The 267,593-nt window shown below is 45.3% G+C and overlaps 1 protein-coding gene across 4 annotated transcripts; it reads left to right on the top strand.

The window, feature by feature from the left end:
• The first annotated feature begins 96,120 nt into the window (after positions 1–96,120).
• On the top strand, positions 96,121–267,069 carry LOC144818735 (uncharacterized). 4 transcript variants are annotated; one of them, XM_078676429.1, is made up of 9 exons: positions 96,122–96,387; positions 131,331–131,466; positions 132,935–133,045; positions 165,582–165,692; positions 174,876–174,989; positions 179,376–179,492; positions 205,143–205,205; positions 249,685–249,780; positions 264,746–267,069. In XM_078676429.1, the coding sequence occupies exons 1-9, from the start codon at positions 96,346–96,348 to the stop codon at positions 265,336–265,338; spliced, it is 1,383 nt and encodes a 460-aa protein (XP_078532555.1). In that variant the 5' UTR covers positions 96,122–96,345; the 3' UTR covers positions 265,339–267,069. The 4 variants fall into 4 exon arrangements, with proteins under 4 accessions (XP_078532556.1, XP_078532555.1, XP_078532554.1 ...); XM_078676428.1 differs by having other exon boundaries at positions 96,123–96,387; positions 205,110–205,205; XM_078676431.1 differs by lacking the exon at positions 96,122–96,387 and adding an exon at positions 122,971–123,231 and having other exon boundaries at positions 205,110–205,205.
• The last annotated feature ends 524 nt before the right edge of the window (positions 267,070–267,593 follow it).

Genomic DNA, 267,593 nt, shown 5'->3' with positions numbered 1-267,593 from the left:
CTAACGCTGGGGGGATGTCGGAGCCCATGTTCGGCATGGTGCTGAGGGATGTACTTGAGGCCATGATGATATATCGCAATCGCTACATACATTTCCCCAGGGGACGTGAATTGGCTGCCGTTAAGGGGGGACTTCTATCCACTTCGGTGCATCCCACATGTAGTCTGTGCCATAGATTGCACCCATGTAGCTCTGGTGGCACCGCAGGCGAAGGAGCACATTTATCGAAACCGCAAACACTACCACTCCATTAATGTGCAGGTGGTGTGCCTTGCGGACATGACAATATCACATGTGTGTGTAAAGTATCCCGGTTCGGCCCATGATTCGTACATTATGAGGAATAGCATGGTGCCACGGATGATGAAGAATCTGCATCCCGAACGTGCCTGGATTGTGGGTGAGTATCACTACTGCTATCACGTGCTGTGTGTCACTGGCTTTACTGTGGCCGTACAACATTGCAATGGGTGTTTATCATTCACAGGTGACTCTGCATATCCCAGTGGCTGTTGAGCCCACTCCGGAATCCCCGGACACCAGCAGACATCCGCTACAATGAGGCCCATGGCAGGACACGACGGGTAATCGAACGGACTTTCGGCCTGCTGAAGTCACGGTTCCGGTGCCTTGACAGGACCGGAGGCGCACTCGCATACTCGCCTGGGAAGGTGTGCAAGATCGTTGTGGCATGCTGTATGCTGCACAACCTGGCCATCCACAAGGGGGTCCCCCTGCTCCTGGACGATGGTGAGGAACCAAGGCCACAACCTGCTCAGGGACCAGAATCCAGTGATGAGGACAGTGGAGAGGAGGAAGGAGTTGACCTACGCCAGCTGCTAATCCAACGCTACTTCACTTGAAGGTGGGTGACGAGTTACAACGTGTACATATTCTGGTGTGGTTGCTTTTGTTGTGAATGGATATGTGCAGATGTTCCCGATAGGCACATGTTCTGTCACCTATGTATGGTATTGGTGGAATTGACGGTACGTACGGAGATGTATGCTGGACCGTATTTGTGCGTATCTGCTAGACATTGTGTAGTATGCCTGTGATATTTTGGATATTTTTGGAGCAGTGATCTGTGTGTGTTGCCACAATGAGACCAGTGACTGTAGTTCTGTTGTGTCTCCCTAGGTGCTACAGAGTGTTCCTGCCCTGCATACTGTACATCATGTTTACACATCATGGACATTATCAACAATGTTAATACTGCACTAAAGAATTCACTACACAAAATCTGGAGTGTCAGGTATTTTATTTTGGGAGTGGACATGTGAATTGTGCGGGAATATTTACAGGAAGGTGGGGAATGAGCAGTGAGTTGACAGTCATGGTCGCAGAGATGCAAGAGTAGACACCACATGGATGTGGTGACCCAGTCCAATAGAGAGAGGTGCCATTGCCAAGGCAATGTGTCCAAACAGTGAATGCAGTTAGGGAGAGGGTTGTCTTCACGGCTGGCTGCGTGACTGGCGTGTGGCAGGTGCTTTGCCTCCAGAGACTCCCAGGCTCTTCTTTGGACGCCCCCTAGATCTTTTTGGCGGTGGGGGGGCCTGCTGAATGGCCAGCAGCGTCAGAGGACTCGCCCCTCTCTGTTGGCGCAGGGGAGGGTGGTGGACTGTCATCCTGCTGCACAACAGGAGGGGACGGAGGTGGTGGTTGGGACACAGGTCTGTCCCTCTGCAACGCCACTTGCTGGCCCATGAGGTCCACCATCTGTCCCAGCCGGTTATCGATGGACCTCATCAGCAGGATGAGCTCCCTTATTAGTTCATCCGACCGGCCACTTTGTCCCTGGACCTCTTGGTAGGCCTCCACAACTCTGGTGAAGTGGTCCAGGGATGGTGTCCACTCCTCCCGAGGTCTGGTGTTTACCCTGGCCCTCCCACCTGCTCTGCTGCCACGGACCTCTTCCCTCGCCACTGGTGCGCCACGCACTGCCTCCCTGCCCTCCACAGGTGTTGCTGTGGGCTCGTCATCCCTAGGGACAGGGAGGGTGCTGCAGGTGGTACTGGTGGTAGTGGTGGTGTTGGTGGCAGTGGCGGTGGTGGCGGTGGTGGTTGCGGTGGAGGCAGAGGCCGGGACAGCAGGGGTCTGCTGCATTGTTGTTGCAGCAGAGGTGGTGTTGGCGAGGATGGGGGCCTGGGACCTCTGGGTCTGTGGCACACCAGATGGGCCGGGCTGGAGCTCATCATCCAAACTGTCCTGGGAGTCCGCATCTGTGAGTCCATGTGCCGGAGGTGGAGACTGGCTCTGCTGGTCGTTGGTGTGGTCCTCAGCAGTGAGTTCTTCATCACCTGTGGAGTAGATGGGGAGTGGTCAGTGTTTCCGTCATCTGCGTATCATCATCTGTCTGTACACTAGTTATATATGCTGTCATCAGTTGGACAATTCATGGCAACACCATGTAACATTTCATAGTGCAGAGTGACATCATGGAGTCATACATGTTGAATGTCAATGCATTGCGTCCAATAGTTATTTGATTTCTACACACACACTTCATGAAGAATTATGGTTGTTACGTACCTGTAAGGTGAGTGTGCAGGGTGCAATGTCTGACACTTGCTCCTGGGTGGGGGTGGCCTCCATGCTGCTGGGCTGTGGGCCAGGGGGCATGCTGGGAGTAGTGAGACAGGCCTCCCACCCACATACACCCTCCAAGTGAAGATGGCTACCTACCTGTAAGTTTGTTTGTTTAACAGTGCAATGGATGACACTTGCTCCTGGGTGGGGGTGGCCTCCATGCTGCTGGGCTGTGGGCCAGGGGGCATGCTGGGAGTAGTGAGACAGGCCTCCCACCCACATACACCCTCCAAGTGAAGATGGCTACCTACCTGTAAGTTTGTTTGTTAAACAGTGCAATGGCTGACACTTGCTCCTGGGTGGGGGAGGCCTCCATGCTGCTGGGCTGTGGGCCAGGGGCTATGGTGTGAGTTGTTGTACTGACCTTCCTCCCCCATACAGGCCTCCTCAGCAGAATGGCTGGCTACATTTTGGGTAGGGATGGACAGTGTATTGGTGGTTGGGTATTGCAAGGAGGTAAATCTCAATGTGGTGTTAAACATTTGTCTGTACTTACCAGCCTCCGCTCCCCGGCTACTCCTGTGAGACTCTCAGGTAGCAGGATGGCAAGCACCTTCTCCTCCCATGGTGTGAATGTCTTTGGTGGGATGGGAGGGCCACTGCCAGTCGCGTTTGCCAGAGTCCAGTTCTTGCTCCTCCTCTCCTTGACAACCCTCTTGAGATCATGCCACCGCTTCATGATCTCCTTCTTGGATCTTGGGGTGGCCCCAACTGCATTCACCCTTTGGACTATCCTTTCCCACATTTGTGTCCTGGTGGCTAATGGTGTCTGTTGGACCAGGTTACCAAATAGTTGTGGCTCTACTCTCACAATCTCGTTGACCATGACTGTCAACTCACTCTCGGTGAATTTAGGCATTTTTTGTGATGTCATGGTGTGGGGGTTGAGGTGTTTGTGGGTGCAGGGGTGTGTGGGTGCAGGGGTGTGGTGATGAGGTGTGTTGTGTGCTGGGGGTTTGTTTGTGATGGTGTGATGGTGGTGTTGATGGTGGTGGTGGGTGGGTGGGTGTGGTGTGCTATTTTGCCTCTCCTGTCAGATGTGGTGTATGGCCTTCTGTTCTGGAAAGATGCAAAGGATTGTGGTGAGTGGAGGGGTGGCTTTGTACTCAGCTGTGTTGGTGTGTCCAATTGGATTGTGGTTGTCAGGTGTGTTGTGGGTGTGGTTCTGTAGTTTTGTATATTTGTTTTAGTAATTTATGTATCTGTGTATTTGTGTTGTATATTTTGGGGGCAGGGCTACTTTGTTTATGCAATGTTAGGCATCACTGCGGTGCTTTCACATCAACCGCCATGTATTTCATGTTCGTCCGCAGCGGTGGCTTTGCTGCTGCTTGACCGCCATTTCTCCCATTCAATCCTGGCTGCGACCGCGGCGATCGTTGTCGGCGGTTCCGCCCGCGACACCCTCGGGGATATTGTAATTCCCCGTGCGGTGTCTCCGCTTTCCCTGTGGACGGTTTTGTCTTTTCCGATGCTTTTCCGACCGCCGCGGTCGGAGTTTTGGCATCACCGCACACGTCGGGCGGTTTCATTTTCACCGCTACCGCCGCGGTCGGTCTGTAGTGGCGGTGGATCCTGATTTGAACGCCGGTTCAGGTTCAGTGTCCAGCACCTACCCAATTAAATTTAGACTGGAGTGGGAATAGTAAATTGATTAGGTTCAGTGTCCAGCATCTACCCCAATTAAATGAAGATTGGAGTGGGAATAGTAAATTAATTATGTTTATTATCCAGCACCTACCCCAATTAAATGTAGATTGGAGTGGGAATAGTAAATTAATTAGGTTTATTATCCAGCACCTACCACAATTAAATGTAGACTGGAGTTGGAATAGTAAATTAATTATGTTTAGTGTCCAGCACCTAACCCAATTAAATGTAGACTGGAGTGGGAATAGTAAATTAATTAGGTTCAGTGTCCAGCACCTTCCCCAATTAAATGAAGATTGGAGTGGGAATAGTAAATTAATTATGTTTATTATCCAGCACCTACCCCAATTAAATGTAGATTGGAGTGGGAATAGTAAATTAATTAGGTTTATTATCCAGCACCTACCACCATTAAATGTAGACTGGAGTTGGAATAGTAAATTAATTATGTTCCGTGTCCAGCACCTAACCCAATTAAATGTAGACTGGAGTGGGAATAGTAACATATTTAGGTTTACAATCCAGCACCTACCCCAATTAAATGTAGATTGGAGTGGGAATAGTAAATTAATTAGGTTCAGTGTCCAGCACCTACCCCAATTAAATGTATATTGGAGTGGGAATAGTAAATTAATTAGGTTTATTATCCAGCACCTACCCCAATTAAATGTATATTGGAGTGGGAATAGTAAATTAATTAGGTTTATTATCCAGCACCTACCTCAATTAAATGTAGACTGGAGTGGGAATAGTAAATTAATTAGGTATACTATCCAGCATCTAACCCAATTAAATGTAGACTGGAGTGGGAATAGTAAATTAATTAGGTTCAGTGTCCAGCACCTACTTCAATTAAATTTAGGCTGGAGTGGGAATAGTAAATTAATTAGGGTTAGTGTCCAGCAGTTACTCCAATTTAATGTAGATTGGAGTAGGAATAGTAAAATAATTTTGATCAGTGTCCAGCATCTACTCAAATTAAATGTAGACTGGAGTGGGAATAGTAAATTAATTAGGTTCAGTGTCCAGCACCTACCCCAATTAAATGTATATTGGAGTGGGAATAGTAAATTAATTAGGTTTATTATCCAGCACCTACCCCAATTAAATGTAGATCCGAGTGGGAATAGTAAATTAATTAGGTTTATTATCCAGCACCTACCCCAATTAAATGTAGATTGGAGTGGGAATAGTAAATTAATTAGGTTTACAATCCAGCACCTACCTCAATTAAATGTAGACTGGAGTGGAAATAGTAAATTAATTAGGTTCAGTGTCCACCACCTACCTCAATTAAATGTAGACTGGAGTGGGAATATGAAAGTAACTAGGTTTACAATCCAGCACCTACCCCAATTAAATGTATATTGGAGTGGGAATAGTAAATTAATTAGGTTTATTATCCAGCACCTACCCCATTTAAATGTAGATTGGAGTGGGAATAGTAAATTAATTAGGTTTATTATCCAGCGCCTACCCCAAATAAATGTATATTGGAGTGGGAATAGTAAATTCATTAGGTTTATTATCCAGCACCTACCCCAATTAAATGAATATTGGAGTGGGAATAGTAAATTAATTAGGTTTATTATCCAGCACCTACCTCAATTAAATGTAGACTGGAGCGGGAATAGTAAATTAATTAGGTTTACAATCCAGCACTTACCCCAATTAAATGTAGACTGGAGTGGTAATAGTAAATTAATTAGGTTCAGTGTCCACCACCTACCTCAATTAAATGTAGACTGGAGTGGGAATAGTAAATTAATTAGGTTCAGTGTCCAACACCTACATCAATTAAATTTTGATTGGAGTGGGAATAGTAAATTAATTAGGGTTAGTGTCCAGCACTTACTCCAATTTAATGTATATTGGAGTGGGAATAGTAAATTAATTAGGTTTACAATCCAGCACCTAGCCCAATTAAATGTAGATTGGAGTGGGAATGGCAAATTATGTAGGTTTATTATCCAGCACCTACCCCAATTAAATGTATATTGGAGTGGGAATAGTAAATTAATTAGGTTTACAATCCAGCACCTACCTCAATTAAATGTAGACTGGAGTGGGAATAGTAAATTAATTAGGTTCAGTGTCCACCACCTACCCTAACTAAATGTAGACTGGAATGGGAATAGTACATTAATTAGGTTCAGTGTCCAGCACCTACCCCAATTAAATGTAGATTGGAGTGGGAATAGTAAATTAATTAGGTTTACTATCCAGCACCTACCCCAATTAAATGTAGCCTGGAGTAAATATTTTTTAAAATTCTAAAAAGATACACATTTTTGTACAATGCTAGTGTTAGTTATTTTTTGGTATTAAAATAAATTACACATTTTTTACAAAACTTTTTTATTAGATTATTCAAAGAGTACATAAATTAAAACACATATTTATTATAAATAATAGTATGCATTTTTAACAAATATATAAGTATTTGTATTTTTTAATTTAATACAAATTATTTTTCATTTGTATAGTTTTTGAGACAAGTATATTATAGGGATATAGAAACAGTATAGTCAATGTAAATACATTATACATTTTAATATATTTTGTACATATAGTTGGATGAATTTTTATTTTTCTATTACAAAATGTGTATTACTATATATTTTTAATACATTTTGCATATTATTTTTCTCAAACAATGATGATATATATATGTCAATATAAATGTAATGTAAATGGATTAAATCATATATTGTAAATTTTATACTATACAGTTTTTATATATTAACATTTCAGCATTTCTGTATGAACTAAAAATTTAAATTTTTATTAATAATAATATTTTTTATTAATATTAATACCTGTCAAATATTAGGAAAATATTATTTGAATAAAATTAAATGTATATGTTATTTTTCAATTTTTTTTAACATACATATTTTTAAAGTATAATATTAAATATTATAATGTGATAATATTACATTTTATAATTGTACAATATATGAAAAAAATAAAACATTTTGTAATACATTATATACAATTTTAGAAAATTGGAACAATGTTTCTATAATTTTTCTATTATTTTTTTGTTAAATAAATTATTTAGTCATTTATTTAACTATTATTGCATTGATATTATTATTTGGGTGTTTTATTTTGTAACCGCTCTTTGTCTTTTTGGGTCATTTGGGAAGATTCAAGCTCGCGGTTGGAAGCTGCTTCGCGTTTGAGAAGGTAAGAGATATTTTCTTTGTTTTTTAACTATTTTAAGTGTGTTTGGAAGGTAGTAGTTTTATATTTAGCGTGTGTGGAGTTATGTTTTAGAAGTTGTGATGTTTGTAGTCGTTTATTTAGGTGTTACATTTTAGTGGTGTTTTTTGGATTTACGGCATACTTAGTATTATTGTGTTTGTATGTATTTAGTTTTTGTGTCTATGATGCATGTTATGGTGTTTTAAAATGTGTCATTTTATGTTTTATGTGGGTGGGAATGTTTGTTTTTCTATTCTAGGTTTTTGGAGAAAGCGTTTTCGTTTCTGGAAGTTTTGCGTTTTTTTGTAAAAGGAAGTGTATTGTAGTGGTTTCAACTAATGTTTTTTTAACACTTCCTTTAAAATTCGGGTTTCCTGGAGCGGTTTTTTGTCTTTTTTTACGTTTTCGGGTTTTTCATGGATTGTGAATTATCGATTTTTTATGGATATTCGATGGGTTTGGCACAGTTGTATTTTTCCATTTTGTTGGGGTTTATTTTTATTTTCCATGGATTTATAACTATCTGGATTATTTTGGAGAAGTTGGATTGTCGATTTACATCTTTGGTAAAGGTAAGTTATTATAAATATATTTTATTGTGGGTGGGAAAAAGTGTTATTTTTGATTGTTGGTGTTGTGTTATATAATTCTTTTGTCTATATATTTAATAAAAATTATATATATTTTAGACAAAATAATTATTCATTTTTTTTAATGAAAAGGGTTTGTTTATATTTTAGAGATATTTTTGTTTGTTTTTAGTTTATTTAGTTTTAAATTTTAGATTAGGGTTTTGGCAATCATTCTTTTTTTTTATAAATCTTTTTATTATTATAGCACAAGAGGAAAATATACATAGACATATCGGGTGTCAATAAATGAATTACAGCACAGTCGTGGACGGGCAAATTAGGGTTCGAAATAGTGTACCATCATAAGCAACAGAAAATCAAATGCAGCGTGAACCAAAAGCAAGCATTGGACAGCACCGACAGCCATCACCAATCATCAACACCCGCCCACCAGAAGTACAGGATATACGGAGCAAACATAGGACACCCGAATGCTCTGTAGGGAAAAAACAGGAGAATATGCACACAGCTCTTGTGAAGAAGGAAAAGGGGAAATAGAATGGTCATAGAAAATAACAAAGAAAAATAAAAAAATCCCCCTCCCCACCCTACACCCCTGCCGATGGCTACGACCTAACCCCACTAGCAGCGTGCCTGTCGCCCCCTAAACTACACCCCAAGGAAGGGAAAAAAGATGGAGGAGGAGAATGTAACAAATCTATAAAAGCTCCCTGACTCCCATCTCCCGGCAAAGAGCAAACACCCCGTACCGGAACGTTAAGCCAAATATAGCAAATCAAGAGATATTTCGTAGGGGAATGGCAAGCAAAAAAGGGGGACATCCCGCCCGATCCCCGGCACCACAGAAGCATCAAATCCGTCCCGCATACAGCAGACAAAAAATCAAACACTCAGAACCACGTCTGGCTCTTGCTCCCATAGATGTAACCTAACAAAGACAGAAGAAACATTGCTCCAATGTCCAATCAAATTCAACTCAAACCCACACGGTCCATCACGGAGACCCCTTTGAGTACTAAAGAGTTGTCGCGAATTTCACACGGAGCAATCTGGGGAATAATAAACAATTGACATACAATAATGCAAGTCATACAGTGCCACATGACGCCAGACGTAATACCATTATAAGCGTGTCCCACATTGTCACCGGCCAAACAAGCACCAGAAAGCACCAAAGCACTCAGCCCTGGCCCGCACGATCAATTGAAAGGACAGAGTCCAGCTGGTCATCCGCCATTTTGGGTATTTCAGGAAACCAGGGCGACCAGGATAATCCGTTGGACCGCCCACGACAGCCGGTCGGGAACAACAATGTGAAGGCAAAGTCAATGTGAAAAAGCACCCTGCACGACTGTAAGTCCCCAATGCGTGATATCTGGCACAATAACACCAAGTCCGGGAGAAGAGGGAGAGGCATCCCATCAATCCACAGCTGAAATGGCGGCAGCAGTCGGAGCCGAGTCCCCACCCACGGTGCAGAGCCAAAACCTCGGGTCCCCTCCTTACCGGCAGCAAGCGGCCCAGAAGTGATTGCGTGATCCCGGTACTTCAGTGCCACCATGTCCGCTGGAGCAAACAATATAGTCCGCCCGGGTGCAAGATGAGGTCCAGTGCCCCGCACACGAGAACAATCCCGCACAGCGTGTCCCGCAGCGTAAATCATGGCGTCTAATTTTCTCCCCAGGTCACGGGCGATGCAATCAACGGCGACACGCAGGGCACCAAGCGCCGCCATAACATCCCCGATCCCCGGCGGCACCACGTAGCCATGAGCCGCAGCACTCCTCCTCACTGGTAGCTCCCCGATCAGCTGCGATTCAGCAGGCAGGACGTTACTCTCCAGGGAGCCCAACCGGTCACCATCACGTCGCCCGCATGAGTACTGTCGAGCTGTGACCAAAGGAGCAGTAGACTCCATGGCGCAGTATACATTAGCATGGAAGCAGACTCAACAGACGCAGGACGGCTATCACACACCGGAGTTCTCAGTGCATCGGCCCAGCGCACCTGATGTCCAAAATGTCGCCCAAAACAACACTGGGAGGAAGAAGAAGGGTGTCCGAGCGGCACACTGGCAGGGAAGGATGAAATATGAGCACCTGGGTCTATGGTGTAACGCAAGCACTCGGACCGCCTGGTGAGCCGGATAGCTGCGGCGAAGGTGTTTTCAATTAAGGCGACTCGTTCCGACAGGCCGACTCCGCCCCGAAGCAGATGGCCACCGTGGCTGCGTCAGGGGCCGGCCTTCTCAGTCACCCAAAGCCCCGGTTCCATGTCCATTCAGGGCCGGAGATCGAGCGAGGACACTTCTCCGGTTCTACAGCTGGCAGAAAGCACGGGAGCACACCACCGGGGGCAGCTTCAGTTCCCCGTAGCAAAATTGTGGCACGGGTGCAGGATAAATTACAGGATAAGCGTGAAGGATGAGAAGATCGGCGGAGCTGAGATCCTAGGCGGCCATCACGGTCGCCAGCTTGGCTCCTCCTCTTGGCAATCATTCTTAAGTATTCTAGTCCTTTTGTTGTTGGATAAAGTTGGACTTCTTGTTGTAAATATTGGTACATTTGAGCAGTTTGTCGTGATAGTTTGGGTTTTAATTGTAAGACAGATTGCTCCATTCTTAGTTCTTGAAAGCTTTGTTCTTTTTGGATTGCTATTAGGAGTTTGTGTAGGGTAGGAGTAGTTTGGCCTGTTGAAGATAGAAAGGCATTATGCCAACCCTCAACTGCGTTGTTTGTTTTTGCTTCTTGGTTTAGGGTTGATAGATATACATTCCACCAAGGAATTTGGAACTTTGGTTGTCGTCTATGGCCTGATCTGTGTAGTCTCCCCACCCAGGTGTCCTCAAAATAGTCTAAACGGGGAGCTAGTTTTTGTTCATTGTTGGTGTAGAATGGACTTTCTATTAGCATGTTGTAGTGCTCAGCTACGTCTGTGACTGGCACGTATGCTAGGGCTATTAGGTGTTTTATTTGGTATGCGAATGTCATGTTGGTTGCATAATCAACACTTAGGGGCCGATTCTGATTCGGGTAAAACCGCTCCGAATAGCCGTTCGGAGCGTTTTTCCCGTACGTATCGTACCCTGCAACGTCCCCCGTACGTACGACGAAGTACGATTCGTACCAGGAGCCGTACTCCGTACGAGTCGTACAGAGACCGTAACGAATCAAATCCCCGTCCATATCTCCCTCGGAACCCGCTGTATGCGACATCTGTACGGTTCGCGGCTGGTTTTTACGACCCAGCAAGTACGATACGTGTCGGGTACGCACCGTACGACCCTTTTTCTACGGGAGCTGAAAACAGCCGTAAAAGCAGAGTTCGCACCGAGACAGGTACGGAACGGCCCCCCCGGATATGGCGCGTACCCCCCATGATCACAGGGGTACGGTGCGTACCCCTGTGATCATGGGGTGTACGCACCGTACCCCATGTACGATGGGTGTACGCATCGTACCCCATGTACGATGGGTGTACGGTGCGTACACCCATCGTACATGGGGTACGGTGCGTACACCCCATGATCTCAGGGTTACTGTGTGTACCCCTGCGATCATGGGGTGTACGGACGTACGGTGTGTATGTGTTTGTGTGCTTTTCTGTATGACTCGCCCTTACCTGACGTGGACTGTACGAACCGCGTCCTCATACCCCGTTCCGGATTGTACTCGTCAGGTCATACGGCATGTGTACGAGTCGTACGGCATGTGTACGAGTCGTACGGTTCACGGTTTCAGCCTTGCAATACGTACGGATCGCGACGATTCGGACGGATTCACGGAATACAGATCGTACTACGCGACTCGGACGGACAGGTACGATTCGTATGGAGAGGGCTCCGGATACAAATCGTACGGGCGTTTTTTTCCCCGAATCGGAATCGACCCCTTAGTGTTGATTTTTGTAAATGTCTCCATAGACATTGATTGAAGTGGAAGTAACATCCCTGTATGGATGTGTGAGGGTATATTTTAAGGATGATATTTATCATGGCTTGTTCAAAGTCAATTATTATTTTTAGGGGAAAGAAGTCTGCTGTTTCTTCTTTTATTTTGTTCAACATTTCTGTGTATGTTGAAGTTTGTTTGGTAACAAACAATAGATAAATGGAATGCAGGTGTTATGGTATTGTCCATGTATTGTATATAATTGGTAGAATGGCTTGGGACATATACTAAAGGTGCCATCCATCATCCATGTTTGGCTTTGTTTTAATTTGTTTATATTGTTTATTGTAGAAAACATAATCATTCTTTTATCTTTATTGTTGTTATCATAAAAGATAAAAGGTTCATCATTATGAGTTACGGTAAGGTCAGGGGGAATTATTATCTCTTCAAAAGTTTTAGCTGTTGGTATTTCTGGTCTTGTAGATTTTTTAGTTCTAGTTCTAGTTCTTTTTATAGAAGCTATTGTTGGTAGTTGACCTCTAGCTTCTCTAGGTACTTTAGGAAGTACTTCTTTAAGTATTACACTTGTTGGTAGTTCTGAGGTGCTGCTTAATTCTTTAATATTTTCCATAGTAGATCTAACTTCTATTTCTGATAGATTAGGTGGATGGTTGTGTTCAGTTGTATTTATCACACTTGTTTCCCTAGTTGTTGCATGACCATAACATTTATTAGAGTAATACTTTGTACATTTCCAATTTACTTTAAGGTCTTTTTGTTTCTCTTGAGTATAAATATACCCCATATAGCATAACAGAAATTTGCCTTTTTGAGATGTAATAAATTTAGCATCTTCAGTCATTGTGGATTTCTTATTTCTAGAAAAAATGTATAAAACATTATAAGCAAATGTTTTTATATTTTAGGCATTATTAATAATATATGCATTTTTAATATATACTTACCAATTATATTTTAGTAGATTTTGAATGTAGTTTTGGTCTTCTTTGGTTGATGCTGTTTTGTATGTTAGTGATCTGTGGAAATAAAGTGAATTACATTTTAGTTTATGTTTAAATGTTTTTTTGGTGTTAGCATTTTGTAGGATTCAATATTTTATGACTAGCATATTAATTTTCTTTTATAAGCATTTAATAAAAGTATTTAAAAACATGGAAAAGTTGTTTCATTAAGTTAACTTTAAATTTTTAAATATTAAGCATTATTAGTAGTACATGTGTTTTTTAATATATAATTACCAAGTGTTGTTTCTTTGCACTTCAATGTTGATGTTCTTGTAATATTTTTCTGCTTAATTTATTCAGTTGGCTGTGGAAAGAAAGTAATCTGTATTTTATGCGTTGAATTTAATTTTTATATACATTTAGCTTTTTTTAAAAGACTAGATTTAATTTATTTGTGTTTAAAAAATGTGTTAACATTTTTAGAAAATATTAAAAGTCAGAATGGCATTTGTTTGATAGTTGGAACATTTTAGCTGTTTAGTTGTCTTTCATTTAGTGTTTAAGGCATTGGAATAGTATACTTACTTTTTTGGTTTGTTGTTTTTGTAGGTAGAAAATGTTCTTCTGTTTTTTGTAGTTGGGTATGTTGTGGCTATATAGAGAGATAGAAATATACATTTGTATTTATGTTTTGATGATGAAAGGCAGGTTACAAGTAAATTGTTAGTTTATTTATAAAGTTTAATTTACTTACTTTTTGATATTTGTAGTTGTCTCGTTTTCACATTCGTCCTTAAAGTTGTAGCAGATGTGGTAGAGTTTCTCCTTGTTTCTTTCCTTGAAGGTGTGAGTTTTCAGTTTAGTTCTTTATATAGTGAGTATTTAATTAGTTGTTGATTTTTATTGGTTAGTTACATTTAAATGTGGTGACTTGGTCTGAGCTCGAGCTAATGACCTCCATGCTTTCCTCTTTGAAGACCAAATTGTCACCCAGTGGATGATAAATCAAGTGCAGCACACAAACCTTCTTCCCCTTATTCCAGATTTCGGTGACCAGCTGTTCACAGGAGGATAGCGCAGAACATAGCGATTGCTTTACGGTGAGGTTGGAGCAATGAATGTATGCAATGCCCCCCTCAGTTTTAACAAGTCGATCGCGTCTGATAATGGCTTAGTCAGGGGTGATTAAGATGTTGAGAACAGGGGAGGGGGTATCATTGAGCCAGTTTTCAGTGAGAATCAGTAAGTCCAAGTCTTGTGAAATGATGAGTTCTGAAACATCTGCTGCATGTTTCACAGCTGATCTACAGTTGAGTAGCATAGATTTGATGTGATGGATGGAGGTTATCACTTCATGATGAGAGGTGGTTATTTGGGGTAGGTTACCTTTGTTAACCGATCTGTGATTGACACTTAGTTCCCAGTCAGGGTCCGAGGGGATGGAGGGGATGTTGAGAGTAGGGTAGGAGGAGGAGAATGTTCTCGAGTCAGTGTATGAGAGTAGAAGGGCAAGAATGTCCTCCTCAGATAACTGATGTAGGAGTCTATGGGGCCTAGAAAGATGGTTAGGTAGAGGCCTAGACCTCCAGCTGGAACTCAGAGGGGAGTTGAAGGAGGAATGATTGTTAGCCGCATATAACATATTCTGTGTTGTATTTATCGGTCCTCTGGGAGGGGGGAGTAATCCAGAGCTTCTCCATCTTCAAGGAGAACTGTAGTATGCTCTGCATGATCTCTTTGACAGCAAGGGGATCCTGCTTGAGGTCAGTAATCTTCTCCTCCAGGCAGGACCTGTTAAAGCCCTCTTTCACTGAACCAGAATGAGATGCTGGGACTGACCCAGCAGTGAGAGGGGTATTGGAGGGATGAGTAAGACCCTTACCATAGATACAGGCAGAGATAAAGTCTTGCTTGAGACTGGTCTCGCCGTCCCCCAGGGCAGGAGGGTTAGCATGACATAGCTTCGGATTAGGTGTAAGATTGAGCTGAGCAGAGCCTGGGGTGTGATTAGAAGCAAACTCAGTGGATTTAGCAGAGGCAATATGTGTAGCATAGAAGGCGGGAGAGGGTGTGTGAAGGTTACCGGTCAACAGACTGGAAGCAGGAGCTAGATCCAGAGCCCTTGAGTAAGAAGATCCTAAATCTAATGGTAGAATGACAGTGATATCCTGGTTGTTAGTGCTGGTGTGGTGCCCAGTACCCCTGTTGTTGGAACGGGCAGTGGGTGACGAAGGTGACGTGAGATTTAAGGGAAGGAGTGTTAAAGGAGGAGCAGTGCTGTGGATATCAGCTTGGTGGAGGGCACTCAAATCGGACATACCATAGCCCAAGAGAGGAATAATTGGGTTGTTTGGGTTAAGGGGGTGGGTAATATACACATCCTTCGCGTTGTTAGAGAGATCAGTGAGGTGAGTAGGTACAGATGGGGACATTGAATTAGGGTAGAAGGAGGTGTAAGGCACAGAGGGAGCGGCTATAGTGGGTGGACAACTCTGATGGAGGGTGGTCGAGTCAGAGTTAGTCAGTATGTTCTTAATCCTTAAAAAGACAGAGTCAAACCGCTTGAGTTTCAGGTCCGAGGCTTGAATGAGGATGTTCCCATTATTGTATAAGGAGACAGTCAGCTCTGCCTTAAGGGCCGGGGTAGGTAGGGTGGTTAAACGGAAACCGTGAGGTGTTTCGGTCAGCAGTTTAGAGCGAAGCTCAGATGTTAGAGACTTTCTCCACTGCGCTCTTCTGTTAGTGTAAAAAATGAGGTCTGTCACCACACTGCCCTTGCTGGAGATATATGTGTCCGATATAAGTGTTTCAGGCCAATGCTTCAGGAGATTGTGTGTGAAGGTCTTCTGCGCATTCTTTGACAGATTGGAGGGGCAGATGATCTTAAAAGAGTTCAAACCTGTTTGAACTAGTAGGTCAGGGGTGTGATAGGTGTGTTGGGCCATAATGAGTTTAGCGATCAGAGGGAGAAGGTGGAAAAGACAGGTTCAGAGGAGAGCGATAACAGAGAGGAGGAGGCAAGGTAGGCCCATATGAGAGGGCACTAGGGGATGAGTGTAGTCAGCTCAAGGAGCGCACTTAAAGCAAAACAGAGGGGATGGAACAGTAAGCCAAGATGAAGTAGACTGGTTTAGAGGAGAACACTAAGAGATGGTTACCACCACTTAGTTGGTGGTAAAGTTAAACTGTGGAGAGTAGAGTATTCTTCTGATAGGTGACTCATTCCAGTGGTGCCTAGGTCCTAGGTGCCTAGGTGGTGGTTTAAGATATAAGGCAAATGAATGTCTAATGTGCATTTAAAGATGGCTGCCAGTTTGCAGGGGTTTTGTAGTGGTAGGGGTAGTAGTTCTATTTTTGTTTCTAGGTAAGATTGTACTCTATTTCAATTCAGGCAGCAGGAGCGCCATGTTCTGTAACTTTTTCGTCTTACTCGGGGATTCCTTGTAAAATGGTGGGTCAAATCCTGCTGGTCGCAATTGGTGAGCAAGTAGTGCCATCAATCTTTAATCAAATTTTCCATCCTCGTTTCACAGTGAGAGAGAGAGGTAGGCCTCTCCCCAGCTCAATGAACTAGGATTGTTTTTGTTTATACCGGGATCAGGAGACCTACCTATCAATATCCCGGTGGCTGAAAGAGTCCACCCGGTGTTCTTTTTTAAAATAATAAACTCTTTCATCCGATTCCTCTTTTTGGAAATACCGGAGGCAATAGTTAGACCTCTTGCCTGTCTTTCTTCTACTTTTCTGTTTATAGCGCATTAGTGTTGTCGTGGAGATGAATGGCAAGGGTTGATATGGGATAAATTCCTGTTTAAATCCCATGAACCCAGGAGCTGCCATCGCAAAACTCCTACTCGGTAGCCATTTTGTTTGCCAACACAATAGTGTTCTTACACTTGAAAGATTATGTGAAAGTGAAAGGGTTTCTTGACAGTCAGAGTTGTATTTCACCCAAGTTGCCGCACTGACTCTGCGCATGTTTGTCTCAGGGTTTCGAATACCCGGTGGTAGATATCATCTATCCTTGCGCCAAAGCAAACCGCCAATGTCGCTGTTATCAGGGCGCCACGGGTAAGGCACATCGCTAAGGAGAAACACTCTAGGAGAAGATTGTTACACGGGCACCACGCGACTGTAAATCACGCTCTGCCAGTGAGCCGCTGCACCGGGCCAGGCAACCAGCCACAGGACAGCTCAGTCGCAAGCCACACAGCATGAGGCTGAAAACTGAGCCGGTCAAAGACATCGTAAATATTTAATGTAATCATGTATCCTGCAACCCGCAGCGTGGATTTAAAAACACAGGAAAAGGAAAGAGCAAGAAGTTATCTGTTGCCCTAACCTCCAAAAAGGGTAAGCTAGGGCGAGGGGAGGAATGTTGCTAAATGAAAGCACCAGCCCCCGCCGTGGATGCTTAGCTCAACGATCTGCCGGATTACTTTAAAGTTGGCCCGAACGCAAGGGGGGAGTATCCGAACCAAGGGCCTGACACGTGGATCCTCCTATGCAGGAGAGTTAAGGCAGGTTTTACTGCGAGGGTAATGCACCGTCTATATAAAATATTCTAAGGGGACCGCAGCTGCTTAATGGCGGGGCCAACCAGAACACCAAGAAACCAAGGCTGGATGGGGCAGACCCAGCAACAGAGCCTGACCACTGTGCATGAACCAAATGGAGGGCGGTTTAAAAGGAGAGCAACTACACTCAAGAACGTGCACACATTTCTCCTGCAACCCGTAACAAAAAATGGCCCAGAATTCACCCTCACGCTAGGGCATAACCTGTGAGCAGGCCGAGGGCCATGAATCCACGCTTGGAACATCGCACACTCTTGGGCCATGCCTGTTAACTGCCCGGGGCGGGCTCTGCTTACAAGGCAGTTTTAGGCCATGGGCTGGCCTCACCAGCTGTTGACGGTGAGCCAGGCATAACCTTGCGGCCCAACCCGCTCACACAGGACAATCCAGCCCCCCCCTCCCCCCGCCCCCATGGCAGCACCAGGATTGGACCGCACTAAAGGGGTCGCCGCCCAAAAATCCAGCAACGACCAATCTGCTCACCCCCCCAATCATTGTTATTTAAGGAGAGGGGGTGCCAGAGAGCGAAACAATATCACTGCCAACAAGGCATAAACCACAGATCCTGTGCAGGGCCGCTCAAATTGCCCCCCATAACTGCCCGGCCAGGCATCTGATTAACAACACTTTACCGCTATTGCTGGCTTTGTAGCTCAATCTCCTCGATTCCCATAGGGGCTTGGGCTCACCATGCCCCAGGCCTACCACATATGTTGCTCTTTAAACCCCCGCCACCGGACAAGCAGTCCAGTATGCGGTGGCCATAGTCACCCGCTCGGCCCTCACTCGTGCCTCACAATATACCCCGTTGCATCACAATCCGGACCAGGGCACACCGGACAGCCCAAAGGCCCTCCCCTGGGCACCCACCAGCTCGGAGCCACGAAGTTATAAAAGAGCCGGTAAAATGGACCACACTTACTGCAACTAACCCGACGCGACCATCAACCTCCAACTCTGAACCGGGTGACGCGGCATGGCTGGACATCGTGTCGCACTAGGGGACAGCCCTCTTAAGGGGCCCACTGCATGAGCCGCGGGCAACCGCATTTGCATAGAATCACAGTTGCAACTGGTATACTTGGGATTTGCTCTGTGCGCTCTGCAGAGAGGCCAAGGATAAGATGACCGCGTATTTTGAACAAAATTATTTGACCCCGTAATATGCTTCACCAAAAAAAAGAAAAACTACAGAAACACAACATCCAGTAAGTAGCAAACACTCTTAGGGCATGGAAGATTAAGAAAACCATGAGAAATATAAACAGAAACTAAATCGCTCAACTGGATTACCTTAACATTTCTAGGTCTTGCCTGGGCAGCGCTTGCGCTGTCTCTTCGAGACATGCTGTATTGAGGTATGTACTTTAACCCCTTCCATGCTGCCCTCGGCCATTGGCCGACGGCAACGCTACCTCGCTGGGGCTGCCGTCGGCCAATGGCCGACGCGGCCCCGCCCGCTTCCGCAAAATCGCGGGCGCAGTAGAAGGGTTAAGCTCCACCCACTCTCCGCCCATGTTTTTAATTGGCTGCTGTTACTGCACTTTATAAATGTTGCTTTTTGATTTGTTATTAGGCTTATTAGTCCCTCCTTAGTACATCCCTTTCTTCTATTGTTACCTCCCACGAGGACTGGCCCTTTTACTTGTGTTATTACTCAGGATGTTTGATATACTGTTAGTGGGCACTATTTGGGGAGTGAATGTGTTTGTTTCGATATTGCTGTAGCAGGAATGGCACGCTCTTCCTTTGTTTGCATTTCATTTACATGCTGCAGAGGTAAATGTTTTTATATTGTAATGTTTTTTCGCTTAATTTAAATGAAACTGTTTTGCATTCATGGGTGTGTTTAATTGTTTGCTGAAAAATCGATTTTTCTATGGCATAGTGTGTTTTTATTTTAACCCAGGCTGGGTTTCCATTACTTTGTGTTCAGTTGGAATGTTTTAATTATTATTAATTTATTGTTTCCGTTTAGTGTGTGTAGCTATGATTTTGCAGACCGTATTTACAGGCTTCTTTTTGTTATGTCTTTTGGCTTAATTTAAATGCAACATATTTTTTGGCTTTATGTATGTGCTAATTGTTGGCTGCAAAAACTATTTTACTATGATATGCTGTGTTTTATTTTTAACCGGGTGTGGGTTTCAATTGTTTTGTGTTCCAATTGAATTATTCTTAGTTTAGGTATGCTTTTAGTGTGTGTAGCAATACGTTTTCCGATCATATTTACAGGTTGTGCTAAAACAATTTTGCTAGGGGAACATGTTTTTAAATGCTTTGTCCTCCTCCTGTTTATTTTTTACATATTTCCTTGGTTTCTACTCTCCCTCACACTTCTGTTACTCACCCCACTCTTGGTGCCACAGCACTGCAGCCCTGTTTGGTTACAGAAGCTGAAACTACCCTTTAAGCTACAAAGCACAAAGGTCCGAGGTAGCTTGTCACAGAAGGCTCTGTAGAGGCTTACACTGGCTGTAGCCACATTTACTGGGTAAGATTTTAGTGCTTTACATGTTCTGTTTTTATAAAGTCTTTACTTTACGGTAATATGGAGCTATGTTATTAGCATAAAGAGCTCCAGGGGGAGTTACACGGGCAGGCAATATATGTAGTGTGCCCTATATATTTGCTTCGGGCAATGAATCACATCACAGACCGATGAGGATTAAAAGGTAGCTTTTATTTCAACAACAACAAAAACAGTATCATAATGTAATCAATGACTTTCAAGTACCCCCGCCCGCCACCCCTCCTTGATCCCTCTTGAAATATCCCCATATCGATCCCCCAATGAAATTTCCCCATATCGATCCCCCAAGAGATTTCCCCATATCGAATCCCCCATGAATTTTTCCCCCATATTGATCCCCAATTCTCCCCCACCTTGAACCTCGACCCCAACTCCTTATCTCTGTTTCCCTTCTGTCCTAAGCTATATGGCCGGGATGCCCGCCACCCCCTCCCAACACACATCCCCAAGGATGGGAAGTCGGACAATCGTTGAACTTTTGGAAGACGGGAGGGAGTCACCCTCCCGGCCGTATTTATTAAAATATGAAACAAAATTTAAAACATTAAATTAAAAGTTTCATCATTATGCATTATGTACAATTTGACATTTATTACATTTCGATGCAGTCATGTACTTTTGGCTAACATCCTGAAAATGCATACACTCTAATTCAAATTGTACATCCTAGCATTAAGGGCCAACGGCAAGGTCTTAACCGGTGTCAGATCCCTACTACCAAACTCCCGCCCTCACCGTGTGAGCGGCGCATGCGCAGAGGGCTCTACCCTCATTGCCAACTGTAACTTCCCTTGTCGTGGTGGGGGCCCCCTTTCTACTCAACGCCATCTTAAGGGTCATCCGAGTTCCCGTATGAGGTCTCTGTAGGAAGCAACAAACGAAGGAGTGCAAGAAGGGCTTGCACTGTTTCCAAGGGCACTCCAAATGGAGATAAAACTCCTAAATAGCAATTTCCAAAGTGCGTTTTATGTAGTTCAAACAAGCGTAATCCAAGTAATCTTTCTTGAAAAAATTTATTTAAAGGGTCACATATTACATCATCATAGTGACTCCTTTGTGAAACTAGACGTTAGAGAACACGTTTACATAACATCCATGAATCTATGCATAATCCCTATGCATTTCGGGCGAGGCCCTTCTTCAGGGGATAGCAATGCATCTGTAAGTAAATAAATCGAAGTCAGGAAGGGGAGCTCGCAGCCACAAGCTAAATAAACATGGTATGACGGTGAAATGAATACATGCAATTCAGAAAAAAAACGCCATGCGGAACGAGGGAAATGTGCGCAAAGTAACCCATGTCTTTCTGTTAAAAGTTGAAAATCATGCAGTCGGGGTGAGTAGAAAACAGAATCCTCGTGTGCAAGATACATCTACATTCAAAAAATGCCATTTTTTGAATGTAGATGTCGCGTTAGTTCACGCACCACATCGGTATCAATCCCTGTTTGATTCGCTGTTCTATTACACCTTTCTGTGCATGTTTGGCTGTTCCCAACCCCTCGGGGTATTTCTAGATATGAGTGTTCCATCTATGTTTAGTTACGGGAGTCCGTTTTTTCTTTCGAGGCACCTTATTTACTTCCGCATTTCCGCTGGCCACTCACAAACCTTCGGCTGCACGGCGTTTGGCGCGTCGCGTTTTTCACCCATCGGTAAGCTTTTTCTCTACCCCACTTTCACTCGCAAGTTGGTTCTGTCACTGGTCACACTCCTTTTTAAACTAAACCTCACCAGTCGAATCTTGAGTTTTTTGGTTGTTATTTATCTCACATACTTACCAGGGGTCTCGGATCTCTTTGGCACTAGTTCGGGTTCCGTTTTTATCTTGCACACGAGGATTCTGTTTTCTACTCACCCCGACTGCATGATTTTCAACTTTTAACAGAAAGACATGGGTTACTTTGCGCACATTTCCCTCGTTCCGCATGGCGTTTTTTTTCTGAATTGCATGTATTCATTTCACCGTCATACCATGTTTATTTAGCTTGTGGCTGCGAGCTCCCCTTCCTGACTTCGATTTATTTACTTACAGATGCATTGCTATCCCCTGAAGAAGGGCCTCGCCCGAAATGCATAGGGATTATGCATAGATTCATGGATGTTATGTAAACGTGTTCTCTAACGTCTAGTTTCACAAAGGAGTCACTATGATGATGTAATATGTGACCCTTTAAATAAATTTTTTCAAGAAAGATTACTTGGATTACGCTTGTTTGAACTACATAAAACGCACTTTGGAAATTGCTATTTAGGAGTTTTATCTCCATTTGGAGTGCCCTTGGAAACAGTGCAAGCCCTTCTTGCACTCCTTCGTTTGTTGCTCAAATCCCCGTCCCTACCGGCCGGAAGGGATTATTTCCAGGCACCCGAAAATACCTACCATTGGTTTACTTTATATTTGATGAACATTACACATTCAGTGTGCCGCCACCTCCTATTCATTTTGTATGTCTCTGTAGGAAGGACAGCGTGGACTCTCCCCCCCACCTCATACTCTCTATCCGCTGTCGCGGATATCTGGCCCCCGGGAAATTAGTCAGGAGGGGCATTTAACCGCCTCCCCCCCTGGGAGGGGCCCATGGCCATCTCCCCCTAGGTGCCCCATCCTTAGTGGGTGCCGCCTCCCCGTGGAAGGGGCCAATGGCCGTCTTCCCCCGGGCGCTTCCATCCATTGTGGGTGGCGCCCCACTCTAGGGACCTTTAAATTCCTGCTCACCGATCATGACCTTACCGCCACAGACCGGATAGTTGACCGACTATCCGGTCCCCCCAACTCCTCCTATAGGTCATACTTCCTCAAACCTCTCAGCCATGCAACCAAATCTCCTATTAGTAAATCATTCCCCTCCCTGGACAGATGAACCCCATCGTACAGGTACATATGGTCACCCCGGATACACCCATGAGGAATGACATGCAACTGTGCAGAACGGAACAGTCTATTAATCTTATTATTGACCCGTTTAACTGAATGGTTCAGAGCTGACACCGAAAGGCCCCCTTGCCACCTCCTTCTAGGAATCATGTGGGACCAGGCAATCGTGCACCCCGGGACTCTTTTAGCCAACCAGCTAACAGCCGACAAGATTCGTTCAAGTAACACTCGTCTGCCCAGTGTCACCAAATCGTTGCCACCCAGGTGTACTATGACTACAGATGGCGGTGACCTATGCCGCCCTAAAAGTCCCTCGAAAAATGACTCAAATTGGTCAAAAACGAGCCCACCTTTCCCATGGAAAGCCACTCTGAACCCGTATTCCCCAGGTGCGTGAATCGCGTCACCTTCCTTGAATACGTCACCGGCGCGCCTCACGTATGAGTGGCCCACGACCCATACCATCCTCTCCCCAGTCGGTGATCTCTGACCGCTGGTCTCTCGATGTAGGGTCGACCTCCAATTCCGCCCTGCATGGCAGGCCCGCGAAACTGCAAAGTAAACAAAAGACAGAAAACGTGAGTGCATGTCAATTGATCACTTACAACATGTGCAATCGCACATACCTCTTGAAGCAATTCGAGGACCAACGGCCTAATTGTTTCACTTCCTCGGCACTCTGACCCCTGGCTGTAGCCTCAGTAGCAGCCCCTATCCTAAAGGAGTGGGTCCCAAAATCGCACGGGTCCATGCCCGCGTCAGCGATTGCCAGTGCCAGCACCCTCTGAAACTGAAATCTCGTCAGTGGGGTGCCATCCTTGTGTCGGAGCAAGCTCCCCCCCCAGGCGGCCACTCTTAGCGCCAAATAGTCTTCCACACACTTCAACGGGCAGACGGGGGACCCACGCTTGCGCTGCACGACCACACTATCTCCCATAGCCCCCTGGTCGGTCTTGGACCTGGCTATCATGATTACCATCGAATCACCCCTTATTTGGACGTGATCCCTGCACAAACCTCCCTCCATCTCTCTCTTGTTCCTTGCGACAAGCTCGCTCACCCACATTGCCCCATGGAATGCCAATGTGAACGCTGCCCGGAACAGAACTGCTTCATAATGGGAGGAACACGTCTCGTCCAGCTTTGCTAAAAGCAGAGACAGTCTGTCTAAGCCAATCGGGTGCCTCGTATCTCTCTTGCAACCCTCAAGGCGCTGCCAGCCGCGAAGGGCTTTCCTCACCAAAAAAGAACCTGTAGGGTCTTTTATGCCGTGTACCTGGGCCATGAAAGAAATGGCCGCCCTATGCCTACCGGCCGTTGCCACTGATCGGCCCTCCCTGTGTAGTGCAACCAGGTACCCCAGGAAGGATTCCTCCTGACCCCAAAGCAGACTCCCTACAGGACCCAAATACGTGCAATAGGAACGAAACGCTCCTTCGTATGCTTTCCTTGTCCTGGGGGCTAGACTCGCTGCCACGAGGTCTTGTAATCCGAAGCACCGATTAGCCACATTGCTTCTGGGAATGGTGCTGCCTCTAGGTCTGCTGTGGGCAGATAACCCCTGAATGCCTGCATATGTGAACGAGAGAGTGCATCAGCCGCATGATTCAGTACACCTGGCACATGTTTCGCCCTGAACAGTACATTCAATCTCATGCACAGCAGCACAATCTCTTTCAACAATCTCAAAATCATTTTGCAGCGTGCTGCCTGTTGGTTAATGCAATCTACGACAGTCATATTGTCGGACCAAAACACCACTGAGCGGCCCCTGAAATCGTCAGCCCATGTCATCAGAGCAACCCAGATGGGAAATAACTCCAGGAACCCAATGTTACCTGTGAGGCCGTCGGAGTGCCACCATGTTGGCCATGTTTGTGCCGACCATCGATCACCTAAGATGGCGCCAAAACCCACGCTCCCTGCCGAGTCGGTCCATAGACCTAATTCCTCCGATGACTCTGGCGGGGAGCTCCAAACGACTCGACCGTTGAAGTCCGCCAGAAATGCCAACCAAATACGCATATCCTGGCGAACCTCTCCAGACAGTCTCGCACGGTGGTGAGCCTCTTTGAGACCACCCATAGCCTGCGCGATGGAGCGCGAAAACGGGCGGGCCATAGGAATCACCCTCAAGGCAAAATTAAGCTGACCCACTGTTCGTTGTAACTGATGCAGGGTCACTTTCTCCCCACCCAGGCATTGCATCAAGGAAGCCCGGAACTTGGTCACTTTGTCTACTGGTAGTCGGAAACACCCCTCCACAGAATCGAGCTCAATACCCAGAAACTCCAGTGAAGTAGATGGTACGACCGTCTTACCTGGTGCCAATGGGACACCGAATTCATTCATGAGGATGCAGAAATCATACAGCGCCTGTGCGCAATTCATATCCCCGGCTGCCCCCAAAAACAGAAAATCATCCAGATAATGCATAACATGTCTATGCCCTGTGGCCTCTGTAAATGCCCATTCCAAAAAACAGCTAAACATCTCAAAATATGCACATGAAATGGAACAACCCATGGGCATGCATTTATCCATGTAATAATTTCCCTGAAATGCAAAACCTAGCAGGCGCTGATCCTGCGGGTGCACCGGAAGCAACCGGAATGCTGATTCGATATCACATTTCGCCATCAGCGCCCCAGGGCCTAGGTGGTTCAATATGGCCACGGCATCGTCGAATGATGCGTATCGTACCGAACAAACTTCTGGGTCTATGGCATCATTCACCGAGGAACCCCTAGGAGCAGAAAGGTTATGTATGAGTCTAAACTCCCCCGGATCTTTCTTCGGGACAACCCCTAACGGGGAACATATGAAATCGGCAACCGGTGGGCAGGAAAAGGGGCCAGCCACTCGTCCTAAACTGACTTCCTTTGCTATTTTCTTTTCTGCCACGCTTGGGTTGTGCCGTACCGATAACTGGTTTCTACAAAAAGAATTCCCCCGAAATTCCCCCACCGGGATGTGGAAGCCATGTAGGAATCCCTTCCTCAACATCCCAGCGGACACATGATCAGGGTATTTGTTTAACCACGGAATCATAACCATGAGATCAACGGGTGTAGGCAATCGGTTACAAAGGTCCACCTTACTCCTGCTTAGGTCCTCCTTTTCCACCCGTCCCACCATTCTTTGATCTACATGCACTTTCCGGGTGTGAGGAATTCCCACAGCCGGCACACACATGCTTAAACTTGCATGTCCCCTGCGGTCTGTTACAATTGCCTCGATTGAAGCCCCAACAGACCCCCCCTTGTCCGCCCTTCCCGCCAACTGTAGGCTGATAGCCCCCACCTGTGCCTGCTCGAAAGGGCACCCCGGGCTTTTGGCGGACAACTCCGGACCCGCTCCCGCCTGGCGAGGACGTACCTGTCGCCCCTGGCAGGAGTTGCTTGTGCCATGACACCGAGTCCAAACAATCCCAAGACAGAGAAGCATCATATTCCTTTGCTTTACGGAACTTCATGTCATAACCTTTCCATTCTTCCCACTCATACATTGAATAAAAATCCATAATGCGATTCTGGTAGCAAACCAACTCAGTCATAACATCAGGTTTACGTTCCCCCATAACTGCGGTAAATATAGAGAAGGCCTTAACCCAGTTCGTCACCGTCTCTTCCACCCTGAACTCGGCCATCTTGGCGCGCCATACGCTAGGGTGCCACAAATCTTTCTGCGTTTTAGCATACTCCATCTCACGATGGTCCGTTAACAATGAAAACATGTTAACATACTTGTCTCCCCATATTAACTCTTTCGTGGCCAAGGGAACGTGCTGTGCAACTTTTTCCCGCCTTGAGGGTATCGAGCCCTCCCCCGCCATTGGCAATGCGAGCTTACCCGGATCGGCTATTGTTGCCGCCACCTTCTTTTGACCAGCTGCTGGTACTCCTGGCGCCACCTGTGGGGGAACAAGAGGAACACTCGCTTTCGCGACATCTCTCGATTGCCGCAACTGCTTCATTAACACTCTGGCCTCTTCGGCCGGATCTCCCGGGGTCGCTGTGCCCCCCACCTTTGTTTTAAGCCATGCGGTCAACTGAGCGGCCAATTCTGGGGGCATTTCATCATCCTCGGTCGAGGTGATCACCACTGGGATAGGCTGGCCAAATACTGGTTCCTGAACCGGGTTACCAGCCGGTACTAGGGGAGCGATGGGCGGCACCACTGGTGCCGGGACCCCCCCCCCGAGACTGCCCTTTCTTTGACCCGCTTCCCTCTTAACCCGGGAACCACTCCCGGCAAGGCCGGGCCTATTACCTTTTTCGGCTGACCTGGGTCGTTCATTGTAGCCAATTGCTTCTTTACCTCCGCCAAACCTCTACCGAGCGATTGGACTTGACCGAGCTTTCGGTCCATACACGCCATCCGGTTCGACAACAGGCGTAACATCTTTTCCATCTCGGAACCCTTTCCTGCTTGCTTGCTAGGCATGGTTGCGAGTCCTCCGCCTTTGGTCGATCCACGAGGTCCTGAAATCCGTGTCGAAACTGAAAGATAAAAACAGGATTACCACGTTCAAAATTGCTGCTTGTTCCGTCGAGGGCTCACGAGCAACGAGTGGGTGCAGCCTTCCGATCCGAGGAACAAGAGGACGATCTTCTGGGTTCCCGCTCCTTTATCCTTCTGCGGGAGGGCGTGTACCCGTCCCTGATACGCCTACTGGGCGTGGTCTTCCTTCGAGGTGTCTAGGACAACCCCTCTCGGGCGGGGGAAGGCGCGCTCCGGCTACGCCGCTTTGGGCATACCAGCCGGGCCACGCCCACCCCGCCCAAAATGGCTTCCCGGGAGGTTCGGGCCCCCATCCATACGTTCGGGGGGACCGAGCGATCGCCCCTTTCCATTCTGCCTGCTTCAATCCCGTCCCAATCTGCTGCTAGTGAAAAAGGAAAAAATACCGTGCAACCCAGGAAACCTGCCCAAAAGGAAAAAATGTACAAAAAAGGGGAAGGGTGGGTGGGGTACAAAATGAGTGTGCTGCCTCCTACCTCTCCTCAGGACCCCCAACTGGCAATAATTACAACGCGGCGTTTGAAAGCGTCATGTTCTAAAGCAGGCGCACAGAGCTTCATACATTCCGTCCTATTACGCTGCTGAATTCAGACTATAACACTTTCATGAAAATCTCGGCTCTAAGAGTAGCAGAAGTTGCACAGCAGTTGGGAAACAGCCTTTACAAAGCATTGGGAACCACACGTTACCTTTACCACGTTTCCATTACAACGCATGTGACTTTACCACGCATGTCTTTCCACACAGTTTATAGTGTTTAGGTGCTACAGAATGTACTTAATGTGCCATTTGATCAGTAAAATCTGTTTAGTCCCCAAGTAGAACAAACACTAGAAAACTTTTAAAACCAGACATAACAATGCATTTCTGAGTACCTCACACACAGATGTTTTTTATTTAACAAACAAGTAGCAGCATTCAACTTTGTTTACTTATTGTAAATGAAATCAGCACGTCTCTCTTTAAGAGTAGCAAACTTGTCAATAACTTTAATGTTGAAGACCGGTATTTTTTGGACTAGCTTGCTCTCTACAGAGAGCATCGCCAAAGCATTGAGTCTTTCCTCTAGCATGGTGTTCCTGAGGAATGTTTTAATCCGCTTTAAGGCTGAAAAACATCGTTCAATCAATCAATCAATCAATCAATCAAAGCATTTATATAGCGCGCTACTCACCCGGAGGGTCTCAAGGCGCTAGGGGAGGGGGGGGTCTGCTACTGCTCGAACAGCCAGGTCTTGAGCTGCTTCCTGAAGGCAAGGTGGTCCTGGGTCAGGCGGAGGTGGGTCGGGAGGGAGTTCCAAGTCTTGGCGGCCAGGTAGGAGAAGGACCTTCCTCCTGTGGTGGCTCTTCGGATGCGGGGGACGGCGGCGAGAGCGTGGCCGGTCGATCGAAGCTGGCGTGTGGGAGCGTAGAAGTTGAGGCGGCTGTTGAGGTATCCTGGACCTTGGTTGTGAAGGGCTTTGTGTGCGTGGGTGAGGAGACGGAAGGTGATTCTCTTGTTGACTGGGAGCCAGTGCAGATCTCTCAGGTGTCCGGTGATGTGGCTGCGACGGGGGATGTCCAGGATAAGTGGTGCTGAGGCGTTCTGAATCCGCTGGAGTCTCTTCTGGAGTTTGGTGGTGGTTCCGGCGTAGAGGGAGTTGCCGTAGTCCAGACGGCTGGTGACGAGGGCCTGGGTGACCGTTTTCCTGGTCTCGGTGGGGATCCACCGGAAGATCTTACGTAGCATGCGCAGGTTGTTGAAGCACGACGAGGAGACGGCGTTGACTTGTCTGGTCATGGAGAGGAAGGAGTCCAGGATGAAGCCCAGGTTGCGTGTGTGGTCTGTTGGTTTGGGTGCGCTGCCCAGGGCGGGGGGCCACCAGGAGTCGTCCCAGGCGGAGGGTGAAGATCCCAGGATGAGGACTTCCATCTTGTCCGAGTTCAGTCTCAGGCGGCTGTTCGTCATCCACTTGGCTACGTCTGTCATCCCTTCGTGTAGGTTGGCTCTGGCGGTGGCGGGGTCGTTGGTGAGGGAGAGGATCAGCTGGGTGTCGTCGGCATAGGAGATGATGTTGAGGTTGTGTTGGCGTGCGATGGCTGCAAGAGGTCTCATGTAGACGTTGAAGAGGGTTGGGCTGAGCGAGGAGCCTTGAGGAACGCCGCAGATGACTCCGGTGGCTTCTGATCTGAACGGGGGAGGCGGACTCTCTGTGTTCTTCCGGTGAAGAACGAGATGATCCATTCCAGTGCCTTCTCCTGGATTCCGAAGTTGCTGAGGCGCCGCACTAGGGTACGGTGGCAGACAGTGTCGAAGGCCGCGGAGAGGTCTAGGAGGATGAGGGCCGCTGTTTCTCCGTTGTCGAGCAGGGCTCGGATGTCATCGGTGGCTGCGATCAGGGCGGTCTCGGTGCTGTGGTTGGCCCGGAAGCCAGACTGCGAGAGGTCGAGGGATCCGTTCGTCTCGAGGAAGGCGGCCAGCTGCTTGTTGACGGTCTTCTCGATGACTTTTGCCGGAAACGGGAGCAGCGAGATGGGGCGGTAGTTCTTGAGGTCGGTGGGGTCGGCTGATGGCTTCTTAAGTAGAGCGCTGAGTTCGGCGTGCTTCCAGCTCTCCGGGAAGGTAGCGGTGTCGAAGGAGGTGTTGATGATGTCCCGCAGGTGGGGTGCGATGACAGCGTCGGCCTTGTTGAAGACGTGGTGAGGGCAGGGGTCGGTCGGAGATCCGGAGTGGATGGAGTTCATCGTGCGGATGGTATCTTCGGTGCTGATCGGGGTCCAGGCGCGGAGGGTGGTGGTGGGGGGCGGTGGTTCAGTCGTGGCGTGCGTTGGTTGAGTGCTGAAGCTGTTGTGTATGTCCGTGATCTTGTTGTGGAAGTAGGAGGCGAGGGAGTTGCAGAGGTCTTGCGAAGGGGTGATGTCGTTGTTTCCGGCGTTGGGGTTGGAGAGCTCTTTAACGATGTTCAAGAGTTCCTTGCTGTTGTGTGCGTTGTTGTCCAGTCGTTCCTTGAATGCAGTTTTCTTGGTGGCATGGATCAGTTGGTGGTGTTTTCGGGTGGCGAGCTTGAGGGCAGTCCTGTTGTTCGGTGTCGGGTCTCTGCGCCAGGCTTTCTCGAGTGCTCAGCAGTTCTTCTTGGCGCTCTTGAGTTCGTCGGTGAACCATGGGGCTTTCTTGCTGCCGGGTCTGCTGGGCGGGGTCTTCAGAGGGGCGAGGTTGTCTGCGCAGGTGCTGATCCACTTCGCGAAGTTGGTGGCCGCCTGGCTTGGGTTCGTTGCGCTGGTGGGAGGGTTCATGCTCAGGGAAGTTGCGAGCTGGTCGGCTGTGATCTTTTTCCAGTTTCTGCGTGCAACCTGTTGCTGGTGGTGGTGGATCGTGGTCCTACTGAAGCTGAAGTGGACGCAGCTGTGGTCCGTCCAGTGGAGTCTGGTGGCGTGGCTGACGGCGATGTCCTTGCTGGATGAGAAGACGGGGTCGAGTGTGTGTCTGGCGTAGTGGGTGGGGGTGGTCACCAGCTGCTTGAGTCCGAGGTTGGCGAGGTTGTCCAGCAGGGTGGTGGTGTTGCGGTCGTTGTTGTTCTCCAGGTGGAAGTTGAGGTCCCCGAGGAGGATGTAGTCAGCGGAGGTGAGGGCGAGCGGGCTGATGAAGTCGGCGATGTCTTCGCTGAATTGTGTGCGTGGTCCCGGGGGTCTGTAGATGAGGGTGCCTCTGAGGGTGGTCTTGGGGTTGATGTGGATCTGGAAGTGAAGGTGTTCGGCGGATGCGAGGGTGTCGTCGGTGTTGGTCGTGATGCGGATGGTGTTCCTGTGGATGATGGCGATGCCTCCTCCTGTCTAGTTGACGCGGTCCCTCCGGATGATCTTGTAGCCGTCCGGGATGGCGATGGCGATGTCAGGCGCTGAGGAGGCGTTCATCCAGGTTTCCGTGAGGAAGGCGACGTCTGGGGCTGTGGTGTCGAGCAGGTTCCAGAGCTCGATGGCGTGTCTGTGGACGGAGCGGGTGTTGAGCAGGATGCACTTGAGGTGGTTGCTGCTGGTGTTCGGCTTGGTCGGTGCTGGTGTAGTGCAGGTCCGGGTGCAGGTGAACTTGCAGGAGTGGCAGCAGAAGGGTCCGTGAGTGCGTCTCGGGGTGGCTCGATAGCATCCCGGGGTTCGGCCGGCGTTGAGTGCGTAGAGTTCGGTGGCGTCGTAGGTCCGGCGGGTGGGCTGGTGTCTCCGGGAGCCAGGGGTCCTGGCGCTGGGCGCGGTCCAGGCGCGGACGGGCGCAGACGGGCTTACCTTTGGCGCACCTTCGGCGCTCAATCGGTGCTCCCGCTGCGCGCGTCCGCTGCACGGTTGCTCTGGGGGCGTCATAAGAAGGGGGACGGGAGGGCGGGTCAGCTGGGCGGCGGGAGCGGGGCGGCCAATGAGCCGGTGGTGGGCGGGGCCGCAGGGGGTCAGCGGCGGGAAAAACTGTCGGGCGGGCGGCTCAGCTGTGGCTGGGCCGCTCGGGGGGCAGGAGGGGCGTCGGCGGCGGCGGTCAGGAGCTTGGCAGGCGGGAACACTGGTGTAGGCAGGAGCAGGAAGCGGTAGGAGCAAGGGGGTGACCCGGCCTGGTGAGAGGCTCAGTGGTCACTCCCGAGTACACCAGGCTGTCCCCTTAAGAAGGGGGACGGGAGGGCGGGTCAGCTGGGCGGTGGGAGCGGGGCGGCCAATGGGCCGGTGGTGGGCGGGGCCGCAGGGGGTCAGCGGCGGGAAAAACGGTCGGGCGGGCGGCTAAGCTGTGGCTGGGCCGCTCGGGGGCAGGGGGGCGGCGGCGGCAGCGGTCAGGAGCTTGGCAGGCGGGAACACTGGCGTAGGCAGGAGCAGGAAGCGGTAGGAGCAAGGGGGTGACCCGGCCTGGTGAGAGGCTCAGTGGTCACTCCCGAGTACACCTGGCTGTCCCCTTAAGAAGGGGGGCGGGAGGGCGGGTCAGCTGGGCGGCGGGAGCGGGGCGGCCAATGGGCCAGTGGTGGGCGGGGCCGCAGGGGGTCAGCGGCGGGAAAAACTGTCAGGCGGGCGGCTCAGCTGTGGCTGGGCCGCTCGGGGGGCAGGGGGGGCGTCGGCGGTCAGGAGCTTGGCAGGCGGGAACACTGGCGTAGGCAGGAGCAGGAAGCGGTAGGAGCAAGGGGGTGACCCGGCCTGGTGAGAGGCTCAGTGGTCACTCTTCGTTCAGATTTGGATGTTGTCATTGGAGTGGTAATGACAATTTTTAGTAAAGTCACTGTCTCTGTAAGTGACTTTTCCATATTGGGTTTATGTATTAAAGCCAGCAAAGTCAAGGCACATGTGGCCTTCCGGTAGACAGGCATTGCGTACAGTACAGTCAACTCAGTTCTCAGCTGCTCTTTTTTGAGCATAGGATATGCTTGCACAGCCTCATTCAGAGCACGCTCCAGGAAGGATTCATCATATTTTGCAAACTCTTTACTTTGCAATAATGTGGCACTCACCAAATGGTTAGTGAATGAAAAACGTTCTTGTGCCTGCACAATTACAATGTCACATATCTCCTTGGAAATTCGAACCAGAGTGGTGATGTTTTTCCTGCGGTTTGCAAAAGTCGAATGCTCTGGCAGTTTGCTCTCTAAATTGTCAACCCCATCTCTCACTTTCCTTATGCTTTGTACAAACGTAGTGGTACATTCTTGCACTTTGACAGTATCTACCTCTCTTCATTGTAACCAATTGTATAATGTGTCGACAGCAACCATTATTTCATGAAATAAAAACAGTAAGAACTGAAACTCTCTGTCTTGTAGGGTTCTAACAAAGCCACAGGCTTCATTCTGACTTGTGTAATCAAACTCATCATTGGCTTCTATGGTGACAAAACATTTCTCAAGGTCCTCCCTATGTTCAAAGATTAGGTTGACTGTATGGATGTTAAAGTTCCAACGAGTTGAGGATCCCCTTGGAACGCTTTTGTCCACAATCTCATGAAGGGCTTCTGTTCTTCTGGGGGAACGTGAGAATAATGCTGCCATGCCTCCTATATCCTGAAAGAAAATTCGTGTCTCGGTGATCTTTGATACTGCCTGTTGCATGATAAGATTGAGTTGGTGGGCGTAACAGTGCACATAATGAGCATTAGGGTACACATCAAATTCTTTTCTGTACTCCACTAAGGCTTCCACTCATTACGGACGCACCATCATAGTTTTGTGCGATACGTTTTTGTTTTTGAGGCAGCTTCGGAAAAATTAAGTTCAGTTGACACAATATAGCTGCAGTAATGGTTGCTGCACTAGAGTCTCTTAAATGTGTGAAACCATTGAACCTCTCCACAACGTCTCTGTCATTGTCAAGGTACCGAAACACTAATACGGACTGTGTTTTAGTGGCCACATCAGTGGTGTCATCAGCCTGAATAGCCACAAAGTCTGTCTTTTGCAACTCTTGTACAATATGGCTTCTTATAATTTCGAGCATGCAGTCAAGGAGTTCATTTTGTATCGTTTTAGAGGTGCCCTTAAAGACTGTAGCACTTGCAAAATGTGTTTCCAAATCCTTGTCTATGCTTACTATTAAATCCGCTAGGCCTCAAATGCAATCAATTGTCTTGGATAGAATTTTTCTGTTCCTATCAAAGGCTTCATTGTGTTTCTGTATGCTTTTGCGGTATGCATCGTTTATCTGCTGCTCAATTGGTGCGTCTTCCCCCAAAATTCCCAGTCTCTTCAGGTTTTCCATATGCTTTCTTGTGTACGCATGCTTCTTTATTTTTTCCGACAAATGCTTCAAGTCTGTGATTCCTTGATGTGCCCAAGAAAACTCACCACCAAACAGCAAGCAGGGGAAGCAGAACAGAGAATTTCTTACAGGGCACCCTGTAAGCCAATCAGCTTTTGTGTACCAGGCATTTGAGAATGTACGTTTTGACATGTTTCCTCTGTCCTGGGAAGTTTTCTGTAGGTTTATGTCAGGCCGATGAGGTCCTAATTGCTTTAAATGTAGTTGTTCTTCAAGTGGCCGTGCCTGGAATGACCTTGTAATTAGCTCTTGTACTGTATTCATGATGCTGTTGCTGGCCTTACCAATATATATAGTAAAGAAACCTGTCAATAATCAAAGTACAACGTATAAGGTGCAGTGCATGCAATAATATCAAATTTCAGTATAAATACATATATCTTGTGCAGTATCGCAATACATCTCCAACAGCTCCCCTTTGCACAAAATGACGGCTAAAAATACAGCCTTACTGCCTCCTGCCTCTCTGTGCCATAGTGGTTGCTGGAGGCACTGAAACAGACACTGCTTGAGGACCTTGAGAGTGACCACATACAGAGCCCTAACTCCCATGTAAAACAATATAGCATCAGTTTCCTTACCTTTAACACTGGTGTTTGCTGGGTCGTAGCTGGGGTGAAAGAGCAGCAAAGGAGGTTGGGGGCCTCTTGTTGTTCGCTGAAAAATTGGCCCAAAATGTGGTAATGTTTCAGGGTGTCAGGCTTTACCAGGTGCTGGAAATAAAAAGATATCAATTTATTTTTGAAACACCAGGGTAATGAAACAAAGACTGTGGGAAAAAAACATAACGCTCCAATTTTTTCATTGCAGTTTGCATGCAGCTCTTAGATGATATCCACCAGAGAAGTCAAGGAAGTCCTGATACCCACCACCGCACATATGGACACCCTGACACCATCCAGAGAAATCAGGCATCTCTTGCACTACCTACAGTAATTTCTTGAAAGAGAATCATGCATGTTTTTTGAGTCTTGTGAGATAGTGGAAGAAATGTGGTCAACATCATAGGTGTCCAAGTTCCGCATTTCATGTGCAACACTATAAGCCAGCACTTTAGGCATTTACCCTATTGACTTTGTCACCGCCTGCTTCTGTATTTATGGCCCATAATGTGTGAGGTATCTATGTCTATGTTTGTGTATGTCAGTGGGTGTGTCTCTGCATGTGTATGTGTGTTTGTACTAAGAACCACTGTTTTATTTTTTGTTCAGCATAGCCTTCAGCCACATTGGTGAACGAAAGAGAGACCATAGGTTCATGTTTTTTTTGTGCACGAAATCTGTCAACCATATTGCGGGAAGAGAGAGAAAGGACTGACAGTAGGTGGGCCACAGCTCTCTCGTATAAGATTTCTGTCATAGGGCATAGCCTGGTAGATCGTATCATCAGCACATAGAAAAGTATTGATTTCTGAGACATCTATCCCATTTTTATGTAGGTATTTTATCTGACTCTGTCTTCTCTTATTAGTCCCATTATTCACAGGGCTGGCGTTGCCACCTACATGATGGCATAAATCCTAATTGTGTATATTTCCATTCCATCACAAAGCTAGTGCTACCGTGCTACGTAGAGTGTAGTACAGATTTCCAGGACAAAAATGTGTTAGGATACGGTTAATTGGTTTAATCCCGTGTCTCTCCACCCCACTCATGCACAAAGAAAACAACATGGGGAGCACGAGTGAAAAATGTTTGTGCTATAATAAATGTAGAAGATGCCCTTAAATGCTACTAAAGGGAAGACCGAGATAAAACAAAAAGAACCATGTCAGCTGCAGTTTCGTATTCAATGTTATGGTTTTGGTGATACTAATCGATGGTGAATAGTGTGCAAGTTTGCTATTTCACCATCAGATTCTAAATTGCTTTACAACAAACACTGATGAACAAGCAAACGTATTAGTCAATACCATACAAGCATGCATATAAAAAACATTTTAAACCATTTTTACATACCACAGCTGCCAAAATAGGTTCTAAGTGTGCTCCATTTTTTATTACACTAATAGTGAATAATAGAATATTATTTACTAATAGTATAATTTTTAAAAAGGCAGACATTAAGGAAATGCAAAGCCCTCCCCCATGTGTTCTTAGCACTAATTCTGCCACCCCTGTGGCCAGGGATCACAAAGGAAGTGCCAGGGGTCGCAAAGGGGAGTCAGGGGTCGCAGCTGTGACTCTTGGCGGTAACCCCTAAATGATGTTCATGGGAAGCAGGCAGTTGAGGACTCGAACCTCCAAACCACGTCCGCGCTCTGGTCTCTCGTGGTAGAGGACCAATGAGAGCATTTCACTCTATTGACGTCACATCAGTAGATAGCTATTTTGGGTATCCACTATTGTGATATCACTGCAGTGAATGACCAGATTTCAATACAGATGTTCACAATAAAGGCTTCCATTGGAAACCATGCACAACAAAGCCACAAAAACAAACATGGGGGCTGGTCCCTGGGAATTCTAATTCCCTCCCATACTGTGGAACGACTTCAAACTCCGATCAGAGCAGCGAACCATTTACAATTCAGGAAATGTTTGAACACAGAGGAGTGCAGGCTAGACTTCAACGGAGAGTGATTGTCAAAGATTGGAGGATTGTGGGTGTGGGGCTCACCACCTGCATTCACTTCCGTTTCCCAAAATATACCCCAGTGTACCCTCACACTTGGCAGCGGGGTGATATAACAGCCTGCTTCCTCCTGCCCAGAGCGTCCTAACAGTGTCCTTACCCAAACAACATCAACCTTGCATGAACGGATACCGGAAGGAATGCTCTGAATGTAAAAATGAATGGAGGAGCGTTAGAACAGACAGGCGGACTAATGAATGAATGAACACATGAAGAAGTGAATATATATGGATATTGTAAGTCAAATAACTTCCACACCTTCCTCAGTAGGATCGGTAAATGTACGGCTGATTCGCAAAAAATTTGCTTCTCGTTTTTCCGAGAGTCCCTGTGCTTGGCTTTGGGGTACACGCACCCGAGTGTGCATTCCATAGTTTGGGTCTAAGCCCTGTTTTCTTCTGGGCCTCAGTGTTGTCGGGGAGTGTGCACTAGGCTTGGGTGAGTGCAGCAGCGCCGGGCGTGTGATGCTGTTGCACTGCTGTGGGGTCTTTGCCTGCACGTCTCTGTGGTGCATGATTGTTTGTGCAATGTGTGCCTTAAAGGCACACCTTGCACAATCTGGTTTATTCAGTTAATGATGATTACACATTCTCTGTTTTTCTATCATGTACGTGGCTGCGACTTCGCTGGGTTCTTTTACAGGGATGTAAACCGTTTTTTTTCCGTTAAACATCTTAATAGATTATGCTGTGCTGTCAACATGAGATATTAACTTATGAAAATGTTCTGATTTCCATTGCAATACAGGAACGCGTGTAAAGTCGTTTATCTAATATTCAGAATCAACGTATATAATGGAACAAAGCGTTTTTGAATCAACGAGTGGACCCTTAGGTGAATGTACTCCCTCTCTTAAAGTTTCAAGAGGCATTCGACAGGGTTGTGTTTTAGCACCTTTTTTATTTTCATTATTTATTAATCAGGTCGACTCAACTTTGAGTCAGATCCCTGCGGATGCACCACATATAGGAGGGAAGGCGGTCCCCATATTATTATATGCGGACAACGCTGTTTTAATATCACGCACTCAGATTGGTCTTCAACGTTTTATTGACAATTTCATGATATTTATTGAAAGCAGGAGACTTAAGGTAAATAAAACGAAGATTTTGTGATGACATGTGGGAGAAAGGCCAAGTCAGCAAGCTCTAGTTTCTTTATTGACAAGGACAAAATGCTACAAGTTAAAACTTTTTGTTAGCTTGGGATTACATTCTCAGGGGATGGCAAATGGCAACATGAGTTTGATGTTGAATCAAAGGAGAGAGTGAGGACTAGGTAAGCTAGTCCGAATCCCCGCTATTATATGTCAAAAATCAAAAAGGACTAGCTAAGTTACAGAAGAAAGGGACTCAATGGAGTACGTGTGTCGGCAAACCAGTAGGTTTTTTCAAAAAGCCCTCACCCACCAACCTAGTTGGTGGCATGCTTCATCATCGGGCCCACCACAGTGACACCTAATGTGCCCCGGGTGTGCTTCAACGCCAGATTACTGCGGAGCTGGTATACTTGCTGAGTGTGCAGTGTAGTGAGTGTGAAGGTGAAAATTAAAAAACCATACAGAAGGTCCCAGTACCCGAGGGTAAAACAATATTTTAATTTACTGGGCCCCTGTTGGTATATTAAAAGGCAGACGGACGTGTTGGAGTATGGATTATGACCTCCAGCGTCCTGTGTGGTCTACATGTTTCAGCCTGGTCTTTTTAATTTGAAACAGGCTTTCCTCAGGACCAAGTGAGTATGTGTAAAGTGTAAATTAAATAAATAAACTAAATTATAGTGAGTGTGTTTATTTTTTGCTATGTGTAGCACTCCCTAAGGTGCTGTATGGGTGAGAGGGGGGATCCCTCTCGCTTTGCTACATATAACATAAAGGGGACACAGACAGACGTACAGAGTAGAGTCACATTAGCATGATTTTGCAAGTTAGCCGTCATTCAGCCGTCTTATAAGGTGAGTGAACGAACTATGTTTGGCTAAAGTGTGGTCATGTCAGTGACAGGACCTATGTGGTTTTTTATCTAGAAGCCGGTTGTAGTGGTGGGCTAGAAAAGCGATTTTTTTCAATGTGAGGTTCAGGTAAGTAAAAGAACATTATCCTCACACAGTCTTTTTCCTGTACAAAGCCTCCTTGGGTCACCTGGCAGAGAAAAAGACCCTGAAAGAAGGTTGTAACAGTTTTGAAATTTATCCGACCTGTAGGGAAAGAGACCTCAACACCTTACCCCAGTAGTTGCTGTAGTGCGCAGTCCAATTACTCACGAAATTGCCGGTCTGGTTCCTCCTTGGACCTGTCGTCCTTCTGCGGTGCCCGAATGTGAAAGGAGGGCCTTGCCGGTCGTGTTTATATAGCCTCGTTTATCATTTACACCTGTGTAAGTGTAGAAATAAAGGGAGGGGTGCAGTCGCGCAAAACGCCATGTCATTGCAGCCGGGCGCATGCGCAATGGTGTAGTGGCACTCGCCGGGCGCATGCGCATTAGTTTGGTGATTCTCGCGCATGCGCGAAGTAGTTCTGAGAGCGCACATCGGTCTGCTCATGCGCGGGGTGTAGATAGAGGTTGCAATTGAAAAAGTACCTCATTCGGATAGCGCGTCTTTGCTGCGCGTGTTGTAGGGGCATATATGAATATGAGGCCCAGTTATGAAATTAGAAAAGGGGGACATTCCCATTAGGGGGTTGTTAAAAACTTAATTGTAATAGTTGCACACTAATATGCACAAAGATGCAAGGTGTGAACTGGGTGAGAGAGAAGAAAAAGGAACATATTGTTTAGGATAATTCTCAGTTCAATTTGTTAGTGAATTCCATGGTATGGAATCATTCAGGCCTCCAATATGTGTGGACAATCTGTATATCCAGCGTTGTTCCTTTTGGAGGAGGTGCCTGTCATTGTTTTCTGTTGTGTCAAATTGTTCTATGACAGTCCAAGTAAAATCATTGGGAGTGTGGTTATGAGACAAAAAATGGTCTGTTAATTTACTTATGTTTTTGCCACATCGGATGGTGCTCCTGTGTTCTGTCATTCTGGTTTTTACCTTACGGGTAGTCATCCCGACGTATCGCAGTCCACATCTGCAAGTTATTAGGTAAACCAGGTTGGAAGAGTTGTAATTGGTAAACTGACGTTGTGTCCATGTTTTACCTGGTTCCAGGTCCAGGGTTTTGGATGGAGATGTTAGATGGCATACGCTGCAGTTGTTGCACGGTTGGTGTCCTGTAAGCTTTGGTAAGCCCCATACGTTGAGGATTGTGTTGTCTCTGGGGGCATTGTTAGGTCGGGGTCTTGTGTGGACCAGTGAGTCTTTTAGGTTTTTTGCTCTTTTGTAGGCAAACCTTGGTTTCTCCCAATTTCTGCTGCCTGAGTTTATGATCCTCCAATTTCTATTGATGATATTGGAGACCTGATTTGATACAGTGTTATATGTGGTAACACAGGTGAGGGTGGGTTCATCAGGCGGTCTCGTTGTTGTCTCAAGTAGTGCCTCCCTGTTTTGATTCCGCGCCCTTTTGCAGGTGGTTTTCAAAATCCTGGTGGGGTATCCTCTGTCTTCCAGTTTATGGATTAGGGCAGTTGATTGTTGTCTGAAATCCTGGATCTGGCTGCAATTGCGTCTGAGGCGCAAAAATTGACCATAAGGGAGGTTTTCCCTTAGAGGTCTAGGGTGGAAGCTATCAAACCTCAGGAGGGAATTTGTCGATGTGGGTTTGTAAAAAGTTGTGGTCGTTAGACCATTCTGGTCTGCTTTTATATTGAGGTCCAGGAAGGCCAGTTCAGAGGAACTGCTGGTACTCGTGAATCTCAGGTAGTTGTCACGACTGTTGATCCACATGAGGAAATTGTCCAAGGTTTCTTGACTCCCTTCCCAGATGATGAGGATATCATCGATGTAGCGACGCCATACTTTGATGTTGGCTGTGTAAGGGTTGGTGAGAGTTTGTATATGGGTCTTCTCAAAGTGGGCTACGTAAAGACCAGCTATGCTGGGAGCGAAAACGCTCCCCATGCTGGTCCCATTGGTCTGTAAGTACAGTTTTCCTTTATATTCGAAGTAGTTGTCCTTTAGTGCAAGGGTTGCGCATTCCATGATGAAGCTGCGGGGGGTCTGGTGGTTCCAGAAGGTACCCATAAGGACTTCGTGTAGTACTTCCAATGTGGCATCCTGTGGCAAGCTAGTGTATAAACTCTCAATGTCTAGTCTGACAAGGAGTTGAGTTGTTTTGTGTCCTCTATATATGATGGTGTCTGTTGAACTAAGGGGTTCAGGAAGAAATCACAGAAGCGGGACAAGGGCTCTAAGAGTGATTGGATTCCAGACACAATCGGTCTGCCCGGTGGAGGGGTGACCCCTTTGTGTATCTTGGGGACTGTGTAGAAATACGGGGTTCTAGCATTTCTGGTGCACAGGTAGTCAGCCTCTTGTTTGGAGATATGTTCTGCATCTCGGGCGTTCTTTACCAGAGTATGTATCCTGTTGCGTAGTTCCTCGGTAGGATCTTTCTTGAGGGACCTGTAATTCCTGGTGTCGCTCAGGAGTCTGCGGCATTCGTTATCATAGTCCGTTTTATCCATTAGGACAATGCCCCCACCTTTGTCCGCAGGTTTGATGACAAGTGATGGATTATTCTGTAGACGTTTGATCGTTTCACGTTCCTGATGGGACAGGTTGTTGAAGGTGTCCTTCTCTTGTATATTTTCTACCTCCGTATATACCGCCTGCTCGAATGCAGCAATCTCTACTGGGATGCTGGCAGGTGGTGGAACGAAGTTGGATTTTAGTCTAAGACCCGTTTCGTTGGGGATCTCCTCTTGATTGTTGTCGGTCTCCTCTTTCTTTTCAAAGAAGGCCTTTAGCTTCAATTTCCTAAAGAACTCTGCTAGCTCTACATGTAATTTGAAGTGGTCCAGTTTGGCTGTGGGGACGAAGGAGAGGCCTTTGTTCAGAACTGATATTTCTTCATTAGTTAGTTGTGTGCTGGAGATGTTAAAGACTAGTTGGTTGGTTGTTCTAGGGGGTGCTACTTGCTCGGCCCCGCCTGTTCCTTGGATTTGTCCTCGTGTTGGAGCTCACTGGGTCCGCCTCTGGTTTCCAGTGGACCTGCGGTGCATTTCTTCTCTTTCCGCGGTTCCTTCGGCCCTGTGATAAAAAAGGGTATCTTTGGTTTTGATTCCCTTGGAAGAAGGGCATGTGCCCTGGTGCGTATAATGGCGGGAAACCATAGTATGGGGGTGGCATCGGTCCAAATTGAGGTGCCCCGAAATTGTGGTTCTGTTGTGGTCCCTGCCACGGTTGCTGCCAGTGTTGTCCTCGTCGTCCTCTACCTCTAGATTGGTTTGATCCAGTACTAGAATTGCTCGAGACAGAGCTGTTGTCCCCGGAGCTATCAGAGTCTTTTTTGGCGGGAGTGTAGTCATCATCCGCGTAGGGGTAGGTCTTTGTAAAGCTGAATCTCTTCAGATCCTTTTCGAAGTTCTTGACTTTTGTCTGGGTTAGGTATTCTTTGTAGTCCGCCATTTCGCGATTCTGGTCCTCTAACTTCTTTTTAAACCCAGTGAGAGTGGTTTTAAAGTGGGTCTCTGTTGCTTGTATTTCAATCATGATTGCATCTGAGAGTCGTTTGGTGGTTTTTATGATCAAGATGAGCCAGTCCCTGGTGCAGTGCCAGGCGATCTGGGCCCAATCCTTTCTGAAAGTTGCGTCATCCAGGAAAATTCTAGGAGCGTTGGTGACTATGAGACCTTTTGGGGCAGTGTTAGTGCGTAAGTATTGTGCTAGAATTACGCCATGTAAGATGGTTCGTATTCTGTTCCTTTTCTTCTCCGTTAATGTATCCCAGTCAGTTGTCTGTGCAATGGTCGTGGAGATGTTGAAGTCTGCTAGGAGGGATGGGTCGGATAGAATTTCACTGACATCATCTTCAGTGAAAGTGAGGCCGATATTTTCTGCCATATTGCCGTTGGAAGTAGAGCTCTCGCAGCTGTGCGCTGCCTAATATTGTTGAATCAAAGGAGAGAGTGAGGACTAGGTAAGCTAGTCCGAATCCCCGCTATTATATGTCAAAAATCAAAAAGGACTAGCTAAGTTACAGAAGAAAGGGACTCAATGGAGTACGTGTGTCGGCAAACCAGTAGAAAAAACCTACCTGGATTTTTAACATGAGTTTGATAACATCAACTTAAAGATGAGCAGGAATACCAGTAGTATTTTTAAATTTTCCTTAAAACTGGGGGTCAGAAGTATAAAAGATATGATGGCCATCTACAACGTACAATGCACTTCATCGGCTTTGTATGGTGCTGGGGTATGGGGGCATCAGTACAATCCAACACTCCAGGGAGATGAAAATAAATTTCTTAAAAAGTTACTCTGCGTACCTACCTCGGCATCCACTGAACTTGTACATAAGGAGGTAGGAATCGAATTTATCTCTGACATAGCCGCACTACGCCCTCTGCTGCTATGGCGTTCCATTTGGGCCAAAACAGAAACACAGTTCACAAAAGAGATTATTCGTGATTGTCTGAGGCTTGATCATGTATCCCGTATTTCTTGGCTCAAATATATTTATTACTGGTATAATCTCCTGTTTGATTGCAATATTTTTCTTGAACCTGAGAATGTAGTTTTAATCCCCAAAAAAGAAATAAAACAAGATTTCTTACATACAAAAAGGAGAACCGTGAAAAGATGTCTGGAAAGTTACCGACTGCGGCCTTTTATCAGGACCTACATTTAAATATCGGCTTTCAGTCTTACCTTTCCAATGTTACTCGAAATTCCCATCGTTTTGTTTTAGCGCGCTGAAGAACGGGCATTGTACACCATCTAGTAGCTTTTCCTAAAATGAAATCCCGATCAGACTCCGTATGCCCATGTGATATGCTTTCAAGACAGAGTTGCTGCCACTTTTTATTGTTTTGCAAATTGTATTCTTCATACAGGAAATTTTATCTAAAACCTATCTTTTTAAAAAACCATGTTCGTTCCACAAATATAGCAATGAATCTAATATGTTCTTTGGAAAGCCCAGACATTTGCTTTTTTGTTGCGACATATATACTGAAATTTACAGCTGCCAGGAAATCCATAGCCATCTGATTTTATTTGACTGTGTTATTAGAAATTTGACCTGTCTGTACATTCATTCATATTGTATCTATACTTTTGACTTAGGGTATAGTCCCTGGTAACATTACATTTGTATGACAATTTTTTTATGTATTCCTGGGTTTTTACGTGATATAAATGTTTTCCTTGTATTTGTTATTTGATGGGAAACTTTGCTCATGAATTGTAGTATCAAAAGGATACATAAATGAAATATCCATTTTAGGCTAATTGATGATTTTTAATATTTTAATCGATTGAAAAGTTTATGTGTTTGCTTTGCTTATATGGTTATGTTTTATAAACCTAATAAAGCATTTTAAACGGAACTGAAACTGAATCAACGAGTGTGCGGTACATTATAATGCCCTTGAATTTTTCAAATACACAGGTTTTACAAATTGTTTACGAAAATAACAATTGTCCAAAATTCCAGGCTAAACTGAGTAGACCGCAGTTTTCCGTCACTAAATGCACGACCTATTTAATTTCTAGAAAGTTGCCACTTGCCAAATGTGTAGGCATATTAAAAAGCGTGTCAGGCCTTTAAGTGCACTGTCTACAAACTATTTTGTATTTTAGCCTAGAAAGTCCTATTACCAGCTCTGGCTCTACGCCGCAGCTCCTGCACTGTATGAACTTCACATGCATTCACATTCTCAATTTATTCTGGCATTGATTGATAATCCCTGGAGCCCCAGCCCCTTAAGGAAAACTCCCTATCTCCTTTCTTTCATAGCTCTTTCATAATTTAAACTATTTAAACCAATGACTGATCAGATTCACACGGGATATCCGATCCTTATATAATGTGCATGTGCAATACTCATATCTTACAGAGGACTTTTTTGTAGCCAGAGAAATGAGTAGGTCTAAAAGCGGCAAGTCATGCCTTTTTCACATTTTGGCTGATGTGTTAGAGAGGATTCCAAGGCAAGAACCTTCTGGTTGAGTTGTAATGCTGACTTTCTAGCACTTACAGGCACATGCATCATTATTGCATTTTGCGATTCCTTAATTGCGAAAAATAAGGAATCGCAATTAAGGAATTGCAAAATGCAATGCATCAAGAAATTGCTAAAATATTTGCGATTTCTTATTATTCCTTAATTGCGACTCGCAATTTGCGAGTCGCAATTAAGGAATACCTCCCCATTCATTCCTATGGGCCTAGAGGCCCATAGAAATGAATGGGAAGAAATTCTCAATTTGCGATTAGCAATTAGCGAATCACAAATTGAAAATGCGATTTCAAGGGTGCAGGGGTGTCCAAAGGACACCCTGTTACACCCCTGAAATCAATCTGTGCACATATGTTGTGCACACACATGCCCTTAGGGCATGTGTGGGCACAACATGAAACTTTGAAAAATACACAAAATTGCATTTTTCAAAGTTTTCGCAAATTACCAGGAGGTTCAACCTCCTGGTAATTTGCTCCCCTTAATTGCGAAATCGCAATTTTTAAATGTTTCATGCATTGCATTTAAGGAATCGCAAAATGCGATTCCTTAAATGCAATCGCAATTTGAGAATTCGCAAATATTTGCGAATTCTTAAATTGCGAGGGCCTTGAACCTTCATGCATTCCAAAAGAGGATTTTGCAATCGCAAACGTCCGATTTTTGCGATTTGCACCGTTTGCGATCGCAAAATCCTTTGATGCATGTGCCTGTTAGTCTATTTTGCGCCGGCGAGGCATATTCTGGTGCGTTTCTACATAGCAATTAGCAAAGACGAATAAGGAATTGAACTTTTAACTTTCATCATGGATCCCTGGTGACTTTCCGATGGATAATTCTTGATTTGAATGTTTTCAACCCCATGTTCTTCAATTTTGATAAAGTTGTAGGTGTTTGTGTTGTGGTCTGTCGCTTTTTCAGAACCACTCTAGGTGATAAGGTTTGGGGCTGGGTGATGTCACTGGAAGCTTGTCTGCGGACAATAGGACCCGGACCATTGGCAGACCCTAGAACTGATGAAATTGAGCCATTCATAAACATATGCAGGTCAATGTCGGGAGGTCAAACCTGCTGAAACTTACTGGGGAAAAATGTCAGTTAATTACTCAGATAGCACAGCTTTCGTTGGTGCAGCAGGTGCAGTGGCACCGGGGCACAGAGGCCCGAGGATCCACCCAACCCTGATAATTGCTGTATTTTATCATTCAAACAGTACCTAGGGGGCACTTTTCCTTCCTTGCACTGTGATCCATGACACACTGACGATAGGCACCAAATAGCATTTTTGCAAAAACGTGGACTTCGCAATATGTGCCTCTGTAGTATCAGTATTTGCCAGGTCCCATAAATAACTCAAACCCATCCTAGCCACACTTGTTTGGGGCCTTAGAAACGACTTCTTACTCGAATACTCAAATCTGGTAAGCATTGGAAGAAAATGTTAGCAGCAAGTCAAATATGGAGCCATAAGGACGTCAATTGAAACAAAATGGTCTTTTAGTTATCTGGGGGCTAGTTAGACAGGTCAATATCTCCAAAAAGATAGGTTGGGTTGAGAGAGAGTCAGTCTGACATCAAGTGCGTCAGACATCTGTGCCAGCCTTTCAGGAGTACCGGTTTACCAAAAATACGGAGGGCTAACTTGCCACTCTTCAAGAAAGAAGTAGATTTACCTATTCGACTTTCTATTGTGCTTGCATTAGTATAGCGCTACTGACTCCTGAAAAGGAGCCGAAGCGCTTTGGCGGACAGAAAGCTCACTTCATGGCAGATGGCAGTGCTTGTCCTGCGAAATTAAGTTAAAGAAGCAAAGAATGCATTATTTAAAAAGAAGTAAGTGCTATTGAACTGAAACACAATGATTGGTAACAACTCACCTCTTTCAAACCCTCCTCTTTCCAAACACCTGATGCCATGGCTACCATGACAACCTGGTACCCCAGTGCGTGGCAAACCCTGGCTGTCTCGGTGGGGGACAGCTACCAGAAACCTTTTTTGAAAAAATCAAGAAATGCTACAGAAGTGAAACACAACGACTCAATCAGCGGGGAGACCCCACCTCCTTCAGAAGCCACCTTTCCAGACACCTGATGCCATGACAACCTGGTACCCCAGTGTGCAGCGAACTCTGGCTGTCCCCGTGGGTGAGAGCGATCACAAACATATTATTTTTTTTAATCAACAGATGCTGCAAAAGTGAAACACAATGACTCAATCAGCGGTCACGAGTACCTGACCCCCTTCAAAGCTCTTCTTTCCAGACACCTGATGCCGCGGCTGCCATGAGAACCTAGTATCTCAGTGTGAGCAAACCGTGGCGGGACCCCTGGGTGAGATCAAGCTGTTTCTAATGTTACTGATTACGAATAAGGTAAGCTCAGTTTTGGTTAAACTGCCCTCATGAATGAACCTACTGGGGGTAGGTGAGTTCTTGAAAGTAGGATCAGCCCAGATCGCCTTTGGATTTCAATAACCACTATGCCGAGATCCTGGACCATAAAGAGTATGTTACAGTTTTGAGAGAGGTAACGTATCTGGGGACAAGTTCTTTCAGTGGTTCTTGGGTGGCACAATCACGCTTATTGTGGAGGGTACCCAGTTTCCTACTATGAATAAACTGGCATGAGCTTGCACCCGTGACACCCCACAAGCCTGGAGTAAACGAGAAAACAAGGCAATGAACAAATGTGGCACTAAAGGTCACCCCCAGCCCTGCCACTACTCCTCTCTTTCCTTCTTTTCTGTGGGTCAATTGCCTTAAAACTGAAACTACTGGAAATATCGATAGTTAAAGAAATAGAGACTGCAAGCGACACTTCACAGTAATGTTTGGAACCGCGATTCTCCCACAGAATGCGCTAAGAGACCAGTTTGCTATTTTTCACTCCTTTTCTCCTCCGTTGCCAAAGGGAATGTTCTGCCCTTGACATCTTCCCTAAATGATCTCTGTTCGACAAGTTGTGTTTCAGGAGCATTTTCAATCAAAGGCAAAGTGACACTTTTTACTCAGCTCCTTTTCCTGCCACAAGCCATCCCTCGACAAACTGTAGTCTGCCATCCTCGCCCTTTGTAGTGTCAGGCATCTGTGAATCGTCAGGCAACCAACCCTGAGAGCAAGAGGCAGCCTCAGTACTTACTGGGGCTGGGGGAATACTAGTATGATGATGATGATATATCTACGACGCCGACGTGTGTAGAGTCCGACACTCGACACAACGATCGGATCGACGACAGGAGCAGCAGGCAGCAGGTGACGAGCGAGTCGAGCGACCGAGCCACCAGCACAATAGCAGACTGTCCAGAGCAGAGTCAGTCACTCAGACAGTAGACACACAGACAGTCCAGTCAGACAGTACTGTACACCAACACGAGCTACAGTGTGCAGACGCACGTGTGGGAGTCAGCCTACTGCACTGCGCGTAGACGTCAGAGATGGCCAATCGCTGCTGATGGCTTCACATGAAGTCACACAGTGATTGGCCATACTGTAGAGCGGCTGCAGCAGTACTACCACCCACGCGTGGCATCCAATAATGGATTGCCTGCCCTTCTGCGCGGTGGACCAGCCAATCCTGGCGCTCCTGGTGCTGCATGCAGCGCCAGGATTGGCTAGGGGGGCACAGTTACTCTCCGCTCATATTAGACCCGGGGCTGCGAGCCTGCAGCCTGGCTGATGTGGTAAGCAGCACCCCTGGGTTACTCAATGGTAAAGCGAAGGTACTGTGCGCGCATGTTTGGGCAGGTCAAAGCCCAAAATTTCACATGCGCACTACTGCGGCAGCTGAGTCTCTGGACTGTCACTCAATCTGCTGCAGCCCAGCTGCCCCACCCTCTGGCTTCAGCGACACGCACAGCAGCGCACTCCGGATTAAGTCGGGCCGCGTGACTCGGGCGTGAGGAAGGAAGGACTAAAGGAGCATTGGCAAATCCAATTGTACTTCCATGTGGCTTAGTGGGGCTACGCCCCTACGCCCCAATGGACGCACTGCCGCTGCCCCATATCGATCCCCCAACGAAATTTCCCCCATACCGATCCCCCAAGAGATTTCCCCCATATCGAATCCCCCATGATTTTCCCCCCATATGGATTCCCAATTCTCCCCCACCTTGAACCTCAACCCCAACCTCTTATATCTGTTTCCCTTCTGTCCAAAGCTATTCTGCCTGCCCCAACCCTTCCTGCCAGCCTCAATCCCATCCCAATCTCCCATTAGGAAAAAACCCTGTAAAGGCGTTTTTCCTGTCCCCACCCCCCCTGATTTTGTGCTTGGAGATGAATAATAGCATAAATTGTGCAAAATAGCAATCATAATTAAAATCCGTAAATCAGCTTGTGAAAGAAACAACATTTTTTAATGTAAATAAACTTCTCCATAAATATCAAAGCTGAAACAAGAAAAAAAATAAACAAGAAGGAAAGCCGCTTATGCAATCCTTCAACCCCATAGATGCAGGCCCAGAATGTAAGACAACTTATCCTTAATATTTACAATATATAACTCATTTGCAATGAAAGACAAATGGACCCCATCTGGTCTGAAAAATTGAAAATCGTCTTTTCCAATGACATCATGCGATAGCCAGCTAATATTGTTAATGATGCAGAACTGGTGAAGCTCTCTGTTGAACTTATGCCGGGCCCTGTCGATGGCAAAAAACTTTTCAGCGCCCCTCCAAACCCGCCTTGGCACAAGTGCGGTAAATATGATTTTCGTATTAGGCCAAGATAGCACAAATTTGGCCAAGTCTGCTTTAACATCCAGAAGAAGACCCAGGCCTGACAGCTGTACCAAGTTCTCCCCCAAATAACACCTTCGGTAGAGACTTGGAGGAAGTCAATTCGTATAAACTGGGCAATAGCTGACCCCAACGCATACCACTCTTACCAAACCAGAAAATGTCAGTGTCCTCAAAACTAAAACCTAAATTTGAACCATAGTGGCTTCTGTCAGCTTGTTTGACCGCCCATCTCACGAAAGAGTGTCCGACAATCCATACGTTCGTCATGGATGACGGTGAAGATATGTGGGGACCTAGAAAGAAAGAAATGTTAGCAAGAACGAAAATGATTCTTAAAAGTCATTCAAATCTCTAACATACTGTAAACAATTTGATGGCCTAATCGTCGCAGCTGCTGTAAGGAAAACCCCCTTCTGACGGCTTCTGAAGCTGCTCTTATTCTAAAAGAATGGGTACAAAATTCTAAAGGGTTAAGCCCCAATAAAAGCAAAGATGTTTTCAGTATCATTAAAAGCTGGGAAGCAGTTAGTGCAGATCCATCCTGATGCTGAAAGATAAAATTATTATTAGGGTAACATTTACATTTTTGAAATTGTAACCAAGCAAACCATGGGCAGAGCAGACCGCTAAGCTTCTGCAACACTACAGTAGTCCCTTTACATCTCTGGTCCGTTTTTGATGACTCTAAATGGATACTTAGTGAATCTGACAAGGTTGATACATTGGAATATTTTAAACCTTGAATAAACGATTTAAGTGAGGCTTCAAACTTGGAATAACAAAGTGTGGGTAACGTTGGTATAATCCCTCCCAATAAATCAAAAGATATAGGTTTGCGCAGTATTGTTCCGCGTTTCTTTACCTTAGACCAACCTAGTAAAATTCTCCTTCCTAACTCACCCAAAGAGGGATCATAACCCCAAAAACATTTACCATAGAAAGAGATGCCTGAAAGCTTCCCCGCAATAGTGGTAGCAGCTATATTCAGAGCAAAACGCAGTATGTCATCGTTATGTAGTAAAGAGCCTGTTTGATCATTGTTACGGCAAGCCACACCTGACTGGAGAAATTCTGCCCATGCCCTTCTGTAAGCTAAGCGTGTGCTGATAGCAAGAGAATGCTCCACCAACATCTTTATCTTCAGTCCGCTAGCAACCATAGCCCCTGAGGAATTAGAGTCTTTTCTGGATCTGCTGTGGGTGCCAAACCACGGAATCTCTGCTACTGAGAACGAGATAACACATCTGCTATATTATTGTCCGGACCAGGAATATGCTTCACTCTAAAAGTTATATTCAACATTAAGCAACTCAGCATAAACTTCTGCAACAAATGAAGCAGGTGTTTTTCTTTTGCCCTCTGTCCACTAACCAGATCAACGACAGTTCTGTTATCAACATGAAAAAGCATGGATTTATTAGCCAAAAACTTGCCCCAAACTGACAGTGCTGCTATCAAGGGAAAGAATTCAAGGAATGCAATACTGCGTTTCTCAATGACCCACTTCCGAGACCATGGTTCAGCGCACCATTTTCCATCCCAGAAAAGTCCAAAACCGTTAACTCCTGATGCATCGGAAAAAATCTGTATGGACCAAACAAAGTGTTTGTCAAAAGACCTGATAGGAACACCATTGAAACTTCAACCAGACCTCAAAATCTGATCTCATGTAAAGAGACACTCTGACCCTGTGATGCAGTAATGACACATCAGCCATGGCAAAACCCAACCTCCGACAAAAAGATCTCCCAGTTTTTACTACTCTGCAAGCAAAGTTCAGGTGCCCTAATAAACACTGCATCTCAAATAGAGTGAGTTTTGGTGACACCTTAGCATGATCCAGCAACTCTACAATCTCCTGCACTTTAACAACTGGTAACCTGGCTTCCATTTTAACTGTATCAATCTCGATACCTAGAAATATGAGACATGTCTCCGACCCTTCTGTCTTCTCTTTTGCAAGCGGCGCACCTAATTCTTGCATCAAGGTTTGGAAACATTAGAGTGCTGCACGGCTTTGAACCCTCTTGACCAACAAAAAGAAAATCATCCAAATAATGAAACCCTTGCATGTAACCTGACCTGACTGAGAAAATCTATTGTAAGAAAGAACTAAAATCTTTGAACAGCTGACAAGAGACTGCACACCCCATAGTTAACACTTTGTCAACAAAGAAATGCCCTTGAAAATGTATGCTAAGTAATTCAAAGTCTTGGGGATAAACTGGGAGCAACCTAAAAGCCGATTTAATATCGCATTTGGCTAACTCCGCTCCTGAGCCAGCCTTTTTAACCAGATTAAGAGCTACATCCACTGAGGCGAATTGCACTAGAGTGTCTTCCTTGGCTATAAAATCATTCACAGACAATCCTTGAGGCCAGGACAAAGGTTGAATCATACGGAATTCTCCTTGCGTCTTTTTGGGAACCACTCCTAAAGGGGAAATTATAAGATTGGTTAGGGGCCAAGAAAGAAAGGGGCCAGCTATCCTGCCTTCAGCAATTTCAGAGTGTAGTTTTTTTGCAATTACCTGTGGGAATTGCTTTGTAGATTTCAAATTTTGCGCGAACCTGCGTTGCCTGGGACATTGATAATCGAGTTTGAAACCATCCTTAAACCCCCACTCCAATTTTAAAGCTTTCTCCCTGAGAAGGTAAAATTGAAGCCAATAACATAGTTTGTGAATATTAATTTGTGTAACTGCTTTTGAAGTGAGGCTGGAAATGGGTGCCTCTTCCCCTGCCCTGACCGCTAGGGAAGCTGGAGGTCTGTTCGCTAAAACATTGCAAAATGGCGTGTTTACCACTGCATTTTGAACATTGGTGCCTGTATTTACATGGATTGTTCTGACAAAAACCCCTGTTAAAATTCCAACAGGCTCCTGTAGCGAACACTGAGGATTTAGCCCATGAACCCACCCCTCCTGGAGTGGATCTGTTAAGAAAGGGCTGAGGGGCAACAGCAAGCCCACTGGCACTATGCATTGTAGGGGGAGGCCTCTGGGGATACATCCATTGCACCCATAACTCATTATCCACTTCACCCCAAGGTTTTCCTGGAACTAGCACCAGATGAGCTCTGAACTCTTCGTCATAATGTAGCCAGGCAAAACCTGTAAATTCTGCCTGAGCCTTCCTAATTGTATCCAAGTATTTGAAAATTGAAACCAAACAATCCAGAAACTTTTTGCAGTAAACGCTTGCAAAAATCAGAAAGGCTGAGGTCCAGGAATCAATGTTAGTGGGAACCCTCGGTCTCTTCACTAGCTCCCAAGCCTACTCCCTAGAACCTTCCTTGGATTGGACCTCCCTATTCAGCAACTTAAAAACGTCCACAATTTCCCTGTTCCAAATTCTTTCTTTAGTATGCTTATATTTAGATGTGAACCTAATGGCATGGACAATCTGATGTAGGGCAGTCATTTTACACCTGTGGCTTTGTCCTTGCCGTCTTTTTCCCCCTGAGAAGTTGAGCCAGATGCCAACCCCTTGTCTGGAACTGTATCTGTCTTAGGGGAAGTTAACTCCTGTAACTTTGAAGATTCACAATGGCAACAAACCTTAGCATCTGCGGCTTTACCGGCAACTGCAACCGCTTTACGTTTCCTAAAGTTGGATTGAGAATGACTATCAGTGACCTGCTCACCTGCTTGATGGGGCTTGTCCAGCGTTGCATGTCTTTCTGTATTGACCACGTCAGATGCCTTGGAGAACCGCTCTAGCTGCTTCCACTTTCTCTCAGATTCATGCATCTGCAAAATATTAGCTCGACAAATCTGGTTAACAAGCCCCCCTGTTCGGAAAGAAAACGGCTCTTAGACAGATCATCCTGACTAGCAATCTCACCCTCTTCCAATTCGGATAAATCATCCTCATCATTAGCATGCATCCTCTGTGTAGCCCAACTATATGAAGACTGAGCTCTATCCCCCGCGCCACCATCAAATTGCCTCCAGTTCACAGCGTTTTTGAACTGGGAGAGCCTATGGTAACTGTAAAGACTGGATATACGCAGATATAGTTGTAAAGTAGGTTTATTAGTATAATCAACCCCTTCAGGCATCAAGGTCCTGCTCCTCCATCAATTCCTTTTCCTCTCTGCCACCTGGATTCCACATTCCAGAATCCAGTAAGCAAGTTGGAACGTTTGCATATAAAGTAACACACACATTACTTAAGATATAACAAGATATAACATATCTCCCTTCCTAAATTACAAAAATTAAATTGGACAATTAATAAAAACTAAAACACTTCTGAGTGAACTTGCATATGTTCCTGGATAACTATATACAGTTTATGTACACTTATAATCCTTCATCCAGACTGGTTTAGATTTAGAACGGACACATCTCCCCCTCACACTCAATTCCGCATCAAAAGGTTTTGTTGAATTAGATGCTGATCCAATACCTCCTTGTCCACTAAGGAGTTTACATTCTAAATCATTACATTTTGTTACACTCCTCATATTCCATTTCTTCCCATCATTAAGTTTGACTATGTTTCCAACAACATAAACAATCTGTTTAGGATCAGACCACTTGGAAGAACCAGGTCTCCTATTCTCCATGCGCTGTGTGCGTACCCAATCACCACTTTTTAAAGGTTTCATTGTTGTCTTCACTCTCATGTTGTGCTTCTGAACATATTTTTCTTGATAACTTTGTACTTTATTAGATATCTTTGTGTCATTCCTGACAAATTTGTCATCATTCTTACTCATCCAATTGGGTTTAACCTTGGAACCCGCCTCTCGTCCTTTTAAAAGACTAAAAGGAGATGTTCCTGTGGCTGAGTGCGGAGTGTTTCTATAAGACCATAACATGTTTTTTACAGCTTCTTTGCAATTTTCACTATTGTTGTTAGCTAGTTGTATACATCCCTTCAAAACGCGGTTAAACCTCTCTACTAAACCATTCTCCCTTGGGTTGTAGACTGAGGTAGTGTTGTGTTTAACACCAATTTTTTTGAGATAACCTGCAAATTCACCCGCCATGAATTGTGGACCGTTATCAGATAGAATTATACTAGGATACCCTTCTCTTCGAAAAATTTCCTCACAAAAATCAATTATGTTAGTAGCTTTGATGTCTTTTACAAAGGCTACTTCAGGCCATTTAGAATGAAAATCTACTAAGACAATGGCATATTTGTCTTCAATACCCTTTACATGAAATGGACCACATATATCCATGGCAACTTTGTCCCACGGTTTGTCGGGAAAAGATGTCGCCGAAATCGTGGTTTCTTGTGACTTGTGAGACTTATCACTACACATACACGCCACACAATTTCTAACACATCTCTCGATGTCCTTGTCCATGCCTATCCACCAAAAATCATTCCTAGCCCTTCTCTTCATGCTAGTCATTCCACTGTGCCCCTCATGTAATAAGTTTAACATCTTCTCTTTAAGGGAAAAAGGCACCACCAATCTGTGACCTCTCCTTAGAATCCCGCCTACAATGGATAACTCTCCCCATATCATCTTGTAATCAGCTAAATCAGTTTTTATTAAGGTGGATGGATCTACACCTTCCTGCAATTCTTATATTATGTGTTGTAAAACGTCATCCCCAGCAACAGCTTCTATCCACTCTTGTTCTTTTACTGCATTGTTACATGCATCCTCAATGTTTGCTATTAGCCATTCATCCTTGTCATTGTCTATATTTTCTATATCACTATTCAATGGTAGACGTGAAAGACAGTCAGCATTGATGTTCTTGTGACCTGGCACATACTTTATTTTGAAATTATATTCCTGTAACCTGTAAGACCATTTTGCTATCCTTGGTGTAGCTTTTGAAGCTCCTTTGGTAGTGAATATATCAATTAAAGGTCTATGATCAGTCCATAATTCAAATGCAGTGCCCCAAATAAATGTCTTAAAGTGATCTACACCCCACCAACATGCTAAAGCCTCTTTTTCAATAACTGAATAAGATGGTTCAGCTCCTTTAAGGGTGCGAGATGCAAAAGCGATAATTCTTTCCACATTGTCATTATCTCTCTGCATGAGAACAGCACCTAGACCGTATGCACTAGAATCAACCACAATGATTGAAGTATGACAAGGATCATATGGTTTCAAAGCTACCGCCTTGGTGATGTCTTTTTTTATATTGTCAAAGGCTATTTGGCATAACGTAGACCAATTGAATGATACACCTTTTTTCATCAATAATCTTAATTCATGCACTTTGTCAGCAAAATTGGGAACGAATTTGGAATAATATTCCGCAAGTCCTAAAAAAGACCGCAGCTGATCTTTGTTCATTGGGTGCGGAGCATTTTCTATGGCATCCAATAACTTCAATTTTGGTTTGACACCCTCACTTGATATAGTATGACCCAAATAGTCAATTTGTCTTACCCCAAATTTACATTTTTCACCACACACTGTTAACCCAGCATCTTGTAATTTACTAAGAACACTGCGCAAATTTTGATCATGGGAATGTAAGTCATTACCCCAAATCAAAATATCATCCTGAAAAATTCTCACATGTTTATCATCTTTTAAAATGTTACTCATAACCCTTTGGAACACCGAAGATGCGGAGGCTAAACCAAATGGCATCCTTAAGTATTGAAAAACACCTTCGGGAGTTATAAAAGATGTCAAGTGTTTGGAACTTTCATGCAATTTGATTTGATGGTACGCATTGGACAAATCAATAGAGGAAAAATACATGGCATCTTTTATACTTGATATCATTTCATTTATGTGTGGTAATGGATACCGGTCAACCCATATATTACTGTTTAAATCTCTCAGGTCCACACACATCCTGATTTTTCCATTGGGTTTTCGAGCTAAAACTATAGGACTAAGCCAATCAGATGCTTCTATTGGTTCAATTACCTTGGCATCACATAGTCTTTTTAATTCCTCTTTTAATGGCTCTCGTAAAGCAAACGGCACATTTCTTACTTTATGCACAACCGGATTGTTGTCCGCTTTAAGGATAATTTTGTGTTCAAATTTAACTAAACATCCAAGTGTTTTGCTGAACAGTTTTGGAAATGTAGATTCCAATTTTGAAGAGTGCTCATCTTCAGTAAGTAGCACTTGATCTACAAATTTTTCAGATAATAACACTTGATCCGGATGATTTGGATCTAATATTAAACCCATCTTCTTTGCATCTTTCCATCCTAATAATGCACGTCCTCGCTCAACTACATATACCGGACTAAAACAAGATCTTCCTTTGAAGGTTAATTGTGCATCATAATATCCTATCATGGGTAACTTGACTCCACAATATCCTTTTGGAGATGCCACTGAGTAAATTAACGTTGGCTTACTCCCATTTTCCCACATGTATTTATCTATGATGGTATACGGTGAACATGAATCTGCCCATAGTGCCATGTCATCATTATTTATTTTTACTATACATTTAGGAGGTTGATAGTCATCAGATATTTCACACACAGAGTCGTCTTGTACAAGCATTACTTCTATTTCACTATTAACGTTGTCATCATCTTCACTCTCATCTTGTGGCTCAATAAAGTTAATAGAACGTTTCCAATTACTATTATCACCAGTACGGCACCATTTGGCAAAATGACCTATTTTCTTACACTTACTACAAGTGACCTTCACAGCAGGGCATTTGTTGAAGTCAGCAGTATGTTTTTGACTACCACATCTGAAACAAATGCGTCTGCTAAAACTACTTCTATTCTTTGAAAAATTTCCTTTCGGATCTTTGTTATCAGTTCTAAAATCATTTCTTGTTTTACTGTTGTTTATTACACTCACACTGTTAGAACCCTCAGTTTCTTTTTGTTGTGAAACATTTAATTCTTTGACATAATGAGACGTGTTTTCCATTTTCCTAGCTACATCTAATGTTTTCTGTAATGATGGATTTTTAAGCTCAAGTAACCGTTCCTGAATTTTTACATTTCTAATTCTGTTAATGAATTGGTCTCGAATTATCTCTTCGTGTAAATCTTTAAATTTGCAGGTTACAGCTAAAGATCTTAAACAAGCTACGTATTGTTGTACATTTTCTCCTTGAGATTGTGCTCTAGAGAAAAACTTATGTCTTTCTACTACTATGCTGGTTTTTTCCCCATAGTTTTCTTCCAAAGCCTTTAAAGCTTCAGAATAAACATCGATGGACGTATCATTGGAACTTGTTTCACTGGTTTCACTACTTTCATCTACAGTATCAACTACAGAAGATACTACACGATTATTTACAGGTAAAGTCTTAAGAACTTTTCTTCCTTCCACACCCAAATTGTGTTTGAGCAAAGCTAATTTTCTAGATGGCAAAAACACATCTCCCCCAATTGCTTCTAAATACGTTTCAAATGATTCAGACCAATCTTCCCAATTCATGGAAGGTGAACCAGGGTTTTGAAGAAATTTGGGAGGAGGGGTGACGGATGAATTAACATCCATTGTAAATATTCTGGTTATTGTTATTGTTCAACTTGTATGAATTGTTAATTTGCAATTGGTAAACAACAGAATTAATAAATACTTAAATAAATAACACCCAGTGAGGATGTGTGCTTCCTGTGCTTTTTTTTTTTTTTAAGTTCTCTGTTAATTAAAGTAATAGCAGTAATAATGCAATGTCCGCTTTTTAAATTTTGTAATACAGCTTTTTTTTTGTGGAAATACCGCTATTGTTAGACGCGATTACTTCTGGACGTTGTCTTCGTTTTCGTTCCGTGTGTTTCCGTATGTTTTGTTTATATCGTTGTCATGGTGACTTAAAATGGCCGCCGTGCGTCTGTTTGCGTCGTTACACGTTGTTACGCTTCATTGAAGGACGTCTCCTCCGTGTAGACGTAGAGACTGATGCGTGTCATGCAAGGATATATGGAACGCTGTGAAGAGGCGCGCAGCTCCTTCGAAAAACAACACGCATCCAACTGTAAGTGTATATCACGAAGCAGTTCTAATAGAATATCCGAAGTTTTTTGTTTAAATAGTACAACGTGTTTCTTGTTTGCACGGATGAAGTAATAAGTTCCTCGTTTTAGGCAGACAGTTCATGCGCTCTCAACTTGCAAATCGAAATCAGCCAGCAACTGCGCTAAGTTATTCAGTTATAAGGATCAAAGCGTACACGCGCTGTTCAGTCATGTAAACGCTGCATAAGCGATATTTAAGGAGAGTGGAGGTAGATTGTTCAGTTAATTAAATTGTTAATCAAATTGAGGTACCTTGTAGTTGGAGATTCAGCCTAGGGGTTGAAAAATTTTCAGTTGGAGTTGAATGTTCTTTCTTTTTCCTTTCTGAATTCATTTATGTTCATCAAAATTCAAGATTAGTTCTTTGATGTCGCATCCCATCCTCGTGGCCACTGTAAAGACTGGATATACGCAGATATAGTTGTAAAGTAGGTTTATTAGTATAATCAACCCCTTCAGGCATCAAGGTCCTGCTCCTCCATCAATTCCTTTTCCTCTCTGCCACCTGGATTCCACATTCCAGAATCCAGTAAGCAAGTTGGAACGTTTGCATATAAAGTAACACACACATTACTTAAGATATAACAGTAACGGTGTTGGGAAAGTCGCCTCAGCAGTTTTAACTTGGTTGCGAAAAGATGAGCAGGACGCTGGAAACCTGCTCAACGATATATACAAAAACAATGGTTCTGTTGGGAATACACAAATTTCTTTGTCAGATTCAATTATTTATATATAGCCCTTTGTATATATTTCACAATAATATTCTTGGAAATACTTTTAAATTGTTTGGAAAGGGAGAGACAACGTAACCTTTTAAAAATGAAAAGGAGAAAACATACACACCACAGTTTTGATTTTCGCAATTTTTTCTTACTTTGAAAATCAGGCATGTGTTAATCATAGACAGAACTGAACAAGGGTTGTCCAAAACATTAATAACATAGGTATCACAATTACAATAAGGTGCTCAAGTGAGTGATAGTGACAAGGGATGACTGTGTGGTGACACAATAACATATAAAGATATACATATGTATCAGTCCATAATTTGAAATCAATTGTTCCAACAAACACGTATATTTTTTCTTTTTGGTTGAAACTTAGAATGGACAGATAGGTAACACAACCTCGACGTTTCGACCCTAGTAAAAGGTACAGACTTTATGGCAACCGTATCAGGTCTTCATCAGGACAAACAACAGGGGACAACCTGAAGGTTTGAAAGTTTTCCTGCTTTTTAACAATGGTCTGGGCAGGGAGGGCGTCAGCCGACACCCTCAACAGTGAATCCGTCAAAGGCGGAATCTTGTGCAGTAAATGCTGTAGATTTCTTCACCCGCCGGGAAGAAATTTGGAAGGTAGAGGTTTTATCGATCACTTCAGGGTCGAGCAGCAAGCATCTGTCTTTTTCTCCATGCATGGAGAAAAAGACAGACGCTTGCTGCTCGACCCGGAGCCCTGGAGAAGGGAACATGGAGAGGGAGAGCGAAACTACTGGGCAGACGTAGGGGACCTTTTGAATACAATCACAGATAGACAGCTAGACTATGATATGGCGACTTGCCTACAGCACTGGTTCCCGCACACTGTCAAAACTAAAATAACCAGCAAGTTTATTGATTTAGGACTATTATTAGCTACGAGGGAAATAACCTGGCATTGGAAATAAAAAGAGGGGCCACCAAGCAGGCGCTGGCGCACAGAGCTTTGTAAGTGGGGGAGTAGTGAGAGTGTCGTTAGATTCCGCCAAGCTAAACGGGTGGGGAACGACAAGGCAATGGAGATGGCGAGAGCGTGGGAGGCGCTAGTCCAAGTTCTGTTGGAATTACAAGTGGGGGAGGGCGATGATTAAGTTGTAAACGTGCATGTGACCATCGAAGATGTACAACGAGGAAAATAACTGTCTGTACTGCTGAATATGTGAGGAAAATTAGTTGGTTGAATATGCCCACACCACTGAGAATTAGGGGGGAGGGATCCTTGGGGCGGGTTGGGAGTTACATATGGGGGACATGTTTGTTGGACATGAATGATGCAAGAAATGCCTTAAATTGTATGATGGAAGAAAACCGATAAAATATGTTTTCCCCCAAACAAATGGAGAGGGAGAGCGCTCTGCTGCCAGCAAATGCCGACCCCAAAAGGAAACTGCATGAGGGGAAGACCTAAGCCACGATAATGGCTAATGGCCTCCAGCCGAGGCGCAGACAATACAGTGGGCACAAGAATTGATTTCCTGTCAGAGAGTATATGCTGACTGGTTTCCCATACATTCATGCGCTTTGTTTAATTTTTGTGTGATTACTTATTTTTCATTGATAACAGGGGACTGTAACAGGTGCAGTTTTGTCTGCTGCTTCACTTACCGATTGTGAATTATTTGTTATACCCGTATTTACTGTCTGCATAATGCCCTTGTAGCCATTTGAAGTGGCCTAGAAGCTGCATGTGGGGCTGTATAAATAAGTAAACATGAGGGGGCATTTTGTGTGGCTTGACCCTCTGTTTGGCAAGAGCCCTGGATAAAGGAACATGGAGGTGGGCAAGCGCTCTGCTGCCAGCACATGCCAACCCCACAAGGAAACTACATGAGGGGAAGAGCTAAGGCACGTACGTTGCTGACGCCATCCAGCCAAGTGGCAGACAATACAGTGGGCACAGGAGCACCGCCCACCCTGGCACCTCAAGGATTACCCGATGGCGCCTGTCATTAAGCACCTTGGCACCATTAAGGGCACTCTGCCGAGCATGGGGAACGGAGATGAGGCGCTTATGTTATGATAGAGCATATAAAAGCCATCTGGGAAGTCATCGCCTTCTTGCAGCTGTGGCCAGGTTTTGTCTGTTTTATTTGCCTGGAGACATTTAACCCCTCCCATGCTGGTGACGGAACTGCTCCGTCATCAGCCACGGACGCACTGTGCTGATGACAGAGCGGTTCCGTCACGGCCCACTCGGTGCGCCTGCCCGGCGCGGATTCCGCGCCTGCGCTGGACGTTCTGTTGAGCGGGCGGGGTCGTGACGGAACCGCTCTGTCATCAGCACAGCGCACCCGAGGCTCGTGACGGAGCGGTTCCGTCACGAGCATGAGAGCGCCGCGCGGCCCCCCCCAGGCTGCTGCGGATGGAATCATGAAGACATCGCAGGAAGTGGTGAGGTAAGTGGGGCTGGGTGTAGTTCTGGGATGGGGTGGGTTGTATTTTGTTTTGTGGTAGTTCAGTAGGCTGGGAGTGTCGGGGTAGTTTTAGGGGCTGGAAGGGTCAGGGTAGTTTTCTAGGCTGGGGGTGGCTTGGGGTTGTTTTCTGGGCTTGAGTGTCGGGTAGTTTTCTGGGCTGGGAGGTGAGTCGGGGGTTGTTTTCTGAGCTGGGGGTGTTTTGTGAGCTACGGGTAGGTCTGGGTTGTTTTGTGGGCTGGGGTGAGTCAGTGTTTGTTTTTTGGGGTGGGGTGGTCTGGGTAGTTTTCTGGGCTGGGGTAGGTCGGGATTTTTTTGTGTGCTGGGGGTGAGTCGGGGTTGTCTTGTGGGCTGGGGGTGGGACAGGGGTTCTTTTGTGAGCTGGGGGTGGGTCGGGGTAGTTTTCAGGGCTGGGGGTTGGAGGTAATTTTGAGGGCTGGGGGTTAGTGGTAGTTTTCAGGCCTCGGGGGGTTCGGGACTAGTTTTCAGGGCAGCAAAAGTTTTCAAGGTTGGGGGGGTTGGAGGTAGTTTTCAGGGCTGTGGGGGTCCGGACTAGTTTTCAGGGCTGGGCGGGTCGTGGGTAGTTTTCAGGGCTGGGGGTTGGGGGAAGTTTTCAGGGCTGGGGCTGGGATCAGGGCTAGTTTTCAGGGCTGGTGGGGTAGTTTTCGCAGCAGAGGCAGAACACCGATGTAATGGAGGCTCCGAATAATGTACCCCTAGGAGGGGATAATACTTCAACCTTCACAAATGACATTGTTGTTAATCTGTCTGACTATTCACTGTCCCCAGAGGAACAGGCAGTATTGAATAAGGGTCTGGGATTTGTTCCTACCCAACAGCACGACACCTTTAAGTGCTGTACAGAAATTTTTGAAATGATGAGAAAGCTCAAGATCCATAAATTCTTTTTGGACAAGGAAAGAGAACCCCAATCTGTTTTTAATACTAACCTCCATAGACCGTCAGGGTTTTTACCTCCAGGTACATCGGTAGGTCCGGAGGTGGCTGTTTTTGAACAGCGGGTCCTCAAAGACATTGAGGACTTGGAACAGAAACAGAATCAGCTCCATACTCACAATATGAGCAGCAGTGACTGGCTGGCTGTGAAAACCCTTCAAGATAATAAATCAATCATGATAAAACAAGCTGATAAGGGTAGGGCAGTGGTTGTCCGTAACACCATGGTTATAAAGCAGAAGTCCTTAGACTCCAAGAGGTGTGTAACAACTACCAACCATTGATGCGGGACCCCACTCCCGAGTTACAAGATATCATCAAGACTTTGGTGGTGGGTGCTAAAAAGGTGGATCACGTACAAGGAGGCGGATTTCTTCATCTACTTGAAACTGCGTGTACCGGCTTTTTATATCTTGCCGAAGATCCACAAACCCAAGCGCCCACCACCGGGTTTCCCGATCGTGTTGGGTATCAAATCTGTAAAGCAGCCATTGTCCCAGTTTTCTGACTTTTTCTTAAGGGAAGCAGTCACCACACAGCCATCCTATGTGCAGGATACCACTGACATACTTAATATTCTCAGTACAGTGGTGTTTGACCCCAGGGAACAATTTTTAGTCACCATCGATATCGAATCCCTGTACACCAGCATACCTCAAGATGCCACGCTGGTGGCAGAAGCGCGCGCTCTTGGGGAGCTGGAATGGTTTTACGACCCTGCCCAGTCCTTTGTTTTGCAGTGCATTGAACTGGCAATCACTAGAATTGTTTTTGAGTACAGAAATCAGCTGTATCTCACAGTGTCAGGTACGTCAATGGGGGCCACATTTGCTCAGAGTCTGGCCTGCATTTATGTAGGCCAGTTCGAAAGCAATGTGATCCATCATGCCTCCAACCCCTTCAAAGAGAACATTTCTCTTTGGAGGAGGTACATTGACGATGTCCTCTGCATCTGGACTGGCTGAGGACTCGTTAGTGACGTTCCTGACTTGGTTAAACCTGGCGGATGGGTGCCTGAGGTTCACATGGTCCTTTAGTAACACCTCTGCTGTTTACCTTGATGTGGATATAACAGCAAGGGATGACAGGTTATTTACCTTTGTTCATCAGAAGCTGACGGATAGGAATTCCTTGTTGCACTATCGCTCGTTTCATCCCAGAGAGCTCCTTGATAATCTTCCTGTGGGGCAGTTTTTGAGATACTGCTGTAACTGTTCCTCTACCGTGAAGTTTGTGGAACAGTCGGAAGAGCTAGCTACCAAGCTTGGAGCAAGGGGCTATCCTGCTCATGTCACCAAAAGAGCACGTAAATGTGCACTGAATACCCCACGTGATGCTCTACTTTAGAGAAATGTCCAACATTTTCAAGATATGAAACATGAGGGGGTAGTTGTATGTATATATTATTTACCTCCCTGTGTATGCTTGTGAGAATTTATTACCTAGGAACACGTACCACCTCTTGTGAGTGTTACATTTGGGATAGTTGACAGTTATTGGGAATCATGGAGTACCCTGTGCTGATGGTGGGCAATATAACACTAATGAATTATACTGTGCGCATTTACAGGAACCCGTAGTTTTAGGGTATACACTGGCGTACTTGTAAGAGGGTTGCAGTGTTCCCCATTGAAAACATTGGTTATTTTTCTATTCCAACATGGCGCCCGTGTAGATTTGTGAGGACTGTTTAGTGAGGTTAAGAGACGTTGCAAGACGTGGGCACGTGACGCAGCACGTCGCGTGATGACGTTTGCGCTTGGCTCCCTGGTTAAATCCATAACGCCCATGGTTTCTGCATTAGGGAGGACGGAGGCCGTAAACGCTGACTTTTCCCGGTAGTGGTAAGATTCTTTCTTTTTTTTGAAACTTTTTATTAATTTTATAACATAAACACAAACAACTTGCAAGGAACAAAGAAAAAGAGAGACAGCAATATAAACAACGTAGCAGTACATGGTGCGTGAGCGGGAAGGTCAACCAATGAGCGTTTGTTACATCGAAAAAGAGTTTCTCAGGGGGGGGGGGCAGAAGGAACAAAATGTAAACAATACACAGTAGTAAGTGGAGGAACCCTGGGGTTACGGGACGGAGGTGCAACATCTGGGTCAGGGAGAGGGGGGGTACATATATCACCACGGTAAGTGTTCCACTGAGTCCATATCTTCCCCCATTTGCGGGGGGTACCCCGAGAAATATATACAGTCTTTTCCCTGAACATGCACCAGTCCATGTTTTGTTTCCATTTCCGAAGCCCGGGTGGCCCCTGAGCGCCCCACAGTTGAGCAATGTCTCTTTTGGCGATCATATTGCCCAAGGTCACCCATCGAAGCTGCGGTACAGAGTAATCGTTCGGTTCCCATACATTCAGCAGGCATCTCCTGGCCTCCGGCATCGATCGCACCCCCGTAACCTCACTCATCACCTCGTGCACACGGGTCCAGAATCGCACTATCTCGGGGCACTCCCAAATGATATGTAAAAAGGTGCCCAGGAGACCGCATCCACGCCGACACAAACCATCCACAGAGAAACCCATGTGTACCAAACGGGGACCAGTCACATACACTCTATGCAGGATTTTGAGTTGCACAAATCTAAGACGTGCCTGGATGGCCACCTCTTTAGGGGAGGAGATCGCCGCCTGCCAGTCCTCATCGTCCAGCTCCAGCCCATCACCAATCCAAATCTCTCTAAGACGAATCAGGAGATCAGACCTGGAGTTGATCAATTTTTTATAAATAAGCGAAATCGTGCTATCAGGAACATGACCGTCCAGCACTCTGTCCTCAAGCGGGGACGACTCCGGAATCTCCACACCCGAAGGGAAAACCGAGAGCACCGCGTGGCGTACCTGCGCATAGCGAACAAATTCGCGATCGCTCAAAGCATACTCGGTTTTCAATTCCTCAAACGTCTTCATTCTCCCCTTAGTCCAAACGTCATCAATCCTGCTAATACCGATCAGGTCCCACCTATCAAACCCCTTCAACTGCCAGAGTGAGCCAAGTCTATCAGACGCGTACAGTGGGGTGGCACGAGTCAATTTATCAGACCACCCAAGCGCCATGGAGGCATGTCTCCACACCTGGATAGCCGTCCTAGTGGGGCCCGTCACGTTTCGAGGGATAAGTTTCGAGTAGAGGGCTCTATTATAGTCACCCCCCGATAACAACCATTTGTCCATCGCGAAGGCCGGATTCAGCGAAGGGCCATACATGCAGTGATTTATCGCCCCCAATTGAGACGCCCAATAGTAGCGACGGATATCAGGCAAAGCAATTCCACCGTCGTACCATGGGAGCGACAGTTTAGCGATGGCGATCCGGGGCCTACCCCCCCACACCAGTTGTTTCTGTAAACTCTCAACCTCACGGAAATACCTAGCCGGGACAACGTCAAGTGTGTTTTGCAATGCGTAGAGGAAGCGGGGCAGTGACATCATCTTAAACAATGCCGCTCTACCTAGGGGGGAGAGAGAGGAAGTTTCCCCCAAGCGACAACATCTGCCCGAAGGCGCTGAAGAGGGGGCAACAAGTTACGCTCAAACCGCAGTTCAGGTTTCAGGGTAATAAAGATGCCCAGGTATCTAAAACCATCTCTCACAATCGCGATAGGACAACCACTTGGCAGAGGGGGGGCGTCTCCCGACAGGACATATACACAGGACTTCGACCAATTGATAACAAGACCCGAGTTTTTGCGAAAGGACGTTAATACATCAAACAATACAATGAGGGATTTACGGGGAGATGTAAGATACAGCAGAATATCATCAGCGTAGAGAGATACACGGTCCTCAAACTCCGAATTCCATCTAATGCCCTTCAGGGACGGCTCCCACCTCAACCAGGCCGCCAGCGGTTCCAAGGCGAGAGCAAACAACAAGGGGGACAGGGGACAGCCCTGTCGCGTCCCCCTGCCCAGTGCAAAGGGTGCAGAGACCCGACCATTGACCACCACCTGAGCCATGGGACCGGCGTAAAGCAATTTGACCCACCGAACGAACTCCGGACCGAAACCAAACTTGGCAAGAACCGCCCACAAATACGGCCATTCTATTGTATCAAACGCCATCGTAGCGTCCAATGACGCCAAGATGGCGGGCTCACGCAACGTCTCGGCCCGCGCCAGGACGCCATGCAGCCTTCGGAGGTTAAGCGCCGTGTTGCGATGCGGTATAAAGCCGGATTGATCAGGGTGAACCAGATCTCCAATGACAGTCGCCAAACGTGTCGCCAGCAGCCTGGCCAAGATTTTGGGCTCCGCATTAATCAACGAAATGGGTCTAAAAGAGGCACAGCGATCCCGAGGTTTACCATCTTTATGGATGACGACAATAGTGGCCAGTCTCTGGTCTGGTGGGAGAATACCCATCTCCAAAGACTCAAGAAACATAGAGCGCAGATGTGGAGCCAGCGAGTCCGGGCGTAGTTTATATAGCTCAATGGGGAGTCCATTAGGGCCCGAAGCCTTGCCGGATCGGACCGAACGGACAGCAGCGGCAATCTCGTCCACAGTAGGCGGCGCATCCAGAGCATCTCTATCAATGTCAGGCAATCGGGGAAGTGCAATATCACGCAACAGCAGGTGGGAGTCTTGCTCAGATCGATCAGACACCTGGGAATACACCTCACGGAAATAATCGGCAAAACGTAACAATATCAACAGGGTCTGTACGACACTCTCCATTCTCCGCAACAATCACAGGGACGACACGACTCGCATTCTCCCTCTTATCCAGCCAAGCAAGCAATTTACCAGCCTTATCACCCACATCATACAAGCGGCCCTGCTGTTCCCTTCCCATTTCCTTAGCAGCTTCAGTGACCAGAGCCCTGTATTCATGTTGTTTCAACTCCAGTAGGTGTAGCCCCTCAGCGGTGACCCCAGATTCCAAGCACCCCTCCAGGGCCGTGACCTCCCCCTCAAGGCGAACCATCTCAGCACGGTTGGCCAACTTCACGCTACCAATCAACGAGAGGGCCTGGCCACGAATGACAGTCTTATAAGCCTCCCAAAGTACACTAGGGGAGGAAACAGAGCCCACATTTTCTGCAAAATAACAATCGTGTGTTTTAACCAGCTCAGCCCTGACCTTGGGGTCTTTCAAATACCAGGGGTTAATCGGAGCCACTCGGCCCGCTGAGCCCTGCCGTGCATCAACCACCAGCCAAAGCGGAGAGTGGTCCGAGATGCCCCTTGCCAGATGTTTAACTTCCCGTATGCGGGATGCATGGGCCGAGGGCAGTAATATATGATCTAACCTCGAGAGACTACCATGAGCACCAGAATGATAGGTATATTGCAACTGCCCCGGGTGAAGCAATCGCCAGCAATCAGTGAGCCCCAGCGTCTCCAGGAAGTCACTCAACCAAGTCTGGGCCTTCGGCAGTTCCCTGGGAGGGTGACGGTCATACATCCCCGAGATCACCGCATTAAAATCACCCCCAACCAAAAGCAGACCCTCAGGGAGACCCAGGATAAGCTCACTCAGATCAGCGAACGTGGTGGCTTGGAGGCCCAGGGGCACGTACACGGAAATCAGGATAAGAACCTTCCCCTCCCAACGCCCCACAATGGCAGCGTATCTTCCCTTATCATCCAGTATGACATCATCAATAGTCAAGGGGAGGGAGGTCCGAACCAGAATGCCCGCCCCCCTAGAGCCCGAAGTGAAACCCGAGTGCGCCACAAGGCTATAACCACGCCTATTTAGAGCGTAGCACTTGTTGCCGAGCAAATGAGTCTCCTGCAGTAAGACAACATCTGGAGACAAGCGTTTCAGCAATTGCAGTACCACCCTCCTCTTGATCCCATCCCCCAACCCGTTCACGTTCCAACACAATATCCGAAGTCCCCTACCCCATCCCCAAATTCAGCCCCTCCCCCGCCCCACACCCGAAGCAACTGCAAAAAACAGAAGTGTGCCTTTCCTTCGCCTTGCAAGTAAAAATAAAATTCAAACCAACAACCCAGTCCCCCCAACAATGTCAAAACAACTATACCCCCCACCCCGCACCCCTGCTGAAGACCAAAGAGCCCCATAAACTTGCAGTGTGCCTGTCGCCCAACCACCCAACTAATCTACGAAAAGAAAACCCAGGAGGAGCAAGGACCCGTTCACCCCCCACCCACCCCCAAAAGGACTATTACTTGCAAACATTAATGACACAGCATAGCACAGTTCAAAGCCAACGTGAAGGGCATGGGGTCAAAGTCGACATCTACTCCTGCTCCGTCGGGCCACCGCCCGCCCGATCCGACCTGCCAGAGTCCTCAAAAGGTTCTTGATCCGTAGGCAACGAGTCAAGCCAGTCACTCACGACCCCAGGATGGTCGAAGAAAAAAGTGCGATCCCTATAAACCACCTGCAAACGGGCCGGGAAGAGCATGGCATACTTCATAGACCTTTCCCGGAGTCTCATCTTGACCCCTTGAAACCCCAGCCTCTGTTTCTGGACCTGCTGTGTGAAGTCCGGATAGAAGCTAACAGTAGAGTTCTCAAAGGCAATGGGACCAGACTGCCTCGAAGCCTGCAGGATACCGTCTCTGTCCCGGAAATGAAAGATCCTCGCAATGATGGGCCGAGGGTTAGCACCCGATTTAGGTGTACCGCCGGGGATCCTATGTGCACGCTCGACAGCGAAAAACTTGCTGAGACCCTTGGGCGCCAAGTGATTCAGCACCAGGTCTTCCACCAATAGGTCCGTCGAGGCAGCAGTCGATGATTCCGGGACCCCAATCAGGCGGATGTTATTGCGCCTGGCACGGCTTTCGTAATCCTCTAGGCGCCCAGAGAAATAGTCATTGGCTTTCCTCAGATTCCCGACTTCAGCCTGTAAGTCAGAGACATCGGTAACCAGACTAGTGGTCTTAAGATCCAGGGACTTGACCTTTTCGTTCGTCTTTGCCAAATCCGCCCTGATCAGATTGACATCAATCGACACGGTGTCCAGTTTGAGAGTCAAGGCCTCATATTGTTGCCCCAGTGAGGCCTTCATACCGGTGATGGCGCCCATGAGATCCCGCAGCGAGGGCTCCTCCTCAATCGATGAGTCCTCCGGCACTGTCGTCGAGGGTTTAGATACTGCTCCCGGCGATCCTTTAGCGAGGGTGTACCGGTCCATAATGTTCGTTTGCTGAGCACTCCCTCGAACGCCCGGTTTAGGCCCGCGCTTCCCACTCTCTGGCTTGGTGGCCATCTTGGATCCCGGACCCGCACGGGTCGCCTGTTGCCGGGTAAAAATGGTGACTGCGGTGCCAAATGCAGGACCAAAAGGGCGAAGGTAATGCCAGTCTCAGAACCAAAAGCCACGACCAATCTGTAGCAGGAGCGGATAAACCAGAAGTGTAGGCACGCCCGGCCGTCTGCGCAGCTGACAAAGTCAGATTGGTCTCCGGACAGGAATCGAAACCAAAAGCGGTCGCCGGCCCATGCAAGTCTGGTAGTCCGTTGTTGTTCACTTACTGGACGGCAGGCCAGACAAGATAGCTCGGGGCGTCACCACGGAGCAGGCCAGAAAACTGCGACAGTCTGTAGCTCTGGACCCCGAAGTCCAAAAAAGTTTCTTAAAACAGATAAATGATCAGTAGAACTATGCCAATAAACACCCGTCGTCCGAACCAGGATAAAGTACAGGATAGACGATGGAGGTGGCGAGGGTCCGGGAGCCCTGTGCTCACGCGACCATCTTGGGTGCGCGCGAAGCTCCTCCTTTGGTAGTGGTAAGATTGAAGAGTGTATGATTGATGTAGGATATTGCACTTTGAAAGACGGTAATTGCAATGCCTTCTTGACTCACGTGTTAGACATTTGCCAGTGTGGGAGTTATCTTTAATGGTGCCTGATAAAAATATAAAAAATGCGCTTCCTTACATCTTTGATACCCCAATATGTGTTTTGTTTTAGCTCCATTGGCAACAAGGTGGTGATCCAGCGCAGTCTACACAAACCCTTTTCTCTTCGTCACCAAACCTGGGGAAAAAACCCATACCACTTAATCATCGGTGGTGCCCATAGCACCGCGAGTCACACACACATTCACACTGGTTTTCGCTGTCAGTGACAAGTAAACAGGTTGCAAAACATGCGGGGTACCTTATTAGCTTATATAGTAACTATATACATTTATATACATTTGAATTTGATAGCTGTCAGTTCTAGAAAACATCAAGGTACTCCGCTATTTGGTCGATGAACCAACTAGTAGAATCAGTTGATGGTGATTAAGTCCAGCTCAATCACAATTTAAAAACTACAACATTTATTTGTCATGACTTTTATTCTAGTAACCACAGACTCGAGGTTATATTTCATAAGATTGTATCCACATTAATTTAACGAGAAAACTAAATTGCATAAGTTTTATTAGTCAAATATATTTAAGCATTATTTCAATTATATTTGGACAAAGGAAAACAGAAAAATGGAAAGTACTCATTACCCCTTGGCCATAGGGCGATGATGGAAATGATTCACCAGAATATGAACCTCAGATCACAGGATAGGTTCCCAAGCTGACTCTCTGTCCCTCTAACCTCCTCGGACGTATCCCTCCCGTGATAGAACTCCCACGACGATCTTGTTCTTTTCCCCATCAGAGTTTAAAAGTCCACAATCGTCAAAGTCTCTTGTATCATGGAAAAAACATCTCAACAGACAGCACGTCGTGCTGAACAAAGGTGTAAAAATAAAAAGCTCACTCCTCATCATAAGCACAGGCTCTCTTATACCCTTTCTCTAACTTTCTACACCCACATTTGAAACATTTAGGGACTACATTCTTTTCTGATTGGTCTATTGGAGGGGTGGTGATGGCCACCTCATGGTCCTCCTAGCTCAAACCAGTTTAGAAAATGCACATTCATTCTTGTGTTTCTCTTGATTTCATCAAATATTTGCATTTATACATTGTAAAAGTTTTGGTTACATTCTCTATAATCATGTTCATTCTCATCCTTTGGAATACAGTTTTTTCATCCGTTCCCAAGCTTTCAGAATAGTCTCTTTGGCACAACTCCTAGTACAGGCCAGGTTGTCCTTGACATCTCTCACTCCGGGCATAGGCCATACACTCGTGACTGATTCTCCATTCCACACATGCGCAGAGGCCATCTTTAATGTCTTTTGAGCCGTCGCATTTCATAGACGCCATTTTCAGTCAAGGCCTAGCAGACCCGAATTGGAACTGATGCGAAAGCAAACATGACAGAAATTAGATATTGAAAATAAGCCCTTCTGTTTACCATCCACCGTTCTAATTTTCTGTGTTAGATGTTACCTAGCAACAGCAACATTTAAGCCACTATACTTACCAATTACACATTTTTGCCACGACTATAATTCTACTACAAACATAAATACATGCAATTTACTTTTCTTTTCTTTTCTACGTGATCACAAACTTATATTAATTCTTTTCACATTTTATTAATAAATTAGACTCTTGCAAAATAGCCATTAGTTTCCCACGTGTGGTGTCTACATAAAAGGTGCATTTGTTGATTAGTTCACATGCTTCACACATTTAATATTATTAAGGTTATGAGGTCGGTAACTTCGAAGGTGGTACAAACAATTTTGTATTTCCCCTGCTCCATCAACTCCCCCCTTTGGTGATTTTAAACATCACCACAAAACCATCCACCAAAATTTGTCAGAACCATGTTTCTTGTCCTTTTCTTTTTGTTTAGCTTCAAACACTAGTATCTTTCACATTCTGTCTCTTAGAATTGTTGTACAAATGTTCTTTAATCTCTTCTAGTTCTATTTCTCCCATTTCCCGCTCTCTCTGTTTGTTTTTCTCAAGTCTCATTTTTATTTTCTGCTTTTCTTTTTCTAATGCATACACAAGCTAATCTTAACATCAACGCTATTAATATTATTATTGTTACTGGTATTAGTATTTTTCTCACCAATGAACTACCTATTTCTAAAAAGCATTTCTTAACTGCGGAAAAACTCTTACCAAGTTTCTCCAGAACACCATCAACCTCCAGTGGAGCAATTTCTTTATGTAATTCAGTAATATTCTTAATATACCTTTGTATGTTTTGACTTTTATCAGGAATGTATGTACAACAATGTTGTACTTTCAACACTCCACAGACACCTCCTTCTTTTGCCAAAAGAATGTCAAGAGCAAGTCGATTTTGCATTATCATAGCTCTCATGGCAACTATTTCGGTATTTACCATTAAGAACCCTCCTGCAGTATTTATGGATAAACAATCCACTATAGTTGACAATTTCTGAATTGTATTTGCATTCAATGACATACCCACGAAATATCTTTGGAAAGACCAGGCCTAGGTAAAATGTTCCATACCAATGGTCCGGAAACCTGTAATAAGCTTTGTTCCCACATATAAAATAGATCCCTGGAAGTACTGTATCTTTTCCACCTTTGAATCCCCATCCCCCAATATTTCTGTATGTGTCTTTACATTCACTAGCACCCACGAAATAGTTGTCATACATAGTGTTATTTCTATGAATACATAATTTCCCTAACTGTGGCATGTCTAATCCTATTGCTGCATTAGTATCACTCTTAACATAACTTCCTTCTTCAAAACTCCATTTTGGTGTTTTGATCCTATTTCCATTTGCTTTTCTTTGGAATTTAACCCTTCTTTCTTCCACCATATCCAAAAATACTTTTTCTTCTTTTCTCAGTTTACAAGTAAGATTGTGTCTGAATGCATATTCTAGAGTTAGTTCATTTGTTTCAAAGAAAAATTCTCCAAAAACCTTACCGGGTTTCACTTTGTTCAGTTCAGGTACTATAGACATTTTAGCAAAAACATCATCAACATCAGAATAATAGTATTCTAATTTACTTGTTCTATAAAATAAGCTAGCTAATACATTGCAAGTCATTCCATACGTCAAAGGAAGGTGATGATATGTGACACCTTCTGACACAGACGCAGGTAACTGCATACATACATAACAATCACGTACGTCCATTGTTTCAACATACTAGTACAATAATCTTGTAAATACATTCTTTGAAAAATCATTAATTGACCTATCTTTATGAAATTCAGTATTATCCACCAGTGTTACAGCTTTCTTCGTGTTATGTGCCTTATTACTATTTGTATTATTTTCAAATTCAGATTCTCTCTTTGCATTTAGTCTAAATGGAATAATTATTGCTAAAAAGAACGAAAAAAGTATTAGTAAACCTGTACAATAGAAACACATTCTACAACATTTGCGTAAAAACCTACATCTAGATCTTCTATTTTCATTTTCAGCCATTGCAAACTATTTGACTCAAAAATATGTATATACAGGAAAATATGTCTTTTCATACCTGGAAGTATGTCCTTTGAGCTAATCACACTTTACTTTTCGTTCAGTCCTTTAACATTTCTTCGAATTTTCCATTTTTAATTTTTATCACTTGTCTTTCATCTGGTGTTTCCAGTCTTTTAAATATGAACACAGTTCACCTTTTAGTCCTTTTACTCAGTTCTCACTTTGGTTCTCTTGACTGCTCTCCACTTTCTCAATATCAGGCAGTGCAATATATGTCCATTCAGGTGACTTGTATTTCAGATTAGGTGTTTTGACTCTTTTTGGCCTTTGCAAATGTACTTTATTCTATCTTGTTTGACTCTCTTGACTTGTTATTTCATTTACTTGTTCCTCTTTATTTTTACTCACATGTATTATCTTAAACTTCAGTCCTTTATTTCCACTGGGCCAATTATCTCCTTTTCTCTGCCTTTTTGTTTCAGTCTCTGTTATCTCTCGTTGAACTCTCCAAGCTCTCTTTCTTGGATTTCTCCTTTGTTCTATTTCATCTTCACTTTCATCCGAATCTGTTTCAGACATTATTTCACTTTCTTTTATTTTGAACCTTATGATCTCAGTTTCTTCATCTGAATCGTTATCCTCTTTTGTTATTTCAGTTCTTTTTGAAGGAATTTTTCCAAAACTTGTACTTGGTTTTTCATCATCCTTGTGATTTAATTCAGTTTAACCAGTTTCAATATTAGTAATTTGTCTTTCAGAATTTCCTGTTTCTTTTGCAGAGTTCTCAATTTGCCTTTCAACAGTTTCTAATTGTCCTGTTTCAGCTGCTGAACTGGTATTTGCTACTTCCAGATGTCGACTCACAGGTCGATCTTCAAGATATTTAACTCATATTATCTCAGTCTCTGCTTCAGATGCCGAACTGGTGTCTGATATCTCCAGATGTTGACTTACAGGTCGAGCTTCAGAATCTGGAATTTCATTTTCTCATTCTCTGTATCAGAATCTGAACATCTGTTACATGCTGATATTCAGGTTCTGGAACCTTGATTGTATGGCTGGCATGAATACACTTCTTCACACCCGCACACTTTACTGCTGTGGTAGTGACCAGGATCCATTCCTTCTACTGTGTACCTTGATGCGTACCCAATCTCCGGGACACAGATCATGAGCTGGTTGTCTTTCAAGAGTGTTTGCATCTGTTCCAACCTGATGAAACACAGAATGCACCACCTCAGCCAATCCTTTCTAATAGTCCAGAATAAGATCATCAGTTATAGTCAGTAATTTGTTGACAGGTACGAATGCTTGTCTCATTACTCGTCCCATTATTATTTAGTGAGGACTCAAACCTGTTTTTCTGTCAGGTACACTCCTTAAGGTCATAAGTACAAGTGGCAAAGCATCTGGCCATTATAGTCCTGTTGCTAAACACATTTTTCCCAGTCTGTTTTTGATTGTGCCATTCACTTGTTCAACCACCCCAGAAGCCTCTGGTTTGTAGGCACAATGCAATTTCTATTGAATGTCCAATGCCTCACATATCAGTTGTACAATTTTATTCTAAAAGTGACTTCCTCGGTCTGTTTCTATCATTACTGTGAAACCATACCTAGAAATGAACTCTCTCAGCTGGAGTTTGGCTACAGTAACTCCATCATTCCTTCTGGTCGGGTATGCTTCCACCCAACGGGAGAACAAGCAAACAATCACCAAAACATATCTCAATCTGTTACAAGGTGGCATTTCAATAAAGTCTAGCTGCATTGTGGTAAAAGGACCTCCTTCTCATCCTAGGGTTCCTAGACTCACAACTATCTTTCTTCCTGGATTCAATTGTTGATATATAAGGCATCTTTGACAAATGCTTTCGGCTATGATCCTAAACTTCAGGTTATACCAAGTTTGTTTGAAAAGTCTGATCATTGCATCCCTCCCGATGTGTGCCTGCCCGTGGTACATCGATGCCATCTAGAGATCATGCTATCAGGCATAACTGGTCTTTCGTCTCTGTAAACCCAAACTTCATCCTCCTCTCTTTGTCTGCATCCTGCTTTTACCCATCTGTCTTTTTCCTCATCACCTGCTTCTTCCTGCAACAGTCTCACTTCCTCCCAGGTTTCAACTATGTTAGTAAGAATTAAAGGACATGAAACATGTACTTTTTCCCTCCTCCGATTCATAGAACTCATGTGTCTAGCACAATATTTAGCTATTGCATCCTCAAATTTGTTTCCTTCGGTGATGTAGTCATCTCCATTCTTGTGAGCTGCACACTTTACAACCGTAATCATCTTAGGCAGCTGTATCGCCTCAAGCAACATTCTCATAAACTCCCCATTTCTTATTGGAGATCCTGATGAAGTCATGAATCCCCTCTTTTGACCAAATTTGGCCAAAGTTGTGGACCACTCCAAAGCCGTAGTGGCTATCAGTGATCAAAATGATTCGGAAATTGTTTCCCAGTTTGCAAGCTCAAATCAGAGCAATCAGCTCAGCTACTTGGGCTGAACGTGTTCCTCTCAAACAATACGCTTCCATTATGGCTGCCACTATACATACAGCATACGCTGCACTCAAACCTCCTTCATCTGTTCTCAAACATGACCCATCCACAAACATCACATAATCTGATTCTTCTAGAGGCTCATCTCAAATGTCAGGTCGGGGCTTTGTACAGAATTCAAGTACATCCAAACAATTGTGATCAACATCATCCTTGACTTCTGCATTTACTGCATCCGGCAATAAAGTTGAAGAAGTCACATTTATGCATCTCACAATCGTCACATTATCTGCACTCAAAATCACTTTCTAATATCTGGTCAATCGACTTTGGGTCATGAACTGGGTTTTGGTTCGGGTCAAAAGGCTTTCAACTGAATGTGGGGCATACACCTGTACAGGGTATCCCATCACAATGCCTTCACTCTGTTCCAAACCCATACAAGTAGCTGCTACAGCTTTCAAACATCCAGGCAATGCTTTTGCTACTGGATCCAAAACAGCTGAAAAATAAGCTATTGGTCTTCTTATCCTTCCATGTCTTTGCACAAGTACCGAAAGTGCACATCCATCTCTTTCACTACAATACTGTTCAAATTCTTTCTCATAGTCAGGCATTCCTAACGCTGGAGCTTCACACAAACTATTCCTCATTTGCTCAAAAGCTTCCATCTCTTTCTCATCCAAAACAATTGGGTCTTTTACATCACCTTTTGTCAATCGCTGTAAAGGTTTTGCAATCAATGAAAATCCACGTATCCACTGTCGGCAATAACCAACCATTCCAAGGAACATTCTCACCTCTTTCTGTGTTGTTGAAGGTCTCATTCCTTTGATAATCCTGATTTTTTCTGTTGTCACCTTTCTCATCCCTTTTTCGATCTTATGACCTAGATACTGTACTTCTTGTTGACAAAACTGTAGTTTTGATGGAGACACCTTATGTCCTCTTTCTGCCAAATGGTTTAATAATGCAATTGTATCAGAAATGCAAGCTTCTTTGGTTTTTGATGCTACAATAGGTCATCAATATATTGAACCAACACAGATTTCTCTGGCATTTTCAAGTGTTCTAGGGATTTCTTCAGTATCTGATTAAAAATGGAAGGACTTTCAGTATACTCCTGAGGAATTTGGCACCATGCCAAAATACGCTCACCAAACCTGAAGGCAAAAATTGGTTGGCTATCAGGGTGTAAAGGAATCGAAAAGAATGCATTGCATAAATCAATGACTGTGTACCATTCTGCATCATGCGGAATTCAAAAAGGATTTGGCACAATTGGACAATAAGGGACAACAATTGTATTCACCTTTCTCAAATCTTGCACTAATCTAAATGTTCAGTTAGGCTTCTTCAGTCCCATTATAGGTGAATTACATGGACTGTTCATTATTTCTTTTAGAATTCCTTGCTCAATCATTTTGTCAATTACTGGCGTTATTCCTTCAATAATTTCTGGTGTCAGTTTATACCGTGGGGTATTTGGGTAAACTGCCTCTTCTTTTATTGTAATTTTCACTGGATTTACTCCTTTCATCAAACCTATGTCTTCGCCAGTAAAATCCCACACTTATTTCTTAACTGTTCCTTTCAATTCAATGGGAATTTTCTCTTCATCAAATATAGGGAATGTATCACTTTTTCCTGACTCAATTACTGACATGGTCATTTTATACAGAACATCGTCATCTGACGTCTGGAAAGCAATGCCATCGGGTGTACAGTAAATGGCACAGTTTATCTTGCATATGTCACGTCCCAGCAGATTTACAGGACTGCTGTCGCACACCACAAAACGATGCATCTCTCTAAAGGGACCGATTTCCACCTCCACTAGTTGTGTGAGAGGGGCTTTAATTTGTCTGTTTGCCACACCTACAACTTGGATGAAATCACCAGAGAGAGGAAGGTTTGAAATTTCCACTGATCTAATAGTAGAACGGGTTGCATCAGTGTCCACAAGGAAAGTAACATTTACACCATTCACCTTTCCATCCACAAATGGACCTGACTGATCTTCCTCTAGAGTTTCCCCAAGCACGCACTCCTCTTCCTCTCCTAGGCACCGTCATAAACTCTCATCCGATTCATTTCCATCCGGTCGTAACCAATACTGCGAAAAAGCAGCTGTGCCAGCCAATTTCTTTACCTGCTCTCCACTGTAGATTCCTGTTTCTCACTGTACCTCTGAGGATTTACACTCTGAGGTGGTTGTGGCACCTGACTCTGTTGAGGAACTATCTGTTGCTGTGGCGATGATTGAAAACTCACCTCATTCTGCACCTGTGGATTTAATGATTTATTTTCGGTTTTAGCTTTTGGAGGTAGTTTAGACTTGTTCTTCCAATGCCCTATCTTTCCGCAATTAAACATGGCCATTTCTTTTTAGCGTCTTCTAAAGTTACTTGACCTTTTCCTTTACCAATGTAAGGTTTCATTTTTGTCTGTCCTGTTTCATTTAACTGATTAGCTATTTGAGCTTCTTGTTGTTCCGCTACGTTAACTTGTGCTCACATCACTTTTATTTTTAGCTTTCTTTGCCTAGCGTCAATATCATCTCTACAATATTTTGCATATCCCAGTACTTCATCGACCGTACTTGATTGCCAACACAACATATGCTGCTTTATCATTTCACTTATCTCAGGTCTCAGTCCAAACACAAATCTATATACAAAATGACTCATATCCTTCTCACTCAGGGTCTCATATCCACTATATTGCTTATAAACTAAAAGTAATCTTTCATAATAAGCATGTACAGATTCTTTTGCTTCTTGAGTAGTCCTATCAATCTTTACCCAATCTGTTTCTTTTCGAGGAATCTTATTTTTCAAAAATGTTTTGACCTGTTCATATTTTCTCATTACTTCTGGACCTGGGGCTCCTGTTTTTGCATCCCTAGGATATTCTTCCTTGGGCCAGTCAACTGTAATTTTACATTCTGTTCATAAATCAGCCGGGACAACAATGTTAAACAATCCATCCAAATCTTCCCACAAAACTTTTGAAACTTTTACAAACCTTTCTACTTGTCTGTACCATTCTACAGGTTTTTCCCGCAATCTCGGAAATCATTTGTAAATGACAATATATCTTGTCTAGTCCACAAAACATGTACATAACCTCCTCCCGGTATTTCTCTCATCGGACATTCTACTATCACTGGTTCCTTTTCTTTTACAGGGAAAGCTAACAATGCTTTATCAGTTGTTTCATCTTTTCTCTTTATCCACCTATTTTTCCATCGATCTACGTCGCCCCATTTTCTCAGCAATACATGTAATTCTTTTATCTGGGTTAACCTTCCTGATGTGTTCAGATTTTCAATATCTTTCTCAGTGAAATCTACTCTGCAGGGTTTCTGTAATCCTCTAATATTTGCAAATTCTACTCCAAACTCATTTGCTATTTCTTCCAATTTGTTGTGCAAATTCTTTGCTCTCCAAGTAATACTTTTGGACATAAACATTAACTCATCATCCTGATATGTTTTTAGTCTATCTGTGCCAATTGTCCCGATAATTAGTTCTTCCATATCTATTTTTAATCTAACCACATCCAACGGTTGCGGTTCTTTATCTTTCATTTAAAGGGTTTTAACCCACTCATTTAATTCTTCAGCAGTTGGACCTACAGGGGTTTTAGTCAAATCTATCCTATTTATACTTTGTTCTGGTGTTTCTGTTGCTGATTCAGTTCCCATAGGGGTTCTATGTATCGGACTCTGATGTAACGTTAAATCCATTGGTGGACTTGACCTAATCAAATCTTTTGTCTCACTAAGGTCAGGATAAACTTTCTCCCGTACCTTCTGCATACTTGAATTTAAAGGAATCGTTAACGAATGTTCATCTATCTTTTGATTTTCAAATACCGGTATTACAGGACCTATTGTGACTGGTACTGTTACAGCCTCTACATTCCTTTTCAATTCTTTTACTTTTTCAGCTAATTCATTAGTTGATTTCACTAATTCAGATGTATTAGATTCTACAGTCTGTGGTATTTCCTGTTTATTAGATGGACTTTTTATTTCAGAAAATCGGTTTGGGGTTTTATTCAATTCAGTCTCCATTGGCGGTGCATTTGGTGTCACCACTACAGAAGCCTGTTGATACGGAGGGGGTCTTTTATTCAATATGTCTTCCAGCCCTTCGTGCTCTGTATCACTCATTCCATAACCACTCCTTTCTGACAATACATGTTTCTTTTTCTCAGTATACTTTTAAAAAATTTACTAGAATATTCCGTCCTATCCAAGCGCGAACCACACTAACGCACCAATCAGAACACTCCTATGTCATACTTATGCTGACCTATTCCAGAGCGGCTCACACTAACACACCAATTAGAACGCTTTGCGTCACACTCCCGCTGACAAACCCAGCACAACTCAGACTAAAACACCAATTCGAACGCTTTATGTTCTTTCCGCATCTGACCAATCCCAGCGCTGTTCTTGCTGATGTTAGCTCCACTCCTGCCTCTGCTGAACCCTCCTTTACAAAAACTATCGGCACTGATTTTATAACCTTTTCTTTTACAAACTCGGTTAGTTACTACATAAAATACACTCCATTGTCTATTTCTCTAAACCAAAGTGATAGCTTTTCCAGACATTCGAGATTTTCGTTTGTTCGATAAGTTTGTCCTTCTCTCAAGCAAGAAGTAAACCCTTTTCTCTGGGGATAAAACAGATGTGGAGACTACACTGCTCCTGAGAATTAAGGTTAGAGTTTCACAAGAATACCTATCACTATTCACTAAACTCGACTCATACGGGAATTCCCTAACGTAGCACCTTCCTGTGTTATCACAATATTGAAACTAGACAAAGCACAATTCCATGTGACACCTCTTGCCACATATAACCACTTCCAAATTCCCGGAAGCTTCAATTCCGACTACATATAACGTAATACAAGCTCAACATATAGTGTAAAACATAGAACATCAATAATCAATATTCAATAATCACCAAACTGACCTATAGAAACCATAACTCTGCTACCAAGAAATCTGATCCAGCGCAGTCTACACAAACCCTCTTCTCTTCGTCAGCAAACCTGGGGAAAAACCCATACCACTTACTCATTGGTGGGGCCCATAGCACCGCGAGTCACACACACATTCACACTGGTTTTCCCTGTCAGTGAGAAGTAGACGGGCTGCAAAACATGCGAGGTACCTTATTAGCCTATACAGTAACTATATACATTTATATACATTCAAATTTGATAGCTGTCAGTTCTAAAAAACATCAAGGTACTCCACTATTTGATCGATGAACCAACTAGTAGAATCAGTTGGGGAACCTGCTGCACCTTTAGACTGAGGTGGACCCTTGATTGAGAAGGACTTCGCCGAAGGATTTTAACGGGACTGAGCCCACACTTCGCCGCACCCGCTGCGCGGGTGCCGCTTCAGAAACTGAGACTCCGGGAGAAGTTTGTGAGACCGGGCGCTGTGCTGTGGGCTGCGGAAGGGGGCAGAGCCGGCTACTGTGAACGCTGCAGGGAATCCATCATCCAGGAGTCCCTGCGTGACCTGTAACACCTGGTCTGCGTTCCCCAGCTCGGACCTGCCCACCACCCACTACGCTGCTGAAAACCCTGTGCTTCCTGAACTCTTGTGGGAACCTGTTGCACCTTTAGACTGTTGTGGACCCTTGATTGAGAAGGACTTCGCCGAAGGATTTTAACGGGACTGAGCCCACACTTCGCCGCACCCGCTGCGCGGGTGCAGCTTCAGAAACTGAGACTCCGGGGGAAGCTTTGTGAGACCGGGCGCTGTGCTGGGGGCTGCGGAAGGGGGCAGAGCCGGCTACCGTGAACGCTGCAGGGACTCCATCATCCAGGAGTCCCTGCGTGACCTGTAACACCTGGTCTGCGTTCCCCGGCTCGGACCCGCCCACCACCCACTGCGCTGCTGAAAACCCTGTGCTTCCTGAACTCTTGTGGGAACCTGTTGCACCTTTAGACTGTTGTGGACCCTTGATTGAGAAGGACTTCACCGAAGGATTTTAACGGGACTGAGCCCACACTTCGCCGCACCCGCTGTGCGGGTGCCGCTTCAGAAACTGAGACTCCGGGGGAAGCTTTGTGAGACCGGGCGCTGTGCTGTGGGCTGTGGAAGGGGGCAGAGTCGGCTACCGTGAACGCTGCAGGGACTCCATCATCCAGGAGTCCCTGCGTGACCTGTAACACCTGGTCTGCGTTCCCCAGCTCGGACCCGCCCACCTCGCTCACTACATAGCTGACAGAAGCCCCCGCAGCGCGGGAGCGCCGGGCGAAGCCCGGGCAAAGGGCGGGCCGTTTTGTGGCCGTTCGGGGGCCGAAGGAGGCTGGGCTGGGCCACCCCCCTTGGTCCCTGATTTATGCTGATTTCATCGTAGGATCCCTCCATACCACATAGTAGGAACTGTATATATTAGTTGTTTTGATTTTTTGTGCTTATTCAGCCCCCTTTGTACCACCATTATGCCCTCTTCAAAACCACCTAAACATGTAAAGTCCAATACGCACTCTTTGACAGCAATTGATCGTATGCTTCAAAGGACTATTGGAGTAGTGACTACGGCAATCGAGCAAACCGAGCGTCGTTTCTCGTTACCCGTGGGGTCACTGCCCCCGCTTTCCATGATTAACCTATCAGGTATAACTAATAACTCCCAGGATTCGTACTTATTACCATCATTTGTATCCCTCCCACGTATGCCCCCTGTAACACATACACAGCATTCCCTAAAGGATACTAGTATCACGGAATTATCTTCTTTGCACTTTACGCCAGTTTCTCCACCACTAACTAAAGACAATAGTGCTTCATTGGGTGTAGCTAACATGGTTAGGTCCCCCCTACATCAACTTGATGGCCAAGACAAAGAAGGTGATATTAGCATCCCGTTACAATTACGGGAACAGATTCTCCTATCTGATCCAATAATAGATCATTTAGAAAAGGAAACCCCGTTAGAGATTTCAGCAGAAGGTTCCTCATTGATACTACCTCAACCACTTACCCTCTCACCCAGAATCTCTAAAAACCAGCTTGTACGCAGAAAGAGGAAACGAGGGGTGGATATATTTCAAGGTAGAAGCGCTAAGACTAAGACTAGGAAGAAATCGGATATCAAAGAAGGGAATGTTAAAAACATAGAAAAAGAACGACCATTAAATGAGACAAAGGGCCAAGTTAATGACATAGTACAATCCCCTTTAATCAAAGAACTAGTTGGGAATCTTGAGGACTCAATTAGATCATTAATATTACCCATAGTACACAGGTTAAAAATCATCACAGAAAAGCTAGGAGAATTGGAAAGTACAACCCAAACCAATTTAGAACTTACAAGGGAACTCACCAAACAGACAACTAAGAACACATTATGTATGAAAGTCACCATTCCATCAACTTCCCACGATAAACATAATAGATCTGATACCAAAACAACTAAAGGTAAAAAAAAAACTAAAATTACTTCTGAAAACATAAACACGGTACATTCCCCACAGCCTGAGTCGGCGCTTAAAAACCCTTCATCCTTATCTCAAAGTCAACCAGGCCAAAAAAATACTGGGGCTAAAACCAAGATTTCTGCTTCAGTAAACAGCGACCATAACGGTGGAAATAAAACTAGAATAGAGGGAAATATGGTCAAAAATAAGGTTATTCCTATACCTGGTAATAAGAATCCAATTGCCCAAAATACGGCAGTAAACAGAACTCGGCGTGAGATCCAAATTACGCTTCCGCCTGAATCAGTGCCCTATGTTGCTGTGCTGACAGGGGTTCCTGAACTACTCCCAGGCCAATATGAGGACCACCCAAGCCTCAAAAACAAATCTATATATTGGTTAAAAAGGAATAGACCCCTTCCTCCTAACATTAATGGAGAGATACTTCATGTGAGAAGGACTAAATGGTTGGGTGTGAGACCAAAGGACAGCAGTGGAGACGTAATAATAATCAACCTAAATGACTGGCCTCAGGAAAATGAGAACCTGGGAATACAGCTTCGGCAATTAAATTACTTCTACCCTAGGACACTGATATTACCCAAATATCAACGGGATTCTCAACACCATAGAAACCAAGAGGTTTACCAATATTCACCCTCACTATCACAAAGATACCATGCCCTCCTAGGCTTAGATGATATAGACTGACATACCCAGGGAATTTCCGGGGAGAAAAACTCTGAATCCGAATTACATCTTCCAGGTGAACAACTTTTAGTCCACCCTGAACCTAGAGAAAATACGGGAGATATAACGGGGCCTTCACTACAAACTATCACAACTGATCTGACCCCAGCACTCTCAAATGATCCACTATCTCCACCAATTAGGGAAATTCCAGGCTCGATTTTTACCTGGTCTTGCAGGAAAAATCAATGACACCCACTGGCAGATAACAGCAATGACCCATTCTATCATTGCCGTCCAGGAAACATGGGCAATTGAAGAACTTCACCTATTGGGTTATAAAACGTTCTTTACTCCTGCTATACCTGGTAGACGAGGCAGACCTAAGGGAGGTTTATCCCTGTTTCTATCAATCACCACTGGTCCAACTGTCCTAAAAAGCTATATGGATAGCAACTACTATCAAATTTTAATCACTACTTGGGGTTTGTTAAAAAATTTAGTTATAATACATTTCTATAATAATATTCCGATCCCAGAAATAGAGAAGGTTATTAAAAAACTTTCGGCTACCCTTAAAATCATTGAAGAAACTCTAACAGGTGATATGGCTGTTATCTGGCTAGGTGACTTTAACTGTACCACATGCCCAATGAGTTTAAAGGGTGTGTGTGGTTTGGAGGATGACACTCATGGGGTGATATTACATCATTTTTGCCACACAAAGATTGGGGATTTACTGAATAACATAGTGGGAGATCATTCCTTAGCCTTTATAAACGAGCTTTGTATCCCACCTAAAATATTTAATCCTACCTTTAATGGTAGAGGGGCAAAATCAATTATAGATTTTGCACTCTTTTCATCCAGATATGCTGCACTTGTAACCAACTGGGAGACCGTTATTACTGGTATGAGCGACCATTATCCTATTTCGGTGACCTACAATTTTGACGCTAGTAACCGGGCCCAAACTGATCTCACTCATTATGACTTGAACCCTATTCTTGGGAAACAAAATGGGTTTTGTATTAAGTGGGAGAAGGTAATCCCAGAAAAATTTACAAAAAGTCTGATAACTAGTACCCTTAAGGAAATTAACTCATGTCTCTCCTTAGAAGAAGAACCTACTTCTGTTCTTAGATCTTTTAATAAAATCTGCTCTTGTATTAAAGAACTTTTAGTGAGAATTCCCCGTAATACAGCTAAGGGCTCTCCCGGATGGTTTGATGCAGATTGTACAAGAGCACTTTCTGCACTCAAAAAAGTCCTACACTCTAGTTTATCTAACAGAATACAGATTCAATCTGCAAGACGTAGATACCGTAGAGCCCTCACAAATAGAAAAAAAGATCTTAAAGCTAAAGCGTGGTCTGCTTTGCATTTGACGTCCGAACAAAAGGATAATGTTGCCTTTTGGAAGGCTGTAAATGCTCCCTTCTACCAAGAACGGTTGGGTCCCCGCATAGACAACGCAATATCAGCACAGGAATGGGGGAAACAATTCCAGGCTCTTTATAGCATTCCACCTGCCCTAGAGGATTTACATCCTTTAAGACTTATAGCGGAAAATACAGGTGTTTCCTTCCCAATAGATATCCAGGTTGAAATGGAGGAGGTTCAAAAAGCATTAAGGGAAAGCCCGGCGGCTAAAGCCCCCGGTCCCGATTGTGTTCCAATTGATGTTTTCAAAAACCTCCCTGACCTCTGGGTCCCAATACTTACAAAAGTATTAAATTGTTCAAATCAAATTGGTTTCATGAAGACCTGGCAAGAGGCAGTCCTGGTCCCTATATACAAAAAGGGGGATAGGAATGATCCTGTCTGCTACCGGCCTATTTTGCTCTTAGACGGCCTAATGAAAATGGCGGGCAGGATCATTCTTGCTGGTATACAAGAATGGCTTGAGGACCACGATGTTTTATCCACATTACAATATGGATTTAGGAAGGGGAGAGGGACAATAGAACAAGGTCTAAATCTCTCCCTCATTACTTCTAAATATATACATGCCAAAAAAAAAAAACCTATATGTAACATATGTAGACCTTAGTTCTGCATTTGATTGCGTAAGGCATGACATTCTCTGGCAGACTCTAACGGATATTGGGCTGGATAACAGGATACTTATTTTTATCAAAGAACTTTACTTCGGGGCTGGTGCACGAGTAAGATATGGTAAAAAAGGGGAATGCACAGATTTTTTTCCCCGATTCATAGAGGAGTAAGACAAGGGTGCATTCTTGCACCCCTGCTTTTTAATTTATATATAAATGATGTGGGTTCCTTTCTTACACAACATTACTACGATTATCCAGTAATTAAGGGAAAACCCATTCCCATACTCCTTTACGCTGATGATGCGGCGATTTTATCACAGACAAAGAGGGGATTGCAAAAGGCAGTGGAAACATTTCACACTATATGAGTGACAGGGGGCTACATATAAATGTTTCCAAGACATTTACTATGTCTTGTGGTTTAAATAAAGCAAGAGTACCTTGTACGATTTTTTTAGAAGATAGGCGTGTTGAGTTAGCGGATATTTTCTGTTATTTAGGAGTGCATTTTGATAGACAAGGCACATGGAAGCCCGCTGTAAATGCGAGGGCTTTAGCTTTTAACAAAGCAACTGGAGCACTCCTAAACTTTGCAAAAAAGATAGGGTCTAGGCCACCTAGGGAGCTTCTCCAAATTTTTAAAGCTAAATGCGTTTCAATTGGAACCTATGGAGCAGGTCTATGGGGATCCCAGCCTGTGGATGCAATTCAAAGCATAGAGAATAAATTCCTACCATACCTATTGGCAGCCCCAAAGAGCACATCCACATATGTGCTCCACGCCGAACTTGCTATACAACACATCTCAGATATTATAAAAATGGCACCGATTCTACTCTGGCACAACATTTGGACTAACCCTGCCACAGTATTGAATAGAACCGTTATAGAGGACTGCTTGCTATGCGAAGGGGCAAAAAATATTACATGGTTCTCTTACATAAAAAATATACTATCTGAAATTGGTCACCCTGAATACTTCTCAACCCCAACCACCATGGACTCTGTATCTCGATCTGTTCTAAAGAAAACCCTGTTGGAACACCTTGAAATGAAAAGATGGAATAAGGAAAGGTTCAAGATATCAGTCACAAATCATGATGACGTTACATTGCACAGAAATATTCAGCTGTATCTTGTAGTAGACCAACCTTTTTTCTTTCGCAGGCTTTTAACATGTTTTCATTTTGAAACCTTTTATAGATTAATAACCCTGCCACGGTGTAATGACTGGTCGAAAGAAAAAATAATTTGTCCATGTGACGAGGTATCATTCCAATCAAATATTCATAGTACCCTATACTGCACCTTCTACTCCCATCCAAGGCGACACATTTTGAGACCTCTTTTGTTATCCTGGGGAGTGAGAGGGTCAAGAGAAGCGTATAATAGATTAAGGTCATTGGATGATTACTACACTATTAATACTATAACCATGTATCTTAGGGCAATATTGAGATTGAGAAGGTCTATCATAATTGAATAGTTATAGCTTGTACTGATAAAATATTTTTAACTGTTATTTTTAACTAAATGCTCCCCTGGAAACTTTTAAAGAATTTTTAAACTAAGTTCCAATATTAGTCTTTTTCAAAAGTGTAATTGGTATGAAATTTTACATTGTGATTGTATTGTACATGCTTTTATGAATTGTTTTTACATTTCGAATAAAGCTTTTGAACTTGAACTTGAATCAGTTGATGGCGATTAAGTTCAGCTCAATCACAATTTAAAGCCTACAACATTTATTTGTCATGACTTTTATTCTAGTAACCACAGACTCGAGGTTATATTTCATAAGATTTTATCCACATTCATTTAACGAGAAAACTAAATTGATTACGTTTTATTAGTCAAATACATTTAAGCATTATTTCAACTATATTTGAACAAAGGAAAACAGAAAAATGGAAAGTACTCATTAACCCTTGGCCATAGAGCGATGATGGAAATGATTCACCACAATATGAACCACAGATCACAGGATAGGTTCCCAAGCTGACTGTCTGTCCCTCTAACCTCCTCGGACGTATCCCTCACGTGATAGAATTCCCGCGATGATCTTGTTCTTTTTCCCCATCAGAATTTAAAAGTCCAAAATCTTCAAAGTCTCTTGTATCAAGGAAAAATCATCTCAACAGACAGCATGTCGTGCTGAACAAAGGTGTGAAAATGAAAAGCACTCTCCTCATCATAAGCACAGGCTCTCTTATACCCTTTCACTAACTTTCTACACCCAAATTTGAAACATTTAGGGACTACGTTAATTTCTGATGGGTCCATTGGAAGGGTGTTTGATGGTCACCTCATGGTCCTCCTAGCTCAAACCAGTTCAAAAAATGCACATTCATTCCTGAGATTCTCATGATTTCATCAAATATTTGCATTTATACATTATAAAAGTTTTGGTTACATTCTCTATAATCATGTCCCTTCTCATCCTTTGGAATACAGTTTTCTTATCCGTTCGCAAGCTTTCAGAATAGTCTCTTTGGCACAATTCCTAGTACAGGCCAGGTTGTCCTTGACATCTCTCACTCCGGGCATAGGCCCTACACTTGTGACTGATTCTCCATTCCACACATGCGCGGGGGCCATCTTTAATTTCTTTTGAGCCGTCGCATTTCATAGACGCCATTTTCAGTCAAGGCCTATCAGACCCGAATTGGAAACTAATATGAAACGAAACATAACAGAAATTAGATTTAGAAAATAAGCCCTTCTGTTTACCACCCACCGTTCTAATTTTCCATGTTAGATGTTACCTAGTAACAGCAACATTTAAGCCACTATACTTACTAATTGCACTTATTTGCCACAACAATAATTGTACTACAAACATAAATACATGCAATTTCTTTTTCTTTTCTACGTAATCACAAACTTATATTAATTCGATTCACATTTTATTACTAAATTAGACTCTTGCAAAATAGCCATTAGTTTCCCACGTGTAGTGTCTACATAAAAGGTGCATTTGTTGATTAGTTCACATGCTTCACACAGTTAATATTATTAAGGCTATGAGGTCGTTCATTTCGAAAGGGGGGTACAACATTTTTTGTATTTCCCCTGCTCCATCAGTGGCAAAGGTCCATCCGACATGCCAAGCGCCATCTGGATTCCAAGGGTCAACTTGGACAATCCTTTAGGTGCAAACAGTTTATGGTAGCAGAGGATATGGTTCACATTCCGAATTGAACATTACAAGTTGTATCCTATCTATATTAAAATAATTCCCAACTCCAGTTTCCAGTGTCCAGATCCTGACAGCGTGACGAAGTTGAATTCGAAAGCAGTTGTGGTCGTTGCGGTTTTGAAGGTGTGATTATCAATAGGGTGAAAATGCCATGGTTGTAAGTTTTGCGCTTGTCTTTCTTTTAGGGTGTAGCAGTGAGTGATAGAGACATAGTATGGGGCACTAGGGATATCACATTTATTCAGTTTAGCGAATTAAGCCACATCCTTAACTACATAGACCACGGCCCTTTTAGAGGACCATCCACACGCATGCATGTATAGATTTTCATCTAACTTAAAGCCCTGCTTGAAGTCCAAGTTCTTTCTTTGCATTCTAGTACTCATACACCTAGGTTCATATTGAGCTTCTCAGCACTACAATTATGGCATTACATGAAGCTTAATAGGGTTTTTTAAAAATGATCCTGGAGTAGATCGGATGCTCAGACGTGAACAATAGAAACTTTGGACCTGTGCTCCCTCAGGCACCAGAACTAGGGTGACCACCCATCCGTAAATTTCACGGACTGCCCGTTATTTGGGCCTCTTGTCCGTTGTCCGTCAGGAAGTCTTTCACGGACGCCTTTTGTCCATAATTCTGGGCATTGGTACAAGCTGTCCCCCCTGCAAGCAGCCTGAGAGTTCTCTAACTCTCACTGCAGGGGCCCAGCTCGCACTGCTGTGAACTGAAAGGCCTGCAGCAGCCCCTCTCGGAACAGATTGTTATCGGCCATTATCATTCTGTTGTCTGCCTGTTTGTCAAACACAGAATAATAATGGGACCCTCTGTACAGATACAGCATTTGCTGGGCCTCCTCCTGCCAGAGTTCTTCATGCAGTGAGGCGCGCCCCCCTGGGGGTCCGTGACTGCATTCCCAGAGGGGTGCAAATGCCTTGGCAAAGAAGTGTAAATGAGGACGGCCTGGAAGTGTGGCCTTCTTTATTGGAGCAATTCCAGGCGGTTTTCATTTACAGACTTGAAGTGTAAAATATACAACTAGTGCTATGGGGGCTGGGGTCATTTGGAGTGGTGGCAGGGTCAAAGAGGTGGCTAAGAAGAACAAACTATTCTGTAAGGACTTTATTTCATATGCAGTTACGAACGCAAAAAAGTAGCAAACACACAATTAAGGAAAAATAAATTCAGGTTTAAACATCGTGTTATTCTGGCAAATCCCTAAATCTCCAGTGCCTGCAAACTAATGTGACCTTGTGTAAAGTAATAAGTGCTCATGGCATTCTGGTTTTGTTCAGAAACTATTGATAAATGAAGGCGTCCAAAGGTATTAATGTAAGACGTCTGACATTTATCAGAAAATACTTCTACTATGTCACACCTGTAGGTACACTAAAAAAACCTGGAACGGTCCAGAAATATACAAATGAAAACAAATCCAAATTGGTATAACATATATTTGTGAACAGTGTGGCAAATTCAACAAATGCATATGCCGGGGTCAGTTCACCCAAACTGATTCAAGTGTTCCTGAGCGTCTGCATGATGCAGGTGTCTCCTCTCTCGCACAAGGGACAGGATTCCTCTCCATTAATAACAAGCTGTGCAGCCTGCAATAGATTTACTCAAAACACAGATTTGATAGAACTGGCTCTGGTCTAATAACACGGAGGTAGTTAAGCCTGTGGATGAGTGTTCTCAAGAACATTTAAGAAACTTAGAATCTTGGGTCAGTTTTTCATTATTCGCCATAGTCCTTTCCCGATGCTGCAAAAGCGCTCCATTTTCCAAAGTCTTTTGCTTTAATTTTATTAGGGACATTTGCCGAAGTGTACACCACACCCAGAATGGGGACGGTGTCTTTTTTTTTTTTTTTTTAGACTAGGTGGGCTGCTTGCTCTTCTGCCACTGTAAAATGCTGACTCAGCAAATATAGAAGTCAATAACAAAGGTTTTCCAAATATTTGCCCATTTTCACATGTTTTAAGCATATATGATTTTAATTAATGGTTTGCGACGGTGAGAGGTATGTGTGTTTGTGTTATTTTAGCAACTTGTGATGTCATTGGATTTATGTGAGTTCCTACTCTGTGCATATGACGTGGCATGTGTGCGTGATGGTCTGTGTGTGTATGTGAGGGTGCATCTTTATGTGATTATGCATGATGTAGGGTGACTAACCATCCATAAATTTCATTGTCCGTCCGTAATTTGGACTACCTCACGTCTGTTGTCCATGAGGATCCCTTTTACGGACGCCTTTTGTCCGGAATTTTGGGCATTGCAGAGAACAGCACTGTTCCCTGCATGAAGCCTCAACTCCCTGATGGGGCCTCCTCGCACTCCTCCTTGGAGCACAAGAGCAGCCCCACCCGCCCGTTGTCATTCTGTATGCTGGATGATTGTCACATACAGAATTACAATGGTCCAGTCTAGGTTGGTAAAGCATGTGGTGGCCTCCTCCAGGCTCTGTCTAGGGCAGGACATTCTGTCAGACAGAAGAAATGTGCAAAAACGCCAATGTTGCTACTTGAGAACCCAGCTCAACAAAAGGAGCTGGTGAAAGAAGTTAAAAAGAAGGGGCTAGAGTTATTTCACAGTCTCGTCATTTTAGAACTAATGCATTTTCAATATTATCTTCAAGGAAGCCAGATTGCTACTTTTTTATTTTATGCAACTAACAACCAATGACAAAGCCAATAGTTCTGGGATGTTGCAGGTGTAACACTACTTGTTGTTATATATCTGGATACAATGACAGAAGAGGCGAAATACCAGTCAGGCAGCACACTATACTAAGCACAGATTTTTAGCTTACGTGTTTTAAGCCACGTCCTTAATCACATCGAACACCCCCTTTTGGAGTAACCCCCGGTATTTTCATCCCACTTAAAGCCCTGGAAACAACACCATGTCACAGTCACCTCAGGTCCTGGCACTGTGCATCATGCATGACCCATGAATTTCATGTTTTCAGATTTCCTATGTGCAGGGGCATAGGGAACCCTACCCCCACCCATTGCTTTAGAACTACAGCATGGGTGAAATTCTTGATGTTCCTCTTCTGTCTGCATTTCTGCAGACAAAGGCTCAGCTCATAATTATTTTATTTTATTTATTTATAAAGCTTATAAAGCGCACTGTTGCCTTGCAGGCATCCTGGCGCTGGTGCTCCATAAGACATGAACGGAGAGACAGCAGTAAATCAGCCAACTCAACCCATAGGGAACAGCCAAGTCTTCACGGATTTTCTGAACGGGAGAAGTTTATCCAGTTGCCTAATCTCCCAAGGTAGACTGTTCTAAAGTTTGGCCATAGCCACCCCAAAAGATTTCCACCCTGCCCTGACTTTTTTAAATCTAGGGACTCTCACCAGGCGTGCTGACGAGGAGCGCAGTGCCCTGGCAGGGGTATACCATGCAAATTTAGCTTGCAGCATTCTGGGTCCAAGCCCATGGAGGGCCTTAAAAACAAGGCAGAGAGACTTAAATCGTATTCCCTGCCTAAGGGGGAGCCAATGGAGTTCGGCCAGGGCAGCGGATGCTGATGTTCTTCTAGGCCACCCTAAGGCCATTCTGGCCGCCGCTGATTGAATTCTTTGAAGCCTATCAAGCAAAAACTGGGAGACATGAGCAGAAGTGCATTGCAATAGTCGAGTCTACTCAGAATTGTACATCTGGCCACCAGGGCCCGAGCAGAGGAAGATAAAAGTGGCATGATCTTGCGAAGGGACCTAATCAGGGCAAAGCAGGAGGATACCGTTTTTGCAACCTGAGCCTCCATAGACAGCTTGTTGTCCAGCATAACACCTAGGTTACGCACTGTTTTAACAGGAGAAACCCTAGTGGCAATTTCTGGGGGCCAGAGATTATCAGGAAGAGAGTGTGGAATCTTGCCCCCCACATAGAAGAGCAATTCAGTTTTACCTGCGTTGAATTGCAGGGAGTTAACCTGTAGCCAGCCAGCAACATCCCTCAAACACTCATGGAAAACCTCAACCGATATTGAATCCTCCCCCTCAAAGGAGAGGATCAGTTGAGTGTCATCCACATAATTAATCGTATTGATCTTATAGGAATTAATCAGGGAGACCAACGGTTTTAAATAAAGATTAAACAAAATAGGGCTGATAGCCGAGCCCTGAGGAACCCCATGTGGTACTGGAAAAAACGCAGATTGAAAAGGGGGAGGGCCACAGCCTGCTGTCTGTCATCAAGAAAGGATCGGAACCACCGCAGGGCACAGCCCCTCACCCCGGCCTCCTGCAATCTGCGCAGGAGGATCTCATGGTTTACCGTATCAAATGCGGCAGACAGGTCAAGCAAAATCAAAGCGGTTGCCTGACCCCTGTCTGCACGCATTTGAAGCTCATCCATGGCCGTGACCAAGGCCGTCTCTGTCCCATGGGCAGGGCAAAAGCGGAATTGCAGATCCTCCAGCAGCTGGTGTTGCTCCAAATGTTTAGACAATAAAAAACTGACCCTACGTTCAACAATCTTTGCAGGGAAAGGAAGCAACGAGATTGGTCATTCTTAGAGCACTCTGGGTCCAGCGAAGGTTTTTCAGCAGCGGGGATATCAAAGCTTGTTTCCAGCGAGCGGGCACAATGCCGCTGGTCAGAGACTGGTTGCAGATCAGGCGAAGAGCAGGGAATAATTCCACCTCATACTCCTTCCAAATCTTATGCGGGACCGGGTCCATAGGTGAACTGGAAGAAATGTCCCACGCCAGCCTCCTAAAGTCCTCCTACCCTAAGGGAGAAAACCCTGATAGTTGCTCCCCAGGCTGTCGACAAGGGCCAATGTCCCTGCCGAACGAGGTCCGGTCCATCAATACCTGGTAGCAGCTGGGCACAGGGGGAGCTTTGAGATCATTGATAATGACCTCGATTTTTTCCCTGAAGAACTTGGCCAGGTTCTCACAGAGTTCCTGCAAGGGGGGTATCGAGTTCCTGGAGCAGTCCGGGCTGGTGAGGCTGTTAAGAATATTAAAGATGCTCCTAGAGCTGTTTGAAGCGTTGCAGATCGTAGAGCAAAAATACTCTGCTTTAGTGTTATGGATCAGGGTAATTAATATGAAAAGGTGGGCTGGTGAGTAAATGGAGGGATGGGTGGATGGCTGGATAGATTAGTGAAAGGGTGAATGGATGAACGAAAGGGTGAATGGATGGATAATGAGAGAAAGGATCGATGGATGAGTGAGTGGAAGGATGGATGAGAGAAACAGTAAAAAGATGTAAGTATGGGTGGAAGGGTAGATCGATGGGTAAAAGGGTGGATGGATGAGTGAAAGGATGTATGGATGAGTGAACGGGTGGGTTATGGGTGAGTTAATGGGTGGATGGAGGAGTGAAATGATGGATGGATTGATAAAGTACAAGGGTGAATGGCTGGACAGGTGAGTGAGCTGGTGGATGTAAGGATGGATGAGGGAGTGAAAGGGAGGGTAGATGGACAAATGGATGGATAGATGAGTGAAGGAGTAAAAGGGTGGATGGATGAATGATAGGGTCAATGGATGGATTCATGAGTGGATGAGTAGATGGATGGGTGGAAGGAAGGATGGCTAAGTGAAAGGGCAAATGGAGAGAGAAAGGGAGGATGGATTGATGACTGAAAGGGTGGAAGGATGAGTGACTGGGTGAATGGATGAGTGAGTGAAAGGATGGCTAGATGGGTGAAAGGATAAAAGGCTGAATGGATGAGTGAATGGATGGGTGGAAGAGTGGATGGATGAGTGTACTGATGAATAGGGTGATAGGATGGATGAATGGATTATGGATGGATGAGTGAAAGGGTGGATGGAGGGATGGATGAGTGAAATGATGGATAGAAGAATACATGATGGATAGGTTTACACATAATTGAATATGTTTAGATATGGATGGGCTTAATTATATTCTATTGCGCGACCTCCTCTGATGTGTCTGTAAAACGTACTTTTTGTCCCGAAGTTCTGTCCTGAATTTTGACCTCCTCTCCTGAATTTTTGTCCTGAATTTTGACCCTTTGTCCTGAATTTTTACACTCACCGTCCTGAATTTGCACGCATGTCAGTTGGTCCCCCTAACCAGAACGGCACTGGAATCTGAGTCAACATCGCTCGAAGGCTGACCTACGAAACACGGACATGGATTAATCATTGTTATAAGCACACAACAACTCCTTTACCGAGTACCCCGTTGTGTATTGAACATGCGGACTTAAGCGGCGTCTCCCTTCTGAGCATGCTCAGTTGTGCCCGAGAGAAATACTTCCGGGTTTGCTGACGACATCAGGGTATTCCGTTCAAATACTGGCTGTAATACATTTTAAGATAAACAATAAAGGACGCTGCACACCTTTGGTCTTTTTCCTTTCCTGGACCCCCCCATTGCGAGGTGGAGCTGAGTATTCCGGGATTATCCCACTCCTCTTTCACTTCCCAATCACAGCAAACACGAAACCTTCAGCCGGATCGTTCCAATGGAGACCAGGAAGCAAACGTCAGAACACGATTCCCACAAGGTCAGAAATGTGCTTTAAAGCACTTTGTGTTTGCAGTGAGTGTCTATTTTAGGTGTCAAATGGTGTGCAGTTAAACGTGGCAGTTTTTAATCAACACTTCCTGAACAATTCCCATAATCGTGTAAAATCATGTGAAATGTGCATAGTGATGATGTCATTACTTCAGGGAGTACAGTAGGTCGTGTTTGCGTTTTTACTAGAACAGCCTGGTGGGTCAAGGAGACGGTAACCCAATGGAAGTAGTTATTTGTCTTGTGTCTGCAGTTAGTGTCATCGATGGGAGCCTAAATAAACGCAACCTAGACAGTCCGAGGGGCACTTTTCGTTCACCTACTAAATATTTCCAGTGCCAACGACCTTCATCAAAAGAGACACGATAGAGGCTAAAAGTTTTATTGTAAATGCCACTATGTTTTCTCTGCCTGCGTTCATCATTAACTTCTAGCATATGTTGCGGCCAGCGTTGAAAGAGCCATTGCGCATGTTTTCTGTACTTTAAATCGCTTAAAAAATGTACATTTCATTCAATCGATATTGATACAATTCAATCGATATTGATACAATTCAACTCTTGTGGCGGGCAATCATATGTATACACCTTCACAGACATAGCGACACATGTAATGATGATTTAGTCAGATACAGGAACCAAAAGAAAACTGCCTATGTGTACTGTTCTTAGAAGATTTGTCCCTCGTAACTCACCACAGAATAGCAACATTTTGATTTGTTTTTGGAAATACAATTGCATTGTCAAAAAATCCTTCGCTGTAAGCAGCCTTTTCTCTCTCTAACATCCCGTATAACCCTCATATTACATTTGCTATTATGCTTTATTGTTACTATACCAAGTAAATATATCGCTCGTACTTTAATAGCAGCGATATTTCTTTTTGAGGAAACACTCAATATGAGTGAATGTGTTTGCAGGCTGTTCTGCTCACCATCGCACCACCACCCACCCCGATCCACAGGTTTTCATTTTAATAAAGGGTGAAATTGGTCTGAGAGCATTGGCTTTTTTTCTTCTTTTTTTGGTTGAATTGTTGCTTGTCCCCTCCTCAGTCCCTTGTTGTTGCTTGCCCCCTCCTTCCATGCATTGTTGCGTGACCACCTTGTGATACTTTCCTCTTCTACCCCTTGTGTTCTGAGTTTTTATACTTCCAGACCTACCACCCTTCCGTCATTCCTACCAGCCATCTCTCACTCCCGTCGTTACTTTCAGCAATCTCTCTCACGCTGCCAGAAAAAAAAACATTGGCAAAGCCCATAGGCCTCACCTATGCGACCTATTGGGATCGTCAATGTGTTTAGCCATGTAGCACCGTAGCGCAGGCTGCAGGGCAGAAAGTTTGGTTTTCTCTTTTTTTTTAAGCATTATGACATAGCCAGAGCTGGCTGCATCTATTTCTTTTCTTATTCCTCGTGGAAAGACAGACTTGGAGACATCTACACTCTCCATGTTGCAAGCCCTACCTCCGAGATGCTGTGTACCATGGCTAAAAACATTAACAAAGCCAATAACTCGAATAGCGAGACCTATTGGCTTTGCCAATGTTTATTCTAGGCTTCTGCTCTTATCAAAGACACCATTTACAGTCATCAAGGGGTTGCAGCATAATGTTCTAATTTAAATTGTTTACACTGAGGTTCATATTTGATCACTTTTGTGTTAAACGCTGAGATACCTAATTAAAGTGAAAATGATGCTCTTTAAAAGAGGTTAAGTGTAGGGGTGGGTGGAATATTCCGTTCCATCTGCGGAACTGGGAGATTTTTGGAAACTCCACATTACTCTTGTAACATGGAGTTCTAGGTAAATTCCACCAATCACTGCATGGCTCCAGAACAGCAAGTTGGCGAGAGCAAGATTTGGCATCCCCTAGGGCGATTTCCGGTCACTAGGAGGACATCTGGCAAATGTATCTAGTGTGGGCCGTTCGCGACTGTTAAGAGGGCTGCCACTCTAGTAGATTTAGCTGCTGCTCGAGTAGAAAAACTGCTTGAGCGTCAGCAAAATCAGCTTGAGTAGCTGCTCCCTCAGGATCACCGCGTGGTACCTTTCGCGCTGATATTTTAGCAGGGAATACGCTACCAGACACTAAATCACAGTGGGAACAGCATGATGTGCCTATTCCTGCCCACTGGCAGAACTCCAAGGAATCTCGCTGAGATTTTATGTAACTGCGAAATTGTCCCACCCCTAGTTATGTGGGTCAATGGCTGTATGGGTTAGTACGGGTTAGTGAGTGTGTCTGTGAGGGGCTGTGTGGGTGACTGAGTGAGTGTATGACTGTCGGTGAGTGAATGGATGCGTCAGTGGTATATGGGTGAGTATCCATCACAACAGAGAATCTCCCTCTGACCTACAGTTTTTTTACATCACTATTATTTCCCATTTCATATGTAGGACATCCAAAAACTATTCAGAACACAAGAAAATGTATAAAAATATCTTTTTAATGTCTTTTACCACATTTTTTTTGTAATCTTATTCTCTTTTTTTTTAAACATATATGAATTTATTTTTCTCTTTTTTATAATTATAAACCATACATAAATTATTCAAAATCAGGATGTATATAGACAGAAAAAAATAAAATGACATCATGTACACAACACATGTTATCCCCGAGAAGGGTGACACGCAACAAACTCACACAAACACTTTCATACCATACAACCACTTTCCCCAAACTCACAATCAATCTGGGAGGATCTGCTACAGAGTGGCATAGTAGTTTCCATAGACTATATCCAACAACTGCCCAAGGCAGGATCTTGGTCAGGCTCTTGTCGACGCGTTTTGGTGGCTAAACAAGGATGACATGCCACCTTCTTCAGGACCAGCCAGAGAACACAAGAAAGTGTCTACTCAACCCGGGGAAATAACCACCTAAAAAAATATAGAAATACACTATAAAGGATGCCCACTGTAATTGCAAAACTAAGTCAACTTATGTTTACATCTCTCTGGACCATCGAAAGAACACATTTTACCTTTGCATTGACCTTAAAAATATGAACAAGCTGTGTGCAACTCAAGAAACAAAGCAACATATTGCATACCAACACTCATTTTTCCCTATACTTACTCAGGGCAAAATGAGCATGGTACAAACTCTGTGTTTTACAAACTATCACCAAACACCCAAGTGAAATATATATAACAGTTTAAAGAAAACATATCCGTTCTATCACACCATTTACATCACTTTTATATCCCCAATCACTTACCAAGATGGTGACTGGGTCCAAGATAGCAAGGAATTCAATGGATATGTTTGCTTTAAATGACCCTGGAGACCCCATCCCCAGGGCCAGGTCACTCACTGTGTCCTGTGGAGCCAACCCCCGGGACACAATAGTTTTCCTGCCCCACTAGCATGGGCATTGAGGGCTTGATTCCCCCCTGCACTTCTTTATCATATTTGGCCCCGGGGGATGGGTTCCTTGGGGCTATTGGGGCTCAGGGAGTAGAGCTTCATGTCCCCCTGCTTAGATTTTGGCTCCAGGGGACAGGGTTTTGAGGAGGGTGCCACACACTCTCCTTCCCTGTTTAATTGTATTTGGCCCTCTGAGTTGGGGTCCCAGGGACTTTTTAAGGCTCAGGGAGAGGGACTGCATGCCCACTTCCCCCATAATATTTTCTTTGCCCTGGGGGATGGGGTCCCTTGGGTTCAAAGGCCAACCCCACGCTGAGCACGCCAAAAGCTGTGTGTGGCATAGGGTTGGCAACCTGCTGGTGGTTTGGCCACAGGGCCTGGAGGCAAGCCGAGCCATGTGGTAAACCCCACTGTGCACAGGTGGTATTGGGTGCATGTGGGGAGTCAGACCGTCCTAACGCCATGCTCGACCCAAGGATGTTCGCAGTGTGGGTTTGGCTGCCTGGGGGGGTTGTCTGCAGGGTCTGACCGCGGGCCAGGCCCGTGTTGTGCACGGCCAAAGGCTGTGTGCGGCGGGGGTGTGGCTTTACGTATGGTAATAAAATACTACTTTTTTCTAAAAAGCCTAGAAAGTCACTGAAAAAAAACTATAGATAAAGGAACATTATAGTTAGGTGTGATTAAAAGAGTGTTTTTTTTTAACTTACAAATTCACTGAAAAAAAAAACAAAAGTCAAAGTGATGTTATAGTTAGGCGAAAATCTCCATGACAACATTAACATTTTGAACAAAAAAAAACACAGACATTCACCAGCTATAATTAGCAGAGCTTTCAGTGTACAGAGCTAACTATAACGTTCTCCCCCACAAGACCTGCTTACGGTCTCAAAAATTAAGTTATTTATGAGCTATTCTATGACCTAATATATGAAATCACTGATGATATCTCAAATGATATCATTGATAACATAACCGATGACGACACCCAAGCTTCTTTTGCACACATTGCTCTGTAACCGAGTACAGAATTAGAGGCCTGAAAGTAGGTACAAAATAGTGTTGTGAACGTATCTAGGACCCTATTTAAATATTCCCGATTTATGCCCTTCTGTGATTATAACAAATCATACCCTTATAAAGGCATAAGAATCATATCCATATTTAGTTATAGCCAATGCAGTCCAAATACGGCAAGGCTGCTCCCATAGACTCCTAGAAAGTGCAACGCGTTCTTTAAACAAACCAAGCCTCCAGCAGCCCGGGAATTCCCCCTGCTTTTGTTTTGATTTGTCGAAGAACTCCTGGAGTCCTAAAAGAACTGCGAGTTCTTAGTGACGTCTTATGTCCAACCTTACGTCAAACCCGGCACCTTCCAGGTATAAATATACCAGCATCTGCCTTAAGCAAACACACGGTGGTTTGGAGCAGATCGACTATCTACTTACCCGAAGCCCAGCTGTAACGAGAGACGAAGGAAGCCGACCCTCCCATTGACGCACTGAGAGAGACGCTGTCTTTTCTCCTGCCGAGAAATCCAGCTCCAGTGTTTCCAGTCACACTTGCGGGTTACTGGGAGGTCCAGTCCTGAGAAAGAGATACAAGACCTCCTTCATTCTATAACCAAGGTACGGAGCTGATTAGATCCTTAGAGAATTCTTGATTTAGATTCTTGGCCAAAACTATCTTAACTTAAACTGCAGCTCACTTCCTCCTTCCCACGTACTAGGCTTGGGTTAGGTACACCGGGGTAGGCGTATCTTAGAAGCACCAGTTGAGTACGTTTAGTCAATGATTTTATGTATGTATATATTTTATCCGTTTTAAGTATCTTATGGCTTAGAAACCATATAAATACTTTTACAGTATTATTTTATAATACTCCTTTTACTGTACGCACTTTATGACAAGTATTGCAATTGTGGCAATTCACTTCTCTTGCATGAGAAAGAAGACTGCTCAATAAATTACCACTTTTATTGAAAACGCCCGCCTCTCTATTTTTCTGCACTCCTGGTGAAACTAAGCATGCACGATTGACTGAGTGAAATAGTTATCTATTGTTTCCGCGACTCTGGAGGTTTACTCCTTATTCTGGAAGGAGCAAAGTTGTCATGTTTATGCGGTTGTCAGAAACTAATCCCTTCTTGTCTATTCAGGAAAGTTAACTCCTTCCTGTTCACTCAAGAAAGTTTCTAGTGACCTCTGAGCTAGCTGGCATTCATAATTAAGTCTAACATATTCAGTAGAGACCTAGTCGACCTCAGTCCTACGTCTAAACTATCGTTCATGTTATTCCAATGCGCAGAGCCTATTGGGAATATTGGAACTACACTACATGGCGCCCAACGTTTGGTAAGGCGATAATTTAACGCTAGATACTATAGTAACTCAGTCGTGCTTTTCACACAGACCCCTTTTTCCCGTAAAAACTCCAATAGACGTCTGGAGTGGGTGAAAGGTTAATATCCGCCAGAACTTAGTAGGATGAGAATCCTATGTATTAATTTTTGGTTTAGTCAACGTTGAAGGATACAGTGTTCCAAAATATTGTGCACCTAATCTTTGTTTCCTTGAAACTTGCTCTGCAACAAAAACCTTTCAAGTCAGTAAAGTGACGGAAAGTGAAGAGGAAAGAGAAAGAGAAGCTTTGGCAACTCAACTCTTAGCAGAAGACACAAGTCCCCGGCAAGATGACCCGGATGCTATAATCATCCCGGTCAATATAAGAAAAACTATAACTATGAAACATTTAAAAAATGGAGTATCACCAAGAGGTGGTACAGTCATATTTGTGGTAGAAGCCCATGAATATCGGCAGACAGAGGTATTCTATTCCTGGATACACTTTCCAGCAGCACATGCTGTGACACGCGAGTTTCACTACTACAAAATAGAAGAATCTCCAGAGGAATACGCCCCTTTCGAGGATGTTGAAATTCCACTAACATACCAAGAGCACCAGCTCTGGTTTAATGGCGCCCTAAAACATCAGAATCACATCACCAGGCTCGGTCCACTAGGTAGACCAGGAGCCACATGGCCAGTTCTAGCCGGCTACACACCACATCCTGACATTGAAAAAATGTCAGACCAAGAACTTTTAGTTAAACTAAAAGAATTAACAAAAGCATATAGAGAATTAGTTCAATTGACAATTGACGGTACAACCTGCCGCCAGAAATTGAAAGAAACAGACATAGCAGAACAACCTTTTGAACTTGCCAGAATAATTGAAAAATCCTATGAAGAACTAGGTAGAGATAGTTTGGGTGGGAAACCACTAAAACCACCACTAACTGAAAACCTGAAAAAACATTTATCAAGAATAATCTCAACACTTCAAAAAAGAGGTGGGAGGGTAATAAACAACTATGTAGAGGCCTAGTGTAAACCAGGTCTGAAACCGGGAGCTCCCTCCAAATGTCCCTGAGGTTTCAAATATGTTAATACATTAATGGAACTTATTCAAATGTTTACAAGAAAATACTTCAATCACCTTGATTTTTATAATTTATAGCTTGTTTCGTAACCATAGTTTCATAGCATATCAACAAGAAATTATTTACATACATAAAGTAAAATCATATCAATTTTTCAATCAAATTGTACATCCATGGTAATCATATAAACAAAAATTCTGACATTTCCCAATGCATTTCGAGTCAGAAAGACTCTTCTTCAGGGGAATTTCTTGAGTAGATGTGAATCTGTTCTTTGTTAATCAGTATTGCGCACCTCAGTCCGTAGTTAGGCACTATAAAGTTAATAAAAAACAATTGTATTCCTACAGAGCACGGAGTCATGTACATTTATAACATTAGAATTGACATTCGTTACCACAAGGAGAGTGCGATTCAAGAAATTGTGTAATTTTAAAAAAAGTGAGCGAGTGATAGCTCCCTATGAAAGAAATCCACCATGAAGGAAAAAGTATAATGTGCGCATAAGACGAAAAGAAACTGAGAAATCCTATAACGGACTAATCGCACCCAAGTGCCCAAGGAGAAATTATATTTGAAAATACGCTTAATAACACTGAATATTTCAGCTATACTGAGTGTACCTAATGAGGTGCTCAACGAATGTATACGAGTGAAAAGAGTGATGATTCCCCCGAGTTTAAATAACAGCCTGTGTGTTTGAAACGGACAGTAAACGTGAACCTCACTCATAGAGGTTAAATGTTAGTAAACTTTCTTACCGCCAACAATTTCTGCCAGAATTTAAAATAAGGAGTCAGTAGGGTTCTGCTGTTTGTCGAGTTAAACCACTATAGCTACTGGGAAAATAGAACGAAAACCATTATCAATGTGACCGCTCAGGCGGGAAACGTGAACAAACAAAAGGGTAGCTAGCGAGTTGCCTTACCAATATTAGCCGCTATCAGCAGTATACGTGGTTCCCTGCCTCGATTCTGGATAAGCCTGTTTACAAGGCGACCTGATTCAAAAAGAACGAAAATGGAACGATGAAGTCAAACCGCTTTACCTTGGGTTATAAGCAGTGTAAACCATACGCCATGAAGGCGCGGACGCCTACCTTCCTCTCTTTCGAATGGCGACCTTAGACCTCCCGATTAACTTCCGGTGTCAACATCCGGTGTGGGACCCGATTCCTTAAATACTAAAGCTTGGCGGTGAAACTAATGATTCATTCTCACTAATATATGTCATAATAAGTGTGTACCATAGTGGTTGTAAAATGGAACTCGAGGTTCATGTAAAGTGAAAAATAATAAGAAGTACCGTGAAATTAAAGAGTAAAAAGATGCAAGAGAATCGAAAAAACATCTAAGGGGTGATTGACATATAAAAGACGACGTGGGGGAAACGAAGGGATAAAATTAAAGAGTGAATAAATGAGGGTAATGAAGTGGTACAGTGTCAATCCTGTGCATTTGTTGAATGAACAACAGTGTCAATCATGTGCAATTTATCAATGGAAGACAAACACCAGGTCAAAGAAGTTAACATGGTGGCCACATTCTTACATATGTGGCTCTCTCATTTATCTAATATATATTTGATGATTACATTTCATTATAAAAAACATGCCATCTCATACTGGTCATTAAGCCCTCCTGGTGTCAGTGTACCTAACTTCTTTATCCAAAATGTCTCTCTCCGTGCTAGGGCTACATTGTGGTCTACGCCCTTATGTTTCTCTACCACCTCTAGAATGGTAAATCTAAGTTGAGGTATTGAGTGACTGGACCCCGTCCAGTGTGTTGCTAGGCTTGATGTTGTTGACCTGTTACGTATAGTGCTTTTATGTTCAATCATTCGCGTTTTCACTTTGCGCGAAGTCCTTCCCACATAAGTGAGTCCACATGGGCATACTATAGCATAAATGACACCTGTGGTGTTACAATCTCCACTGTGTTTCAAACTGATGGCTTTACCAGTGTGAGGATGCTTGAATTCTTTGCTCGCTATTGCATTGTTGCATTGTCCGCAATTATAACATTTCCTCATCCCTTTATAAGCAACTTTAGGATTGTGTTGAGGTTTCTTCAAAATTTCCCTGATGTTTTTCGCTCTTGTATGTGCTATAATTGGAAAAGTCTTGAATAAGTTGGCAAAGTCAGGCTCATTAGCTATCATCTCCCATCGTTTTTTCAGGATTTGTTTTATCCTTTGTGATTGTGTTGAGTGTTTCATCACGAATACTATTCGATCATTAGTGGATTTTTCAGTTTTCACTAATGATTGAATAGTATTCGTGATGATGGGAGATGATAGCTAATGAGCCTGACTTTGCCTGAGGGATGAGGAAATGTTATAATTGCGGACAATGCAACAATGCAATAGCGAGCAAAGAATTCAAGCATCCTCACACTGGTAAAGCCATCAGTTTGAAACACAGTGGAGATTGTAACACCACAGGTGTCATTTATGCTATAGTATGCCCATGTGGACTCACTTATGTGGGAAGGACTTCGCGCAAAGTGAAAACGCGAATGATTGAACATAAAAGCACTATACGTAACAGGTCAACAACATCAAGCCTAGCAACACACTGGACGGGGTCCAGTCACTCAATACCTCAACTTAGATTTACCATTCTAGAGGTGGTAGAGAAACATAAGGGCGTAGACCACAATGTAGCCCTAGCACGGAGAGAGACATTTTGGATAAAGAAGTTAGGTACACTGACACCAGGAGGGCTTAATGACCAGTATGAGATGGCATGTTTTTTATAATGAAATTTAATCATCAAATATATATTAGATAAATGAGAGAGCCACATATGTAAGAATGTGGCCACCATGTTAACTTCTTTGACCTGGTGTTTGTCTTCCATTGATAAATTGCACATGATTGACACTGTTGTTCATTCAACAAATGCACAGGATTGACACTGTACCACTTCATTACCCTCATTTATTCACTCTTTAATTTTATCCCTTCGTTTCCCCCACGTCGTCTTTTATATGTCAATCACCCCTTAGATGTTTTTTCGATTCTCTTGCATCCTTTTACTCTTTAATTTCACGGTACTTCTTATTATTTTTCACTTTACATGAACCTCGAGTTCCATTTTACAACCACTATGGTACACACTTATTATGACATATATTAGTGAGAACGAATCATTAGTTTCACCGCCAAGCTTTAGTATTTAAGGAATCGGGTCCCACACCGGATGTTGACACCGGAAGTTAATCGGGAGGTCTAAGGTCGCCATTCGAAAGAGAGGAAGGTAGGCGTCCGCGCCTTCATGGCGTATGGTTTACACTACTTATAACCCAAGGTAAAGCGGTTTGACTTCATCGTTCCATTTTCGTTCTTTTTGAATCAGGTCGCCTTGTAAACAGGCTTATCCAGAATCGAGGCAGGGAACCACGTATACTGCTGATAGCGGCTAATATTGGTAAGGCAACTCGCTAGCTACCCTTTTGTTTGTTCACGTTTCCCGCCTGAGCGGTCACATTGATAATGGTTTTCGTTCTATTTTCCCAGTAGCTATAGTGGTTTAACTCGACAAACAGCAGAACCCTACTGACTCCTTATTTTAAATTCTGGCAGAAATTGTTGGTGGTAAGAAAGTTTACTAACATTTAACCTCTATGAGTGAGGTTCACGTTTACTGTCCGTTTCAAACACACAGGCTGTTATTTAAACTCGGGGGAATCATCACTCTTTTCACTCGTATACATTCGTTGAGCACCTCATTAGGTACACTCAGTATAGCTGAAATATTCAGTGTTATTAAGCGTATTTTCAAATATAATTTCTCCTTGGGCACTTGGGTGCGATTAGTCCGTTATAGGATTTCTCAGTTTCTTTTCGTCTTATGCGCACATTATACTTTTTCCTTCATGGTGGATTTCTTTCATAGGGAGCTATCACTCGCTCACTTTTTTTAAAATTACACAATTTCTTGAATCGCACTCTCCTTGTGGTAACGAATGTCAATTCTAATGTTATAAATGTACATGACTCCGTGCTCTGTAGGAATACAATTGTTTTTTATTAACTTTATAGTGCCTAACTACGGACTGAGGTGCGCAATACTGATTAACAAAGCACAGATTCACATCTACTCAAGAAATTCCCCTGAAGAAGAGTCTTTCTGACTCGAAATGCATTGGGAAATGTCAGAATTTTTGTTTATATGATTACCATGGATGTACAATTTGATTGAAAAATTGATATGATTTTACTTTATGTATGTAAATAATTTCTTGTTGATATGCTATGAAACTATGGTTACGAAACAAGCTATAAATTATAAAAATCAAGGTGATTGAAGTATTTTCTTGTAAACATTTGAATAAGTTCCATTAATGTATTAACATATTTGAAACCTCAGGGACATTTGGAGAGAGCTCCCGGTTTCAGACCTGGGTTACACTAGGCCTCTACATAGCAGTTTACATTCAGTTGTTGGCTCAACTGACCACTGGGTAGCTCCCAACACAGACCATTCATTACCACCAAAAATTGAATACATTTGGTAGAAATTAGGAGTGCAGGCTAGACTCTTACATAGCAGGGTAATAAACAAACCACTCCCAGAGAAAAACAGTTTCAGTCCAGAGGAAGGTCTCCTCAATGAAGAGATAGATCTCCAGAACGAGGAGGCAAGTCTCCCCACAGGGAGCCCTCTGAAAAAAGATATAACCTTAGAAATAGGGACAATTTGAGAAAACCTGACAGATATCAAGATAATGATACTCGTCCCTCTCGATCTTTTCAGACTTCCTCACAGAAATCGGAAAGAAGAGGACGGTCAGAACACAAGGAAGAGCACGCCAAGTCCAAAGACAAGGAACCTGCTCATCGAAGTAAAAAATTACAATTTCCAAAAAAGAAGGTAGCTAGTATTAAAATAAAACATGCCGAGGATTCTGAGGACACAACTGAAAAACGGAGAATGGGCCCAGACAATGCTAGACAGCGCAGCAGAAGTGACCATAGCTCGCAAGATCCTGATGAATCTTCTGGAGACAGTGGACACAAATGAATACATTCAGGTGGAAACTACAGACACCAGAGTTAGCGTGCCTCATACAATATACGAAATAACATTAAGTATAGAAGGGGACAAAACTAGGAAAATAAGAGGTCTCTTTTGGGAGAACCTATCTAAAGGCTATGATATCCTTCTAGCAGAGAAAGACTGGCCACCAGAGTTGAATTTGAATTTGAATTTAAAAAGCTTATATAGCGCAACATACACCATTACGGTTTCTTGGCGCTTCTGACGGTAGGCAAAGAAAACAGAGAGGGATCATTAGTGTGGAAAGGCCTGAGCAAACAAAAAGGTTTTCAGGCCCTTGCGGAAGTGGGAATATTGTTTTGAAGCTCGAAGGTGGTCAGGCAGGGAGTTCCAAAATACAGGAGCCAAGATGGAAAAGTTGGAACCTCCCCATTTTTTCCTAGTGAAATGAGGGACCTGCAAAAGGGACCGATCGGACGAACGAAGGTGTCTGACAGGGACATAATTAGTTAAGAGGGAAGAAATAAAAGCAGGGGCCATTCCCTGTCGTGCCTGAAAGACCATGCACCCAATCTTAAAAAGAGATCGTTGCCGGACAGGTAGCCAGTGCAGTTCCTTCAACAACGGTGAAGAATGATGGAACCGGGGAAGGCCATACACCAGCCGGGCTGCTTGGTTCTGTACAAGCTGGAGTTTGCGTAGACTATATGCCGGGATGCCGTTGTAAAGGGCATTGGCATAGTCTAGCCGAGAGATGACCAGGGCAGACATAATAAGTTTAAGTGCCAAAGGAGAAAAGAACCGGGAAACAGTACGGATAGTTCGAAGCATCAGAAAACAAGAGGAAACAACAGCACCAACCTGTGAATGAAGAGTGAGCTGGTTGTTAATTTTTATACCTAATGTCTTAACCGTAGAAGAAGGAAGGGGAGGGGAGCCAAGAGTGAGGGGCCAAAAGGAAGAGTTCCAGGGACTGGAGGAGCCACCAGTAAGCAACAGCTCGGTTTTATCCGGATTGAGCTTCAAGTGATTGTGGCTCATCCAGTCCCTGATAAAAATCATAACAGTTTGAAAATTGGAAATAGCGTGAGGGGAGGAAGAGAGGTCAAAGACCAGCTGGAGGTCATCCGCATAGTTATACACAGCGACCTCCAGCTGCTGAAGTGCAAAGATAAGAGGATAGATGTAGAGGTTAAACAATAAAGGAGATAGAGAGGAACCTTGAGGGACACCACAAGTGATCTTCAAAGGATCTGCCATGAACTCTCCCAGCCGAACCACCTGTGTGCGATCCCGCAGGAAGGACGAGAGCCACACTAGTGCTGACCCCCCGATTCCCGCCACACCGATACGTGAAAGCAAGATGGAATGGTCCACCGTATCGAAAGCGGCGGAGAGATCGAGGAGCACCAGGGCTTGATGTTTATTATGGTCCCGACCCTCCCTGAGGGTGTTTAGGACCGACACCACCACAGACTCAGTGGAATGTTTGGGGCGGAAGCCAGCCTGGCAGGATGCCAAGCCTCCCGTAGCCTCAACATGGGTGCTAAGCACCGCGGCCACATGGCGCTCAAGCACCTTGCCCAAATATGGCAATAACGAGATAGGCCGATAGTTAGTTGAAATGGCTGGGTCGGCCCCTGGTTTTTTCAAAATGGGCACGATGGTAGCTGCTTTAAGGGCCGGAGTCACGATTCCTTGTGAGAGGGAGCTGTTAAGAAAGGCAATCGGGGGCTGTATGCAAACCGAGAAAATTTGCTGTAAAATACGTGCTGGGCAAATGTCAGCCGGTGAGCCTGACTTAACTTTGAGTAAGATTTCCCGGAACCCTGTTTCCGTGATAGGAGGAATTGATGTTAGGCTAAGCGGCAGGGTTGGTGGACAGGGGTCAACATAAGAAACAGAAGGAGGGGGAATGTTGTTCTTGATATTGAGGACTTTGTCAGGGAGTGCCCACATGGCGAAGAAATGATTATGCCTGCCTTCTCCAATCATATTCCAATTCATAAAAAATACACATATGCTAGAAAATGGGCAGTGGCCCAAGCCCCTGCATTATATAAAAATCATGTAGGTTGGGATGAGGATTCTCCTCACCATAAAATTCAGTTAAAAAAATCAACCAGCTGCACAGAGGCAGTATCCTGTTAAGCAAGAAGCTAAAAAACAAGTCAGGGAGATCTTAGATCAACTTGAATATCAGGGGGTGATTGAAACATGCACCTCACAAATGAACAATCCTTTGTTTCCTGTCTCCAAGCCAAACGATTCATATTGTCTAGTTTTGGACTACAGACACCTAAACTCTTGTTGCAAAACATTTGCAGTACAAAATTCACACAGGGCAGCACTAATGAATAACATTGTGCGCTAAAAATATAAAACGACATTAGATATCTCAAATGGTTTCTTTTGTCAAAACATAGCACCAGAAAGCAGGTATTTGACCGCTTTCTCCTGTATGTGGGCCAAGGCAATTTTGTCGTCTCCCACAGGGATTCAAGAATAGCCCAGGATTATTCTCAGGAAGGGTAACAGAGTTACTACAAATGTATGATGATGAGGCATTATCTTATGTCGATGACATCTATCTTACAGACGACGACCTGGAGGCACACTTGAAAAGAGTGAACACCATAATACTTGGGTTCGCAGCAGAAGGGTACAAATTCAACTTTAAAAAGTCACGGTCCTGTTTTTAGGATATGAGTTATCAAGTGAAGGCAAAAGCCTAGCAGACAACTTCTTAGAGAAGTGTGCAGTACTCCAAGCTCCAAAAACGCTGAAGAACTTACAATCAATTCTAGGTTTACTGAATTTCGGAAGAACATACATTCTAAATTATGCAGAGAGGGTTAAACCTCTTTATGAATTAATAAAACCTGATTTCAAACTAATTAATTGGACTCAGAAACACACAGAAATTTTAAGATCATTACAAACAGACATGTTAACTAAAACAAAACTACAAACACGCGCAAACGAACGCAACCTTGTAATCCGAGTCATCCCAGGAAGATGCGGATTGACATACCTGACCTCTAATGAGGGAGAAACGGTTAGAAGCGGCTACCTATTCTGATGACTGCATTCGGTGAGACCTCACCATTATGATTAGGTGGCGGTGAGGTACGAGATGAAAGCGGCATACAGGTACAACCTTCTGTGAGCATTGCTGATCCAGACATCGATGATGGCAATGAATCTCACATCTGCACTATTTCTGCTTTTTCGAGCTTGGTGGAACTTTCCCCTACTGTTGTAGACAAATTCTTTGCAGCCCTATCTGAGTTAATGTTCTCTCCTAACAACGAGAATTACTTTGCGCACACAGCGTTCCCTGAACACTGAATTCGACATTCAAATTTTAAAACAGAGCTTCTAAAAAATTGTGGAATCTTTTTTTGCCCTGAAAGCGAAATTATTTTTCCCCGTTTCCAAAATATTTACATATTTTTTGGCACATGATACTCTGCTTACAGTAGAACTATTCTTAGAGAACAAGATTTCTATTTTTGAAACTCTAGAGACACTATTTTGAGTTAGCCTCTAGCACATGTACAGTCTTGTATAAATATGTGATGAAATGGTCGCGACCTTCTTTTCTGTATTAAGAGCCATTTCATAAATGTAATTTTCGCAAATCATTCAGCCACCGTACCATATATGCATTAACTGAATGTTACCTCTGCTTGAAAACATACGGTATGATACTCATCTTTCGTGTATATACCATATACCATTTCAAATGCATTTTTTGTATTTTGGGGTGGGTTGGAAAACACATGCATCGTTATATGTTTAGTATTGCTTAGTATTTAGTAATGATGGACATTATACGTAGAGTGGGTGTTGTGAACGTATCTAGGACCCTATTTAAATATTCCCGATTTATGCCCTTATGTGGTTATAACAAATCATACTCTTATAAAGGCATAAGAATCATATCCATATTTAGTTATAGCCAATGCAGTCCAAATACGGCAAGGCTACTCCCATAGACTCCTAGAAAGTACAACGCGTTCTTTAAACAAACCAAGCCTCCAGCAGTCGGGGAATTCCCCCTGCTTTTGTTTTGATTTGTCCAAGAACTCCTGGAGTCCTAAAAGAACTGCGAGTTCTTAGTGACGTCTTCGGTCCAACCTTACGTCAAACCCGGCACCTTCCAGGTATAAATATACCAGCATCTGCCTTAAGCAAACACACGGTGGTTTGGAGCAGATCGGCTATCTACTTACCCGAACCCCAGCTGTAACGAGAGCCGAAGGAAGCCGACCCTCCCATTGACGCACTTAAAGAGACGCTGTCTTTTCTCCTGACGAGAAATCCAGCTCCAGTGTTTCCAGTCACCCTTGCGGGTTACTGGGCGATCGAGTCCTGAGAAAGAGATACAAGACCTCCTTCATTCTATAACCAAGGTACGGAGCTGATTAGATCCTTAGAGAATTCTTGATTCAGATTCTTGGCCAAAACTATCTTAGCTTAAACTGCAGCTCACTTACTCCTTCCCACGTACTAGGCTTAGGTTAGGTACACCGGGGTAGGCGTATCTTAGAAGCACCAGTTGAGTACGTTTAGTCAATGATTTTATGTATGTATATATTTGATCCGTTTTAAGTATCTTATGGCTTAAGAACCATATAAATGCTTTTACAGTATTATTTTATAATACTCCTTTTACTGTACGCACTTTACTTTATGACAAGTATTGCAATTGTGGCAATTCACTTCTCTTGCATGAGAAAGAAGACTGCTCAATAAATAACCACTTTTATTGAAAATGCCCGTCTTTCTATTTCTCTGCACTCCTGGTGAAACTAAGCATGCACGATTGACTGAGTGAAATTGTTATCTATTGTTTCCGCAACTCTGGAGGTATACTCCTTATTCTGGAGGGAGCAAAGTTGTCATGTTTATGCGGTTGTCAGAAACTAATCCCTTCTTGTCTATTCAGGAAAGTTAACTCCTTCCTGTTCACTCAAGAAAGTTTCTAGTGACCTCTGAGCTAGCTGGCATTCATAATTAAGTCTAACATATTCAGTAGAGACCTAGTCGACCTCAGTCCTACGTCTAAACTATCGTTTATGTTATTCCAATGTGCAGAGCCTATTGGGAATATAGGAACTACACTACAATAGATCATAATATTATGCAGCATCTTTCATGCCATCATATATACAACCCTCTTAGGTGACCCAAGTGTGTGGTATGTGCAGCATTGACCCTAAGCCATACACTTAATGAATAGCTGAGTTCATGTCGACTAGCAAGCTTGGATAGAAGGGTAACTCCTACTGAACATGGTGTTCAATCTTTATACAACTGTTCCTCCAGATTCTCAACTTCTGTTACATAAAAAATACCCCACTTCCTTTGGACAGCCTTTATCTGTATCAAACCCCTCACTGTCACCAAAGCTTCATTGAGGAATGAAGTTGCTATAACTAGAAAAGTGGGTACTGTAAACAGTGTTTACAGTACCCACTTTTTTCCCCTCAATGGAGGGAGTTTACTCTGTACCACACAGTTTGTAGACTGTGAAACTATCACGAGAAATACACCACAAAGTATTAAAAAGTATCTACTAAGATCAGTGTACACTCAATGAAAACCATGTCCAAAGAGAGACTATGCACTTAGAAGAACCAAAGTCTGAAGGTGCTAATGATCATACTGTGGTAAAAAAACGTAACAGATAGCCCATCTTCTGAAGCAAATCAAGCACATATACAAAGGGTGAGTGCCTGGTGCACACAGTCTTCTATGTTATGTAGAAATTGTCATACTGACACAAATCTATCTAATAACTCAAGGCTGCTCACAATGCTTAGTATGTAGTACGTAGACACTTTGTACTGTTCAAAACTTTTTCTGCAGAACCGAAAAACCTGAGACACAAGTTGTCAACTGTCACCTGCACACAGTTACTCTTCAATACAAAGATTTATAATGTGTTCAGTACCTCTACACACCTAAGATGCATTAGCAGCACATGTGTTTGCTAAATACATACACCTATTAGCTGGACAGACGCTGTATAAAATTAGGTAGAGAAGTAATATTCTAATGACCCACCACAATGTACACTTTTTAACAAACTAACAGACTCATTGGATGATGTCATCAGTGATGTCATTTGAGATGTCATCAGTGATGTCATAAATGTCATAGAACATGTCATGAGTGATGTAATATGTGAGGTCATAAGCAGTGCATTGTAGGGGCACAAGTTATAGTTAGCTCTGCAGTGGAAAGGCAGACTAGGTGAGTGTTGGAGTATATGAGTGGCTGTGTGAGTGAGGAATTGTGATAGTGGCTGTATTGGGGAGTGTGTGCTTGTCTCAGTGACTGTATAGGTGAGTGAGTACGTGTTAGTATCTGTATGAGTAGGTGAGTGGGTGTGGGTGTGTGTGTATCAGTATGGGTAAGTGGCTGTGTGATTGACTGTATGGGTGAATGAGTAGGTGTGTGAGTAGCTCTATGAGGGACTGGCAGTATGTGAGTGGCTGTATGAGTGTATGAGTGGATATGTCACTGGCTGTATTGGTGAGTGAGTGGATATGTGTGTAGGCCTATGGATCATTGGGTTGATGTGTAAGTACTGATATAGGTGTGTCAATGGTTTTAAGAATGGTAGTATGGAATTTGGAGTGTGTGTATTAATGGTTATACAGGGGTATGAGTGGGTACGTCAGAGATTCTGTGGATGATGTCATCAGTGATGTCACAGACCATGTCATGAGCAATGTCATATACGAAGTCATAAGCAGTACATTGCGGGGGCGCAGGTTTAGTTAGCTCACCTAACTATAACTCCTGAATTTCTCTGGTTTTGTACGAGTGAAATGTCAGCCTAACTATAACGTTCCTGTAACCTTTGATTTTTTTCAGGGAATTTCTAAGGTTTTTAAAATTCTATTTCCTAACTATAACGTCACTGTAACCTTTGTTTTTTCAGTGAGTTTCTAAGGTTTTTAAATGCCAATCGCTAACTATAACATCCCTGTAACCTTTGTTTTTTTCAGTAAGCCAAAAACACCCCACCCCCACGACCAGGGAATAAATAGCATCAAAGAAACCATATATAATTATCATCAAAATGTAAACAAGATACTGGGATGAAACCCAACAGTAATAAAACACAGATGTAAACATCAGACCGTTATTTAAAGTGCAGAGTGCAGACAAAGGAAAAAGACTGAGCAAAAAGTGCATAAATATTAACAAATCTTCCTGCCTTTACATATACTATCAGTTTCTCCAATCTAGATAAAGATACTCATATTATTTTGGAAATGGGAGAGGTGTTAGAAACGTCCATCCCGTTAGACCCAAAGTTGGTGCTCCTGGGAATGACCAATGAGGTAGACTTGGCCCGCCCACTGCTGATTTTCCTGACGCTTGCCCTTGTGGTGGCCAAGAGAGGCGTGGCCCGTAAGTGGGGGACGCCTGACACACCCCGGCTGGAGGAGTGGAGAAGGGGATTGGACATATATATGGCAGCCGAAAGGGTCACGTACAAAGCAGGGGGTGCCTAAAGAAATTTGGTAGGTGTGAGGCGACGATCCACCGACCCTTACCAGGAAGGCGCCCTCCCCCTCGTGTACCTTGTCCGGCACCCCCGGGACTGTCTTCAAGTCACGAAAACGCCGCAACCAAGGCAGGAAGCCGAACACCAGCCATCACCAACGAAACCCCGCCCTTCTCTCTTTCACAGGAGCCAACCAGAACGACAGGGCCAGAGGAACCTTATCACGATGACCCCGGAAGTCCCGCCCCAAAGGCAGAGCCAGCACAGGATAAAAACAGGGATTCAACACAACACGTCGTCGGAGTTTCGTGGCAGGACCCTCTGGCTGGAGACGGAGAAGGAGAGCAGACGTGCGAGGACGAAGTGTGGACCGAGGAGTGGTGGAGTCCCTTGGAGGTGGCTGGAGAGCGGCCGTAACTCGGAGGAGAGTTACGGCGGACCGCGTGAGTGCCTTTTTCCTCCTTTATCCCTACTCATTAGGAGTCCGTGTTAAAGTCCCTGTACATATTCCCTCTCTCCATAGTCTCACCGCCCCTGCACTGTATTATAAGTATACAGCACTTCACTTGAAGACCCCTTCCGTTCCTCTCACGCCCCACCCCAGCACCCTCTCTATATTCCCGACCTGTATTCCGTCCTCCCGGTACCTTCTTACCCGCACTGTCGCTTTCCGCCCCTTCCTGCACAACCCGGGTGTCGGTAAACAGTTGAGTCTCGGTACTTGCTGGATAGGACTAACGGTCCCTTGTTTTTTCTCTCTTCCGGTCCTCCTGGGAGCCTCCCCGTCACCGGAACCTTCCCCGGACCATCGGTGGACGCCGAGTAGCAGAGAAGCACCGACCCAGAGACCATCGCCTGGAGCCACACCTTTCGCCTCTTGGAGCTATCTGTACTGTACAACCATAATAAAAGCCAACTATTGCCCACTACATACGGCCTCCTCGCCTGCTTTTCCGGCCCGCTACACCCACCCCACCACAGTAGGGTATGGGGTAAATGGCGTCACTACCATGGTCTGGATGGCGGGCTTTGAAAGGACTTGGAGGCCTGAGCTTATGTTGGACATGGATGGAATGGAGCCACAGGTCCTTCCGCAGCTACAGTTACGGGCCTGGAAGAGAACTTTAAACGAGCTAATGAAAATGAGATATCGTGTCCTGGAACAAGGGATGGGAGGGGTGGGTGTGGGATCGAAAATGGGAATGTGGGAATGTGGCTTGATACTGACATGCATACTGTTTGTTTTCTATGCTGAAAAACCAATAAAAATGTTTTTTTTTAAAAAGATGCCCATATTAGCTATCCTTCTTTTCCTCCTCCATTACTTTAAAGTCTTTACAAACCGTGCACAGTAATCATCAAGGTAATAATACGAATTTAAGGTACAGAGCTAAAATCCCCGGCAATAGACATCATGTAAAAACTTTTATCATTAGATAAATCAAGAAAGGACACAGCTGTAAACATCAGACCATTATTTAATGTGCAGAGGTCAGAAATAAGGGACGAAGTTGAAAATAAATAAATATCAGCAAACCATCCTGTCTTTACGGACACCATCAATTTACCAATCTAGATAAAGGTGCCCATATTAGCTGTCCTTTTTTACTTGCTTTGACGCCTTTTCTGCAATTAATTGCCTTCTCCATATTGGAGATGGCTAGTTGACAGGCAATCAAGTGTTGAAATTGAGGAGGCTTTGGGTCAAGCCACGCAGAAGCAATTAAGTTTAAAATTCGTCATTGCAACAGTGAGAAAGTATTCTATATCCGGGGTCGATTTCTCATCAAAAACCCCTAGTAAGATTAATTTTGGGCTCAATGAGACTTTTATATCTAATTTGCTAAGAATTCTTTTTTGTATTTCATTCTTGATGGAATTTAAAGATGGACAAGTTGCAAACATATGAACACTGTCTGCACAGGAATTGGAACAGCGCAGACACTTTGTTCCCTGCCCCGAACTCCACTTTGCTATTCTTACAGGTGTATAATAAAGCATAAAGTAGGTTTTAAAAAACTGCACTTGTAAATTGGCCGACATTAAGACAGTTTGGGATAAGTTAAGATCCTTTGCAGATTCATTTTCAGTAATCGTCAACTTATTCTGCCATGTAACACACTGTTTATAAAGATCTTCTTCCATTTTGTTGTTCAGCGTCTGACAAATCGTCCCAATGCGGATGGAGTTATGCGTTATTAAGCTATCACCCAAAACATTCTTGTCAAAACCGCTGGGGCCTCCCACTTTCCGCTGAAGGTAGTCTCTAACTTGCAGATACTTAAAAAAAATGTAGTTGCTAATACCAAACTTTGACTTTAGCTCGTCAAACGAAACAAGGCCGGATGAAGAAAAAAAGTACCCAATTTCTCTATACCTGCTGAATACAATACTTGCATATAGTAGTCATTGAAGATTCAGGGTAGGTTTGGAATGTTTAAAATTGGAGTATAAAAATTCAATCTCCCCAAACCTAGCAGTTTTCGTACAGGGACCCAAGCTCTACATTCAACCGCAAGACACTTGAACCATACTTTTCTGTAGTAGCTATATTCAACTGGCCTCAGCAGACACCCCCAAGCCTCGTTCCCTAGCAATAATCCAAACATAGAAAGTGTAGAATTTGAAGTAGCCATTTGTGAAGGTTCCGTTAGTAAAATCCGGATATATTGCAGCAATGAAGCCCAATAATACAGTTTAAGATTTGGGAAAGCCCACCGTCCTCTCTCTTTCGGAAGCAGGAGATACCTCAGCGCTCTTTTTGGTTTAGAATAGGCCCATAAAAATCTAGTGAATACTGCCTCAAAGGTTTTAAAACATTCATTAGGAAAATCTAAAGGGATTGCTCTGAAATAGTATGAAATTTTTGGGAAATAAATCCTCTTTATAAGGTTACAACTGCATATCATTGTGATGCACATTATTATGCATTGCTAACCCTTTCTTAGTTTTATCTGCCAGTGGTTCTAGATTGAAATTAACAATAGACTCCACTTTCGATGTGATAAAAACACCTAAGCATAATGCTTTTTCGACTACTCTTTTATCAACCAAGGCAATCTTATTGTTGCTGATAATTTGTGTCTTATCCTTGTTAAGCGAGAAGACGGAGATATCTCCAAATACAGATGCTTCTGTCTCTATTGCCTTAATAGCAGCTTCTCGATTAGACGCAAAAGCTGCCATATCATTGGTGTATGCCAGTATTTTGGTTTCATAACCATGCATTATTATTGGAGGGATATCAGTGCTTTGCGCTATTTTCCTTAGAAATGGGTCAGTATACAGCACGAACAGGAATGGAGAACAAGGACACCCCTGTCGAGTTCCACGAGTAATCGTCACTGGCCCAGTCATGCTACAGAAATACAGACTTTAGCCATAGGCTTCCAATACAAAGTCTTAATTCCTTGAATGAATCTAGGGCCAAAGTCCCTTGAGTACATTGCATGCAATAGGAACTGCCAGGAGACCCTATCAAATGCTTTTTCAGCATCTAACAAAATCCGTGCCATAGTGTCTCCTGACACTTCCACAGCATCAAAAAGTGAGATCACGCGTTGAGTGTGGTCGGTAGTGTCCCTTCCTGCAATAAAACCATATTGTTGGTGTATAATCAATTTTTTGATGACCTGGGCCAAACGTACTGCTAACACCTTGGAATCCATTTTTGAAGCTCCATTTTATCAGCGTAATTGGCTGATATGGACCAAGTTCAGCCGGCGACTTGGCTTTCTTCAGGAAAACAGCTATTTTAGCCATCAACCAGGAATCTGGTGGCGTGGTTCTGTTAAATAAATGGTTAAAAAGTGCAAGTATCTGATCTTTCAGCTGGAGGGCAAACATTTTTGTAAACTTCTGAGGGGATTGCATCCACACCAGCAGCTTTACCCGGCTGGAGACTAAAACTTGCAAGTAGTATCCCTTTTGTTTGGGCCTTTTGTATACTTTTGTGGTTTTTGTATGAACCGAATAAAGTATTTTTGACTGACTGGCAAGTAGTATCTTTTCCCAAGATAGCTCCTCTTCTAAGAGTTCACGTTAGTATATAGATAATTTACGTGCAGACACGAGGAACTCTTCGATTTGCCTAGGGCAATTCCTATTTTCTTCCGTATACAAGGTTTGATAAAACACTTGAAATGCCTCTCTGATTTTTTTTGCCTCAGTAACAGCCCCAAGAACAGGATCTCGTATTTCTCTAATCTCGCTATGTGTGCACCTCTGCCTTGCTCTTACTGCCAGATGGTGTCTGACCTGCTCACTCATAAGTTCTTTCTTTCCAAGTAACAATTTTTTCCTGCTGCCCTGTTTGCGAATATCCCCTCTAGTTCTGCCCTCGCGAGTGGTACCTTCATTTGTGCTTCCCTTATCTCCCCTTCTTGTATTGCTTTTACTAAGTTTTCCTCCGCTACTGCTAGGTTATCTTGTTTAGCTTGTATCAGCTGTCTGTCCTGTTTTTCTTTTGTTCAATGAAAACTTTAAGGTCTCTCCCCTTAGGCAGGCCTTGAATGTATCCCAGAGCATACACAAGGAGACACTGCCAGTATTCTCCTCAAAGAATTTTGGGATCCACCTACTGATGTGTTTGCAGTAATCCTCATTGGTGAGAAGTGCACGTTCGAAGCGCCGTGAACTTAGTGGGGATTGTGATCTGAAAGGCACCGGGGGTATCGATCAATTTGACCGGACATGATAAACTTATTGGACACAAAAAATAATTAAGGCAAGCATGTGTGCTATGCGGCGCAGAAAAATAAGTTTACCCATCCGCCATCGGATTCTTTTTATGCCACACATCTACCAGACCATGATCTTTACATATCCCTTTAAGGGTCTGAAACACCTTGTTTTCTCCTGGTGTTCAATGACTGCCCTCCTATATCGAAATCTCATAGGAGATTGATATTAAAGTTCCCACATAAAACTATAGGTAGAGGATGGTGCATTAACTCTTTAGATATCTGATTTACAATGGAGGGATCGTCAATTATACTGCCATAATCTGAGCACAGCATACATTTACCACCACATGGAGAGTGACAGACTGCTGCTACCCATCTCCCTTTAGTATAAGACTATATTTGAGAGAATTTTAGCAGACTACCTCTGGCCAGAACTGCCACACCTCCAGAACGTGCACCTTGTGAGGTACCAGCTACTAATCTATAGCTCAGGGAGTTTAGAATATCCCTCTGCGATGCTTCTATATATGCTTCAATATGTTCCTCCTGTAGGCAGACAATGCCAGCTCTCAGGATTTTTAGTGCTCGGGAAGTTCTAGCTCTTTTTTTAGGAAATTTAGACCGAATATATTAATAGACGCAATTCGGGTCATCTGATTGTTAATCATTGTCTTATTTCACCCCTTCATCCTTAGCACTATCCCTTCAATATCATAACAGCGTAACACCCCCTACTAACCACCCTCCAGTCTCTTAGCTTCTCTCCCTTTTTGCCCTGATCGTGTAAGATTACGGATCCCCTCACCACCATCCTCCCCACCCATACCACTCCACTGAGCAACCAGGCCTGGCCTGAATGACATCGCCTGACAAGATGAAACCCGCACCCGAGCCCCCACCCTGTTCCAAGGATTAACTAGTAATGTTTTCCCCCTGCTTTTTTTCTTTCCCTTAGGTCCGTGCCTCCATCCTCTCACCACATCCCCCCCGCTTCGTGTCCCCTATAATTCTTCCTATAATTCTTCAGTGTTTTTCTTTTTCTAATTTTCTGTCCCCCACACCTCTCCGTGATTAAAGCGTTTCCAGCAATTTTTCGGCCGAATTTCGGTTCCACTCAACCATCCTTGCCTTGCACTGTCCCTAAAGATCAAACCCCACCCTGCTGCTCAGTTAGATATTCTTTGGCCTGAATCTCCGGAAAAAAAGATACGGGTACGGCTCTTAAATATCACTTTCAGTTTCGTGGGGTTTTGTAGATACACTTCAGCACCTAGTTTCTGGAAGGGAGCAAAAATGTGTCTTAACCACCATCTTTGCTCCATTGTGGCATGGGAGAAGTCTGGCCAGGCAAAGAAGAAAACTCCCTCAAATTCCCTTTTCGAAGTAGGACATGCTAGATCAAAAATGCTTTGTCTTAAAAGAACATTTTGAAAAAAGACCAGACCAGCTCTTGGGTATACTTTACTGTCTGCCTGTTGCTTTTTGAGGGTTAAGGGAAATGGATGTACCCTCTGAACTTCTGTATCCCAAACCCAGCCAGTGAGTTCTGGGAATTCGCCCTTTAGGAATTTGATTACATAGTCCCTGGGGTTCCCGCTCTCTCTCCCTTCTGGAAAACCCAGTAGTCTCAGATTTGTTTCTTCTTTGTCTATTCTCATGTTCCTCCAGCTTCCACATCATCTCTGTAAACTTAGAGTTTTGGGAGGTGCTCATTGTTTTAGTTCTGTAACCTCCTATTCAAAGGTATCTGCCTCTATGCTGGACTTTTTTTCTTTTTTTCCCCTCAATCCTCCTGATCTCTTCTTTCGGCTGGCAGCAACAACAGATCCATCCGGCGAGCTACTGCTAGATGTGATAGACAGTGTAGAAGTTGAGGAGCCGAGTTCGGGCATTGAGGAGTCCGAATCATCGGTTAGAGAAAATAATTTCTCTCCACCACCTCCATCTGATTGGGTGAGGCCAGCGATCTAAGGTCCCCAAAAGAGCCACAGCCTAATAATTTGGAGTCCGCTCTGGTTAGCTGGGAGGAAGGGGGGATCAGGGGCCCCCACAATCGACAGTCTCAGTCTTGGTTGTTCCAGCACAAGACAAATTCTGCTTGAGCTGTAGTTTCCCCCCTGCATCCACCATGGAGGTGGGTGTACAATTCTCCTCCTTACCTGTTTTTAGGATTCTGGAAGCATCTGCCACAATCTCAGGTACTACATCTGTCTCATGGGTGGGGCAGATTCCGTAGCTGGTAGGGGGGCTGTGGTAACCGTATCCTGTTTTTTTATGGATCTGGAAGTTTTAATGGAAAAAAGGCCGAGATTGCCGGTTGACCTTCTGTTGCTACCGACAGATTATTCACTTGGGTCGATCTGCCGATATTAGTGATGGGCTCATCACCTTTCTTCTTGTTCCTAGATCCTGTGCCAGCATCCTTCGGGTTCTCGTGATGCATGCTGGGCTTCGTAGTCCCGGGCGGACCGGTAGCGATGGCCAAAGCATTCGGGAGTATCACCTTGGAGATTTTAGCTCCTCTGCCGGCCATCAGTGAGACAAGGTCCGGCGGTCTGGAAATAAGTGCGTGGTAAGCCTGCCTCAACTCTTATCCAGAGGCAGCGCTGGGCACTACAGCAGAAATAACTACGCTGCGTCTCCCGCCGGAACTTCCACTGGAAGGCACACAGCTACACCGGACTACGGAGCTCCAGACAGTCCCAAGAAGCCACAGACCCTCCAGCATCACTCGTCCGCCTCCAGCGTCCAACTCTTGCCGCACTACCGCCCAGGGGTTGCTGCGATCAAATAAGAGGTAAGAGGTGGAGTGGGAGCTCAGAGGTAGCGAGCTGCTAGTCAGACGCCATCTTGCTCCGTATTTATCAGTTCATTTCGAGGGTTTTTAAAATCCTAATTCCTGACTATAACATCATTTTAACCTTTGGTTTTTTAAGTGAATTTTTGCCACCACCACATTCAAAACTGATAAGTGAACATTTACTGTCTAAATAACTCTATAATAGCATGTATAACTCCCTTAATATCTCTATTACACAGTGTATAACTCTTTCAGTGGAATCTGTGACTACACGAAGCACTGTATTAGTAAGTGTCGCATTCACTGTATAAGTATTTGAGTGGATGTGTAACAAACTGTGTGACTGTCTCAGTGCATCTATGAGTGGGTGCATCAGTGTCACAATGGGTCTGTGATTGGTTGCATGAGTATGTCAGTCGATATGTGAGTAGGTGCATGAGTGCCTTTGTAAGTAAGTATATTACTGACTGTATCTGTGAGTGGATACATGAGTGTCTAAATGGGTCTCTAACTGGGAGCGTGACTGTCTGAGTGCTTGTGTGAATGGGTGTGTGGGTCTCTGACTGCAACTGTGAGGGGTGCGTGAGTCTCTCAGTGTATGAGTGACTGGGCACATAAGTCTATGAGTGGGTGTGTAAGTGTATGGGCATGTGAATCTCTGAGAGAATCTGTGAGTGAGTGTACAAGTGTCTCAATGGGTCTGTGAGTGAGCATAAGTCTCTTGAGTGGGTGAGTTAATGGGTACATGCATGAGTGTCTGGGCGGGTCTGTGAGTAGATGCGTAAGTCATTGAGTGGTTGAGGGGGTGTGTGTACATCTGGGTGAGTCTGAGAGAGTGTGTGAGTCTCTCAATGTATGAGTAAGTAACTGAGTGCATAACTGACAGGATCTGTGAAAGTGTATGGGTGTGCGAGTGGGTGTAGGAGTGTCTGAGTGGATCTATGAGTGGGTGTATGAGTGTCTCAGTGGGTCTGTCAGTGGGTGTGTGTGTGTCTGTGAGTACATACATGTGTGTGTGAGTGGGCCTTTAAATGTGTGCGTGAGTCTCTGAGTTGGTCTGTACATGGGTGCGTCACTCTCCGAGGAAGTCTGTAAGTGGGTGCATGAGTACATGAATGGGTATGTGAGTGGGTCCATGAGTATCTGAGCGGGTATGTAACTGGATGTATAAGTGGGTATGTGAACGGGATATGTGTCTCAGTGAGTTTGTGAGTGTGTACATGAGTCTTTGACAGTGACCAGCAAGAGTGTACAAATAAATATATATGTTTATATATTTCCACCAATATTTGCGATATCCCTGCAATGGTACACGGGGGCGCGCTGGCAGTCGCCGCATAGTGGCGAATATCATGCGTGATTTAAAAAAATTCATTTTGGACACATAACTTGTGTCACTAATACACCCATTTCTCAAACGTGGGCTAGAGTATCTCCACCCTCAACCCTTATGTTAGCATTCACCAAATTTTCAGCCCTGGAAACCGTTCCTGAACGATAAAATGGTGGCTGCAACTTTCTGTTCAGGTTGTGTCCAGCCAATTTCAGCATTCCCAATAGCGTGTGCATCTACGATTAATTGTGAAACCACCCCGAAATATCTGTGGCCAGAGATATATCGATAATTTTCGGCTCAAATTTCTCAAAAATACTGGACAGATTTTCACCAAATAACAAAAAGCACAATCTGCCTCACAACATCTAGCTTTCGGCCAAATTTGCTGTAATTTTGTCCAGCGGTTCAGGCTGTAGGTTCGACAATTCATTCCTATGGGAATTAACATTACAAGTGCACCCTTTTTTCGTGCCCCTATTCCTCAGTGCCACTGCACAGATCACCCCCAAACGTTCCATGACACACAACAACATACGAGTGGTGGGCCTGACGGAAAAAGTTGAAGGGGCTGACATGGTAGCCTACCTGGAGACCTGGCTACAGGAGGTGGTTGCTCCTGAAGGGTTGACGCAATTTTACACGCTGGAGAGAGCTCACCGGGTACCGGCCCGTCCCCCAACTCCTGGTCGACCCCCCTTGGCCGGTTGTTGCGCGCCTCCTACACTTTAAGGATAGAGACATTATCTTACAGAGAGCGCGAACGATGGGGCCTTACCAAGTGGATAATGCTAGGGTTTCCATCTACCCTGACTACTCTTTCGAGGTCCAACGCCACAGCTCCTCCTTTTTGGCAGTCAAGAAGGCTCTTCGGGATGAGGGTATTCGATACTCTCTCTTGTTCCCGGCCCACCTGCGAATAATGGTGGATGGCACATCCTCCTTCTATAATAGCCCTGAAGAAGTATGGCACTGGTTGGAGTCTTACAGGGCCGGGGCGGATGGCTGCACGGCGAATGGGAAGAAGCAGGACGTTGCACCGAAACCTAGGCGGGGCTGACGGACCAGGAGACAGCCGGCGGCTAATCGGGTCCCTTCCGTATCGCAGACTGAACTGGAGCCCCAGGAAGCCCTCAGGGCGGTCTCCACTATTTCAAGGACGGTGACCTCTACTTCTGCAGTGGACTCCGGATCCCGAAGGGGATCGGGAGATGCGACATCCGATGGCTCGGGAGGCGGTGACCAGACACTACCCCATGTCACACCGGGGACTGCAAATGGCCTTTTGGACAAATAACCCCTGTGCCTTTATCATTGTGGTATAGTAAAGGAGTGAGATTTTGTATATGGGCGAAGGAAGAAGTGTACACACTATGGTAACGGAGGCGCGATTGGGGGGGGTGACGGTGATTAGTACGTCTTTATGATGACTGGCTAGGGCTGCGGGACATCAGGGGAGTGTTTTGGGAGGTTGGGTTGCTTAATTGCGAGAGATTTGTTGTCCTAGTTGTTGTGGTTCTGCACCCCCTCGATCTCACACTGGTTGTGAGACTCTGGTGGCTACCAGGGACTTTATTTAATTGGGGATTCTAAATTTGGATGGGTTTCTGCGGTTTAGCGCCCGTTCTGGGGGTGGGTGGGGAGCGGGTTGGTTGGGTTGTTTTGGGGTTTCGGGGGAATGTCAGTGCGCCCGGGGATTTGTTGAAGAATCGAAATGCATTTGTAATTCTGAATGGGGACCCTACCTGAATTGAAATGTATCACCTGGAATGTGCGGGGACTGAATTCCATGATGAAACGACACAAAGTACATGCCTATATTGTTCGCAGGGGATCCAGGTGGCTTTTATGCAAGAAACACATTGACCAGTCCGAGGGGCGGGCCTTGCAGCGTAGATGGCGGGGCCAACTGTTTTATACTACCTATTCTGCCTTTGCACGGGGTGTTTTGATTTGGGTGAGAGCAGGAGTTCCGTTTCAGCCCGACAACAATGGTGGATCCCGAGGGGAGGTTTTTGGCTGTGCAGGGCCGGCTCGATGGGAGGGATTTGACGCTCTGTAGTGTTTACGCCCCGAATGTAGAGCAGACTGCCTTTTTTGCACGATTATCTGGGAAATTAGCAACAGTTTTGGCGGGCACGGTCCTACTTGGAGGAGATTTTAACTCTGTTGTAGATGTGGAGTTGGATAGGTCACACCCACCACTAGCTCAGTCCGCAGTCCATAGAATAGCGAAGGGGAGACGGGATTGGCAGAATACATGGGACTTGGTTGATGCATGGCGAACGCAACATCCTGCTGAGAAAGATTATTCCTTTTATTCCCCTCTGCATGATCTGCATGTCTGGCTTGACGGCATTTTAGGCTCACGAGATGTTCAGAGTTTGGTCCGCCATAGCGAGTATCTGGCGAGGACGATCTCTGACCATAATCCCTGTTTGGTGGTTCTCCAGTGGTCCCGGCAGCGACAGGCTATTCCCACTTGGCGTTTGAACCCTCTGGCGTTGGAGGACTCAGTTTTTAAGACGACAGTGCAGGAAGGCATGGAGCGCTACTTTGCTGAGAATGAGGGAACGGCGTCGAGTAGGGCCCTCGAATGGGATGCCTTTAAGGCGGTGATTAGAGGGGTTTGTATCTCCTCTACGGCGGGGGCTCGTAAGACTCTCCTACACGATCTTGCGCAGAGCGAAGAACGGTTATGTTTCGCGGAGCGGGCTAGCCCCGCGGATTCCGAGTCTCACGGGGCAGTCCTGGCTGCTCGTGAGGAGGTCACGACGCAGATGGAAAAGCTCCGTTGCTTCGACCATAAAGAATACCTCGTTCGGGCTCACGCTGAGCGAGATAAGGTGGGCTCCCTGCTGGCTTGGTTGGCTAATCCTACGGCCCGTGGCACCCCGATTTTGACCCAGTCTACTGTGGAGGGTCGCTTGGTCTATACCCAGAAGGAAATTAATGACCAAATCTTTGCTTATTATGAGCACCTTTATAGGAGCGCGATGCCGACTGTGCCCGAGGGACTTGATGATTTCCTAGTCGCAGCCCGGCTGCCGCGCCTCGATCCGGGTCAGGTGGATAGGTTGGGAGGGGAGATTTCAGTAGGGGAGATTCGTACGGCGATTAAGCACATGGCTCGCGGTAAAACGCCCGGCGCGGACGGTTTACCGGTTGAGTTCTACGCAGCGTATGTGGATATATTGGCCCCGCGATTGCATGCTCTTTATAGGGAGGCTTGGGACACTCGTGTCTTGCCTGCGACCGCCCGGGAGGCCATTATAATACCCTTATTAAAGCGTGGGGGTGATGCCAGTTCTCGTTATGCCTATCGACCGTTATCTATGCTTGCGGTTGACTATAACATTTTGTGTAGGATCCTCGCATCGCGACTCCTCATCCATATGCGAGCCCTGGTTCACCCGGATCAGGCGGGCTTCATTCCCCAATTCACCACTGCGACTTGTATACGTCGACTCCTCCGGATCATGGGGGGCGATTTTGGAGGGTTCCCGGAGGCTACTGTGCTCTCGATCGACATTGAAAAGGCCTTCGACAGTGTGGAGTGGCCCTACCTGCTCTGGGTCTTGGAGGCGTTCGGATTGGGGGACCGGTTTGTGAAATGGACTGCATTGCTCTATAATGCGGCTACAGCCAGAGTGAAAATGGGAGCCACAATATTGGCTGCATATCGGGTTGGCCGCGGGACGCGCCAGGGGTGTTCGCTGTCCCCCTTGCTGTTTGCGTTGGCCATTGAGCCATTGGCATCTCATGCTCGGGCAGGACGGGAGTACGAAGGCCTGGTGTTGAGGTGCGAGACCCATTATATCTCTCTATACACTGACGATCTGCTGATGTTCTTGGCGGATACTAATGACTCGCTTCGTGGAGCCAAACTCCTACTTCAGGATTTTGGCAGTATCTCGGGACTGAAGGTCAACTTGGAAAAGACCTGCCTCTTCCCGGTAACCCCAAGAGAACACGCACCCCAGATGGAGGGGAACCTTCAGTGGGAGCACCACTGTCTCCCGTACTTGGGTACTCATGTTTATCATTCTCAGCTAGACTTGCTGGAGGGCAATGTGAATAGGGCGATCAGGAACCTACAGAGTAACATGGGATTTTGGCGTACCCTGCCTCTGTCGGTTGCGGGAAGGGTGGCTTTGCTGAAAATGATAGCGCTTCCTCGCCTACTGTATTTGTTTCGCACATTGCCTGTATGGATACCAGCGTCAATCTTTCGTAAACTTCGGTCCTTGACTACGGGGTTCATTTGGGAATCCGGCAGGCGGCGAGTCGCTTTGACCACCCTGATGCGTCTCAGAGCGGATGGAGGGCTGGCAGTCCCTGATTTTGAATGGTATTATCTGGCGGTGCTGCTACAATGGCTTACTCAAGCAGTGGCTCTGGAGTTCAGGGGACCGGAGGGACCACAGGGAAGACTAATTCCCAGACATGTAATCTCTTTTATAATACTGGGCCAGAAGATTGACTTAGATCAACTCACTCTGGAGGAACGTACTCTTCGTCTCTGCTGGCATCGCAGTCACAAACGATCGGGTACCATTCATCCATATGCCCCAGAGATTCCTTTGGGGATGTGTACGGCTCTTCCGCACGGCGGTAATTGGTCGGCATTGGCTGTTTGGGAAGATCTCGGGCTACATATGATTGGAGATCTGTACAGAGATGGAGACCTGCTGACTTTCCAAGAGTTGCGGGACACTTATGGCCTCCCGAGAGGTGATTATTTGCTGCATGCCGCCTTAGTAGCTGGTATTCAGAAACAATGGAATATGGGGCTTTCTGAGCTGCCGACCTCTCTGGGCTGCCAATATGTGGTTATGGTGGCTGGTACTTTCAAGGCCGTTACCTGCCTCTATAAGAGGTTATCAGCGGAGACCTTGCTATCCTTGGATGGGTTGCGAGGTAAATGGGAATTGGACATCGGAAAACCCATCCCTGGGACGACGTGGCCCCAGCTGGTTTGGCGCGCCTGGAAGGTACTCGGAACGCTAGATTTCAACTAGTTCAGTTTGTTTACGCTACATCGGGCGTATTTGACACCAGTTAAGATTTTGCAATATTTTGGGTGGCGCTACGTCGCACTGCCCCGAGATGTAGGGCTGATGGAGCCGATTTCTCCCATATGTTTTGGTCATGCGCGGGATTGAAGGATTATTGGAGGGAAGTGGTGACTTATTTAAATGCTGTCAAGGATAGGCAGATAGAGGCGGACATGGGAACCTGTTTATTACTCTGGTTCCCACATACCCCTCGAACGAAAGTTACTAACAAATTCTATGACTTGGGTTTGATTTTGGCCAAGAGGGAACTTGCCATGCATTGGAAATCGACCATGGGCCCTAGTAGTTCAAGATGGAAGGCGAATCTCTTGCGTTGGGCACGGGCTGAGGGTATTCTCCGACTACAACAGGCCAGGCGCTTAGATAACGATAAATCCCTAGAAGTGGCTAGAGCATGGGAGGCATTGGTGACAGCGCTCCAGCGCCCTGAGGATAGTTCGAGTGAAGGGGAGGAGGGTCTAGATTAGGCATCGGCACCCAGGTGGGACTGATACTGGAGAAGGAAGGACAGATAATGATTAATGTGATGAGCATATTTTAGGAGGCTATCCCCTTTACGTCACCTAGTGCAGAGAGAGCTCATGATATATGGAGGGTATCCAGGGAAATTGTGCTTTTCTGTATTGGTTACAGGCGCACTGACAGGGGTGGGGGGCACTGAGGGGGGGGGCTCTGGGTTCCTTCTTTTTTTTTACTCAGGGGCTTGAGTGTCAATGGATGCTGTGTAGACTGTCGCTACGGCAATCTGGTGTAATTGATATATGATGCTCATTTTGTTTGCAAATACCAATAAAATATGTTTCCATGACACACAGAATTTACTTTGACACTTTGTTTGCAAAATTTCATGAAGATTGGTTAAACGACGCCAAAGTTATAGGCAGGTCAAAAAATGTGTTTCCTTTGGAAACGACGTCCTAACTATAACTACATCTGTGAATATGTTTGTTGTAAGCAGTCAGTAGCTTTCATAAGCTACTGTGCATACCTAGTATTAGCTTGAGATAGTAGAGTTTGAATGCATTGAGTTTGTGAAATTGAAAAAGTAGAGTTCATATTTAATTTTTTTGTTGATGCGTACCGTACCATGAGAACCATTATTGCATTAGTACATTCAGTATGTTTGCTTGTTATACTAAACAGAGTCCAGTTAGGGTTGAGGATGGAAGTATAGTGTCAGCCTGAATTATCTAAAGCACAAAAATGAAAAATAATGTTTTATGAGAGATATAGTTGAAGTTTCCAATTTCTTTTGCAATTACCAAATCTTGCTATGTACTGTAGTCTCCCATGATCGGAGTCCCAATATAAAATGTAGTAGAAACTTAATAATTGGTAGAAATCTGAGCTTAATAGAAGGTAAGCAAATAAGTCGGAGAAGGGGAATTATACATTCATTTGTCTTGTTTTCACAGAAGTGAGGACTGACTAGTTTGGTATCGCACACGTGAGAATCTAATAATGTTCTTTGGGACAGGTAAACTTGTGACTCTAGCACTCATTGATTTAAATTACTCTTTTAAGCTCATACCTATCATGGTAATGGTTAGGTGTGTAAATTTCATCACCATCACTCATTTATTTGTAATTGGTCTTTAAATGTTGAAATAAAAACAGGCAATAGGTGTCTCTAAAATTTAAATCAGTGACTTTGCTGATAGAGTGAGTAATGTTTGCTGTTTCAGAAACTTCCTACACCAATTACATTCAAGGATGTTGCTGCCTATTTCTCTGAAGAGGAGTGGAAGCTTTTACACGAATGGCAGAAAGAACTTTACAGGAACGTGATGAAGGAAATTCACCAGGCCTTGATTTCGCTGGGTAAAGTTGTACCCTCTTTGTGTGTTTCATGCTGTAAGAAGTCCTCTACTGAGGCTCCACTTGAGAAACCCATTTTTTAATGTATTTCTGGTAAGGCTTTTTACAACAACATACATTGCTTTCTTTGAATTTAAAACGTTTATCTCTAAATCTATTTTGCTAACTGTGTGGTGTTTACGCCTCACATATTCCCCTTAAACATTCCTCAAAGTGGATTATTGAAGAAAACTAAACAGAATAAAAATGCTCCTGGTTCAAATCTGCACTATTCCTTGTGGGCAAAAGACTTCAACTCCCAATAGTAACCTTTTAAAATTTCCATTAAATGCCAAATCAGCTGTAATAAAATGCCACTTAAGTTCATGAATTGGGTTTGGAATTCTCCGCTCATATCGGGTCATTCCTAGAAACTTGTTTAATGACTTTTCCTCACCTTACATTTCCGACCTCCTACCTGCTTTAATATATATATACACACACATACACAAGGGCTTGCTGAGAGATTCAGGGTCTTTCCTTTGTACCCTTTGAAGTCTTATTACTCGGATGCATATTTAGCCTTTCCATTTCCTTCATTTGTGCTGCTGAAACTCTTTCCACATCTTACAAAGCGAGTATTTAGTCTTGGTCTTTTTAACTTAAAGGCGGAAGATTAATCCAGCAAAGTGTCATTGTGGACCTGGATAACATTGACTTCACACACCTCAAGTGAATTCACCTACTAACCAGGTCAAACTTGGGTCTCCTATACTCGTTCACAACTGATTGACTGGTCTTGGATTACTGGTCTCGCCACACAAGCATCCGCATCTCCGTCGCAGTTGCATCCACCAATAAAAGTACTCTAGAGTCCTCTTATAAAAACATATACCTAGGCACTGCAAGTCTCTGACTCCTCCGACGTTCATGCAGGCCCTGTAAAGCCATGTCTGCCCCATCTCCAGCTCACCGACATCCTCCTTGATCATGTGGAATCCAGTGTTAAAAATTAGCAATGCCAGTTTTTTCATCTGCAATACTGCAAGCTCAAACAAAAAAGCAGAAAAGAAACACATGCTTCATTGAAGATTGTAGCACCATGAAATGAAGGGGCAGAAGCCTGGATAGTCCTCTGCAGACTTGCTGCTCTGCAGAAAACATGCCCGCATTTACAATATAGCTTGCACCAAGACTAAAAAAGCCATGTCCAAGATCTCAAAATAGAAGCGGTAAACTCCTTTAACAAAATAGATTCTACAAAGAAATAACCACTTCTAAGTTTAGTCTCTCAGTCATCATGCCTACCAAACATCTGTACGATAAATTAATGTTATTTTTCAACAACAAAATTGCCACACTCCGAAGGAACACTAAAATAGCCACCTGTCCACCAGTCATTCAATCCCCCTAATGTGTTGCATATAAAACTGATAACTGGTCTATACATACTAGGTTTAAATTAATAATATAATTTGACTTCTAATTACAGGTCCTCTCATTGCTACTTCTGTCTTTTCTATACGACCTCCTGAAAAGGAGGAGATCGATCCCCCGGACCAGAGAGACTCTAAAAGAAGACACAGCATCAGCCACTCCCCAGGTGAGAAAGAGGCGCAGCAGTGCTTTAGTTGGGTTGTTAAAGTTATGCTAACAATTTTTCCACACAGCAGCCTACTAACACGAACAGTGTTAGTTAGTTGGACAATTCAGTGTATGGTCAGAGCAATATAAAGGGTAAATAGTATATTGTTCTTAGAACAGTAAGACTAAAGGTGTAATTGGAACTATTTCCCTTTCCCTGGAACTGTTTCTCTTTCACTGATCTGAATAGATGGATAAACAGAATCTAGCTGCCAGGCCTTTGTCATCTTCCTTCGCACTGTTCCCTATCTCCTCATATGAGAAATATGCATTGGCTGCCTGTGGCACAAGACTTTTATTTTAAATTGTTATACATTGTTCATTGAGCCTACCTTGGCACACCCTTTGTGCAATCTAAAATCAAACATTATACCTTAAGAGAAGCTCTTTGATCTAATGGTGCATTCTTGCTTACCATCCCTTGAATTTTTAGCACCAGTTTCGGTGGAAGAGCATTCCCTTCCTTGGCACGTAAGTTGTGGAACTCTCTTCCTACTTAGATTTGCTCAGACACTGAATATTCAAAGTCTGGATGGGTATAAAAACTTGGTTATTCTGCAGAATGAAAGTTTTTCCACTCCGCTATGCACCAGGGTACCGTCCGGTTCTCACTTTGCAAATCAGCTTCATCACCCTTAGACATTTACAAATTATGAGTTTCCCTACATGATATGCATAGATTTCCACATTTAGAGGATACACAAAAATCACCAGTTTTATTGGTGGAAGTCTATGTAAATTGTAGATTTACGTGCTGCTTTATTCTTCCAAATATGAATTTTCCGAAGGGCAGACAGTCTAAGTGCTGAATACTTCTTTTTTTATTTCTGGTATTGTTTTATAGGTACAGAAATCGCTTTCAGTATATCTTAGGCGACTAGGGGACCTTTTGTTTCTATTTTCAACGTAATTTGTAATTTGTACACTTAGGCCAGCGTTTATTGGTAAATTGCTCAGGCCCACAAATTGGTGGTGAGATACCCTTCTTAACGTCTCTGAGGATGTACGTTGTTACAACGCATGCTTTTACTACGCATGCCTTTACAACGCAGGTTTTTCAACGCAAGTCGTTACAACGACTTGCGTTGGGGGGTGCTGGATAGTGAATAGTTTAATTTACTATTCCAACTCCAGTCCCCGTGGATAGTAGGGAAGGTGTTGGATAGTAAATTAAACTATTACCTATCCTAGAGCGCCCCCCAGCACAATTCGTTGTAATGACTTGCGTTGAAAAACCTGCGTTGTAAAGGCACTGCGTGGTAAAAGTTGCGTCGTAAAGGATGTTTTCCCGTCTCTGAGTATTCATAAAATGGCCACCTTGTGAGGCTTCACAGATTTCCCATCGCCAATCCCTACACATCCTCTGTTGAATACTCTTGTTACCTTCCCTAATCCTCAAGCTACAACTGAGGGAAATCCAGGTCCATCTCCAGGCATAATTGTACATCCAGCCTGACAACATGAATTGGGATCTATCATTTGTGCCTACGGTTGGAACCGTCTGGGCTTCAAATCCGAGTAGAGGTGAGAAAAAAAGCATTGTGAATCGATGAATCGAGCCAGAAGGGGGCAAAAAGGAGCTAGGCCATCTTAGTGAACATAATGTAAAGGACTATGAATATCTGATCATTGTACTGAAAATCACAAAAGCCTCTGGTTTTATTATGGTGCAAGTCAATGCAGAATGGAAATTGAAAGAAGCTACAATATATCTCAAGGAATTATACCTTTTGCACGGCATTATGCAGGAGCAGGGCTCAATAACCCTATGTAAGGGGGCAAAATTGTTTTGAAATAAATTGACATATTGACTGTCACAAGCTTATATTTTCGGCCATTGCTAGGTTATGAACTGATTTATGAGAATGTCACATTGCCACTGTAGATGACACTTGTTAGAATTGGGGGTCTCTGGTTGGCGCAATTATTCTCTTGTGACAAGCAGGGACCCTCTCCTCTAAGTCAGGGCACAGGACTCCCCTCAAGAAATAACCCCTGCTTACCCTCTAGGTAGTGTGGCGCAAGCAGTCAAGGCTAATCTCTAGAGTACATGTAGTTAAACATTTGCAGTATCACACACAATAAATACCAACCCACCACACGATGACACCAGACTGTATTTTTGTAAAAATAAATCTCTTTTATATATATCTTAAGCAGGCTTGTAAATACAGTCTTTGCACTTTAAAACGATTCCAGTTACTTTTTAGGATGCCACAGTTCTTATTAGCAATGTTCAATCTTTAAACAGTGTTAAATGCCCCTCAAACCACTTCACTGGGCTTCAGGCACTGTTTACTATTTCAAGGGGTCAAAAAGGCTCCAAATGGGGCGTGGCTTCGGAGGCAATGGAGTAGGCTGTGTCTTCGGAGCGCTCCGGTGCCCCACTGCCTGTTTGAGCAATCTTTAGCGGAGTTTGGGGGCTACGCACCATCCTCGGCTCTTGGGGAGACCCCTGGACAGTTGGGGTGCTGCAGGAGCGGCGAAAGTGTTTCCATACGCCACCTGAGGAGCTGCGGTGTGTCAGCGGGGTCCCGGCGGACAGTCGCGCCCGCCATCTTGGTTGAGCGGCCGGCGGCGGGCTCTCCCCTCTAAGCCTGGGCTGCTCCCGGTTAGGGAATCTCGGCCGGGACTTGGTGATCCGGAAAGGCGCCCCGGAGTGAGTCGCTGCTGAGTCGCCTGGTGGTGCTGGCTGTCTGGACCGCAACGCCGGAGCCTGATGCGACCTGTGGCGACCCCAGCCTGCGGAGATCTCGGCGCCCCGAGGCTGGGCCGGACGTCGGGCCTGGAGACGGGCTCCCTTGTGGGGGTCGGAGAGGCCCTGAAGAGCGGAGGCCCTTGGCGGTGGCTCGCCTGGGGGTCGAAACGGAGAGTGTGTAAGACGGGATCGGAGCGGGGCACCAGCCGCCATCTTGTGCTCCTACCTGGCACCGTAGTCGCGAGTGGCGGCGGCGCCGTCCGGGCACGGAGCCCCGAGTGGCCGGTGCGGAGGCGAAGGTGTGCTGCGCCTGCTGGGGGCTACGAGAGCTGGAGCTGGGTGTGGAAGGCGATCCTTTGCCCCTGGTGCCTGCGGTGGCTCAGTTTTGGCGGGCTGCGGCCAGATCTACTGCATCCCTCCCCCCCCCCCGTGAGCTGAGGCCTTGACTTGAAGCGGTGCTCGGCGAGGGAGTGCTGGGGCCCTGCGACCCTCCGTGCCAGGGAGCACGGCATGGAGCTGCATCTTCGGCTGCCTGCTGTCCGCCATTTCGTGTGTCTTGCTGGTGCGGCGGCCTGTGGGGCGATAAGGCTGACCCAGGAGGCAGGAGACCACGGTGAGCTGTACCGGCTTGGGGCCCTGAGACTCGGCCTGTAAGATGAGGAGCGGTGGGGAGCTGGGATGGTGTAGTGAGCTAAAAAACGGTGATGGATCAAGCCCTGATCTTTTGACTGGGTATGAGTGTTCTGTTTAATTCAGATGCTCTGTACATCGCCACCCCCCTTTTCTGAATCGTTTTGGCCACTATAGGAGTGGCAGGGTATGCTCAGACATGAGTCCCTTGCTCACTGCACCATCAGGATTCAAGCAAGCCGGGCCGAAGACGGCTGCAATGCCAGAAACCGGTCCCCGGAAGCTTGTTTCCTTTCCAGTAAAGAATTGGCTTGGTAGTTTGGTCTGCCCTGTTCCCATGATGCACTGGGCCAGGGTCAGACTAATTTGCATATAGCCGGGTTCTGAGCTGGGATGGTGAAGTGAGCTAAAAAACGGTGATGGATCAAGCCCTGATCTTTTGACTGGGTATGAGTGTTCTGTTTAATTCAGATGCTCTGTCCATCGCCACCCCCCTTTTCTGAATCGCCTGCTGTTGGGGCCTGTCCTATGCACTGCAACTTGGGAATCCTACACCTTGAGCGGTGGTGTGGACACTGGACTGATTGGGCGGCGGAGCTGGCCGGGGGGAATTGAGGCGCTGTTAGACCTGGGCCCTTGATGGTGGAGGTGGCTCTCACCCGGCCTGCTGGTGCGGGCTACGGTGCATTGCTGTGGTGTTGGAGACATTGATCCATCCGGGGACTTGCTTCTACAGACTGTGTGCGCTGTTACACCCTGACTCCCTGCCTGCTGCCTCTTTACCCCCTGACACGGTGGCTTGACCATCACTCTGCGCTGCTGGGCTCTGTCTTGTGGCTGTACTGTGCGCGTGTGCCCTCGAAACACCCTCTAACTTGGACCTGGGGTGAGCGGGGGGGTCCTGGCCCCTGATGCCTGAGCCGCTGCCGCCTGGGGGGGTTCGAGGCCTTGGCGCATTGCTAGGGGGGTGAGGAGATCTGCAGTGACGCGGCCTGGAGTGGAGCCTCCTCCCACTAGCTGTCCCCTTGAGCCCACGGTGCTGCACCCTGCTTATACCTAGTGGCACGAGCTGATAGACTTCATCTGCAGATCTGGCGATGACGAGGTCCTGGGGGGCAAAACGGACCCGGCGGCGACGGCTAAAGACACGTCGGTGATGGCTATGTGGGGCAAGACTGGAGTGGCGGCGCCGACCGACTGCCCCTCGCAGATGGCTGCGGACTCACCGCCGGTGACTCAGGCCTTTATGGCCTCCTTCATGTCTGAGCTTAAGACGGAGATAGGATCCTTGCGCTCGGAAGTGCAATCATGCGTCAAGGAACTGCGCAAGGAGGTCACTGAGCTGGGCGACAGGGTTGACGGATTGCAGAAACTAGTTGATGCGCGCACGGAAGACCAAGAGCAGCTGTGGCAGAGAGTGGCGGCCCTGGAAGAGCAGAACATTGAACTGCAGGTTAAGCAGGAGGATCTTGAGAACAGAAGCCGCCGGAATAATCTCCGAATTCGGGGTGTCCCACTTGAAGAGGAGGGGAAGGACATCCTGACCTATGTGGCGCAGCTCCTGCATGAGGTATGGGGGGACGAGGATGCCTCCCTCCCGACTTTGGATCGAGCCCATCGGGTGTACGGGCCGGCGGGTAGGGCGGGCCTCCTCCCGGACATCTTGACGCGGGTGCACTACTTCACGGAGAAAGAGGCCATCCTGAAAGCGGCAAGGGACAAGCCCAATCTTACCTACGGAGGCCACAAGATACAAATTTTCCAGGATCTTGCTCCCAACTCCCTGCGCCGGCGGAGGTCCTTCCGGCCGGTGACGGAGAAGTTAAGGGCTCTCAACATCTCTTATCAGTGGGGCCACCCCTTCGCCCTTATTTTTCGCTGGGAAGATAAACGCAGGGTCATCCGGTCTTATCATGAAGCGGCCCAACTCCTCAAGATGCCGGAATCGCCGGCCCACGGCGCTTCTCGATCGCGACAGCAGGAGAGGGTCCCTGCTCGCCCGGACTGGACCAAGGTTCGGCGGCATCGCCGCTCTCCTCCGGTGGATGAGAGATCCTCCTCTCAGGCCAAGCAAGCCATCATAGCGCACATCCGCTCTCTTGAGAGCGATCGGGATGGCCAGTCCTCGCATCCGTCTACCCTGTGACCTGGAACTCGTTGGGACATGCTGTTTTCTTGGCTCCTGCTGCCGATGTTGGGCGCTTCCATTTCACCTGTCTGCGGTAATGTGTTGGCCCGCTGACTGCGACGGCCCTTCCCGCAGTGCCTGGACTTCTACTCTCCACTACTACTGTCGGAGGAGGCCCCTACCCCCTCGCGGCGTGGATGTTCTACACCCCTGGGACGTCTTGGCCTTACCTACGCCTGTGGTTGCAATACCCTCAGCTCCAACAGACCACTCCCTACTGGTACCATTCGTGTGGTGGACCTGGAAACGTAGGGGGCCCGCCTTGATTGCAGTGCCTGGCCCGCTTCGGGGGGCTGAGTGATGGACGCTGTCACGTCCAACCGATCTGTGCAGCTACAGGGTGCCCCCTACTCCAGATTGGGCAGCGGGGCTACCGGGATCGAGGTTTCCTGTGCTTCTCGTGGGTACCCCCCGTACTGCCCCATAGGGAGTGACATTTCTGTGTGCGTCCAAACCCTTGGGTAGAGGATGCCCGGTGACTGGGGCAGTTCAATACGGCCCTGTTGGCCTTTATTGCCCTCGGTAGCTACGAGGCCTGGTTGGCCGCTTATTATTCCCCTTCTACCTTTCTTCTTTTCCTACTTCTCCTTCTCGCTTTTCTTCCTTCGGAGCTCTTCTCTTTCTATTTCCCCTGGTTCGGTGGGTGGTAGGGCTGGGATGGGGCGGCTGCTGTCTCCTGGGTGGGGTGGGCGGGAGGAAGGTTCCTCTGGTCATTTCTTCCTACATTGGTGGGAGCGGGGAGCGTGGGCGGATCCTACTTGCTACATGTTATGGCTGCGACTGTGCCTGGGACCCTAAGGTCTTGACACTCAACGTCAAGGGCCTGAATTCCCCTAACAAGCGCAAGCAGGTTTGGCGCTATCTCCTCCAACATCAGCCCAACATTATTTTCCTCCAGGAAACCCACCTACTACAGGGAGACACACACCGCATGGCACACCCCAAGTACCCTCTCCAGTTCTGGGCAGCTGCGGACACTAAAACTGCAGGGGTGGCCATACTATGTAGAGCTGGCTTCAGGCGGGGAGATACCAGACTCTATAAGAGTGGGGACGGGCGCTTTCTAAAGTCGCAGTACATATGGGGCGGCGCAGGTTCACTTTGTGCAACGTGTACGCACCCAATCAGTTGCAGGACCGATATCTTCAGACACTGCTGCGGGAGCAGATTCCATATGGAGACCAACACATGATACTGGGAGGGGACTTCAACTTAGTGGGGGAGCCTGACATGGACCGTGGCGATGTCGTTTTCAATGCCACTGGGGCGATGTCCTCTACGCTGCGCAAGCAGATTGCAGTCTTGGGGTTAATAGATGTGTGGCGATATCACAGCCCGGATCTGAGAGACTATTCATTCTATTCACACCCCCACAGATCCTACTCCCGTATAGATTTCCTCTTTATATCGCTGGAGTTGCTCCGAGACACTTTGGGAGCCTCCATCTCGGACATATCACTGTCGGACTATGCCCATGTGGAGATGCTCCTCCAGGACCCGACAGCGCGCCCCATGCGTGCCGCTCGTTGGTCTTTCCCGCCGAGCGTCCTTCGGGATGGTGAAGATGTGGACAGCATCCGGGAGGCCATAGACTCCTACTTTGCTTCTAATGATACCCCGGAAATGTATTTTCCGGTGGTATGGGACGCCTTCAAGGCCACGATTCGGGGCACATCACCTCTCTGGCAATTGCACGGAGGCGTACTGCCTGCAAACTGGAGGCCGATTTGGCAGTGGACATTAAGAGGGCCGAGGTGCAGGATCGGGTGCGGTCGTCGCGGGAAACTAGGAGGAGATTAGCCAACATCAGAGGACAACTTCGGCTTTTACGCACTAATAAGGCGGAATGCTCTCCTTTGGCCCTGAAACAAAAGTACTTTGAGGGTAGCGACAAGGTAGGACGACTGCTGGCGGGGAGGCTGCGGGGGCGCGCCGCCAAGGCTCACATAACCAGTATTCAACTGCAGGATGGGTCGAGGGTAGTCTCCGAGAAAGCTAAACAGGCCGCATTTGTGGACTACTATGCCTCTCTGTATGGGAGGGAGCCCGTCTCGGTGGACGCAATAGCGGCTGTCCTGGACAACTACGAGGGGACGACGCTGTCTGCAGGGAGTGCAACGGAGCTGGAGGGCTCCATTACAGAGGAAGAGGTAACGGCGGCGATTAAAGACCTCCCTCTGGGGAAAACGCCGGGTCCGGATGGCCTGCCACTATCTTTCTATCGCACATTTCAGACCCAGCTTCGACCCTACCTTCTCCGACTGTTCAACTCTTTCTCTGACGATGTGGGACCGTCCCCTGACATGGGCATGGCAGAGATAGCGTTGATACCGAACCCTGGAAAAGACCCCACATTGTGTGCGTCTTACCGCCCTATTGCCTTGTTGAATACGGATCTCAAAATATACACTAAACTCCTCGCTAAATGCTTAGACCCGTATATGCAGTGGCTTGTGGACCCTGATCAGGCCGGATGTATTCGTGACCGCCAGGGAGCAGACAATGTCCGTAAAATCGCGCACCTTGTAGGGAAAGTGCATCATTGGAAAATCCCGGCTTGCCTTCTCTCCCTAGACGCGGAGAAGGCGTTTGACCGGGTGGATTGGACCTTCCTTAGGGCGGTACTTCGCAAACTCGGGTTGGGCCCGAAGATGACCGCAAGGGTTATGGCTCCATATATAGGGCCCCAAGCTAGAATTCGGGTCAACGGAGACTTAACACCTCTGCTAGCGGTCTATAGGGGCACTAGACAGGGGTGCCCCCTCTCGCCCCTTTTATTTGCCCTCGCAGTGGAACCTCTCGCGGAGTTGATACGGCGTGAATCGGACATCCACTGGATAGCTCACGGTGGTCGGGACAACAAGGTGGCATTGTTCGCGGATGATCTGATTCTTACTCTCACGCGTCCGCGGGAATCCCTACCGGCAGTTCATGGGGTGCTCTGCCTCTTCGAGAGGGCCTCCGGCCTCAAGATCAACCATGATAAGTCCTGGGCTCTTAATCTTACTATCCCGGCAGAGGAGCTTCCCTCTTTGAGAGGGACCGTACCCTATCAGTGGGCTGAGCGCCACATCCGATATCTGGGCCTCACCTTGACCCCCTCCTTGGATGACTGGACATCTGTGAATTGGCGCGACTGCCGAAAATAGATCTTGGAGGATCTACGGCGGTGAAAGCCCCTGATGTTGTCGTGGTTAGGCCGACTAAACGCTGTTAAAATGTCAATCCTCCCCAAAATTCTCTACGTGTTCCAATGCCTTCCTACTCCAATCCCGCTCCACTGCATACGAAGCCTGCAACGCGAACTCACGTTCTTTGTCTGGGGCGGTAAGCGATCACGCTTCTCCCAAAAGATCCTTATGGCTCCACGAGACAGGGGAGGTCTAGCCTGTCCCAATCTAGTACACTACTATTCGGCTGCACACCGCCGCTTTGTGATAGGGTGGGGGGTGCGAGAGAGTGAAAAAGGATGGCTGCATATGGACAGGGTGGTGGCGGGACACTCCATTTGAGATCCGCCGTGGCTCCATCGGGCGGCTCGTTCTAGGAGTGCATACCTTGCGGTGCCCACGAAAACGGTGTTGGACATCTGGGATGCCACTGCTGTGTCCAAGGGGCTTTCTACGTTCCCGTCTCCACATACTTCCATAGCGGCGAACCCTCATTTCCCGCCGGCCCATCAATCTCGGGTGTTTGAGAACTGGGTGCAAGGAGATTACAGGGTGATCTGCGACCTCTTTGAAGGGGGCTCACTTAAATCGCTTGACCAGTGTTGGGAGGAGTTCCACTTGCAGCCCACGGCACGGCTGCAGTATGCTCAACTGCGACACTGGGTCTCTGATGGAGGCATGTATCAAGCTGCCACGCGTGCCTTCACCCCTTTCGAAAAGCTGGCACGTTCCCTTGGGGGTTTAAAACGGTTGGTCTCCCAGATCTACCACACTCTGCAACATCCGCCACTTGTACCCATCCATCCGTACCAGCGCCAATGGCAGCTAGAGGTTAATGCGGACATTGAGCCTGCACAGTGGTACGCAGTGTGGAGAGATATCCCCAAGGTGTATCGGAGTATCCTGCAGAGGTAAAATGCCTATAAGCTTCTAACTCAATGGTACTATACTCCTTTGCGGCTACATAAGATGTTCCCCGCTGTTTCGCCGCTGTGCTGGAGGTGTCGGACTGCAACGGGGGATTTTGTACACCTATGGTGGGCGTGCCCGCTCTTAACTGTCTTCTGGAAGGAGGTCCTCCGCCACATCAGGGGGGTGTTGGGGTTCCCCTTGCCTGAAGCCATAGGTACGATCCTGTTGGGGTTAGGCCCCTAGACCTCAAGGCCCTCACCCGTAGTGACTGGGTTGTGACACTACAAATGCTAGGTGCGGCCAAGCAGCTCATAGCCTTGTACTGGAAAAAGACCGAAGCACCCCCATAGCCTCCTGGTTTGTGCGGCTTTGGCATGTCCTAGCTATGGAGCTCCTCACGGCGCAGCTCCAAATGCGTGACACTCGTTTCGTGACAGTCTGGAAGCCCTTGGTGAGCTACCTTTGCTCAATGGAACATGCACGACACATGCCCACTAGGCTCCGGACTTTACACCTCTTTGAGAACGCTGTCGTCCCCACAGACCCCACCAGACTGCTACCATAGACATTCTCCATGGCATGAGAGCTTTTGAGGCTGACTCTCGCTACCCGGTGCCTCCCCTCCCCCACTGAACAGCACATCCATCCTGCTTGCGCGATGCCCCTCCTACCTCTTGTCTCTGGCTCCCTTTTCTGTTCTTTTCTCTTTCTTCCCTTTCTCTCTAGATCTCCTAAGTGTTGTGGACCCCTGTTGGGTCGTCCATAAGTGTTGGGCTTGTTGCCTGTCCACCTATTCCCACTGACCTGACGTTGGGGCTCTCTGTGCGCTGAATAGTTCTAACAGCTTATCCTAAGCCACGCCGCCGCCCCCCCTGGGGTTGTAGGCAAGGCGCTGTGTTAACTAGTTTTTATATGCAGAACCTGTGGCCTTATTGCTATTTCTTCGCGGCCGGCCTCGGTTAGAGGTTGTAGGCTTAACGCTGTGTCTATGTGCCCCTGTCAGGGGTTTTGTTCCCAAAATAAAACCGACTTGTAACAAAAAAAGGATCCAAACACGGCTTCCCTAGATTGCAGGCAAGACCCAATGCTTGGACGCGCTGTCCGTTGAGGCCTGAACGCCTCTGAGTGCCTCTGGGCACCTCGTACGCTGATCTGGGAAAGAGCCTACCGAGTCTCACGCATCCCGCGTGAGACGCGTACTCGGTACGTCAGGCGAACCAAGGGTACGAGTCGTACCGGGCAGGTGCGGCTCGTATGGCGGTGCGCTTGCAGTGCCCGCGCCGCCTGGCGTACGTTCTCAAGGACCCAGGGCGCGGGCGAGGCAGAGAGGCTGTGCGAGTCGTGATGGGGGGTGAGACTCGCACGGCACACGATTCAGGGCTTCAGAGGCAAACAGGGCGGTGCGAGCCGTATGCCTACAGGCGACTCACACTGTTACAACGGACAGTACCTTTAAGTTCCTTGAGAGGGGGTCTGGGGCGGACCGTGCAGGGGTCGGCTCGAGGTCCCGCGTCGCGGTGTTTTCCTCCGGTGATGCGAGCTACGGCTCGTCGGCTCAGGAGGGTAACGTTGTGGTGCGGGTCTGGTCTTTCCTGCGAGGTGCACCGGTCCTGGAAAGAGGGGGCGGGGCCCCGGGAAGCAGTGTGAGGCCGAACAAAGGCCTCTGCGAGTACAGCGCGTACTCCTTCTCTCCCCGCGCCGCTGTTGCTCACGAACGGCGGCGGCTGGGACTTCAGGGCAGTTTTACCTCGGAGCAGACGGGCACAAGGCGAGGTCCTTTCTTGCAGTGCAGACCGCAGTTAGGCAGGCGACAGCCACGGTGCTGGGGCCAGCGTGGCTGGTCTTTGCGGTGTCCGCTGGGGCCTGCCAGGTAGCAGTCGTGTTGCTCGGCGGGACGGGGGTGCCCAGGGCCTTTCAGAGGGCACAGTGATTTCCTCACGGCGCACTCAGCTTCTCCTTGGTAGGGCTGCAGGGCAGATGCAAGACTCACAACAGCTTCTCTTTCCAGGGGGGGTAGCGCCCACTGTTCCTGGGACGCAGTTCAGGAGGCAAGTTCACCAGCAAGCCCTTGGAGATTGTCAAATGCACAAGTAGATTAAAGTCTCTCAGTCTTTTTCTCCTTCTCTCCTTCTTGCAGCAAGGCACCCACCACAGGCCGGTCTCTCAGGATTAGAGACAGTACTCCTCCATGCAGCTTTCCCAGGTCCTTCTCTTCAGGCAGAGCTCCTTCTCGGCATCAACAGGATCGATTTTCTTAGGAGCAGGGCTCCTTCTTTTATAGGACATTTATTTTGTTCTTACAGGCCAGGGGGGCCTTTGCCTAATCCAGTCAGTCTCGGAGCACTTTGTTTTGCCAACTCTGGTTTCTGCTTTCAGTGAGCAGGGCAGGGACATCAACCGCTCCGCAGGAGGTGGAGCCAGCATTGTGGTGACCAGTACAGTCCAGGAGCACTCTGTTGACAGTCTCCCCCTCTCCCTTCTCAAGAGCAGGGCAGAGACATCAGCCGCTCCCCAGGGGGCGGAGCCGGCATTGAGGTGGCAAAGCACAGCCCTATTCAGAGTCAAGGGGCACTCCCACCACCCATCCTGCTGTAATCCCTCTATTCACCACCTGTCATCCCCAGACCTGTCACTCACAAAACCCAGACAGCAGATGCACATGAAAGCAGAGGCGGGCTGAAATGGTTAGGCAAGCAAATGCTAACTTTCTAAAAGTAGCATTTGCAAACACAGGATATTAAAATAAACTTTACTAAAAGAAGTATTTTATTATTCTGAGTTCAGGCAAACTAAATTTGACCTTCTAGCATGTTCCCTGAGCCTGCTGGGATTATAGTGTGTAAAAATTCCAGCAGCCCATCTTGGCCTATGAGAACAGGTAGCCTTACAATAGTGAAAAACGAAAATGGCTGTGATTCAGTATTAGGACATGACACACACATCAGGGCTTGTCCTATCTTATATTTACAATGGACCTTGCCCTTGGGCCTACCATAGGGGTGACTAATATGAAGTAAAGGGAAGGTTTAGAGGCTGGCAAGTGTGTGCACTTGCCCAGCCAGCATGACAGTACCATACTGCACGCAGGTTCTGCAATGGCAGACCCTAGATACATTTTACAAGGATGCTTCTGTGGGTGGCGCAACCAGCGCTGCCGGCCCACTAGCAGTATTGGTATTTACAAGCCCTGGCACTCCTGGTGCACTTTACTGGGGACTGACAGTAAATCCAATGAGCCAATCATGGAGATCAATTACAGGTACACTTTATATTGGGAGCACTTGCACTGCGGCACGGATTGGCCGTGGCGCAGTGCCCTGAGCAGCGGACACCATCAAAACATCTGAGGCACACCAGCAAAAAGTGGAAGGGAGACTCACGCCAGGGTGCCAGGTCTAACAACACTACTTTCACAACATGTTTTAAAATAAGTAATTGAATTATGATTTAATGCCAATCTAGGATACCTCGGTAAACATATATAATAGCTTTTGTCTTTTAGTTGCCTTTCTTTCTCTTTTATATGTATAAATGTTCAGTAATGACAATAGTGCTTCTGGCTGGTGGCTTGATTATCACATTGATGGGATGTTTTGGGTCGAACGCTGAGAGCAGACGTGTCATTGTTTTGCACCTTTTGGGATCTTAATAAAATGTCAAATAAAAAAACTGTTAGGCGAAAAATGGCACCAACATTTGTCACAAGACAGACCTGCGCTGCGGCATTTAAGTGTTCTTGGAAGACAAACAGACTCTTGTTTACTCCAGCACCTTCCCTCATTGAGGTGCAGTCTGTCTCTGAGGTATGTAGTAGAAGATCTCTCATTGGCTCTCTCTGACTCTCTTGCACACACGCACTTTTATCTCACAAGCACATTCCATTATCTCTCTCCCCTCTATCTCTCACACACACTTGTCCTTCTCACACACACATACTCACACTCTCTTTCTCTCTGATGCATTGGCCACAGACCGCACCACCAGTTTCTTTCACTTTCTTTCTCAAATACACACACTTGTTTCGCTCTCCCAAGTTGTGGCATGTATGGGGAGATTAAGTGGTTTGCCCACAGGATGTTGAGCCAACGCCGAGACTCAAACCTGGTTCCCCAGTTACAAAGTTGGCAACGCAGGCCGTTAAGCCACATCCTGTCCTTGTTACATGAGCACTGGTAACATTACACAAAGACATATTCATTTGTGGCAGACACTGAGAGACTGAGTGATTTGCCCACAATCACTGGATGTTGAACCAACACCGAGCCGCAAACCTACTTCCCCAGTTCTAAAGTCGCCAACTCTGACCCTTCCTCCACATCCTCTCCTTGCCCCTGTCCGTCAAAGCCTTTTCTTTCTCTTCAAGGCCCATCCATGACCCTTCGTTGAGCCACTTTATATTCTCTTAAGGCAGAGCGCATGCTATCTTCCTCTCGGAGGTGCAAGCCACAGGCTATCTCTCTGAAATGCCGGCTCTCTCGGAGGTGGTGAACACCTGCTACTTTCTTTGGAGCAGGGCTGCCTCTGAGGCTCAGACTTCATTTCTTAGGTACCAGGTTCAGTCTCCCGCGTTCTAGAGTAGGGTCTCCCGACCTCTGACATATAGAGAGCACTTCTTCTCTCTCTAAGTTTTGACGTGTCTCTGAGCCTCGGGCACACCCTTCGTCTATACCTTGCAGGGCGCACTCCCCTTATGTGAGGCATATGATGCAGGCTCCCTCTCTGAGGTGCCCTAAAGGGGCAACCTTTCTGAGGTAAAAGCTCGTCACTGAGGTTCTGGTTGCAGGCTTCTCTCTGAGGTGTAGGTTTCCGCGCCCTCACTAAGGTGCAGGACGGAGACTCCTCTGATGCGCAGACCTTCTTCGTGGTACAGGCACATGCTCGCTCACACAGCCGCAGACTCTCTCTGGGTTGAAGGGCACATGCCCTCTCTCAGAGATGCAGGGCGCAAGCTACTGGCAGCGCTCAGTACCACGCGCTTCAGGTCAGCATAAAGCGCCTAAAAGCTCAAACGGTTTCGGGACTGCCTCGTTAACAGCATTTAAATGTAGACCCTGCACAACAAGACCCGAGTCTGTCTTTTAAAAGAATTAAATAATAATAATCGTCTCATGAATATGTTCAGTTCAGTTCATACTTTAATAATGTTTAGACGGACTTTAAAACATACATTCTTTAAAATCAAATACATTTGATATATAATTACACTATATAAATACCAGTACATCTTACTTCAACTGAAATCACCGGTCCCCTACCACCTAACACATTAGGACACTAATGCAAACATATTTTAAGAAATGTAGCCAATGCGCAAGCCACATCAAAAAATTCCAATCTTAACAAAAGTGCTCAAGAATATGGAAATCCATGTTTAGTCTGGCACCATTTCTTCGTTTTGAAATTGCGCTTGGAGGAGAGCAGGGTGTTTGAAAGACTGTGTGTGTGCTAGGCTCAAGGTCTTGCATTTCAACGTTCACCGGAGGCTCTTCTCTGCTCACATAGGTTTGAAGTACCAGGCCTATACAGTAAGACACTCAATGCTCCAACGTTCAACATTCACCTGTGGTCCTTTGCTTGGAATTTTATTTCAAGTACCCCAGCTCCCACAGTGAGAGGAACAGAGCTCAACATTTCAATGTTCTCTAGTGCAGGCCTACCTTTCCTCAGCCCGGGTTGAACTTGCAAGTCACTGCTGTATAAGTGTCACAGCTCAACATTTCAACATTCTCTGATGATGGACTTATTTTCCTTGGTTAATGTCCCCAAACCCATGCCACGTGAGCCTCGGAGCTTAACATTTCAACATTCTCCGACGATGGACTTCCTTTCCTTGGTTAAAGTCCCCAAGTTCATCAAAATGCACAAGTCTTAGAGCTCAACATTCTCTAGTGATGGATTTCCTTTCCATGGTTAATGTCCTTGGGGGACATCTCACAGCTCAACATTTCAACGTTTACCGAGCAGGGCCTTCTCTCCCCACCCTATCGTTAAGCGCCTGCAGCCTTGCTATTTCATAGCGCTGTAAATAACAAGTGCTACAGTTACCCCTTTTAATGATACTCTTGAATAGTTCCCTCGCAGGGATGAAACGCTTGCGCTGTAGAATTCCACTCAGTAAGCGCTTAACTCACTGTTTTCTCTGGGTGGCCAGTATTTCCTCTTTTTCCAGCATTGGCGCTTCAAACAATACATATTTTATTTGCCCTTAAGCAAAATATGCCAGTGCATGTCACCATGGCTCATACAACACTTACCAGGAACCAGCCCGTAAAATGCCATCACAGACCTCTCTGTGCACTTTCTATGTTTACCTTGGCAAGACCTATCTTGCCTTCTTTGCCAATAAAATATCACCAGGTTGGCATTGGCAGTCCTCTCTGCGCCCAAGAAAAATCTTGTCGTCCTGTTGCCAAATGTGCCCATTTGTGGCACGTGGTGTTTAGAACATTTACTTATGAGCTGTCAGACAGCAGAGGAGCGGAACAATCAAATTCTAGTGGTTAAAATCAATAGACACTATTTGTTAGCAAAAAATGACAAGAAATAGCACTAGAAACAAAGATGGCTATTTGTTTCCCAACGTGGCAGTTGTCAACTATTCGTTCTTGTACACAACATCGCTTCTGCATTTTGAGGTCCTCAGAATGGTACTTGAGCAGGGAATGATACAGTGATGAGGCTGGAATAGAGGGCAGGTAAATCAGTTGTATGGGAAATGTATAGCACTTTCTTGATCTGCTGCTCTGTTCTGATTTTTGTATAGCTCCAGAGGAGAAGGGCAGATGTTGCATCAATACACCTGACTGGCTGCTGTGAATGCGAACTATAGGTTGTAAGAAAGTAACTTATTGCATGCTACAGACGAAATCACATTCATTTCGCAGATCTTATTATGTGCCACAGATAAGGCACATACTTAACACATTGTGATTGAAAAATGTGTGGCAAAAGTTAGAAAACTAACACAACCCCAGTTTCACGCATCATTAGCAAAAACAAGTGTAACAAGGTTGTGCGACGAAACAACGCTGAGAAATATGTTGCAAGCCTTAGCCATACCTTTTTTTCACGCATTTTTTTAGGTGTATGTTTTTACAACATATGCCATTACCACACATTGTTTATTTAAAAACAAAGTATTTGTGGGGGGAGACCACCACACCTCCCAACTTACCTTAAATGCGTGGTGAAGGCATCAGTTGTAAAAACATACAAGTTGTAAAAACATGCGTGCTTAAAAATGCGTGGTTAAGTCACAACGTGGTAAAAATCTTGTTGTAAAAGCTATCTAAAAGAAGAGTGTGGCTGGGTTAAATTCTTCGCACAAACAAAGAAAGTAGAGTTTTTTTAATTCCTCTAAATGCTCACGAGGATAAAGAAGAAATGGCCACCCACGTCCCCAAAAATCTTTTTGTGGACTGAGAAGTCCCAAAAGTTATAAGCAACAATTAGTCTTTACCCTGAGCAACAACAATAATGTCCAAGAGTTCGAAAATGTGTTGTGGTTGGAAATCTTCTTCTTTAATTCCAAGTATTCACTTCATGTCTCATGATAACCACATCCAGCAATACAATCATTACAGTTCCGTTGGTGGTTGATACAGTTACAACCTGGTGATAGATGTAGCCATAGCCAACACGTGTTTCATCATTGGGTCATCACCCTTCAACTTCCTCAGGGCAATAATATGCAGAAAATAGTTTTTCCAACAATTCCAAGAGCAGATTATTCTGTGTTCTATTATCCAAACCTATATCTTCAAACAATCCGCAGAAGAAGGTAAGTATATATAAAGAATCTTGCAAAACCGGCAGAGTACTCCCAATCGAGTATGCTGGAAATACACGTCTCTGCAGAAAAAGCATTAACATTGCCTCTTGGCCTTTGATTTGATGGATACCCATAGATCTCTGCAGCAGGTGCATTAACCATTCAAACTGTCTTAAAATGTGCTTTGTTTGTGACTATTAAAGTAAGCCAAAACAGCTATACTATAGCAATGTATCCGCATCCATTTCTTTGGAATCAGTGTTTGTAGATCTAGCAGGTCATAAGGTGACTGTCATTGACTCTGCCCTTCTGACTTTATCTGCTTTTTTACACCCAAAGACGCACACACCTTGTAGGTAGACCGATCTTTAGGTGTAAATAAATGTATGCATAGTTATTGAAGTAGTGAAATATGAAACTCCATTGACTATCAAACTTGTATTGAGGACCGATCCAGAAAACATAGAAGGGTGACCATGGACTTTGGTTAATAAGTAGAATACCCTTACAGCAACAAGACATATTTAAAGTTTGACATTTTAAGAAAGAGATTAGGCATGATGCAGATTACTTTAATTGTAGGATTAAATACACCAGGGATGTTTACCATAGTTTCTTTCATATTGTTGTTAGCCTCAGCTTCCTTGTTCATAAATTGTTTGATCGAACCAACTTACAAAATTTAACTCTCAAACATCCCTCAAGGTGAAGGAACTGGTTCGAGGAGAAACCATCTCCCTTGAGACATCTGCTCAAACTAGTCTCGCACAAGATATTTTCTGCGTGAATCACTCCTCACTGGAATAGAAGTGTGTTGAATTTCACACGAGTGTCATTTCTGAAGTTTCTGAAATTTGTGTAATGTGAATTTTCACGAATAGCACAGGAAACATTTTGCATGGACCTAACCACAACCCACATGGATGTGAAATGCAAGGTAATATAAACATGCAAAATATTTGCATTCTTGATGGATTGCCTTCTAGAAGTGTTCCACTCTCGAGAGGCAGTGGAGGATGACACTTGAGTTGTCATTCAGCCAGTCAGTTAATTTACTTTATTCGGCTCATTTGTGGCCATAAAAGGTACATAAATAACATATACATTAAAAAAAATTGCAGTTTCAGCAGTGTGACGGGGTGGGCGGACCGGACAGAGATGGACCTACGGACTGGTGGTCCGCCACCCCCCTTTTACCATGCCCCTTGTCCCCACAGCTACTGCAGTGTACCTGGGCCGCTGATCCCGAGTCCGGCTGGACCGACGATACCAACTCACGAGGGCCCTTTAAGGAAACGTACAGTGTGGCCGAGGCTCCGCCCATCGATGACGGCATGACATCAAAAGCCGGAAGTATCCTGGGCTCGTCGGATGGCGTTTCCCAGGAGGCGGTGATTATCGAGGAAGACGGACGGAGAGAGTCGGAGGGTAGCGAGAGCGGCAAGCCAGGAGGCCAACATTACCACTCTTCGCCCAGCCACGTTCCCACGGGAGGAGCGTGGCTCCAAGAGGTACGGGCCGGGTAGCGGGCTGACCGGGCGGAAGAGGCAGCCCGAGTGTAAGGAGCACCGCCCTAGAATCCCCTCCCTCGTCACGAGCACTTCCCCCGTCCCCAGTACGTGTGAAGTGAGCACTGGTGCATGGTTGTCGTGTCTTCACCCCCGGCCCTATTTTGAGTCCCAGAGTGTTACACATACCTGACCCCCATTTCTCTTTATTTTGGTAACGGTGTGGAGCCACGAGTAAGAAGATCCCAGGGTCCGACGAAAACCACGCCTGTCAAGACCTCAGGATTGTAAAGCTGGAAAAAGCATTCTGTAGTTTGGGACACGGTTATCTTGTAGGATAAAGTGGACTGCCACCTTCAATGAAAAAGACATACATCCCCATTAAACCCTCTTTAAAACCGCTATTGAAGGCGCCTGTGTTTCTCTTTACCCAAACTTCACCGGTCAGTCCAGTGGTCGATTCCCCACACGTCCCAACACCCTCGGGACAACTGGTGCCAGAAGTGGGATCCCCACCACCATCCGTCTGTAGCAAAAAGATGGAGGCCCTTATCGAACACATAATTAAAGGCCAAGATAAATTGGAGAGGGCAGTGGAAAGCCAGCTTACATCAGCCCAGGCCGACCGTGACATGTTCACCACCACTATAACAGCCCAGCTGGACAGTCTGAGAAACGTGCCGCCTCCCACGCAGGTCCTCCAGGGGGAGGTACGCCAGCAACAGCCCCCATCCACACGGAATGGCCCTCCAGAAATATGTACCCGGAGAAGATCCAGATGCCTTCCTTTTGAATTTTGAGAGGGCTGCTCGAGCAATGAGTTGGCCCGAAGAGAAATGGCCGTACTTCTTGGCTCCCCTCCTTACTGCGGAAGCCCAATCGGCGTATCAGGCCGCTAACCCCATGGGCACGACTCCCTATGCGACCATTAAGATGGTAATCCTGGATCATTTAGGGCTGGACCAGGAGGCCTATCGGGTACGTTTTCGGAAGGAGAGAGGGGTCCAAGGGGAGAACCCAAAGACTCTATTCTTCCGATTGAAGATGGCAGCAGACAAATGGCTGCGTCCGGACCTCTGCAGTAAGGAAGACATCCTAAACAAAGTGTATTTAGAAAAATTTATGGAGGCGTTGCCCTACGCCACACAACGCTGGTTGCGCCAACATGTGGGAATTACGGTTGCCCAGGCCATTGAAATGGCGTCCCAATATGCCAGGGCACAGCCCAAGACCCTCTCTTGGGAACAGGAGAAAGGCCTCAAACCCCTACTTCCCCCTAAGGCGGACAAAAGACCAAAAAGTGGGACCGAGGTCCCCAGACCGTTACGTCCAACAGGAATGATGCCTATCGTGAACAAAGGTCCGCAATGCAATGTGCCCCAAGAGAAAGACCCAGGAGGAACCCATGGAGGTTGGGTACCTCCCCAGAACAGTGATGTACTCCGCGGAAATGGGCAGCACTTTCTACGTGAGTATGAGGATGAATGGTTATAGGGTAAGGGCTCTTTTAGATTCAGGGTGCAGACAGTCCGTCATCCAAACCCGATTTGTCATGCAAGACCAGGTACAACCCCAGAGTACTGTATACATACGGTGTGTCCACGGGGATGTCAAGCCGTACCCGGTGGCCTTCCTTACCATCAAGCTACCGGATAGGGGTCCCTGTCGGGTCCGGGTAGGGGTGGTGGATTCCCTGCCAGAGGACATGGTCTTGGGTACCGACAATCCTGAATTCCTCTCCCTATTTAGGAAAACCCTTTCCAGACCAGGACAGAACGAGAGCCATTCCACCTACATGTCACCCGAACCTTGGGGTATTGATCGGAGCTTTCGATTTGCCCAGGGAGAAGACAGGACTCTCTTTCACGCCTGGGAAAACGCCCACGCCCCACGCGGACCCCAAACCCCCTCCTACCCTCGTTTCATGATTAGGAACGACCTGTTGTACCGACAAGCCAAACCCGACGGAGAGCCACAACTATTGGTACCCAAATCCTTTCGGGAACAGGTTCTCTTTTTCGCTCATGCCCATCTAACGGCCGGCCACTCCGGAAAAGAAAAAACCACCGATCGTATAGTCAGACATTTCTTCTGGCCAGGGATCTATCGGGACGTACAGGAGTACTGTGCCAAATGTGAGGTCTGCCAGAGGCGAAACACCCACCGTCCCATCGCGGCACCCCTGCAGAAGATGCCCCTCATAGGAGTGCCGTTCGAACGGATTGGCATGGACATAATCGGTCCATTGCTGAAGACGGGTCGAGGCCACCTATATGCCCTCGTGTTGGTTGATTACGCGACCAGATTCGTGGAAGCCTTTCCCTTAAGAACCGCCACAACCACCGCCATCGCTGAGAGGTTCATAGAGCTGTTTTCTCGCGTTGGATTCCCCAAGGAAGTGCTGACGGATGAGGGGACCCCCTTCACGTCTAAGTTGATGAAAGAAGTATGTACCTCACTGGATATCAAACACCTGTAGACATCGGTGTATCACCCTCAGACAGATGGCCTTGTGGAAAGGTACAATCAGACCCTAAAGTTGACCTTGAAGAAAATGCTGACCGCCGAAGGACCGACCTGGGACCGTCTTCTACCTATCGCCTTGTATGTTATACGGTCCCAAAAACAAAGCAGCCTAGGGTGTTCGCCCTTCGAACTCTTGTATGGCAGACAGCCTCGCTCCCTCCTTGACATCACGAGGGAAATGTGGGAAAACGAGGCATCCCAAGAAACTAAAAGCATGCTGGAATACACAACGCAACTGAGGGCCAAACTGGGGAAGCTACAGGAACTGGCTTATACCAACCTGGAACACCATCAAGAAAGGTACAAGAGGACCTACGATAAGGGAAAGAAGCTCCGAAGCATTGATGTCGGAAAGTGGGCTCTTGTGTTGTTGCCTGCTTCAAGTAACAAAACCAAGAATGATTGGCAAGGACCGTTCCAGGTAGTCGAAACCATTGGGCAAACTACGTACAGGCTACGCCTGTCCCCCAACAAAACCCAAACCTACCACATCAATCTTCTTAAATAATGGTTGGGCCCAGTACCCCAAGCGGGACATTTCGTAGGTCAAACGAGCAACCCCTACGGTTCCACGTTGAACCAACTGGTGGTAAACCCCGGGTTGTCCTCCCAAGAAAAGACTGAGTTATCTGAAACGCTGCATCCTTTCCTGGACATATTCTCTGACCTACCCGGGAGAACCACTTTGGCGGAACACCGTATTGAAACCCTTCCTGGAGAAGTCGTGAAGCAAAGACCGTACCGGATTCCCGCAGCAAGAAAAGAAGCCATACGACGGGAAGTAGAAGACATGTTGAGATTAGGAGTGATCCGACCATCACAGAGCCATTGGTCATCCCCGATAGTGATGATACCCAAGCCCGACGGGTCCAAACGGTTCTGTATGGACTTCCGAGCCCTGAATGCAGTATCCCACTTCGATACCTACCCTATCCCTTGGGTGGACGACTTGATTGAGAAGATAGGCGACGCCCGATATATCACCACCATAGACCTCACGAAGGGGTATTGGCAGGTGCCTCTTCGTGAGGAGGACAGGAAGAAAACCGCCTTTGTGACGGACGAAGGAGCCTACGAATTCACGGTTCTTCCCTTCGGCCTCCATGGAGCCCCGGCGACTTTTCAATGCCTAATGAACCGGGTTTTGCGGCCTTACATGTCGTACAGCTCAGCTTACCTGGACGATATCGTCATTTACAGCAAGAACTGGAGGGAACGTCTACACCACCTGGAAACCATCCTTACAGCGCTACGTGAAGCGGGACTCCATGTCAACGCCAAGAAATCTAAAGCCGCGTTCCATAGCGTGAATTACCTGGGGTATGTACTGGGAGAGGGCACGATAGCTCCCCAGTGCGAAAAGGTACGAGCCATAGCTGATGTTCCGTTTCCATCTACCAAAAGAGACCTACGGGCCTTCCTGGGATTGGTAGGGTACTACCGCCGGTTCATACCTTGTTTTGCTGAGAGGGCTGCGCCCTTAACAGATCTCCTACGAAAAGACACGAAGACCCGTGAATACAGACATCCCTCCCCTGACTCCTTGAAAGCCTTTCAGTCCCTGAAGACCTCCATGATCACGGCTCCGGTTCTGGTATCCCCTGATCACACCAGGCCCTACGTGTTGGCCACCGATGCCTCCAATGTAGGGATAGGAGCAGTATTGTCACAGGTCAGCAATGAAGGAGTCGAGCACCCTGTGTTATACGTTAGCCGGAAGCTTTTTCCCAGGGAGTGTAACTATTCCACTATTGAGAGGGAGGCCCTAGCCATTAAATGGGCGATCGAAAAACTTCGATATTATTTGGAGGGTAAACCATTCATCCTTCATACTGACCATGCCCCCTTGAAGTGGATGCACCAGAACAGCAGCAACAATCCCCGGGTGTTACGATGGGTGCTGTCTTTACAACCGTATTCCTTTTAAGGTGCAATATAAAAAAGGGAAAGACAATGGGAACGCGGATTTTCTTTCTCGAGTGTTCCCTCTCCCCGAACGGGAGAATCCAGGGGGGGAGGAATGTGACGGGGTGGGCGGACCGGACAGAGATGGACCTATGGACTGGTGGTCCGCCACCCCCCTTTTACCATGCCCCTTGTCCCCACAGCTACCGCAGTGTACCTGGGCCGCTGATCCCGAGTCCGGCTGGACCGACGATACCAACTCACGAGGGCCCTTTAAGGAAACGTACAGTGTGGGCGAGGCTCCGCCCATCGATGACGGCATGACATCAAAAGCCGGAAGTATCCTGGGCTCGTCGGACGGCGTTTCCCAGGAGGCGGTGATTATCGAGGAAGACGGACGGAGAGAGTCGGAGGGTAGCGAGAGCGGCAAGCCAGGAGGCCAACATTACCACTCTTCGCCCAGCCACGTTCCCACGGGAGGAGCGTGGCTCCAAGAGGTACAGGGCCGGGTAGCAGGCTGGGTCGGGCGGAAGAGGCAGCCCGAGTGTAAGGAGCACCGCCCTAGAATCCCCTCCCTCGTCACGAGCACTTCCCCTCACCCCAGTACGTGTGAAGTGAGCACTGGTGCACGGTTGTCGGGTCTTCACCCCCGGCCATATTTTGAGTCCCAGAGTGTTACACATACCTGACCGCCATTTCTCTTTATTTTGGTAACGGTGTGGAGCCACGAGTAAGAAGATCCCAGGGTCCGACGAAAACCACGCCTGTCAAGACCTCAGGATTGTAAAGCTGGAAAAAGCATTCTATAGTTTGGGACACGGTTATCTTGTAGGATAAAGTGGACTGCCACCTTCAATGAAAAAGACATACATCCCCATTAAACCCTCTTTAAAACCGCTATTGAAGGCGCCTGTGTTTCTCTTTACCCAAACTTCACCGGTCAGTCCAGTGGTCGATTCCCCACACGTCCCAACCCCCTCGGGACAATCAGCGAATCAGCTTTTTAAATGAAACAATATTTTACTATTTCATACATAGAATAATATCTGTATCAAATACTTTATTTTGGCATAAATGCCTTAAAACGTTTCGCATAAGCAGCACTTAAAAAAAGAGTCCATCATAATAATACATTCTCCTAGATAAATATTAAAAGATCACAACGTTAACTTTACAATAATACTATAAAAAGTAAAAGTAGATCATGACATCTTAAAAGATTAAAATGTGTTACAACATAGCAAGTGCATGTATGCAAGAGGATAATACAATATTTTTGTCAATACTCAAATTTAGCCAATGCTATCTGTTGCTCGATGTAGGCTTTTCTTTTGCATCCTAGTTCTGTTAATTATAATTGATTCAAAATTGTTATAGAAACATATTAAGGCAAAATAAGCTTTATAAACAAGGAGAACCAGGCCCCTTCATAATCTTTCTTCCTGGGCCTTTTTCCTGATGCTCCACATGTGACCAAATAACTTGGCAACTGCACAAACGAAAAGTGGTCTGGTATCTAATTTAAGAATTTGCATGGCGTCCTGAAAGTTACATGTACCCATTTGTTTACAGATTGTTTTTTATCCATTCTGATATGGGACGTGCATAGGCCGGACATGCGAACATAACATGGGCCACAGATTCCGTAAATGCCTTGCAGCAGGGGCAAATACTTGGTGTTTGTACTTTACTACGCCATTTACCAAAAAGGTCATTCAAGGGGAGAGCTTCAATCCTAAACTGTATGTACAGCTTTCTATCATGAGGAATTTGAATTCGATTGAGATAAGGCTCCAGGGAGCTGGCCTGTTGGTGGAGCATGAATTCGGTTGTTACTTCCCCCAATTGGTCCTGCGGCAGTCAACTTGTGTAACCTGATCCGAATAGTGCTTCTTTACTGTATTTCTTTGGAGCAGGGATAGATTGGAGCTTTCCCAAGCGTCCCAAAGCCCTATATCCAAAAGAAGCCTCCTTATGTTGCTTAACCACCCAATCTTATTGCCGTTATCAAGGCGGATTACTTCCGCCATGGCTTCATCATTTGGCGCCTGTTCCGGGGTCCTCCTGATTCTGGCCCAGAATAACAGTGGGTGGAGCTTGGCTATGTCGGTAATGGATCCTCTTCCCATATCTAACATTAGGGGATGAAGTGGAGTACTCTGGAACAACAGCACTAGATTTCTTAAAAATGTGTGCTCTGATCTAGTGAGCTCCTCTATTTTGTGGAAGCCCCTCAATTCTAACCCATACAAGGCAGAACTAACTGCTTTTGCATCATAGACTTGCAATACTACAGCAACCGGTCTACTGAAGGAGGAGCAGTGTTCTTTCCCCAAGACCCCAGTTATTTGCTTGTGTTTAGGTGCCATCTTTGTCAAGTGGTGTTTCCTCCACTTCTTCTCAGATAATTTAACACCTAAATAGTAAAATGTGGTAACTCATTCCAGTGGTGCCCCTCTCAGAATAGGCCTACCCCTATATGATCTGTGGGGGAGTAGGGTCATAAATGTAGTTTTAGACATATTTATTTTGAGTCCCCGGATGTCAGAGAAATTTTGTAATCGGTTGGGAGTATTGTAACCCCCCCCAGGGTTTTTGACACCAGCAGGATGTCATCTGCAATAATAGTCACTATATTTTTATTTTCCCTGCCTAAGGATGGAGTATCAGCGGGCTCTCGGGATAGGAATCGTACAATGTCGTTCATGTATAGGGAGAAGAGCATACGTACCAGAACACATCCTTGACAAACTCCCCTTTTGACTGGAATTCGTTCTGTGAGTTGCCCCATCGAGCCCCACCTCACTTGAGCAAAGTTATCTTCATGAAGTCGTACGACCAAGTTGAGCAGTTCGGTTGGAATTCCCATGACTTTAAAAACTTGCCACAGCTTCTGTCTGGGCACTAGGTCGAAAGCTGTCTGTAGGTCAATGAAGGCTATATACAGACTGCCCTGACCATGACCTCAATTTTCCAATTTAAGAGGAAGATACGAAAGACCTGGTCTACTGTCCCATCTTTTCTCTGAAGCCTGCTTGATATGATAAGAAGATGGTGTTTTCATCAGCCTATGCCTGGATCTTTTGTAGAAGAGCTCGACATAGTACTTTATGTAGCGCGTCTATTAGGCCTATAGTTGCAGGGGGTTGTTCCCTATCCCCTTTTTAGGTCTCGCCTAGCGTTGCAGTGCGCATGCGTTGCTTGCTCTGCGAGTCATATTGTGGTAGAGGAGATTTCAGAAGGGGACTTGAAGCCCATCCCAATATTTTCATTGGCTGGCGTCATCGTTTATGGTAAATGGTGGCCTCCGATTGAAAATGAGGCTTCTTTGTTACCGCCCTCTCTCCTTTTGGGACGGCGCATTCGGACTGGATAGTTTGCTTGACCGCTGTCGTGAGGGTATTTCTTATTTAAAGGAGGCGTGTAGTGACGGATCATGTTTTCAAAGTTAGTCTGTGAGCTCTAGTTTCTTTAAAGATTTTTTCCCACTGCAGGCACGCACAACGTGCATGATGAGCTTTCACTTTCTTAGCCGACCGTGGCAGCTTTTCGACTGTGGAACTCACGGCAGAGCGATGCTCGATCACCTAACAGGAAGACGGCAGGGAATGGCAGGAATGCAACTACACGGATCCAAGCCAAGGCTTGCATTTTTAGGCTTAGTGGCAGGAAAGGTGGGGCCCCTGAGCCACTCGAAGAAAATGAGAACTGTTGCTATCTCATGTCATCGCCCATGAACATCGCGGGAAGGGGGGGGACGCTACACGGATGTCAGCAACCTCCTCAGTATAGGAAACCGAAAACAACAGTAACGCTGCCTGGGAGCTCTGTAAGAAGGGTGCCTGCAGCCTTCGCCTTTACCCCAGCTGGAGTGGTGGGGCATCGGAGACACACCTCAGTGCCCTTCCAGAAGGCCGTGGGCTGTCTCGGACCTGTGTGGCCTTGGCAGGATGGTGGTTTGATTAGCTCCAAAGGAGCTTCTAGAAATCCCTGCTGAGAGATGCAAACCCAAGACAACCCTGCCCCTGCTGATTTCACTATTGCCCCATGCGTGGAGCCATCTCATTTCACCATTATGTAAGTAATGTTTAAGTGAAGATACACAGGCATGCACAGGGCAAACGTGGATGCCACCCCGAAGCAAACAAACAATCTTTACTGAATTCCTCGGAGCACCGCGAACGGCATGCGCTGTCATATTGTGTCCAGGGTATCCCAAATTGGAATGTAGTGTCACTTCACAATTATGCTGCAGTGTGTTTATTTTTGGGATGGCGGGCAACTTTAGCACAGGGTTCTTATTTCCAAAATTCGCAGTGAAGCAGTTGTGGGGTTCGACAACTTTCATATGTAACTGTTAAAAAATCAAAATGTAGATGCCCCAGACCTTCAAAAATACGTTCTCCGCTGTTGAAAGTAGCATGAAAGGGTAAAAAAAAGTAACACAAACAGGCAGGCAGTCGCAGGGTTAGGAGCCACTGCATACTTTCTACCCTTTGTTATCAGTTGTGGTCTATTTTATATACTCACGCTAGGCTGAGAGGGTTTAAATTTGCAAAGGAGACAAGCTTAAACCAAGTGCAGGAAGTAAATAAAAGAAAAGCCGTATGTCTGCAAGGAAACCATTTGCATTTGTGTGGGTGTGGTTGCGAGTGTGGAGATTCCAGGGTTTGTCTCGAGCCGGGGGGAGGGGATGGGTTCTGAGGAATGCAGGTAATCGGGTCTGGATGAGGATGGGGAGGGGACTGCCTTAGGATAACTTTCATCCTGTTGCATAAAGTTGTTGCTTTTAAGCATCTGAGTTGCCTTTTACATCAAATTACATTGGACTTCTCTGCATTTGTTTGTATAACACAAAGGAGTAAAGGGCGCAGCCTTTCATTTAAATTGCACCGTAGCCTGTATTTTATGCTCTGGGGTCGCTGGTCAGATCTGTATAATGTGTTCCCATCAGGCCTCCTTTACTGAGTGTCACGAAAGTAAAGCAACATTAGTTAATGTGTTTTGTACACACTCAAGGATGGGAGTGCTGGAAAGTTGCATAACCTGATAGGCTGACCTGCAAGGAAATGTAGCAGAAAGGTAAGTGGGAAAGGGGCCAACGTTTTAGTTTGCTTTAGCCGACTAAGCAATCAAGGGAGTGTTTTTTAGGATTACTTTATTTTAGTGTGATGCAAATCACTCCCTCCCCCGTCATTTGCTTTATATCCCCACTGAAATACATTTTGTGAGAATGCCAATGCTGCCCTGTTTTATGTGTTTGCATTCCTGATCAAGCCACTCCCGGGACCACACTGCCTCCGCCTTTTCCCTACCTCCTCTCTCACAGATGCCAAGCCAAGTGTCATGGGGGAGGTGGGAAACAAAGAAGGTACACAAGCGCCCTAGCTGCCCTTTGTCCCTCCCTCCCAGTCAAGCGCTAACCCCCAACCATGGTGTAAATACACCAATGGCCTTCTGTGCAACCCCAGGTGGTCAGATCTTCCACGTCACCCACGGCTTATCCCATCGTTTGGTGCTGCTTGTTTTTTTTAAAAGTTCTTTTCATTAAGTGGTATCGACATGTTGTGAACGTATCTAGGACCCTATTTAAATATTCCCGATTCATGCCCTTATGTGGTTATAACAAATCATATCCTTATAAAGGCATAAGAATCATGTCCATATTTAGTCATAGCCAATGCAGTCCAAATACGGCAAGGCTACTCCCATAGACTCCTAGAAAGTACAACGCGTTCTTAAACAAACCAAGCCTCCTGCAGCCCGGGAATTCCCCCTGCTTCTGTTTTGATTTGTCCAAGAACTCCTGGAGTCCTGAAAGAACTACAAGTTCTTAGTGACGTCTTATGTCCAACCTTACGTCAAACTCGGCACCTTCCAGGTATAAATATACCAGCATCTGCCTTAGCAAACACACGGTGGTTTGGAGCAGATCGGCTATCTACTTACCCGAAGCCCAGCTGAAACGAGTGCCGAAGGAAGCCGACCCTCCCATTGACGCACTGAGGGAGGCGCTGTCTTTTCTCCTGCAGTGTTTCCAGTCACCCTTGCGGGTTGCTGGGAGATCGAGTCCTGAGAAAGAGATACAAGACCTCCTTCATTCTATAACCAAGGTACGGAGCTGATTAGATCCTTAGAGAATTCTTGATTCAGATTCTTGGCAAAAACTATCTTAACTCAAACTACATCTCACATACTCCTTCCCACAGACTAGGCTTAGGTTAGGTACACCGGGGTAGGCGTATTTTAGAAACACCAGTTGAGTACGTTTAGTCAACTTTTATCATTGTATGTATTTTATCCATTTTAAGTATCTTATGGTTTATAAACCATATCAATGCTTTTACAGTATTATTTCATAATACTCCTTTTACTGCACGCACTTCACTTTATGACAAGTATTGCAATTGTGGCAATTAACTTCTCTTGCATGAGAAATAAGACTGCTCAATAAATAACCACTTTTATTGAAAACGCCTGTCTCTCTATTTCTCTGCACTCCTGGTGGAACTAAGCATGCACGATTGACTGAGTGAAATAGCTATCTATTCTTTCCGCGACTCTGGAGATACACTCCTTATTCTGCAGGGAGCAAAGTTGTCATGTTTATGCGGTTGTCAAAAACTAATCCCTTCTTGTCTATTCAGGAAAGTTAACTCCTTCCTGTTCACTCGAGAAAGTTTCTAGTGACCTCTGAGCTAGCTGGCATTCATAATTAAGTCTAACATATTCAGTAGAGACCTAGTCGACCTCAGTCCCACATCTAAACTATCGTTTATGTTATTCCAATGCGCAGAGCCTATTGGGAATATAGGAACTACACTACAGACATATCAGCAACAATGAAATGCAGTTTGGAGACAGTAAATACATCCAGTGACAATAACAATTCACATCAGTCTGGTACACAGTATATGATACATAACACATAGGGGGGTGTGAGGTGCTCATCATCATTTGGTGGTGCCAGCGGGGTACAGATATTTACCCTGTATGAATTCCATGGCCCCCAAACCCTATTCCACTTCTTGGGACATCCTCTGGCCGTATAAACTGATTTTTCCCTGAACATACACCAATCCAGATCTTCCCTCCATTTACATATCGTAGGTGGTTGCTGGGCCCCCCATTTCTGTGCTATATTCCTTTTTGCTATCATTACTGCTAACGTTGCCCACTGCTTAGTGTATGAGGTGAGGTCTGTTGTTTCCCAAATATTTAATAGGCATCTCCGCGCCTCCGATCGTAAATCAATCGCTAGGACCTCACTCGGTGCTCGGTGTATAGCGGTCCAATAAGTTTGTATGTGATCACACTCCCACAGAATATGAATAAATGTGCTCTCTCTCCCACACCTCCGTCTGCACTCTCCACTCTCCGCTCTGCCCATGCGCACCAATCTGGGACCAGTTATATATACTCTGTGAAGAATTTTAAGTTGCACCAATCGCAGTCGTGCTTGGATTGCCACTTCCCTTGGGAAGGAGACAGCATCTTGCCAGTCCTCCTCATCTAACTCAAGGCCATCCCTTACCCATTTATCCCTAAGTGATCGAAGAGGATCTTCCATGTTGTTAATTAACTTTTTATAGATCAGAGAGATGATCTTTTCGGGCAAATAGCCACCTAATATTCTGTCCTCCAATGGGGAAGCTGGGGCAAGGGCTGAGTTCGAAGTGAGATGGGTATGGAGGACGTGTTCAGAATTCGCAAGACTGTTTTGTTGTTGAAGGGTTGTGAATGGGATGATCTCATCCCTGAACCAGAGATCTTTAATCTGAGAAATACCAATGAGGTTCCATTTATCGAAACCTTTGGTTTGCCACAAGTTCCTGAGCTTCTGTGAGTTCCACAGACAGGTTGCCAGAGTTAATCTATCTTCCGATCCCAGATGTTTATTTACTGCATGCCAGGTACGGACCGCATGCGCCATTGGTCCGGTCAGGTGGTGCTTAGCCGGTTTGGAATAGAGTGCTCGACTATAATCAGGTGCTGCTTGTTTTATTCTATAGGAATGGCTATGGTAAGGGTAGAGGTTTCCAGCTTTACTGCAGAACCGAGGGCAGCAGCGCATGTGTTGTGCAGTAGAGCTTAGATTATGCAGTTTCACAGTCGGACAGTGCTTAATTTGTAAAAACAATAAGTATCAGGGCCCTCGTCCTGAGGCCACTTCAGATTGCACCACCTATTGCCCCTGCCAGTGCTGCCAATAAAAGCACCTGTTTGTTCCATTGAGATGAAAAACTGCCAGTTCATTGGTCGCTTCAATTTGTGACAAACAATGTCTGCTTTGAGGTGAAGTTGCTGTCCTATTCTGAGGTGCTTTTATCTGTGCCTCATATATCTGAAGAGCCCTTTCTGTTGGTATAGATGGTGAGGTTCATTGCATTTTTTAAGCTATTAGTATTGTAAATAACAATGCTTTGTATTTATCTTTTAAAACCCAAAACATTAATAGAAGGCATTGTCATTTACAATGCCAATTGCTCAAAATCTTGTGAATGCGAGACCTATTGCATTGCAAATGCTTCTTCATATAAGGGAACCACATCTACCCACGGCCAGGACCGTGGGACCGGAGCACCTCTAGCTATAGCGTTTGAGAGTAATAAGATGTAACGGGACCAGCTAGAGATGTCAGATAGAAAGAGGTCCCCCGGTATACCATCGGGCCCTAGGGCTTTTGCCCGGATTTCGATATCACTTAAGGAGAAATGATGGCTTCCCTAGGTCTGAGATAGACTAGGGGCTTTCCTCGCAGGTGGCAGTACATCATTATCTGAGTAGAGCTTTTTAAAATGGTCATACGAAGCTGGGGCTGGGATGTAATTTGGGGGGGGGGGGGGGGGAGGAAGGGCTCCAGTTTCGATTAAGCCAGTTCAAAATTGACAGTCTTTTTTAGCTGGAATTTAGTATTCTGTATGCATCCACTGGATCTCACCTGGCCCCTTTTGTGTCCTCGTGTGTTCTTCTGCTGTTCGTCTGTGACACAGTGGAGAGTCAGGACAAGATGAGATGCGGTGGTCTTAAGTTTGTTATTCGGAGAACATATCCTTACAACCCTTCATCTCCTGTGGCCATGGATCTCGGCTTTCAAAACGTCTATGCTATTCTGTGCAATGAAAATGATGAGGGTATATACCAAATTTGTAGATCATAATTCACATGATGGCACTTTTCCTAACAGGCCCTTTTATTGCTACTGCTGTCCTTTCAATGAGACCTAGCGATCAGGAAAACGTGGCTCCCATGGAGCCTCAGGATATGGAGAGAAGACACAATACCAGTCATTCCCCCGGTGAGTGAGAAAGTTCTAAAGCTTTACTAGAGGTTGTGAAAGCGATGCCTTTATCAAACTTCCATGCAATCAATGCTCAGTTGGCACAAATGGTGAGAACAAAACTTATTTTTGGTGAGTGGCACTTATTTTTCATCATCGGACTGTATTCAAGAGAAAGATAAACAAAGGCAGAACAGGGAGAAAGATGGTGGAAGAGAAACACAGGAAAACCGAAACAAAGGTAGAACGTAATGAAAAATAACCAATGCGAGTGATATGAGGAAACAGGAAGTGTAGGGTGGTGGAAGGAGGAGTCATGATGGGTAGTCCAGACTAAGCAGCTGTGGTGCTTTGTGACCATGGCATTCAGCAGCACCCGCAGTGGTCTCATAAGAAAAACTTTGGGCACCTGCACTTCTATATGACAGATGAAATACTGCAGTTTGTCATTATATGCTCACTCTCGTGCCCATACTCGCTGACAGAAAATGATACACGCACATGCAGTAGTCTAGCTTTAGAAAAGTAATGTTGATTTGGGTGGTGCGATTCCCTTCTTATATCCTTAGCCCTATTCTTCATGACTTTGGAATTTGCTGCTATAGAAATCAAGGTGTGTGACAGACGGGTAGAGTCAAGAGCAGACATGATTGAGCCTATTCACAAGGGTATTTTGGAGTATGAAAAGTAGTAATCCAGTCTTTTACGTCATCTTACATGCATTTGTGAATTGGCCAAAGAAAAGAAAATGAAATGACTATTCAGGGAATATACAGTTAGTACAAATAGAAAAGACTGTGCCCTCTTTACGCTTACTAATATGGCGTTAGACGATTCAGGGCCAGTATACAAAGGCATGTAAGCATATGTAAAAGAGACTTCTGTAATACTTCCTATAAGAATAAATGCTTTTGTGAATCGTCCCAAAAGAGTTCAAAGTGACCCTCAAAATACACACTGAAAGCCTTTCTCTGTAGCTTATTTATAATTGTAAAATTGAGCTATTTAAAGGTGCTGCAACGTTTTTTTTCAGTTACATTTGAATCCCATATCACATACGGTCAATATTCCTAAATAACAGGAATCTACTAACTTGCCTAGTTTACACAAATGTTATTCATTTCCCAGCTTTGTATGTTCACATTACATTTGGTAATTATTACATCTATGTTAGAACATGATACATGAGCTGGAGTTCAAATGTTCACCACATGTGTATAACAGCAAACTGAGTCATTGCAGCACATTGCTAGCATTAGTATGCATGAAAACAGACTTACATATACTTGTCAGGATATCTATTCAAGTTAGTTGATTTTTATAGCTTTATCTGTCCCCCCTCCACCCCTCTCCCACAACAATACCCTCCTGAACCATTAAAACAATGCCGCTGTGGTCTATTGTCCTAAATCAAAGTACACATCCTCATGGGATGACCTAGCCGGTGCAGTGGAGAAAAAGGGGGTGGGGCGGAGGGAGGGGAAAAAACAGGAAGAGATTGAGAGAATTTATTTTCTTTCTTGGAAGATTGGCCATAGACCAAGAGCACGAGGCAGGGACGGTTTCAAATACTCTCCCAGTCTTCAGGATCAACTGCGGTATTTGATCTAAAATTTCTACTAGTTGGGCCCATTCCATGGAATTCAGCTTTTTTCTCAGTCCCCTTTATTACTCGTGCTACAGCGCCTCTCTTTCGACAGTAGCCCATTTGATAACTTCTCTCCACTTTCCCTCGTGCGGTGCAGGGTTCGATTTCCTGCGCTGTGTGATTAGCCTTTTGGCCAGCATCAAGGACAGCCCCTTAAAACGGCGCAATACAATCGCCTTTTTTAGGGAGAGGGAAAAGACCCAAGAGGCAGGCCTCAATAGTAGTCCAAGAGGAGCACTCAGTAATTTGGGTAAGGCCCAGTGTGACTTCGGTCCAAAACCCTTTCAGTGAGGGGCAAGCCCACATCATGTGGATGAAGTCCGCTTCCGGACGGAAACACCTAGAACAATCTGAGGAAGCGGTAGGGTACATGCTTCGTATCACCTTTGGTGTTAGGTAAGCCTGTGTAGGATTAGCAGTTGAATTGTTTAAAGTCGGATATTGCGAGAGGCTCATCTGGTATGCTCTAGGACCTGCGCCCACTCTCTGTCAGTGAGTTCCCTGGCTATCGCAGTTTCCCATTTTTGGCAAAGGGTCAATAGTGGGGTGCCCAAATGTTCTCGTAACCCCCGGTATAATCATCTGACCAGATGGCTCCCATGGCCCATTATGTGGATTGCCTGCTACAATTGGAAAGTAGAGGGTTCCTTTTAGTCCACCAACCAGCGCCTGTGTACAAAAAGTGTGATGGCAGTGTGAGTCAGGAATAACGTATCTGGAACAGCATTGGTTCGTACAAATTAATTATGGGGCATCACATTTCCATCTAAGAATGAGTTGCCCAATGTCTCAACTTCAGCCCCTGTACAACTCCGGTAACAGGGTTCAGGGTGTGTGAGGGCATCTAGTGAAAGTTTCACCGACTCCTTCCCAACCTTCTATAAATAACTCATTCCTTTTTCTCACTCTCAACTCAGAAACAGTGACTCTCCTTAGTGACGACTCGAATAGTCCACTATCTACAGAGGGGCATGGGAAGAAATGTGCTGGTGGTACGAATTATAGAAAAGCATGTATTTTGTTAAGAAATAAAAGCTAGCAATGGGAACATGTTAGATTCTTCATGTAGGAAATATGCCTCATGAAGGAGCGAGCATTGCAAAACCTAAAAAATGAATACAAATAACGTCATGTGTGGTGCTATGTGGGGTTGGCTTTAAAACAATGCAATATTTTTTTTGTATATGGAAATAATCATTAACTACTAATTAATACAAGTAAATTAACATTGAAAATGTTTGTTAGATCAGAACATGAGTAATCACTTAATTTCAGGGAGAATAATGAATCCCAAATATCACTACACTAAGTACCATTGTGTCAATTGGCACTTGCTAACAATGTAGTCTCAGTTGCCGCTTGTAGAACTCCAGAGCTCCACCTTCAGTGTGCTTGGTGTGTGTTTCCCTGTGTCTGTCTGTGTAGCTCTAGTCTCTGTGGAATATGAGATAGCAAATGCCTTCTATGTGGATAGTGTGTTAACTAAGGCAGAGGAAAGCATCTAATGCACTTCGTGGGTGTTAGTATTTTGGTACCTGCTTGAATGAAGAAACCTTCACATAACAGGATGGTGCCCTTCTTCATCTCCATGGTACAACTTGGAGGTCCCGGAACGACAAGACAGTTTTGGCAATGAACATGGCATGTAGTACATGTGTTTACATGAAGAGAGAAGCTAGAAAGGAACAAAGATATCTTGTGGGTGCCTCACAAGTGCTTTGCGTCCTTCGTACATCTTTCTGTGACAAAGTTCCTGTGCTGCTGATTGACTTGGCAGACTTCTCCCACGCTTCTCTTTTTAGCCGCATCAAGAAGCAGAGCAGGTCTTCAGCAGGAGATGAAAGAGATATTGCAAAACTGGTGCTGCACTGAAACCTTGTAGTTGCTCTGACTGAGAGAATCTGATTCAGATGTGACGTTGCTCTGTTGGAGAAAAGAGTGAAACCCCGCAAAACACAAGGGAACAGGGTTAAACCAACCACATATCGCCAGAAGATTTCCCTTACAAGACCTTAAAGAAACAATCTGTTTACATCCAGTCTCCAAAATCAACCACATTTTCTATGACAGGACCTTATGAAAACACAAAATTTGATCAAAATATTTAATAAAACAGCAATTCATAAAAGGATTATGAAGAAGCCCAACAGTGTACCCTCAAAAGCAACATAAATAATCCAGTCAACAATACATCACATGTACATAAAAATAATCAACAATATATCACGTATTAATAAAAACAATACATCACATATAGTTAAAAACGAGAAGAGGTGGCCAAATATCTACTAAAAAAGAAAACCAAAAAAACCCTCCAATCAGTTTTTCAATAAGAATTTAAGAATTATACTCCCACTAAGTGTGTCATTGGGTATAGTTGGATATGTTTAATGACTTATTCTAATTGTCCAAGCACTGTGGGTCATGTTTGTAAAATCCTTTGTTGCTTTTCCGTGGTCTTACTTGGGATATACTACCTTCTTCAGGACAAATGTATTAATTTACCACTCTTCCCAAACGAATATCTATAAAATCATATTAACACAACATCTTAAACATACATGAACAAAGCATCTGTAAATGAAACTTTAAATGCAAAAAGACATCAATAAAGACAATATCCATAACCAAGACATGTCCACATATAGGTATTGATTCAAATCGAATTAACAAAATTGTAATGACAAATGTGTATGTCTTGATTACTGTCTCTTTTAATAACTCCTTTATGATAGTATGTGTAAAATTCAAGGATAAATTGAGATTGTTTTTGAAAGTTTTTAAGTGATATGTATTTTATATAATTGTATAATTGTCTTTTTATTGATTGCATTATTAAACCGATTTTTATAATTGCCTTTTGGGTCCCCTCTTAGATTGATATTATGAATTGTGTGAATGCGAAAACAGCATAGTGTGAGATGTCTGAATGAGTCGATTTCACCAAGAGAATTTTTCTAATGATACACTGATCCCATTTTAAACATAGGAAATTAGCCCTTCTATTAGGCGTAGCCCTGTTGTTCATGAGAGATTCAAATTAATCATCACAAACATTAAAATCATGTACTGGTGACTCTATCCTAGCGGATCATTATGTTTGAACACAGGTAAAGCCAAGACATCAGTGAGTCTATATGTTTAATAGGATGCCCAGACTACATTCTGGGCACTCCGCACCTGTTCTCAACCAAAATAGCACAAGTTAACAGCCTCCAAATTCCCTGGGGTGCTGAGGCAAAGTTGTAAACACTCGGACCCGTGTTCGATTACAGAGAAGGTGGTGCAGACTAGTGGTTTCTACGTTTATTGGAGTGCAGAGGTAAAATTAAGAATATTCGGCACCCAAACTCAACTGAAAAAGTACAAAGACTGCACTAACACTAAAGAGTATAGAGATACTATGGAAGAACTATATATACATGGTACAAAGAATAAAATCAAAATGAGCCCCAAAGCAGCACCCCTTGCTTACCGTGTCCTGTGGTGTACACCTGTCCTTGTAGGATGCGAAAATGTCGCATCCTCAAGCTTGCCTCCCTATTTGAACCTACTGTCACTGACGTAAAATGGCACCATAGCTCCAAAAAATTAGACCATCAACTTTGATCACAGGAAATTGATTTTTTAGAACTTGTTTTCTGAATGCTTCTAGTTATCTCTGCTATAGTTGTGAAGAGGAAGTGGATGCTGATAGCTGCTGACTTCCTAATCTACATATTCGCCTTTCAGGTGTACCAGCTGGCCCGGCTGAGGGGGAACAGAGCAAATTTACACCAGACCAACTAGGTCTACTTTGTGTTGATTACTGAGGCTCTTAAGAGCATTGTTTCCAGAAAAAATGGGAAATTCCAATACAAGCTATATCAGGGGTCTCCAAACCGGTCCTGGTGGGCCGGATCCATGCCAGATTTTTTAAATTACTACATGTATCTCAATGGGGATATACCAAAAATCTGGCATGGATCCGGCCCTCCAGGACCGGTTTGGAGACCCCTGAGCTATATAATATACTATGTGTGGGACAGAGTGTGACTTGCATTGCACAATTTCGAAATTTTGAAAATAAATGCTTATGTTGTGACCTGCTGGTCACTGGTCTAGTGTTTTGTGTGCCAGCCACTCCCCGAGGGCAGGCTTCCACCCCACCTCCCACCCATCCAACACAGGTGTCACAGGACATGTGACCCTGGCAATAAAAAGGGCCGGGTGCACGTGCCCTGGGCAAGTTCCACTAAGTATATTCTAGTGACTGTGCCTTCATTACATATGCATGGGGGCCTTCGGCCCCACGACATTACAGCCTATTGCTTGCATGTGCTGTCTCTGAGGTGTGCAAAGGGCCGACGCTAGTCATGGGCAGTGTGGGCTGCTGCCAGGGCCTAACACTAAGCCAACCAGCATGGGACCCTCATCAGTTCAACACAGCAACAGACCTCTTGTACTCCTGCTGATTGAATTGAAAGAAAGGCATCTCTTTGTAATTGGGCCTATAAGAGGGAGGGAAAGGGGCCCTCCCTGGGCCTCTTGCAAGAAGACGATTTTGCAGGTTCGTCCTGCAATTAGGCCTCCTACCCGGCTGTTCATTCAGAGACACTGCGGGATGCCCATTGTCAGTATTTTGACAATGGGCATCCCGCAGCCCCCAAGCAATTTTCACACCTTCAGCCCGAAATGGGCTGTAAAAGAGGTGCTTTTAGGTGGCTGAGAGGAGAAGCTGCGGCCCAGAAGGAGTCGGAACAAAGCAGCTTCCGGAACCCTGAATATGTCACGTATGCAAATTAGAAGGGCCTCGCATATTCCCTTTCTGCCTAGGGCCCCAAAAATCCTAGAACCGGCCCTGGGTGCGCAGAAGCCGAATACACACTCTCACATAGGGGATTCAGTGATGTGTAATGTCATTTGGTGCATGGATATGGGCTAGACTTATGTGTAGCATATACTGTTGCCTCAGCTCAGACTCTGGTTGAGAGCAGTGCCAGTATATAAGTGAGGGTGCTTGTGTGTTTGGTGAAATATTGTTAAGGACTTTCCACTATGCATCTGTTGCTGCATGCCAAGCCTCACTTAGTGCTGTTTCCTTGCAGACAAACACACAGTCAGTTCAACTGAGGATGGGGTTGTGTGTACATGTGGTTCAGTTCCCCCTTCTAGAAATATCAGGTGGCTGCCTGCTCTTGCGTTCTGGAAGTACTGTGCTGCATGGCTTAATTGGTGGCTATTTCACGTTGACTGCTGACTCTCCCACCTTTCCCATGCTGTTCTGCTCTTTTCATTGATAAGGTCTGCAGCTTATTTACTTATTACTCTCTTGTGACTCAGTGCGGTGTTATCAGCTCATGTGGATATTGTATTGAACAGTGACTATGCATCTGTCCATGTATTGATATCTGTGCCCTGATCCTGTGTTGTTATAAGGTATTGTATCTTTTTCAGTGACTTTTCGAACATGTACGTCAATCCCAATCTGTTCCTTAGATATGGGCATTGTTTTAGTAAATATTGATCTGGGAACATTGGGTTTTACCTTTACTATGGTGTTTATGTGGGGCTAAAATGTTGCTTACATGCTTATGGATGCTACTTCAGTTTACTTGGTAGGAGTGCGTATTGAATGCATTTTACTGTGTTCTGTTGTAACACTAAATTGAAGTTAGCACAGTTATTGAATTTTTGGGTGTGCATGTGTGTGGCTGTTTTGTGTTGCATATCTTTAATGTTAATTATTTTTGCCTGGTAGTGGTTAAGGAAGTGATGGCACTTGAGGATGCTTGAACTGAAATTGAAATATGAAAAAGTATTTCATATATGTGTGAATGCTTCATAGTGGGCGGCACCCACTGCTGCTTTACAAGTGCATTTCGATTGTTTGCTGATTTGTGCTTGGAGATTGTGTACTCCGCTAGGGGGGATGCCCGTTCTATGATGTGTGTGTTGTGCTCCACTTTGCAGGATGCCTGTTGCTGTGCAGTCTTTCTGTGGATGAAAGGTGATTACTCCAATGGGCGGGGATGCACTTTCTGCTTGTATGTGGCCCTTCACTGCACTGCATGCGTTTCCTGTTCTTTGATTTGTGCATAGTAGGGACTTGAATCCATTTGATGGGTTGACTATTGATGTCGGTTGACTTTGTCCTCACTGTGCCTAGTGTTTGACACCTGGAGCTAGTTATTTCCCATTGGTTTTCTTTGGGACCCTGTGCGTGAAGAGATGGAGCAGAATTGAGGAGTGAAATGAAGCTGTATTACCCTGTGTGGATCCTACATTGGTGGTTTTTGTGGGAGTGTTTACCATTTTTGCAATGCTAGTTTTTCCTGTGTAAGGAGATGTGAAGAAGTGTGATAACATGGAGCATAAGTAAGGAGAAGTGCCTGTGTGTTTGTCTCTGTTGGTCATTTTGTAACGAGAAAGATGTATGGTTTAGAGCTTTATGTGTGTCTCTCCTTTGTATTTGTTGTCTTAGTGGAATATGATGATACTTGAGTGTTCAGTGTGGATAGTTTGTTGAATGGAGGGATGAAGACCAAGACTAAGTTGTGAACATTTGTTGCTCCTGGTGTGGTGGCAGCCCCGTTGTACCTACTTGAATAAAGATACATGTAACAGGACTGTACCATGCGTTTACTACACAATGGTGAACATTCGTCTGTTCTTCGAAGTGCACACTCACTCACACAGTGGGTGAACTTCATTAAGAGAAAAGCACCATCCTGATTGAGAACGAAAAAGTGAAAACGATGTCTGATACTTTGTGTGAGTTATCGTCATATGTGTAGCACAGTTTTGGCATTGGTATGGCCTTGCAGATCATTCTCCCATTTAGTGACCTCCAACATGCTTACCAGATTTACATGGGAGACTGGAGTCTAAACTTGTGATGAAAATGGTTGGTTACAGGTTCTACGTTTTTCTCCGTTAAGTTGAGGCTTGAGGCTTTAACCAATTACCTATGAACCTTCTGGACTAGTACAGAAATATAGCTTATTAGTGCACTGTTGTCTGTAAGTTGTTGTGTCAAATGTGTTCCCTTGGATTTTTGTGTGCGTTTGACATTATTGAAACTTGCTATTGTGAGACATGTGATTGGCTATATAAATGGCACCTGAGCTATGCTGGGGTGCGTGAATGATCTGTCAAGTGTTTTCTGTTGGGAGGTTAGTGTATGTTGTTTACTTTGTGCTACTTCTAGTAAGAACTATTGCGCCTATATAAAAGCATCAAACTTGGACCCACTTACACTAAGGTATTCACTGGAGTCATCATAGTATTGTCTGTTTTAGAGTAAGCCAACAAGTACACTGTCCAGATGGGCCGGATAAACTATATCTGTTGTTAAATGTTCTGGATTTCGCTGCAAGAAATCAATAAGAAATCTCCCAAAGGATTCGGTCATGCCTCCTGTCAGCGGCAACATATGTAAACTGATTAAACAATAGAGGTTTTTAAATTGTTATCTTTATTGAATAGTATTATTGGTTTGAAATTGTATTTACTTTTACTTTGCAAAACATTAAAACTAATAAATGTTTTCTGAAATGTATGTCTCTCAACAGGTGTTCAGTTTGTTGGCACTGAATTTTGCTTGAAGAATGAAGATGTGTCTTCTGTGGATCTCTCAGATGGACACCATACAGAAGAAGAAGAAGGCATCACATACCCCAGCTCAGGTACCTTGGGAATGCTTTTGGGTTGTTGAATCACTGAAGTTGGTTATGTAGTTAACATCTTATTAAGTTATTGATATTCTTCCGAGTTGATGCACTGGTGTCATTTGGCATACTCTTCTTCCTAGCTATTTCTATGTTTTAGGGATTTTAACAAAACACACAAGCATACACATTAATCTTTTCTAGCTAAAACTTTCACCTCGTTAGTTCCAATTCAACATCTGAGTAAAGCTAGCAGCAAGTGAACTGTTAACTATTACAAAGGATGGCAGCCCTCTGAAGATTTCAACCACTGAGACCATCAGACAGTGCAACCTGACCATCCCCAAGGTATACAAAGTAAACTGGGGAGGAAAAAGCTTTACCTACACCACTGCCAAACTCTGGAACTCTCTATCCAATTTCTCTAAAAAAGAAACCAGCTTGTTTCATTTCAGGAAGAGCTTAAAAACCTGACTCTACTAGCATACCTCCACAGTTCGTCCTCTGTTTGCTTGTCTCTTTAGCGCCTAGACACCCCCGGGTATTTGTAGCGCTATATAAATTCCTAATTTCATTTCATGATGTGGGTGTGTCCACCGATTGTGAGTTTCTGGGAGGAGGTGGTTGAATCTTGTCACTTGTTGTGGGGCTGGAGCTGGAAGGGTCTATAAAACTGTGCTTGCTGGGTGTAGTGCCAACACGAACACTTCTTAAAATGAAAGCTTGAAAGGTTCCTCAAGGAATGGTGCTGGCTAGATTTTTGAAAGCACTTCATTGGGTAGTATCTCGAGCCCCAGATTTTAATGCTTAGAAAAAAGATTTAGTGGACTGGGCGCATGCTGATGAGCAACACATGACGCTTAGCCAGAGGGATTGCAAATTTGGAGATGATTTAGTAACCTGGGAGACAGACTCACCACAATCACAGATCTCCTCAATAAATTACCTCCCTGAATTACTATTGACAGAGACCTTTACAATGAGCCAGCAAGATGAGGGTTGTGGATTGGAATTGCAGTCTATTGCTGCTAGGCGAGCCACTCAATATTAGTGAGCCATGTTGACTGAATTGTCTGCGACAGCCGTTTCTGTATTGCTCATGCAAATTTGAACATGTTGTATATGCTTGAAACATTTTCAATAACCACAATTTAAAAAAAAACATTGCATTGGGTCTGCCAGTACTCAGCATATGACCCCTTTGTTTTATTTTTTATATTCTGGCGAGTGCGCAAAATCCATCTTTATGCGGAATGTACTGCAGCTGCCCATCACGTAAATCATTAGCCTTAATTGGCATGTTGTATGTAGTGTACAGAGTTGGTCATTGCTCCAGTTTGATAAAAGTAAAAACAATGTGGATTTTTGGTCGAAAGCTGCTAAGGGAATGCTGTTGGGGCAAGGCTTGGACTAATTTTCTGTGCCCGTTTTAGACATGTAAAAGATGTGTATTTCATAACTTACTATATTCCAGACAAGTCTTTGTGTAGAATAGGATGTCCTGCAGGTAAATACGAAATAAGTTGTGTGCAAACAAACAGAAGACCTAAGTAGAAGGTAGCAGCACAGTAGTAGTTAAAAGGTTTTGTGGTACACATATCGATTGTGTTGAAGCAACAACGGTGTTCCATGCAAGTGTAGACCCTTAACACTAAAGAAGAGGGTGGGTCATGTCACGTATTGACAGATCTTGTATTGACAATTTCTTGAGATTGATTCATTCTGCTTAGAAACTCTTAACACTTCTCTATGGAATAAGTAAAATGACAACAAAAAATCTGAAAGTTGGCCAAAGAAAACAGCATGCTTAGAAAAACATAGGTGTTAAAAAACGCAAACAAATTAATTTACTACGTGGGTAAAACACTAAATTGTCCATAATGGTGCTCAGATTGAGATATCCCTGATTCCCAAAACGGACATTCTGTTTTAAAAATGTTGTCTCTGATGCAGGGAAGAGGGTATATCAAGTGTAGATCTAGTAGATACGAGTAAGGAAATTTGATTGCGTAATGGCAATAAGATCTTCTGTCTCTTTATTTTGTTCGCTTCTATTACCTACTTTGAAAATATTCTTAGGGCACCCAGTTAAAATGCGTCAATTTTTTTAACACTTCTGTATTTTGTATATTTATATTTCAGCTATACTTATTGAATGTTGCAATATTTATTTTTGCAGTAGTGACATTGCCAGAGCTGGGATTATTTTTACATTCTGTGTTTCTTAAGCAAAATTATACATGAGGAATACCGTCATTACATCATTGAATCGGGGAAAGAAACCTTTTATGGTCTCAATTTACTATGGATTTCGTGTTAATAATGAATTTGCATGAGTAAAAAACGTACAAAATGTGAATGTTTGAAAGTACACTATTTTAAATCCAGTTCTGATTTGTACTGTTTTGCACACACAACCAAGTGTTAGAAGCATCAATAAAATATCATGTGTTGGCTACACAAAAGTGAAACACTTTATAGTCTCTAACTTTTTTTGTTCATGATATGTCACCACAATCGCAAAAGGAACAAACTGGGAAACTGACCAAAAGTGGGAAATTCTAAGAATCACTGGTCTCCAGGTATGGACTCCCTCATTCTATGGTGGACAGCTGGCTGAAGTACTCATTGCTAAAATGAGCAAAACCAAATTTTTCTTTTGTATGGGAAGGGGATGTCCACTTGGAAGGCCCCTTCCCATACATCCCCATGACATTATGAACAGTATCCTTTCCTTGCCTTGCCCTAATGGAAAAGCACTTACCTTTTACAAGGGTACATTTGTATGTTTTAAAGCTGCAAACTGTTTGTAAATACCATCAAACGTATGGATTTATTGGTGGTGCCAGACTCTCATTGCTTTTGCCTCAGTGACCTGCCTCTGACCTACAGGTACGGCCCTGAACACTATGCAGTGCCAGGATATCTTATGCGTTTATTGTGATCGGAAATGGTCATTAACTATTGTTCTGTGTAACAGGATCAGAGACTATCCACCTGCAGATAGTTTTTTTGCGTTCATGTGTTCCAACCTTTTTGAATTAGACTGAAAGCAGTCTGTTATAAGGAAAATTGTTCCTCTATATCTAACATTGAAGTCTTATTTGTGCATTGCATTTTGGAGGTTTGGCAGTATTGAAAATACATAACATTAAGAAAACAATATATAGATTGTAGTGTTTGAACAGAAAGTGTAGCCAGGATTCTATGAAGGAAGGGTGCACACCACAATAAAATACAAATATTTTCAACAGTAATGAATATTATTATTACGTTTTCATTTAAATTTGCTTTGTAAATCAAACTCATGTTTGCCTGACTAACAAAAATGTCCTTTTACCTGCACCATTAGGCCCTCTCTAACGATATACCTGAAATTCACACATGTACCCATTAGGCAGATAATGTAGGTGAGGGATCACAACCACAGCGTCACAAGACCACATTTGCTTGTTCGGGCAAGAGTAGGGCTGTGCCGAGGTGAGCTCGCATGATGGTGCGGACAGCTGCAGGTGTGTGTCTGCCACCCGTTTCAGGGGCAACCAACTATCACATATTGGAAGAGAAGATGAGAGAACACAAGGTCAGTTAGTTCCCCCCAAAAAACCTTAAGAGGTAGGAGACAGTGAGATAGAGGAGGAAAATATACTTTAAAGAGTGGCAGAGTCTCTACATGACAGACAGTCACGTCAGCCAGTGGGAGACAAGTTGAACCGAGGGTGGGAAACCATAGCAACAACCGTTTCTTTACTTTTCAGTCAGGCAGAGGTACAGTGTTCACATGCAAGGCTGCGTATAAAACGGACCATGATTGTTAAGAGCAGGAGAAGAAACAGTGCAAGTAGGGGGAAGAGAGAGCTGATATCTTCACCATCTTTTCCTGAGGGTGCGTAGGCACCAGTGTCAGAACAATGCAAGGGTATTTGCTGCCAGTGCAGGCATGTTGAAAAGACCACGCGTATGGACATTAAACTATATGGTGTGTGCTATGAAACACCAGTATTGTTTTGTATAACATAACGGAATCCAGGTGCTCAAAGCTATCATACGTCTTCCGGACTACAAGCAAGTGGCAACAATAAGGTCATTTCAAATATTAAGTGTAGCCAGACCTCTGAGTCGTGGACTGTTCTCTTTTATTTTATTTTATTGTTCACAGATAAATTCAAAGACAACAAATTTTTTTATTTTTCTTCACTTGTGACATACATGAGTAGGTGGCCATTTAACTCGAAAACTGACAGCCCCAAATATGAGATTTTTTCATTAATATTTCCCCTTTCTGTTAATCACCCAATAAACGTACAGTGTGATGTCATGCCCCCATTTCTATTAAAAGCCTGTAAACTGAACATGTTTCAATATCACTTATTGTTATAAACAGATGTTGTATGTCCATAACAGGCCAGGTAGTCACACCATCTGTGGTTCCATTCTGCATAAAAGAAGAAGAAAAAGAAGAAACCTATGCTATGGATCATCATCACAGTGAGAGGACAGAATCTGCTAGGAATCTAACAAGTACGTAAAAAGGGTTTATCCTTCTTAGATTCAAGGGGATATAATATCTAACTTGCTATAACTCCACCCAACTGGGTATGCCTGAGTTCTGTATAACGTGTAATGCGCCTGTACTCTAAAGATATGCTTAACCACTGCTATCAAGTCATAAGTCTTTTGATCATCTGCGATTACATATCAATGGATCTTATGTTTGTGAGATGAAGTGTTGATAATCACTGTTGGTCACCACTTCTTTATGTAACCTTGGAGCTGGAAGGAACAGGTGCCTATGGAGGGGGGTAGGTGGTGAATATGAAATAGAGACATTGCTTCATAAAAATGTGTTGCATAGCAGTGGGCATTTGCAGCTCAATAGGCCTCAACATAGACTTTTCAGTGGGGCTTCAAAAGCAAAAACTAAGGAACACAGTCTGTTTTGGGGCCTTGAACTACCACAAGAGACCATCCCTTTAGCTGGATGAATCTGATCAGAGTTCAAGGGAAATACACCGACCACCCTCCATCATTATATATTTGTGGTGTTTTGCGTTGGGCTAACCACCACAGAGACTGTTGCAGAGTTATGATGTTTGTTCATCTTAAGGGCTGGACATGTACTTCTCGCCTAATTACAATTAAGGCTCACGGTTTTCCGTTTAAACGGATTTTTACATATAAATACAGACCGAAAGATTTTTGGTTTTTGTCTGTATTTATATATAAAAACGGGAAAATACTAACAAAGCCAATGCTCCTCCTGCCTCTGTGCTCCTCTGTAAAATATGAGTCAGAGCCTCAGAGGTGCACAGGGGCGTCCAAAAGAAATGGGAAGCTACTGCCCTGAAACTGCTCCAGAGACAGGGAGGGGAGGGGTGGCTGCCGTCTCTGCAGAGACATTCCAGCACCCCCTCACAGCGGCAGTTCACGCAACATAATTGATGGAGCAGTGCAAGCAGCGATGTCCATTAAGAGGTGTGAAAACACCTCAGGACATGGGCTGCAGCTCCAGCAACCTTTTGTTTGTTAGGGCTCACGTGTGGGGGATATAGAGCACAACTGGAATTGGAAGTATTTTGCCACAAATCGAATCGGAGTGGGCCTGTGAGAAGGGTGGGTTGCTTAGTGAAAGGCTGGACGTTTTTAGGGCTCGCCTGCTGATGCGCTTCAGCGCATAGCTGGCGAAGCTCTATAGGGGCTTATCCAGTGTTTATCCACTGGCGATTCCTTCAAGTGCATGTGCTTTTTAGGTCATTGCGCTTGCGCAAGCCCTAAAAAGCGCGTGCACAATGCCACCAGCCGCCTGCCTGCCTGCCTCGCATTACCACATCAAAGGCAGCCCTCCGAGCGCATTTCTCACCCCCTAATTATTCACGGCCGGCCGGCAGGCACATCAAAGGCTGCTGCTGCCGTGACTCGCATTTCTCCTCCCTCCTCCCCTATCACTGCCCAGGCCGGCCGTACTTTCTCTTTACAAGGGCGCCCATTCCTGAATCACTTGAAATCTCTCCACATTATTTGCATTTTGTTAATTAAAAAAATTAACTTCAACACAGCGTTGCACATTTTTCTCGACTTCGGAAGGATGAGTCCCAATCTCATTTGTACAAAGTGTTGTAATGGGATTATTGGAGAGTTAGAGAAACGTGCTCACAAGTTACATTTTTATGCAAATCATCTGAGTAAATAAACAATAGCATGGTGCCGTTTGCGTCCTTGACTTGATCTGGTTTTTATTTTTATTTTGCTATTATTCTCACAAAGGCTAAGAAGGTCTGCCTACTTTAGTATTAAGTGCTATACGTCGCATAAGCAACAGCTAACCATTCACTCACCCACGCAACGCCACTCACCCATGCAACGCCACTCACCCACGCAACGCCACTCACCCACGCAACGCCACTCACCCACGCAACGCCACTCACCCACGCAACGCCACTCACACACGCAACGCCACTCACACACGCAACGCCACTCACACACGCAACGCCACTCACACACGCAACGCCACACACGCAACGCCACACACACACGCAACGCCACACACACATGCAACGCCACACACACATGCAACGCCACTCACACATGCAACGCCACTCACACATGCAACGCCACTCACACATGCAACGCCACTCACACATGCAACGCCACTCAACCACGCAACGCCACACACACACGCAACGCCACACACACACGCAACGCCACACACACGCAACGCCACTCACACATGCAACGCCACTCACACATGCAACGCCACTCACACATGCAACGCCACTCACACATGCAACGCCACTCACACATGCAACGCCACTCAACCACGCAACGCCACTCACCCACGCAACGCCACTCACCCACGCAACGCCACTCACCCACGCAACGCCACTCACCCACGCAACGCCACTCACCCACGCAACGCCACTCTCCCACGCAACGCCACTCACCCACGCAACGCCACTCAGCCACGCAACGCCACACACACACGCAACGCCACACACACACGCAACGCCACACACACACGCAACGCCACACACACACGCAACGCCACACACACACGCAACGCCACTCACACATGCAACGCCACTCACACATGCAACGCCACTCACACACGCAACGCCACTCACACACGCAACGCCACTCACACACGCAACGCCACTCACCCACGCAACGCCACTCACCCACGCAACGCCACTCACCCACGCAACGCCACTCACCCACGCAACGCCACTCACCCACGCAACGCCACTCACCCACGCAACGCCACTCACCCACGCAACGCCACTCACCCACGCAACGCCACTCACCCACGCAACGCCACACACACACGCAACGCCACACACGCAACGCCACACACACACGCAACGCCACACACACACGCAACGCCACTCACCCACGCAACGCCACTCACCCACGCAACGCCACTCACCCACGCAACGCCACTCACCCACGCAACGCCACTCACCCACGCAACGCCACTCACCCACGCAACGCCACTCAGCCACGCAACGCCGCTCAGCCACGCAACGCCGCTCAGCCACGCAACGCCGCTCAGCCACGCAACGCCGCTCAGCCACGCAACGCCGCTCACCCACGCAACGCCACTCACCCACGCAACGCCACTCACCCACGCAACGCCACTCACCCACGCAACGCCACTCATCCACGCAACGCCACTCATCCATATGCAAAACGAAAAATGTCAAACTCTTCTATTGCGAGACCTATTGCATTTTCAATGCTTGTTTGAAAGAGGTGGCCGTGGGTGTAGTCAATGTGATCTAAACGCCTGGAGACATAAGCAAAGTGTTGTGGCACATAGGAACTACAGGCAGGGAAGAGCAAAGTTAGGTAATCGCCGTTTGACGCACAGATTGGGAGCTAGTGCTGCAAGGGGTGATGTGCCAAGGGAGAAAAATCCACAGGGGTTTACATATGCCGAAGGAAAGAGATTTTTAGGAACTGCGATGTGCACTGGGAGCAATTGGCAAAATATGTCTTGGGAAATATGCACTGTTTTGCTAAATAGTTGGGGAGAGTTGTGCAAGGTGAAAATGACACTAGAGCGAGCGCTAACAGCAGTGATAGGATTGGGGGGGTCGTTCAGAGACAGCAATTTGCTCCGTGAGGGAAGATGGAGGGGCTGGTATGGGAGAAAGCGGCAGGCGGTGCTGTGCTTAGTAAAGGAGAGAGAGACATGCTTGCTGGTATGTGGGTAGAGATAGAGAACTGCAAGTATGAGGTGACTTGGTAGAGACATCTGCTGGCTAGAATGTCCCCGGAGGCTGGGTTTGTTGCAAGCAATGATGAGTTTTGGGAGAGAGAGATGCAATGGGTGAAGTGCAATGGGAGATAAAGCTTCAGGGAGTGTTGTTCCAAAAGTGAAACAGCTGCAGAGGAAGTGCGGTGCCATGGAGACAGAGAGAAGCCCAGAAGAGATGGGGACGCATCCAGGAGATACAATTCTGCAAGGTTGATGTGTTTTGCATGAGAGCTCCAGGGGTGAGACAACCTGGGAGCGAGATCTGAATGGTGCGAGCTGCACGTGTGCTAGAAACGAAAGACGCAGGAGGCAAGGCGTGACCTGGGAGAGAGATCTGCAGGGGTTGGTGCTCTCTAAGAAAGCTTTGAGCTTGGATATGCATCCTTAGGGGGAGAAACATATCTGTAGGCTGTGACATACCCTAGATAGATACCCAAAAGTAGTGGGATGTGCCTTAAGAGAGACGGCTGCAGAAAAGAGCGATGCCCCTAGAAGAAGTTGTGAAGCAGATCTGTTCCTGGAAATATAGCTAAATGCGCAAATGAGACCTACTCAAAATCACTAATTCTACGCAGCTTTTCTTAGAGGACAGGGAAGAAATTTGCTCCCAATATGTAAAGTGCACTTAGCATAGGCTCCAATTTAAAAAAACAGCTATAACAACCTAGTGCAATTGTGCATATCAACTTAAATAAATGTGGAAAAATACTAGCTTTAGCGGGTTTTTTTCTTGCGTCAAAAATAAATGTGGATAAATACAGAAAAAATGACCAAAAAATAAATGTGGATAAATACAGATGGAAATGTGAAAAAAATAAATACCATAAAACCGGAAGCCCTAATTACAATACATGTTTTTCATTGTGAGGGAAAACAGTACTGTTTTTGCGTTGAGATAATTTACATACAGTTGTAAAAGTTGTATCTGCCCTGCCAAATGTTCACCCTTTTCCATGCATCTTTTTAGGGCTCTTTTCCATACCCTCATTTCTTTTCTTAACCATTTCTCTACCCTAGTTTTGTCTAGCTTGTCTCTGCCTCTTTTTCAGCTTTAATGTTAACACATTCCCTAATTGAGATTCGCTGTGTGGTCCAAAATGATTTTTTTCTTCGAAAATCCTTTTTTTTATTTACCTGTCATTGGGGGTTTTCCTAATATTTTGCACCAAAGAGTGTTCCTATTATTATTTTTTCTACTTAATGGATTTTTGATTATTTGGTGTCTTAGATATGGTCTTCTATTTACTTTACTTTTCTATCAATTTACATATTGTAGTACAATATACTGTAGAGTCCTGCATGGAAGATACAGAAATACATTTGTATTCTCTATAATATGGTTACCTTTATTTAGAGCATTTTAATGGACTAATATATGCCCACAATGACTCATGTGGCCCTGGTTCTGACAGGTTACATGGACTCCCCATTAATGAACGGATCTTGATCAAAAGTCTATGCATTCCTTAAGGGCCCTTGCACAGCGTGGCCCTCAGTATTTACAAACTAAGCTTGTTCACAGTTGTTCATCTCTGAGCCTCCACTAGCCAAAATACCCAGCTTCAGAAAGTACAGGTCCAGTGGCTGCTTATTCAGTGTTCTTACAATAAAGCGATGGAACTCGCTTTTCACAAGTTGAAGAGCTGAAATAATTAATCGTCTTGCATTTATAAATGGACTTAAGACCTAGCTCTTTCTTAAATGCAGTGTTTTAGCTTAATCCGGCACGTCCCCATGCTTCTTCTAGTTTAACTTAGTCTAGTACCTGGCTAAGCAGTTCTAGGACATATTCGGGTAGCAATGTGCCATGAAAGACTCATTAACAGTGTACAGACTAGAACTTGTGAAGTTGCTAATGGGAAATATCACTGCTATCTAGATTAGTCATACGTACACAATCCAACAGGGGAATATTTAACAGGTTCTGATACACCTGATCTGGAAAAGCAGGTCCCTTTTAAAATAAATAACATTTAGAGTGTTTCCAAACTACTCCACACGCACCCTGTTAAAGACACTTCCATTGAAATGGACTCAGTCCAGACATCAATGACTTGTACGCAGCCGAGAGATGACCAGTGCCATGTGGCAACATTCAGATGAATCGTTGGATGCTCGATGTGCATCTGGAGGGTGTCGAGGAGTTCCAGAAGCAGATTAAATAGCTTCCATTACCTCAATACAATCTTCCAGTGCTGTGAACCAACTGCAAAGCAGTGTGAACTATCGAGAGAAAGACAATAAAACAGGTAGATTACAAATTATGCCACAAAACAAAAGGAATCATAGAGTATAATTAAGATATCCGTTGAGAGCGAATCAAGAAGGAGGGCAATTGCTCTTTGTTTTGGTTTAAAATAGTGTTTTCCTTCACACACTTGAGGAACAGTTTTAATTTTGAAAATGCTGAAAGAAAATATATAGTCCCTCGTGCCTGATACAGGCAAAATAGGGAATAAATGAAAGGAAACCCCAAAATGCAATTACAGAAAGAAGACTTTATGCTCTATAATTCTAAGATGAATGCGTGGTGAAGCCCATTCAATATACAAGATGCTACTTAAAACTTAGATAACAATACGAAAAATGAGACAAGAAACCTATTTGGTCTCACAATTCTTAGGAGCATTTAGTAACCCACATAATTTGAATGTGAAGCAATGGGCAGAAGCCTAAATGTCCTTCCCAGAATAGATCAAACGCAACAATTCATTCAGCAGTCACAATCCATAAAGAAGCAACTAAGAAAGTCAGAAAGTGGCTCCCCTAGGCATACTCCTGCACAATAGTAGTGTCTAAGTCTAAACACATTTATTACAATCACCCTTGTAGAATTTACACCCTTTGGAAAAGAGTTCATTCCAAAATGTGAAGCAAGTGTGAGTTTTCCCACTTCCTCTAAACCCACATTAAATTTGAGTGTGATTCCTCCCTGTTCCCACCCTGGAAGTGCTTATAATCCTGGCCTTGACATAATAAATATTTAGAACACAAAATGACCCGCACCAAGGTACATGAGTTAATCTTATATTGACAAAATTCTATAAGTCACAGTATCAAGAAATTCATTTGAAAACTTCCCACAGATATATAATATTCGAGTCTTGATTGAAGGTATCAAAATATTCTTTATTCAATGTTCCATTAAAATATTACAGAATTGCCTGTTGCCAACGTGTTTCGTCACATCTGTGACTTCTTCAGGGCTGAAAGCAATTGTGTAAAAACAAAAAAGGACATTTTACAATAAAATATATACATATATACAACACATAATTAAAAACCAACAACAAGTGTCAGTAACTTCCTGAAAGTATTATTTCCAACTTTGTTGTAGGGTTATATTTTCATAAAATTCTTTAAAAACACCTTTCTAATCACATGTTCCTGGGAAGTTTATCAAAAATTCAATATTATAAGATCACAGGAATATAACAAGATATCATGTAAGTGCTGTCTGGAGGAACAGCATTAATAGAGCTTCCTAGTTTCATTTTATTAATGGAGTACAGATATTACTAATTATTTGATCAATCATTTTACAGACTAAACATCCTTTTATATACGCATATTTTCTTCTGCATTAATATGTATAGACCAAAATAATATAATAAGTCTATCATACCTCAACATGTAATTTTCTTGGCTAAAGTTTCTGCAACATCCACGTCATGTACTATGCCGACAAAGTTTTATATCTATAAGTCAAGATTTACAGAATTACACAACAGAAAAGCATACCCGGCATATAGTTCATTATTATGATAACATTCTTACTAATGGTCCTAAATGCATAGAGCTTTAATGCTTATAACACAGATCATACATTTATCACAAATATATATACCTTAATCACATTCTCAGATTAGTTCTTATCACGTCATAACAATAACCAGTCATTATCATATATGTATATCTAAAAAAAGAAAAATGCATTTTATAATATGAGCAATATTATCTCATCCATGGTACAGCTGGAATAAATAGGCCCTATCACTCACTATAGAAGGGTAATTGTAGTGTGTACCCCGATATCATAACAGGGAAAGTTCCTCCTGTGGACCAGCTTCTATTACTTCTATTGTCCAATGAAAACCATCTAAACAGATGGGTAGATATCATTCAGTCCAATTTATACTAGAAACATCCGAATCAGAAAAAACAAGCATGCACATACAGCTAGAATATCTGCTATTGATATGTTACTTGTGTGTGTAATTTACACCTGTCAAAGGAAACCGACCTCTGGGTATCTATCAGCGATATAGACTCCCCATATATATAAAGGAATAGAAAGTCTTCACATCGTCTGATTTTTCATATTTCATTTGCATTTTATGCGTCCCTACAGATGTCATCTTGCAAAAATACAGACAATGTATACATTAAAAAAAACCTTTGTATTCAAAGTCGTGAAGTCCCATCACTCTGGAAGCATAAACTCCCACTAAATAGCTAGTAAGTGTATCAAGCATCTATAGCAAATGTAGATAGAGTGAAACTAGGCAGGATATATTGCAGGGACTGGAAAATCGGCCAGTGTTACGAGCATCAAATAATGAATATAGACTGCGCCTGCTGGGCCGGTTTCAAAATACAATTACCGACTTTTCAGAACTACACTCTAGCTTTTAAGTATTTGCTCTACCCCATTAGTCGAAAATAACCTCTGTGCATTTGCTCAGTCGAACGACAGACTAATTACGAAAAACATCCCAAATGCGCTCCCTCTCATTAGTGGCAGCTCAGGGATTTAACAAAGATAAAAATACACTCTAGCTTTTAAGTATTTGCTCTACCCCATTAGTCGAAAATAACCTCTGTGCATTTGCTCAGTCGAACGACAGACTAATTACGAAAAACATCCCAAATGCGCTCCCTCTCTTTACTGGCAGCTCAGGGATTTAACAAAGATAAAAATAACATCAAGCACCCAGTCTTACTTACTTATGTCATTCGTCGTAGTCCGTTCCCGTCCTAGCCGTAGTTTTGTCGATTAACATCTCGATCTTTTCCCGTTGCTTAAATACCCTAGGTTAATACCCTTCACCTGCCTGTACTTATTTTGGCGCCCAATTTTAGCGTTCTAACGCCGCGCGGAGTTTCGGGATATGTAGTAAGATACTGCACTTTTACTGAGCAGTAGGCCATAACGGGCTCGGTTTATTTATGAGAATCAGCTGAATACTGGGATATGTAGTCATTCATCGTCGTTTTAATAGGCAATAAGCCAAAGCGGTGCATCCCTGCAGTTTTTAATAAGCAGTGAGCCAAAAGAACAGACTCATTTTGTTTACAAAAATCTGCGATATAGTGGAATATATATATAAAATTACTGCAATTTTTTGTAAGCAGTATGCCAAAACGAACTCGTTTTATTTTTATTTTCGAAGGCCTGCAGTATACAGGGATAAGTAATAAGTCATCCCCGTTTTAATAAGCAATGAGCCAAAGAAATAAAACGCTGCAGTTTTTAATAGGCAGTGAACACAAACAGACCGTGTTTTATTTATACACGTCTGTGGTGTCTTGGGAAATGTAGTAACCCATTGCAGCTATAATTAACAATGAGCCAAAAATCGAACTCATTTTTTGCAAGAGTATGCGAAAAAGCATTCTAATACGGAAGTATTATAACAGTTAAACATAAAAGAAACTCAAGATTGGATAGTTTCTTCAGTAAAGCACAATACATTCCGATGTCACCGTATTATAGTCCTGGTTTTGGATTTCTATTTAATTTATCTGCCATAACTCTTTAGATGTTATGACAGCAGTGTCTTGTTACATCTTCAACATATTATGTGTGACTGTCCTCTAGTCTAAGGATAATGAAAACAGGGACAGTATATTGCAACACATCATAAATTTCAGCAGACATTGCCCTGTAATAATGTTTCGTTATGTCTTTCGATATACCATGCGTGCTATGTTTTCAAATTTGGATTCAGAGTTCTTTGCCATAAAGAGCATAGGATTGTGATCATTATATATAAACATTTTGAAAAGAAAGGAAACAATATAAATATGCTCTGATACACTGCAATCACAATATGATGTATCAGGTGGGATCGGGTGCTTTGACATCGGAATGTATTGTGCTTTACTGAAGAAACTATCCAATCTTGAGTTTCTTTTATGTTTAACTGTTATAATATTTCCGTATTAGAATGCTTTTTCGCATACTCTTGCAAACAAAAAAAGTTCGATTTTTGGCTCATTGTTAATTAGTTTGTGTTCACTGCCTATTAAAAACTGCAGCGTTTTATTTCTTTGGCTCATTGCTTATTAAAACGGGGATGACTTATTACTTATCCCTGTATACTGCAGGCCTTCGAAAATAAAAATAAAACGAGTTCGTTTTGGCATACTGCTTACAAAAAAATTGCAGTAATTTTATATATATTCCACTATATCGCAGATTTTTGTAAACAAAATGAGTCTGTTCTTTTGGCTCACTGCTTATTAAAAACTGCAGGGATGCACCGCTTTGGCTTATTGCCTATTAAAACGACGATGAATGACTACATATCCCAGTATTCAGCTGATTCTCATAAATAAACCGAGCCCGTTATGGCCTACTGCTCAGTAAAAGTGCAGTATCTTACTACATATCCCGAAACTCCGCGCGGTGTTAGAACACTAAAATTGGGCGCCAAAATAAGTACAAACAGGTGAAGGGTATTAACCTAGGGTATTTAAGCAACGGGAAAAGATCGAGATGTTAGTCGACAAAACTACGGCTAGGACGGGAACGGACTACGACGAATGACATAAGTAAGTAAGACTGGGTGCTTGATGTTATTTTTATCTTTGTTAAATCCCTGAGCTGCCAGTAATGAGAGGGAGCGCATTTGGGATGTTTTTCGTAATTAGTCTGTCGTTCGACTGAGCAAATGCACAGAAGTTATTTTCGACTAATGGGGTAGAGCAAATACTTAAAAGCTAGAGTGTAGTTCTGAAAAGTCGGTAATTGTATTTTGAAACCGGCCCAGCAGGCGCAGTCTATATTCATTATTTGATGCTCGTAACACTGGCCGATTTTCCAGTCCCTGCAATATATCCTGCCTAGTTTCACTCTAACTACATTTGCTATAGATGCTTGATATACTTACTAGCTATTTAGTGGGAGTTTATGCTTCCAGAGTGATGGGACTTGACGACTTTGAATACAAAGGTTTTTTTTATGTATACATTGTCTGTATTTTTGCAAGATGACATCTGTAGGGACGCATAAAATGCAAATGAAATATGAAAAATCAGACGATGTGAAGACTTTCTATTCCTTTATATATATGGGGAGTCTATATCGCTGATAGATCCCCAGAGGTCTGTTTCCTCTGACAAGTGTAAATTACACACACAAGTAACATATCAATAGCAGATATTCTATCTGTATGTGCGTGCTTGTTTTTTCTGATTCGGACGTTTCTAGTATAAATTGGACTGAATGATATCTACCTATCTGTTTAGATGGTTTTCATTGGACAATAGAAGTAATAGAAGCTGGTCCACAGGAGGAACTTTCCCTGTTATGATATAGGGGTACACACTACAATTACCCTTCTATAGTAAGTGATATGGCCTATTTATTCCAGCTGTACCATGGATGAGATAATTTTGCTCATATTATAAAATGCATTTTTCTTATACATATATGATAATGACTGGTTATTGTTATGACGTGATAAGAACTAATCTGAGAATGTGATTAAGGTATATATATTTGTGATAAATGTATGATCTGTGTTATAAGCATTAAAGCTCTATGCATTTAGGACCATTAGTAAGAATGTTATCATAATAATGAACTATATGCCGGGTATGCTTTTCTGTTGTGTAATTCTGTAAATCTTGACTTATAGATATAAAACTTTGTCGGCATAGTACATGACGTGGATGTTGCAGAAACTTTAGCCAAGAAAATTACATGTTGAGGTATGATAGACTTATTATATTATTTTGGTCTATACATATTAATGCAGAAGAAAATATGCGTATATAAAAGGATGTTTAGTCTGTAAAATGATTGATCAAATAATTAGTAATATCTGTACTCCATGAATAAAGTGAAACTAGGAAGCTCTATTAATGCTGTTCCTCCCGACAGCACTTACATGATATCTTGTTATATTCCTGTGATCTTATAATATTGAATTTTTGATAAACTTCCCAGGAACATGTGATTAGAAAGGTGTTTTTTAAGAATTTTATGAAAATATAACCCTACAACAAAGTTGGAAATAATACTTTCAGGAAGTTACTGACACTTGTTGTTGTTTTTTAATTATGTGTTGTATATATGTATATATTTTATAGTAAAATGTCCTTTTTTGTTTTTACACAATTGCTTTCAGCCCTGAAGAAGTCACGGATGTGATGAAACGCGTTGGCAACAGGCAATTCTGTAATATTTTAATGGAACATTGAATAAAGAATATTTTCATACCGTCAATCAAGACTCGAAAATTATATATCTGTGGGAAGTTTTCAAATGAATTTCTTGATACTGTGACTTATAGAATTTTGTCAATATAGGATTAACTCCTGTACCTTGGTGCGGGTCATTTTGTGTTCAGTATTTAAGTGATTTTCTAATCACGATTAGGGGGTGTATATGGGTCACATCCCTGACTCTGTCGCACAAGGAAGTTAACATTCAGATAGGCGTCACAAATAGTGAAAATCGGTGCTGGTCTAGTATAGCTCTGACCCCTGTGCTTGTTTTGTGAGTCTAATAAATAAGAAAAAAGGGGGATGATACTCCTGGATGGTAGTGGCGCTACACCAAATATCGGCAATATCAGTATTTGTTGTTCTAATTATCTTAGTCGTTGGGTGCCTAGGTATGGGTCATCATCCCTACCCACAAATCATCCGTAGATCTAAAGATATTTCTGAAACACCTATCACACTAACTTAAAATATTCAACAAGAACACAATGTCATAAGTTAAATCCACAAGGTCAAAATCAGGTTGAATGAATATATAGTTCTTTTAATCCACAAGGCTTTCTCCAAGTCCAGCCAACACGTGTTTCGTCGTATGGGCAAGTACCCACGACTTCATCAGGGCTGGGAAAGAAACAATACAAACATATATTGTAGTCCCGCCGTACATTGGGCAATGTTTATACTGTACATGTAATTCATTGGTGATCTTACAAGTAGGTGTCATGCAAGTGGGTTTATTTTTAACTTTTTCTTTTTCACGGATATCATAATAAATTATCATTCTTGTATATTATAAGGGTGAGTGATAGTGAATAGTAAAAGAAGGGAGGATGGGAGAGAGGACTCCCAAGGAGAGGATAAAAGATGCCTCCACAGGAGGCAAGTGGGTGTCCCACAACTTGTGTGAATCAGTCCATTTACCAGTAGCATCGGATATCCCGGCATCACACCGGCACTGTACCTCACTAATCATTTTTGTGCCAGTAACCCACGTGAGAATGGTCACGTTAATATCAGTGCAGTACGTCCCTCAGCGGGTGAAAATTATAACTATAGAAAAAAACCTTGTGCTTAGGATATGTACAAGACTGAGCATAGCAACTCAGGCCTACCTGATACTCAATCGATGGCAAGCTGTATGCCTGTGAATTATCAAAAGGTGTCAAAATCGTGTATCCTCAATATTAACATCAATATACACAATATGCTCTGGCCCAGAGACGTACCTTCTGGCTGGTTATAATTCCGAACCAGCCTCACACGGCTGGGTTGATAATCTTTCAAAACACGGGTCTGTCCTTATATTCACGCTGTGGGAAAATATATTTATGTCATATATTACATATTACCCTGATGACTGATAAGTCTATAGACGTTCGACCTTCTAAGCTATGATTATCTTATTCGATTCTTATATATCCTATGTAATACCACAATAATATGTCCTAATCTAAATCACGTGTCCCAATTTCCATCAGCGATCTGTTATTATATCTATATTGTTTATCGCTTACCTTTAAATTGGTAATGCAGTTATACAGCCCGTGATGCGACCAGGATCAAAAAGTATGGATCCAATTCATCAATATTATGGGTTTCAATTATTCCTCACGCGGGTAATAAGTATTAATGCCGTCACCCCAGCTAAAGTGCGCACGTAGGAAAAGAAACACACATACGGACATTCATTAGTATTCCGTTTGTGTGACCCCATTAGAAATTATGCTGCACCTCCAAACATATCGCTGTAGTTCCTACCTTCGTATTTTGAAGTTCCGGGAGAAAAATCACTGCAGCGTGTGGAGCCGGTCTCTCCGTTATTTGGAAGAACCGCGTCTCCTTACCCAGAAGTCTAATAAAGCTACCTGACCTTCCTGTTGTGAATCACTAGACTGTTCAAACCCAAACGTGCCGGCGTCACGTGGGTTACTGGCACAAAAATTATTAGAGAGGTACAGTGCCGGTGTGATGCCGGGATATCCGATGCTACTGGTAAATGGACTGATTCACACAAGTTGTGGGACTCCCACTTGCCTCCTGTGGAGGTATCTTTTATCCTCTCCTTGGGAGTCCTCTCTCCCATCCTCCCTTCTTTTACTATTCACTATCACTCACCCTTATAATATACAAGAATGATAATTTATTATGATATCCGTGAAAAAGAAAAAGTTAAAAATAAACCCACTTGCATGACACCTACTCGTAAGATCACCAATAAATTACATGTACAGTATAAACATTGCCCGATGTACGGCGGGACTACAATATATGTTTGTATTGTTTCTTTCCCAGCCCTGATGAAGTCGTGGGTACCTGCCCATACGACGAAACACGTGTTGGCTGGACTTGGAGAAAGCTTTGTGGATTAAAAGAACTATATATTCATTCAACCTGATTTTGACCTTGTGGATTTAACTTATGACATTGTGTTCTTGTTGAATAGTTTAAGTTGGTGTGATAGGTGTTTCAGAATCTAATAAATATTCAGGGTGGAAAACTTCCTGCGAGTACCATCAGACATGGAGGTTTTCACATATGTTTGAAGATAGTTTCACATATGTTTGCAGATAGGCCTTTACTGGATTCCTCACAAACCTGTCCTTCACTTTAAATGTGCAAATAAAGAAACGCCACATTCTGGTGGAATTTCCATGATTTATAATCCTATTTGCGAGGGTGAAATTCCACCAGTGTTGCTTTTGTAAATTAGGATTGGAATGTTATCATCTAAATGCATTTATTTATGCATCTAAGAATTATGTGTCCAAAAGGTTTAGAGAATTTAACCTGTGAAAGTATAAGTTACAGTCTCAAAATGTTGCAGAAAAAAGCATGCTTATTTTGCAAGTGCACAAAGCAATTGTAAACATTTACCAATGTAGCAACATACAAATAGAGCGCTACCACAAAAGCCAAAAATGTCCTCAAGTATTTAAAAGGAATTGCCCAGTGGAAATAGAGGTTACTGAAAATAAGGAGAAACCTAACTAAGCCAAGTTCAAAAGCCCGAACAATTAAAAGGCATATTCAATTCATCAGTTTAAAAGTTTGGTCCAGGTTCCTTACAGGCATGAGGATATGCCATAGCCACTCCAAATATACTGGCCTATAAATGGAAATCTATGGATATACCGACAATACAGGACTTGGTCTGTAAGCTGTAGGAACAGTTGGCGGTGGAAAACTTAAGTTGCGACTTAAATGATGATGGGTTTTAAATTTGAAGCCACTTTTCGACCATTGGTGGTCTACCTGTCTGTGGGAGGATTTCTTTTCACATGCCCAGATCATTGCAATCATTAAAGCTGACTCATTGCAGAAATCTTAATCAGCTCTAAATTGCAATTGTCCTAATAATAATGTCTGATACATAAGCGAAAGATATGTTCATTTCTTTGTATATTTGGATAACTCTCGTGCTCATTCGTGTGGACGGGGTGGGGGGGGTATTTTGGGATGTGGAAGGGAGACCTGTTAAGGTTAAATAGTTGTTGCAAGATGCTTACGACAACATCCCAATTAAATATAGTTGGAAAAAATGCTCGTCAAAAGGGTTGTCCATGAAAAATTCCAAACTGAAGAGTACAAAGAAATGCACAGGCCTGCATTCTATTAAAACATAACTTATAGGCAATATTAATGCCATTGATTGTAAGCTTAAGACATATTTATGACCGCATAATTGTTCCGAGTTGCCTTTACACAGTAACTAGCACCACTGTATCGTCCGTTGATCTATTATGCACTGTAAACCATTTGCAGTGAAAAAGGTAACAGTTAATGTTTGACCCAGTTTTATCACTGTGATGAATAACAATATATTTTATAGTACTTATCTCCATTTTGTGGCCCTCAACAATTGAGAGGGAGACTTGGAAGCACATGATTTTCATATCAGTCCTTGGTGAAGCTGAGAGTTTATCTACTTAAACGTAACCAACTAAAGTTATATCCAAAAAACAAACACAAAATCAACCAGAAAGCGTAATTAATACAATATTTTGTCTGTCGAATGGGTAGGATCTTATCTTTCTTTTATAAATGCCATCTCACCCAGCACTGTCTCTGCTGGTAACCAGTGTCCTTTTGCTGGTTGAATTATAATTTCTCACAGTGGAAAGAAGTTTGGGGTTTAAAACCATATTGCCTTATTGAATTGAAATTCCAAGATGATCCCTGAGAGATTTTCCCAAAAGAATTAATCCATCCGGTACCATTCCCCTAAAAGGTAATTGAAGAGGAAAATAATGTTCTGCATTTGGAGTTGTTTATATGACTACCTGGTGCTCTTCATTCTGAACATCAGCTAGTGACACACTTTACTGTTGACTACACTACCTCATCTAAGTGTGTTCTCCCATAGACTAAGGTTTATTAGATCATGGTTTGACATCTTTTTACATCTGAATTGTAAACTGACTTTGAAACCTAAAATAGAAAATTATTTTTATTATAATGTGAAAGTGTTAGACCTGTCTGGTTTTTTTGGCGAAGTCCCTCCTAATTTTTATTTATTTTGTCCCCTTTTTGCCCCTCATACCCTTATTAATTTTTGTGTCTACTGACTTTTTGTAGGTGTTGGCCAGGGGGATAGGTGTTCTTTCTCCCCCTCATGGTCTTTTACCTTAGGCCCAGAGGCCTGTTCTGACAGGAAAGTTGGCACCACCTAAAATGGTGGCCACCAACTGCCCCAACTGTCACCAACAGAACTTGGCCATAGCCTAACATAGGGCATTCCAGAACCTTCTGGTCCATTCTGGACCACTGAGAGGGCAGCCTATATAAGGCGGAATGCTGGACAGCCATTTTGTCTGTCAGTGAGGAGCAGCTAGAGTGAAGGCTGAGGTCTAGTGGGGGTAGGATTCTGAAGGGTGGTTCCCTCTACAAGAGTAGCCCTCTGTCAAGGTTTTCCCCCTCCTTGATCCTGTTGTCCTAGCCAAGTTAGCTCATCCTGCTGATCCTGGGCAGATAAATTAAGGGGTTAACTTTAGTAGTCCTGGGAGCTGAGCTGAGAGTTCCCCTGTGCCCCTAGTCTGCCCAGTAAGGAGGAATAGGGGGTTGGTGCTGAGAGAGTACAACCTGGCTTTATTCTGAAGGAGCCCCCCCCCCCCTTTTTCTCTCTTCTTCGTTTTGGTGAAGGAAGGGAATTCATTCATTAAACAACTGATAGCATCCCCTACCAGTGACTGGTCCTGTGGTGTGTGGCCATCCCCTCTGCCAGCTGAGAAGGTGTGAGGTGAACCGTGACCGGGTTTTCATCGATCGCGCTCTGGGCCAGCACCCCCCCCGGGATCCACTGAGCCTGGGAAGCTTAGAGAGGCTTCCCTTTGTGAGCGGGACCCCAGGGGCATTGATCGCGCTGGAGACGCGTCGCCTGTCCTGAAAGGAACCAGAGGCGTTACTGCGCACGCCCCGTCTGTGAAGATATCCCCGGAAGGAGGGGCCGTGAAGTGAGCAGGCCCCAGCGAGCAGCGTCTCTCCTCGGAGCAGATCCCGTGGGAGGCAGCCTCGGCGAGAGCGCTCCCGCGCATGCGCACCGGAGGAGTGTTTCCTTCGAGCTGCGCTGAGGGAAGGCGCCGGAGGGTTCCTCAGCTCGCTGCCTGTCAGGTCGCTTCCTCCTGCTTGGGCGCCGTGTGGAAGAGTCGGCCTGAGCAGGGAGGGAGAGCGAGGAGGCCTGGCAGCGGTGAAGAGGGTTGGGGTCTGCCTGGAAGGTATTTTAGCGCGAAAGTAGCACGAAGGAGCAGGCTCACGCTGAGGAGTCAGCTGAGGAGTGGGAGCTTCCCTAGCCTTGTTTTCCTTCAGCCCCTCACGCCAGATCGATCTTGTCCCCTGAAACCGGACTGTCTGCACATCCGCCTGGTAAAAACAAGTAAGGAGGAGTTCTGAAAGGGGGAGAGTGACGCTGGTAATTGACTTAAGGAAACCTTCAGTGACTGGATATTTTGAGTATAGTGTACTACAAGATATTCCCATTTCACCACTGTGGGAGCTTAATTAAATGCTGATGAAGGTGAATCTAAACCAAGAATACTCAGAGAAGTAGTAGAGAAGCTAAATGTGTTTCATGTAAATGAGAGTGAGGCTCTGGCCTGATTTAAGTAAGTTGAGTACAGTCATTCCCTAATTGAACCGTCTTAGTTCAACTGTAAGAAACTGCATTGTGATTCTCTTTGAAACTGGTTTAATGACAAATGAACTGTAATGTTGAAACTGGCTGACTAATTGCTTAGCAGTTTAAATGTTAATACTGTAATGATATTTGCTCTTGCTTATAGTGAGGTGTAGTTCTCTCCCAAGACTCTAGCGGAGTATATCTAGCCTAGTTGATTCTAAGGTACAGTTATCTTAATGCAAAAGGGTGATAGGAGTTCAAGAATATAACAACTGTTTTAAAGACAACGTGATAATCTGCTAGGAATTTAAAAAGTGTAACTGCTGATCTTAAAGGTGACTTGAAATGTTTTGAACTATCTATATGTGAGCTATTTATATTTGACAACAAAGAGCATATTATTTTTATATAAAGCGATACGTATTTTCATATAATTTTGGTGTAGTGTTTTCTTTTTGAGTGCTATTGCGTGGAAGTACTTTTGGGTGGTCTGCAACCTTTACACTGTGCCTCTGAATGTTAGTCTTGCCCTAGGCCAGGCTACCTAATTCCAACATATTGGTGCCTAGCGGTGGGATCGCGGACTTGGTTGCAGCTACTCACTAGTAATTCAACGCAATACACTAAACCTACACCAGGAGTTTTCTCCTTGCGGCCCTCCTAATTTACATTTTTGTTTTTTCTAAATTTATTTCTGGTGGTGGGTGGAGGTTGACCCTAGGACACTTTTGGTTTCCTCCTGTGTGAAAAGTTTATACTCTAGCAGAAATGGAGATAAATGTGGAAGAGCTGGATAACTATACTGTGACCCAACTAAAGGACTGGTGTCAGCAGCAAGGTGTGTTTTTCAACAAGGGTGCCAAGAAAGGCGAGCTGCAGACCAGCATACGGGCATGGGTGGAGGCTCATTCCGGGGAGGTACCAGTGTCAGAAGGGAGTGACAGGGACACTGTCGTTGAGACTGGAATGCTGTACCAAGCGGAGGGGGGAAATCTACTGACAGGTTCCAAGACACCTCCCAGGGCGGGCAGCAGCGTCTCGGAGAAGGGGTTAACCGAAGCCGAGCTAGAAGATAGGAGGGAGGAGAGAAGAATGAGGCTGGAGTTAGCTAGGATGGATATGCAAAGGGAGGAAAGGAGGTTAGCTCATGAGCGAACCCTCAAGGAGATGGACCTACAGGTCCTAATACAAAGGCCTCCCACTCCAGACCATGGTGGCAGCGAAAAGAAAGGAGACACCAGGGAATCCAGACCCTACTTACCTAAAGATGTCATCGCTAGTTACACCTCAGGTGATGACATTGCCAAATGGTTAGCCGCCTACGAAGTTTCTTTAAGGGCTCACGGGATCCTAGAAACTCACTGGGGAGGTGGGCTGTACAAATACATGCCACCTGCTGGCAGAGACACTTTGTTGGCTCTAGAGCAGAATGAGCAAACCCACTACCCTGTCATGAAGGTGGCACTGGTGAAAAAGTTTGGACTTACCCCTGAAAGGTACAGACAAAAATTCAGGGGAAGTCACAAAATGAGTAACCAGAATTGGGTAGACTTTCTAGACTACGCCAAGAAAGCTTTAGAGGGTTGGGTCAAGGGCAGCGAGGTAAAAGATTATGAGGGGCTGTACAATCTATTTTTGAAAGAACACCTCCTTGAGAAATGTTTTCCCGAGTTGCGCCAACACCTGGTGGACAGCAAGCTGACCGATCCCCGGAAGCTTGCAGAGGAGGCAGACACTTGGGCAAGTACCCGGGTATCCTCCAAGGGGACTGGAGGGGATTCTCAAAAAGCCGGACAGGGCGCCCCCCAGAAGAAAGAGGGAGGAGATAAAAAGAAGGAGTTCTCCAAAGGTCCCCAAAATAATTTCCAAGGTAAGGGAGCAGGTTTCACCCCTAGGGCAAACCCGCCCAGAAACCCTAATCCTGGCCAAAGCCAGCAGCCAAGGGTTCTCCACTGTTTTGAATGCGGTGGTGTTGGACATTATAAGGGAGATGTCAAATGCCCAAAGAGACCACCCCCTCCCACCGGAGGAAAGTCACCGGGAGTAGCTAGTGTAGCGCTCGGGGAGGAGTTGCCCTTAGATAAGGGGGGTGAGTGGGCGGGTGTCACCTTAGTGTCCCTGGGAGAGCGGGAGATGGTGCCAAAGATCCAGGTGCCCCCAAATACTATCAAGTATGGGCAATGGGTTACCATCAATGGCCAAAGAGGGGAGGCTCTGAGAGATACAGGAGCCAGTATGACTATGGTGAGAAGTCAACTGGTGTCTCCAGAGCAGGTTGTTCCTAATGTACTCCACCCCGCCGCGATGGCTGACGGCAGAATGGGCCACTATCCAGTGGCTGAGGTTCCCTTTGAGTGGGAAGGGGTTGCAGGTTCACTTCGAGTTGCCGTAAGCCCTGCCGTGCCAGTTGATTGTCTGTTGGGGAATGACATGGAGCACAACACTTGGAGAGAGGTGGAATACCGGACGCATTCTGCGATGCTGGGTACACCTGACTGGGCCTGTGTAAGCACACGGTCTGCGACTGCCCGGAGAGGGAGTTCGCCTGGGTTGGAGCCTGGAACAATGGCCCAACCCGCTGCCAAAAAGGGTCAGAAACGGAGACAGGGACAGCCTGCTTCGGCTTCCACGCCCCATGGGACAGATCGGCCACCTGCAGTGGTAGGCCAGGAGTCCGTGGAGGGGGGAGTAGACTCTCTGGAGGATTTACCCATCCCTGCTGAATGGCATGTGGAGGGAGGTCCTACCAGAGAGGAATTCTGTAAGGGGCAGAGGGAGTGCCCTACTCTTGAGGGACTGAGGCGTCAGGCTGAAGCCCAGGCAGCAGGTGATGCTACGGGACACCATCATATTTACTGGGAGGACGGCCTCCTCTACAGTGAACCCAAGGTACCTGGCTCATCAAGGGCCTTGGTGGTCCAGCAGCAATACCGAGCCTTTCTGCTGGAATTGGCTCATGCGATACCACTGGCAGGACACTTAGGCCAGGACAAGACCTTTGCACGGCTTGTCCTCCACTTTTACTGGCCTCAGATGAAAGTGGCGTCCAACACATACTGTAGGACCTGTGTATCCTGCCAGGCCAGTGGGAAGACAGGGGTGAAGCTAAAGGCTCCCCTGGAACCACTTCCTGTCGTTAGCACCCCCTTTGAAAGGGTGGGCATCGACATTGTAGGGCCATTGGATCCACCAACAACAGCTGGTCACAGGTTCATCCTGGTTCTGGTGGATCATGCCACACGGTACCCAGAGGCCATTCCTCTGAGGACTGTTACTGCACCTGTGGTAGCTAGGGCCCTGATGGGAATCTTTACTAGGGTAGGATTCCCGAAGGAGGTTGTGTCTGACAGGGGGACTAACTTCCTGTCTGCTTACATGCGAACCATGTGGAAGGAGTGTGGGGTGACCTACCGGTTCACCACTCCCTATCACCCCCAGTCCAATGGACTGGTTGAGAGGTTCAATAAGACCCTGAAGGGCATGATAAGAAGTCTGCCAGAGGTCATCCTGATGATGGTGACTGATGGTGCTGAGGAAGCGGAAAGCGAGCCTCTCCCAGATCTCTTTTCATGTCAAGAGAAGGATGGGTCGGTGGAGGGAGTGATTCTCTCCCCGTCTCTCACTCCTGAGCAACAAGAGGATTGCCGACAGGTATTGGGGCAGTACTCTTCACTGTTTTCCCTTGTCCCGGGAAGAACCCACCTGTGTACCCATGATGTGGACACAGGAGACAGCCCCCCAGTGAAATCCAAGACCTATAGGCTGTCGGACAAGGTGAAGGCTAGCATCCATGGCGAAGTTGCCAAGATGTTAGAGCTAGGAGTGATAGAACCGTCCAGCAGCCCTTGGTCCAGTCCGGTGGTGCTAGTCCCAAAAGCCGCCCCACCGGGCACCACACCAGAACTGAGGTTCTGTGTGGATTACCGAGGACTGAACTCAGTTACCAAAACTGATGCTCATCCAATCCCCAGGGCGGATGAGTTAATTGACCGGCTAGGAGCTGCCCAATACCTAAGTACCTTCGACCTTACTTCAGGGTATTGGCAGATCTCCTTGACAGATGGAGCAAAGGAAAGGTCAGCCTTCTCCACGCCTGAGGGACACTTCCAGTTCTGTGTGATGCCCTTTGGGCTCAAGAACGCCCCTGCCACATTTCAGCGACTGGTGAACCAGGTCCTCTCTGGAATGGAGGGTTTCTCGGCTGCTTACCTGGATGACATTGCTGTCTTCAGTAGCAGTTGGGAGGACCACTTGCAACATTTGCAAGCAGTTCTCCAGGCGCTGAAACAAGCTGGATTGACCATCAAAGCCAGTAAATGCCAGATTGGTCAGGGGTCGGTTGTGTACCTTGGACACTTGGTGGGTAGGGGGTCCGTGCAACCCCTACAGGCGAAGATTGAGACAATCATGGCCTGGGAACCCCCCAAGACACAGACTGAGGTCCGAGCTTTCCTGGGCCTCACAGGTTACTACCGTCGCTTTGTGAAGGGGTATGGCACTATTGTAGCGCCCCTCACAGAGCTCACCTCTAGGAAACAACCTCGACGGGTAGTTTGGACAAAGGCTTGTCAGCAAGCCTTTGAAAAGTTGAAGCAGGCAATGTGCGAAGCACCGGTCCTGAAGGCTCCCAATTTCTCCAAGGAGTTTATTGTGCAAACAGATGCATCCGAACATGGCATTGGGGCAGTGTTATCGCAACTCAATGAAGAGGGCCTGGATCAACCTGTAGTCTTCTTATCCAGGAGACTGCTTCCCCGGGAACAGAAGTGGAGTGCCATTGAGAGAGAAGCTTTTGCGGTAGTGTGGGCTCTGAAGAAGCTGCGGCCATACCTCTTTGGCTCGCACTTCCTGGTTCAGACTGACCACCGACCCCTTCGTTGGCTAATGCAGATGAAGGGGGAAAATCCCAAGTTGTTGAGGTGGTCCATCTCCCTACAGGGAATGGACTTTCGGGTGGAACATCGGCCTGAAGTGGACCACGCCAATGCAGACGGTCTCTCCAGGTATTTCCGCCTTAGTGATGAGGACTCCCAAGGGGTTGGGTAGTTCTCCCCACTTTCAGCTGGGGGGGACGCGTGTTAGACCTGTCTGGTTTTTTTGGCGAAGTCCCTCCTAATTTTTATTTATTTTGTCCCCTTTTTGCCCCTCATACCCTTATTAATTTTTGTGTCTACTGACTTTTTGTAGGTGTTGGCCAGGGGGATAGGTGTTCTTTCTCCCCCTCATGGTCTTTTACCTTAGGCCCAGAGGCCTGTTCTGACAGGAAAGTTGGCACCACCTAAAATGGTGGCCACCAACTGCCCCAACTGTCACCAACAGAACTTGGCCATAGCCTAACATAGGGCATTCCAGAACCTTCTGGTCCATTCTGGACCACTGAGAGGGCAGCCTATATAAGGCGGAATGCTGGACAGCCATTTTGTCTGTCAGTGAGGAGCAGCTAGAGTGAAGGCTGAGGTCTAGTGGGGGTAGGATTCTGAAGGGTGGTTCCCTCTACAAGAGTAGCCCTCTGTCAAGGTTTTCCCCCTCCTTGATCCTGTTGTCCTAGCCAAGTTAGCTCATCCTGCTGATCCTGGGCAGATAGATTAAGGGGTTAACTTTAGTAGTCCTGGGAGCTGAGCTGAGAGTTCCCCCGTGCCCCTAGTCTGCCCAGTAAGGAGGAATAGGGGGTTGGTGCTGAGAGAGTACAACCTGGCTTTATTCTGAAGGAGCCCCCCCCCCCCTTTTTTCTCTCTTCTTCGTTTTGGTGAAGGAAGGGAATTCATTCATTAAACAACTGATAGCATCCCCTACCAGTGACTGGTCCTGTGGTGTGTGGCCATCCCCTCTGCCAGCTGAGAAGGTGTGAGGTGAACCGTGACCGGGTTTTCATCGATCGCGCTCTGGGCCAGCACCCCCCCCCGGGATCCACTGAGCCTGGGAAGCTTAGAGAGGCTTCCCTTTGTGAGCGGGACCCCAGGGGCATTGATCGCGCTGGAGACGCGTCGCCTGTCCTGAAAGGAACCAGAGGCGTTACTGCGCACGCCCCGTCTGTGAAGATATCCCCGGAAGGAGGGGCCGTGAAGTGAGCAGGCCCCAGCGAGCAGCGTCTCTCCTCGGAGCAGATCCCGTGGGAGGCAGCCTCGGCGAGAGCGCTCCCGCGCATGCGCACCGGAGGAGTGTTTCCTTCGAGCTGCGCTGAGGGAAGGCGCCGGAGGGTTCCTCAGCTCGCTGCCTGTCAGGTCGCTTCCTCCTGCTTGGGCGCCGTGTGGAAGAGTCGGCCTGAGCAGGGAGGGAGAGCGAGGAGGCCTGGCAGCGGTGAAGAGGGTTGGGGTCTGCCTGGAAGGTATTTTAGCGCGAAAGTAGCACGAAGGAGCAGGCTCACGCTGAGGAGTCAGCTGAGGAGTGGGAGCTTCCCTAGCCTTGTTTTCCTTCAGCCCCTCACGCCAGATCGATCTTGTCCCCTGAAACCGGACTCTCTGCACATCCGCCTGGTAAAAACAAGTAAGGAGGAGTTCTGAAAGGGGGAGAGTGACGCTGGTAATTGACTTAAGGAAACCTTCAGTGACTGGATATTTTGAGTATAGTGTACTACAAGATATTCCCATTTCACCACTGTGGGAGCTTAATTAAATGCTGATGAAGGTGAATCTAAACCAAGAATACTCAGAGAAGTAGTAGAGAAGCTAAATGTGTTTCATGTAAATGAGAGTGAGGCTCTGGCCTGATTTAAGTAAGTTGAGTACAGTCATTCCCTAATTGAACCGTCTTAGTTCAACTGTAAGAAACTGCATTGTGATTCTCTTTGAAACTGGTTTAATGACAAATGAACTGTAATGTTGAAACTGGCTGACTAATTGCTTAGCAGTTTAAATGTTAATACTGTAATGATATTTGCTCTTGCTTATAGTGAGGTGTAGTTCTCTCCCAAGACTCTAGCGGAGTATATCTAGCCTAGTTGATTCTAAGGTACAGTTATCTTAATGCAAAAGGGTGATAGGAGTTCAAGAATATAACAACTGTTTTAAAGACAACGTGATAATCTGCTAGGAATTTAAAAAGTGTAACTGCTGATCTTAAAGGTGACTTGAAATGTTTTGAACTATCTATATGTGAGCTATTTATATTTGACAACAAAGAGCATATTATTTTTATATAAAGCGATACGTATTTTCATATAATTTTGGTGTAGTGTTTTCTTTTTGAGTGCTATTGCGTGGAAGTACTTTTGGGTGGTCTGCAACCTTTACACTGTGCCTCTGAATGTTAGTCTTGCCCTAGGCCAGGCTACCTAATTCCAACAGAAAGGATATCTTTTATTTTCTCCTGCCACTAGCCGGTCCCGACTCCATCTCTGTGTTTCCACCAGACCTCCACCATAAAGAAGACACACATTTCATGGAACAGCTGGAGCATGACGAAAGAACCACGGGTGAGCATGCATGCACTATAAAACTGTACCAGATGGAGTATGTGGTCACTGTGCAATGGGCAGAAGTTTCATTTATGACCTTTGCTATATTTATGTAAGCAGTTTGGACAAGGCACAAAAGGAAGATCTTAGGTAGAGGGCAGATATACTGCTTAGGGAGATTGAGCTCACATACATATTGGTTGGGGAAAGTGTTTTGCTGTTGCTTCAAACCTTTAAAAACATAACATTCCTCATGTTATGCTACTTTCAGGGGCATAGGTATAACATAGGTTAAGGAGACATTACTGAAACCCAGTACTATGACGGACAAAGAGAATAAAGGGCTTGTGTTCTCTGGTATAAGTCATGGAATACTGCACGGCATGCTCCTTTGTTGTATTTGGACTTTAGAGCTCACATCCTTTCACAGGTGAAGTTGCGGTTTAAAGTTTAATATAGATGCAGTGACCGAATTTGGCAATGAAGATAATCATCTGATGAATCTTTGAGGAACATTTTTAGTTCGGGGCCACACATTGCATACAATGCTAAAATTACTACCGGGTGCCAGGCATCTCCAGACTTTTATTGCTGTATATTTGGAAGAGAACGGTGTTGCTTATTGTTTATTACTATTCATTTATTTGAGAATCATCCCAACCAGAAATGCTGTACAAAACGATTGGCTTACAGTCTGTGCTGTCAGTGCTAAGCAGGATTATATAGGTAGTTGGTGGCATGAATCCTTGGTAATAATAGAAGTGATTGGTTTAGAAATAGTTATGAAGCAACAATATAGCATCCAAGAGTCATTGTTCATTTGATCTTTGTTGTGTGAGTGGTCGCGACGGGCTCAATTCGTTTTTATTTCAAACCACCTGGTACCTCTCAGTTCAGTATTCTTTTTAGAACTCATTTTATTAGATATAATAAAGACATAGACTATGAATCCACCATTGTATAAACATGTCTGCGGATAAAGTCCCCTAGTCTCCCCACTTTTCCCCATGAGTCGCAGACATGCATAAACAATCTAGCGATAGTAATCCTTTTTTCCTCCCATCCCTCTTCCTCCAGCTCATGGAATACACTTGTCCCCAAATATCCTGATATCTATATCCATGGAGAGCGATCTAGCCTCGGGTTTTACCTGGGGTATCCCTCCATGTTGTGTCCAAGTTGCCCATATTCTGGGGTGTTTCTGTGGGAAGCCTTGAGCTGTTTAAATTTGAATTACCAGAGTCCTGCATCTGTCTAGACTTGCCTTCAAGATCTCTAAGCTCCCCAGTTCAGTTCTGGAAGATAACTTCTTGCAACACCATCCAACCTAATTTAAGATTAATCCAACGCTTCTTACGGAGAACTTCTAGTAAGTAGACGTTGATGCAAAAGTTCTTGAAGATGTAGTGTCTTAAGTTTATGGGTGGCTTCTACTGAGCTCCAACATGTATACGGTGCAGAGGATCTCCATGTCTTCTTAGAAACACTGAAATCCTATTTTCAGTCTTTTTCCGCCATGATTTTCAATCTTTTTTTCATATTTTCATATGTTTTGGTGTAATTGGTGACCCAAGGGTGAATTGCCTTGGTCTAGAAAGGCTACTGCCTCCCTCAGTGAAAATATAAATAGGGCCTTAGTGCAGGGATTGTATGAGAAATAATACTTTTCATGCCACTGCATTCTCTATCTAGAGACAAATGAAACTAAAAACATAATTTCAAAATGCTTCTACCAACCCAGTTCTGTAATTGTACTGATATTTTTTCATTTCACAGGAGGTTTATGAATGTGTGACAAGGTAAAAGCATAATATTCTTTCAGTGTTATTCCATGGGAAGTGGTCTTAACATAGAAATGTAAGAAATTGGTTTTGAAGATTATAGTTGGGGGTTTGGTGGCTTCCATCTATTGCAGATTCTAGGGCTGTGTGCCATATAGAATTGCCATCACTGTCAACCCCGTTCCCACAGTCAAAGCGAATCTTGTTTCTCCCCCCCTACCAAATCACAGCTCCGCAATGCCATTGTCCCCTCATCAGCGGCAAGTGACTAATGTTGTGCTCCCCTCTAAAATGCAGATTCTGCTTTCTCTATACACCAATCCCACAGAGGCTCTTTCCCACCACCCCATCTGGAAAAAGTGCCAGATTCGATTGCTGATACAAAAAAGACAGGCATCCTTCTTACAAGCGCTTTGTAGGATTGTGCTCTGACAAGCTGGCAAGGTGGGTGAGGCAAATAAACTCTTGCCACTGACATCTTGTGTGACACGCACATCACAGGTTGGAATCCTGGAAAGTTCAAGCCCCGCCCAGGTTGTTAAACTGAGTACTGTTATGGTAGGTGTTGGAAATGGGGGTTGCCCAAGTCTCAAAGGGGGTAGCATGGCATCAAGCGGGCAGGCCAAACTTGGAGGACATGTGAAGCACTCACGCAGTACCCTCAGTCAACACACCAGGCACACCACAAAAGAGGCAGGACACCAGTTTGAGTTGGAAAATTAAGCAGTTTAGTATCTCCAACCTGCAAGGCAAAAATGCATCAACAGTGTCATCATAACACGGCGCCAACTGGCACCAGAGCCCAGTACTTCAGAGGGGGGAATTATTTACATGGGATACAAAGGGTTGAGTCCAAAGTCCATGCTGTAAGGGAAAAAGGATGGGTTAAAAATGTCATTAGATCTGGAGCCCAATCTGGCGGGGCCAACTCAGACTCTCATCCTACAGGGAAGGCTGTAAATGCAAAATACCACCTTAGCATAGATATTTATATCATGCACAATCACGCCAACCCAACCCCTGTAAAAGAAAACATCAGGGCAACATAGTACCTCATAAATAGGAGCACCTGTAATAACAGGCACAAAAGCATGCGATTAACCATTAGGTAGGAAAGTGGCCTCACCATAACCGTATAAACAGTAACCTAAGAGCCATGCCTAACCTCAGGGACCATCTGGCACAGGTAACTATGGCATTTCATTAGGCATGTCACCTGGCTAAGTGTATCAAACATCAGGCGGAACATACATCGCCTAGCATTAACATCAGGTAGAGGCCCTCTTTAAAGCTCAGGAACACCTGTAAGGGATTAGCTAGGCTCCCTCTACCAACAACCTCGGGGTATGAGCAGGGGCCTAGAATCAATCGTCAGGCCAGCTTAGGGCAGGACATCTTTAGCATAAAAACAGTAACCACAGATAACTGCAGGGCCTGAGTAAAACAGCTTCCTTCAGGCAGAGGCAGGCTTAAACACTTTAGTGGAAATCATGTAACCTCGTGCTGTCATAATCCCTTAGCATTCAGGTGTCACCCCATTAGGAGAACAAACGCTGCACTACACAGCCAACAATATTTCCTAGCTGCAGGAATCAGCCAGTCATTAAATGGGGGTAAACATTTCATTACTGGTCAGGCTGGAATAAACGTTGCATTTAATAACAGTAACCCAATCAGTAGAACAATTCATCAAATAGGCACACCCTTCATTAAACGGGGCCTAGCGGTAGTCTATGAAGAACCATTCCCCAGCCAGGGGTTAGCTTTATGGCCAGACCATCACTACAGGCTTTTGCCCATGTTCTACCCACTTCCAGGTCTTTCTTTGGCTAAGTAGGGCCAACGGGACCCAGCCACAGTTTCTCCCGGGGGAGGGGCGAACTCGAGGCCTTCTCCGGCCTTCCGCCCTCCTCCCCTGGGGATTACCTTTTTGTCTTCGGCCCTCCGGGGCCCTTGCGTTGGCTTTTGGGCAAGATCGGGGCTGAGGACCAGACGGGGGCCGTGCCCTCTCTCCAGGATCCACTCGTCGACGATACCGGCCTTCTCAAGCTCCGGCAGGCCAAGGACCAATCAGGGCCCAGCTTGGGGAAAGGCACGACCGCACCCGCCTATCAGCTGCAGCCTCCAGAGATGTAGCCGCGGGGTCCAATCCTTGTGCGGCGTTGGCGGGGGCGGGCCGGTGATGCGGCCGGCGCCCCCGTCACGTGGTGGAGGTAGCGATGGCTTCAGGCCTAGTGCGGCCTGCTTGGAACGCGCGGCGGTCTCCTCAGGGCTCCAGGGGCCACCGCGGAAGACTCCACGCAATCGGGCCGGGCGCGGCCCTTGACACCACGGCGGCGGCCCTCTCCTGGTACCGGGGGCCGCCGGGGCAGACAACAGCGCTTCGGACCCAGAGCTTCACGGAGCTGCGGCGGTGAGTGGGAAACAGCAGCGCTTCGAAGGGGCACCGCTTTCAGGTCACACACAGCTCCTAATGGCCAGCAGCGCTTGGCCAGAATAGCCCTCAAGGACACCCAGCGCTTGGAGGCACAACCATGGTCTCTGGAGTCACAGCAGGCTTGTACAGTACAGCGCTTATCAGGGGGCACGGCCTGAGAGCGCTTGAAGGGCAGTTGAGGCAGTTCAGGACCACAGCTCCCAGGACCCTGGGGCCTCAAAGGGGCACAGCACAGCTCTTTCACAGTCCAGGGCCACAAATTCCCAAGGGGGGTGGACAGTCTCACTACAGTTCCTCAGGCCACACAGCCCCAGTGCTTCTCTTCCCACAGTGCTTGCTAGGCGCTCCAGGGGCAAATTATCTGAGGCAGGTCAGCAACCCTGGGTTCAGCACGGCGCTTTAGATTTATAGCGTTTAGGAGTACAGACAGTCCCAATCATCAGCCTCAGGGGCACACTCCTCACCTCCTTGGCGCTTCTTCCGCGCAACGCTGACGGAATTCCCGGTCCCCACAGTGTCAGGGACCTGGGTAGGGGCCCTCCCTGGTCAGGGGCCCAGGGGACAGCAGAGTAGGGGGGTTTTAGGGGTGCAGGGCCCAGCTCACAGGCCCATGTGGCGGTAGCACCTCACAACAGGTCCCCTCCCTTCCTTGTCCCAGCGCTGACTGACTCTCTGGTGACACTTCTCCCTATTTATACCCTCCTCCCAGGCAGTGCCAGGACCTTCTAGAATGTTGGCACATCTAGCCTAAACTGGTTCTAGGGGAGGGGGTGAGCACCCTGGGTGCCAGGCTTTCCCTCCAAAACTAGGGGTAGCTGGGTAATATTATCTAGTCCGCTGACCTATGTCAGTCCAGTGGCAAAACCCATGGCCATGGCATCCATTTTAAAAGCAATACATTTCAGTCAGGTGCAGTTTTAAAATGGGGGTGCAGTTTTAAAATGGGGGATTTTACAAGTGCTCACATTATGTCAGGTAATTACATTTTTCAAAAGGGGTCTCACACCACTCATGGCCTATACAGGTTTAATCCCATGGGGGAGACAATCTAGATAAGGGGGTCAAAAGCGAAAAAATTTTGGGGGAAAAGGCCAAGTCCAACACGACTCCCCCCCAGCCAAAAGCCAGGGTAGACATATCAATGCCTTGATGGGCTTCCCTGCTTGGGGCGGAAAAAGGTGGACGCAGGCCTGCAACTACAGGAGCACCTGCAGTCTCTCCTCCACTCTGGAACCCAATGGTTCTCTTTCGCAACCCTCCCTTCACCAACAAAACCACCCCACTGGTGTTCCCTAGTGGGATGTTTCTCCTTCCTAGAGTGGGAGGCTCTAGCCTCAGGCTTGTAATTCCCTTGGACCACTCTCCTCTCTCCAAATTGCCACTGGTCCACCCATCTGGGGTCTACACCCTCAGACTGACCAGCCCTTAGGGGCGAGGCTCTCCTCCCCCTACTTCTCCTCCTAGGGTTCCTCCATCTCCTACGCTGGGGGACACCCTCACACAACTCTCTCCCCAACCTGGAGCCGAAACCCACAGGCTGAACCGGTGACAGGGGCGAGTCCTCCCTCTCCCTGCACCCCCTCCCAGAGTCCCGCACCCTCCTAACTGGAGTAGTACCCCTGGGAGTCACCTCCGGGGGGACTCTGGTTACAGAGGTCCCTCCCACCAGGGCAGGCAACCCCTGTCCCTGGCCACCCAACCCAGGATCTGCGCCCTGTGGCTGAGCTGGTGACAGAGAAGAGACCTTCCTCCCTCTGCACCCCCTCCCAGAGTTCCGCACCCTCCCACTGGGAGTAGTACCCCTGGGAGTCAAATTGGTAGGGACCTGAATTACAGGTACCCCACCTTCCAGGTCAGGCAACCCCTTAACCTGGAACCCCAGTCCAGGATCTAAACCCTGTGACTGGTCAGACCCCCGAACCACTGGAGCTCCAATTAATGATGCTCCGGGTCCTCCTGACATGAGGGGATCCCTTCCTCTGGATGACACATCGGGACAGCCTAGACTCCCAACCTGGGGTTCTCTTAAAGAACACTCCAGGCCCGGTGACCACAGCTGGGGCATCTCGGGACACCTCCCCGTCTCACTCCCTTCAGGATCACTCCCCTCAGCCTTCCCAGACGCTCTGGCACTTACCCAGAGGTCTGCCTCCCGTGCAAGTTCCCTGGGGTCTGAGAACCCGCACCGCAACAGATGGTGACGCAGTCTTGGGACACAACTCCTTAGCATGTGCTCCCGGATAACGGCATGGCACAGCCCTTCCCAATCCTCCACTGCTCTCCTCACCACCCAATCCTCCAGTACAGTCCAACACTCCTCCTCAAACTCTCCCCAGGACTGATGGAACAGCTTTCCCCTGCCCCTAAACTCTAACCCGTCCTCCTCTTCCGGGGAATCAGGCACAGTCTCTTGGGCTTCGGGAGTGGGACTCCTTGCACTGGACCTACACTCGCTGCCACCACTGGATCCCACCCTCTTCGGTGAATCCAGACTCCTAAAACCACTCTCAGGGGACAACCTACCCACCTGAGCTGATCTCTCCCTGGTGAAGGCCCTCTCCGCCTCCGCCATCCTCTCTAGCGCTAGGACTTTTTCAGTCTCTAGTCGCTGCTCTTCTACCCTCAGCTGCGCTAAGCCCTCGGCATGCCTGAGCTTTGCCAGCGCCAGCTGATACTCCCTCTCTTCTCTCCTATCTACCCACTCTTCTGGGGACAGGGAAAGGGATGGGGCAGTGCCCCCGGGACTGGACCCAGTGCGAGACTCCCTATCTTCGGTGTCCTCCACAGCTACTGGCGTCTCTGCCCTGCTAGACTCTTCCTCCTCCTCATCGGAGCAACTACCTCCCAGGGTTCTGGATGGGGAGCCCTCTCTCTGGTCTCTAACCCACTGACCCTTCAAAACTTCGGGGGGGTAGTCAGACAAGTCCCCATTAATCTCTAAGGGCTCTCCCCTCTTGAGGGCCTCATAGAGAAACAAATTCCTCCTAATGTTCCCTACTGGGGGTATCCCTCTCTCCAGGAGGAAGTCTATCACCTCCTGTTCGGTGTACTCCATCAGTTCCACTTCCTGGTAAATCAACCCCATCGTGGCGAGATACACCCGGGACACACCCTCCCAGTGGAACAAGGGGACAATTCAGAATACTCTTCAGGAGGAAGCAATCAAAAACAATATTCAAACAATAATCCCCACCACAAGGCTCTACTTGTGGTGTAACCTGTGGTCGCTGTGGTACTGCGCAAACACAAGTCCTATCCCACCGCTCTGCCACCAAATGTTGGAAATGGGGGTTGCCCAAGTCTCAAAGGGGGTAGCATGGCATCAAGCGGGCAGGCCAAACTTGGAGGACATGTGAAGCACTCACGCAGTACCCTCAGTCAACACACCAGGCACACCACAAAAGAGGCAGGACACCAGTTTGAGTTGGAAAATTAAGCAGTTTAGTATCTCCAACCTGCAAGGCAAAAATGCATCAACAGTGTCATCATAACACGGCGCCAACTGGCACCAGAGCCCAGTACTTCAGAGGGGGGAATTATTTACATGGGATACAAAGGGTTGAGTCCAAAGTCCATGCTGTAAGGGAAAAAGGATGGGTTAAAAATGTCATTAGATCTGGAGCCCAATCTGGCGGGGCCAACTCAGACTCTCATCCTACAGGGAAGGCTGTAAATGCAAAATACCACCTTAGCATAGATATTTATATCATGCACAATCACGCCAACCCAACCCCTGTAAAAGAAAACATCAGGGCAACATAGTACCTCATAAATAGGAGCACCTGTAATAACAGGCACAAAAGCATGCGATTAACCATTAGGTAGGAAAGTGGCCTCACCATAACCGTATAAACAGTAACCTAAGAGCCATGCCTAACCTCAGGGACCATCTGGCACAGGTAACTATGGCATTTCATTAGGCATGTCACCTGGCTAAGTGTATCAAACATCAGGCGGAACATACATCGCCTAGCATTAACATCAGGTAGAGGCCCTCTTTAAAGCTCAGGAACACCTGTAAGGGATTAGCTAGGCTCCCTCTACCAACAACCTCGGGGTATGAGCAGGGGCCTAGAATCAATCGTCAGGCCAGCTTAGGGCAGGACATCTTTAGCATAAAAACAGTAACCACAGATAACTGCAGGGCCTGAGTAAAACAGCTTCCTTCAGGCAGGCTTAAACACTTTAGTGGAAATCATGTAACCTCGTGCTGTCATAATCCCTTAGCATTCAGGTGTCACCCCATTAGGAGAACAAACGCTGCACTACACAGCCAACAATATTTCCTAGCTGCAGGAATCAGCCAGTCATTAAATGGGGGTAAACATTTCATTACTGGTCAGGCTGGAATAAACGTTGCATTTAATAACAGTAACCCAATCAGTAGAACATTTCATCAAATAGGCACACCCTTCATTAAACGGGGCCTAGCAGTAGTCTATGAAGAACCATTCCCCAGCCAGGGGTTAGCTTTATGGCCAGACCATCACTACAGGCTTTTGCCCATGTTCTACCCACTTCCAGGTCTTTCTTTGGCTAAGTAGGGCCAACGGGACCCAGCCACAGTTTCTCCCGGGGGAGGGGCGAACTCGAGGCCTTCTCCGGCCTTCCGCCCTCCTCCCCTGGGGATTACCTTTTTGTCTTCGGCCCTCCGGGGCCCTTGCGTTGGCTTTTGGGCAAGATCGGGGCTGAGGACCAGACGGGGGCCGTGCCCTCTCTCCAGGATCCACTCGTCGACGATACCGGCCTTCTCAAGCTCCGGCAGGCCAAGGACCAATCAGGGCCCAGCTTGGGGAAAGGCACGACCGCACCCGCCTATCAGCTGCAGCCTCCAGAGATGTAGCCGCGGGGTCCAATCCTTGTGCGGCGTTGGCGGGGGCGGGCCGGTGACGCGGCCGGCGCCCCCGTCACGTGGTGGAGGTAGCGATGGCTTCAGGCCTAGTGCGGCCTGCTTGGAACGCGCGGCGGTCTCCTCAGGGCTCCAGGGGCCACCGCGGAAGACTCCACGCAATCGGGCCGGGCGCGGCCCTTGACACCACGGCGGCGGCCCTCTCCTGGTACCGGGGGCCGCCGGGGCAGACAACAGCGCTTCGGACCCAGAGCTTCACGGAGCTGCGGCGGTGAGTGGGAAACAGCAGCGCTTCGAAGGGGCACCGCTTTCAGGTCACACACAGCTCCTAATGGCCAGCAGCGCTTGGCCAGAATAGCCCTCAAGGACACCCAGCGCTTGGAGGCACAACCATGGTCTCTGGAGTCACAGCAGGCTTGTACAGTACAGCGCTTATCAGGGGGCACGGCCTGAGAGCGCTTGAAGGGCAGTTGAGGCAGTTCAGGACCACAGCTCCCAGGACCCTGGGGCCTCAAAGGGGCACAGCACAGCTCTTTCACAGTCCAGGGCCACAAATTCCCAAGGGGGGTGGACAGTCTCACTACAGTTCCTCAGGCCACACAGCCCTAGTGCTTCTCTTCCCACAGTGCTTGCTAGGCGCTCCAGGGGCAAATTATCTGAGGCAGGTCAGCAACCCTGGGTTCAGCACGGCGCTTTAGATTTATAGCGTTTAGGAGTACAGACAGTCCCAATCATCAGCCTCAGGGGCACACTCCTCACCTCCTTGGCGCTTCTTCCGCGCAACGCTGACGGAATTCCCGGTCCCCACAGTGTCAGGGACCTGGGTAGGGGCCCTCCCTGGTCAGGGGCCCAGGGGACAGCAGAGTAGGGGGGTTTTAGGGGTGCAGGGCCCAGCTCACAGGCCCATGTGGCGGTAGCACCTCACAACAGGTCCCCTCCCTTCCTTGTCCCAGCGCTGACTGACTCTCTGGTGACACTTCTCCCTATTTATACCCTCCTCCCAGGCAGTGCCAGGACCTTCTAGAATGTTGGCACATCTAGCCTAAACTGGTTCTAGGGGAGGGGGTGAGCACCCTGGGTGCCAGGCTTTCCCTCCAAAACTAGGGGTAGCTGGGTAATATTATCTAGTCCGCTGACCTATGTCAGTCCAGTGGCAAAACCCATGGCCATGGCATCCATTTTAAAAGCAATACATTTCAGTCAGGTGCAGTTTTAAAATGGGGGTGCAGTTTTAAAATGGGGGATTTTACAAGTGCTCACATTATGTCAGGTAATTACATTTTTCAAAAGGGGTCTCACACCACTCATGGCCTATACAGGTTTAATCCCATGGGGGAGACAATCTAGATAAGGGGGTCAAAAGCGAAAAAATTTTGGGGGAAAAGGCCAAGTCCAACAGTAGGTAACAGAAATAGCAATCATTTACAATACCCCAGGACAGAACAACTGTAATATGAAGCAAAAAGTAAGTTATCATTTTTATGATGATAACTATTATTGTAATTGTACTGTCTCATGGTAGAGTCTTTTTGTTGGATAGCAAGATCAGGTCACAGTCCGCTTCTGACAAGAATGGGGATAAAAGTGCCATCTCTAAGACGTTGGACATTTTCACAGTTTTGAAGAGTCTTGTTTACCGTTGTAGCTGGAGGAAAGAAAAATAATAATTTGCTGATTAACACTGGAGAAGAGGCATCCCTCTTAGATGATTTTCGTCCTGCCAGTACTGTGGGAGAGCTAGTTCTCAATTTTATTTGGGATGAGATTTAAAATGAGAATTTTCCTGGACTGTTACTCTCAAAGTTGGTCCTATACAGGGCTGTATATCTGTCCTTTTGAGACCAGCAAGGGGAACTAGATAATTGCATGGATCTATGAGGCATGGCAGCCTTTGAAACCACAATGCAAAAGTCTTAGGTCTTAACACCAGGAATTCAATTGTTTCAACAACTCCTCACTTTGACAGCAAATAGACCATTCCCAAGACAGTATTTAGAAGACTCTCTATAAATATAACCTTTTGGCAAGAACAGGCTCGTTTCTTTTGGTCTTTATGGAACATCCTAAGTTGTGAAAGATGTTGGACACCATCTGTAAATTTCAGACCATTTTTACAGAGATTGGGCCCTTGTCAGCCATATGTTAAGGTAAGGTTATAGGTGAACTTCCAGGAGGCGAAGCTGGTAGGCTATACAGAAAGAGCGATTGTGAACACCCTACAAACAGAACTGAGAGCAAATGGTTGGCATATCTACTGCTGTTGGAGACCAATTTTTCAATCACTAGGTATTGCTAATATCTTTTTTGAAGGGGAAACATATGTAGGCAGGTATCCAGATGCTCATCTGTTCCTTTTTATGTATTTATTTAACAGATGTCTATAATACAGCTGTACCTAAATCCTTTAGTGTTTTTTACAATGAACAACAGAAATAGCATCAAACATGAAAAACGAAGCATAGATATTATGGAGACGTTGTCATCTTTTAAGAGATGCCAGCCTATTTAAAATAGATGGAAGAGATTAATCTTTAGATGATTTTTGAAAGAGACAGTCTTTAGTGTCTGATGTAGCATCTTCAAGATTTGCCTCAAAGTAACCTTGAAAAATCTAAGTTCATACATATCAATAATAGGACTGATACCCTGGTCATTTTGGAAATTATTAAGTTTCTGGAGTGCAACCCAAGGTCCTTCTCCTTACGTGACATATCCCTTAGTAGAGCCTTTTTAATCTCCTAGGAAGACTCTGGATATAAGTTTTGAAATTTTGGAGGGCATGTGGGTGGACCTGGAGAGTGGTTAAAAAAATGAGTTTACAGAATTACTTAGAGCACCCATTGGTCTTGCATGAATGAAAGAAGAAAGTCACCCTCCCAATGCGTGCACAACTTCTGGTACAGAAAGGAGAGACACTCTTTGAAAGAAGTAATGGAGATGTTTTTAAGGGCCCTGAACAGTATCCTTCCAGAATATTGAATCCTAAATATTGTGTTCCAAAAATATCTTAGCAAGCATTTAGACAACAGAAATATATACAGGTAGATATAGAATTATTATAATTAACTCCACATATACGTATCTTGGCAAGATATATATCTTCGAGGTACATGGATGTGGAGTAAAGAATAGTAAATTTATACTTACTGATAAATACCTTACTTCACAGTATTTTTATAGCATGATATTTTATGGTCAGTTACGTAACATAGAACCATCCTGTTGCAGTGGGAGACTGATCAATAGACTTGTGCTTATTGTCAGATCTGCTCTTACTCGAAGTTCCCAATAAAGCAGATGTTTACTTTCCATTAGGAGCTTTTATTACCCTTCTTGGAAGGCTTGTAAACTCTCATTTATTAGCTTGAGGTAGTGAAAGAGTTAGGAAACGCTACTCTAATTTTTTCATTTCGTAAGGGCATCCTCAGTAAATAGTTATGAATAAACTGTCAAAAGGTCAATTCATTTACTTATTGTGGAAGTCCCTTTGAGTGTACTAAGGTGTGAGACATGGACGCTTGCTGAGGTGGTCATAGTTTAGGCTTTGGTGTCCACCCTGACATGCTGTATGAGAGCCTCTGTGGCATCTCTGGACCAAAATAGGAGCCAGACCTTACTCTTTGCAATCCTGGTACTTCACCATAAGTATGCTTATGATGTTTTTGCACTGCTGAGTGATTGTTTCTAGGCCATCTAGTGCAGAACTACTGGACTCATTTAACAATGGGACCAATGTATTGGGGCCCATGAGGGAATGAGTACTCCGGACGTTTGGCAGTAGCACTCTCCACAATATCCTACTGTCCAATCTGGTTTGTGTAGGACATCAGGCCATATTACAAATAGTGCCCCTAGGATGCAACAGTGTGTGCATTCTCTCTGTGCACCCCTGGGGCACTTTGTTTATACAGAATGGGCCACAGATGGTTTGCGGCCTCTTCTATAATACAGATATTGCTAGTGCACAGAGAGCCCCAGCGCGGTCATGAAAGGGCGTTGCCTCAAATACATGGGAGCGTGCCTAATGCAAATGAGGGAATCACTTTGACTTTGCACCCACACCTTATAACTGACACAGGCGCAGAGGCAATCATGCCCTTAAGAGGCGCACTGACAGTGCACCATACGAAGGTGGTGCTTTGTCAGTGCACCCCCTGAGGGCAGTCCTCTTGAGTGGTTAAAGGGGGTCCCACGGACCCCACCCCCCAGACATCCCCCTGCAGGTGGGTGCTTTCACTCACTCTGTAATCCCTCTTGAAAGTGAAAATGGGTGTCTGCCTGTACTGTGAAACACATAGCGGCTTTCATGGAGCCGTTCTGTAATTCACTTGAATGCACTGCCCCTAGGGCAGCGTGACTTTGCGGTTGCCGTGAGGGCAGCACATTCATTACAATAGGGTAATCTTTCCCTGTTTGCACCCCGCACACATGTTTAATGGTGCGTCATGGTGCATACAGGGAAAGTGCACCCTTATAGTAATATGGGCCCTGATGTTGTAAGACATTAGGTCTTGTGACTTGGCACTTTCCCACTCACTAGGGCCAGCGCCTGGATGGTTTACCTCTTGAATGAGGAGTTGAAGGTCTTCCAATAAGAACTTCAGGCACGTCACAGGTGTGATAATGGAAATTGAAAGGTAAGTTCCTTTTAAGAAGGGAAAACAGCAAAGCAGGAAACAACTCTCAAAAATGGAGGAGCGTGGCGTGGCTGTCTGCCGAAAGAAATGGCGGCTGCCTAAAGGAGCTCCCGGACCAACCAAACATCCCAATCAGTCCGTTTACTTATCCAATAGCAAAACGATAACAAAAAGCATTGCTCGGAGTAGCGCAACCGGTGCGGCAGAGATCGTGGTGTCCATGGCCCCTGGACAACGCATCTTGACGGGACCCATGCTGCTGAGAAGGTGCGTGGCCTGCGGTGTGAACAGATGCCGGGTCTCGAGTATAACTGAAACCGACCATGAGAGGGCGGAGAGCTTCGTTGGACTGGAAGACGCAGCAGATCGGCGTGGACCGGTGGCGGTCCCAGCGGATCACCGCAAAGATTGTGCAGAGAACAGTCGGCCCAATACAACTAGGACAACGCTCCGTGGCTCCCGGGAGGCGCGCAACACAGACACAAACAGTGAGTGGGCTGGTGCGAAGTGTGTGAGACGTGAGCCGGCTGCCACTCCCTCAGGTTACAGGGGCTGAGACTCTGATAGTGCGACCACTCAGCATACACAACATTCAGTGCAGGCCTGGAGCCTTCTACCACACACAGTGCGCAAGCTGCAAAGAGACTGGATCGCACTGCAGGAGGCGTGGGCCGGTGGACCCCTCATACAGTAGGGGCCTAGCACTGCGAGAGAGAGCCCCCAACACACACATTAGTTAGAGCAGACCTTTGTGTAGCCGGGATCCACACCAAGGCTTTACAGGAAGCACCAGTGCATAAAGAAAATATGTCTGGAAGCACTGGAACTGGACTAATAAAGAGTCCATATAATGCAAATACAGGGGTACACATCCCATCGCCCGGTGGCCTCTCTCCCGCCCTAGATTACAGGAGCAGACGTTACGCTCTACGGGGGCAGCGCCCATCTTAGATCAGCATTAACGTTACAGGAAAAGACTTGCAAGGCCTACTGGGGTTTCAGGGAAGAACGCACAGACATCCAGTAAGAACAAATAAACGTCTCCCCACGGCGGTATACAGTCCCTTGGCCACCCCTACTAGCTGCGGCAAGTACCGAACACGAAAGGTCGGAGGTAGAAAACCCAAAAGGCCGCGTGTGGTTTCCCCGCCGCATGGGCAGACAGCGATGAGTACTACCTCCTAAAGCGCTAGTCTACGCAACACCGGAACAAATCTGCTGCGATGGGAGAAAGGGGCCAGTGCAGCACACATCAAACAATATTAGACAAATATGCCTGCGCCAAGGGCCCACCAGAACCAACTGACCACGAACCACCCATGTGGGGGCCCCCACGACCTGGGAACCAACAGAGGTCACGCTGCAGGACATTATGTGTATGCTGAATAAAGTTCATGCCTCCTTAGACTCACGAATAGGGTTGATTTCTATGAAACTCTCTAGCAGACTTTAAGAAAATGGGTGCGAGAGTAACAGAAGCAGATGGCCTCACAGCGACCCTCGCATAGGACACATCTGCACTTCAGCGCCAGGTACGTCAACTTGAAGCCGACAACAAGCTCATGGCGGCCAAACTTGACCACCAGGAAGGCCGCCCTAGGCGCAATAACATAAGAATCATCGGAGTGCCGGAAGGGACAGGGGGGCCGGCCCTAGATCTATTTGTAGAAGATCTCATTAAGAACCGACTACAATCCCGCGGCCTGTCTGCTTATTTCTCTGTGGAGAGAGCTCATTGAGTTCTAGGGCGTAAACCCAGACCGGGAGCCCCCCCCCCTAGATCCATACTTGCCCGTATTTTTAACTTTCGCAACAGTGACTTGATTCTGCAAACAGCAAAAGTCACCCCCGTTACGCTTCGAGCACACTACAGTGATGTTTTTCTGGACTATAGGGAAGCGGTGACGAAGCAGTGACAAAGCTGATGCCCAGATAGAGCTGAGAAACTGCGAACTCATACTCCATGCTCTTTCTGGCCAAACTAAGAGTGGAGGTGGAAGGGAAGACTTGGTTCTTCGTGTCACCGGAGGAGGTTCAGGAATGGCTGGAGAGATGGTGCCGACCCACGAGCTCTAACATGGCTGGGAAAAAACTCAACAATCATGCGCAGGAGACGGCAACAGAAGACTCAGAAGAGACAAGAGCAGTAGAAGGGTCACTGCTGAGGAGAGGTGAAGAGTACAAAGGCCCTCTCCACCGCTGCGATGATCGACACGGAATACTTACCCCTCAGAATAGCAAATAGAGAAGAGACATTTTAATAGGACTGCCGTGCTTAACCCACATTCTTAGGCTACAGTGCTGCAATCCGAGACCTACGCATAGGGGACAGCGGCAAATATGGATTCATGTTGGACTACTATAAACTGTGCCCCTACGGTACACTTCTCAAGTCACAGGTTTACTGATAGACTATGTTGGAAGTTTGCCAACAAACTAAGTTGTTGCAGAAGGGATATTTTGCAGGTGTCACTGGACTGTCCTCCCCCCTCACCCGACATGTATCGGGGTATGGGAATCAAGCACTCTGCGCAGTTGGGGAGGCGGGTAGTTCTAAATCCGTCAGGCAGGGAGGGGGCGGGAAGGGGGTTGAGTTGTATGCTTTTTATGTATGTTATTTTGTGTTCTACACACTGTACATGATGCTAGTTCAAAGCTTCCAGCTAGCGCTACCATCACACGCTCTTAAGTTGGTTCCCCTCCATTCATGAGATAAATGGCACAAGCAACAACTGCACTTGACACGGGGGCATCAGTGACATCTATCGTAGCCGGCCAGCCTTTCTCCATACTTCCATGGAATGTTAATGGTCTCTGTGATAAAATTAAGAGAGGACTAGTCCTACAATATCTTAAGTGTCTGGCGCCAGCAGTGGCCTTGATCCAAGAGTCCCACTTGGTAGGAACAGCATGTAAAGCCCTTGATAGGTGGGGATTCCGAATGATGGCACACTCTGAATTGACCTCGGGTTCCCGAGAGTTGGGCATCTTGATTCGAAAGCAATTCCCATTGATTTTTAATAAGACTGGGACAGACGACCAGGGCCGCTTTGCAGCCATATCATGTGAATGGGAAGGACGCGCATATAAAATAGTATCTGTTTATGTCCCACCGTCGCTGCCCTCAGTGGCATTCCCCGCTCGTAGCTCCTTCTTACTGGCACTTCCACAGGGTGATCTCACCATAGTGGGTGATTTTAACTCCACGATCAAGGATACCCTCGACCGAAAGCCCCCAGAACTCAACGCACTACGCACTCCCGATTTGCAGATTTTCTGGATGCATTGCATCTCAGAGATATCTGGCGTTCCCACTTTCCGCAAGAACAACAATATACCTTTCATTCAGGGGCACACAATAGTCTACCAAGGTTAGATTACATACTTACACTGGCAGATGGTCTGGGGACAATAGATGAAGTAACACACTTACCTAGAGGCATCTCTGATCATTCCCCTGTTCTCGTCAGGTACGCATCACAGGTTCCAGGTCAGCAACGACTATTCCCAATATATGCAGGATATATTAAAAACCCCAAAATCTGGAAAGGGTTAGCCAAAACAACAAAACAGTACATTACCCAGAAAGAGCACTCAGTGACCTCCCTATAACTTTGTGGGAAGCGTACAAGTCCGTATTGCGAGGACAGGCAAGCTCATCAATAGTGGGCCATAAAAAAGAACAACAGAAACAAGTAAAGACCTTAGAACAAGAGGTGGGACAGGCGTAAGCTATGCACTCCCAAGATCCCACTGACACCAACGCACACAAGTTATTAACCTTGAAAAAACAGGAATATAAGGATTATATGTGGGAAGCAGCAAAAGCCAAGCTCACAGCTACTCAGTATAAGGTTTATGAGGTCGGGGATAAGCAGGGCCGGACTGCCCGTAGCGGGCACTGGGCAATCCCCCGGTGCGCCGCACGGGTGGGGCTGGTTTTGGGCCCCTGGGGGCCGTTTTTGTTACAGAGACGTTTTTGCAGCGTCCCTGTAACAAAATCGGCAGAAAACCGGCCTGGCAAAGAGCTCGGCGGCACCCCCAAACCCCCGCGGGAAGGGGGGGGAGGCGGACAAGCACTTTGCCAGGGCCGGTTTTGGTTCCCAGTCCGGCCCTGGGGGTAAGGCAGGCAAGTTGTTGGCCTGGTTGAATAAACGAGAATGAGCAAGTCGCTGGGTAACACAGCTTCAACTAGACAACGGGGATACCACAACAGACCCGCAACAAATAGCAAACACAATTGCACTGCACTATGAAAAAGTATATACGCCAACAGCAACGAAAATGCTCGAGGAAGCACAGGCTTTCCTTAAAGACATCCATATGCCCACGCTAGCACCTGAAGAGATTCAGCAGCTCGAAGCAGTTCTGACGCCCGAAGAAATTGAAACAGCCATAGGTTCCGTACAGGAGGGAAAGCTCTTGGACCTAATGGTATACCCATTGAACTGTATAAAAGAGCAACGAGTACACTAACACCACACCTGCTCAATATGTACGAGGCCAGCCGGAAGACTGGAAAACTCCCCAGAGACCAGCGACTGGAAGCAATTGTCGCTATTCTCAAACCTGGTAAGCCACCACAGGACTGCGTGTCATACCACCGATTTCCCTATTAAATGCGGAGATCAAGATACTGGCCAAAATAGAAGCAGCTAGATTGCAACCCCATCTCACAAAACTGGTACATCCGGACCAATCCGGCTTTATACCAGGTAGAAATACGGCATTAAACCTGAGACGCCTGCATACCCCCCATCCAAGAGGACGCATTCATCTTATCCTTAGACGCACATATGGCGTTTGACATGGTAGAATGGCCTTTCCTATTTGCGGTCCTTCAACACATGGGGTTCGGACCCAGGTTCTGCGCCTGGGTCCAGTTGTTATACACAAAACCCTTGGTGCAGGTAGTGGCAAATGGCCGCATCTCGGTTGACTTCCCCATGGGACTGTGACACCACAGGGTTGTCCCCTGTCGCCGCTCTTGTTCGCCCTAGTGCTGGAGCCACAGGCAGCCTGTATAAGGGGGGACCCGGTCATTCGCGGGATCCGCTGGACAGAAGGGTGGGAGGGCCGCATTTCCCTATATGCAGACGCTGTCCTCCTACATATGGCATCTCCCGGGTGCTCGATCAGCAGGCTGTTGGACATATGCGAGTCATACAGCAGGTTCTCCGGCTACACCATTAATTCGTCTAAATCTAATCTGGATGTCCTAAGCAGTCCCCCACCGCGACTGACGGTCGGGCTGTGCAGTACAAATAGTGGAGGGTTGCTTCAAATATCTTGGAATATGCTATTGGGGGATTTGCTTTAGGCATTAGTTGTATTACAGATCGGGCGCAGGTTGTGGGGGGTTGCGGGATGTAGAGCAGGGGCCCGGAGTGGGCCAGGTGACTGGCCACAGGATATAAGTTTTTAAGTTGGAATGTGAGGGGGTTGGGAACATGCGTTAAGAGACATAGAGTCCTTTCCTTCCTCCTTAGGCATGGGGTCTCCATTGAGTGCCTGCAGGAGACCCACCTAGATGATGAAGGTGCTCGCAAACTGGGGAAAAAGTGGCGGGCCAGTTGTTTCACTCGTCCTTTTCTACATATGCTAGAGGGGTCCTCGTATGGGTGGCGACCGGGGTCCCATTCGCCATTCAGTACAAGGAGGCGGACGTCAATGACAGATACCTGCTCCTGCGGGCAAAACTTGATGGGCGAGATATTACGATATTGAATTCCTACGCGCCCAATGTAGATGCCCCGAGTTCTTTCTGACCCTGCAGGAGGTCCTTATACCGGATCTGGAAACCCCTCTATTCTGGTTGGGGGACTTTAACTGTGTATTGGACCCGGTCCTGGATAAATTCCCGCCTAGCACAGGCATGAAGCCGCGAATGACGAAGCAACTCCATGAGGTAATGCTGAATTTAGGGATCACTGATGTCTGGTGTCAACGTCACCCCACCTAAAAAAACTGTACACTTGCTTTTCCCCCAATCATAACACACGTAGCAGATTGGATTGGGTTCTGGTCGCAAACATAGATGATTCCGTCTCAATGGCGATCACTCATCAGGCTCGCTTCTTGTCAGACCACTCCCCGGTGGCATACGCTTTGACATGGGAGGGTCAGCCCTGCCGCCCTCGGAACTGGAGGATGCCGGGAGACCTCTTACAGGATCTGGTAGGGAGGGACCATGTGCAAACTGCACTCACCAACTATTTAGATCTGAACTGGGAGGAGGCTTCTATCCCCTACTCTACTAAGTGGGATGCCCTGAAGGCAGTGATACGGGGTGAGTGTATGGCCCTAACGTATAGGGTCCGGAGGCAGCTTCTTCGCGACCTACAGGAGGCGGAGGGCAATCTCTTGCATCGGCAAACGTTGCCGGACCCGGATGACGCACAACAGGAGACGGAACGGGCAGCCCGAGCTGCTGTCCATGACATATTAGATAGGCTAGACAAATACACACTGGGCCAATACAGGCAAAGGCTCCACAGGGAAGGCGACAAGTCAGGCCGTATGTTGGCCTGAATCCTTAGGCGGGAATCCGCCACGGACAGAATAGTAGCACTGCGGGGCCCTACCGGGCGAGTGGTGCACTGTGAGGTGGCATTCTCCGGCTCCTCTGGTCCCACCTGAGGGCGGTGTATGCTGCCGACCCCGCGATCGCCGAGGGCACGTATATTCCGTACTTGCAGGACTTGACCCTCCAGACCCTTTCGAGGGATGCACTGGAGGAATTAGACGCAGCTTTGACGTTGGGTGAGATCAGAGCCGCTATGGCCGACCTCCCGAGGGCCAAATCACCGGGGAGTGATGGCTTCCCCCCAGAATTGTATCAGGCGTTTGGTGATACCCTTGCCCGTCTCCTATTGCAGGTATATGTTGAGGCCTTTGAGAGTGGCGCCCTACCGCCTAGTATGAATCAGGGTGAAATTTTCATGATTCTGAAACCCGGAGGGGATAAGTATGACCCGGCAGCCTATCGCCCCATCACTATGGTCAACACGGACGCGAAGATTTTGACCAAACTTTTAGCGGCCCGGCTGGCGCCACATATGGTCCATTTGATACACCCGGACCAGTGTGGGTTTATGCCAGGACGAAACACCACCATGAATCTGCGGCGGTTGAACCACATTCACCATGAGGTCCGGGAAAGGGAAGAGCACTTGGTTATAGTGTCAATTGATATAGCAAAGGCGTTTGACACCGTTGACTGGGGGTACCTCCTGGAGGTCCTCCGTGTGGTGGGGATGGGCCCCAATTTTTGCCGTTGGGTCCGTCTATTGGATATGGCCCCCTGTGCCAGAGTGAGGCTGGGAGCGGGACGCTCAGAGGAGTGGCGCTTGGGTCGAGGGACGCGGCAGGGGTGTCCCCTTTCGCCACTCCTCTTCGCGCTGGCGATAGAGCCTTTGGCAGTACGTATTCGGTCGGAGATGGCGCAATGGGGTGTTCAGGTGGGGGACACCTGCAATGTTGTGTCCTTATACACGGATGACGCCCTCTTTTATTTAAAGGCCCTGCGAGACTCGTTGCCTATATTATTGCAGCACCTCGACCGCTTCGGGGAGGCCTCGGGATTGAGGATTAACCGTGGTAAGTCCCTGATCTTTCCCCTGGAGGGATACGGTGAGGGACCGCCAACGGACCTGCTGGATCTTGGGCTGCGATGGGAGCAGGAGGCGTTCCGGTACCTCGGGATTCAGGTGGCCCCGACCGATGCACAGGTTCAGGACCGGAACGTTGATGGGGTGCTTGCGTCCCTACGGCGATCGGTGACCTTTTGGAACACCTTACAGCTCTCCCTTATGGGGCGGCTGGCTGTCGCAAAGATGGTCATGCTCCCCCGGATGCTTTATGTTCTTCAGAATTTGCTGTGCCCTATTCCCCCACGAATATTTCGCAAACTCAACTCGCTACTCACGTCTCTGCTTTGGGCGGGACGTCGTAGTAGGGTTGCACTACGCACCGTGGTCCGGAGCTGGGGGGAAGAAGGCGGGTTGGAGGCTCCGAGATTTGACCTGTATTACTACGCGACTCAACTGCTGCCGGCAGCCAGGTGGTTCGCGGAAGCGAACAGTTGGGAGATGCAGCTCTTGGCCGGGAGGGCCAATGAGCGGACACTACAGATCGCATTGATGAAGGGAACGGGAGCGGATGTGTCCCTACCGTATGTGGTGCGACACACGGCTGGCATCTGGCAGAGGTTCGTAGAGAGGGTATTGAGACGGGCACCCTTTCACAGGGAGTTGCTGGTTTGGATCTTGGCACCTTTAGTCGCTGTGGAAGAGCACATGTCCTTTAGGGATTGGCGGGCGGGAGGCTGTGCAACCCTGGCTGACCTCTACCCGGGTGACTCATTTCTGTCCTTTGAAGAGGCCGAGGAGGCCTTCGGGTTGGGTGGGGGACAACACTTACACTACCGTGGCCTTCAGGAGTTGGTGAAGGCGGCCTGGCCCCAGTTTCCTGAGACGCCCCCGATTTCCCATACCCTGAACATCATTCTCTCCTGCGGTAGGGGTCGTAGATTGATTACCTTGCTTTACTCCGCCATGCGACCAACCCTCCTGGGGTGCCTAGGAGGTGGATCTGGGCACGCCCCTGAACCAGGGGCAGCGCAAGCGCATTGGGAGCCTCACACATAAAATATCGTGCAATGCACGGTTTAAGCTCACACACTTTAACTTTATGCATTGTACATATTTGACCCCGGTGTTATTGCAGCGCATTTCAGGCGAAAGGGAGGACACTTGTCCCAGATGTGGGGCGGAGAGGGCGGGGTTCTTACACCTGGCCTGGGAATCTACCTTGGTGAAGAGCTGCTGGACGGACGTGGTGAGACGTATAGCCGCCACTACCGGCCTTAGTATAGACCTGTCACCGCTCCACTGTCTACTGGCTCTGGTTCCTAAGCCTAAAAAGAGGAATCTCTCCTAGAAGCTACTACAGCTCATGTTGGTCCTGGCGCGGCATAGGGTGGCCATTACCTGGATGGGGCGGCGGGCCCCGGAAATCTCCGCATGGCTAAGGGATGTCCGCGAGTGGTCTCTGGCGGAGGAGACCCATATGCAGTGCGCGCGTAGGGATGTGAATCTGCAAGACGACCTGTTGTCCTGGAGGGTCATGTGTAGTGCGGGACTGGCCCTGAGTGACTCAGAGGAAACTAGTGAGGAACTGTTCACGCCAGAGGGGTCGGGAATGATGGGGAGGGGGAGAAGGTAGGGGTCTGTTAGACTTGATTGATCTTTTTGCTGATTTCGCCTGCTTCCTCATGTTCATATGCTTCATCTCCTGATTTATTATGCTGCTTTCTTTTCCCATGACCACTGACTCCCCGATGATGCCTGTACCCTTAAGTGCCATAATGAGGTCATTGATCTGCATGCAATAGTTTTTAATTGATGCCATTTGTGGTGGGGGTGGTATGTTTTTACACTTGTTGTATAACTCAAAAATAAAGTTTAAAAAAATATATATATCTTGGAATATATATCACGCTGCCCAGACTGAATGCATGGGAAAAAAACCTTATGGAGCCCCTTAAACGGCGACGCCATGATACTAAACATTGGCGATCCCTACCTTTGACGCTGCTGGGTAGAGCAGCTCTCTTCAAGATAATGGCGCTCCCTAAGTTTCTTTACGCACTGCAGAATACCCCATTTCAAGTTCCCCTTAAATATTTCAGAGCAATTGAGGCGGAGTTTAGCAGCCTCTTCTGGGAAGGTAAGCCGGCCCGCATAGCCATGCCCGAATTGGTTAGGGGATGGTACGAAGGCGGTATCGCCCTTCCAAACGTCCAGGTGTATTACTGGGCCTCGCAACTGATTGTGCTGAATCAATGGTTCCATGCTTTCCAGGATGACCCAGCATTCCACATGGATAGACATGTCTTGGGTGAGGAAGGGATCATGAGGGAGCTCTACAACAAATCCCGGCGGAGCACCCTTATGGGACCCACAGCACATACGGTACGTATATGGTATATTGCTCTCAAGAAGCTCGGCTGGGATAATATAATAACTCAAATGACCCCGCTTTGAGATACCCAAAGGTTAGGTAGACTCAGTGGAAGTAAAGGCTTCAAACAGTGGGATTTAATCGGTATCTTGAGAGTCAGGGATATGTGGAGTAAAGGCGAGATCATCATCTTTGATCAACTTCAAAAGTCTCATGAAATGACGAGTACAGAATTATTCCGATACAATCAGATCAAACATGCGCTCAAGACGGTCATTCCAGCAGGCACCGTGCTGCAAGAGGCCTCTCCATTGGAAGATAGGCTTCTAACAGACTATCTGGACAAGAAAGCCATTTACCTAACCTACCGCAAGATTATCAACTATCAATAGGACCCCACGCACACTCTAAAAGAAAAATGGTGGGAGAGCTAGACGAGGCAGACTGCCAGAGGCTCTCGCATCACCACGAGAGGTAGGGATACCCTCTAAATTGAGATGAATACAATTTACAAGCAATACAAATGCAATAGGTCTCGCCTTTTATTAAGTTAAAGCCATTTGCCTTGCTATACAATACCATTAGCAAAGCAAATGGCTTTAACTTAATCAAAGGCGAGACCCGTTGCATTTTCAATGCTTGTTTTATTTTGTTGTCCGTTCCCGGTTTCCCCCTCCGTTGCCACACCACTTTGCCCAGATACCGGCTGCTACTGCACGCAATGCACCTCCATCATAGAGTAGGGTTCCCGTGAAGAGATATCTAAATAGCTTCAGCAATATACCTATAGCAGTACATCATGCGCTAGTCTCCAAGTACTAAGAAAAGAGCTCTTGCAGTGCACCTCTACCCTGGTCCACAGTAAGCATTTCTACAACTGTTACAACAGCTCCATTAACGATTGGTAGGTCGTGAAAGTTTTTATTGCTAAAAAGTGGTTCTAAAAACTTTGGGAAGCACTAGCCTAGGGTGTTACTATGGATGGACAGGGCTTTTAAGCGGCCCGGGTCTTGCCGATGCGCAGCACCAGCAGTTCCAAAAAGCAGGTGCTGAGACGGGTCCCTATCGAGCTCTCCCATTTCTTCTCTTATCCTCAGGTTAAAAAATAAATCTCAACTCTGGAGCAGTACCACCCTTCACTGCCTGTGATGTAACTTCGAAGAGACTCCTTATAGTTCTTTCACAGTCTCACCATTTCAGAACTGAAGCATTTTCAATATTACATACAACTAAGACTTAGTTGTTGCTTATTTATCTTATGCAACTAACAACCATTGACAAAGACAATAGGCCTGGCTGTTAGGTTTAATATTACTTGCTGTATTACATATCTGGGTGCAATAACAGAAACAGCAAAATAAAAGTCGGGCTGCACACTATGCTAAGGACGGGTTTTAGCTTAGGTGTTTTAAGCCACGCCTATAATTATATAGACCAAGCCCTGTGAATGGAGTAATTTATAGGCCTTCGTTTTGCTGAAGTATTAAGAGGTGCTGGCATGTAATGATGGAAGAAAAGAATCACTGTGGAAAAAAGTAGTTGCCTGGGATCACACTCTGCGGTCAAGTGGAAACTAGGATTGATCTAAGGTTTCCTGGTTTCACATTGTCCTGTTTGGCCACTACATTGTTATCTCTATCTCTTGCCATTTTAAATGAAAGCTTAAAACGTTGTGTTTATTATTATTATTTCTGAGTTTCTAAAGCGCCTGGTTACACTTACCAGTGTGTCCCCGCGCTATCAGTGGACTAGACAGCACCCGGCGCAGACAGGGAAAGCCTGCGGCAAAACTTAAGGCTTGGGAAACAGAAAGGTTTTTAGCTCCCTCCGGAACACAGCCTCCGACGACTCCACACGTAAGGGTGTTCCAACTATGTGCAGCCAAGGAGCGGAAAGATCTCCCGCCCATGCGTGCCCTATTAATCCTAGGGATCGAGAGCAAGCCTGCGCCCAGTGAGCGCAGGAGCCGGGTAGGTTTGTACGGGAGGAGCAGATTGCGCAGGAAGCCAGGGCCTTTCCCATGAACGATCTTGTGACTAACACAGAGAGCTTTAAACTCGATGCGTTCTTTAATGGGAAGCCAATGCAATGTCTCCAAGTCTTTTTTTGAGGAGGCTCTTCTGGGCAACAGCAACACAAGGCGCGCAGCAGCATTCTGGATATGCTGTAGTCTTTTACGGCAACTCGCATTTGCTCCCAGATATAGGACATTGCCATAGTCCAGCCTGGACGTAACCACGGCATGGACCAGGGCCCTCCTAGCTGACACAGGGAGCAAGTCGAGTGTCTTTCTCAGACTGCGAAGAATACCAAAGCATGTCCCTGCCACTCGGCGGGTGTGATAGTCAAAAGACAATTTGGAATCAATCCAAATGCCTAGATTCTTCACATGGTCCTTCGGAACGGGTAACGGGCCCAGTGCCTGAGGCCACCAAGCAGAGGTCTAGACCGAGGGGGACTTACCAACGATAAGCACCTCCGTTTTGTCCCCGTTCAATCTGAGACAATTGTTGGCCATCCAGCCTGCCAGGTCTTGTAGGCATGATGTAAAATTGCTGGCTGCGTGCTCAGCTGGTTGTGTCAGGGCCACAACCAGCTGAGTATCGTCAGCGTAAGTTACCACCTCTACCCCATGCTGCTCAGTGATCGAAGCCACCGGCGCCACGTAAAGATTGAACAGGGTAGGGCTCAAGCTGGAGCCTTGGGGGACTCCCTGCTTTAGGTCAAAAGCCTCTGACCTATGAACACCCTGTTCAACATAGAAGCTGCGGTCCTGAAGGAAAGATTCCAACCAGGACCAAGCCCTCCCAGTCACTCCACCTTTCCTCAGACACTGCAGCAAGGTGTGATGTGCCACAGTGTCGAATGCGGCACTGAGATCGAGCAGAATCAGCGCCGCTGTTTGACCCTCATCTACATGTTTCCTCAGGGCCTCTGTGGAAAAGAGGAGGGCAGACTCAGTGGAGTGACAGGCACGGAAGCCGGACTGGGAGGGATGGAGAAGCCCATGCGCTTCAATATGTGTCGTCAGTTGTTGGTTAATCAGTTTTTCGGCTACCTTGGAGAAGTAGGGGAGAAGAGAGATGGGTCGTAAGTTGCTGAGTTGTGTTATGCTAATTTGTGGCTTTTTCTTGAGTGGGAGCACAACAGCCTGCTTCCACATGCTCGGCACTCTGCCAGACTCAAACGACAGAGCTAGCAGGTGTTTAACATAGGGGGCCAACAGTTCCATGCTACCACTCAAGATCTTAGCAGGGGCCGGATCTACAGGAGACCCTGATTTAACACCCCTGACTACCACAATTAGTGTCTCCTCGTCAGGAACAGAAAATGCCCTGATGCTATCCTGCTCTGAGAAATCCCCTTCCATAGGTAAAGTGCTATTTAAGCCAGTCCTGGCCTTACTAGGAAAGGTGGTGTTAATATCCTGCACTTTCCTATAGAAGAATTCAGCAATCTGATTACAGGTTTGCACTGAGGAATCAGCCTGTTCGCCTACTGAGGCCAGCGAGGATATCTCCTTGTAAACCACAAAGAGTTCCTTAGCTGAACACTCAGCTTTATCAATGCGATCGGTGTAATAGGCCGATCGTGTTTTCCTAATCAAGGCATGATATCCCCTGAGGCTATCTTTGTACGCTTTCCGAGCAGCTGGTAAATAGGCCCCTCTCCAGGCTCTTTCAATACGTTTACAAGCTGTCTTGGCTTCTTTTAACTCAGCATTAAACCAGAGGGCCGATTTAATCCGACGCGCTGGGCCAATACTAGACCAGGGGGCAGTCTGATTAAGAGCCATCCGAATGCGTTTGTCCAGAGCCGCACAAGCTCCATCAATAGTGGTGCCTAGGCCATCTGGGGGACCCCCCTGTATCAGGCCAGCGCAAAAATTGTCTTGGGAAAATTTAGCCCATTTCCGCTGTTTCTTTTTAGTGACAATTCCTTTCCCTGGGTTGCTTCCCACAGTATATTTAACATGGAATGGTACTAAGAAGTGATCAGTCCAAACCATCGGAACAGGGGGATCAGTCTTAATGCCATCCCAATTACAAGAAATCGGATCTAGATGGTGGCCTAAACGGTGTGTAGGTAACACCGACTGTAATTCCAGTTGCATAGTTAGTAACTCCTGACGAGCCTCTTAGGCCGCAACGTTAGAGACATCGTCAAAATGCAGATTGAGATCGCCCAATAAAAGAAATTTATCATAGCGCATAGCAGGGGACAGCAAGTTGCATATCAGACTATCCACAAACTTGCAGCTCCCTCCCGGGGGTCTATACACCAGCAGACCTTTGATAATAGTGCTGCTAGACAGCGTAATAGAGAATACACCAGTCTCACTGTCCGCTATGTTTGCAGGTTCCAAAGTGCATTTAACAGTCTCCCTAAAAATCATTGCAATCCCACCCCCCTGCCGCAGATTCTATCCTGTCTGCATATGCCATATCCCTCTGGGAGGGCATTCTTTGAGATGGTAAGTCAGGGCACTGTGTTCAGTACCTCCGGTCAAATCATGTTTGGCAAGAATTGGTGGTACTATTGTTTTGGGAGGGTGATGTTTTAATGCACAAGTTAAAATTAAAACCACAGCACCCACCCTTGGTCAGTTCACTGAGACCATTTGCTCCACATAGATTCATCCACCCATCTAATTATGCATTCAGTCAGCCATATCCATCCCTCCATTCAATGATTAGACAAGGTTCAATATTTAAAAAATGTGGAAGGAAGAACCTCCCCTAACCCATTTTGCAGTGGCCGGGCAGGCTGGCTTCTCTTTGTTTCCCAGTCCGGCCCATCCCACCATGTACAAGTAAACGCGCAACAAATACAGACCGAAAGTAAAATCGGGGACTGCTTATAAATACTCTAGGGCATGCGTCAGAGAGAGAGGAGATCCATTTCACCCTTCGGAGAGGGTTTTTTCACTCTAGCTGCGATGTCCCGTTATTTCAGTAACCAGGTAAGTGCCGCAGCCGGATGGGTGCCTTACATTTCTGGGCTCCAGCGCCACTGCACCTGCCGTACTATTGATGCGCCGCACCTCTTGTTATACTGAGGGTGGTTAGGAAGTATATTAAAAACAGACTGAACTCAATATATAATGATGTGTTTACAGTGAGAAGCATTTCTTCTGAGTGGTATTAACCAGTGTTTTAAATGGAAAAAGAGACTTGTCGGAACCTACCAAATTGATTAGAATGGGGGTCTGGTAGGGGCGTGTCTGGGAACCGGGCTGTGAGGCAATTTATTTAACGATATCAGCATTTTCCTCTTCCACGGAAAGCGCCTTAGTGCGCTGCTTTCGGGCCAAGTTCGGCTCACATGTGCACGGCATAGCCAGTGCTTATTTTGCAGGTTTATATAGCGGAAACTTGGCCGGAGAACAGTAAGGCGGTGGGTGACATTTGAAAGTGGTGGGGCGCAAAGTAATTAGCTTCCAGCACCGTAGCGAGCGAGCGCAGCGAGCGAGCCCGAACCCCAAAAGGGGGGTTAGGGGGGATAACCCCCCCCTAGAAAATTTTGAAAAAAAAGAAGACAAATCGTGCATTTTCAAGCAAATTTGAGAAAGCAGGAAGGTTAATAAAGCAATTGTGAAAGTGCAGTTATTACATTAATAGATGGCATAACATAGGTAGCTGCTTATTCAGTATAACCACAGAGCTTCATACATTCCGTCCTATTACGCTCAGGTGCTGAATTCAGACTATAAGACTTTCATGAAAATCTCAGCTCTAATAGAAGAAGAAGTTGCTCAGCAGTTGGGAAACAGCCTTCACAAGCATTGGGAAAATGAGAGGCAATTACTTGAAAGCAAACTGAAAGCAATGCATCAAGTAGTAACTTAAAGCAATGCATCCAGCAAAACTGTGCATGCAGTCAACCATACAAAAGTAAACTAAAGCAAGTGTGAACCTGTGAACCTTCACTTTGAAAGCAGGGTGCTAGTCAACAGGCCAGCACATACATTTAAACTGAAGAAGAGTACACCTCAGCATGCAGGCACCAACATAAAAGCACCAAGCAAGTCAAACAGTTTAATGAAAGAAAAATGAAAGCAATACATCCAGCAAACTAGACAGTGACTCAAAAAGTAAACTGAAGCAAGTGCACACTGAAAGGAATGCGCAGTCATTAGTCAGACATTCACATAAAAGCAACTTACCAAGACACCTAATCAATTACATGGGAAAAAACTTGAGCCAATGCATCCAGAAAACCAGACCAGCACACCAAAGCATCCCACCACTGATAGGATGGCAGCAGTGCTCTTAGGGTCACCCCTCAGTTTTTTGGCAGGGTTGAGCAACCCCCACTTTTATGCCCTGTGTGTCTGAAGGGGAGACAGGCAAAAGGGGTCATAATGGGACATCTGGCACAGCCACTTTGTAATCGAGGTCACCCACCCAGCTCAAGACTGAGTTACAGGCTGATCCTAAATCTTTAAACAACCACAAGGGTCTCCAGCTAGTTGGTTCTTGAGCCAAAAGAGTCCTCAGCTCACTGGGAGTCTTTACATCGCGCCTGAGATGACATGACAATGTCCCTTAATCCGGAGCAACTGTGGGGACTGGTCTGGGTCTGGATCTGGATCTGACTTGGTACGAGCAGGATACAAAAAGTAACGGGTAGGTGGTAACCCACTTCAAGTGAAGGAGCTGTAAGGAACCTAAGCGCACTGGTGTTGATACCACTAACAGGGCAGCTCTGGCTTTCTCAGGGTGGGTGTCAGCTGTGTGATGAAACCAGCATGTGAAGCAGTTACCTCAAACAAACTAAAACCAATGCACTCATCAAGACAAGGATTTACTTGAAATCAAATAGAAAACCACCATCAAGCCAGGTAGTCACCTAAAGGCAAATTGAAGTGACTGCACACTATGGGAAGTGCACTTCACCAGCCAGCCTATTACACTAAAGGAAAATAAAAGCAATGCTCCCAGTAAACAAGACAACATAAATTGGAAATGTTTCCCCGCAGGACCAACAGTCACAAAAAGTAAAGAAACAGAACGAAGTCAGAGGCACTCCAGGAATCCAGGTAGTCACACAAAATCATAACTGATTGAGCAAACTGTGTACTGAAAACTATTGCAAATAAGACAATTATATCAGAACAAACTAGTCACAGGAAAACAAATGCATGCACCCATCAAGCCGTGCATCACAAGTCAGCAAACTGAATCCAATTAAACCAGCAATACTTGGTGTCACCCAAAAGCAAAGTATAAAGTGCACTTCAGCACCCGAGATGCAATATGTACACACAAGGTAGTGGCACTCTTACCTGCAATAGGCGTACTTTTTGCCCTTCTTGCCCTGGACGGTTTTCGGGGAGTCGTTGGAAGCGGGGGAATGCTGCAGGAAGTAGTTCATGCGGGCTTTCCAATCTTTCAAACTAAAAAGGAAGAATAAAAAGGCACGTTAAAAACATGTCCCTCTTGGCAAAAGCGAAACAAGTGTGACAGCGAACTACAGTAAGCATGCACAAAGAATGACAGGGGTCACAGTGGGGGATGGGCATGCACAAGATCACATGGCGCGGCCGCAGCGCTGGAAGCAGCGTGCATCTAATTTTCACACACCCACTCACTCGCGCTCTCAGACACCCCAGACTTTTCTAGTCGATTCCAGAGCCAAGTATGCGGCACAAGCTCGAAAGAACCACCACAATCCCGGAAGTGACCTTTACACCAAGGTGCGGTGAAGGCGTCTCAAAGTAAAGCTGATAATCGCTTTCCTGCATTCTACATATCATCGCGTATTTACAGACATTTATGTTAACCCTTTGTTCGGCTCATTTATCGGGCACTGATGGGATTTTGGGAAGGAAGGCAATGTACCCAGATGTGGGTATCGGTCGCAAAAGATATACTCGCCCCCCCTTAGGAAGATTTCCTTTTTTTACTAAGTACAGAAGAACAAACCTCTTAGTCAGCCCTTTGGGGCGCTTCAAATCGATCTGCACTTGCATATTTCTGCAGCAGATGTATTAACCCGCTGAGCTAAATAAAAGGGGATTTCACACCAATTTAAGTGCACTGGCGAGAAAAAAAACACCTTTCTGTTACAATGTTCTTTAGGACGACTTTGGAAATCATACAAATTCTGCTTTTCGCAGTCAACGACTAATCGATTCCATTATCATTTTAATTACATAAAAATAACTAGTTATACAGCCGCCATCGAATGCCGGGGTAGCCTAGCCAACAAGGATGCTACATTGAGGACGGTAGTCGGAACAACTGGATACTCGCAGTGAAGCGCGCCAACGAATGGCCAGGGGTAGTAGGCGCTATATAAATGCAATTCCCAGTTTCCCTCATAATACAATAGGTACTATCCTGGGATTCGGCAGAACTCCCTTCCCATCCAAAACTGTTTAATATACATTTGCAACAGAGGTCAACTGACAGCAAACATGACGTACATATAAACACTGCGCAGACAGGGCTTACAGACAACTCTCGCCAGCAGTTCTGCAAACAAGAACACACCAAGCCCAGACTACTGCATGTGATCACTTTCAGATGCTGGTAACATTCCTACTCCCATGGGTCCCGCTGCCCCTGTTCCTTTAACCCTACTGCAAGACCCACCTCCTGCCTCACAACACATGGATGTGATCAACCTCATCGCTGGTACACACATCTGCAAATTTATTTTTGCACTGCCATGTTGAAAGGCCCTGAAACGCTCTACCATAAAAATGTTGGGTATGGGATGCGGTAGCTACAACAGCATGATGTGTGATGAGAAGGTTCAATGGAAGAGACGCAGTAACATGTACTTGGCATATAACTCGGCACGTAACTCAAAGCACATCAACATATACATTTACAGTTCTGTGCACATTGACATAGATATGCCCCAAATCACATAATGTCAAAATGGAATCTGGACCCATGTCTTGCTCAAACCAGCAGCTTTGTAGTCGCATCAAGTTGGGGCAATGGCATGACCTGGAAGTCGGTGCCCTCGCACCCGGTATTAGCGTTGCCAATATTCTGCAACTCTTTGATAACTCTAAGCCACCAGCTAGCAGCACATTTGTTAAGGTCAGCTGTTTTCATTTGGCCGCTTTAATAGGGTTTGAGTAAACGTTGACCTGTAGCAGCGGACACGAGGACTCGCGCAAACGGCTATTGAGGGGAGCATGTGGTTTTCACCTTTAAGGAGGTGAAGCACAAGCATGCCTACAGAATGGTGGCTTAATCACCTGCTGTAAGAGGAAAGTGCTTTGAGGCATTCGGATCAAAGCCATTTTTGTAAACGTATCATCTGTGTACGTTCAAAATGCCAGCTTTTATCTATGAGCAGACATAATCACTTATTCTTTAAAGTCAAATTAATATTTTTTCACTCCCCTGAGATGTTGGTCATATTATAAACATGGACATACCACAGTGTAGAAGAAACCTATTTTTTCAGTGTAATAACCATAATTTCCTTTTAATAAAGCGCTTCATACCGCCCTTGTGCTGTTTCTAAGCCTCTGTAAATACCAGCTGTTGCCATTACCCAGTTTAGTAATACTGTATTACTCACGTAATTTTTGTGCAACTAAAAGCAAACTGTATGTTGTCAAACAACCTTATGTACTAAAATTTGCTCACATGCCCTATGGTAATTGTTGGGATTGGTAGAAAGAAATGATTTTTAAACCACGCTGTTAAAATCTGGCAGAAGTCTGCCAAGAGTCTCTGTACTATATATGAGATATACTATATAATATATATTCATTATTATCTAGAGGGAACATGTACTAAAACCCCTCAAGAAAGAAACCTGTTGTTATTTCTGCTGTCATTTCAATCATCATGTATCAGACATAAAATGCAGTGACCGAGGAAGCGGATTGATTTTACAGTGTGCTTTCCTCCACCCGTCCTAACATGTCGGTAATGGAAGATCCTCACGTGGGCTCCAGATAATCATGTTTTATCGCTGCAGAGAGCAGGCATCCGAGTGATGGCTGCCTGAACCCCAGCCGGATCAATAGCCAGCAGACAGGTCATCGAACGGGTGGAAGGCTGAGTCAGCCTTCCAGGTTTGAAATCATGCCATCCAAATCATCTCATCTCAGCAGCAGTCTTTTATTCACCAAGCAGTCCTGACAGCCCAGCCCGTGTACAACAGGCGCTACATAGGGTAGAAAGTTCTTGTCCATGGAACTGCCTCGCAACAACGGACATCAGGAATATCTGTAAATGTTGGCAACGAAGGTGACTCTGGACAGTACGAACAAAACAGGCTCCAGACAAACTGACCACCAATCCCAACAAGCAGACACACGAGCTACGAAGCGTCTTGTAACACACTGTTTGCTACCTCGCACATTTTGTTTGCTTTAGATACTTGCACCCGGCCACCATTGCCTACGTAACGTTTGTTCTTGTGCTGGAGTGTCTGCCTTTTATTGCAGTATTATACTTCTACTTGTATTTTGTACGTTTTTGTAACCTGCACACATCACTTTTATTTCTCCTGTAATGCACCGATTGCTACCTCATGTATTTTGGTCGCTCACTAGTGACACTTTTGATCCATGTAACTTATTGTTTGCTTTCGTATTTTGTTCCTCGTGTATCATTGTTGGTCCTTTTGTGAAGCGCTCTGACACCTTCGGGTAAAGTCTGCGCTATATAAAATTGCATAAATAAATAAATTAAAAAAGCCGGGTCAGCGCCAAAGCGATGGTGCATGCAGGGAGCAGTTCTTCATCATCCGCCGGACACTTACATGGAACCTAGTCATTATTACCGTCTAGCCTTTGCGAGCATCAATACCTGTAACTTGCAAGACTGTGGTTAAAACCGCATTGAGATTGACTCCGTCTTTCGCTCCCGTATGTTGATAAAATGTGTATCATATAAAAACACCTTCAGATCTATTAGTGGGTTAACACTACATAACTTCTAAGACTCTCAGAGCCCTGCGAAAATACAGCGAATGTTAACATCTAGACTCGAAGCACAGGCACCTGGCAAAGGGTTTAAAATCATAAAAAGGCTCTCAGAGAGAAAATATTCAGTGCTCATGCTTATGAACACACACATCTTAGAACAGGGGGAGGCAGGAACCGTAACACCGACCCCACAGAGGTGGGGGCTCAACACTGTTCTGACCCCCAACTTATTATAACTAATTTATTTATTTATTTGTATTTATTCATGCGTTTTTCTCTCACGCGGACTTTCCCCGAAGGCGTCAGAGGCTTCACCAGAAGAGCAGGAGGCTGGGAGGGAGGTGAGTGAGTGCCAGAGTCCTTCTGTCCCTGCGCGCGCTGCTTGTGACCCTCGGCAGATGATGCGCCGTGTGACCAGGATCCACACTACACCCGGGGCGGGAGGCTCTCTGAACCTCCTGGTGACCATAAGATAATATGGCTCTAATACGAACCCCTTCAAAGAGCTTCTCTGGAAACCCTCAATAAAGGGGCCGTTTGAAGACACAAAGGCACAAAGACAAACCATGCCTGTCTCTGTACAGCAGAACGAAGAGGAACGGGCTGCCTGTGAACTATCAGCGCTCCCTGTCCACACACGCAGGTACAATGGACGACGGGCTCGAGCAGCTTACACAACAGGCTATGTACACAACATTACAAATGGTAAATGCATTACGTTTTGGAAATACAACTTTTTTTACACGTCGTCCTGAAAAAAAAAAACAATAACGGGAGAAAGGTTCCCAAAGTTTTCTTACCGCGGCGCCGACATCCTAGCAGTGCGTGCGTCAGACAGTGTGTGAGCCACCCCCAAGCGCGGCATCCAATGGGATGCTGCACCGGTGGACAGCAGCGCAAGGATTGGCTAGCGTGGCATATTTGCTGCTCGCCCTTTCGCCCTCTGTAAACCCGGGCTGTGGCAGGCGGACAGCACCCCTGGGTCCCGCTGGGGACCTTACAGTGCGCATGCTTGGGAAAGTTTTCAACTTTCCCAAGCATGCGCACTATAAGTTCCCCAGCGGGACTGCCCACTACGGTCTGCTGCAGCCTGAGTGTCTGTCACTCAAGCTGCAGCAGGCCACACCCCCCCCCTGCGCATTCCCGGTGGCTGATTTGTCTTTTATTTAGATAGGCCGGCGGTCGCGATGCGTCCATGGTGGCTGGTGGGGCTACGCCCCTACGCCCCAATGGACGCACCGGCGCTTTACACGAGGTAAAAATGTTTTACATGAAAGTATAATTTCTGTTTTTATGGCGTGGGGAGATTAAGTTAAGCACTTTGAGCCAACGCTAGGATGTGAGCACTCCATGTCATAAAAACACAAGCTCAGCCCATCATGGGAGAGACAGAAGATGTGTCTGCCTTTACTGGCGACGAGAAAAAAAGTCCCCAGTGTATCACGCCGCTAGTAAAGGATCCAATCCATGCGTGCACATCTTTTGTCTGGTTTGTCTCCCCGCGTGCACGCTGGAATCGTATCGATTACAAAAGTCCTCTGCATGGGAGAGCAGAGCATGGGCTGCTTTTAGCCAGGCCGAGACCTAAAAATACTCCATCGCATATACTACACGAGGACAACGCTACATAAAACAGGAAAAGCAGAGGACCCATTTTGTTTAAGGAGCTGCGGGGCACATGGTACATTTTATCACACCTGCTGGGCCTGCCCAGCAATAGCAACATATTGGGAAACAATTATGCACAATTACACAGGTTAGTTGAGTCGCTGTGTCGCCTGAGCCCAAGAGATGCCTCCTTAACATCTGGGAACCCCACGTACCTCAATAACACAGGTCAAGACTGGGCAACGCTGGGTATGATAGCTAAACACAACATTGCCAAACACTGGGGAGCACAAGACATACCAACATATCGAGAGTGCCGTAGGGATATGGATGGAGCTATGGTGGCAGAGAAGGCGTCTGCGTACACAGAGGATACTCCAAAAAGTGGAATAGGGTGTGGGGAAGGTGGAACAACTTTAGAGGAAATATTTGCAATCCACCTCATATTGAATCTGAGCCAGATATAAGTGAATAATAAGAGAGGGATCTATGTTATTTATTGATTCTAATGTACAACGAACAAGTGTATAATCCTCCGGATGGAGCAACTCAAGGTGTGAAGCATGTATGATTGCGTATTATATTACGTGTAAAAGTTGTAAGTTACGTAAATGCATAATAAAAAGCAATTTAAAAAAATGGAGGAGCATCAGTTAAAGACTTTTCCTGCTTATGCTGATAAAAGGAATAAACAGTAACTTGGTGGGGACAGACGCTGAAGCATGGGTTGGGGAGCAGGGTGGGTGCATGAGGGGTGGACCTGTTATGTATAAATTTTTAGATAATTATTTGTGTTTAAGCTGTTTTCTGTACCTGCTTATGGTACAGGCATCAACTGTCATTCTGGAATGGGAGAGGAACACAGGAGACCTAGTTATTTAAGTTTATTTACCACCTGAGCTTTTCAGAATTACAAGAAGCAGCTATGGCACTAATGGATTAATTGAAGTCCTTCTACATTAGTTCAGGGTTTGTGGTGCCAATAGCATTGATTGTCACTGTTCAGACCTGGGGCTTTCCTGATGCATCCCACCACTTATGATGTAAAGACAGATCCCACTGGAGCCCACTGCTTCAAAGGCCTGTGGCATGCCCAGTTCTCACCATCTGCTGCTGACTTCACTTTGTAAAGTCATATGGCGGAGGTGACAGTCCAGAGTCTCCCTATTGCCCACCCGAAGACTCTTCTGTACCAAGCAGAAAAACAAGAGGCAGAACTGAGAACAAGTAATTTTTAAGACTGCCAGTGGACAAGTGTTGTTGGGTTGCAAACACATGTTCTGATCGGACTCCAACACGTTTGGTAAATTACACTCTCTTGATCAGTTGGCATGGAGTTGAAAGTTCTTTACAGTTTTAAGTCCTTGAACTCTTTTTTTCTGGAAGTGACCCTCTACAAGAAAAGAGTACAGAATTATTCTAAGCACAGCCTGCATCTTCAACCACTTGTATAACCTACGGAAAATGTAGAACTAGTAGTCCCCAGTCTGTTCAGGATTTGTAATAATGACCTAGGGAGCAAGCCATAGTACAGTCAGGAACCAGCAACAAAGTCACTAACATATTCTGTCCAGGGTGTCAACAGCACATGGAAACCACCAAAAAAAGGCAAAGCAGAAAAGGTATGGTGGCTATAGACCTCTGTTTGGTCTTGTGCACCCCAATGCTGGTAACAGATTGAAACAATGAGTACTCATAGCACTGAGCATGTTAATCTAGCATGTGCTACTCAGCACACATAGCCAGTGAGGAGTGGCTCTCTTTGAACCTGCTTATAGTTTTAAAACCGGTATGCAGATTTCATGACATCAACACTTCCACCGTATTTAGTGATTTGGTTAGCTAGCAACAGATGCGATGTACAGAGATTATATTAGAAGAGACTCTTAAATTTGACAGCTGTTAATCAGGATCAGTCAGAGTGGAAGGTTGGAGGTGCATCTTTTTAATATTGAATAGGTGGCATCAGGTGGAGGAGGCAGCAGATATGATTTTATTGTTGAAATGAGCTCCAAGAGTTTAGGAATCAGAGGATTGGAAAAGAGTCAGGACGGAATGACAGTGGTGATGTATGGAGTTTGGATGCCTCAGAGTGAATCATGGGGACTAAATGCTTTCAGCTTCATCCACATTAGGCAGCAAGTGTCCATCTGGCATGTTTTGAGAAGCCATGTGTTGATAATTATTGCTTGCAGCCTCAACTCTTTGTCATTGCTTGTGGGCCTAATGGGCTCCGGAGCCTGCCATGAATCCCTGTAAGAACTACCCAAGACAACCTCTGAGCCCTGGTACTCTGACCACTTGGCCTTCCCCACTCAGCCTTGATGCTTTTGCCACCAGGTGTATTCTCTTTCCAGTCTTTAACACTGAACATGCTCACAGCCATACAACTCACATGACAAGGAGGTAAGAGCCACACCTGTCTGAATATAATTTGACAATACTATGCCTTGGGCTCCTGGTGCAAATGCACTGGTCATCCGTCTGGAAAATATCTTGGTTATATCAATGTGGATTTTGTTTTTAATAGCTGTGTACTGCTGCACACATCAGTTGTTGAAAAATCATGTTGGGTGCAGGTGCACTCAGGATGTATGATAGTTAGAGGTGGTAGTACATAAAAGGAGTATGCAAGTATCTTTGGCATCAGTACCCTATTTTGCATATTTTCAGCTCTGCTCGAAAGCTAATAATATAGTTCCACTTGTCTGTAGAGACTGCATGTATCTACAGGCCTCACTGTAACTTAACAGTGATTATTGTATAAGGGGCTTAAGTTTGGTAATTATTTGATAGATTTATAACCTGTAGAAAATTGATGACCCATTGCATTCAATTGTAACAGAAGCTGGAGGATTAATAGACCAAGCGGTGGATTCTATAAAATGTTCTGAAGACCGCCTGCTTGGCAGAGCTTCAAAAGCTGAAGTGAATGTGCACCGAGGATCCCACAGAGGAATGGACTCTCGAAAACAGCCAATAACAGAAGACAATTGGGAGTTTCAAGGAGAGAATACTGCATTTTTCCATTTGGGTTTCAATAACCCTACCTGTTTCATTTTGCACCAGGGAACTCCTACAGCAGAGTTTCCAAATGCATATAATTAATGTCAAAGTAATCGAAGGAATACAAAATGTCTTACTCTTATTCCAAACCTTCAGTGAAACCAGCGGCCATACACACACACTGAATGTAACAAAAGCTTCAGTCAAAAAGGAAATCTTGGTGCACACAGGAGAATACATACAGGTGAAAAACTATACACTTGTGCTGACTGTTAAAAAAGGTTCATCCCGAGAAGCAATCTTAATGAGCACTGTTTACTGTTACACACTGGAGTAAGACCATTGAAATGTACTGAATGGTACAGAAGCTTCACTCTGAAAAGCCGTCTTCATAAACACAGAAGACTTCATTCTTGAATTCAGCCTACATGGAAATCATTGCCATCAAGCCTAAAGTCATTTTTTTTTAATGTATTTTTTTTATTGGGAGAGTAAGCATTGTAATAACAAAGCAATCATATCATCATAATACATGAAACATAATCATACATTGATAAGTACATAAACAGCAGGAACAAAAGAAGATGCCATTATGCTTAAATCAATAAGTAAACAGATAGACTATAAAGAAAAATTACAAAAGTGGATATTCATCCTAACTTAATCTATCAAAGGTCCCCAACTACGATAGAACTTCTTCATTGACCGTATGCCTTTGCCCTTAGCAATAGCCATCTCTTTTTCTAAGATATCCCTTAATGCTGCCCACCATTCAAAAGTTGTAGGAGGAATTTTAGATATCCAAGCACGGGCAACACAAAGGCGTGCAGTTACAAGCATAATTGATATTAGAGATCTTAATCTAAGAGGTACATCTGCCTTATAACGAAGCATAATCTCTTTCTCTGCTAAGTAAAGATCGATGCTTACGCGATCAGCTATAACATCTCGTATCTCCTTCCAGAAAGCGTCCAAATCTGGGCAAGTAACAAACATATGTAAAATATCTGCAGCTATCATTCCACACTTGGAACACTTACATTTATCATTTGGATTTATATTGGTAGGATCTATCCATTTAGCTATACGTTCCGGTGTATAGTAAAGCATAAACGTTGTTTTGAACTGTTGCAATTTAAGGTTGATAGAGTGAACCGAGCTGTTCAAATTCTCCATTGATTCTTCTATCTCAGACGAGTTAACAGCTTGGCCCAATATCCCAGTCCATTTAAGTGCTATCCTAGGGTAATCATCCTCCCAAATTTGGGAAAGTATCTGATATGCTTTACTAATGGTCAATCTTAAGTCTGAATGTATATATTGCAATAAATCTGAGCCCGTAATTTTTTTTATCCCCTTAGATCCTAATCGGTAATCCCTAAGCTGCAGATATTTGTAGAACATATTTTTCGGGAGACCAAATGATGTTTGCAGATCTAAAAACGTGCGGAACCCAGCAGTGTTATACAAATGAGTAAGCTGTTTAATACCAAATCTATCCCAGGATTTAGCGACCGCATCATGAAAAACATCAGGAAATAAAGGGTTCCCCCATAATGGCGTATTAAGATGTATCAGAGGCAGACAATGATTAGCTGTGATTTCCCACCATATGTAGGCTATATCTTTAAGAGTCTTAAATCTGACTCTCTTAAAATAGTTTGGATCATTCATTCTATACATAAAGATATTACACTCTTTGCCGATGGCAAGATTATAGCAGCGTTGTTTACTCCTATCATCTAGGAGATCACGAAGACGTCCCATGAAGGAGGCCCAAAAATATAGTTTAAAGTCTGGTAACCTAAATCCACATTGACAGTAAGGAAGCTTTAAATATTTTATAGCTCGTCTCAGCTGTTGGTAACTCTAAATAAAACTACTAATAGCACCCTCAAGTTTGCTAAAAAAAATAATTTGGAACTCTCAATGGTATTGCCCTGAATAAATAAAGAAATTTAGGTAATACGATCATTTTTATAATATTGCATCGCCCTATAAATACAAATTGATAATTTATGCCAATTCTTCATTTTAGATATTGTTGATTTTAATAAAGTATTGTAATTCATTTTTATAATCTTGCGAATATCTGACGTAATCTGTACACCTAAATAAGTAGCCGACGCACAGACACCAGTTCTAGACAGCCTAGATTGAAAGTTAAGAATAGTCTGCGTCTTACTAAAGTTAAGTTTATATCTGGAGAAATAACCAAATAAGCTTGCTTCAGTTTGAATTGCTTCTAATGCTTTTGCTGGGTCTGTAGAACATACTGCAATATCATCAGCATAAGCTGTGACTTTCAATTCTTCAGACCCTAACACAACAGGTGGAATAGATGGATTAAAAAGCAAAGATTTAATATATGGCTCTATATATAAAGCAAAAAGTAGAGGTGATGGGGGACACCCCTGTCTTGTCCCCCTAGGAACCTTGAAAGGTGTAGACTGGTAAGTTAAGTAAGTTAACTTGGCATTTGGAGACCCATATAAAGCTCGGACCCAATCATAAAAACACCCCTTAATATTGTAGACCTTTAATATAGCCCGTAAGTAGTCCCAAGTTACACGATCAAATGCCTTTTCGGCATCGAGCATGATCATTCATATATCCGGGCTCATTTTAGAAGCTGCATCAAAGGCCACAATAGCAGCATTCACATGTGCCGTTGTATCTTTTCCGGGTATAAACCCGTGTTGTTGGGTAGAAGCGAGTTGTAGCATAAAGGGTGCAAGGCGTATCGCCAACATTTTTGCAAAGATTTTTGCATCAGTATTTATTAATGATATTGGGCGATATGACCCACACTCTTCACTCGGTTTGTTTTTCTTTAGGAAAAAAACAATATTTGTGGTATCCCAGGTCTTAGGTGTAGATCTTTCAGCAGTAATGTGATTTATGACTTTAAGCATTAGAGGGATTAGACCGGCCTTAAAAATCTTATAAAATTCAACTGGTAGAGTATCTTCTCCAGCTGCTTTCCCTGGTGGTAAAGCATCAATAGCCGCTGATATCTCTTCCGCCGAAACTGCTGAATTCAAAATATCTAAAGCCCATTCAATATACAAGATGCTACTTAAAATGCAGATAACAATACGAAAATGAGTTAAGAAACCTATTTGGCCTCACAATTCTTAGGAGCATTTAGTAACACATAATTTGAATGTGAAGCAATGGGCAGAGGCCTAAATGTCCTTCCCAGAATAGAGCAAAGACAACAATTCATTCACCAGACCCAATCCATAAAGAAGCAACTAAGAAAGTCAGAAAGTGGCTCCCCTAGGAATACTCCTGCACAATAGTAGTGTCTAGGTCTAAACACATTCATTACATTCACCCTTGTAGCATTTACACCCTTTGTAAAAGTGTGCATTTCAAAATGTGAAGCAAGTGTGGGGTTTCCCCCTTCCTCTAAACACACATTAAATTTGAGTGTGATTCCTCCCTGTTCCCACCCTGGAAGTGCTTATAATCCTGGCCTTGATGTAATTAAATATTCAGGGTGGAAAACTTCCTGTGAGTACCTTCAGACATGGAGGTTTTCACATATGTTTGCAGATAGTTTCACATATGTTTGCAGGTAGGACCTCACTGGTTTCCTTACAAACCAGTCCTTCACTTTTAAATGTGCAAATAAAGAAACCCCACAATCTGGTGGAATTTCCATGATTTATATTCCTATTTGCGAGGGTAAAATTCCACCAGTATTGATTTTGTAAATTAGGATTGGAATGTTATCATCTAAATGCATTTATTTATGCATCTAAGAATTATGTGTCCAAAAGATTTAGAGAATATAACCTGTGAAAGTATAATAAGTTACAGTCTCAAAATGTTGCAGAAAAAAAGCATGCTTATTTTGCAAGTGCACAAAGCAATTGTAAACATTTACCAATGTAGCAACATACAAATAGAGCGCTACCACAAAAGCCAAAAATGTCCTCAAGTATTTAAAAGGAATTGCCCAGTGGAAATAGAGGTTACTGAAAATAAGGAGAAACCTAACTAAGCCAAGTTCAAAAGCCCGAACAATTAAAAGGCATATTCAATTCATCAGTTTAAAAGTTTGGTCCAGGTTCCTTACAGGCATGAGGCCATGCCATAGCCACTCCAAATATACTGGCCTATAAATGGAAATCTATGGATATACCGACAATACAGGACTAGGCCTATAAACTGTGGGAACAGTTGGTGGTGGAAAACTAAGTTGCGACTTGAATGATGATGGGTTTTAAATTTGAAGCCACTTTTCGACCATTGGTGGTCTACCTGTCTGTGGAAGGATTTCTTTTCACATGCCCAGATCATTGCAATCATTAAAGCTGACTCATTGCGGGAAATCTAAGTCCGCTCAAAATTGCAATTGTCCTAATAATAATGTCTGATATATAAGCAAAATATATGTATATTTCTTAGTGTATTTGGATAACTCTCGTGCTCATTCGTGTGGGCTGGTGGCGGTATTTAGGGACGTGGAAGGGAGACCTATTAAGGTTAAATAGTTGTTGCAAGATGCTTACGACAACAACCCAATTACATATAGTTGGAAAAAATGCTTGTCAAAAAGTTTGCCAATGAGAAATTCCAAACTGAAGAGTACAAAGAAATGCACAGGTCTGCATTATATTAAAAATATAACTTCTAGGCAACATTAATGCCATATTGATTGTAAGCTTAAGATATATTTATGATGGCGTAATTGTTCCGAGTTGTCTTTACACAGTAACTAACACCACTGTATGGTCAGTGGATCCATTATGCGCTGTAAAATACTTGCACTGAAAAAAGTAACAGTTATTGTATGACCCAGTGTTATCACTGTGATGAATAACGATATATTTATATCCATGTTGTGGCCCACAACGATTGAGAGGGAGACTTGGAACCAGTGTCCTTTTGTTGGTTGAATTATAATTTCTAATAGTGGAAAGAAGTTTGGGGTTTAAAACCATATTGCCTTATTGAATTGAAATTCTAAGATTATCCTTGAGAGATGTTCCCAAAAGAATGAATCCATCCGGTATCATTCCCCTAAAATGTCATTGAAGAGGAAAATAATGTTCTGTATTTGGAGTCGTTTATATGACTACCTGGTGCACTTCATTCTGAATATCGGCTAGTGACACACTTTACTGTTGACTACATTACCTCATCCAAGTATGTTCTCCCATAGACTAAGGTTTATCAGATCACGGTTTGACTTTTTTTTTTACATCTGAATTGAAAACTGACTTTGAAACCTAAGATCGAAAATTATTTCTATTATATTGTGAAAGGATATATTTTATTTTCTCCTGCCACTAGCTGGTCCCGACTCCATCACTGTGTTTCCACTAGACATCAACCATAAAGAAGACGCACATTTCATGGAACAGCTTGAGCCTGACGAAAGAACCACGGGTGAGCATGCATGCACTATAAAACTGTACCAGATGGAGTATGTGGTTACTGTGCAATGGGCAGAAGTTTTATTGATGACCTATGCTATATTTATTTACGCAGTTGGACAAAGCACAAAAGGAAGGTCTTAGGTAGAGGGCAGATATACTGCTTAGGGAGATTGAGCTCACATACATTTTGGTTGGGGAAAGTGTTTTGCTGTTGCTTCAATCCTTTAAACATCTAACATTCCTCATGTTATGCTACTTTCAGGGGCATAGTCATAACAGAGGTTAAGGAGACATTACTGAAACCCAGTACTATGACGTACAAAGAGAATAAACGGCTTGTGTTCTCTGGTGTAAGTCATGGAATACTGCACGGCATGCTCCTTTGTTGTATTTGGAATTTAGAGCTCACATCCCTTCACAGGTGAAGTTGCGGTTTAAAGTTTAATATAGATGCAGTGACCGAATTTGGCAATGAAGAGAATCCTCTGATGAATCTTTGAGGAACATTTTTAGTTCGGGGCGTCTAAGGCAAGCCCCCTGCGCCAGTCCGCACCCAGCGCTGGACCCCTGGACCCCGTGAACGCCACGACGCCCGACACCGCTACGATGCCAGAACCCTCCATGCACTCAACACCGGACGATCACACACCTGCTTCCTGGCCGCCCTGAAGCGCACCCACGGAGCTTTCACCTGCCGGAACTACAGCTTCACAAGCATCGGACCCACCATGCTGCTGACCAGGAAAGAACCCAACCACCTCAAATGCATCCTGCTCAACACCCGCTCCGCCCGCAAACACGCTGTTGAACTCTGGGACCTACTCGACTCAACCTTCCCAGAAATCGCCTTCCTGAAGGAGACCTGGGTGAACTCTGCCTCAGCACCCGACATAGCCATAGCCGTCCCGGAAGGCTACAAGATCACCCGCAGGGACCTCACCAGCGGAGCAGGAGGAGAAATCGCCATCGTCCACAGGAACACTCTGAGTCTCGACCAACACCTACGACACCCTCCGCACCGCAGAACACCTGCACTTCCAGATCCACACTGACCCAAACACCACCCTCAGAGGAACCCTCATCTACAGACCCCCCGGACCCTGACCACAGTTCAGCGACTCCATCGCCGACTTCGTCGGCACACACGCCCTCGCCTCCACAGACTACATCCTCCTCGGGGACCTGAACTTCCACCTCGAGAATAACGACGACACCAACTCCACCACCCTGATCGACCACCTAGCCAACCTCAGACTCAGACAACTCGTCACAACACCCACCCACTCCGCCTGTCACACGCTTGACCCCATGTTCTCCGCAAGCCCCCACGTCTCCTTCAACCACACCACCAAACTCCACTGGACCGACCATCGCTGCATCCACTTCACCTTCAAGAAACCCACCACCGCACCCAACAGATGCCTCGCCGCTGCTGGAGCAAAATCACCGAAGACCAGCTAACCACCACCCTCGCCCAAAGCCCACCCGCTGACCCGACCGACCCCAACACCGCTGCCCGCAACCTCAGACAGTGGATCAACGACTGCGCCAACACCCTCGCCCTGATCAAGAAACCCTCTAACAGTCACACCAACAAAAAAGCCAGCTGGTTCACTGAAGACCTCCGGACCTCCAAGCAAACCTGCAGAAAGCTGGAGAAGATCTGGCTCCGTGAACCAACAACGGACAGCCACGCAGCCCACAAGAACGCCACCCGCAGACACCATCACCTCATCAGATGCGCTAAAAAGGACCTCCTTCAAAGACCGCCTAGACAACAACGCTTCAACATCGTGAAGGAACTCTCCAACCCCAGCTCCAACACCAACGACGTCCCACCATCTTAAGACCTGTGCGACTCGCTGGTCACCTTCTTCCACCGCAAGATCGCTGACATCCACGACAGCTTCAACGCCACGACCGCCCCGACAACCACTGAGACCTCCGCCCCCCACGACCACCATCCTTACCAACCGCCTACATCAACGACGACAACACTATCAAGATCATCAGCACCATCCACTCAGGATCTTTGTCAGACCCATGCCCAAACCACATCTTCAACAGAGCCAGCGCAGCCATTGCACCCCATCTCCGGAAAGTCATCAATACCTCCTTTGAGACCGCAACCTTCCCGGAGAGCTGGAAGCACGCCGAGATCAACGCCTTACTCAAGAAACCCAAGGCGGACCTCAAGAACTTCCGGCCCATCTCCCTGCTCCCGTTACCGGCAAAGGTCATCAAGAAGACCGTCAACAAACAACTGACCCGCTACCTCGAGGAGAATAACATCCTGGACGCTTCCCAGTCCGGGTTCCGCAGCAACCACAGCACAGAGACTGCCCTCATCGTCGCCACCGATGACATCAAGTCCCTGCTGGACAACGGAGAAACGGCAGCCCTGATCCTCCTGGACCTGTCAGTCGCCTTCAACACGGTTTGCCACCACACACTACGAACACGCCTCCACAACGCCGGGATCCAAGAGAAGGCTATGGACTGGACCACCTCCTTCCTCTCCGGCAGAACACAGAGCGTCCGCCTACCCCCACCCCCCTTCCGCTCCGAAGCCACTGAGATCATCTGCGGCATACCCCAGGGCTCATCCCTCAGCCCAACTCTGTTTAACATCTACATGGCACCGCTCGCCCACGTCGCCCGTCAGCACGACCTCAACATCATCTACGCCGATGACACACAGCAACCAACCTTCATAAAGGAATGAAGGCCGTTGCTGAATGGATGAGGAACAGCAGACTGAAGCTGAACTCGGACAAGACGCAGGTCCTCATCCTCAGATCCAACCTCGTCGGCCTGGGACGACTCCTGGTGGCCGACCGCACTGGGAACCGCTCCAACACCCACCGACCATGCACGCAACCTAGGGGTCATCCTCGACTCCACCCTCTCCATGACTAAACAAGTCAACGCTGTCTCCTCCTCCTGCTTCAACACCCTCCGCATGTTCCGCAGGATCTACAAGTGAATCCCCACTGAAACGAGAAGAACGGTCACCCAGGGCCTCGCCAGCAGCAGGTTGGACTACAGAAACGTCCTCTACGCAGGAGCCTCGGCCAAACTCCTGAGACGGCTCCAACAAATCCAGAACGCCTCTGCATGCCTGATACTCGACATCCCGCGCCGCATCCACATCACACCCCACCTGAGAGACCTGCACTGGCTCCTGGTCAACAAGAGGATAACCTTCAAGCTCCTCACCCACGCACACAAGGCACTTCACAACACCGGACCAACGTACCTCAATAGACGACTCAGCTTCTACACCGCCAGCTCCGCTCTGCCGACCTCGCCCTCGCCACAGTCCCCCGCTTTCGAAGAGCGACCTCCAACCTCGCCGCCAAGACCTGGAACACCCTCCCCATTCACCTACGGCAGACCCAAGACCTGTTGACCTTCAGAAAACTTTTCAAGACCTGGCTTTTCGAGCAGTAGCAGCGCTCCCCAACCCAGGGCCTTGAGACCCTCACGGGTGAGTAGTGCGCTTTACAAATGATATGATTGATTGATTGCTGTTGAAGACCACTTTTTCAATCACCAGGTATTGCTAATATCTTTTTTGAAGGGGCAACACAAGTAGGCAGGTATCCAGATGCTGATATGTTCCTTTTTATGTATTTATTTAACAGATGTCTATAATATAGCTGCACCTAAATCCTTTAGTGTTTTTAACAATGAACAACAGAAATAGCATCAAACATGAAAAACGAGGCATAGACATTATGGAGACGTTGTCATCTTTTAACAGATGTCAGCCTATTCAAAATAGATGGAAGAGTTGAATCTTTAGATGGTTTTTGAAAGAGACCGTCTTTGGTCTTTGATGTAGCCCCTTCAGGATTTACTGAAAGTAACCTTGAAAAATCTAAGTTCATACATATCTATAATAGGACTGATACCCTGGTCATTTTGGAAATTATTAAGTTTCTGGATTGTAACCCAAGGTCCTTCACCTTACGTGACATATCTCTTAGAAGTAGAGCCTTTTCAATGTCCTAGGAAGACTCTGGATATCATGTTTGCAATTTTGGAGGGCATGTGGGTGGACCTGGATGGTGGTTCAAAAAGTGAATTTACAGAATTACTTTCAGCACCCATTGGTCTTGCATGATGGAATTAATTAATTGTGGGTTTCTAAAGCGCTAGAATCTACTCCCGAAGAAGTATCTCTGCGCTGTAGACCGCTGGGGAACCGGTCCTGGCTTTCCCTGTGAGACGGTCTCTACCTGGTATCTCCAAGGTGAAACCAGGCATCCCCGGCGTATGTGGGGGGCCGTTGTGGAGATGAGGCAAGCTAAGGCCCAGAGTTGCCGAGTGTGATCCCTGGTTAGAGTAGGCACCGAGGTGAGAATTATCGAGTCCGCTGACCCTGGTCCACGACCCAGCCGCGTCGGGGATAGAACCCTGGTCCCGGGCCGTCCTCTGCTCCCGGGTCTGCCGCCTCTAACCAGTGAGCCACACCACTCCAGAATGAATGGAGAAAGTCACACTCCCACTGCGTGCACAACTTCTGGTACAGAAAGGAGAGACACTTTTTAGGTCGAGCGACCTATCTCAATGCGCATGCGCATTGAGCGGGAGCTCGATATATAGCGGCTTAAACAGAGCTTACCGAGATCAGGCGATTCCCAGGCGATTTCTTGCCGTGCATGTGAAAGCGCGTGCACAATGCCACCAGCTACTTGCCTCGCATTATCACATCAAAGGCGGCCGCATCTCAGGCCCCTGCTGCTTCACACCCTCATGCCGCTCTCCCCGCTGCGCCCCCTCCCGCCGTGTCCACTTCACTTTGACGGCCGCAGGCCGTCTCTCGTGTTTCTGCTTGTTGGGATAGGCGTGCAGTGCTTTGTATTTCGCGTCTGGGACCTGTTTTTTTTGGGCCTAAACACACACGCTGTTAACATACAATGCCTGTGCTTGTATTTACTTCAATAAAGCGCACGATGTGTGCACTCACACACATAGTGCTGCTGCCCGCCCCATCTTCCCCTGCTCCCCCCGTGCTTATCTCACCTTATCACGTAGTTCCCAAAGAAATCTTGTATCAGAGCAGTAATTTTATCGTGTTCAGGGGCCTTACATTTTATCACGTGCTGTGCCATTATATTAAGCTAGTGGTAAACACTGCCTACTTCTCCGTAATTCTATTTTGTTTACCAATTTTATGTTGATTCTGCTGTGTATTAGGCAAAACTGTTGGGTCACGTCATAGTCAAATTAGTTCTGTAATATTAGTACGTGCACGGAGCTTATTTAGGGTGGTGTGTGGCGTACTCTTAGTACTCTTTTTAAGTTTTTCATCTTTAAACATTGTAGGAACGAAAGAGCTTTTATTTCTAAGGTGCTTTGGAATGGCGATGTGTACAGGGCCGTAATTTTAGCGACTGCAAGGAGGGGCGTGGTTGTCAGAAGTTTTTTTGGTATAGGCACCCAGTCGCTTTCTATTTCGCGTGCGGGACATATATATATATTTTTTGGGCTTAAACACATGCGCTGTCAACATCCAATGCCTGTGCACATATTTACTTCACTAAAGCACACGCTGTGTGCACCCTCATACATAGTGCTTCTGCCAACCCCCTCTTCCTCGGGTCCCCCGCCCCCTGCTTGCCTCACATTATTACATAGTTCCCAAACAAATCTTGTATCAGAGACCGTAATGTTATCGCGTTCAGGGGCCTTACATGTTATCACGTGCTGTGGCATTATATTAAGCTTGTGGGAAACACTGACTACTTCTCCGTAATCCAATTAGTTTACCAGTTGTATGCTACTTTTGCAGTGTATTAGGTAAATCTGTCGGGTCATAGTCAAATTAGGGCTGTAATATTAGTACGTGCAAGGAGCTTAATTTAGGATGGTGTGTGCAGGGATGCTTAGCACTGTTTTTGAACTTTTGTCCTTCAAACATTGTAGACACGAAGGGGCTTTTATTTTCAAGGTGCTAAGGCATGGAAATGTATACTTCTCACTTGATAACTCGCTAATAGAGCAGAGGCTGCGTAGATGTCTCCCAATATCACTCTCTATTTTGTTTTTCAATTTAAAAAAACTCCAATTCTCCTTTCTTCTTTGTTTGTTCTCATTCCCGCCACCCTTTTACATTCAACTGCTTTCAATCCAACAGACAGCTTCTACCAGGGCCGTAATATTATTGCGTTCAGGTGCCTTACATCCCATCACATGCTGGGGCATCATAATAAGCCAGTGTTAAAAACGGCCTACTCTCCCGTCATTGCATTTTAAAAAATATTTTTGTACCTATTTTGCAATGTAGTGTGAAAAACTGTTCCGTTTTAGTTTAATTAGGTCCGTAATATTAACACAAGCAAAACGCCTAAATTAGGGCGGGATCTGCCGGAACGCTTAACACTCTCTTTAATCTTTTTTTCTAGAAACATTGTAGACATGTTTATTTGGTCTCCTTTTCTATTAAAAAAATTATAAATAGATAATTAGGATTATAAATATACTAGGCTCCTGTCTTTAAAATTGCCTTTTGCAAGCCCGCTCGTTTACAGTTTCTGCAGGCATATGCAGCACACTTCCCCCACTTCAAATAAACTTCAGTTCACCTAAGGCCACACTTTACCGCAAATGTAATCATGGCCTCGGGCGCTCCTACTAACATAAATTAACAAGTTGTTGTCACGAAGCTTCACAGGAACCAGACCAGCGACGCCAAATAAACAGCAGGCAGTCACAACACATCTCCACCACTACTCTTTTCCTACCATTTTTTCCTCTCATCCATGGTTTGTTCCTCATACGCTTCCCTATAATATCCCATATCTTTCCACACAACTTAAAGCACGTTTTATAACAACCTCCTGTCTCCTGTACCTTTTCTCTTCCCTCAAACCCCTATTTCGCCTTAAACTCTCCATTATTTTTAAAAAACCAACATTCTCCAGTCCTCCTTTATTGTTTGTTTGTTCTTATTCCAGCCACCCCCTTATGTTACAACTGCTTTTAATACAACACAAAGCATTAATCAAAGCCATAATATCATCGCCTGCAGGGAACTTTTGCATTAGGCTACAAACTGTGCTATTTCCCAAATGTATCCGTCCTCTTATTTAGCCCCCCCAAATAATAAAAAAACAATAACGAATATTAGTATAAGCAGATACAAGTGGCCAGTATTCAAACAATATCAAACATTTAAAACATTAGTTATTATTAATACTTTTTAAATATTGTCGCTAAGTTGTACATAATACTTTCATAGTCATATATACAATAACACAGATAATTCTAACACCTAATTATTATACCATTTCAGCATGCTACAAACTTATGCACAGCACAACTAACAACATAGGCAAAGTCATTAGCTATAGCTAAACACTTATAAGCTCCCAAAGGCGAGACCTATTGGCTATGCCAATGCTTGTTGCATTTGGGATGATGAATCCCAAATGCAAAAATTGAGCTCGCAAAGGGCCAGATTCTCAGAATCTGGCCCTTTGCGAGCCGATTTTACAATGATGAATCTGGCTGTATGTGAGTATGCAGGGTAATCAGCTTTTCACCAAGCTCACACACCACCAGCCATTACTACACACATCAATTGTTAACGAATCCACAATTAACTATTGTAGCAATAGCAGTATTGCAAACTTTACTTTTAAACATAATCATCTAAAGCTCAGCATGCCACCATTGCTACAATTCCAATCCAACCCACATAATTCCATTACACACTACATACATACACTCCATAACACATGGCGAAAAGACATTGCCATTTACAATGCCATTTCCTCTAACTCAAATAAATCCGAGACCTGTTGCGTTTCTAATGCTTGTTGAAAGAAGTAATGGAGATGTTTTTGAGGGTCCTGAACTGTATCCTTCCAGAATATTGAATCCTAAATATTGTGTTCCAAAAATATCTTAGCAAGCATTTAGACAACAGAAATGTATACAGGTAGATATAGATGCATTATAATTAACTCCACATATATGTATCTTGGCAAGATATACATCTTCGAGGTACATAGATGTGGAGTAAAGAATAGTAAATTTATACTTACTGATAAATACCTACCTTCACAGTATTTTTATAGCATGATATTTTATGGTCAGTTACGTAACATAGAGCCAACCTGTTGCAGTGGGAGACTAATCAATAGATTTGTGCTTATTGTCAGATCTGCTCTTACTCGAAGTTCCCAGTAAAGCAGATGTTTACTTTCCATCAGGAGCTTTTATTACCCTTCTTGGAAGGCTTGTAATCTCTCATTTATTAGTTTGAGGTAGTGAAAGATTTAGGTAACGCTATTCGAATTTTTTCATTTCGTAAGGGCATCCTCAGTAAGAAGTTATGAATAAACTGTCAAAAGGTAAATCCAGTCACTTATTGTGGAAGTCCCTTTGAGTGTACTAAGGTGTGAGACATGGACGCCTGCTTAGCTGGTAGTAGTTTAGGCTTTGGTGTCTACCCTGACATGCAGTAAAACGTCCTCTGTGGCATCTCTGGACCAAAATAGGAGCCAGACCTTTACTCTTTGCAATGCTGGTCCTTCACCATAAGTATGCTTATGATGTTATTGTACTGCTGATTGATTGTTTGTTTCAAGGCCATCTAGTGCAGAACTACTGGACTCATTTAACAATGGGACTAATGTATTGGGGCCCATGAGGGAATGAGTACTCCGGACCTATGGCAGAAGCACTCTCCACAATATCCTACTGTCCTATCTGGTTTGTGTAGGTCATCGGGGGACATATTACAGATAGTGCCCCTAGGATGCAACGGTGCATGCATTCTCTTTGTGCACCCCTAGGGCACTTTGGTTTTACAGAATGGGCTATGTCGCAGCGAGACCTATAGTCGGCGAGTCTGCTTTCAAGGAGACAGGAGATGGGCACGCGCAGCATGCCGTAATCTGATCAGGTGGCGCGCGCGTTCACCATCTCCTGTCTCGCTTGAAAGCCTCCTACACACACAGCCACACCCCCCCTGCTTTCGCTTCGCACACGCACGCACACACACACACACGAGCGCGCACACAGAGTGACACACGCACGCACACACACGAGCACACTTACACGTGCACACACACACACACACACACACACACACACAAGCGCACACATACAGAGACACACACCACACACACCCCTCCCACCGCCACCCCCCCCCCCCCAGTACAACTAAGCCCCAATCACCGCATCGGCGCCACTCCGGACTTCTGCAGCCTCTGCGGGGCTCTCCTTAGGGCATGGGAGCCCCGCGTCACCACTGCTCCTCTAGGCGAGCCACTCCGCTTCAGAAGACAGAATTCCCGCCCCACAACAGGCGTGACGTTTCCGAACTTCCGGTACATCTCCTCGCAGCTTGCTAGTTTACTAATTTATTTTTAATACCGGGCCTCGCCTAGTGTTTGTGCGGTTTTCATGCTCCCTTTTTGCCATCTCATCGCAGCTTGCTAGTTTATTTATTTATTTGCTTTTAATCCCGGGCCTTGTTTTGTAGCAGGTGTCAGTGTCTCCCTGTCTGGTCGTCTGTCGCTGCCTCAGTTCTCCTTTTCCTTTTCGTGGCATCTCTGCCCCTTGTCTCTATCCCCATGTCTGTTTCCCCCCCTAACACCGTCCCCCTCACCTCCATCCCTTCCCCCGTTGATCTTTTCTGGCCCAGTGTATGGATTTGATCTCTCTTGTTGTCTCCCCATGCAAGTGTCTGTCTCCTTGTGATTGTGTGCTTATGTCCTTGTCTCCCAGTCTTCCTCGTCCTCGACGCCATCTCCTGTCCGTGTCTGCCTGCACAGCAGCTTGCTAAGCACTACGTTCTGTGCCGCCCATAGACCCGCCCCTTTCAGTTCTTAGAATAACTATTGTTGGAAGTTTTAATTTTGGGTTTATGAATGCACCTGTGTAAATCTGTCTACGACCAATATATGTGTTGGTTGTTACCCCCTGGCTTCTGGGTTTGCTCGGTTATTGGGTAGGATGATTGCTCTTCACAGTAATGCATTTAAAAGTTCTGTGTTTTGCATGTTGAACATTTCAAAGGAATGTCTTGCTAATGTGTGAGCGCTTGACGGCCCAAGCATGGGGAGGAGAATTGTGTTTATAACAATAGCGGCGGGGATTGTGGAGCAACACTGGGGTAGTTACCGCCCGTTGTGTACCCTGGCCTACCAACCCCGGTATTGGCTTTGTCATTCTTTTTTACATTTTGCACAGCAATGCGGGCTGCGGTGCAACATGAGTTTTTTTTTTAAAGCGCTATGACACAGCCAGTCTTGACGGTGTCTCTGTGTCATAGAAATTGTTTTCCTTTAAATACTATTGCACTGCATTCCGTGCTGTTGTGCAACATGAAAACCAGCATTTGCAATGCAATAGGTATAGCTTTGGCGAGCGTTTGAGTTATTTGCATTGTAAAAACCAATGCTTTTTATTTATGTATTTTTAAAACCCGCAAGCGGTGCATAAACACACACTTTGTACTTGCAGGCGTTGCTTACAAGAAGCGTTGCTGGCAATAACTACACCTCTTTTACTGCCAGCCTTGCTTCTCATAAGCAAGAACTATAAGTACAAAGTTTGTGTTTAAGCACCACTTACAGCTTTTCTAAACACATAAATAAAAGGCAGTGCCGTTTACAATGCCAATAGCTCAAACTCACGCAAATGCGAGACCTATTGCATTGCAAATGCTTGTTTAAGACTGCCAGTGGACAAGTGCTGTTGGGTTGGAAACACATGTACTAATCAAACTCCAGCAAGTTTGGTAAATTACACTCTCCTGATCAGTTGGCATGGAGTTGAAAGTTCTTTCCAGTTTTAAGGCCTTGAACCCTTTTTTTTCTGGAGGTGACCCTCTACACCAAAAGAATACAGAATTATTCTAAGCACAGCCTGCACCTTCAACCACTTGTATAATCTATAGAAAATGCAGAACTAGTAGTCCCCATTCTGTTCAGGATTTGCAATAATGACCTAGGGAGCAAGCCACAGTACAGTCAGGAACCAGCAACAAGGTCACTAGCAGATTCAGTCCAGGGTGTCAACAGCACATGCAAACCACCAAAAAAGGCAAAGCAGAAAAGATATGGTAACTATAGACCTCTGTTTGGTCTTGTGCACCCCAATGCTGGTAACAGATTGAGACAATGAGTACTCATAGCACTGAGCATGTTAATCTAGCCTGTGCTACTCAGCACACAGAGCCAGTGAGGAGTGGCTCTCTTTGAACCTACTTATAGTTTTAAAACAGGTATGCAGATTTCATGACATCACACTTCCACCGTATTTAGTGATTTGGTTAGCTAGCAACAATTGCGGTGTACAGAGATTATATTAGAAGAGACTCTTAAATTTGCCAGCTGTTAATCAGGATTAGTCAGAGTGGAAGGTTGGAGGTGCATCTTTTTAATATTGAATAGTTGGTATCAAGTGGAGGTGGCAGCAGACATCATTTTATTGTTGAAATGAGCTCCTAGAGTTTAGGAATCAGAGGATGGGAAACGAGTCAGGACAGGACGAAATGACAGTGGTGATGTATGGAGTTTGGGTGCATCAGAGTGAATCATGGGAACTAACAGGTACATTCATCAATGTAGGTTTTTGCGATTCCTTAATTGCGATTATTAAGGAATCGCAATTAAGGAATTGCAAAATCTTATGCATGTAGGAATCGCTATAAAATTAGTGATTCCCAAACATTCCTTAATTGCGACTCGCAAATTGCGATTCTCAATCAAGGAATGCCTTCCAATTCATTCCTATGGGGTGCCTGCGCAATTTGCGAGTACCAACAGGTACTCGCAAATTGCGCATGAAATTTCAAGGGTGTCAAAAGGACACCCTGTTGCACACCTGAAATTGCTCTGTGCACACACATGCCCCAAGGGTATGTGTGTGTGTGTGTGTGTAACCTACAACTTTGAAAAATGCACTTTAGTGCATTTTTCAAAGTTTTTGCAAATTACCATCGAGTTCAACTTGATGGTAATTTGCGCCCCCCAGTAGCGAAATCGCTATTCTAAAGTGATTCTTGCATTGCATTTAAGGAATCACAAATTGTGATGCCGTATGGAGTTGCCATAACTAGATTATGAATACGCCTCACTGAGGTCACCCAATCTAATATTACTGGTGATTATGTTAACATCCATTTAAGGCAAATTACCCGCCTAGCTATAAGAACCAACAAAAATAATAAGGAGGCCTGTGAATTAGACAAATTAAAACTAATACCCTTCTCTTGTAGGACCCCAAATATAACCAGACTTAAGCTTACCTTGATGTCTCGCCACAGAACCTCCGAAACAGTCTTACCTATGTCATGCCAGAAGCCCTGGATAGAAAGACACTGCCAAAACATATGCCGATCATCCGCGTCATCAGTTTCACATTTCAGACAAACCTTTCGATGGGCACCTCCCAGTTTGGCAAGGTTCTTTGGCGACCAGTAAGCCCTGTGGAGTGTGAACAAATGATTCCTCTTGAGATAGGCAGCTTTGACCACATTCCAAAGGGTGTGCATTGATACTTGCCATAGGTGTGTTACGTTGGTCGATGGCAGGTCTCTTCTCCAGGACTCCTCCATAGGCGCTGAAGGGAGTTCATTCTTAATTAAAAGCCAATACCATTCTGAGACTTCCTTTTGTTGAAATAAGCGGCCACGAAGGGAGAGTTCATACTCTATGCTATCTCCTTCCACTTTATCTAAATGTGAGGCCCAACTAGATAATTGATAGAACTTGAATCTTGAAAGTCTTTGGTTCGTAAGAGTATATAGTATGTCCCACGAATGAAGTTTATTCCCTTGAAGCAGTTGACCCCAACTCATAATACCTTCCTCCTGTAGTACAGTGGATAGGGAGTCTTTTAATCAGACTGGCGTACCTGGGGAGTTCCAGATGGGGGCCCCTGCACTATAATAAGAAATCTTCAGGATCTTTCTGATTTGGAACCAAACTTCACAGGACGAACTTGAACCTTCAGTCTTATTTTTTTAAAGAATTTACGGTGACCAAACTTAAAAAGAACTCCATCGCCCCCTTGTGGGGTGTTTCTAGACATCGCTAGCATCATAGGAGCAAAACATAAAGAATTGAAGAGGAGAGGTCTTACATTTTTTTAATTGAAAAGCAAAATAGTAAAAGCGTAAATCTGGACTAGCAATACCCCCTCTACCTCCGCCAAGCAATCCCCCCTCCTTATTAGCCCAGACAAAAGTATTTATTAAGGTTTGCTTTTTTCAAAGCAGACTGGTCAAAAGATAAGGAGATCGTGGTAAAAATAAAGGTAAACTTTGGCAGAATTGACATCTTAATTAAATTAGAGCGACCAAAAATGGATAATGCAAGGCTATTCCAAGAGTTTAGAAGTAAAGCCATTTCTTTCCTTTTGAGCTCTAAATTAACTAGGGTTGTCTTTGTTATATAATGAGTAATTTGGATGCCAAGATAGTGGATTTGCTGTTTTGTTTTAATTGAGCTTACAGGTGTGTTCAAAGTCATAATCTCAGTTTTTTGAGGATTAATAAAATAACCTGAAATTCTTCCAAAATGTATCAATAGCTTCTCAAGACAGGGTAAGATAGCAGAAGACTCACTAGAAAAGATCATCAAGTCATCTGCATATAAGGCTACTTTTTTCTCCCATCCCTCCCATCTAAAAGGTGTGAATCTATTACTGGCCCGAACACTACAAGCCAAGGGTTCTATATACTGGTTAAATAATAAAGGGAATAATGGACATCCCTGCCTTGTCCCTCGTTCCAGCCTACTTGATTTAGAGAGATTGCCATTGATAATAAGTCTGGCAGTGGGCGTCTTATAGATATTTTTTATTGTTCTAATAAAATAGTCTCTTGACCCAAACCGTCGAGCCATATATGTTAAAAAAGGCCAGTTCACTCGATTAAAAGCCTTCGCTGCATCGAAGGCAACAATCGAGATGGGACAATTGTGGGCAGTGGCTAAGTCGATCGCCCCGATTAGTTCATGTGTTAGCTCATGTAGCTGACGACCCCTAATGAATCCCTTTTGGTCCGGATAAACCAAAGAGCTCATTACCAGATTCAACCTCCCTGCTAAAATTTGTGCAAAGATTTTATAGTCACAATTCAGCAGGGAGCTAGGTCGGTATGAATCACAGTTCTTTAGTTTTTTATTTGGTTTAAGAATTAAAGAAACTGCAGCCTCATCCCATGACTTGGGGATCGGATTATTTTCCTGAAAAATATTATCAAACAGAGTCGCATGCTTTCAGCTTCATCCACATTAGTCAACAAGTCCCTATCTGGCATGTTTTGAGAAGCCATGCATTGATAATCCTTGCTTGCAGCCTCAACTCTTTGTCATTGCTTGTGGCCCTAATGGGCTCTGGAGCCTGCCATGAATCCCTGTAAGAACTACCCAAGACAACTTCTGAGCCCAGGCACTCTGACCACTAGGCCTTCCCCACTCAGCCTTGATGCTTTTGCCACCAGGTGCATTCTCTGTCCAGTCTTTAACACTGAACATGCTCACAGCCATATATCTCACATGACAAGGAGATAAGAGCCATACCTGTCTGAATATAATTTGACTATACTATGCCTTGGACTCCTGGTGCAAATGCACTGGTCATCCCTCTGGGAAGATATCTTGGTTATATCAATGTGGATTTTGTTTTTAATAGCTGTGTACTGCTGCTCACAGCAGTTGTTGAAAAATCATGTTGGGTGCAGGTGCACTCAGGATGCATGATAGTTAGAGGTGGTAGTACATAAAAGGAGTATGCTCTACAAGTATCTTTGGCATCGGTACCCTATTTTGCATATTTCCAGCTCTGCTCGAAAGCTAATAATATTGTTGCACTGGTCTACTGCGACTGCATAGATCTACAGGTCTCACTGTAACTTAACAGTGATAATTGTATAAGGGGCTTAAGTTTGTTAATTATTTGATAGATTTATAACATGTAGTAAATTAATGACCCATTTCATTCAGTTGTAACAGAAGCTGGAGGATTGCGAAGACCAAGAACAGCGGTGGAATCTATAAAATGTTCTGAAGACGGACTGCTTGGCAGAGCTTCAAAAGCTGAAGTGAATGTGCACCAAGGTTCCCACAGAGGAATGGACTCTAGAAATCAGCCAATAACAGAAGACAATTGGGAGTTTCAAGGAGAGAATACTGCACTTTTCCAGCTGGGTTTCAATAACCCTACCTGTTTCATTTTGCACCAGGGAACTCCTAAAGCAGATTTACCAAATACATATAATGAATGTCAAAGTAATCGAAGGAATACAAAATGTCTTACTGTTATTCCAAACCTTCAGCGAAACCAGCGGCCATACCAATGCACTGAATGTAACAAAAGCTTCAGTCAAAAAGGAAATCTTAGTGCACACAGGAGAATACATACAGGGGAAAAACCATACACTTGTGCTGACTGTCAAAAAAGGTTCAGCCGGAGAAGCAATCTTAATGAGCACCGTTTACTGTTACACACTATAGTAAGACCATTCAAATGTACTGAATGTGACAGAAGCTTCACTCGTAAAAGCCGTCTCGATAAACACAGAAGACTTCATTCTTGAATTCAGCCTACATGGAAATCATTGCCATCAAGTGAATCTACTAATTGACAAAAGGATAATGTTATCGAAAACCCAAAAATGTCAAAAGAGAGACAAAAAGAATGCCAAGAGACAGCAATCACAGAAGAGAGCACAGTCAGTATAAGACCACATCCCAGCCACAGAAGAGTTTCTTGATGCTGGTGTCAATAAGAAGTTTATGACTTCTAAAAAGAAAATGTTTGAGAGGAGTAGAAAGAAAGACCAAAAGAAACAGATGAGTAGTATTTCATAGGAGTATTGTAAGTGATGGGAACAGTAGGGCAGAGAATGAGCATACATTGTATGAACATATTATATGAGCAAGAGTGAAAACTCTTTTTAAATTAATGCTATTGCTTCAGTGCCAAAATCGAATTTGAGTATAGCAAAACCTACATAAGAAAAGCACTGTTTACTGCCTCACAGTATATGTGTAATGCTAACTTTACATAGGGTAACAGTTAATTATATATTTAGAGCCACTATACTAATAAATGCACTTTGACGTTTAATACTACAGTACAAAGTTCAAATCTACACTGGGAAAACAGTTGTTACTGCCTTACAGATTCCAAGCAGCTATTAATTTACACAGGGAATTAACTCTCCTAATAGTCATGGAGACTTCTCAATATGATTTTACAATACTGCACAAATGTAACCTCTTGCATCCTGGTTGATAATTAAATACCCTTTGTTGAAACAAATATACATGAATAAATGTATTTGCATAAACCATATATGTAGATGCGCATAGTGTAATTTTTATTTATTTATTACCGTTGTTGAGGGAGGGGAAGAGCACGACTCATGGCCCCTAAATACTGTTAGCAATAGTAATAATTGCATATTTAATTCTTTGTGTTTAAATATATAATCAAGTTTAAGTGCTCTTATTGCACAACAAGCCGTGGCATAAATTCTACATTTCACAGGGAACCTTAAAATATGGGAAATGTGTAAAATACTGATCGCATCATCATAGTGACTGCCTCAAACCACTCTGCAGAGCTTTATACCATTATCAAAGCCCCAGGGATTTTGCAGTATGAATATCCAAACTATGAAGTAAAGTTATTTGAATTATTGTGAAAACACAAATTATACAGCCTTTTCTCTAGCCATGTTATTTTGTCCATTTGGGCTAGAAACAACCTTTTTTGTGAAATCTACAATTTTAGCAAATTCAGGCAACTTTAATAAGTCTATAATTATGTGGTAAAACCTGCAGCCATAGAATTGCATACATCTACTTACTCTCAGTAGAGACAATTGTTTTATCAACAATAATTTCATGAAATTAATACTTAAACATTCTGTTTCCAATTCATGCCCATTGTTAGCTGCATTTGAAGAAAATAGCTTTATATTTCTGTTGAGAGTTTTAACCACTTTTAATACCAGAACAGAAGACAGAAATGCTTCACAAGATATGATCCTAAAACCAAATGTTCCACAGAATGTGATTTTTTGTTTTCATATATCAAAATGTATCATCCTTAGTTTTTAATCCCATACATGCAGAACAGTAATTTCTCAGAAAGAATTGGCCCTGGCTGTTTTATGATCTGGGGGTTGGTGTATTTGGATAATGTGGCAAATTGTTTGTCAGCCTCCAAGTGGAAAAGAGCTACTTTTTATATAAATTATTTTTTAGCTGTAAATAATGAATGTGCAAAATGGTAAATAAATAAAAGTTACGAAAAAGTGTTTCGTGTGCAAGCTTATAATTTGCCCAGCAAATGCTTCTAGTATTGATTTGCCAATTGCAACTGCCTATGCTTGGTAAATTGTGACAGTATTAATTTGCTTAGTAGACTATCATATTTCTATTTGCAGTAGGAAAGTCCTCAAAGCTTTGAATTTATTTATTTGATTGTCTTTTGTCAAGTTCTTTGCTGGCCATGAAAATATGGTAAGACTGAATGCAGATAAGTCATGAGTAAGTAGCAATGTGTCAATAATGATACAAAGTGTTTAACCAGTCTGTATGAATTAATGTTTTCCACACTGCTTACATGGTGCCCCACTAGTAACATCAATGTTTAGCGTATTACTATAACTTATAAGTATGGATAGGTTTACAAAAGCTAATAGTAATGTATTTATCTTGTTTTAATTCAACAGGAAATGAAGACCTATGACACAATGCTTTTTTTTGTAAAGGCGATTAGGGATCTTTAAAGGTTTTGCTATATTTTTCGTCTTCCTCTTGCATTTGTCTGCTTAGTCTT

The sequence above is a fragment of the Lissotriton helveticus genome, chromosome 2_1 (genome assembly GCF_964261635.1).
Source record: "Lissotriton helveticus chromosome 2_1, aLisHel1.1, whole genome shotgun sequence".
In the NCBI taxonomy this organism is placed as follows: Eukaryota; Metazoa; Chordata; class Amphibia; order Caudata; family Salamandridae; genus Lissotriton; species Lissotriton helveticus.
This window is presented reverse-complemented; position numbering and strand designations above follow the sequence as displayed.

Bases quoted from the DNA above. Each gene is read 5' to 3' on its own strand.
- LOC144818735 (XM_078676428.1), top strand. From the start codon at position 96,346: ATGGAGACCAGGAAGCAAACGTCAGAACACGATTCCCACAAG. The intron at 131,467-132,934 runs GTAAAGTTGTAC...TTCTAATTACAG, and splicing joins CCAGGCCTTGATTTCGCTGG to GTCCTCTCATTGCTACTTCT. The intron at 165,693-174,875 runs GTGAGTGAGAAA...GTCTCTCAACAG, and splicing joins CAATACCAGTCATTCCCCCG to GTGTTCAGTTTGTTGGCACT.